Source organism: Pseudopodoces humilis, chromosome 3, assembly GCF_049639895.1.
Source record: "Pseudopodoces humilis isolate 2021_Gansu_Grassland_sample_001 chromosome 3, ASM4963989v1, whole genome shotgun sequence".
Taxonomy (NCBI): Eukaryota; Metazoa; Chordata; class Aves; order Passeriformes; family Paridae; genus Pseudopodoces; species Pseudopodoces humilis.
The window spans coordinates 65,284,582-65,566,923 of NC_142202.1; the positions used below are offsets into that span (position 1 = coordinate 65,284,582).

At 40.3% G+C, this 282,342-nt stretch overlaps 1 protein-coding gene across 2 annotated transcripts; it reads right to left on the reverse strand.

Annotated features, from left to right (window-relative positions):
• Positions 1–16,203: 16,203 nt before the first annotated feature.
• SLC35F1 (solute carrier family 35 member F1) lies at positions 16,204–242,349 on the reverse strand. Of its 2 annotated transcripts, XM_088053739.1 has the most exons (9): positions 241,923–242,349; positions 111,836–111,866; positions 111,691–111,751; positions 63,712–63,839; positions 50,913–51,072; positions 45,487–45,643; positions 41,199–41,251; positions 36,530–36,684; positions 16,204–20,247 (listed from the first exon to the last, which is right to left on the reverse strand). In XM_088053739.1, the coding sequence occupies exons 1-9, from the start codon at positions 242,123–242,125 to the stop codon at positions 20,023–20,025; spliced, it is 1,173 nt and encodes a 390-aa protein (XP_087909865.1). In that variant the 5' UTR covers positions 242,126–242,349; the 3' UTR covers positions 16,204–20,022. The 2 variants fall into 2 exon arrangements, with proteins under 2 accessions (XP_087909865.1, XP_005518365.2); XM_005518308.3 differs by having other exon boundaries at positions 111,691–111,866.
• Positions 242,350–282,342: the final 39,993 nt, after the last annotated feature.

Consider the following 282,342-nt stretch of genomic DNA (forward strand, 5'->3'; position numbering starts at 1 on the left):
ATGATCTGTAAAAAAGGAATGTTAATAACAGCAGAGTGCAAACTCTTCTCAATTTAGCTTGTTATCAGATAGCTTTCTTGGGAGACTAACAGATAAGAGCAAAACATGACTTTTCTCACCAAATAACAACTGCTTTGACATGCACAGTCTGAGAGATAAGCTGCCTGTGCATGCCAACATCTGCAGACCTGTGATCTTCCTACTACAACTCTGCTGCCCACTGGATAACCAACTCCAAAATGTGGGCATCAGCCCCCTATGACCATACAGTAATGGAAGTACTTTAGGTATCTTCATCTGAGTAGAGATTCCCTCATGTGGTAATAAAAGAGAGCTCCAGATAAAACTGCACCCAGCAAGGAATAGGGAGAGTCTGTATTTCAACCAGTAGCCATGAATTAGAGATCCCTTACTCAGAGCACTCAACCTCAGGAAAAAATTAAGGTCTCACCTGTGCTGCTTGTTAGCAGATACTCACTCAGCTGATGGACTGCTACCTCTAAAAATTGCATTCCAGCAAAAAGATATGATGAGCAGAGGACACTCAGATAAGTTTACACAAGGAAAAGAGTTTTTCTGACAAGCCTGAGTCACACTGTCCGAGGACAAACAACTCCACATCTTTTCCAAATAAGCTGCAACACAGCTTGTTTCAAGCAGAGGAATGACACAGAGGGTGCCACTGTCACCACGTCTGGCTGTGAGTCCTTCAGAAGTCACAGTGACACCCTCCCTGGCTTTGAACACTGGATGTTGAAAGCCAGAGCAAACTTCACACTTCAGGGTGCTGGACAGCAGGTGGTTCTCACTTGTATTTAACCCAAGAGGTACAACAACAGGGTTTATATATGGTGATTAAAAGGTTCTCTATGGTAAACCAAAGTAAGCCCAGAAACCACCCCTCTCTGTTCAAAACCCAGGACAAGGGGTCAGGCCTTGGCTTGTTCTGTTTGCAAACAAATCATGGACAGAAGAAAAGGACACAGTGACATGTTTCTGAGAAGTCAGATTAGAGGCTAGGAGCCCTGAGCCAATGTTTGCCCTGGCTGGAAGAGGAGGTGCGCCTCAAAGACAAGTTGCCAAGTTTTATCTGTGGCACTTGTGTCCTGCTAGGGGAAGTCCCTCAGGCCCATGCTATATGACAACACTATGGTGACCATGAGGTTATCAGAATTTTCTTGTTTTCAGGAGTACTTTTCTCTTCAGGTCTGGCTACAAGGCAGCATGAGGGCTGGCAAGAGATCACAGCATCTAGAGGAGCACTTACCGCTTTGAGGAAAGAAGCCCAGTAAACATTTGCCAGCCTTTTGAAGATACATTTCTAGATGGAGGCAGAAAGCACTTTGCACTGTCTCCCCAGGACAGGGATGAGCATTTCTCAGCATTGAAACCTTTGTATTACTCACTCTAGTTACCACTTTCCACCTTTTACTGTATCTGCATCTGAAATCATCTATCATCTTCACTTGTCCTTCCAGTAACAAATGTTGAACCTTATATTTTGGTTTCTTTGCAGAATACTCTGCCTACTGACCATTATTTATCAATGGTAAATTGCCTGCAGAAGCCCAATATGTGATTATGAAAAATTAAGCAGGGTGGGCACAGCTTGCAGAATCCCAAATGCCAGTGCTGATGGTGCACCCAGTCATGGATTTATCATTGAGGAGGGCACACCAGTAACTCAGCTGGTCCTACTCTACTTTAAAATTCCCTGGTAATTAACAAATCCTGGAAATATATTTGAAGTTTTGGAAAATAATTAAAAGAAACACTCTCTAAAAATCTTTCTTGATAATACCATTCCCTAAATTTAAAGGTTTCTTAAAAAAAATTCTAGATTCCCACTAATCTTAAAGATCTTCTGAAAAATCCAGACTATGTCCCTCAAACTTGAATAACATTCTCAAAAAAAAAAATAAAAAATCTCCACTCATACATAAAAAAGTAAACAAGCAAACAGCTCTCCCATCTCTAGGATGAAGGACAGTAGTTTCTTCCTAACTTGTTTGATCATTATCTTTCCTGACAGCCACATAGCATGGGAAGCACAATTAGTGCTGCTTTGTGCTGAGTTCTGCAGCAGGTGAGTGTTGACCCACTGCTCACCTTCCACTGGTTTCTTTGACATTTTGGCCAAGTGGATTTTATGGAGTTGTCTGCAGCTTTTTTGTTTATTTTGGTTTTTTTGGGTGGTTTTTTTGCCTCCCTCCTTCTTAATCTTCCTTACACAGCCTTTGAAAAGGCTATGATAGAATGATGTCACACTGGTAACAACTACTCTGTAGTTGTTAGATGTAGTGAGCTCTTCCATCTCAAAGCTGTTTCCAAGAACTGAGGTACATATTGATTAAGAACATAAATTGTACACTCTCATTTGAACACTGACTGTGCAGTCGAGAAGACAAAGGAAGTACTTTATCTTTATATACTGAAGATTGATTTTGTTCACTTGCACTGCAAATTACTTTACTCTAAAGGACGTTTTGCCAGTACCAGTAGGATATGTAGGATATGTAGTCCCATTAGATCAGGCACTGGCTTCTTTCTAAAGAGAGAGTGTTGCAAGAGTCCAGAATGAAAGGACTCAGGTGTGTAGTACCAGAAGCAGCTCCACACGTTGGACAGATGATCACAAGAGTCTAAGCTTTTTTCTCTTTTTAGCAATAATTGACCTCAATTAACTTCAAGAGTTTTCCAACTTGGTAAAACCCAGAAACAGTGAGGTGGCATTACTAATACAGGAAAGCAAATATTATATTAGGATAAGAAATACAGTGAGCACCATGCACATAATCTGAAAATAACAGCTCAGTGCTGACTTCTAATGAGATTTTGCAATTCTGCCAGAAGAGGCTTCCCCAACAAGGGAGTAAAAATCTGAGCTGTTTATCATTTACTACTGCATACTACAACTGTTAGAGACAGCTTCTTCAAAATCTAATATTGCCATATCTATTTTGACAGCCGTAATCTTGGGTAAACAACACTGAACATAATGTGATTAGCAGTTATAATTTCCATTTGATGTGAATGTAATAACCCTAATTCAAATCTAAACCAGAAAATGAGGAACTGTGAAATTTTCACCCTGACAGCCCTGGAAATAAAGTTAAAGAGACAACCCATCTCCATGCGGGTAGCTGTCTAGGGCTCTTGAGAATGGATCACTTGAACCCCAAGAAATACCACTTCCAATAAAGCCAATATAAGCATCTAATATATGTTTAACTTTAAATTACAAAGGGTGCATGTGTTAAGAGAATAATGAATTTTTTTTTACACTGCATTAGTTAGCACAGTAAGAAATGACTCCTGAGTAACAAATGTGTTGTTATTATTGCCAAGCACCACTCTTGGAAATCAGAAACAAGCAACTGGTAGGTTATTGACAGTGTGGTCTAATCAAAGAGATTTTCTTATTCTTTCTTTTATTTCAATTTCTATTTTTCTTGTGTTGCTTTAAACAACCTACCTAAGTAATACAGCTTCTTCATCGTGTTTAGGAAACCATTCTAATTTAATAGGGACTAATTACAAATTTACCTGCAGGCTAAATTTTTTGCAAAGTAGTTTACTGCTAGTTATTTCAGAATATCTCCCCTCTTTGACAGCCAAGCCTTTCAGATGCAGTTATGGGCAGATAATGTTATATTACCTACTTGTATAAAGACTTTTTTTCACAAAACCAACCTTCCCACATTTCAGACATTCCTTACAGTCCCTCAAAACTTCTTACCCTTCCTGCAATTACACAAATTTGCCAGAACAGGTTCTTTGTGAGTCAGAGATCAGAGCCCAGTCTTGGTGCAGTAGTACATAAACCAGTCCTGTCTGAACTCTTCTTAATCACAGAAAGCAGCACACATCTGTGGAAGACAAAAATCTTTTCAGAGATTCTTTTGTTAGTATTCTCTTTTCAAAGTGAACAAACTTTTTCTATTCCCTAGTTTTTAGCACAATCTGAAATTAAAGAGCAAATATTACTCTCTGAAAGATGTAGCTGCTATTGGAGAGTGAGATAAAATAAGCCCCAAAACTTCAGGGTGTGAAGGGAAAAGAAGATAAAAGGTACATATGAAGGTTTTCCAGTGGTCTTATATGATTTATTTTGCATGTAATAGAAGATTGCAGATGGAAGTTCAACCCTCAACTTCAGAGGTCCTATGAGAACATCAGTAAAAGATAACTCCTCCATGTTCTGCATATGCACTGTGGGAAAGTGACAGTAATGGCTATGACAAATTGTTATCTAAAAAACCCTGACTCAGGACCAAAGCCCTACACAACCCGGCAAGGTACTCTGCACACATAGGATAAATTAATCTTTATTTAATAAAGTCAAGCAGACAGCTCCACTAACACCTCATTCCTATGTGTCAGTCATTGACCTTTGCAGCAAGCCACAAGCATAGTTAATTAAAGGAAAAAGAACAGCATAAACATCTAGGAAGAATTCCACAGAGCAGCTCAGGTAGCAGATGTGATGTTCTAGCACCTGCCACTGTCCCAGAGCACACATCAGATATCTCTTGCTAACAGTGGTGTGCATGTACCTACAACTTCTGCATTGTACATTGTGCCCAGATCCTTCTCCTGCTTGTAGGGGCTCTCTGTGCTGTGTTTTGTGTGTCCCATTCCTTGTGACTGAGGAAATTCCTTGTGACTTTAGCCAGAAATGATTCTGCATCTCAGTATTTCTGTTGTCTGTTGCATTTCTATTAAAACCAAGTCATGTCTATAGGGCACTAAGGCACTCGTTCATGAACTTCTTAAGGAACAAATCCTCTGTTTGAATAATTGCAAATGAAAAGTTAAATCCTGAAATTCAATTGCAATCTGAGTTTTCACTGCAGGCCACAATGTCCTAATAACCTAAACACTAGAAAAATGGAAAATCTACATAGCAATATAATCTCCATGGAGAAAGAAAACTCCAGATTCAGAACAAGTGCTTTTCTCTTAATACTGAGCATATCTTATTGGAATTTGTAATCCCCCATCGTAACCTTATGTTAACTGTTTTGACAGAATGAATAGTGTTTTCAAGCCATATAATTTTGATATCAAAATAAAACTATTCAACAACTGCAACAAATAGGAAAGCCACCATTTGATCCCACAGTGAAGAATGGTGCACTCTTAGCTGCTGTATGGTAAACAATTAGACATTAATAGGGACAAATGTGGATTTGACCCTCACTTGTCTGCCTTTAATCACAGGCAATGTGAAAATGTTTCAGGCTGAACAGCTGATGGACAGAAGATCACAGAATGCTTTCATTAACTCACAACAATGTCCCCAAACTACATGTTTTCCCAAAGTGAGGTAAGGAAATGAATAGATATTAAATAAGGGAACTGAAAGCTATTGTTTTGTAGCAGGAGCAGGAAAAGTGTTTTGGATGGAGAAATTGCAAGACATTTAAAAACTCAATGTTGCTGTAGAAAATAGCCAAAAAGTAACTGCACAGTAACAGCACCACACATCACAACAATTTACGGATTTTTTTTTTGGTTGTTTTTTTTTTGACCCCCAAACAGATAGTTTGGATGGAAATAGAGAGTTCTGGGAGGAGAGGTAAATATGTAGAGATTTCCTGGATTGATAAATTCTGTTTTTAACTGTTGGAGTCCAAGATTTTTTTTTTCTGTTGGGTCTGGAGTCCAATTCTTTCGTATAAGGACTCCAAAATCAGTGCAGATAGTTTTAAGTTTGTTTGTTTGCTTGAATTTGTAATCCCCAAATCAGTCTTGCAGAAAGGGGCAGAGAGTACTCTAAACTGATGAAGGGAAGGTGTAAAGGACTTGTGATGCAAGAGACCTTAAAAGCTTATGCTTTTGATATTTCACTAATTTTTTGCTGCTGTGTTAATAGCTGGAACTTCAGGTTTGCAGTTTAGTACAAGGTAAGGATTAAAAAATCCCCAGGTCTTAAGACTTGCACAAACAAAATTCCCCTAAGTCTTGGAACATTTAGAACCAAGGCACACGGGAATGAGGGCTTTAAATGATCTTTCAATCACTACTTTTCATATCTAAACAGCAATATTAGAAGTTTTGGGTCTGAGGCGAAGACTGTACTGTCCTTGCAAAAGGACAGCTTAAGGAAGCCAAGCTGGAGAGAGGCCCAGAATATATATTTTCCACCAAAAGCAGCAATCAAATAATTTTTTTATTGTGGAAAACAATGTCAGAACCGGACTTTCTTCGTTGGAGGGAATGAGGCAGTAACCCTGCACAGGACAGGACACTGGGTAAGGAGCATCTTCCTCTTTACTACTCGTGAATGAATGCCTGTGCTACACAGACCTCTTTTTTTTTTTTTTTTTGTGGCAGCTACTTCATCTATTTGAAACAATACCAACTTTGAAACAGCTAAAAAAAGCAGTTCTGGGGTACCCACCCTCTGCTCAGCACTAAGAGTATGGTCCTCTTCTCCAGGCAGACTCAGTGTTGTGCATCTCCTGAATACAGGCAATTGCAGCTGACCTGCTGTCAAGGGATACCAAGCACTTCATTTGCAAATTAGCTATCCACATAAATGTCTCTCTGCTTTTATATTTCAGGAAAGAAAATTAAAATAGTTGTATTGGAAAATTGTGAAACTAATGTTATCATTATTTCTGCTCAAGAAATAACTTGCACCATTTCAGGTTTCTTGGCTGTGGTGATTTTTTCATGTTCATGTTGCCATGTTTAAATTTTTTATACGTCTTTGTAACAGGGGAACTATAACCCAGTCATGTAAAAAACCCAAACAGAACTGAAAACCTGTACATCTGTTTTATGTCCTATGGTTTAAATATTCATTTACCAGCAAAAAGCTAAATGACCAAAATAAATCACCATAATTGCAAAATTGCTATTCTCCACTCAGATTTTAGGTACAGAAATATTTGTAGCAGAAATACCAAGGCTTGTCTGAATGTGTCAGCCCATGTGAGGGCACCAGAAGAAAACGGAGGGTTAAAACAATAGCACTCTATAACCAAGTACACAGACACACAGAGAGCAGTCAGCCTTGTAAACACAGAGAAATGTGTTGCTGTTGGGATACAGCTCTTCTTATCTAGGTATAAACAAGATGATGGAAATGAGACTGTATCACATGTGCCATTCTCACCCCTCTCACACAACCAGAAATCAAGTTACAGCGAAAAGGACAACCAAAAGGAGGAAATAAAGGCAATGGGAAGCAACAGTGCCTAAGATTAATGGAAGCCAAGATAAGCAAGGTTCAGAGGCCAAAGCTCATCCCATAGTCGAATTCTCCAAGGCTCATCAAGTCTATCCAGAAATGAGTATTCGTTCCCAAGAGATCTGTTGAGGAAACTGAAATCCTAGTTTTTGATGTTGTTCAGTTATGATTGTGGGAAGCTTGTGAACATCTGGGTATGAGTAAGTGCAGCTCATGACACAGTGAGTGAGAGTGGTGACAGTTGTTATTTAAGGTATCTCTTTCTCTTTCTGTACTGTCTTACACAGACTTCTCTTCCATTAATTTACTGAAGGATTTCAGGTACTAGAGGATTCCTCTATTTGAAAGGAAATAAGTGACTAGCTTCCTTTAAAAAGAACCCCAAAACAACATCTATTTGTCTGATGGCAGCGATACACAGTGAGGAGCTTCTGCTGCTGGAAACATTTGTGCTAATTATTTTCCCCCTTCTTATCTTCAGTGGAAGTGAAAAAGAAGTGGAATTGATCTCTTAAGTGCTGTGCCCAAAGAAGAACTGTTAAGGAGAAACTACTTTAATTAAAACAAGATGAGCAGCAGCACTTCAGGACAAAACTGCACAGCCATCAAACAGAGCAGTGGCTTCGGGACTGCAGAGTTCACAGTAATTAAGAACAGAGATGAGCAGCTCTGGTGGGAAGAGCCTGAGCAAGGCTTAAGTCACATTGTGACCCACAAAATGATTAGTGACACCCAAAGAGAGTTTTGTTTGGACAAACAAAGCTGATCAACACTTAAGAGAAAGGATTGGGAATATTAACTTGGCAGACAGTATATGAACAAGTTTACCCATGGATAAGATGCAGAAGGAAGAGAGAAAGTGACCAAGGAATTAAACTCTCCAAGACTTACAGGAGAGCGGGAGAGAGCACAATTAAGAGCATTCAGAGGATGAGTTGTAAAGCTGAGAAGGGCCAAACCAGAAAGACAGACTTCTAGATCTCAGGGGAGCGTGCATCTGCCAGGCTGACAGATTTTCAAGGTGTTTGCCAGTTGCATGAAGGGGGTAGGTGCAGAATCAGAGATGTGTTCATAAAGATCTTCCCAAGGGCCGAGCAGGAGTAGTTGCTGAAACTTCAGCAACATCTGGCAGCTGCCAAGCAGGCAAGGGGGTTTGCTATTGCCCAGCCAACATTTGCACAACATACCTCCAGAAAAGGTCAACACTTGAAGCTGTTATCGAGTAGCTTTCTGTAGAAGTTATTCCAGGCATACAGATGCCTGAAGGCATCATCCATCAGGGGATTGAAATGGGAGGGAGGCATCCAAAATGAGGAAGCTCTTTTAAAGAGGAACATCACTTGACAGCTCAAGTCTGCGCATATTTGCCACAGTTCTCTTTTCTGCTTAAATGCAGAATCTATCAGGTTGCTGCTATTTTTAAACACAATACACAGATCACCACACATTCATTGGAGAAATAGGTATAAATGTGGAAACATCAATAAGAGCAATACAGAACTTTTGGCATTAGTTTGTACCTCAACAGCATGTTTAAATTTTAAAACCTATGTCATATAAAATAATGAAAAGGACAAACATATTTCAAATACTTATTCCCTTTGACATTTTCAATTGTGTTCCTTAAGGGCTTTTAAAAGTGTAGGACTTTTATATCTTGAGTATATTCCAAGCAGAGGTAAATATACAGAAATAAAATGGTTGTTAAATCATGGCAGGTTATGTTATTAAATCATCTCAGTGACAAGACCCAGAAACAAGACTCGGCCCTGCCATCACCCAGAATTAGAACTGATCACTTGCATTAGCAAAAAGATGTATGAAGGCCAAATGGGCACACTACAAATGCCACCCAAAAGAAACATGGAGCAGCACTTTATATACAGCTCTGCAAGCATAATAGAAGCATTCAGATCTAGTTATATGTTTCTCCATATGAAAATCCAAAGTCTTAGTCTTTATAAGAAACAAAGAAAATATTCTCTCTCTCGAAGCCCTGCTGAAAAACCCAAACATCTGCAGAATGCAAATGAGCACCACCTGCTGCAGCCTCAACAGGCTGAAAAAAATTCTGCTTGTCTCTAGATAACATAAATAGAAACAGTTGTATGTTAAATTGCTAAAGTGAGAATCACTTTTGCTTACAGAAAAGCCAGGTTCAGGTCACCAGCTATAAGCAAGACCCCTACAGAAAGATTTGTTCAGTGGGGTTGTGGATAAATGCCATTACCTCAGAACTGCAGCAGCTCCCAAGGGAGATGTGTCATCCCAGCAGGTGCTATTGCAACCTGAGGACAATTCTGCATAAACATCTTCCATTTGAGGGTTACACCTTCTGCCCTCTCCAGTGGATGGTGAGACCATCTGGGTAATTTTCTGTGCACCACACCTTTCATTTTAATGGAAATCAGAATGCCCGAGCATTTCAGCTGTGTTATTTTTACAAAATGCATTAGTGACATTTGCTGATTGGAGTAGTTCTTTTTTAGTGGCTAAAAGCTTTTGTTCAGAGTGCTCTAATATGTTCTGCTTCACTCTTTTTTCTTTGTTTGCTTTGTCAAATATGACCATCTTAGACTCTGGTGTTAAACACTCTGATGCATCACTAGGAAAATGAAGAGGAAGAGATCAGAGCAATTGAGGCTTTACTGCTTTATGAACTCAGAATTACAGAGGTTAAGTCATCACACAAGATGCCCACAGAGCCCCAAAAGTTTTTTTCTCTTTATTTCTCTTATTTCTCTTATTTTCCCCCATCTTTTCCACTTCCTGATAAATGAGCAGTGAAAGAAGTGACATGTTTATGTCCTAGCTCTGATGCAAGCCAAGTATGAGGCAAGCAGGGGAGAAAATGTTGAACACAAGATCTGGGAGTTGTTTTTGTCCAGAAATATTGATATAGCAAGACTGATTTATTTTGTAAGTCTTAAAGTTCTTCCAAACAAAATATCTTGAAATAACCAACAGAAGGTCCCTGGCATTTCTCATTAGATTAAAGTGTCAGTGGCAAACTCCAGACACGGCTTTTTTTTTGTCTCAAACACGCTTACCAATTGCCATTCAGCTTATGCAAAGAACAGTCAGAACACAGCCAGTATCAACACTGGGAAATACAGAAAAAACAAACTAGGATGGGTTATTTGCTCTCTGCTCAGACAAATTAACTATCTTTCATGTTCATAGACTGTAAATACACCATGCAGCAATAATGCTCCCTCATACATTGACAGACCTTTTTAAAAGTCAGTGGGGTGGGGGCTCTTCGGGGGGAAAAAACCCCAAATGCAAGACAACAGCAGTATTTTGTCTGACAACACAAATGAAGCCCTTTTTCACATTATCCTTCTTTCTTGAAGGGTTTTTCTTCTTTCCTGAATATCTGGGAATGGTTGTTCATTAATGGGCTTTAGCAGTGTTTGGTTTGGGTTCACACACATCCAACACAAGCACCCCAAGGTGCAGCTCCTAAGGAGAAGCCACCCATTCTATTTTCACTGTGCTGTCAGAGCATGTTTCCCTTGCAGACCCTGCTGATCAGGAGGAGAGCTAAAGCCTTGGATTTTGCAGTGTTTTGGCAGCAGATGAACCACTCTTCCACCCCTCTCTAACCTCTTAAATAACCCTTCCAGGCCATGGTCCCCCTGCCCCAGGCTTTCTTTCCTTCACAACTCATGTTCCTTTTCCATCCCAAGAGACTCCCCTCTTTTTCTCTTCCTCTGCCCAAAACCACCACTTTCCTCTCTTTCCCACTGCCATATCTTTACCATTCACAACTGTGTGTCTTCTCCCTCAGCATCACAGGGGGATGCAGGAGTTTGGACCTGGCCTTGCAGATACCTTCTTGTCTAGAACACTTCCATGTGAGCAGGGTGTAAGGTGAATTTCATGTGACTGAAAATCTCTTGGGCTGCCATCTTTTGGCCTTTCTGTATCTGCATTTTGCTCCAAGGCTCAAATGATGATGTGGAAAATGTCTCTTGGAGCCATGCATGGGCAAAAAGAATGGAAAACTCACAAGGAAGATGCACAAGTTAAAATGGGAGTGCTACAGTATTTTTTTAATGGATGTGTAACTGCTCCCTGGTATTTCATGACACAAATTCAAAGCAAAGTCCATCAGTATTCCCTTATAATGAAATACCCATGCTGTAGCTGACAGGGATGTTTACCCCTCTACAGCAGTAGAGAGAAACCTTTGCAGCTGCTGCAATTACTTTCTTCAGATCAGCAGCTTGCCACAGTGACTCCAATTAAAGTAAACCTATGGCAGGTGCCAGGCTGCTGGCTCTGCAGAGCACAGCCCTGTATCTAGCAACAAAATCTGAACTCGAGAAGTTGTAGCAGGACAAGATTTCTTGTGCTGTCTTGGGCACACATCCTTCCTCCTACACCCAGGGGAAATAAAAGGAGCTCAGCTGCATGTCTCCGTTGTCTCACAGAAATGAAAGTCTGTGGTAGAAGTGAAGATTGAGGTTTGAGGGCTGAGGACTCACAGTCCTCCTCCCAGCCTGGGGAGACAAATGCCAGCTCAGCCACAGTTCATGTTTGCACCAAATGTAGTTCAAAGGAGACATTTGTACGAGGAGAAGGAGATGTAGTTATATCTTGGATAAACTTCCCTTTATTTTTCTCTCTTTTCTTATTTTTTTAGTGTAATTAAGCCTTTCTTTGGTGAGACCAGACAGAGAAGCTGGAGAGGAAAACAAGAGCTGCAGAAGAGGAAGCCAATCTCTCTATATATAAATGGATCATCAATGCCATCTCTGTTAATAATTTAAATAATTGAATAATTGCAAGCCGGAGAGGTATTTTGCTTTTTATGTTTGTCTTTTCCATGAGGACAGAATGTTGTGGATTACCCTCACTTGCTCAGTCCAAGTAATACAACTACTCTTGTTGCTGACTTGCCAGAGCCAATCACCTGAAGTGTACCTGTAACTGATCCTCCATCAGCCACTCTTCCTTCACCTTCACTGTAAATCAAATGGCAGGGAAATGCACATTGTTTTTTGAATCTCCTATGACTGGTTTCATACCATGCTGGTGTGCCATTGGCTGAATATCATAGAGTAAAAGAGCAGGCTTTTTTTTTTTAATGTTATTTTTTTTTTTTTAGGTACCTCCAGTTGCAATGGAGTGGGGCTAGAGTCTGACATTTGTACAGAAACTGAAAGAAACTCCTGTTCAAATATTCTGTGACCAGCAGCCTCTGTTTTGAGGCCAGGAGCCCCCTTGGCTGGACTATAGCAGCAATAAAGCAGCGAGATGTTTGTATGCAAGGTCAGTGAGTAGGCAGAGGACCCACTCTCTTGGCCAGACTGGGAGGGAGAGGGAGGGTAGCTGAGGGTCTTGAAGCTGTGGATGAATTCACTTAAGTGAGTGATTCAGAAGGGTGTAATTTAGACCAAAAAGGTGAAGATGAGCTTAGCAGTTGTTTTGGCCAAGTGGAGATTGGTGGATGGTGACCTGGGGAAAATGATTGTCAAACTGGGTAACAGAGGAGTAGGAAGCTAAGTGCTGTCCTCCTCTTTCCATATATACCCATTTCACTTTTAATCCCTCTTTGTTTGTTGTATGTTGTATTAAAGCTCAAGGCTAAAATAAAGACTCAAAATTTGAATTTTCCAAATGCTTTGTGGGCTGGTGTGGCAGTGCATATCATCCAAAGATGTGGTGTCACCTGAGGATGCAAAGTCAAAGCAGGTCCTGCAGCACCAATGTTCCTTGTCAACTTAGTCATTAAATCAATCCTGCTGCAACAGTTTTAAATGAACAAATTTGTGGGTACAGTTCTGTGGGTACTCTCTGTTCAAGTACAGTGCAGGCTCACAGACAGTGTATGGGGACATAAAGACTCATGAAATTCATTCCAATGGCTGCATACATGTGTGACCTATTTATCATCCAGAAATCTGTTTAATGCCAAGAACTACATTAGATAGTTCAAGCCACAGCTCACAGTGAGTCACGTAATGAGGTTCTTCAGATTATTGTTGTCATTAGCCCATTCCCTTCCCCCTTCTCACTTAGTAAGTTCATTTACGCAAGCACTAATTTTAAGAACGTGCAAATGCTGATTGCTGATTTCTATGGATCTGGTAAGCAGCCAGGCTTCTGTGATGCTGGCTACTATAGGCATTGGGAAGTTAAATATGCATGACCTCACATAATGCTGATCCATGGGCTTGCAGGCGTTCCACACCTGTAAAAAATCCCAGTTATTCTGCGTTCAGAGTGTCTCTGGCGTTGTCATTGAATCACTTAGTGCTTCAGTGCTCAGGTAAACTCAGAACACATTCATTATCTTTCTCTGCTAAGGTCTAGAATAAAAGAAGTCATTATTTAACCATGGTAAATCCAATATTTTGCTCTTGACAAGCATGTACATGTTGCACATGGGAAGGAGGAGCTGAATTCATACTGACAACTTTGCAGTTATGTCAAAATCTGATGAGTTTGCTGCTATCAAGATGTGGGGAATAAAATGCAGTAGTTAATATAAATAATGTATTTAGCAATAAGAAATTAATAATGCATTATTATGATCAGGGTAGCACTAGGAAATTGCCTGAGGTCATCATACACAATAAAGAGTGACAAAAGAAGTCAACTACAGCTCAAGGTTATAAATCAGTAGAATAAAATTTATAAAGTATAATCATAACTTAAGTAGAATAAAATTTATAAATCCAATAAAATCAGCTTCACCTGGTCTCAACCTAAAATATTTGTATAGTATGTAGGATTGACAATATCTGTATTAAAGAGATTCTATTAGACTATTCATAAAGGACCAAATGTTGACCTCATGGATACCAGAGGAACCTGGGCCATAATTAAAAAGGGAACTTCTAGGGTAAGAAAAAAATAATACCCCCAAATAATAGCAAATGTATGGTTTTACAGCAGAAAGCACTGCACAGAGTGCTGACTTTTCACTTCAGACCTCAAGATTTGCTTTCAGCCAGTTTCTTTCCTCCACCTGGTTGCTGTATCATAGCAGTGGTATCAGGGGCTCTTCCTCACGGAGGGAAATGCCTCTGTGAGAGGCAGCAGAGTGGTAGTGGTTCCTCCCTGCACCCAGCCAAGTGACCTCACTGGGATCACTAGGCCCCTGTGGTGTTCTCTAAGGCTGTGGAAGGTGCCCTGAGCATCAGAGTGATGTGGCCTGAAGAAACACTGTGGGCCTTTTAGTGAAACTGAAATGCCAACTGCAGTGCAAGTTATCTAAGAGTTACCACTGGATTTTTGTGGCCAAATTGTAGGGTTTTGTCTCCTGGTGGTGGCTCACAGCCAGTCTGTGACTAATCACTGATTAGTGATTCCAGCCCCGTAGCATTAATATCTTCCATATAGCAGGATTTTGAACAATGAATACCACAGTGCATGAGCCTGCACTTCAGATTGGAGGAGGGTGACAAGGACAATGCTCTACTTCAATATTGTCATTATTGCTGCATTGCTGACATTTGGTACCCTCTTTGTAATTGCTGAGGGAACAGGCCTATGGCTGTGTAAGCAGAGGTGCTCCCTTTCACAAAGGTTTGGCTTAGTTATTATTTGACAATTATTGTGTTTATAATTGCAGAGCAGACATAACAAAACTTTTCTAGCTGTAAAAGCACTGCTTCCTTGTTTGTATGCCACAACATATTGCTGCTAAGCATTCAGCTTTGGGTTTGTAATGTTTTGAAAAACTAGTTCTAAATAAACAAAAACAAAGGGAGACTGGCAGCTTTAAGCTGATTGAGTGTCCTTCAGTGTTAAAATGTGTTTGATTTAAGAACAGAAAGATTCATTAATGCCTATTTATAATCTATTTTTAGAGTAATTCCATGCAATTACTATTCATATGACTCAAGCACCCAGGCTGAATTCTAGCCAGGCAATAAAAGGATAATTTTGTAATGCCAGAGTCTCTTGAGAAGATTTGGAGGAAAATGCAAATCAACTAGTAGTTGATCATTAGTATGATAAAGCTGTGCACACTAACTCGCTTTCTGGAGCTCTATAACTTAGGAAACACTCTCAGTGGAATATAAGACATCAACCAGCACATGGGTGCAGCACTGCTGGCTTTGTAACATCTGGGCTCTGTGCAGTTGCAGAGCAAGGAATAGCTGGAAATGAGCTCACCACTCTCCATTCCCTTTTATACTCCCAGCAATGAAGTATGTGAGAAATACTGATGCAAAGTTTCCCAGGGAGACATCAGGCATAGGGGGATGGAGGGGTGCATATGCTGGCAAACACTCTTAGAAGTGAATGAATACATGTTTATAAAACCCCTTGCTCTAACACACTAAAGATCTTCTTTTCCTGTCCATGCAAACTTTCAGTGAGTCAAAGTCTTGTTTTTTTTCTCATCCTAATTCTGCTCTTCCTGACACTCCCTTTCCCCCAACACCTACATTTTATCTCCATCCTTTCTTTTCAGGACTCAGCTGGGTGTAGTGTTGCAGTGTAGGGCAGCCTGGAAGGAAGGGCTAGGAAAGGCAGCTGTTCACATTCAGTAACCTCTGCCAGAGAAGCCTTTCAATATCATGCACTTGTCAGGTTAATTCTAGATTAATTAATAATTTCTGGAAGGCAGTGGAGAGAGTGGTTTTGTCTCCAAATGAAGGCAGTGACTATCAGGATACCTAAGCTAGCCCTAGGGAAATGGTAGGTTAAGACAGAGGGTATGCAGGAATACTCTTATCCTTCTGGACCAGCGCTCTGGGGCCAGGAAAGACACTTGAGGATGCCTGATGGCATCTATTCTTAGACACCTTGGAAGGAGTTCTAGGTTAACCACCTCACAAGGGAAAGAAGCCCTGAGCACAGCAAAAAATTATTCCCTGCATTCAAGACTTACACTTCTGAAAAATCATTTTAGGCTAAGATAGCAGAAAGGAAACAATTAAGAAATCAACAACCCCGCTTTCATAAAGCATTTATTTTTTTTTATTTGAAAACATTATACAGGCATTACATTGCCACAGCCAGTCCATATAGGTGCATGCAAATATCAAAATGGAGAAAGGTTTGTTCAGCTTCTCAATGCAGGATTTGGGGTTGGGATTTTGTTTGCCTGGTTTTGATTTTGGTTCATACTTCCATTTGCAGTGTCAAGATTAGTGTGCTTTATTATGGCATTTAACAATAAAATCCTACCCATGGGGTAAAATTCATATTTGTAGCTAGCTCAGGAATACTAAATGGTTTTCAAAAAAAAAAAAAGAAGGAAAGAAAACAATACTACACGCTTGTCAAAATGTTAATAGCACAAGTTAGCAATCTCTACACTATACATTGAAACTTCTTCTTATGACACAGTGGTGCAAAATTTTCAATTGCTTGGTCTATCGTTGCATGTTTCAAAACTTTATAGCTGGAACAAAGACAAGGTCTGTCTCCCGGTGAGGGTTTTCATCCGGTATCAGAAAATGACATCAGTCTTGCTAAGGGCTGCCCAGGGCCAGCAGAATCAGAGAGTTTCAGTTTGTTCAGGCAAGGAGCTATGCTGAGCTAGAGACGTCCTACGCAACACGGAGAGTAGCTGCCGTTAGATAGCCGAGCCTTTGCTGGTGCGCACTGAGGGCTCCGACTGCAGAACACAAGCGGGCAGAAGGAATGTTTTCCTCCACCAGACCTCAGTTTTTTCAGTCAACACAGTTATTTGTAAAGCTATACTACTGTTTTCCTTCGAGGTCCATCCAGGACTAGCGCCCTGGTGCTAATCCGAGCATCCACCTTTTTTATTGGGAAACGCAGACAGCGAAGCAGCCCCTCTTTGCGCATCAAACTCCTCCTGCGCGAGAAGCACAGGGGATGGTGGCTGGTAGCAGAGCACTCACTGAAACATTCATGACTTATTCCTGTACAACAGAGCCTTTCAGAATAGCCTGATAAAACCACCCCAGGTGGCACCTCTCAGCCACCCATGGATGGCAACCCCTTGTAAGGAGAAACTAACTCCCAGCCCCGTGACCTGGCCAGGAGCTCCCTCCTGCCCAGCTGTTTCGCAGAAGACTCTAACAAGCATCTACAAGTTAGTGTCAGAAAAATGAGGGGGGGAGGCCGAAGGACTACAAACATTTGGCTTAAAATAAATACTAATAAGGAAATTAATCAAAACAGTTATGCAAAAGGAAGGAATTGTAAACATGAAACACACACGCACACAATCCTCAAGGTTCTCAGACCAACACGGGGACTAATGTTCAGAGAAAGGTATTTAATTGGTACAAAAGGTAGCAAAAAAGACTGAGATGACAGGTGCCCACCAGTGTGCCTCTGGGCACCTGAGGGAGCCATGATTGTAATCAGACCCCTTCTCCTAGGGAATGTATGAAATCCACCCTACATCAAAGCTCTCACAGGGCTCGACCCAAGGATCTTACCCTGAAGTGTCAAGGAATCTTTCTTGTGTTTTTTATTGTTTTCATTTAGACTTTCCTTAATATCCCCAGAATACAGACCTTGTTCTTCTGTGGGAATTCAGTGGTTTTTATGTTTTGTGTTTTTTTAATCCTCAACATCATATTATTTTAATCCTCAAATCCTCAAAAAATTTAAGGACAAAAAATTTCAGAAACATGAGTGCTAAAGAGATTAACAAAATAGAAGGCAGGAAAAAAAAATCCTACGTTTGTTAGTTTAGTACCAAGGCAACTTAACCAAAGCTTTTGGGCTACTTTTGGGCATGATTTGGAAATATTGCAGAACCTTCCCTCAGGTGCAGCAGGGTTGTGGCAGACAGCCTAAACACAGTGGGAAAAAAATCACCTCTTCTCCACAGTAAGAATAAGATACAGCATACTTGTGCTGTTCAAGAGCATTTTGACATTTGCCACTTCATGTCTATTATGCATATATACACTTCTCTCAGTCTGCTTCAGGGAAGTTCCTTCTATATTAAAGCAGAACAGGAGTATAAAAAATGAATGTTACCTCAGCAGAAATTCATCCTGCTTGGTTGAACTGTATGACCTTTCTAATCTCCAGTGTATAGATTGATTTTTTTTCTCCTTTTTTAAATAGAAATAGGTAAGTTGTATTTTTCAAACATGAAGGTCTACATTTTGGCTTGAAACAGTCTTTTTCAGCAGAATAACACTCAAATCAAATTCACCTTCTATGCCCGCAAGCAAAATATTCATCAACCATGCCCTAAACTCAATTTTCAGATACAACGACTGTATACTCGCTTTTACAGCACTGTTATGTGCTTCTTAAACTCCTTCTTTCTGAAGATCCTGGAGCGTTTTAAAATAACTTGGTCCCATAGCACCTCTGTGAGGTAGGTAAAATGTCATTATTCCCGTGTATACTGATTGGGAAACTCAGCCACACAGAAGGTAAGTCATGCCCAAGGATTCATGCAAAGATGTGGCAGAGTGGTGAATAAAACCAGGATCTCTCCTAGATTCCTCACCTATTGTCAGACACAGGAACACCTCGTCCTCCTTAATTTTAAATTACAAATAGATAAAGGATATTGAAATAACGATTTCCTTGTACCGGGCTCTCAGAAGAGCAAATATACAGGCAAAAATGGATTTTTCATGGTGGTGACTAAGATTTCCCCCATTCTGGTAAGGCTACTGAGGCAAAAGTACAGTTGTGTACAGAAGAGTGGAGCACACCCTCACTATTTTCACACGTCCCCAGGAATGTAAGAAAACTGCTGAATTCTTCTGCTTGCTTCACAGTTAATGAAAAATAATTGGCTGCACCCTGCCAGTAAAATGCCTTTATGCTACTGCAGCAACACCAGCAGATGGTCAGGTCTTTCTGCTCGTGAATTCCTCTCTTAATCTTCCTGATTTTTACAATCTGTGGGTTTTGGTGAAAAACTGACACATTTCTAAATAGCTATTGTTAGAATAATGAACCATGGGAAACTAAGCAAACTGGAACAGCAGAAGGCACCCTCGATGCACTGAGTATCTAAAATAAGTGCCCTGATCCACATGATATGTCATCTTTCCATGGAGAGGTACAATACATAGGAAACTAGAAAATGCGTTTTTCTTTCTACAGGTTAAAATTTCATAAAGTAAGAAATCTGTGTTGAGTCATGACTACAGAGAAACTGACTCCCTGTCACCCGATGCAGAACCTTGGCCACCAGGAAATCTGCCATGGATCATAGAGAGGTCAATGCTTGAGTACTTCACTTCTGCAAATATAGAAAGGCTAAAATGCTCGCCTTATACCTATTCCTAGAATAGAGACGGATATTGTAAGCTGTCCCTTCTCTGGATTCATGGATCAGATTACCTAGAAAGGGCAACCAGACAGATAGCACAGAGGAACTCACTGTATTTCCCTCACCAAATCCAAGTTGCTAGCAAAAATGTGTCAGGGTGTTGTTACCATGACTAACCCATCTGTTTTGTGCAAACAAACAAATTTTAGAGAGAAATTAACAGTGACTGCACAAAGTGTATTTGCTGTAAAAAGGCGTTTTTTCCACAGCTGGTGTGGCTTAGGCATAATATCACTCTGTGTGTGTAAAACACCCTTCTATTAACTTCTTTTTTTTGTAATTTCATCTTATGTATTGAATATCTTTCACAGGTAGTTTGACGTTAACCGATTCCTACACAGCAGTTTGTATTGCAAACATGCTGTTCATTTTGTAAACGAGGGACTGGCATCTCCTTGTAAGGAACACCCTGGAACAATCAATTTGTGTTTGTATGAGCTTTCCTTATTTGCTACCTTGCAGCTCACCAGCGTAACTGCACCTGGTAAATACCTTTCTCTATGTACAATACAGAGATAATGGATATACGAGCTCCACTGTCAGTAGGTGATCAACAGTCCTGGGTTTAAGCGACTCTAACGTGAGGCTCCTCTTCTGTCTCCTGCCCCAGGCTGGTGTACGTCACCGAAGGCTCCATCTGGCTGGTGGCTGGCAGGTCTACAACAGGTCCAGAAGGGTTTCGAAACTGCTTGTACACCCGAGGATCCTGGGCTACGTAGGTGGATGTGGAGGAGTAGAGCATCAGCCCAACAAGGATCGTGAAGAATGACAATAAGTAAAGTCCTGAAAACTGAGCAGAAATAACAGTGGAGTCATTAGACACAGCACAAATTAACTCAAGTTCATGAAGACCCAAAGACAGGGCTAGGCACAGATCCTTGTTTTGGCATGCACTGCACAGAACAAACTCCCTATCATGTGGATGTTAAATTTTTATGGGAATGACTCTTTGGAAGTTGATTTACTCCCCCCAGTTCCCCTGTCTTCCATAACCAAGAGCTAACTAGTGCCTTCCCCTGGGCCATGCATGTTAAGTATTGACTGGCTGGGTCTGGGGAAAGCTGAGTTTTGGTCACAGACCCAAAGCTGATTATTTCATGCTTTTAGACAAGCCAGCTACTCCTCTAAGTCCAGGTTTCTCCAGCTCCAGTGTGAGGTACCATCACCTACAGCTGTCAGACAAGCAGTGGACAAACCTGAAGTTAGTCACAGCTAAACCACATGTCTGTGAAGTTAACGTGCTGTTGGAAATATAAAAATAGAATTAAATAATAATTTCAATAGGAATTAAAAAAATATTTTATATATATATATACTTAAAATATATTTTTAATAAAGTCACTTAAAAACTACCCTGTCTGCAGCTTTTCTTGCTTGTGAACAGAAAGCAGGTGCTAAAAGACTTAATGTGACTTTGGACAGGATGAACTTCAGCTGTGAAACATGCTCTGTGTCGACATTATGAGGTTTGAAAGTACACATGGAGGGCAGCTAACTGAAAGCTCAAGTACACATATTTTGGCACACAGCTTCACTAGATCAGAGGTCAGACTGAATTTTTTGACATATACAGACTTGTGTCTGGACTAAAAATACAGCACAAAGAACCTTTTTGGCAACTTATTAGCCCTTGCAGATAAAGCTAAAGGCAAAGACAGGGTTTCAAAAGCACAGACCATTGGGTACTAGCTTTAGATACTGGGTTCTGGTTACAGGGGACACAAAAATGGCTTTAAGCCCATATGACTTGCCTGCTGATCCTAGACTACGAGTTATTTCTTCATGCATGCTGTATGTGAGAAAACATGAAGGACAAATTGCACAGCCACCTTGTTGGAGATATAAATGATTTGTATTCAGTGGAACTTCCAGAAGTGCCTGTATTCTGCAGCTGTCAGGAATCTGTACCTGAACACCATCAACTACCTGCAACCTGCTATTAGCTGCTCCATGAGGTACTTCAGGATTTTATGTAAAGGCTTCTGCAAGTGTGTTCATTAATCCTGACTGACTCTGCTTTGATGGATGCCCCATTTGTTTCCTCTGGATCACTTTAGCACAGCACAAAATAGACAGAATGGACTATATTATCTTGAAAGTTTTTGAGTAATTCTGCTTTTTATGCTTAAAGAAATTACCATTGTGGAGAAGGCAAATTTTACTTAAGCAAAATTTGCAGTGATGTTAATTTATTGCTGTTTCATAAACCTACAAAATCTCCATCCAATCTCCTGCCTGAGGAAGCATTTGGCCTTTTTACTAATCCTGAGTATCTCTGAAAGCTTTGGTCATATAACCTGTGGTGGTACATCTGTGTGTGTTTCGCATATCCAGTATGCATGTTTAACAGGGAAAATACCAAAATGGGGAAAGCTTTTAAAGTATCTCAGAAGGATCAGAGGGTAGGGTGAGATTTGCTCTTCATCAGCTTTTAATTGTTCTTTAACATGTATGTCACCCTCACGTGTTGTCTGGCAGCACAATTTGATGAAACCACCCAGCGGTCCCACCAGTCACAGAGACGCTGTCGAGCCTCACCCTGTGCCTGCTGAAGGAATCCTTCCAGGAGACACAGCCCTGATAGGTCTGTTTAAGCCTAGGTCTCCCCCACGTGGCAATCAAACACAAGTCAATAATTCCAAAGAAACTTCTGGTTGATTTTCCCCCTTCCATTTTCAGTACAATTTTGTTCTCAGCACTTTCTTCCCCTCTTTCACTTTGTATTTGAACTCAAGTATCACTTGGCAGCAGTGAAGTTGACTAAGCTCAAGCAAATCTCAGGAGCCAAATGCATCTAGTTTCCCATCCCTAGTTTCCCACTGTCCCTCATTCCCACCTTATGCTTGAATTTCTCACCCCAGCCAGCCAATTGGCTTGGCCCACTACATAGCCAGAGTGCCAGCCAGATCTGTGATTGCCTTGTGCCCTGCTGTGAGGAATCTGTGGGGCTTCCAGCAGCTAAATGTGCTTTTTTTCTTGTTCTAGGAGCTGCCCAGACAAAATACATTTATTTTTGCTTTGGTTCATGGCTCCAGCTCTATCATATCCCCCTCCTCCTGGCCATACAGCTATTTCCTCTCTCAGGGGCTTCCTGCCAGTGGGTTCTTTTGGCTGATAATATTCTTTCCATGGTAGTGTCCTCCCTTGTGGCAGCTCTCCAGTCTGGGAGAAAGGGTTTGGGCACAGCTTGGAGAAATCTAAACAAAGGTCTGTGAAACATTTGTCTTTGGTATCTATGCACAGCTAGTTCAAAGAGACCTGCACTCTGACAGTCCTATGACAATTCCTTCCTTTTTACCTTCCTTAGAAACAAGGTTCAGGCTGAATTCATTTGTGCAGCAGCTCTCTGCAACACTGAAGTAGAAGGGTAGTCAGTGAGGTCAACATAGGAATATATACTGAAGTATATGGCAAATCTGTTTTTTTGTCAATACTCTGTCAGACTCATCCAAACCCCTTTGAAACAAATGGGCATTTTCCTCCTATTAAAACAGCAGTGAATCCATCAGTGCAATGGAAAGATGCAAACTTAGTTCCCCAAATACAAGATTTATTCATCACTGTACTATGCTACTCACACTGCAGCTGAAATCTGCTGAAATTCCAGCTGAAATTTATGGAAGATGAGATTTCCAGGCACACTCGATTGCTATGTAGGTTTTAGAGGTTTTTTTAATCTTGATCTGCAAACCTCATCTACTGAGATTTGCTATTAATAGACAGGAAAAAGAAACACATTCAAAACCAGCAGAAAGAGCTACTCCTAAGAAATGAAGTGAGGGAAAAGCACTTTTCATTGCCACTCTCTACGCAACTGCAGTACCAAACTGCAGATTCTTGGGAAGTGTGTAATTCCTCTCTGCCTAAAAAGCTGCTTGAGAATGATATTGTGCTTCATTTTACTGAATTATCTTTTTCTATAGAAATATATTTCCTCTAAAAAAAATTATTTTTAAAATATCCAGATTTGTATGCCTCTCCAAATCCTTCCCTCCATTCTGTGCAGGATAACTGTGAGTTGTTCAAAGAGTAACATGGTCAAGGGAAACTGGTTAGCTCAGATTAGCTAATGAGTGTCACACACCCTAAACAGACTACAAGTCAGCTCATGTTTCTGTATCATTAAACAGTTTGCTATGGATTTAATATCTACACATATAGGCACACATGTATATAAAATTGCTTATCCATGGAGCTTATTTGAGACACCAGATGACTTTGTGGTGGGGTCAATGATCTAAAACTCTTAAGTCCCTGGATTTGATTTTCAACCTGTGAATTTATTTTGTGAATCACAATGATTTAGATGATCCCCAGTTTCTTACCAATTTAAAAGAGATAATAACACTTGGTTACTGAATAAAGATGTGTTTACAGAATAAAAATGGGGAATAGGGATCCTCTGAGGAGAAGGCAGAGATCTGCTTTGCAGGGAAAGCGCCTTACAACATTTCAGATTTCATGGCTGACATGAAAAGTATCGGCCAAAGCTTTTTAAACAGCATATCTGCTGTTTAAATATCCATATCTGCTCTGCTCTGACATCTGCATGTCTATAAATGCTTCCCCAATCAATAGTATTCAATATAGAACATATAAGGATATTCATAAATGTTAAAAAATTATGAAAACACACAAAAAAACCTTCTCTAGACACCATTTAGTACCGGTGGTGAAAATGGCCTACATTAAACTAACGTTACCCTTCAGCATGTGAAAGGCACGTCTTTGGTGCCTGTCAATTTGAAGATAAGACACACAAAGCAAAACCTTGACAAACATAACCAAACAACAAGATTTGGTCAGCCTATCAAAACAAGCAGTGATTCTGGTGAGTGGACATTTCTGGTATTTATCTGAGTTGTTCACTAGGAACCAGTACTTGAATGGACCCGCTCAGGCAGGTTCAGCAGATGAGCTTATGGAAGCTGGTGGCTTGGCTGCAGCAATGGTGGCCTCACTCCAGTACATCCAGCTGCAGAACCCCACCAGGAAAACCACTGCAGCAGCAAGGTCCAGCTGATCACAGCAAATACAAGGTGAAATTACTCTTTCTGTTACCTATGCACAAAGTCTTTGCTGTTAAAAAAGAAAGGAACTCAAATATATCTGCAGCGCTACATACAAGTGTAGATGAAGTTTACAAAACAAATTTAGCTTATATCTATAACATTTTTGTTGCAAGCCAATCAAAATTACAAGTAAGTCAAGCAAGGTTCCTAAAATAAAGTATAAAGGAACCTGAAAACTTAGTATTTTTAAAAATCCAGAATAAACTATTATACCTTTCAAAATTTTCTCCCTACCAGTTTTTATCCTCTACTTTTTACTGTCTGTCCATGTGAAACTTGTCTTTCATATATCCTTAAATCACAATTTCTACTATTTCCTCTTGAGACTGTTATGCTTTAAAGTAATCCACTTGGAAAGGTGGGAGAAAAGGAAGCTTCTTAATGGGGAAATGAGTGCATCTGATTTCATTGTCTTGATCAGTGATTAGACAGTAACAGAAGAAGAAAAAATTAGAAAGGAAACTGTTTAGAAGGTAGTAGATTCATGCCTTGGTCTGGAGACAGCGAGTCATTCTTCAGTACACGGATCATGAATTGAGAAGGGAAAGCCCAAAGAAACAGCATGGAAAAATCACATCTAGGAAAGGCTGTGCTGACTGTGTCCTGCCAAGGGAATCTGCAGACAAGTAGTTCTGGCTGTCACAGATGTCCATGTCCATGTTACCACTGACACCATGGCAAAACAGTATCCAAAGTGACAAAATGAGACAGATGCGAGTCAGCAGAAAAGCCCACGCAGACAAAGAACTTCAACGATTTGCTAACTTTGGGTTTTCACTCAGCCATCATGATAATGATCTTGAACATTATTACAACGGTTATGAAAATGCAAATTCTGTTTTACTCAGTCCATTGAACTGGAAATAGTTGCAGGAGCAGACTATTTGAGCTGCAGCACTTCAGTACACCATTTGTATTTCAAAACAGAAGCCACACACTGAATCTCTTGGTAGGTAGTATGAACCCCTGCTCCTATCCTCTGGCAACCCAACTGTGCTTTTCAAATCTTCAAAAAGGTTTTTTTGTTAAATTACTAACAGAAAATTTATAATTGTCATGTTTCACATATTCAGTGCTAAAGTACGAAATGGAATAACTACCTTTTTCTCTACCTCATCTGGCAGTTCCTCACATCTTTGCATAAATGAATAAAGAAATCAGGTCCATTAATTCAAATTTTAAATCTCAGAGAAAAGTGACCTCCTCAGAATCACACTGATGAAGAGGGGTAAAAATGTACATATCAAGTGAAATTAATCTAGTTCCATATTTCTGCTGGCACCATCCATACTCTCCAGACAGGCAGTTCCCACCACCTTCTTCTTTCCCATCAGTGGGTCTGTGCAGTGCAGTGAACTCTGCCTTCCAGACTAATTCAGTTTGTAGCATACGCTGCACAGCCCATCAAAGCTAAGGCCAATAGGTGTTCTTTCACTGACTTATAGCTTTTTCCCCTGGGTAATTTCACACATGAATACCTGAGCAGGCTGAGTGAAGGGAGTTAAACCAAATTTCTCTCATTATCTTTAATATAGCAAACAGACATTTCCACTCTGTTTGATAAATTGATTGAGAGGCTGAGCGTCTTTCCCCAGTTTTCTGTTTTTGCCTCCAATATAGCAAACCAAGTTCTCCGTGGCCAAGTGCTGAAGTTGCACTGCGGGATGCACACACTCTGCAGCCAGCAGCAGCACCAGAAGGCTGAGAGCTCTGAGAACTAGGAATTCACACAGTGCTTTCATGTGCATGGCTGGATCCTACAGCCGTATTACTTTATTAATAGCAACAGGAGCCAGCATCCTAGTCATAGCTCGCAGTGCTCTTTGGTGACTGCCTTGGATCACACCCACAAGGATCTGGCTGAGTCTGTCTTGGATCAGCATTGTGACTTGAACTATTGCTGTCTATTTTTGTTCCAGCCTACAAGGAAGATACCTCTTTGGGATTCAGAGCTTGATCTGCTCGACAACCAAAACTGAAGCAACCTCCAACAGTGAAACAGCACATTTTATAACCCCAAATAGCACCATACACCAGAAGGGCTGCTGTGAGTTTTCCAGACTGCTTTGAAGCAGAGAAAACAAATCCTTTATGTGTCCTGCCAGATCTCTAAGTTTTTAAGAAATTGCCGAAAGGACCCAAACCACTGAGGTATGGTTTAGAGTGCCTTCCCTACTCACCAGCTGCAGAAGCTGGAATGTCTGAACAGAAATGTTGTTTCTCTTGCTGAGAAGGGCACCAAGGGGTGCTGGACAATTTCAGTAATTATGATAACTTCTGGACAGCAAGTCTGTCCACTACCAGCAGGATTGCATTATTTTCACACTTGAATGACTTCCAGCTATTTCTTAGGCGAACCATGAGGATAAAGTTTTAAGTGATGACTTGAAGTCCTATCTTACCCTCTGAGCACAGCTGGGACGAAAAGTGAAGAGTGTAGCTAGTTCCTCTACATCTTTGATCATCATTGAATGAAGGAGGTTTGTCTCAACACATCACTCATGCCAGCAGAACCCAAGACAAGAAGTTTCTGATTTGTCTAAATGACAGTGAAAACCTGACACTGCCCTCATTGCCATTTGGTAAAAACAAAGAAGCCAAAGCAAGTTTCTCCTGTCATTCCATGCATGGCAGAAAGGCCATACTTCTCAATTCTTGATGCTTGCTTGCACCCTCAATATGATCTAACTCTGATGAAATGCTGTCCATTACTATATTACTATGGCTTATGCTGAATTGCAAATATTGCATAGAAACTATGATGACAAGGAATCAGATGACACATTTTCTGTATCTTCATGTTGATTCTGCTTGCATGCTTAACTCCATGTAAACTCCATGCATATTTTGTGCTTTCTGACATACAGCAGCATCCTCTTTTTCAGTTCTTGCATGATATTTGCTGGTGGGCACAATTTAATTGGTAAAACAGTGGTCAGTGGGAAACTCCTAAGCTTTCTTACCTTTTAGATCCTGATGTTACCTACAGGGGAGAAGAATGAGGAGGGTTTACTGGAAAACTATCACCAGGAATTCCGTTAAAATTTAGGAAACTTTAAATAAATTTCCTGGAATTCTTTGGTGGAATGAAACAAACTTATGGAGAAAACTGATAGCATTTTGGGAAAAATCTCTGAGCTTGACACAGGCAGCAGTAAGGCAAATACTGATTTTGCACAAAGCTGCATGATTTCAAGCTTCTCAAAGGGCATCCTTAGAAAAAGTTAACAACAGCCTGTCCTTTCTAAATACATGCCTGATAGGGCAAAATGTTTGTGTGAAATGGCTTATCTTCCTTCCCTGAGTGCCAGGAGAGATGGGAATGCTGCTTTCTCTTCTGTTTCCCTTTGTTGCCTCTGACATCAGACATGGAGAAAAAATGAGCCTGTGTTCAGAACCCCTGCAGTACCAGCAGTCTGTCTAATTAAAAAGTGCAAGGTAGAATGAGTCCTGCAATCTGTTTTAATCTTATGTATGTAGGAAAGAGATTTTCATGTGAAGTTAAAACACTTCCATTACATTGGTCTAATTTCCTGTGAGCATCCTCACTGTGGCATAAGGAGGCTTCATTTCTGGTTATTTTATATCAATTGCTTGTCAAGAAAGTGACAAAGGACCTATCCTTTCAGATGTTAATACAAAAAGGAGGGGCACAACATAAAAACTTATAAAATCAATTTTTCTTCCCCACTTTTACCTTTCAGTATTCTTTGTTGGTTTGCTCTATCAGCTGCCAGTTGCCATGTGTCTTTTTGGGTTTGTGTGCAAGTATTTAATACAGTAGCAGCTGTCTGCTGTAACTGATTCTCTATTACTGTACATGAGGCTAATTGTGCTCAGTGTGTTCAAAACCAAGCTTGTAATAACTGATTCATCTTGGATTCTTTGTTTATATTTTTCTGCTGAATCTAACAATACATTCCTGCAGAAATTCCCTCCCAAACGGCGTTCTTTTCTCCTGGCAATACAAGTGGGGAGCACTCCTGCCCTGAGAAACAAGGGCTTTGCAGCTGCCAGGTACTCTTGCCATGCCAAGTGACCACGCCAGCTGTGTGGAGGGAGTGTGACACGGCTGTTTCATGTCAGGGTTCTCTGTAGTGTGACACATTTGCTGCTGGCAATGAGAGACCAAACTTCAGGGACTCCAAGAGCTCTCAATTGAGTCGACTCTCAAGGCATGAGGGAATCAGAATGGAGAGCATGTCCTAAGCTGTCAAATCCAACCCCCCATTACTGCTTGCAATCAGATCACATATTCTCTCTAGCAAATCTTCTCATGCAAGCATTATTAGGGCTTTTTTCACTTCCCACTAACCTATTTGAAATAATCCTGGAACCTCCCTGCTATGATAGCCAAAAAAAATCCACCTTATTTCTATACATTCTCAGTTTCCACCTGTATATTCTTGTATCATTAGATCAAATAATTCTCATTTTCTCCTTGTGAATTTATAGATTAATTCATATATACTAAGGTTCCAAAGTGCCTCCCAACCCATCAAAGCTATGTTACATACAATAAAGATTTTTTAGGGATCTGCATATTCAGTACATTGTTAAGGGGCCACATAGTTACTCTGTCAAGGCTTTGGAGCACATAAGAGAAAAAGCTCTGTTTGGTGCTCTTGAGCTGACAGAAATAAAAGCCCTGTAACTGCAGCCAGAAAAGTGCTGTCCCTGAGATGGTAAGTTGTCCTGTCCTATGGCATTAGCACTTCTCCATCAATACCAGAAATACCTAGACAGCCTCATTTGGAAACAGCTTTGTCACAACCGTGCTCAAATTCTTCCCATCTGCTGCCACAGACACTGCCTCGCACTTTGTGCTTCACAGCATTTCTCAATGTCAGCCAGTTCCAGTTGCCTGATTATTCTAATTCTTCTTCCTACTGAGGGTGCCAAATCTATTACTACAGTCACCACACAAGATTGGTCTTCAGACCAACTCCTTGGGACCTCAGTTCAAGTTCAGCCAGTTCCTTCGAGCATGCTGTTTCTCTCAGCACATTGCCTTGTCCTTTATCCCCATCAGCCAGTTTCTCACCTGCCTTCCAATCTTTACATCACTAATCTTGTTCTTTAGCTTAACTGATAATTTTCTGTGCTGCACTGTTCAAAAGCCTTGCACAGCAGATCTATCATTTGACTTTTCCCTATAAAAATCTGTTAAATTATCAGACAGATATCAGATTTAGGTGGGATTATTTGTCTTCTGTGAACCCGCTTGCATTTCATCCAATTTTCCATTTATCTCCATGTCCCTAATTATGTCTACTTTTGATTTTATTTTCTACTCCACATCAAATTTGAAGTATTCAGATTATTGTGTTCTACTTCTGACATAGTAATTTCCATTTCTATGAAATATGGTGCATTGTCTTCACATTTAACTCTCATCCTAACTACTTACTGAATATGACAGAAGGTCTCAATTTTGTTTTGGCGCCAAGCGAGAGGTTGTTTAGTTTTGGCCTCCACTGCCCTTGCACAGCAAAACTATTTCTTCTCTTAATATGTAAGAAGAACTTTATGCTGCTTATTTCACTTTCTTCTTCATTGCCAAGCTTGGCTTATCTTTTACAGTAATTAGGCTTTACTCTTTCTCATTTTTACCTGTACAGTATTACTTTTCTTTTGAGATTCCTTGTTTTCTGTTCATTTCTAACAATTTTTTCAACAGATGGTTTGTCCAGTTGCATCTGAAGTTCTTCCCTACAAGTCATCCTCTTGTCCTTAAGATATAAAATTAAGATTACTATAAATTAAAGCTATTAAAAAACTCCTTCAGATCCATTATAAGCCTTTTTAACAGTGTTCCTTGTTAAACTTAGCTCGTGTTAAGGTGGTGGGAAATTCCAGAAGTTTAGTCCAGCTAATAAAATTGCTTGTCAGCAGTGCTGATGTCAAGCACCTATCCCATATCACAGGTTTGAAAGCTTCCAGTTTAGTGGGTAGAGGGAGTTTAGACAAAAATAAGATGATTTTTGTACATGTTCTAGAACCTAATAAAATACTCCACTGCTTAGATTGAAAGCATGTACAAGTGATGTTTTCTAACTGATATTTTGTTTGTGTGTTGATCCATTCCTCCCCCATTCTGGTAGGAAAGAGAAGCTGATGAGGATGTTTTAACCCTGTGTGTCTGTAGCATTCACTGATTTGGCTGGTAGGAGGCACAACTCAAATAATCACTGCAATCCAGTGGTATACCAAAACAGATTTTACATATGTTCCTTCCTCATAGACCATGGCATAATTTGTAGGGCACACATAATTCTTTGCACACTTCCTAAATATTCTACCTTCTTTTCTGGTCATTTCTTGAAATAAGGTTTACTCAGTTCCATAACGAATCTCCAAATTTATAATGAAATTATTGCATTTAACCTTTAGTATTTTTTTTCCAAGATGGTTCTGTCTACATCTCTGAGGAACTTCTAGTCTTTGTTTTCCTGTGCAAAGGTGAAAACAGCATCCAATTCAAAGAATCATAATTTCAAAATCTTGTAGATTTTCAGTAGCTGAGCCTTGTTTAAGCTTTTGAATGCAACTACTGCCTTGTTAATTCACGACTTTTTTTTTTTTTGCTTTCTCTTGTGGGTTGCAAATTATTGCTGAGCTTTGTAACTCAACACATTCATTGTAATCCCTTGTTTTCAAAAATATTCTTGTCTTGGGAAAAGCTGAGGTTTTTATTTATGCTGATTTTTTCCTCCACAAGTAATTACGACACAGCCTCTTGGTCTTTCCTTTCATATTCACTGAGCATCATTTAGAAAAGTGTGCCATCAGTAAGATCCATCTCTTTAGACAGGATGACTTCATTATGTTTTTTCTGTCTGTGCTTTTTCTTGTGATAAAGCAAAAGAAAGTAATTTGCTACAATATTTTTTTCTCTTTGCAGTTTGCAATCCATTTTCTGGTTCTTTGATATTGTGTATCTTTATTGCTGTCATCCTTTTCCAGCCAATATTCACCTTTAAAATCAATATGGTTTTGCTGAGGATTTATCATCCAAGAGTTAATTCCAATTTAACAGGAAGAGTTCCTCTAATATGTTTCAACTCTCATACTGGGTAGGAGTTAAAAGCTATTTACTTCCTTCAGATTGTAACAATTACACTTCACAATATACTCTTGTGGTTTACTTAAGAGATCTCTGAACAATTCCCTAATAATTTCTTCACTAATTCCATAAATTTTACATTTTAACACTCGACATATGCAGGAAGGTGTGACACTCAGAAAGATGTGATTCAGAAGTTACCCACAATAAAAAGGGGGTAGTGGTGGTGTTTGCTTTGGAGGGTTCTAAGATCGAGATGTGTTCACTTAGCATTTCTGTTTTGATAATTAGGCATTTCCAACAAAAATGCATTTTCCTAGGAAGCTTCAAATCAGTTCTGCTCTGTGCATTCTTTGAAAATGAGACCAAATGAAAAAATCCAAAGCTAAAACCACTGAAAACAAGCTAAAATCTTGACATTTATGATGAGCTAGTGTCTGAAAAAATAATTTTAAATCGAAGCTTTTATCATAACTTCTGCAATACGAATGCCACATCATTTACACCCTTCTTGATGACTTCCAAGGAGTGAGCATCCATGTTTCACTATTCATGCTTTGCAACTAATGAATCTATTGCAAGATAGCACTGTCAAAAGAAGACATCCTTTTAAAAATGCAGTATTTTGAAAAAGCTGCCATATCTGTGCTGTGTTGTTAAAAATCTGTCAGGCTGTGCAACATCTTGGTGGGAGGCATTTAGTTTTCCAGCTTCTACTCTCTTCTGTCATTTTACTTCATAGCTTTTTTATTGTATGCCATCCTGCACCATCACAAAAAGGGTGAGTGGATGGGGCCCTTTCTGTCAAAGGAATTTGTGTGACCAAAGACACACCTAACTCCTTTCCACCTCAAGGCAACCCTTTAAATACAGACACTTAACTGTATTCTAGTTGACTATAATTTGGGGGAGAAAATTCAAATACCTAACCAATGAAATAAATAAATTAAAATAAATTTGGAAACAATGCTGCTTAGATGAAAGGCATGTAGACAGTACAGCTTCATGGGAGCAGAGGTATTGAGAGGGACTCTCACTGTAAGAAATTAAATGCTTTGGAAAGGGAAGCATGAAGATAGGTTTTTGCACATTATCAATGACATAAAGAACTAGCAACATGCCTTACCCTCATTATTATCACAGGCTTAGAAGCATTCACAAGGATAAAAGCCCTGTGTGATTAAATTCCATTAAAATAGAAAGTTTATGGATCAAGCAGCTTGCATACCAAATTTTATCAGAAAAATACTTTTAAGTGTATGACTGAGAAAGTGATATTGCAAAAAACAGTTTTTTAGCCTGCACTGCCTGCTTCACTAGAAATAATGATGCACCACTGACAGCACCACTGACAACACCACTGTCGAAGTTTAAAATAAGGTAGGTGTTAATTCCCTAACAAGTGCAAGCAAAGATCTTACTGACTTCAGCTTGTACTTTCAGGGAAGTTTAAAAAAAAAGGTGAGAATATAAACTGAAGTATTTTCTCAGTTAGGTCAGAGAAGTCTGTCAGATGTTTATGGATGGCTGCCAAATAAGAATCAAAGTAATAAACAATCCTTCCCCAAACCAAACCATTTTTATTTAACTTCTGCCATCAAACCACAGACTTTGTATCCATCCTGCTCCAACAAAATCCAGGACTGCCTGAAGCATATAGAGTCAAGGTCAAAAATAAAGTTTCATCTGCATAGGCATGAAAATGTGTATTTTTTTTAAACATGATTCCTTGAGTGGCAGGCTTTCCTAATTTAGAAAAATGAACTGAAGCACACCAAAGACAGCAGAAAAAAATCACACTGTCTTCAATACATATTTCTAGCAAGGGTCAAATTTTCACCAGTGAAGACTATGTAAATCCCAAATTCACAGGCACTGCTTAGGATCTTTGCTGGCAAAAAAAGAACCTGGAACCCCCTTTCCCCAACCTTCACCCTCTCTTCTCCATCCAGAAAAACCCCAGTCTTCATGGCTTGTTCTTGATAATGAGAAGACTTTTATCTGCTTTCTTCCATTGGATGGATGCTGCTAGAATTAATATTGAAAAGTAATTTTTAGAAACATCACTGAGTATCAGCAAATGAGGTTTCAACTAGCATAACTTCAGATTTCTGGTCCTGGAAGGATTTGAAAATCATGTTGATCTGTGTATCCAAGTCCTTTATCACAGATACTCTCCGAGATTCTGAATCAAGATACTTGACTTCCCTGATTCATTATGAAATACATGCATTTTCTTCAATTGGGAATTGTTACTATAGCCAGAAATCCTGAATTTTTATAGCTGCATCTTGGATAAAGTCATGAATGAATTTGCCAAGGCTTAATATAATTGATTTGTGTTTGGCTTGCTAGGTAGTGATATAGTATAGTGTGACTCAACCTGCTAGTCCAGAACACAATCAGTATTCATGCTCTAGCTGCTGGAAAATATAAAATAAACTGATTAGATTATTTAGTGAGAACCTAATTTGCTTAGAATGACTAAAGACAACCTAGGGCTTGCAAAGGAAAAGTAGTAAGTCTAAAAGTTCACATAACAAAAGAGCTGAGGCTAAAATGTAAAAAAGAATACTCCTGATAAAAAATGCCCCTGTATTTATACAAAAGTTCTAACTCTGAGCACCTAGAGAGGTGGCCCTGAATTTTTTTAGCAACACAGATGCCCATGTATCCATAACAAAGAATGGCTAAAGACAGTCCTGTTACTTGTGCTAAAGAAGAAGGCAAAATAAGAACAGACAGCTAGAAAAGTTTTGAATATAAAAATTGTATAACACATATCAATATGGTGAGAATTAAAAAAAAAATTAAAAATTGAAGATATGGTGGTGTATATTTAAATGCTGTGGCAGTGGTGGATATTCAGCTACCAAAGAGGCCAGACACATTTCTCCATCTGATGAAATACAACCAGATGAGGTGCAGAGAAGGGCTTGCTCTGATTAGTGAACTAAGGGCTGAGAGACAATATGATTGCTGTCTACTGACGTACCAATGGAGTAAAATGCCATGGAAATGGGCATTCTTGCTGCTAATGGATATTCTTGGTAAAAAGATGAATCGACCAAAATGAGGCACAAGTAAATTTATGCTGGAAATAAGAAGGTTTGTAACTGTTGGAGGAGTAATCTTCTGAAAGTCTTCCAAAGACAGCAGTGGAAGTAAAAAACTTGAACAGGTTTAAGTAACTGTCTGATAAGTGTTTATGAAAACAACAGCATGATACATATAGTAACCATAGGAAAATGAGATTTTCAGTTTTCTAATAACTAGAGCAAGGGGAAGAGGAGACCATCAGTTACTTCAAGTGTGGAACTCAACCAGTTTATCACATGTTGAGATGGATGCTTTCAACAAGGAAACCTTTCAGTTCTAAGCCTTCTACTCTTGAGCACTTTTCCCATAAAGGTCTTGAAGGGAGACCAAGATGCCATTATGGATGGGAGCTGAAACATACTTACTGTAGAAAGATGGGGGTCAGTAAAGCCGAAATTTCTGCCTTCCTGGCTGTGCTAATGTATCTAACAATTAGACACAGGGAAGAAATTAAACCTTTAATGCACCTTTTGCCTTTCAGGTGTCTGAACTTTAAAGTTTGTGCTTGAAAAATTGTCTTTATTGTCAGGTTTGAACAATGCTGAGCAAAGAGCTGTCCAACCTCTGCTGCCTTTTGAGCCTTTCCCTTTACTGGAGTTTGATTTTGCTAGTATACCAGCACCACTGTTTTCAGAATAACATTTGTTTTTCACTGAGCAATTTAGTAATTTTTCTTAGAAACAGTGGACTAACATGACTAAATATATTTGTCTGTGGGTATCAAATAATATTAACAGGAGATAGAAGTTTTCAGATAACACCTAAAGTTAAACACCTTAACACTTTGGATTTGAAGCGTGAGGCAGAAAGGAGAAACGATATCACCATGAGACAGAGCTGCAAAGCAGCAGGCAACCCCTACACTGTGTTTTCAGTCAAATTTTTGTTTCTAATCTTGCTTTCCTACTGCGTACAAAATTCTCAAAGCCACAAAACCAAAATAAAAGACAGCAGTGACAAAGTGTGTTGGACTCTGAAGACTTGAACTGTCACTGTCTCATTCAGATTCATTCAGGTACTATTACTATAACAAAATATGATTTGAGTTGATTAGACCCTCAGAATTCAAAGTCTTTCTTTTGTCTAACACTTCTAATACAATTTAGCTAACAAGTAACCTCCCTCCTATGAATAAATGATAATAGAAAGCAATTGCTTCCAGCACTGCAATGTTATTTTCACAGGATGGACACCGTGTGGGGATACTTGTGAATAATGAGGTGCCATTCCTCATAACTGGAGGTCAAATGTGGTCCTGTACAACATAGTGTTTTGAATATTAGGGGACCTGGGAGGTCAAAGTTTAACTTCAACACAAATACACTGCACATTTTGGCATTTATAATAAGAGACAAGACACTGGTATGGCCAAGAGAAAGGTGCAATTTATGAACAATTTAGTTTTACATTCAGAATCAGTATGAGTGAAACAATCTTGTTCCCAGGCAAAAAAAAAATAAGTATCTATGGGAATTTTGGAAGAGTCCTTCCCTTCATGCTGCCACCTTAGGTTTGTTCACAGCTGTTGAAAATAACTTTTGATAAGTAAGATGAAATTAATGATACAGTGGCTGATGAACAGGTACTCAAATCTTAAAACTTGTAGCAAAAAGACCAAATGAGCTCTCTAAGAAAACATGAAATCATAAATTTTTTTTTTTTTTTTTGTGTAGGAAGCCTGAAGTAAAAAAAACAACTTGTACTTATACTATTGTGTAAGTATTGTATTGTTCAGATCTAGCAAAGCTTGGAGGCTTCTTTTGTTTCCTTGCTCTGCACTGACGTTTCTTCAGGCATACTGCTATTACCCAAATACATCTCTCATTTCCACATACCTTGTAGTGGAAGAGGAATAATCCACAGAAGAGGCTGTACAGGTCAGCCGTGAGCAGGGAGAGGTTGACGGCAGTAGCACTGGTTTTCTTTATGACCACTGGCATAAAGCTGTAGAGGCCAAACATACAGGCACTAAAGCCAACGTACAGCAAGCCTGCAGGAGAGAAACAAGAAGCAAAGTGACCTTTCAGCCTGCAGAAATGACTTTGTTGGGAAGAAGAAGGTTGTGCTTTTAGGAAAAGAAAGAATAATGCTTTTTCAAAGAAAAAATCAAATTAATAACATACACATATATGGAGAGTGAAAACCATACCAACACGGGTCATGAGGTCCTTTGGGATCTCCATAACAACGAAGTTGTTTCACATTGGTGTCTTATACTACCAGTGACTACTCATGTCCAGCATAGATTTGGACATAATGACACATTTGAACATATCAAATCTAGTATCTGCAGGAGCTGAATGTCCTCAACACCAAGAGGGTTCAGCTGAGTTGGATGGAGCACACAGTATTTTTCTGGGAATGGACCCAAAATATGAATGCAAGATTATTTGCAGAGCAGTTAATGAGCAAATGGATGAATGCATGAGGACAGCACTCAAGTGGCAGTGGTCCTAGCCCTATTTTGCCACCAAAACTGACAAATCACTTCACAGTTTGGCACCTCTGTTCCTCTACTCCTTTTCGTCTGCCTTCCTTAATAAAACTTCTGTGAGCTGAAACTCTTTCCTGCTACATGTTTACAGCATGCCTCACACAAATTAGGTTGTTAGACTCTAATAGAATAAAAATACATTACAGTAAAAATCTAAATTAATTAAAAAACCTAAATAACTTACCGGGAAAAAATTCATTGCTTCAGTTATTACTTGATAAATCCCAAGACAAATTAATCAATATGAAGTTAAAAAACCGCAAACACTTTACTCATCTGCTATCATGCAAATGATATTTCTTAGGCTGCCGTATGCTACAGAATTCCCAGCTGATATGTGCATGAGCCTAAATTTAGACTCATGCCAGCTCTTCAGAACATGTTATTGACTAAAATTGTAGAAAATCTGATTGCCAAAGTCCTGAAAGGGATTAGAAAAGATAACAAAAAAGGCCATATAATGGCCATATATGTGTATTTGGATGCATTTATTTAAAAATTCTTTAAAAAGCTATCTAAAGGACAAAATTGGCTGTGACAGATTGAATCCCGTAGAAGCATATGAACTGAAGTGTACATTCAACTGAAACAAATGCAGCAGACACAAACTATCAGTGTCAATACATGTTATGGTATGATAAGGAATTTGAATTTATATTCAGAATATGGCCAAAACCTCCTTTTACCCATAGGGAGTAAATATATAAGGTGAGCACTGTATACTGGTAACAGAATTAAATTTTAGGCAGTGCTTGAAAGCTGCTTTATTTAAACTCTGCAACTCTTCCGTAGCAGGCAAATAATTGAGCCATATGGAGTGTAGTTTTGGTCAACGGGAAATTGTTTTGCATACAGAAGCATTAAGCCAGCTTTTCTTTCAGGCTTAAGAAGAACAGGTCAGGTACTAAAGCCATTCTGGATCAGAAGTCAGCATTGTCAAAGTACAGTTTGCAAATCACCAGCTGGTCCACCAAGCCTCTGGTTGTCTGGATTTAACACAGCTTTGCTGGTTTATGCACTCAACTTACAGTATAATTTTATGGTACTGCCTTGGTGTTCACATTATTTGACAGCCAGCTTCACAGCCAGCTTTTCCAAAGGGCATTTTAGTTCCAGTGGAAAATTGCTTGAACTATAGCTGTCCTAGAAGAGGTGAATATAAAGTGGCATTTCATTTACAGCTAAAAAATACATGTAATATCCACCAGCTGGGTGGCATTTAGTGATGACAATAAACAAGTGAAATTAACATCATATGATTTTCAGATACTGCTTCTTACAGGGCCAATTTTGAGACTGAAAATATGCTTTAAGTCAACAGCTTGAAGCCTCAGCCTCCTCAGGTAACCATGGAGTGCAAATAGCAGCCTTGGGAATCGCCCCTAGTGCTGCAGTCCCAGCAGACTCCAGAGCCTCTCTGGGCAACCTGTTCTGCTGCCTGCCTGTCCTCCATGTGAAGAATATTTTCATTTTATCCAGTACGAATTTGTCATTTGAGCTCCTGTCTGTTGTCTCTCACCCTCCTGCCATGCACCTCTGTGAAGGCCTCGGCTCTGTCCTTTTGATGACCTCCTTGTAGGTAACTTCTTATCCACAGGCCGAACAAGCCCCAGTCCCTCAGTAATTCTCCATTTCTCTTTACACTTGGTGTCTTCACACAGATGGGCAGGATCTGTCCCTAGGGACCACTCTAAAACAGCCCAAGTATGACCAAGACCAACATGACTGGAGAACTTCTGGTCTTGTTCCTGAGTAAGCTGGTTGAATGTTGCATGGTGCAATGATGCACGAATGTTGCCTCTGTGCTTTTTCTCTAAAAGCAAATGTTTAATTGGCATGAAATGGAATCAGTTATGATCTTTCATACTGCCTTGGAATGAAGACTATTCAGAAATATTCAACCCCCAGTAACAAAGGGCACTTCCTTGGAGCTACAAACAGGCTTTTCTCTTAAATAAAACTGATGTGAGTTTATTTGTTACTATTTCATCTATTTCTATAAAACTTGTCATGGTCTCATGTGAAACCATTCAGTTAAAACTATAAAATCATCCTCCTTTCAGGCTAGTTGTCAGCATGTATTAATACTTAAACCTTCAAGGATTCAAACAGAGCTGCACTGATTCACACTAAGTGTGAAGATGATGATATGTATCAGGGCAATTTCCAAAATTAACACCAGGAGGGCCACAGCCTGTTTTAAACATGATAGACATAACAGATTGGCTTTAGATCTTTATATTCAAAAATCATTTGCATCAGTTAAAAGATAGCTCATTTGATCTTAAAAGCACAATTATGGCAGATGGCAACAGGCCACCTTGAGTTATTTATTAGGTTGCCTGCTGTGACTTTATCACCACCATTTGGAAGGCTGATGATTTAACTCTGCTGGACTGCAGGTTTGACTCTGTCACAGTGGATAACTACTCAGGACAAGGCTGTGAACTCCCTGACACACATTTGACAATCATTTTTTGACAATCTTGTATCACTGCCAATGCAATGGAAACACCAGGTGCAGTGAAGCCTGGGAAGAACTACAGAACTGTCTCCATTTAATCCACGTTCAACTAAACCACATTTCCACGTTCAACTAAACCACATTTCCAATTATTGCTCTAGCAAAACAAGTCCATATCTACGATGCTTTTGCTAAGATGATCTCAGCCTTGTGAAGCATAAGGACTCTTCAGAATTAGTAATCAACTTTCAGGAACATTTTGGAAGTAAGACCTTATTTTAATAGCACATTTCACTGATACTGAGTTTGAACAGAAATCTAATAGAAGTATATATGACATTTACATGGATAGTAGATTAATTCACTATGACCACTGATAGTTCCGTCAGTACCAGATTAATTATGTCCCTAAGCTCCCTCTCATGAAATATAAACAAACACTGATGCAATTATGCTAATTATCTCAGATTAAAGAAGGCCAATACACTTATAATATACAGTTGAGTGTGTTTCTCCATGGATACTTTAAATTGATTTGTCACTTAGTTTTACAGCTCAACCATCAAGTTTCTAAGATTTTTAGGTGCAATTTTTTGTGAAAAAGTGTGGTATTTATCAAGGTTTAGGATGATGAAAGGGAAATGAGAACTAAGTTTAAAGAAACAAACTGCATTCCACAATTTGTCTCCCCTCAGGGATTCTCCACACAATCAGTTGTTTTTGCACACTTCTGAGTTGTCATTTTGATGTTCAGTCTGAAACTAGGTAAAGAGCTACTACTCTCAATGGATTTCCAAAGCTTGAACCCTCTGCAATAAATCAGCTCTATGCTACTGGTATTCCTTTATTTCTTCTATTGTCCTAAATAGTGAATGAGTGATTACAGGGACTCCCCTAAATATCGATTTGCTTTTAAAACAAATAGTTCATTGGACTAATTAGAAGGGACTCATAAACTCAGCTTCCAAACTGAAATGGGAAAATGCAATCCCCTGCTTGGCAGAACACCATAACAGCATCATTGGGCACAATGCTCCCAAAACTTGTCTAAAGGACACATCTGCTATATTCCACCAAGACCATTTGGAATGCAATTAAACACTTCCATACAGAAATGCTCCCCCTGGAAGTGAATTTATGAGGCTATAATATGCACTGCGAGTACTTTTTCAGGTTATTTTGTTAGGTTCCATTTTCTTTCTTCGGCTTTCATTGAAGAGGTTTGGCTCTTAATTATTACTTCATTTATTGCCCCAGCGTTGCATTGAATCTTAGAACTGGAACCCCATTATTGTTTTACTTCATGGCTGTCTGAATGATTCTCTTACAGCATTCATATGCTTAACCTAATCGTGTAAGGAAGGCATAGAACAGCTATGGAGGACAGATCATTTAAGAACATTTATGAGGCATATAGCTCAACCTTTGGTAGTAACCAGTGGAAAAGTCACAAACATTGGCTCCTCTGAAACTCTGTGCCCTCCTCCCCAAACACCGGCTGTCTCCACACCTCCTTCATGTTCAATGAGGTAAAGTGTGTTCTTACCTATTTGCCAATCCCAGGGGACTTTCAACAGCTCTTTGTGTTCCATGATTGCACTAGAAGAGAAGAGAAGGTAAAATTTCATGGAAGAGAACAGAAGTTAAATTTCTTCCACTCATTCAATTCAAATGCTGGACAGAACATAAATAACCTCATAACAAAAAATCTCTGTAGGAACCAAATGCAATCAGGAGTTTGCTAATCTACTCTGGCATTATCCCTGTGCCTGTGTATTTGAAAGATCTTCAGGGCAGTAATCAGATGTGATAGCATGCAATTTCCCCTGGTTTATTTACAGCTCTATATAAACCTGCTCTACATGCCCATTCCCCTAAATGTTCAGTCCTCTTGCACTTTTCTGAGTTAATATTCTGAAAGCTTTTGAAAGTTAATTATTAATAATGTATCTATCTGAGTTATTCACACTTCAGACTAGCACTGCAGTGTAAAATAAATAGATATCACAGGCTGGTTTGGGAAGCATACTGTGATTTGTTACACACTGAGAGAAACCAAATAGTCACAGCAGTGTAAGTCAGGATAATAAGCAAAGGATGGGCAAACCTGCAAAAATCCACTCTAAGTATCTTGTAAATCTTGCACTATACATTAACATCAAAGTCACAGATCCATAAAATTCTAAGGTGGCAACAAGTCAGCTCGTCCCAATCCAGGCAAATATTATCTTGGAGATAAGATATCTCCCAAGCTAGGTCTTTGCTGCTACCTTCGAAAGCAGGTAACTGCTTTCCCTATCTGTGTGATTTCCAGATAAATCCTGCTGAGAACTCTACATGCTGGTCTGGACACCATTTTAAAAAAGTATAGAACACAGAATTGTACAGATTGAAAAACAAAGTACCTAGTAGAAAAGGTGGTATGTGGAAGACCAAGACTAATAGTAAAACTACAAGAGCTCAGCACCTTCCAGATAAATCTAGTCTAAAGAGTTGCATCCTGGAAATTCTAATTTGCTAGCTACTGATGTGAGGCAAATCTAATACTGTGTACAGAATAATAAGAGTATATTCTCTGCCAAATAACTAAATTACAGGTGTCTTTGCATTCATAAGGTATATATCTCTTTTATCAGTAATTCCTGAAGAATATAATGAAAACAAACTACTATGTCTCTTGGTCTGCAAAAAAAAAATTCACATAACTTAAACATATGAACATTATATTCATATTATTGCTTAGCCAATATAAAATATGCATAAACCAATATGTTACAGCTTGTGATTCCTTATGGTCTGTGAAACAAAGAGGGGTGAGAGAAATTTTGCCAGAAATGGCCATTTAGTTATGCCAGAAGAATTGTAATCACAATGATTTTGAAAGGTTGTGGAGTTGGAGGAGGTCCTTGATGACTGAAAAGAGACAAATGCAACATTCAGTTTAACACAGAACAAAAAGTATAGTCTGGCCAGCCTTATGCTAAGCTTTGGGAAGATTATGGAACAAATCTACCCAGAAGCCATTTGCAGGAAGGGAAGAAGATGATGGGAACAGCCAGAACAGGGCTCTCAAGCAAACCTGCCCCTACTAGCTGCCTTCTATGATGAGGTGACTGGATCAGTAAATAGAGGAGAGAGAATGGATGAGAGGATGTGGTGTAACCCACTGTTACTTTAGCAAGGTTTCCAACATGATTTCCTTAAAGATCTTTTGTGACTCAAGAGGTATGGACTAGATGGGTAGACTATCTACAATGTTGTCTAAAGAAAAGGGTGGGCAGAAATCTCATGAAGTTCAAGAAGAACTCCTGCAGCTGGGGTGGAGTGACACTGAAAGAGTACAGGCTGGGAGGTGACTGGATAGAAAGCTGTTTTCCAGCAATAAACCTTAGAGTGATGGTGGACATCAACCTGAACACAAGTCAGCAATGTGTCCCTGGAGCAAAGGAGGGCAACAGCATCCTGAGCTGTATTAGTAAGTCTGGCCAGAAAGCTGAAGGATGCGATTTGTGAGACAGCAACAAGAGTACTGTATCAAATCGTGGGCTGTCTAGAACAAGACAGACAACAACAAATTGAAGGGAGTACAGTGGATCTCCATCACAATGGTCAGGTAGATTGAGGACAGGATGTAAAAGGAGATGCTGAAACAGCAGGGTTTTCTTAGTGTGTAGAAGAGAAGGCTAAGCTGGGGGAAAGGAGGACACAACAATAAATTTTCCATCTTAACTATGAGATGGGTAGTTACAGACAAGACAGTCATAATTTTCTTGGAGCTGTACAACAAAAGGATGAATGACAATGGACACAAGTTGCAATGTGGAAAACTGATCAAATATCAAGGGAAAAAAGATGTCAAACACTACAAAAGGTTAACCAGCATGAATGGCAGTTCCATTCTTGGAGATACACAGAAATCAACTGAAAAAGTTCCTAAGCAACCTGCTGTAACTTTGAAGCTAGCTTTGAGTAGGAGCTTGAACTAGATGACCTTCAGGGGGCCATTAGAAAATAGGCCATGTTATGATTATGTGATTCCATCAGATAACCTTATCTCCATTTGCTGGGTAACTGTGACATCCCCAGCTCTTGTAAACTAATCTGTTATTCTTCCTCCCTGCTTTAATTATATTCAACATACTAACATACTTCTCTTTTCACTATGTCTGGGTAATCAGCCAACTCATTAACTCACTGTTTCCCCATACACCTTAGCTCTTCCTCCTTTGCTGCACAACAGGCATTATGTGTGTTTATTTTATGTCACAGTCTAAGACTCCCCCAGTTTAGAGGATCTAAAGGTTCTATATTGCACCAAAGTGGCCAGTAGTTTTTCAAAGAAAGAGCCTGCAAATTTAACATGAGGAACTGGCTTCTCTTTGAAGTGTTATATCTAGTTAGATTAGATCTCTGTGAACACATAACTGTGACTTCTGCTATTCATTACAGGTAAAGGTAAGAAAAAGGCACAGGTATGAAGTGTGGTTGGGTCTCCAGAAGGTGCCCAAAAAGCACCACCAGCAAAAATCTGCAGAGACTGGTGGAGAAAAACCTGTTGGAGTGTACTTTTGGGCCAAAGGTTAAACAGAAAAACCTTATGGCTTTCAGCAAAGAAATGGTTTCTTATTGTTTCCCTCCAGTTGTGTCTTTATACAAAGATGCCTTATCCCAAAACCAGATTCTCATCAGCAGAACAGCTCACAGACCCTGAATTGTGACTAACTGCTTGGGTCAAGAGGGAGTAATGGCACTACAACTGAACTTTGGAATATGAGACATTTACATGACAGTTTACACACACAGAGCAAGACAAGGGCACTTGTAGTATCTACTTCATCACAAACATAAAAAAACGTTTTACCCCAAGATACTAGGCACATTTACATGCTCTTAAATTCCATATTTTTTAAAAGGGAACTTACTGTATGGCAGTTAGTTAATATAAATAATTTTAAAACACTTGTCCAGATCCCAAATAAATATATTACGCTTTATAGCTAAAAAAAAAAAGAACTACTGAAGTAGAAATTGATGGACTGTGATTTTTTGATCAGTCTCCGTTCTTAGAAGCAGAGTAGATTAGATCTGTAGAAAAGCAACTTGTTTTGGACAATAATCAAAAGTTATTCTGTGTTACAAGCACCAGTGGCAGACCTGCACAAAATGCAGCAATCTTGCAGAACTACTTTTACATCAGTCACTGTACTGCAACATTGGAAGCCACCTTCCTACTATTAGGCTTGAAGTTGAAATGCTCATTAGATACATGTGGATATAGACCAGACTCTGTAGACCCTGAAATCCATGCAACAATCTCCTATGTGCTAAATATTTTTTAAGTGAAAAGGCCATTTTCTTAAAGGCTTTTTCATTATTTCTGCCATATGATAATGTAGATTCACAGAACAAGTGAACCCATAAAATACCTTCTGACTGGATGTGTTTTCTACCTCTTTAGAAGTCAAAGCGACTTTTTAAAAGTATGAAACAGAACCAGAAGAAGCTGTAGATTGTACAAGTATCCACTTGTCTTCCAGCAGCAAGATGGTGGGACATGTCTTCTTCCTCTTCATGTGACTACTCAAGGACACTGGTCCTTGAATTACAGTACTTGGGTAAAAATTTGTGTTATTATTCAAATCTCCAATATGAAATATGAAAACCAATGCAAATTCCAAGATTAGAATTGACACCTGTTAGAATAGACACCAATTAGAATAGACACCTGCTCTCCACAGGAAAGGGCTAATTTTGACAAAGTGGTTAGTGCATATCAATGGAGGCCCACAGCTGCATTTATTTGAGCCTTAGTGGGCTCAAACCTGCCCACTTACAGCTGAATTCCACTGAAGAAGGAGCCAAAGAGTCCGATCATGCCCAGGAATTCCACTCGACTCAGATTTCGGACGATGTACTCCTCACAGACATTTGAGATGCCGTATAGTGTTGCTCCACCAAGTACTAAGAGGTCCCCTATCAGTTTATTTTCACCTAGGGATAAATAGAAGAAAAATCAGAATGCCTCAAAACAACCATCTCTTGTCCAAATCCATTGCATGTTCTTCCCTACAGATTTCATTTCGCAGTCACTACTTAGCCCTTATCTGGGTTAATAAAATGAATGCAAATGTTCTGTCATTTTAACAGTTTTTATTCAATATACCAGCCAAGTCTAGCAGAGACAAAGGGAGAGAATATTCTTTGCTGTAGAAATGAGAAGCCAAAAAAATTCTGAAAAACTTGTAGAAAAAGTATAGAATCCAAGTGACACTCTTCAGAGACTTATCCTTTTTCCTTTATTATTACTACCTTTTTTTTTCTTTGCAGGGAGGATGTGACTCAGCTCTGTAGAGCAGTATGCATCTCATCTTGAAATTTAACCAGTCTAAAACATGTTCAGTACTTAGATCTGAGGACAACTAAAAAATTCTGTGTACCTGTGAAATGAGTGAAGAAATCATTACAACCTAATACTGACCTCATTCTCACATGGAGCTGTTTGACAAGAAAGGGAGAAGGAAGGATGGGGTGTAGACAGGGTGATGATAATGACAGATTTTTAAACGAGGTTCAATTAACATAGCAGTACCTAATGCATGCAAAGAACAAGATGTATTTTCAATACCTGCAGGTATACAGAATTACTAAAACATTTTGTTATCAAAGACTGCTTGAAATGTTTTTAAGTCTTGGAAGATTTTATTATTGGGTGTTAGGGAGAGCTGCAGTGACATTTGATCAAGATCAAGTTCCAGCTTGAAAACTGAGTCCCTAGCTTTGCAAACTGGTGCATGCAATTCCCTCTGCACATATGGCTTGTTAAATTATTTCTACAAGAGCTACAGCTCACAAAGCTGTCAGATATTGCTGCAGAACCATATTCTGAAAGGCTGGATATAATGGATTTTACTTTGAAAAGTTTCAGCAAAAATGCTGAAGTACTGGAATGTATTTTTTTTAAAAAGAAACCTCGTTTTCTTAAAATACCGTGGTTTATTTTTTATGTCCCTGCCTTTTAAAGTTTTAATTCAATTGATTTGTAAAATATACACTGCAGTAAATAAAAAATGGAAACCAAATATTCTGATTGGTTCAAAATTATCTTTTCAACTTTTTCCTTTCAGGAGTTCTTTTAAGCCTCCAGTTATCATTCCAAACTGTAGTGCTGAAATTTCTACGGGGAAGAAATTTATGATAATAAAAACAGCCATAAGAGGACAGCCCAAGGGTTCATTAATCCCGTCTCCAACACTGGCTATAAGCACCAGAAAAAGTATATTTTGTTTAAGGACAATAGGAATGGAGTGAAGTGTAAAATATTCCCAGTAATACTCTCTTAGATTCCAGCATTTTTCATCTCAGATGAAATCTTGCTTCTATATATTTAGCAAACATTACTAGATTTGTTTTTGACATACTCATCCAGCCTTTCACTGAATTTCTGTTTCCAATGTTCCTTGACTGGCAATATGCTTATATTTATCTTTTTATGATTTGGTTGTTTTGTTGGTTTTATTAGGTTTTTTGGTTTTGTTTTTTTTCTTACTTTAGTCTTCTCTTGCAATCAGTAATGGAAGATGTTCTTAATTTAAAATAACCATCAGCGCTTTACAAAATTTCTTCATACCCCTGATGCATTCATATTTCACAGTGGCTCCATTGATTCCTCACTGAGCTCACTTATTTGGTATTTATTGCAGCTACCCACTGACACTTCAAGGAAATATTTCTGAAAAGGCTTTTGACCTTACAGCTTCTGCTGGGACAAAAATATCATCCTTTTACATCTATGGAACAAAAGCAGCTCAGAGGCTGAGCATTTTCACACAGATGGGATGGCCTCAAGCATCGCACCCTGATAGCTCTTCCCAAAGAGCTCTCATGCTGAGTGTGAGCCTCAGCCTTCAGGGCTTTCCCAGAAGAGGGAGCCAAGATCTGTTCAGAGCACCAGACTGACACTGGAACCTCCTCAGGTACTCAGCAGCACAGGGTGGCTGAGGAGAGCATAAACAAATAGGGAAGTACAGAGGGACTTTTATCAGCCAGTTCTCTGCAGATTAGGCATTTTCTGAGATAGAAGTTGCATTAGACCATCAATTTTAATAAAGCTTGAGGGATTCTTCATCAGTTTGTAAAATCTGTATATTTTTGGCCTACTATTAAGAAGTACTTCATGCTTTTAACTTTCACGCGGGATGCCTCAAAGTCGTATTAGTCATCCATAATTTTCTGAGAAATATTTTAAATCACTCTGTATTGACCCTTTCCATATCACTGAAGACTTCATATACCTTTACAGGATCTGTCACTTTCTTGCCTTTTCTGAGAGCTGGAATGTCCCAGTCTGGCTAGTCTCTTCATCTGAACCCATTTTATGCCCTAAAGCTTTCTCACCTTTCTCCATAGCTTATACAGGCTTGTTTTCTAATGACTTCCTTTTGAGATGCAGAGCCTAGAGTAATACATGGCACCCAAAGAGTTAGTGCATTAAAACTTGACATACTGGTGTAAAAATGTTGTAAAATATGTTTTTGCTTTCTTTCTTAGCAATTACTATTCTGGTTGTCAAATGCCTCATCTTTGCTTCCTCGAGAGGCTGAGACTTTGAAACTTTCCCCCAAGACTGACATATCTCTATAGACTTATTTTCATGGATGTAATATCCACATGCATCTACTGGTTTCATTGCTAAGGAAACTAACTAGAGGCATTCAAAGACTTTTAGGATAATAAAGTTGTATTTGATCAATTTAACGGCGTAGGTCATTCTTCAGAAGACACATAAGGCATAGCCTGGCAAAACAAGCTTTACATTAATGATTGTTGCCATATTTAATATTCTGTGGAGAAGTCATACAGTCCAGAGCGGAGTTAGTGTTTTGGGAACTAGTTACAGCATTCTAGTGTAACACAAATCTTTTAAATGTGAATTGTGTTCTGACATGATTTCTTTTCACACAACATGATTTTCTTTTGTCCCAACAGGCCTTTTTGTCACATTTTTGTCCTGGCCCCTGCCATTAAGAGGTATTTCTCTTTGCTTTTGATTGTAGTTACTGATGACCATGATACCTAAAATCACTCTCAATGTGTCCCATTTTAAATTGAAGACTGATACATGTATTAGCAGGATTGATATGACTGGCTTTCAGAGACTGTTGTAAGTTAAAGCTATGAAGTGCTTTGAAAAACCTGGATGAAACACTTAGACCTGTGTGGCTTAGGCCCCTGTGTAGGGCAGGAGCAGAAGTATGAAAGTAACTCATGGATATTAGTTCAGAATAATGTTATTTTCAGGTATACTTGGCAAGTAAGATGACAGAGCACTAAATACTCAATAGTAACTGTTTTCCCATTAAGTAATGTGTAAAATACCAGTAAGGATACAATTGAGAATGAAAAGTATGTGTGCACATTATACTCAATTCCTGCAGATAGTTTGGAAAATACCTATTAATCTCTCAGGGATACATTTTAAATTCATGTTCCCTTACTGTAAGAGTTGGCAGGCTAAATTGCCCTATGCTGTGGGTACCTAGCAGAGCCTCATGGCTCTTCTAACACAGTAAGCAGTGTGATCAACAGGGGCACACAGGTATCAATAGTTCTTGTACCCTAAAATATAAGATAAACAGACATTTACCGAGGATTAACAAAGTATCATTGCCTTTGGTGTCTTCCTTACTTTAGTTTATCTAGTCCTAGGAAACATCCTATAAATGGTGTACAACCCCTTAATGAAGAGTTTCAATAATTTTGTTCTTTTTTTCCTGCCACTAATTCTTTTTATTTGTACATTTTAATGTGCAGTTTTAGCCTTTCAAAGAAATTAAACTAGATGATCTATTTTACTCTGTTAAAGACAGCATCATTAATAACATCATTATACCACTAAAACACGTAAAAAAGCTGCATAGCAGTAAGCATGGACACAGTTTTTCATGTGTAGGTCCAAATTAAAATGTAATAATGCATGTTAACAGATTTTTCTGGACAAATTTACTTAACAGCTATACCCATGCTTTAATAATGAACATGGCAAATAACATCTAATTACTGCAGTTGGATGGCAAAGTGTCGGTGTTCCTCAATCTGTTCCTTGTCTGCTTCCACTGCCCCTCATGCCCTTGCTGATCCACAGCTCACCCGTTCAAGCATGTCACTCTCTAGACTGCTGGGACACAGGATGTTTCTTCTGGAATCCTGGTTTGAAAGCTCAATCCCTCTGAAATCAGCCATTCCCAATACAGCTTTGGCATAGTACATAGTACAGAGTATATTATTTATTTTTTAGCTGGGGTAAGCCTACTTCTGGAGGAGACCAATAACTAAAAGTCTCCTTTCAGGATTAAGGACAGAGATAAAAGGATGCAGTGAGATATGGTGAGCGATGTCACAAACTCCATTGTTTTATTTAGTAGCATTCTGGCAAAAGCAGTTTTTACAGCACTTGCATTTGTATTCAGAAAGCTGAGTCAAGAATTTTAAATCCCAATGTATTATGCTCTGCTCACAATTCAGTGCTTTTAATTAAGAATGAAAACTGTGCCTAATTGACAATCTTTGAAAAGAATTTCCAGCCTTCCCACATCATTTGGCTTGGCAGTAGAGAAATCAATGTGACAGGGTAAGTAGATCGAAGAAATCTAACTCTGTCTAGTCTGCATTGATAGATACACACACGTTATTCATATGATGCAACACATAAAAAAAGAACTTTTTACACACAAGGAGGCTCTTTTCGAAAACATTACAGTCAAGTCCCAAAGCTTTAGTACAAGACTGCGTGCAAAACCCAACTTGTAGTATATAGGTTTGGTGTCCTTCAGCACCTACCAAGTGACCCCACTTCTGTAGAAAAACAAAGTTGAGAAGCAAGAGCTCACAGTGGTCAGGATGGGAGAGGTGCTTACGACTCAGAAATGTAGCCAAGTTGGTAAGGAAGCTTTTGCGGCTTGCAGTCCAACAGCTAAGCCAAAAGTCAACGAAACTACAAATACTTAGCTTGTCCCCACCGGCTTGCAGAGGGTGACCTGTGTTGCAAGACACAGGGCCCAAGAAGCCTGTTTGCAGCACTGCTGACTTGTAAGTGTAGCCCTTGTGAAAGAGAGACAACTCTGAATGGTGCAGTGCTCTGGATCCATGAAGGTACAGAGTTTCTTGCCAAATTTCCCCCCTTTCTTGGCCCCAGTGAGACACACACTGGTCAACGGCTTCTCTGAACAGAACTTGGCCATACAACCCATTCATTCTTACTTACCTGCTCCTTGCTGCCTCCCAACGAGGACATCTGCTCCTGCCATGCAGCCCATGCCCAGAATGCAGACCACAATCCCAATGAAATGTACTGCCTTGTATCGTACCAGTAAGAAGAACCAGGAGAGGAGTATCACCACTGGGATGACAAAACAGTCTAGGAGCTGTCAAAAAAGAGAAGAAAAATCAAGAACACATCAACCTGCAAACACTTTGCCTTAAAGTACTAGGACAGATTCCAGCAGAAGGAAACAGGGTTATTTAGCTTGTTATAGCACTTTCTACCAAGAGAAAGTGTACTCAAGTGGCTCTTCATAAGTCAGACACAAGACTGTCCATGACAATTCCACAAATTCAGGAGAGCTGTTGTGCTACGATAACACTCACAGGCACTGCTCTTGGACTCAGGTGCGTATTTCAAAGCCATGGGAAGAAAACCTGGGCCAAAAGAGAGTCACACCACTCCATCTGGTTGTCATTTCGGCAATTAATAGACAAGGACTGAAGATAGTTTTCCTACAGTCTAGACATATGCTTTAATTCAGTCATTTCAGGTTGAGATATTAGGAATGTTCATAACACAAAAGTTGGCCAGATTTATGAAATCTGTCTATATAAATCAGGGGTTTTCTGCATGCAGAATGCTTATGAAAAATCTGGCCCCTGTGGTGACTATCTATGAAAATACAGTCCCATATGCCCTTGAAGGAAAAAAATCCTGAAAACCCCATCTTGTGTGCAGCGCAAGAAACTCAGTCTTGTCACTATACCCTTGGAAAGAGCTTTCTCAGAGAAATGTTAGAAAACACAATTTTTTATTGTTTGTTTTTTTGTAGAGACATCAAGCAATAGGCCCAGAGAAGATGTGATAAAAAAAGAAATGCACCAAATGTTTGTGAGAGGACCTTCAGATTTTCAAATTAAAATTTATTTTAGAAACTAAAATAACCACATAGCACCAGGAAACAAAAATCCTGTGTAAGAAACACCCAAAGAAACTTGACTTTAATCCCACTTCCTAAAAGGATACAGGTAATGAAGAGTTGCAATTCTGTGGACTAATGATGGGATTTAACAAATTGTGCAGGATACACTACTGTTTAATGCCAATTGATACAGCATGCACCGAAGCTATATGACATGCATCTTCTTCCTAATGAAAATGTCTGGAACAACCAAAGAAGGAGAACCATGAACTGCATCTATTCATAGTTCTGGAAAACATTCTAAATATCGTTACCTTTATTTTAGATGATGTTATTTGATTTTTTCACCCTTTGAATCCATCACATGTTACTTACTTTCTCAGTGTGATTTAGCACTAAGGACACTGTTATCAAATAACGATCAAACCCCTTTCAGCTTTGTACATCCATGTGTTATTTGAAGAAAGATTTTTTGATTACTCCAAGAATTTTACTGCTTAGAAAACTGTTTTTTGCATGTGAGATACATACATAGTAAACATTATATTTGTGGCATCAGCAAAAATACAAAAAACAATTTTTGGTCTGAGAATAATTTCCCTGAAACTTCCTTTGTAAAACAGGAGTGTGCAGTGAAAACCCATCCATTTAAAATATTTTTCAGACACTGAGAGGTAAAAGGCTTCAGAGGAAAACCAGTTTATCAGTGGGACCATGCTTTTCTTGGCAGGCTTAAACAGTCCCAAAGAGCTGTAGAACAGATGAAGGAAATCACAAATGGAAACGGTCAATGCTAGAAGCAGGTTCTGCATTCAAAGTGACAGCTAATCATCTAGAAGTCATGGTCAGGCCTCTTTAGAGTGAAAACTTTCTGCAGCAGCCCTCGAAACACCATCCTTCACAGACAGAACACAGGAAAGGAAAGAACAGGAACAAGCTTCTTGGCCTGCACAGGGCCTCTGCTCTGCCCCTGCGGAGCCTGTAGCACACCCAGCTCACACGTGGCAGCTGGGCTGGGCAAAGACACGCACATGTAACACACCACGTCCATGGGAACAACCCCAGGAGCCAGCCAGCAGCTCTGGGAGCTGCCATCTCCTCGGGCAGGGATGGCTGGAAGCATTAAATCCTGGCCATCTGAGGGAAGGGCACCCTTTGGTGTAAGCTATGGGATGTGGGCATGGCTCAGCAGCTCCTGTCTCACTCCACACTCATTCGTCATTCCTGCACTTGCTGGATGTCTGTCCTTCAGCAGCTGCACTGGCACACACAGCACTCATCTCCTCTGCTGAAGGGGGAACCAAACAGCAAGAAGGCAGGCACTTCTCACCCTGCCCACAGCTATCCCTGAGAGTTTGAATGTCTCTGTCACATTCCCTCCCAGGGCAGCATTGAGCAGGTTAATTTAACTTAACGTTTTCTGACCTTACCGAAGTTTTCCATCACGTAATGTGTGGCTACAAAGATGGAGGCTCTTTCTTTAACAGAAATCACATGGAGAATCATAGAATCATAAAATTTTAGAAGGATTTGGATTGGAAGGGGCCTTGATGATGACCCAGTTCAAAGCCTCCTGCCATGGGCAGAAACATCTTCCACTAGACTGGGTTGTTCAAAGCTCCATCCAATCTGGCCTGGAACACTTCCAGGGATGAAGCATCCACAGCTTCTCTGGGCAACCTGTTCCAGTGCCTTACCACCCTCACAGTGAAGAATTTCTTCCCACTGTTTAATCTAATCCTGCACTCCTTCAGTTTAAAGCCCTTACCCCTTGTCCTGTCACTACATGCCCTTATGAAAAGTCCCTCCCTAGCTCTCCTGCAGTCTTTAGAAACTGAAATGCTGCTACAAGGTCACCCCAGAGTTTTCTCTTCTCCTTTCTGAGCAACCCCAATTTTTTCAGCCTTTCTTCAGAGGAGAGGTGTTTCATCCCTGTAATCATCTTTGTGGCCTCCTCTGGACTTGCTTCAGCAATTCTATGGACTTCGTGCAATGGGGGCCCCAGAGCTGGATGTATTCCAGGTGGTGTCTCTTCAGAGTACAGTAGAGAGAAGACAAGGGGCAAGGAACACAAGTTACACTGGGAAAGGTTTCATCTCAATAGAGAAAAAAAATTTTTACAGTGGGAACAAACTCCACAAAGACATGAGAAGGTCACCAGAGATTTTCAAGATATGACTGGGCATGGTGCTAAACAATCTCATCTATGCTCCCTTTCCCACAAAAGGCTGAACCAGTTTGGAGGGCTCTCCCAAGCTGGGCTGTTTATGAGTCTAAACTGTTCTATGAGTTTAAAAATTGGTTGTGCCTGCCACATGTCTACTTCAACATACAAATTCCCACTAACAGTCTTCTAGAGGAAAATTTTAGAAATTCTCTGAGGAGAATTTAGGTAAATATCCTTACCTAAATATCCTAGGTAAGGATATTTAAACATACCTATGTTTTCAAGTATGTGAATGGGTGTCTTTTAAGCAGTAATACGAAAGGACGCGTGAACAGAACCTTTCACAAGTAAACAATGTTGATAACAGCTAGAAAACACCTCCTTGGCTGGCAGTCCATAGTGTAATTCACAAATTGTTATTTGGAATTCTGCAGTATCAGTAGATACAAACATGAAATGTAGGTAATGTTCACTGACATTATATAGTTCTTAATTTGTGCTTCTTTTTTACCTTTAATTAAACAATGAAGTAGACAGAAATACATTAGGTTACTACAATGTAAGTAGTAAGATAACCTAGAAAATATTACCTAACTCTTTTTCAGGTATTGCTTTAAATTTCACTTCTCCAGTACTAAATTCACCCCACCTTTCTTTTTTTCCTCAGATAAACCTGTCTAGTACAAGAAAAAATGCACATGTATTCCAGAGACAAAAGATGTGAAATTGAGGATTACCTCATCTGCAAGAGGGCTTTTTAATTGATGGGGGTTTTTGCCTTTTTTCTTTCTTTGTTTATTAATTATTTCAGGTACTAAGAAAAAATATTATACCTCATTGTAATTTTTCTGTCTATAAAGCTTTTACAGCAACAAAGACATTATACCTAGCTGAATTTCATTTATAGTATATAAATGTCAATCATTTATCAATATTTCTCAAATAATTATCTCTGTTATTTTCCTTCCTTTCAATTGTTTATTTAAAAAGTACTACCTATATCTTGTAATTAAGGTAAATTAATGAGAGGTCTGATTTTAGTCAACATTCCTGTTAATCACAGAAGTTATTATATCTCACTAACCTAAAAGAAAACACATTTTCTGTGTTGCCATGGGGTGGTGCAGACCATGTTCTTTGACACTGCTGTGTTTGTCTGTGGCTTTCTTCAGTCACAGCTCTGAATGGGGCTGCTTTAGAAGGCAGGATACAAAAATATGTAATTTATTGATAATACTGCCCTATAGAATCTTCTTTTTATTATAAGAATGTTAAGTTGTTGTAGAAATTGAAGATTATTATTTGACTCTAAAAGATACCCCACTGCATCTAAGTCTGCTGATGAAACACAATGTTGAAATCTATTTCCTCTGATTATTTGTTTCTTAAATTATTATACTTGTGAATCAAAGACAAATACACTCTTGCTAACATTAAAAATCCAGTCTCTGGTCTCAAAAATTCAGCATGTTTCTGCATATCTACAGCAAGAATGTTCTGTTAAATCATTGGAAGGGAGAGCTGGCAAGCTTTAGAAGAAAGGTCTGTAATACAGAGTGTGAACTGCTGATCTGCAGTGATATCAAAAAGAAAAAAGCTGGTCAGCAAACCCCCTATGGGAACAGCTGAGCTGAATCTTCCTTTTTAAACATTCATTGGATTTTTTTTCCCCCAGTTATAAGCCCTTTTTTTTTCACATTAGGGGTTTCTCATTAGCGCTACCCTCCAGCAAATCATGCGGAGAATCAGCTGCACCCTCTACTTATCCTGCTCTCCAGAGCAGAGGGATCAGTAAAATCAGTGTCGTGCCCATCAAACATTGTATGGTCAAGTACACACGATGGCTTGTTCAGCATGTGACCTGGAAATTTTAATACAACAGCAAGTGCTATATCCAATAAGAGACACAGCTCCTGCTATTTACTTCTTTTTCAAAGGAAGAAAGGGTTTGCTGCCCGCTCAAGGGCTTTTTCTCCTCCAGTTTTCACATCACCTTCACAATATCACACACACTTGATTCAACAAAAGCAGATGAGATGTCAGCCCTCACAGAGCTAGATGCCAGCTGTCAGGGGAGCTGCGTTGCAATTATGCTGCCCTGCAACCAAAACCTTCTGCAGGCAAGGTGTGGATGCTGGCAGCATCTCTGACAGGGTTATTTCAAGCCATTCAAATTAAAAAAAGGAACACTGTTTTTATCTTTCATGTTTCTACTTGCTACCTCATCACAACTTTCTTGCATGGCTTTTATTTAATCACTAAATTAATGCAAAACCCATTCACTTTCCATTCCATCAAAATGTACAGTACTTCAGGTATGGAGACTGGTGAAAGAACCAGTGATGTAATTTGTTTTAAAAAAAAAGAAAAAATGTGTATTTCCATGATGTGGAAAAAACAAAAGCCAAAAGACTGCTCCCAGTTTTCTCCACTTTTCCCACAAGATCTCAAATATTTTCTAGATGTTTCTAGAACTGTTCCTATCAGTTTCTTTAATCTTTAATTCTTCAATCTATTCTCAGTGTTTTCTCTTCCCCTGTGGACACAGAAGCTCACTTCAAACTTTGACTGATGAAAGCCCTTCACCTCTATTTGACTTGTATGTATCAAAACCTGAGATGAGGAATCTCACAGCTTCAGCTTTCTGTGTACATAGAAGGAGATTAGTGGCTTCTTCAAGTTTTCTTGAATGAAAGGTGGTGGTCATGTCTGACCCACAGTTCCTCTGCTCTAAACTCTCTACACAAGGACACGCTTTACTACTAACCACATCTTGAATCCTTTAAAAAATACCTCTTCATCTCTTCTCCCTACATGAACTCCCACAGTGCTTATAAAGATCTGCTGAGATACCAGGAAAACTTACCAACAAACTGACCATGGAAATGGTCTTTCCTTTCATTGACTTCTTCCTCTGACTCTACATACCACAGTCAGAAAAAGATCCCTGTAAGGCAGTTCTGCCAGCAGTCGTGTTTCTGCAGAATCACCCCCACCCCCATTTTCTGTTTAGTTTCTCTCAAAGTAAGTTGACTGGATAAGAGCTCGGCAGATCATTTTCTTAAGGTTACTCATTAGAAGCTTCTCCATGTCACCACCTGCTTTACATATGTGGGGGATGAGATCCCAGCTTAAGAACATCCATGGGTTCTCCTGCAGGAAAACCTCTGCTTTTGCATGTCACCTGCCAGAATATGCAAAGTGGGCACAGGCCAAAACCTCTGCTCTTGTAACAGGCACAGCTCCACTGAATTTAATGAGATTTTGCATATTTATGTTAGTAAAAAGTTTGTCTCTGCGTGATTTTTGCCAGTAGAGGCAGGGGCTCTGGATACTGAGAGCTCTGTTGACTTCAAACCCACGTACAGAGAGAGTGGATACTGCAGGGCCTGGTTTGCACCACAGATATGTAACAAGTTAAAAGACAGAACAGTAACTCAAAGTCTGACAATAAATTAGATACAAGATAGCCTCTAACAGTATTAATGAACAGTATGCAACTCTTCTGCAAAATGCTGATCTGCAAACTTTATTAACATTGCATTATTTCCTCACTGCCCTGAAGCAGAACAGGAAAGTATGGTCAATCTTACATTGATAGGATGGGAGGAAGAAGGGAGGGAAAGGAATTTATCACTGCTTTTGGGATAATTCACATTAGCAACCACCAGGCAAAGTGGATCAACAACTTCAACATTGCATATCCCCTGCTTCCCACCTCCCAGATTTGCTTCAAAACCATCTCAGACCTTCTGAGTCAATGTACTTTGAGTCCACAGGGACCAAGAACAAAGTAAAGTGCACTGCCATCCCGCTCTCCTGTAATAAGCACTTACTGCTGACTCCTTTGCTTTTCTGGTGGCAGTTGTTGAGATATGAAAACTGCCAGAGGTAATTGAAAGTGTGATGTACTGCTGAGCCTCACAGTGATCTAAGTCTAGTTGAGAACATCAGCATCATAGCTTTATAGCCTGTCTCCTGGTGTCTATAAATCCCAGCTTTTACTACCTTTGTTTTCATCGTGCCAATCAAAGGCTTGATTGCCCAAGGAATAAATTACCAGATAAATCGCTATTTGGAAACATCTCTCTCTCCTTGACAGTGCCTCTCTTCTTGTGACATTGTATGTATACTTTGCAGCACTATTATGCAAGGTGTTGCAGAAATAATCCAGATTTCTGTGTGATGTCATAATACAGAAAAAGGATAACCACTAGAGAATTGTAATATGTGTGTATATAGAGGGTGTAATATGGAGATGGATAGAACAATGTGGAGCAAGGAGAGCTAATGAATTTCTGGAGAAGGGTGGGGGCAGACTGCCTCATAACACAGCTTGATATGATGAGAAAGCATGTACTGGCAGAAAAGGTTACAATTGTTAGTATATAACAGGCTTAGGAGAAGACATGGATTTGGGAGGAAGTTTGTGTGTGGTACACTGTACATTCAGTACAGGCAAGCTGAAGTTAAAACACAGTTTCAAGGAAATTTGATATCTAGATCTAAATAACTGCAATAACTTCAGAATCTTATAATTCCCTCTGGGGGAAGCAATTTTATCTGCTGTGTAAAACTGTCCCTAACACTATTTAAAACATCCTTCTTGAACAGTTATGAAACCTTTCACAGGCCTACACCAGGGTTGTTTTAAAACCCATTAGGATAAATGTGACACGCATTACCACAGACAGGCCTGAAAGTTAAGTACATACCTTTTAAAACAAGTCCATGGGACCAGGTGCTAGTGTACAAGGGAGTGCGTAGTGTATGTTCTGTATCTGGTACAGCTGACATGCAAGAAGGCTGCAAAATGCACTGCAAGTCTGAGTAATGCAACAGAAACTAAAGAACATTTCACAAGTTTGGGCCATCTGGGAATCAATATACATATGTCTGATAACATTAAGCATGACTGATCTCCGTTACTTCTTGAGATAGGTGGGTTTGGATATCAAACTGATCCACTTACAAACTCCTGTGCTTTTTAACTTGTTTATACTCAGTTTTTTAAGAGTACCCTCTAGGGAACAGTTTTCATGTACTAGCCTGAGCACTTTCACGGCCACAGGGAGCTTGAGTTGCCATCCCCTCAGCCAAGATGGAGTTAAGTCAAGCCCTTTCTGTGGGCCACTGCTTCAAAAGCTATGACTTTATGAAAAAGGTGTCTCCATACTTACAATTTGGAAAGCACTCCAGACTTTCTGCAAGCACTTGAGGAGTGCTAAGATCATATCTAACAAATTGAGTTCCTTGGAGTACTGTGATGTAGGAATACTTAGCTTTTGAGTTTTTTGGAGGCAGGCATTTAGGCATCTATCTGCATCAATACAGAATCACTCTGGGCATGCAAAGAACCAGAGCTTAAAGTTACCAAAGAAGATGCAACATAATAGGTTCAAACATGTTTTCATGCCCCAGATCGTGCTCTGAGCAGCAAGAGAAGGAACAGTAGATGTCATATTTGTAGACAATTAGATGTGAGTTTCTTGCATTGTTCCATTGAACTGAGTTGTCTTTGGATTGCACTGCTGGTGCCTAAAAGGGGGAACTTGTATTTTATCCTTAGCAAATGACTTACACCTTGATGACTGAAATATAAATATTGCATTGATTTTCAATCTAAATTCAATGTCACCTGATTTGTAAGGGAGGTATTTTACTTGTTTGTAGGGTCTTCTTTAAAGAGGAAAATTATGTGTTTCTAGGCTTCACAGTACTTTGCTTTCATCTTGTGATAAAACTGACTGCCACATTCTCAGATAGTAATTATAGAGTACATGAGGATTTGAAATAATCAGAAGCATGTCCAAAAGTAAAGGTTAGGTACCACATTCATTTCTGATTTGTGCCTACGTGTTCTCAATCACTATGATTCTGAAGGCGTTTGGAGAAAGATATGTAGGAAGGTTTATTAGAAAATCCTGTTTTCCCAGATCAAAGCCAAAAGAGAATTTTAAAATATAAGAAAATTTGCGTGTGAAACACTGAGCAAAAGTAGGGCACCATTTTCAGTCTTTTCATGGAACCATGATGAAATAATACCAAATATTAAAAAACAAAAGGACGGAGTAAAAACTAGAAACTTTGACAGTCCCAAGAGTTTAAAGCTAATTTGAAAACAAAGCTTTTGAATGCTAAGAGTTTTTTGTTGAAGCTGAAATCAAGCCATTTGCAATAAAGATGTATTTTTACTGTTAAGCTTTGGCTTTCTGCTGGGACAAGTGTAATGTTTTTTTGCCTAAAAGCACCACAAGCACTGTACACTTGCATGTTAGTTTTGCATGATGGAGCAGAGATGTCATGTGGAAAAAAGGATATGCTGTAAAACTGTTTTCCTGCTGAAATGGTCCATGTACCACCACGATAAAAATACTGCAAAACCTCTCATTTACTCAAGTTACAATTTCAAAAATTCTTACATTTTCTTCATCAAAAAAAGCCTTGATGAGCCTGTTGAGTATAAAATCCCCCAGAATTGACTTGAAGGGCTCAATTCTCAGCCCAACATATACATAGGTATAGATCCCACAGCCTTCAGTCAAAGCCATGCTGATTTGTGGCAGGTAGCAATAGCTTCTTGGGTCTCAGTTCTGAAAGGATATGAACATTTTTTTGCTATATGCCAGTAAGCATTTATGGTCTCACAGGTAGAGTTCCGGCAGGATCAGGCCTTTCAGGACAGAGACTTCCTTTCTCTTGAGTTTGTTTGCTTCTTCAAAAATCAGATTATAGGAAGAGGTTTCTTTTCTTCATCTTCTATTTTCCACTTTTTCAGTCTTCATTTCATACCATGACACACTTAGACCAATGCTAAATAATTCCCTGAGCTGCTTCTGTTCCATCTTTAAATGAAATAGGGTGTTTGGCTACATTTCAGAAAATGTGTAATTTGATTCAACATCTTAATGTATTACCTCATACTTGTCCCATTCTCATTGTCTCTTTGGGCTTTTTACTTAGAAGCTCATTCATATTAGGGCATGAAATGAATTTAAAATGCAGCAGGTATTCCCAGTCACTCCACATGTATCCCAGCAAACAAGGACAACTATGGGAAAAGGTGACCCTGTATTCACTCCATGCCTGGAAAAAAGCTCGACAGCATTTGAGTTCTTACCTGTTCCTTCTTTCAAGCTACATGGGAAAGAAACCTGAGCTCTGTTGTAATTTTGATGTGGAAGAGGTCTAAAAATGGACATGACATTGTCTGTGCCCTCTGACAGTTCTCCTGATCTACCACTCCTCTCTCTCTCTCTCTCAGTTTAAAAGGAGACCATGGATGATTTCAGCTAACAAATTCCCTATCAAGGCACAGGCAATGCCCTTGAACTCTCCTGCCTGCTTCCCTATCACACTGTAACTTTTGATCTCTTGACAGAATACATTAAAGGCCATGCTCATTGCACTGCTGGCTCAAGGATCTGCATCTTCTGGAAGTGGGGGTTCACAGGTCTGGCCAAATGAGCCTTCAGTACGTGCTTATTGGTGGCTTTGGGAGATGGGATTTAATGACCCAAATCATCCTGCTCAGTCCACTATTTATACTTGCTGTGAGTGAATCACACAAAGGAAGCAATTCAGTTTGCTTTTCTCTTCGAGGCTTTTAGTGGCTGTAAAATCGGAGAATATTTATGTGGTTTATGTGGATTTAAGCTTTATTCTATACTAAGTAATCAGATTTGGAAAAGCGTTAAAAACAATATTACACTGTCTGGGCATGATTCAAAGTATCCTCAAACCCGGATTCTGATGCCAGAGGCACTTGTGAACATTTAGCATAAACCTCACATTCAAATTCCTTGAATTCACAGTTTTCTTCTATTTTTGCTTCTTATTTAGCTAAAGAAGCTCAGGATTTTCCAACACTGCTTTTCATCTATGGAAGAAATATACTCTTAATTAGCTTTGATCCTGCAAAACATTAACTGGTACTCATTTTATTAGCTCTAAAGCAAACTTCAGGCAAGTAACATGTAAAATACATTGAGCACTACCTAGTGTTGCTCAGTTATTTAGAAATAATGTAAAGAGGCACTAAGCTTGTTTTCGAACAAGTAGCAGTCTTGATTTCCCAAGACAGACAATTTCCAGTATCTTAAAAATGTTTCTATTATTCACTTTTGCACTTAAATTGGAAGAAGCCTAATTCTTTTGCATTTTTAAATATAAAATATCCAGATTTTTAAATATAAAATATCAATTTCTTTGAAATTGGTACCCTAAATTTGTCCACTGCACATATAATTTTTTAGCAGGGATAGCTGCAGTTAAGGTGTTATATAACACATCTAACAGCTTGCACTGAAGTAGGACTTCTTCATACAAACTGCATTCATTTTGCTTAATGACAACTTTTGCACTCTGATCTAATTATGGGATCCTAAACATCCTCTCTTTGGTTTGCTTGCTGTGACAGCAGTGGAGGGCTACAGGGGTGAGCAGCAGCTGGAAGTTGGCAGAGCCAATGCCAGCTGTCTCCAAGATGGACCTGCTGCTGGCCAAGGCTGAGCCCATCAATGACAGTGGTAGCACCTCTGGGAGAACACAGTTAAGCAGGGAGAAAAAAAACCAACCCTGTGCAACAGAAACTGCAGCTGGAGAGAGGAGTGAGAACATGTGAGAGTAGCAACTCTGCAGACAGCAAGAGCCATGCAGAAGGAAAGGGAGGAGGTGCTCCAGATGCCAGAGCAGATATTCCCCTGCAGGCCTTGGTGCAGACCATGATGAGATGGAATGCCCCTCTGCAGCCCATGGAGGTTCACAGCGGAGCAGAGATTCACCTACAGGCTGTGCAGAACCCCATGCTGGAGCAGGTCACTGCCCAAAGGAGGTTGTGATCCCATGGACAGCTGGTGTTGGAGCAGGGTCCTGGCAGGACCTGTGGATCCATGGGAAAAGAATCGCATGCTGCAGCAGGTTTGCTGGCAGGACTTGTAAGCCTGGAGGGGACCCACTCTGAAGCTGCCTGTTCCTGAAGGGCCGCACCCTGTGAAAGACACCCGTGCTGGGACAGCTTGTGAAGAACTGCAGCCTGTAGAAAGGACTTACATTGGAGAAGATGGTGGAGAAGTGTCTCCTGTGGGAGGGATCCCACACTGAAGAAGGGGAAGAATGCTAGTGACTTGACTAGTAATAAACTAAACTAATTTGCCCAAATTGAGTCTGTTTTGCTTGTGATGGTAACTGGCGAGTGATCTGTCCTTATCTTGACCCACAAGCCTTCCCTTATATTCCCTCTCCCCTAGTCTAGCTGTGGAAGAGAGTAAGAGTGGCTTTGGTGGACACCTCGTGTCCAGACAGGGTCAACCCACCACAGAGACCTTCAGAAAATCAGATCTAATTGAGGAATCCTAAAAGAAGTACTTGTGTTCTCTCCAAGTACAATACAAAGTGAGAAAAACATTTCAGCCAATCTGAAAATATTTCTCAAAGGACTTAATTATTTAGATAATGACAAAAATGTGATTCTGAATGGTTTAGCACAGAGGAATAAAATGAAAGAATGTTTTTGTACACTTTGGAAACCATTGAGTAACAAAAATAATCCAATATGAAAAAATGTGTCTTACGAGTGAGCATTAAAGGTACCCAGAAGTCAGAGGCAGCAATTAGCTATTGGTTCACTGAAGACAATGGATACTACAACACTGACACCATTGGACCTATTATCTTACCTATTATCTTACCTCAAAAGAGGATATCCTTACCTGTACACTGGTAAGAGTCGTGTATTGATAAGCTTTGACTACCAGGTAGTTGGCTTCTATATCTATTATCCCCAGGATCATGTACTTCCACCATCTCCTCTTCAAAATTGCCAGCAAGTTTTCTTCTCCTGTGGTAGTAAACAAGAACAATTATGTAAGAGTTGGGTGCACATACCCCAAATACTTACCCGTTCAGAAAAATTATCTAGATCTCTCACATTTGCACTAAGCAGTTGAAAGCCACCATTTACTACAAGGTACTGCAAGGAAGTGAAAACAAACACACCCTATTTGTCTAGCAGATATTGAAAGAGCCAACCTGGCAAAGTAATATGTAAGGGTCAGACTGACACTTCACTTAAGATGTAAACACCAGCAAGAAAAACAAGTGCAGCTTGAGCAGACCAGGCATGTGTTCTTACCTTTAATTTTATATATACGCATATACGTGCACATATAAAGAGCTGAAGAATAGAGCAGTTTATATATTTATGCTTTCCATACACACTGATGAAATGTTGCACATATGATGGAACAGGTTTTTGCCAGGGTGCAAGATTATCAGTATCTTTAAATATGACGGAATACTAGAGCAGGAAAGTAACAGCATCACATTTGGGTATATGACAGATCAGTTCCAAGGATGGTTACTCTGATCCTAGAGGTTCAAAATATCAGACTTGTTTAGAGAAAGGTTGCACTGAGACCTGTTTTGGGTGACAGTTGCTCTGCTCCCAGAATCTTTTTTCTGAAGTAGGCAGGTTTGCTGCCTTTTATGGGAACCCTGTCAATCACCCAGTGTGTAATCTTCACCACTTGAAAACTGACGCTACAATACAGCCTGCAGATCAAACCCACAACTTTCAAAAGGTCAAAGCATTCCTCGTGGTAGGCTAGGGATCATTATTGTTCTCCATTCAAAAGCAAACAGCTCATTAATGAGGGTGGGCAAACCTATAACTTATTTGCATTACAGTAAGTTCCACACATGATGAGACTCTGCTGTGAAAGAGGCAAACTGTGACTGAACTCTGTACGACTGGAGGTCTTTCAGAGTGTGTAGCCTAAAAAGGAATCTAAGTAGGGTTTACTTGTACTGCCAAGGTACTATAAATGGTATTTGAATTGTCTTGAAACTTTCAAAGCAAACCCCACTATTCTGAGATTTTTTTCACATTACTGTAGCTTTTCTAAGTGCCTGTGATCATAAAAATGGGTGATGGAAAACACAGAAGAAAAGGATCATTGTTGTCCACTGCCACCAAAACTTGCTCCCAATTCTCCTTCATAATTTTCCTTCATGACAAGTGTGTTCACTCTCTGGTTCAAATGGACCCAGTGGTATATAGGCTGCTATACCATGGCAGAAACAGCAGGTTCTCTATAGCACAGGTATCTCAGATCTTATGAGACTCAACCACAGAAAAGCAGACAATTATTTCAAAAGTTAATTCAAAAAGCATAGCTTTTAAAGCTTGGCTCTGATGAGTGACTTGAATGGGTATTTACCTGAACAAAGCACCTGAATCATTTAATGTTTGCTCATTAACAGGTGCTTGCACATGCACTCTTCCAGTGGGATATTATTAGGCAATAGCCTAATTATTTGTTACAGTGATAATGACACTGACTGCAAAACCCTCGAAGCCTCGACATATATGCTAAAAGTCTTCTTTCCCTTTCCTTCCTCTCTCCTCTCCTTCCTTGCCTCCCATCCTTCTCTTCTTTCTCTCTCAGTAAGCAGCAGAAAAAAACCAGAAACAATGTGGTGAGTAGAGTAATACTTAAGACAATGAATAAAGAATAAGTACATTCAATCATACCATACATAATTTTTACGCCTACTCAATCCCATCCTTCAGACATAATTATGACTACATCTATGTACTTTTATGATGATTTGAGCACACAGATTTATTTCCATTATTTTCTAAATATATTTAGGGAGATGTTTTTAAAAGGGAATTTAAGATTAGATGTCCTAATTTCTACTGAAATCAGTGTAAACCACACAGGTAAATCCTTTACAGATATTGAAACTGTACCTCAAGTTTTTTTGCTGCCCAGACAATGCCTTTAAAACATCAGCTGGAAATCAACAATGCGCTGGAAAGATGCCGTTAACATTGCAGAGTGATTTTTCATTTTAATTGTAAAGATAAAGCTAAAAAACCTGAAGACACAAAACCATAGTCTTTTCCATCAGTGGAAATCCAAAAGCAAAATCTGTTTTTGTTACAATAGGACCTTGATGGCACCTACAAAAGCAGAAAGAAGCAGTAGGCTGAAGAACTGCGCTGGCAATAGGTTGCCTGAGCCAGGACTGTGGGCAGTGCTTTTTTCAACTTCCAGCCACAGATCACTGTATTGCTCACACGTGGCCAACTAAGTTAGCTTTAAAAATAAATGTATGGCCATGACTTCTGGCTGATGGGTAAAGTTAGAGTTTCCAGCGATGGGAATTAAACCTACAATTCAAATTGGTGCACACAGTTCTCTCTTTTTGCTTTCTTGATTTTTTTCCTTGCTCTTGATGAAAGTAAGAAAAGTACTTGATATATGGTAGGTTATCTTTGATATACACCTCTGTGATATTCAAAATTGCAAAAGTTTCTGCTGAGAATGCTGGGCAGAGCAAAAAGCTCAGGAATCACCTCCAAAGTGAGAGACCCTTTGGGGAGATAGGCAGAAGGAAGACGATCATCTGCAGTGACTGTCCAATGCTATGGACAAATCAAGGCAGAGGCAGTGGAGTCCTGTTTTTGATGGGTGGCTGGAATGAAGTCACCACACTCAAATGTCCCAGTTTAGCAAAAAACACCTGATAAAAGGCAACACTGGAAGATAACCTGGAGAAGGTGTGGCACTGCCAGCAGGACAGGACCTCTGAACAGCAGTCACAGATGGCATCCTCAGTGAATTCAGACAACAAAGAGAATGGAAATGGTAGTTTAGAAGATAAGTGGTGTGAATTGTGAATTGTGGTTGATTTGTGAAGACTAAAAGGAGAAGCAGAAAGAATCAAGAACTTTATTCTAAGGTTCACATCATGAATAGAAATTAACATTGCCTTTGTGTAAAAACAATGATGGGAACAAAATCATCACACTTTATTAAAAACAAAGGAAAAAGAGACAGTCTGAGGGTTTTTTTTTTTTAATTTATTTCCCTCGATGACAACTCAAAGCAAACTAATTATTCATGTATTTTGAGTTGTAAGCCTAGTAGAACAGAAGGACCAAATGTAGATGCCTACACCTGAACCAACTGGTAAAGCACTTAAAAGAGTTTTTTTCAGCTTTTTTAATGTCATTTGATTAGAATGAGATACAGTAAGAAGAGAAATTTTTTCAGATCATGTCTTTTTGTTATTATTGCCATAGATCTGTGACTAAGACTTTCAGCCACTTATATAAACAAATATTAAACCATAAAGTATGCAGGTTAGCTTAAGGGCAACATTTCCCATAAGACAAAGCACATATTGATGCCAGTGAACATTCATTTATGTAAGTGCACACAGTAAAGCTGTCTTTAGACAGCCTTCTTTTGATGGAGGTCCTTCTTCAAAAAACAAACCCCCAACTTCTTTCAGTACTTGAGCTTCCGAAAATGGAAGTCTTCATACTCAGTCTAATCCAAATGTAATGTATATTTAAAAGTGAGTTGCCTATCAAGAATGTTTCAAGATTCAGAAGTCTAGCATAGTCTTAATACAGAGAAATAAAAAATTCTTCTTGCTCTTTCTAGAATGATATTTTAATTTTTTTACTAATTTTGCAGTGAGATGCACTTGACAGTTATATATACAGAGGAGCTCTGAGTGTTCACAAAAAAGCTACAGCTTTGCATCTGCTGACTTGAATTAAAAATCAACAAATAAGCTGCTTTGTAGAAGAGGTGGTTTTACATCTTGTAATAAGGATTTACCCCTGGGGGGTTACAAAATTAAAAATAAATTAGAGAGAAAATTGAAAGAGGCTTTAGCTGTGCAGAGTCTACCAAATATACAAATATACATGTACAAAACCCTTTTTACATTCACCCACACAGCCACGGAGGTACAATAAAAAAACCTAACAACCATTAAGACAGCAAATTCCCAATTATTTGTGTATGGGCTTGGGACACAGGCAGAATAACAGCACTGCTAGACCAGAAAATCAGCATATTGCTTCCCTTTCATCCACTACAGTCTCTCTCTTTTACTTCAGATGACAACTTGCTATTTAGATCAAGATCATCAAAGGAGTTGTGCTCCCCTTCCTCCTTACAGATCTAATGATTGAGTGCAGGAGACTTGCAAGGGGGAAGGCAGACTGGGGAGGGCTGCCAGGCAGGCTGGTCCTCCCCTGCCTCTCACAAGAGTGCCAGAGTCAAGTGCTGCATGGTAAAGAAGCAAAAGTCTCACAAAGGATGAAGATTATACCAGGATTTACCTCTCTGTTTGAAAAAGAAATTACAAATCAAAATTACAGGATAATTGTTTCATTTTAATTTTGGCCCATTTTAGCCAGTCTTGCAGATACAGAGCTTCACCACTACAAATACTGTCTCTCTACAGACTTTGTAGACATCCACCCCTGCTGGAAGACCTGGGGTAGGAAGCAGTCAAATGGGGTTACACTGCATAGGGGTAACACAGATTTTTAACAAAGCCAAAAGGCTCCCATTCCTGAACAGTAAAACTTTGCCTGTCTTCTGCTATGTCAAGAAGCTGGTTCAGGAGACTGAAGGCCTCCTGTAGGAGACTTTTATCTCTGCACAAAAGCTCTAAAGAACTGTTCCTCTTCTGTGTGACTTTACATCCTCTGACCCAACAGGTTTCTTATTTCCTCATATCCACTTGTATTACTGATGACTACTTTATGGGAATACTGTTGCCTAAAGGCAAAACACCAGCACTGCTAAATTATTTATACAATAGAGAAAATGCACTCTTTCAGAAATACTCCACCAGTCTGGCTTCCCAAAACACTTGAAAATACTCTGTTCCCCTCACAGATGACTGCTTACAGGCTGCACTGCTTTTGTCCTATACCACGTTTTCAGCAAGCCTTTGGGAGACTAGATTGCATCATTTCCTTTTGCCTCCTCAGAACATCTGATCTTATCCAACCTGTTCTCATTCACAGCTCCCTCCTGCTTCCTCTCTCGCAGTGGGAAAATTGCGTTGGTGTAACAGCCCTGAGTTGCTGCTCTCACAGCCGGCTCTCACATGTTCCTGCTCCTTGCCCTGTGCCAGCTGGTGCTCATGGGGCTGCACAGTGAGCCAGGGCAAAGACCAGCCTAAACCCAAAGATTTGGGATTTTCAGATTAATTTTTAGACTATGTCCTGAGCAGTCTGTGACCAAATCCATATTATTCTTTGGGACACGAGCACCAAGTAAGCAGATCCAGGCAAGGGACAAGTTCTCTGATACAGGGCAGGCTTAGCCTATTAACATGACACAACACAGCATTCCCTTTACTAACATACAAGCTCATCTGAAATGTTTGGACTTGTTACTTCCTTTTAGAGATTTTGCAGAACAGTCTGTTTTGACTGTGGATGTAAATCACAATAGTTGAAGTCAGATCTAGGAATTTGAACATGTATTTTCATTAAACATGAAATTATTAATTTTGGTGCCTTTATTTTGATCCAGCCTAAGCTCTGTTGTTAGATCTTATAATCAGCAGATGTTTTATTTCATGAGATTAATGGCCATTACTTTAAGGGGTAAATTGCAATTTAAACTACACAAATAAAGCAGTTGATCGTTTTATTCATGCCTCAGTTTCTCTCCTCCTGCCCATCCACTAGACTACCTATGGTTTTCCCTTTGGTGGCAGGCACAATGCTTGGTCTCAGTACCACAGGTTACTGCAAACAGTCCATGTCCAGAACCACGTAAAATCTGAAGAACAGTGGAACACTGGAAGAGTGCACTGTTTCAACAAACAAACTGCTAAACTCACACAGCCTTTAAATGTGTCAAGATAAAAACCACTTTGCTATTTCTTATACACAATTTTTTTATTCAGGTTGGTTTATCTCCTAGCCTAAACTTAGGTAAGCACTTTCCCTGAAATGGCAGCATGTGTCTCACTCTGTAATGCAGAGAGACACAAGCACACTGAGAAGCTGAAGCCTCCCCTCAAACCCGACAGTTGATTGTATCTTTCTGCATGAAATCTTCAAAATTGATTTCTGATCTACAGTACTCTCAGACTTAAGTTACCTCTGAGTTAACATTGTAGTCTGTCAGCTTTTGGCTCACTCTTACACAGACCTACTTCAAAACAGGCTGTTGGACAGATGATCATTGTAGATACCTTCCAACTAAAGTATCTTTCGCCTCGCCTCGCCTCCCTGTATTCCTATTCCTCTTCCTCTTCCTCTGTAAGCTCTGCAGTCAGGCCTTCCTCTTCCTCTTCCTCTTCCTCTTCCTCTTCCTCTTCCTCTTCCTCTTCCTCTTCCTCTTCCTCTTCCTCTTCCTCTTCCTCTTCCTCTGTAAGCTCTGCAGTCAGGCCTTTTTTTATTGCTCATCCTCTTTTATATAGCATGAAACTACTTACAGCAATACAAAGGTTTTCAGAAGAAAAAATTCCCTCATTTTCAAAGTTACTAGAGTGTAAGTCAAGTGATCAAATGAAAGAAATCTGTATATATATATCCCTGTATATAATTTATAAATGTGTAATTTCCATTAATAATGTGTCTTTCTGGGTAAACTTGGTCATCTTAATCATATTCACAAGATTAATTAAAGTAAAATAATCATAAAAGAAATAATATTCATTGTTTAAGGCAGAGGAATCAGTTAGGATGCATGAGTTTTCTTTTTTTTTATCCACTTTTCATAGACTCATTACAAAATGTTGGTCCAGCCACCTACCCACTCTGTGACATTTTTTCCCAGCAGACAGATATGAATAATGAATTACCTACTTGTTATTCCTGATTCCTACAAATTTTATTCCCCAAAGAATGAGATTTGACTAAGATAGTAAAAAAAAAAAAAAAAAAGACCCAATGCAAATTGTCATTACTATTAACCATTCATAGATCAAGCAGACCCAACCGGAATTGAATATGTACCCTTTTTAAAAAAGACAATAAGAAAAGAATAAGGAAGTCAAGGAGTGTGTATCTTTCTCCATTCTCCATCAGTGATGTCTGAACACACTGATTCAATTTAAATCTAATCTGACAGAGAGTGCAAAGATATTACTTCCTGTAGATTTAATAGTTAACTGAGCAAAAGAAAGGAAACCTAACATGGCCACTACTATGCACAGGCTTGGAGGTACTCACACTACTTACTAGGCATGGGAACTCTGCATCTTCTTACACACCAGCTCATTCCACACCAGCCACAAATCCCTAAGAGATCAGGGAATGCCCATTCTGGGGATCACCACATTGCTACCTAGTAGCAGGCACTGGCATGAAATATGAGCAAGGACTGTATCCAGGATATGGCACACAGTTTTTTTACAGGCTATGAAACCTGGAGATATCTACTGAAAAAGAAACCTCTCTGCTGGTGACTACCAAGAGGCCATTACTATTAAGAGGAATAAGGCGACTGGTGAATAATTGAAAACGGGAGTGCTGTTTCTTGTGGTACATACACACTCCAACCCTGAAAATTCTCGTTAGTTTTGCAACAAATTAATTGACATTTAAAAGAGAATTTTCAAGTAGAATAGGATGGAAAGCTGCTGATAAAGAAGCAATGCTGACAGAATTAAAACTTCATCTGGAGTCAATAATGTTAGCCAAAAATATGTAAAATCCTAATAGGCAGCACTATTTCGTATCATTACCCAGGGCCAAGGGGAAAACTGAAGAGTTCAGAATACGTTATGGCTGGCTGGCTCTAGACATGTATGGCTTTACAGATGCTCCATAATCTCTAGAGATATTCCAGCATTCTTCTGCATTAGAAATCTGCAAACAGACACTCAGTCCTCTAGGAGTATTTATTTGTCGTACAGCCATGGGAAAATCTAAGAGAATTGTCTCCATTCTGGAACTTTCCTGACACCACTGTAGGGGAACTGGAATAAAGTTTGCTAAACTTTCAAATAACATGTTTAATATTATCCCTAGATGAATATAAAAGCTTTGGGAACCCCCTATCACCATGGGTAAAAGCCTCATTTTAGAACAACCACAGATTATTCAAGAAGTGCCACTAATTACACACAAAGCAGAAAATGTAGGAGCTGCCACTAGCTAAAGGAATTGTGAGGCCAGTCCAGATCTCCAAGGTGACCAGCAACAGAGGCCCAAGGGAAGCATGCAAGACACACCAATCCATTGTGGCTCCATCATTGTTGGCCACAGCATGAACACCTTGTTTTATGTGTGGCAGTAATTCCAAAAGGCTTATTCGAAATCAGTAAACCCAGTTAAGAATAAAGAAAATGCAGGCATGAGCATAAAGAAATACGTGAAACACAATGGTTTCAAACAACAGCGAGAGCTGGTGCATTCATTTGCCTGCACCATGATACTTCCAGAAGTCATACACACCAGAAATCTCAATGTTGCATCTGTAATGAGAAAAACTACTAAAAGCCCCCATTGTTTATATCCTTTGCATCATGACTAGTGAAGTATGATACCAAAAGCATAAAACATCACTCAACCATGCTATTAATTGGTATAGAGCATCTCACTGCCACCATGTCAACTAGATATCTGCAGGCAATTCTGCTGAAGAAACTGGCTATTTGTTATCACATAATCCTGAATGAGTTCTCAGAATGACCATTAAGATTACACATGAAGCCAGATATATTTTTAGATGACACATTGATTGGAGCAGGCGGTATCTTTTTGCATATCTGTTATGTACCTGAATCAACAGGGTCTTGATGTCACCCTTGAAGATTTAGCAGTATTAGTATCAAACAAATCAGAATTATACATCCATATGTCTGCATAAAGGAGAAAGAGATGTGGGAGGCAAGAGGAACCATGGAGAGCAGCCCTGCATCCTGCATTTCTTGTCTCCTGAGCTGTCATAACTGGACTAGAAAAACTTTACAATGGGGCCAGGACTGTAGCATTTCTCACAAGAAAAATACAATTTTTCCATGATTCAAATTCTATAGAAAGATAACTTAGCAGGTTCACAAAGCACTTCTAAGAGGTGCATAATCAGAGTCATCAACTTTTGCCTATTTTTTTCCATCTTTCACAAGCATGGTGGTCATGACCAGCACGTAAGTACAATCGTTCCCAGAAGGTGGTGAAAGTTGATGCAATACAGTTCAGGCATTGTTTTGCTCCAGCTAGAACACTAAATGTGAATTGAATGATCAGTGTGTACCAGTTTATTTCCAGTAAATTGGTCAAAGCAGATTTGTATCAGGGACCAAAACTCACCTGGCCTTGGTCTTGTGCAAAATAATGGCTGGAATACAAAGCAAAACCCAAAATCTACAGACACAAGAAGTGTTGTGTCCCTGCCTAGTGCAGTCTTGAAGTCTGAAAAATACAGTTTAATCACTGTAGCTGTGCTACTGAAGCAATGAAGAGTTTGAGAGTGAGACTGATGAGCAGTTAGATGATGTGCTAGCAAGCTGGAGGTCTGCAGTCCTCCAGAGTCTGGCAAAAGAGTAAGTGCAGTGTGATGTGCAAATTGAGAGATGTTCCATCAGTGCTATTATTATAAAGTGAACTATGCATCTGATAGTGCTACTGATGACTGGAGATTGTGCTTATGCTTAAGGTATCAAAAGAGTAATTAACTGAAGATAATACTTATCTTTCCATGGAAGAAAGTGATAGCCAATAAAAGTATGATAGAGAAATCCAGGATCTTATAAAATTGTATTCCATAAAGTAGTGTAGTTTGGATCCAGGTATCGTACAGTAGGAGAGCGAATGCCACTATGCTGCTGCTTAATCAGTGAAAGACCGGTATTACATTTGGTACTTGTTATCCTACTGTAACAAGAGAAACTCCACTAATTCATCCAGAAACTGAGCTGTGCACCTTGGAAAAGCCAAGCATGGTTTTACAAAGAGCTGGTTCTAGGGCCAAAATCTGGAGCCAGCACACAAGCTGCTACTTCCCAGAATGGTGGTTTGGTGGCCATTGGTGTTCTGATCCCAGGAAAACCAGCAGTTCTGGGAGGGCAAAAAGAGATCAGTGTGGGAGGCAGCTACTGGAAGATGCAGCCAAAAACTCTGTTTTGGTTTCAGAATAAATGCAAGTACATCACAATGGTATTAAGATCACTCCTGAAATAATCAGCTCTTGGTGTCTGCCATGCCTGAAAATCTGTTACTTTCTGCATACTCTTCTGTAAAGTGTGCTACTGAATCATGCAGTGCTCAGCATGGTGCACTGAAAATGAAACATCTCCCACTTCTCCCAACCAAGAATTCAAAAGAATGTGCATCTGAAAACACTGCTGAGAAGTATACAAACTTGACATAGCAGCTGTGAGGAGTGTTTGCACCTCTCTTGATTCCAGCTGATTGCCACAAAGCTCAAAAAATATCCAGCCATAAAAAAGCAGTGATACTCACAATGAAGAAACTCATAAAATACTGTTTCCTTTATCTGAATCCTGATTGATAAGCAAATTGCTGAATGTCTCACTGGCATTTATCCTGTCTTGCCTGTGTTTTACAGGTATTGACCCAGTAGCCTTTCCACACTAATGAGAAGAAACACTTAACTAGAAATACGTCCAATTCATTTATAGTAGAGGAAATATTAATGTGGTAGGAAGATATTCTGGCTGATAAGAGCAACATGAAATTCTGTAATGTGAAACTCAGGGTTAGAATAAAAGAAACTTGCATCCTATGCAATTAACATCCAAGCAGAAATTCATCAACTGATCAGGTAACCAACCACTAATGTGTGAATTATGGCCATGTATCACAGGTAAGGGATATCCCCTTACAGCCGAGCTGGTTACTTACACACCAACAGAACCTGTTCTGTCTTGTCATCTGTCATTTTATTCAGAAACACATCTTTCTATGCTTACAAGCATACATATTTGACTCATATATCCTTTGACATCAATCCAGTTGTGCAAGAGTCATAATTTTTCTTCCTTTCCTCCCATCCCACAGCTGAAGCCCAGAGGCAGTTCCATCACACAACTGTTCAGCACATGAAAGAAGGGAGTCAATGCACCTTCCTCACACAAGCTGTTAATAAAAGTAACAGAGCGCTGAGGGCTGGGAAGCACAGACAGAGCATTAGCTCATTTGGTTCCAGCATGGTGCCAGTAATTCCAGGGTTTTGGGTTAGATCCTGTATGGACCATTCACATAAGAGCTGGACTCAATAATCCTTCCAGCTTGGAATTCTTTTTGATTCTGTGTCTGATTTTTTATATTCTATATAGGAGAGTGATGCATCCAATGCTGAGAAGTGCATAAGCATTTCAAGAGATAATAATCATGATAATCATAAGCATGATTCAAGAGAAGGAAACCACTCCAAAAGTAGCAGTCACCTTAGCAATCCCATCTCTCAGAAAACCTATCAGCATAGGCAGAATGAAGGTATATCGCACCAGGCAGCCAGAAAGGGTGAACAGACTGTATGACCCTCTCAGAGAAAAGACATGTCGGTGTGGAAGACTCAAACTTCATCATAAAGGCCGTGACAGGTAAGTATGAAATCTGGTTTGTCAGTAACAGTAAAACATCTTCTCAGAGAGAAGTCGAATGATAATCTTTCAGGAAATGCAGTTAATAAAATAATTCATATAAAACACTGAGTGGCATCTAGTATCAAGAAAATCTTCTTGTAAAAAAAATGGGACAGACATTTTTTATGGAAAGATATTCATAGGTGATGAACCTGAACATGAAATTGACAGGTAAAGGAGGTAGCAGGTGCTATTGAGCCCTGAACTATAGAAGGGAAAGCTGAGAGTTCTGTGACCCATCAAACAAGAGTGAAGGCGCCATTAAACAACCCATAACTATTCCCATTCTTTGATATTCAAATATGCATCCACAATTTTTTTAATCATGACCCTTATTTTCTGCAGCCTTGTGCCCGGGGAGTGTAATCTGGGTGAGAATGAGTTACACCTGCTTTGTTCAGTGTGGCAATGGCTCCACAAAATGCACAACACCAGAAAACCAGGGCTCTCTGTGGTGTGGGAGCAGCACTGGGTGTCCCCAGTTTACATCTTCTACACTGAAATGTATTCCTATGTGAAGGCTCAGCCCTTTCAGCCAACTTTACCACTGGCATAAGACAAGCCATACACATAAAATGTGAGCAGAGGTTTCAGGTGAAATTTGTGCAGAGCAGCCCAGGTGAATTAGATCATTTGGGAGTTTCACACATTTGTGTGTTTCTAGTGGATAGCAGCAGGCTGAGCTCTTACGAAATTCTGAAGAAGCAATTAATGTTTGAAGGCATAAAATTCAAGGTGCCAGACATATGGCAAAGGAAGAGAATGAAGGTAGGTGGACATAACTGTGCTGCTTGGACATATGCCTTCACCTGTTAAAACTAAACACTCAGTAACTGCACAGGAATGGTTGCTTATCTATTTTGCTTGGACTGATACTAGGCCTATGGAAGTAGAAATATCCCCAAAAGATCTGGGAGCCACCACAGTTTATAAGCTGGTCATGAGATCTCTACTGATCTCCCAGCAAGTACTGTTGCTGACTGTAACCACAGGTGCACCAGCAGGAGTTCAAAAAGCCCTTCTTTTATTTTGTTTTCCTGCTCTCCATTTCTCTCTCTCCCCCTCTTAAGGTTTTCATGGAAAACCACAGTCAGCCTTTCCATGGTCTGATGGAATGTGTCAATTTATTATCCTGCTCTTTATCGTCTTCCATGCATGTGTAGTAACACTCACATATTCTCAATAATTTCATCCTGGTAATATTCAGCATTTGCATAGAAGATCTTTGCTACTCCTAAGTGAGCTAGAAGGCAATTCCAATGGGATGCTTTAGGTTGTTTATGGGGCTAATAACAATTGGTTTAGTTTTAGGTATATATATTTAAATTTGTTTTCTAGATAGGAAAAAGTAACAAGCCATTTTTAGTTCAAAAACCAGAAACCATCAGTACTGTCTTGTCTTGTGACAGCAAAAGACTACAGAGCTCTCCTGACAACCTCTCTATTTTTTTGTCTCTTCTTATGCCTTGCTCTATTTAATGTTACTGAAGAGGAATACATAATATCTGGTCATAAAGATACAAAATTTCTCCTTTAGGAGAAAGAATAGGCTAATATAGTTCATCTGTATGGTACATTTGTCACCTTTACAATTGTATCCAAGACAGATAACATGCAGGAAAAATAGCTTTAAATAAAGAAACAAACAAAATCCTTCAATATGTAGGTCCAGGAAAGCATATGCTTTAGCATATGTGCAGTCAAGATATTAAACTACATAGGCTCATTTACTGCCAAATTCTGAGTTTCTGAAATGCACAAGATCCATAATAACTATTCAGGTCTGCTGTGATCTGTCTTACGCATCTCCTCTAAAAATTTCCTGCTTCAAAATAAATGAATGCATTTTTAACTGCTTTCTTGTTTATATAATTTGCAAATAGGAAAGGATAAAAAAAATCTTCCTGGGATTCAGACTTTTGCATCAATTTCACCAGTCAAAAAAGCAGTAAAATTTGCTTAGACAAAATGAGCATATTTTAATAAAAATTGATTACTATCTCCAGTAAAAAGAATATGTAAATATTTTTGCACTAGAATTCTGATATATTTATTTTACAAGTTTGAGGTTTCAATTTGATTTTTAGTTCATTTAATTTGTATGGTTTTATTTTATTTACATTCTTTTTAATAATTTCAGAGAAGGTCAGGAGAAGCAACATGAACTGATGGACTCCTGGTCTGGTATTTGCAAAATAAAAATTGTAAATAGAATAGTTGAAATACTCAACTATAACTCAACAATATTTTTATCACATTATTTTAACAAACCATATAATAAATAGAGATTCTTCTATTTCAAAAAGAAGGTAAGATGTATAAAAATAAAATAACATTGCAACAGAATATATTCAGAGTATGTATAGAATGTATTCTGAGATGTGGCTTCATGTTCTCAGTTCTTGCTTCAAACCTTCTGCCTTCCAGCATGCAGTCCTATGTGAGGGAAGAGGGCTAAGGCAGATGGATGGCTTCACCCAGGCAGGAAGGATATAATTCATGCATTATTCTTTATCATCTTATAGATATCATATACATATATTTACCTACTGCAAGTACAATGTTAGGTAATTTAGACTAAATACTGGAATGGAGTCTCTTTTGAAGGAGAGCTTGATACCAACAGGCCTTTTGTAGCTCTTGCAATCAGTATTTTGTGAGCTGGAAACATACATCCTAATGCTTCCAAGTGTTGGTTTGATCTGTGGTCTGAAAAATTCCAGCATTCAAATGCAAAATACTCCCCAAAACAATTATGCTTTCTTCTTTTTCCTTAAACTTATGCAGTTCACCTTGAATATTACTCCCCCATTTGTACTTTTTTCCCTACACGCCCACTGCAGCCTTACCTTTGCTTTTTCAAACTATTTTGCTACATTCAAATATGAATGTATCCCACATTCACACGCCTACCCGTGTGGTTAGCCTGCAGCAACTGAGGCTTACACCTTCCACCACACCACCATTTAAGTGTTTGGCAAGTGGCATCAGCCTTGAGCCTGCTATTTCACCTTTTGTGTCAGGAGCTGGCACGTCCCTTTATGGTCATGCTCACCAAGTCTGCAGCTTTACCTGCCCCCAACAAAAGAGCAGGGCTGGCTGTGCCCAGCTGCTACAAGAGAGCAGCAAAAAATCCCCTCTCCTCTGACAGCTTAATTGACAATCATCTAGGACCCTTTCCAACAATTATACAAAAAAATAAGTTTTCCAGCCACCAGAAGTCATGTGGGCAAGTCTCTGAGCAACCTGAGATAGCTGAAGATGTCCCTGATCATTGGAGGGAGGTTGGACTAGATGGACCTTTAAGCTCCCTTCCAACCTGGACTGTTTGATGGTTTTATGATTCCAGATCCTTCAGCTATTCACAATATCCTCAGTGATCCTGGAGCATCACAAAGACTCTGGCTACTTCTTGTCACCCCCACCTTCCTCACCAATGCTGCTGCTCTTAAAAGCCAGAGAAAGCCACTCAGCCCCAGCAATAAACACAGCATAAAAATTAGTAGGATTTTGGTATGTAATTTTAAGAGCTGCTTTACTGATACATGATTTTACAGTTACTTCACTGTAAAATACCAGTAGGGGCTTAAAGAGCAAGACACAGGACTGGACAATATTCCTTCCATCACAAACCTGCCTCTCCCTTGTGTGTCGAAGAGAAAATGTATGCTGAGAAAGAAACTGCAAGACCAAGGAGTTGCAGTTGACACTGGACTCGGGAAGCAAAGGTCCTGCATAACTACAGGACTACTGAAATGCTAATCTGGCATGCCTTCAGTATTTTTATTCTTTCATTTATTTCTATTCCAGTAAAAGATAGTGGGTTTTCCTTTTCCCTTAATCACTGCTTCATACTGCAGCATGAAAATCTGGAATCCTGGGGTTTCACACATAAACTTAATTTAGATGGAGGTGAAAGAAGGTGAAGGGTACTGTGATCTGAAAGGTGAGTGGAGTGGTAATTATATAGAGAGAACTGAAGAACCGCATTTTAAACACCACAGTCCATTAGTAACACTACCTTTAGCTGAACCACACTATAATTTCATCATATGAGATGAATGCAAGCTGTTCCTGTTTTGCAATCCTGGTTTTTTTTTTGAGGCTGCTCTGGATATAAGGAAATCAAGCAAGTGGGAGCCCAAATTCCCAGGCTTCTGGACTAAAAAGGAAAAATTACTCATTGTATGGGAAATCCTGATTGGGAACATGCAGGTAATGAATGTCTTGCCAGGTGAATTTCTCAGGTAATCAGTCTTCTAAACATGTGAAAAAACATATTTCAATTTTCCTTTCACGTCTCCTTGCACAACAGCTAGACAACATTGTGGAAGTGTGTCATTCCTGACTTTCCAGCAGTGTCTGTATGAAAAGGCCTGAAGCCTTACACTCACCCAGGGTTTGAAAAGCTTTTCTGCTACTTCCTGCAAGAGGTGGAACTTCTATTACCAGTTGACAGTGCTCCCACTGACATCCCCTGAGCTCTCATTTCCCATCCACTCCATGTCCAGCACCTCAACACAAGGCAGAGACTGAGATAAGGAAGAAGTGTCTGCCCAAAGATTGCTATGCCTGCTTTGTAGTTTTACTTTCTATGTATCTGCTTGACCATCAGCCTGAACAGCAAGGTGCAATTTAAATGAACTGTTGTCATTTATACATGAGCTGCCATTTAGCTGCTCATTAGAGGAACACAGCTTTAAAAGACTGTGATGAGTCTGTTAGCTTCCCTTAATAACATCTTTCAAAACCAGCAATGATATTGTTCCAAAAAAAACCCTTTTGTACTTCAAATTCTCATCAACTCTATCAGTCCTAAGAGTATTAGCCAAGGTTTGAGCAGTTCATCATCTCTATTACATTCATTTACATGCTATTGTGCTTGACACTGGATAATAAGGGCTTATTCAGCAATACTTCATTTTTTGATCTGGTAAATTTACTACAGGCCTTGTTCTTTAAATTGATTTCATTTTATGTTTATTTTTTTCCCATCGCTTCCCTTCTTTTCTTGCAGCTTACGGCAGCATAGACCTTTGAATGTAAAATAGTAGGGGTAACATTGATCTTTCAGTTATTATACTTCCTGCTCTGGTTCTCTTGACCAAAGACTCCCACTCCAATAACAAAAGGACCTTCTGTTTCCTTCAGACATGGTATGAAAGCTTTTATACATAGACACCATTTACTGGATGACAGACATCAATCTTATTTCTAGTGTTGGATCTATCACCACCAAACAGAAAACTGGCAGTGGGACTGGAAAAGACTGTGTTTTCCCACTGAGATTCACACCCATGTATGGTCCAATTTAGCAGCATGAACTTGCCCTGACACGTGTCCCCTCTGGAAAATGTTCATCCGAACCCTTGGAAATGTTTGTGATCTGCTTGTTGCTCAGCAGCTGCCTGCATTAGGCTCATGCTGTGGTCATCACCAATCTTTGGGGGTACTACAGGCAGTTGTTTAGGCTCTGTAAATTAATTTGTTAGAAAAGGACATTGGTCTAAGCATATGGGTGGTATTCCCCTCTCAAGATAAATAAGCTGGTAACTATGCAAAAGGCAGTTAACAGCTTCCCTTTGGGTTTTATAGAAAACAAACTTATTTTAATATCACCATAATTATGGCAAAACCTTTCCATAAAATGCACACCAGTGTATTTAATTAAAACAGGTCATTTGTGCAGCTAAACCTGCACAATTCAAGTGCTAGCTTCTACAGAATTAATATATAAAGAAACACTGAGCCTGGGCAGGGGCAGTAATTTTTTTCCCTGCCATTAGTCTGGAGTTAGCATGTGACCAAGAAGTGGCTTTTGAGGCATCTTCATTCTCTTTCCCTACAGGTATAGTTGAAGGAAATGAGAGTGATCCCACACTTTTTACATGCTAGAATATGAGATTGAATGGGGAAGAAAATGACCTGGTCTTTATGATTACCTCCTCTTTTACAGCCAAGAATTAAAAATACATTTAGATTACTTCACATTTGGAACGGTCCTGCTACAAAATATAAAGACAAGCAAATTGCATCTGCTAGATCAAGCTTCCCATCCCCCATCCCTGAAAATCACCAACCCAAATGTCACTTGTCTGTGTTGGTTCTCACAGAAGGCAAACCGTATGTTACATTCCCAGTGTCCGTACACTTCTGCAGCTTCTAAATAGCCAACTCCCCCGAACGGCTGTTGGCCAGATTTTGGTTCTCTTCCAGCACTGAAAGGCAGAGAGGGTAGGAGATGTCCTGCTGCTACTCTCATTTAGAAAATGGAGAGGCTGTCTGGCTGCCAACTTGTCAGTGCAAATAAGTCCCCTCTGCAGACTTTATCAGATGAATCCCAATGTGAAAACTTTTTACATATGAATTGCTTTGCAAGGAAGGCTTCACTCTTTTCAGAACAAATGAGGAAAAGAACCACATAAAGGAAGTGAAAAAGTAAAGAACCTGCACTGAAAGGTCACTTCAAAGGAACAAAAGTCCACATGGCTTCTTTCTCCTGTTCTCTTTCTTTTTTCACAATTGGCCCTCCAGCATCTACATGCTGCACCCCTAACTGCAGCATCTGAATCTCCACAAGCCTCATCAGTGTACAATTAAGTACTCCTGTTAATCAAAGCTGAAAAGCTGAAGGAAGTACAGTGCCCAGCAGAACAGTATGGAAGCTCTTACTCTCACCAGGCCAGAAGCCCACCGACAGCCCACTAGGAGCTGTGAGCAAAGACAAGAAGAGCTCATGGCTATCCAATTTTCAGCAGCCTAGGCAGAATGGTCAGCTGAAAGGAGTATCAGTCTGTAAAAGAAACGCTTTTCCTGGAAAATCACCAATGCTGCAAATGGTAGCCAGGACTGTGGTTATATTAAATCAATATTGTCAGTTACATTATTAATTATTAATCTAAGATATTAAAAAAGGGAGCATTCCTCTGCCTCTGCCAGAGACAGCTTGTGTAATCACACGCAAATCACTTCATTTCAGTTCCTCTCAAATTCCCATCTGTAAAACAGATAATAATATTTTCAACCACTTTAAGCAAGCTTGTCTCTCTGGGCAGGCTCCCTGGCCACCTCTCATAGCACACATCCACATCCTCACAGAGACAGGCACCTCCAGAAGCCACTGTCATGTTACAGAGCAGACACGGCACTGGTCTCACCAGCTCTTGTTGGTTTGCAGAGGGGGAAGAGCTTGGGCTAAAAAGAGCAGGAGGGTAGACTGGAGTGCTTTAGGTAAATTTTTTGTCTTAAAATCAGCTGACACCAAAAAGCACTGTCCTCAGCCACTGAAAACGGCTGTTGAGACAGACACTGAAGTGTTATTAGATCTTTTGGAGGATTCACAGTGCTAAGGGAATGCAATGCAAGACAGCGACACAGAGTTGTCAAAAAAACCCCATGCAGGACCACACTTACTTCTGTCACAGAAAAAGGAGTGATTAGGACAGGAGACAGGCACCAAATATCACATTTAGAGGTTCCCTACTCAGGCAGGGTCTTGCTAGAGTATGTTGCCCAGGACTGCATCTAGACGGCTCGAGTGGCATTCTGACAAAACAACAGGTATATATGGTATATAGACAGGTACATAGACAACAAGTGCAAGTAAACCACAAAAATTCAATCTCAGCACATGCATCCTATTTCTGCCAGCAGTATTTTAGCACCCCAGAATACTGCTGAAGCCTAAACTCCTTATTAAAGTTAAGCATTTGCCTAAATTGCCTGCTGAATTGAGATGAGCTGATGAAATGTGATCCCAGAATATAATTACTAAAGGACAAGGAACTTTGAGCCTAGACAGTATGGAGAAATTATGTCCTTTATGTTCTTGAGAAATTCCTGTCCCATATTTATTTCTGTCTTTCTAAGAACTTGCTGTGGATGGAAAGCCAGGTGAAGTGACAGTGGCTCAGCAGAAAGACATTGGGTAAGGTGATGCCCAGGCCTGACTGCATATGACCCAAGCAGAGTCAAGTTTGTATAGCAATGCACAGAATAACTCTACAGTAATGCCTGTTTGTGGTAATAATTACAATTCTCTAGGAAAGGAGTCTGTTTTCCAAGATTTTGTGATTTTATGGTGGATTCTTTGCCATATGGAAAGAAAACATGAGAAAAAGGAGACAACCGTTGATGGTTTACTGCTACTTTCTTTACTATGGCTGTTCCTGTCCATTAAAATAAACTTGAAGCTGAACAGAAACAAGCAAGCAAGCTAACGTCTGAAAAAAAATACTTGCCAGCAGGGCATCTACTTCTTAAATCTGAATGCAAGTGATCTAAATCATAAAAGTCAGATTAGTTTTCATTACTTCTCTCCTAGCATGACAATTTCAATGACCAATTATTTTCTAACATGTTCACCACAGGCATCACACAGAATTTATGTCACTTCTTTAAGCCAAGACTCTCACAAACACAGATGTCATGGTTTGTCTATGTTACTATGTCTCATCTGAAGTCCAGGATCAGTAAGAATAAAGCTTTCAGAAATACCTATTTATGTGGGGTGCTAAAGCACTCAAAAATAAAGAGACGTGTAGCTGCAGGTCAGTGAAAGAAAATTTTGGCCACTAATACAACTAGTTGAACAAAAATGCCTGAGTGCAAGATCTGAACTTCAACTGGAAAGTCTCAGCAATTAATGATTCCACATCAGCCAGGGTCAGACTGTTCCCAGTCTCCCTCAGAGGGAGATTGGACTTCTCTTCTTTGGGGGGCCTCTATAAAGGACATGTGAGAGGTGCAGAACTGATCTCCCACCCTGGGGAAAGACAGCAGGAATGAGAAGGGCTGTGGGATGCCTACACTGACTGAAGCAATGAATCTGCTATTCCAACACAGGGTGGGGACCACTAATTGGGAAAACACTTGTGCCACTGTCTTCAGAGGGGGGTTGTGTCCTAAGGATACATCACTGCTGCTGCCCAAACACAGCTGCCTACATTGCTCTGCACCCCTGCGAGACTTACACCACCTCTGGGACACAACAGCAGGAAAGCAAAGGAATAGACATCTATGGTCTTTTGAGAAGGATTGGCTGGAGAACTAGAAAGGAAAAGAGCATGGAGCACCAGCTGAAACACCTTCACATCCAGCATCAGCGAGCAGCCAGCCAGATTTTGCCCTGGTTTTGTAACTGGACCTCCCCACAGTTGCTCCATCTGTACTTGTTTCACTGCCCATTTGGCTGATTCCAGCATCGCTGCCCAGACTTGCTGCCCATCAGTGAGGCCCAGAGGGCTGTCATGGGAAAGCACCAGCTTAAAGGGGTTTTATTGAATTGAACAGAATTACAGTGGAGGTTCCAGAGGCGAGGATTGTGGCACCAGTCTTATTTCTAACATTTATTGTATTTTTTATCTTTTTCAGTCTGTCTTTGTCCTGCTTGTAACTGTAACTATTAAGATACAATTACAAAGGCTGGTCCAGACTTTCAGCAAACACTTTAAGACCTAAAGGATTACTCCAACCTAATAAAATCCTCCCTTCTCTGCAGAAAATGACAACCTTCTACCTGATCACCTGACAGTGGCAGCATAAGCCATTGTAACTGAAGTCCAGGAGCAAGCCTGACACAGAGATTGGGGTGGGTTTTTTTGCTGCTCTCTATCAAAACAAACAACAGAACCAGAGACAGGTTTTGCTGTTAAGAACTAATGCAATTTATCCACAGGTTCTTTTGTTCTGTTCAGTGCCATGTTTCTTTAACCTATATTAAATTGTTCAACAGACTTCTGACTGGAGTGGTATCTGGCAGCCAACTGCTACCCAGACCAAACTTCTCCCAGCCCATAATGACAGCATATCATTGGTTCTAGTACCCCAAATCAGGTAAATTTCTGAAATTAGGGAAACCTTATGAAGGTTCTGCATTGAAATTAAGTGATGAGATCCAGCAACTATTGTGCAGTTTTTCCTTCCACCTTCTCCATGTTATTCCCAACCTGGAATGCTATGAAAGGCAATAGCTGAATAGGTGTCCTGTGGGACTGCAGTCTTTAATTGGGAATGGGACTGATTTCCTTCATGGCTATTCTCAGAGGAGGGAAAGCCCCAATTCAACTCTTGCTTTTCCCCAGGAGAATGAAAAAGAGAAGGGAGCCAGGATAAACAATAGCTTCAATCAGCCAAACACGCATGAAACAAAGGGATTTTTTTTTTGCTGCACAGTCAGAAGAGGAGGGGTCTGACTGGCATTCAGACTTTGCAGCATCTCACTGTGGGAGAGAGGTCTTCTGCAGTCATTACTCTCCTACGGTGCTTGTTATTGACAGCGCTTTCAGCTGACTCTGGCAGAGAATAAAAGTATCCCTCTCAGTAATATCATTCACTTTCCCTGCTTGCTGCTCCCCCTCTCTGTGCCTCCTCCAGAGCACATGTGCAGCTGACACTGAGTGAACATGGTGACCTCCTCTGAATATACATAAATGCTAAGGATTGTCTGATTTTTTTTTTCTCTGCTGCCATGGCTGACTGAAGCAATAGCCTGGCCAGCATTTTGCTGATGAAAGAATGCACCAGTTTGCAACTGTTAGTCCACAGATGGCCAACTTGTAAGTCTGGCATCCAGGCTCGTATTTAGTCTCATAAGCAATTTAGACTGCATACAGTTAAAACTGATGAGACACTCATCAATGGTCAAATAATGTGCATCTACTTTTACTTTCTTAAAACAGTCGAGAGTTACAGCAATGTGCTGAGCATGGACTAGATAGCAGGGAGAAGAAAATTAACATTAACATTAATTATTTTTTAGAATTTAGCTCTCTAGTGCTTGGCAGTCAGAGTGTCAGACTGAAGTATATTGGATGTAAATGCAGATTAAAGAATGGGCTTTATTCCCACGGGAGCTATGTACATCCAACAGTGCTGAACTTCTGTAGGTTATACACATGAAAAAGGCAGATTCACCATCTCCATTCCTTTAAAATCAAAATGGAGGTGTCCTCCCAATTATAAGAGTAAACATAATTAATTTTGCTCTTGATTGTTAAGCACAGTGCTCTTTAGTTGCTTTCTGCTTTTTAGCACTCCAGATTATTATCTGAAAGCATTTTCTTTATCCATGAAAACTTAAAGGCTCACTTTTCAGTTTTAATAGAAAATTATTAGTATAGTATTTACACTTTAAGACCAGAATATCTAAAATAAACATAAAACTGATTAAAATAAGAGAAGAAACAGTACTGAGATCTGCTAAGGCTTATTTGCTCTTCTGATAGTCATTGTTACGAGGAAGACAAAGAAAATGAACAGTGCCATTGTCTGGTGTGTTCATTTACACTGCATTTGCTTCAAGGACTTTATAACACAAAAGTAAGGATTCAATTAATCACAGACAAAATTTTAAGAAATCGGTAAGTCAGTGAAGTATTTGGGAACATTGCTATACATTCATTACTCATGGTCTGACTCCCCTGTAGGATAAAGTCATTCTTAAGTCATCTTTATACTGCCCTCCTCCCACTTCTATCAGTGAAACTTGAACATTTCTTATATTCCTTTCATTTGTGCTTATATTCCTGCTAGTAGGCTCACACAGTCTGTTGGCCACTGGCTTCTTGGCTGTTCTGGCTGGAATAATGCTTCTGAATGACTGTAAACACCAGTGCCACAAAAAGAGACCTGCAACAACTTCAATCTTCTTGGGCTTGTGATGCTTATCACTTGCAACAGGTCTCCTGTAAACCCTGCCAAACATCCAATTCTTATCTGATACAAATTGTTGTAGCTAAATTAGAGTAACTGTTGATTTATACTATGCAATTCATATCTGTCCTTAAATCCTGAATACAAATCTTCCTGTAAGCAGCCAGAGTATTAACAAAAATTTTCTTGCAAAAGCTTAAAAATCATCTAGGTTTCCATTAGAGGCTGCTTGTCATTGCTGTTGATTAAAGTCTTGGAGCTTTCATAATAAGAAAGTAGTTTAATAAACACAAGAATATCATGGCAGGGCTGAAGGATCAGAAATCATCTCTGGTGGTTGGCCATGTCTTAAGCAAATTAAAATAATTAGCTGCCCACTGAGATAAAGCAGATGAAACAGGCAGCTGGAGAATGGGAAGAAAAGATGCAAAAAAGAAGAGTATTTATAAGGATTTGTGTCAGGAAACAGTGGTAAGGAATTCATCAGCACTGAGGATTTTAGTGAGCTTTCAGCAAACCTGGTATTATACCATAGCTAGTTAGATAAAGTGAAAAAAAACCCAGCTGAAAAAGCCCCACCAGGTTTGTTTGTTCTGCTAACAGTATAGTGAAAGGAGAGTCACTGGCACAGCTTTGTTGTCCAGGAAGAAGTGAGCATCTGCTTCTGCTGTGACCCCAAAAGATACTTGTCCTTTTAGAGTCTGCATTGCAAGGTCCAGATAAGATGCCTGAAGCGTTAGCCATGTAGGCAAGAAAAGAAAGACTGAAAGACTGGAAAGCTTGGAAAGAAAAAAAAAAACCAAAACAACAACCTTCTAATAAAACTAAATTAAAAGTAACAGTCAAAATATGTTAGGAGTGTTCATTACCAAGGCTAAAAGTTATTGAAAACTGTAATAGATAATTCAGCATGTAGTCTTTAACTGTTAAGCTGCCTTAAAAATTTGTATGGCATAGCAGCCATGTAGCAATTCCTCTGTTTTGTGGCAAATAAAGAGAAAAAGTGTTAGTGCCAAATTCTGTAAATAATAGTTGAGTAGTGGTAATAAATTAAATAAGTCATGCTTTATTCCACTATCAGATCTGTAATCCAAGGGCATGAGATGTCATATCATGCATGGCTGCATAGCATGTGACTTGAAAGAACCTACACTGAGTTTATTTTGATGTAAAAATTATATATTGCAATTCACATATAAACCCAAACAGTTTCATTTCGAAAAATACTGGAAGGGTAATCTTGGATTTTTAAAGAATGAAACAATGTGAAAAATTAAAAAAAAATAACAAGCTCCTAAAACATTTCACAGCTGCTGATCAATATTTTCTTTGTGAAACACTGCATGCACAAAACCATTCCTTAACTCTATTTATAGTGTCTGATATTTTCCTCAACATACAGTTTTTGGCATAAATTAATTTTACTTTCACTGGAACCTCCATCAAAACCTGAACCCAAGAATTCACTTCATACATCAGTATTTGAAAATGTGGCTTATATGTATCATAAAAGTTAAAACTTGTCATGAGTCAAAAAAGTACGCATTTTCTTATTCATAGCCTGTTATTAAATTTTTTAATTTTTTTTTTCTTTGATCTTATTTTTTTTTAGATCAGTTGCAGGGTGCTTGAGAATTTCAGGGTGACAAATCTGGTACCAGAAACACAACAGAAACACAAATCCTGTTTCCTTGGGCTACAAAGAAGAGTTACTACATGCATGAATTGTACCCTGAGGTTTGTAAGAGAAACAAAAATAATAATTGCTTTCCTAGAAATCAAGTCATTTGGGAACATTGAGAATTATCACTAACATATTGATAAACTTTCTGTACAGTAAGGATCTTGTCAGGGGAAATAAACTCTGTTCAAACCCAAATACCTTTGAACTGAGGCAAAGACAATGCTCAGAGTTTGTTTTTCAATTCATATTTTACTTTAAAAAAACTCTACAAAATATAGAGAAATTCAAAACAACTTATATTTTTAGCAATAATATTTGAAAAATAACCTAGCAAACAATACAAACCAACCAGATCTATAAAATACATCTTTTCCTTTAGAACTGCAAAGGCAATCTTGGTTTTCATCAGAGGAAGATGAAGGAGCTGCTATTTAACACAGCACCTGTTTATATATTCAAGTGCAAGTTTTCATTTGAATTGTTTCTAGTAACAGCTGATTATATTCAAGCACACAGCAGTAAATTAAATAGGTGAAAAGAAGTAACTGAGTCTTCAAAAATCAGTATGTGCAAATTGTCCTTTTAATTAGTGTTAACTGAAGACAAAAAAAAAAGGTTGGCTGAGATTGATTTTTAAATCAAGGGTCAAGTCTAGTTGTTGCCCAATGGCAAAACAAATCTTATAGGATAACTGTGATCACTCCCACGATGAACATGTCTAAGCCAAATCTCTGAGTGGTCTCTGTGGACAGAGCAACTACAGAAATCTGGTATTAGTAATAGCTTTCAATGAGACTGGTAAAAATCCAACCAAACCAAACAAAAGTAAGGTTCTTTAGTTTTCCTTTAATTACCTAAAAGGGACAGCTTTATCTGCTGCACAGGTGATTAACAGACTCCCACCAGAAGGCAAAGGATGCATTTTGACAAAGGATGTGTGAAACCAGGCCTGGTCCCAGCCTTGGGGTGTCTTTCCTACTTACACATATATCAGACAGAAGAGGAAGCTGCTTCTTCATAAGAATAACCTTAGCTCTTCATGTGGGAATAAAAGTGAAAAAAAAAAAGGAAAGACAGAGCAATACTGAATCTGACATGGGACAGGTTACACTGCAAGGAAGGCAATCAAACACTATTTTGCCTGATTGGTGTTAACATGTTTTGTAGCTCGGGATGTGAAGGACTATTTTGTGCATGATTTTCTTACATAATTACATTATATAAATCTGCACTGCACTAACACAGAAGTCAAATGGTTTCACAGTGTTATTTGAATAGGCTTTGTATTTCAGACATACTTGCATTCCCTGTCTGTTAGATTACAACATAATAATCTATTTTTTAATAGGGTAGTTCCAGTTTCTTGGTCAAACAAGCACTTTTGACATCCATTACAAAAATAAATGCACTCCAAAAAAATTTAGTATTTATCTCTAGGTAGGCAACATTTCTTAGATGCCTATGTTCTAAATTTTAAATGAGGATAGCAATTTTTATTGCTTTCATCTCAAAAAGCTTTAATTGATGAGACAGCTGTGAATGGAAACCTATCCATGGAACCTTATGTTGAGCCAGGTATGTCCAACAATCCACTACACAGATGAACAGAAAATGCTTCTTCTCTCTGCCCATAAAAAATTCATTGGATATTAAGCAGCTATTCTACAACAAAACTGCAAAAAGAAGCTGCCAAACTGCAAATCCCTAATAATCCTCAAGGAAAGTTTCAGAATATTCTTTGCAATGCAAATATTGATGAACCATAAGTCAGGAGTAAACTTTTGGAGTCTGTCCCTTGCTGATTGTAACTATATCACAACTGGTTCAATTACAGCAATTGCTTTCATAGAATACCTGTCTGACAAACTTGGCCAGTTTTAATAAGGACTTTGCCCTGGAAAACTTAAATGGGGTGCTCTATTTGGTTCTTTGTTTAATTTCCTCTCCTACATTACTTTTTAATCTCTCATTTTAGAGTAACTGCATCACAAAAGAACTTCATGGGCAGAAGCGACTGTCTCTCAAAAACAATTTGTTGATTTTTGTATTGGAGCACACCAGGAAACCACCCGAGATGTGCTTAAAAGCAATTAGGGTATTGGCTATATTAGGAGGCCCTCAGGGTTTACAAGCTCTCTTAGCATGAGACCAATTTATAGATGCTTAAGTTGTAATGAAGCAGAAAAAGTACAAAAAAATAAACAATTTAAAAATATTTAAGTCTCTGGAGCATGCTTCTGACATATTTTCCAAGTAGCAGAGTACTCTATGATTTAATAATAGGCTTTTTTCTTGAAAAACACTAAAAACTTCTTTAAAATTAAACAGTAGCATGTCAAAGCTGAAAAAGCAGGACTATATTAAGAGAAAACAGCAAGGGACTTGACCCTCCATCCTGCCCAGAAACAATAATCCATAAGAGCTAAGAAACTCCATGTAATAGAGATGAAGTCCAAAACTTGATCTTTAGAGAAGCTGACAAACAAAATTTCATTAAATCCACAAGCACTATTGAAAGTTCTTCAATAGCAGACATGATACTATCATTTCAAGCATTCAAAAAAAAGTGATTAAGTCAAAAGTTCAACTTTTCCTTACAAATTCTGCTGTGATAATTCTGATTATGGTGCTCAGAAGAATAGCAGTTTTGTGGACAAATATATTTATGTTTTGAATTCAGCTTTCTAATTGTTGTTTTTTTTTTCAAGAGTAGCAAATCATGAAAACACACTTTTAAGAGACATCTATTAGTAGTTTCACGTACCTAAACAACAGACTGGGGAGTTCTAAAAGACCCTCAGGAATGGAAGATATCAGGCATAAGAAGTGTTAAGAAAGCATTTATGTAACTAAGCTGTGACCTTGGAAGTCAGAAATCTGAAAGACAGTAACTATGTTATTTGATATTAATGTTTGTCACAGCTTTGTACAAAATGCTGCAAAGGTGGCACAAATAAATATAACAGAAATTGAATTCTCACACAGATATGAGTTTGTTTGGGGTCTTTTTTCTGGAAGACATAGAGGCAGTCCAGAGGGGACTATGATGGAAGCTGCTAAAAAGATGACCAAAGACAAAATCCAACTGCTGGGGCAGTGCTGTCACTGCTGTCAGGGTTGGTATAGCAGACTGGGTCATTCCCTGCCTCTCACCTTCTACTTTGTTTAAAACATGCTTTTAATTTCCTTTTGAATCGAGTGATCAGTGCATGACTGACTTCTTTTCCCTCCCTAGTGCATTTAGATTATTAATGTGGGAAGAATGCCCAAGACTGATACACAGTCATTCTAGGCCACTTAATTAAATTTCATTTTATTCTGGTTGGATGATGAGTATTGACCAATTTGCTTGCAGTTAGCTCCTGGCCTATTTAATTCCTTTCAAAAACCTGCTCACCAGCACAGTGATTCTCCTTCTGGCTATTAACACTACAAGGAAATATCCCATTTTGTTTTTGTGAACACTCTATTCTCACCAGAGTTAAACCGCAGAATTGATGTTGTACCAGCTGACTTGCACTAGAGATCCAGAAACAGCAGAAATATCATTAGATGGTGATACAGGCCAACTGGGAGGGAAGCTGGAGATGTGCAGTGATGCACAACAGGAATAGCCATCCAGTCTCCTTTGCAGGGCACAGAACAAACCTAGCAGCAAGTTGCAAAGCCAAATGGACTATGCTTTCTATTCAAGAAGGTACTATAAATTAAAAGTTGCATCATCTCCAAAATATTGCCCTATATATAGACTAATATTAATTCTATAAACCAGCACAAACCACAAGACAGTAAGCTCATTTGAATAATCTACTATTGATAACACCGTAGCACACCTCTGATTTGCAGAAATGGTACCCAAACTCTTTGAATTCAGTTCTTTCCTCCTATTTATTACCTACTTTGCACCCTGCACAGAAGTCAGCAGAGTCAGATTACTGAAATGAAGTTTTACAATCTCATTTTGCACTAGAGGACCCTCTAAAGAGAGCATGGAAATAAGTACCCACAGGAGAGGAAAAGCTGTAGGATCCCCTACTTTTGTTCACAAATAGGACTCACTAGAGAGACTAAAATGCTTGTGTTTATACAGTGCCCTTAAGTGTTATTACTTATTACCACTTATGTGATTACAGGCTGTGTTCATAGCAATAAAATAAGGCTAAGCTTGGGTAGTACTAATAGCCCAACTAATTATACTGCTGTAAAAGGTTTATGGGTGATATAAATTTCAATATTATTACTACCATGGCATAACACTCACAGGCTTTGTCTAAAGGAAGGTGTTGGAAAGCCAATCTCCATGTCCTCTATTTTTACTTTAATTCATAAGCAATTAGTGAAGATAACAGGATACAGGACCATTCCCACCTGGCTGTAGGGCCAACTTAACTCATGTCTAATCCTGCAGCTACAGTAGAAAAGCATTATTATTATTTAGAAATTGAAAAGATCAAAAGGGTTTTTTTCTCATTTCTATGGTCATTTAAAATGCCAGCAGTGTTCCTTTAGCTGTGCCCAACCTTGTCAGATATCAAGAGCAATCTGCAATATTCAACTGGAAAATTAAAAACTCTTTCATCTTCTACTTTCTGAATTTGCTCTCATTAATAAAGAGACATGACCCTCCTTTTATCTAGACTCAGAAATGGCAGAAGATCCATTTAGGCAGGATACACACCAGCTTTAATTATATTGCTTTGTAGAATACTTCACGGGTTCTAGGTCATATTACAGATAAATTCAAAAGTGTCAGAATGATGCTATTTGGTGTTAGAAAATAAAAAAAATCTTCCCAGAGATTATTTCAACTCCTTGAGCAGAAGTAGGGAGCTGAAGACAGAAAATATCATGAAGCTTGAGATTTCTATAGGGTACAAGAAGACCCTGAATTTGTTCAATACTATTCTACCTCCTGTATCAAAACAGACTTGCAGAAAGTGGATCATCACTGTTTCATCAGTAGGGGAAGGAATCTTCTAACAAGCTAGCTAGAGTTTCCATTGGGGCATTTGAACCAAGCAGGAAGTATGAAAAGAAAACACAAGAGAGCTTCTCAATCAGGTGGCTTTTCTTGCATGTTACCACGGCAATTGAGCTTTCTAATATGATGGATTTAACAAGGCAACTGGGAACAGCAGGGAAGGAGGAGCTGCTCACTTCCTGGAGCCAGAAGACAAAAGGCAGTCTGCCAAGGCCAGACAAAAAAATATTGACAGTGATCATCCAGAATCAGGAAATGAGGATTCACTGTTACTGGAAGGAACACAGTGCCGTATACGGTTGCTGAGCGGGAGGGTGAGATGGTAAAGTCATTACAACTGGTTTTAGAATGAAGAACTGGGGCTATTGCTGGGGCACCAGGTCACCATCACTGAAAGGAATCTTATCAATTGGATTGGAAATGCATGTCACCCAGTACACAGCTGTACCTACGTTACCCTTTGCAAGACTAAAGCCACAAGACCCACAGGATCTTGGATTCCAACTGCAATGCCTTGTGACCCATAGGGGGTATGTAGGTGAATATAATTGCTTCAGTACATTCCTGGGAGATCATTCTACAAGATAACTGCCAAAAGTGGCAAACAGCATCTTGTCCTCCTTCACAAGCTGTACCTGCTGCCAGTAGATGCTCTTCCTTTTACAGGCAGAGGAAGAAGGCTGCCATTGTAACAACACTTCAGGCTGTGTGTTTTTGGTGGCACGGGACACTTCTGCACTCAGTGAAAGCTGTACATTCTATTATCCTTCTAAAAGCTTGGATCAGTGGACAAACTGCATGCACTGGACATAACATCAGCAGCTGTGTTCAGTCTTTCCACTTGTTTGCCATTACTTTATTTTCCTCAGGCCAAAAAGAGCACAGGCATTTGTAGTCTCCTTTTCAGAGAGAAACACCAAATTACCAAACTTATCTGTCAGGCAGACACCCTCCTCTGTTCAGTCAAACACAAAAACTCAAAAATTTCTTCAAATTAAATACCTCATTCAAAATTTGAGAGCGAGCTTACAGAATCTCATTATGCTGAACACAGTAAACTTGAGATTACAAGAAATTGAGATTCCGTGTTTGAAAACTTTTCTTTGCGACCATGTAAGAAACATAGTACTTATGAGACTCAGAGGAGCTATTTTCAGTTGACAAAACTCAACAAGGGCTTTAAGAAAAAAATAGACATATTTATTATCATGAATCTCTTTACAACAGTGTTCTATAAAAGCTGGCAACACTGTTCTGTACAAAGCACAATGTTTGGCAGTTCGCTTCACTGCCTCTGCTGATTTTCTTTCCTGTTCACAGCAGAGAAACAAGAATAAGATTATACTTTAAACAACTTGTTCAGTGCTACACACTAAATCAAAGCTAGAAATAGAATTTTGACACTTTAAACTTGTTATGTAATGCATTTGAACATATGGCATCTAGAATAAAATAGCTTTTAAAGGCACTCAGCAACCACAGTAATGGACGGAGGGACAGATAGATAATCTGTGTGCTTCTCTTGTGATTAACTGCCTTGTAGGAAGCTGTACTATACAGAACTGAATCTGCAAACTCCCTAAGACCATGCTTGACTGAACTCTAACCACAAGGGGCACACCTTTCAAACATAACTTCATTGGTTTTATTTCCATGGCAGCAGCTGTGAAAAGGTTATCCTGCTCAGATTAACTGCACCAGTATTTGTGATGAAATGTTTAATCATCAAATCCCTATCAGACACTGTTCATATTTACTATATTTCAAAAAGATAGAAATGCAAATTTGTCTGTGTTACAAGAGCATATAGCTCATAAACTGATTGGACTCTTCCCTGTTAATAAAATGCCTGACTTCAAAATAGTCTATGTTTCCTCAAAAGTCATCTATATGAAAAATTCTCATTACAGCTTATACATAAATCAAATCCTTGTGAAATTCCATTCAATTTTTTCTGTCTGTATTTTGGATATGGATGCAATCCATTACTGACATAGTGAAAATGCAACTCTGTGACAGCAAAAACATTCTAAAAGGCAGGTGCACTTTTTTTTCCTTCTTGCTCTACGGTACATATTTCACCTTTATATATTTGATTATTTCAGACAAAGGTCCTGAGAAATTAGCTTGTAATTTGGTCTTATTGTATCATTTATTTTTATAACAGCATGCCTTGTACGACCCAATATTGCTGCTTTGATGTTAATTTCATTTCTCTTCCTAAAAATAGTAAACAAGTTTTATCCACATGAAACTGTATTGGAATAAAAATTGTTCCTAACATATTAACTTGGAGTAAGTACAAAAGAAGCCAATGCTTCATTCAGAATCAAATGCATCGTTGGAGGATAATTTCAAAGATGTGATCAGTTAAGAAGCAATTCCCATCTATAGGTAATATTTGGAATAAATGACAAAAATGCTTACAGGATGAAGACAGGAAAGCACTAACAGGAAGTTAGTGGAGTCTAACACAAATGAAAGGACTCCAAAAGAGGAAATCAAAACCAAGAAGAGAAATTAACCTTGGGCTAGCACAGACAGTAGGACGAGCAGCATAAAAATTATTTTGGTATGGCAGGGATAAATGGAATCAAAAGGGAATTCCTCTGATCACAGATGCTCTCAAATTACACAGAGGATGAGAACTGCTGGTCTCCAGGCATGCTGACTCACTCAGCTTTCTGCAACCCTACATCAGTGTTTTGGTCTCAGCTCCCACGGCCCCTTACAGCTTTGTTTCTTTGATTTACGTCTGTTTGTCTGTTCAGGCAATCTCTTCACAGATTCCTTTGTATTCAATCTCCAAAGTTTTCCAGAAGATTATGAAAGATCATAATGTATTTATGTTCTGATGTTAAAATAAAAAGTGGGTTTCTGCTGCATTTTGCTTTTTGCCAGCTTCAACCAAATTCTAAATGTAAATCCTGTGCTCAATCTTGTGGCTATCTCTCTTTCTGCCTTAATGTCATTCAGTCTTTTCAAGTCTTTCCATTCATTCGGTCCAGAACTGGACCAAAACTGAACAGAACTTACCAGAATTGTCAAAAGACAATTTTTCTATGAACAATTATTCCTTGAGGGAGTCAAGGACTCAGAAAGGAGTACCATCAACCCTTGTCCATAAACAGCCAAACCTCCAACAAATTTGCAATTTGGGTATGGTTGGTCTGGTTAGTAATAATATAAAACCCAACCTGACTGCCCAAACAGCCAGCCATCAGGTAACCATCTGGAGAATGTGCCATCTGCAATTTTAGGCATCCATTTTATGCAGCCTATGCCTGCTTTTGAGTTTGACAGAAGCAGACCACAGATTTCTATTTCCATATGCAGGAACCAAAATCCCTTTTGCTCCTCTCAGTCATGTCACCACACAGGGCAGTTTGAGCATTTACAAGAGATGATCACTGAGCAATGTCACTTTGTGACTCCAGTGCCATTCAGAGCTGGGGAACCAGGGATCAGTTCTTGAGGAAATAGTCCTTGAGAAACTATTCCATTTAAGTGCTCCTGTCTGCAGTCCCTTTCCCCAGCAGTTCCCTCAGAGAGCAGTTATGTACATCAAACCAGCAAAACCAGAGTTCCAGCAGTGATTTTTCAAATCCTTTCTGCAGTGACACACGGCTATTTGAGTACCACTTTCCCATGCTGGGAACTCTTGACCACTAGAGGGGAAGAATGACCTAGGAAAGTCTCAGGGAGGAATCTGGGCAGTGCTGGTAGAAACACTCCTGTGTCTTCTCTACTAAGAAGAAAAGGCTGACTGCAGTCTGTTTGGTGACTGCACAGTTCTGCCACACACCCACTGCCTTGGTGCTTAGGGCATAGTGAATGGACCAATACAACAAAAATAATCCTCTTGCTTAGGAGGTTGCTGGGCTGCAAGGGTGGTTTTCAGAGAAAATATCTGTATTTTCTGAGCTTTCCCACCTTGCAGATGTCTGATAATGTTTGTAAGAACTCCTTCTCTGACTGTGTCTCCCTGAAGCCTCACCAAACTCAATTTCTCATGTTATTATTTTCCTTACCTATTAGATGGTACCCACTTTTGAGAGGAAGCATTGGTTGTGCTTGGAAAAAGATTTACAGAAATATAAAGCTCCTAACCGAAAACCTTGCAACATGATTTCTTGTATCTATATATTATCTCTGGAAGATACTTTTCTAATACTGTTTTTAAATTTAGTAGGTGACTGCTATGCAGTGAGTGGTTCAACTGGGTCTCCTCTGCAAATTTAACTTAGGAGGTCTTACTACTGTTTATGATAGTATAATTATCACTAGACAATATAACTTCGTAAGAAAATTGATAAAAAGCCTTTCTCACTATCATTTAAAGCTCTGAAATACTTACTACCAGTTTATCTATTGAAATACTTAATGCCTTTGCTTTGAAGTTAGCAATGTTAATAGGTAATAAGTTGTAATGAAGAATTTTAGTTTACTAAATTCCTTGAAGGGGAATGCTTTATTCCTGAATGGCACTGGGATATGATATGCACTGGGATATGATTTTCAGTTGAAAACCATTATCAGTAATCTGTTCATAAATCTTCACTGAAGATATAAATTTTGGCTTCTACAACTATCTAATTCCAATTAACAAATATTAATCTTTGTGTATGAGACTACAAAAGGCAAGGAGGAACATCGCTGCTATTGATTCCATTACCTGCTACTTCCTTAATTCTACAGATATTTATACCTGCCAATAATCTTTCTCTCGTTACCCGGAGAGAAAATTTTTTTCTGTGAAAAATTCTGCTTCTTTAGGTGTTGCTTACACCTATAACCAATAATTGGTCAAGTCCATTAAATACAACCATTAAGTACATAATGGATTAAAGCCATAAAACATTAAATAGAGCTCAGGAAAGTACAGGATGAAAGCAACAGTGAAAAATATTAACAGTATGATAGACAACTTTTGAAAAAACATACTCAAGCAGTTTATCTCTCAATATTGTCATTAACAGAAGATAGACTGTTCCTCAGCAAAGGAGAATTCATTAGAATTATGGAAATAAAAGCTTCACCAAAAGCATGTGAAGAAATGCCTCTGTAATGCACATGACAGGAACAGCTGACAATGAGTTTCCATACCACTACTCAAAATGTTAAGAAAAAAGGAGATGCCATTTTATCAGGTTACTGAAAAAATCTGAAATAATGGACTAAAAAAACCTGATTCTTTTGTGAAAAGATTGAGAAGGAATGTTGATAGAACCTGAAAAATTGCAGTAAGGAGCTTCCAACCTGGAATGAGTTGCTGCTGCACTATCAGGTGGGCATGTAAAGAAAAATGAAGGTAAATGTGGAAATTTCAAGCAGAAACATATTGTGTAAATTTCAAGATGGGATTTGTTTCCTTGTGACAGTTGGCTTGCGCTTATTTGATGGCTTAAGTTTGAATTTTGGGTGCACATACTTATAAATATTTTTTTAATACTTGGTGTGTGTATATATGCTGAGAAACACCTGTTGATAGAAAGCACCTTTTGCTTTTCCATACAAGTTAATTGTCTCCACATTTTCATCTCTCAGCATCTCTACATTTTAGACTCCCTCCTTTCTCTACAAAGAGGGCTATCACTGTCTTCACTGCTTGACGACTGAAACAAGCACCTTGCTTTTAAATCAAGGTTGTTTTTACAAAGGTGATTTTAAAGAGAGATTAATCAGCCATAAGGATGACAGGTCTTCATACAGCTTTAGGCATGGATACAATCCTTATAGACAGAGACACTGAAATACAGCCTGTGTATGAAATGAGTCAGCCCTGCTAAAAATGTTTCAATCATCAAGGCATAGCAATGGTGCAACTCTTTCACAGGCACTCTGGAAACTCTCCCTTGCAATCACACACTTTTGTTAATAGAAAAGTAAATGTATACAAGGGGAAGTAGTTATGTATACATGCCCAAACTTCTGTGTTGCCTTGTATCTTATGTTTATTTCAACAGGCTCCTGAAAATATCTTGGTGAGTGTGCTCTCTATTCTGAAAAAAGATTCTATTGAGCAGTCATTATATTACTGGCAAAAAATACTATCGTAAACACCACTGTCATTTGTCTTCTTAAGGTTGTTAAGTTGTCTTCTTGGTTGTTCTGAGATATGACTTGAGTTCTCTCACCTTGAAACAGCAACACATTTCTTTTCTGCAGTGTGCCATATCCTTCAAAGAAAAAAGAACCCTACTTTCTTTTTTATTGGTTTTATTTTACTCCAAGCTTCAGAGAAATATTCTTCTGATAAAAACAGACTATTTTATATTTTCTAGGCAAACAACAATAGAAGAAACAAACACATCCAATATCCTTGCTAAATTAAAAGTGGCTGGATTCCCACATTTCTTATACTCCATTCACCAGAGAAAAAGTAGGTGGGTTTGAGTGCTCAGATCTCAATCATGCACTGTGGATTCACAAGCATCATTATCCATGCAATTTCAGTGTTACAGCTGCAGTGTGGAGAGAAATGTAAGAGTTTTAGTCCTGTTTCTGCTCAGTAACTTCCAATGATTATTACTTTCCCTGTGTTACTTTCCCTCAGCAGAGCAATTTCCCAGAGAGAAAGGAGGTCTGCCATAGGTATAAAACATGAATGGGAAGAGGAATATGTCACTTGGGACGTGACAGTGGTACATGCCAATTGTGCTACCACTGAAAGAGGAGCTAAAATATTAGGGCATATGCTTTCTGATGCAATGTGCTTGGCCCTTGGCCAAGGGTTTCTCCACCTTGCCCATCTGACGTGCTTGTGGTTCCTCACACACTGAGGCAGGACCATGTCCAACATCCACTTAAAATTCACTCAGACTTCCTACTGTGAAGCTGTTTCTGTAACTTCAGCTCCTGCCAGCCTACCACTCCCTGAGCTACCTAGTTTTCTTCGAAAACACTTGACCCAATGACCCCAACCCAGTGACTGCTGGCTGCCTGATTCAATGGCCAAGTTCATGCAGACCTCTTATCACCAACTTTAACAGTACCAGATCCCAAAAAAGATTTCTACATCAGGTTTGGCTTAGTCATGAGAGTATCAAAAGTTCATTGGAATCCTTCAAGCGTTTTTGATGCTTTCTTCAGCTTTGGAATGCAATCTTAACACAAGACATTTTGTCTTAACACAAAATTTAACCCAATTTAGTTTCAGCACACTTGCAAAAGACTCCATAGGGTCCTTCACTGGCATCCATGCATTCTGAAATTAACATCCATGCCTGGGAACAGCTAACTGGTGACTTGGTTCCCATGGGAAGTTTGGCAATTGGCAAGTTTCTGTTCCTTTGTGGCATTTCATCTCTTTGAATTGCTATAAAAGCTGTGAGTGGACATAAAATGTTCCTAGTCATCCTGTGGCCTGTTTCTTAGCATATGCCTGCCCAAATGAGCATGAAACCTAGCTTAGGAAAGCATGAGCTTCTGGGATCTTGAGATGATAAGCAATACAAAATAATTCTAAAAATGAATTCTACTGAAACTACATAGTTTGAGGCTTTTTTTACACATGTATATAATTAGATGTGTGTGCATGGAAAAATTCCATCAATATAAATCACTTCTGGTCCTTTTAAATGGAAACAAGCCTCTTACATGCCAAACTTGATAGGTAAGGGCACTGTTTGTCCTTTTTCTACACCAAGCTGTTGAAATCTTAATAGGACACTTGAAAGCACGTTCAAACCAAGAATTCCAACTAGTAATGAAAACAAAAAGTATTTATCAAAATTTATGATCATGAACATGCCACTGCCTCCCTTACTTCATCAGTGATGCAAATCAGTGCAGATCCATTTTATTAAAATAGTGACAGTCCACCTCTACCCCATGGTCTTAAAACCTTCTTTAGAATTAGGCAAAACAAAACCAAGTATCAGATCACAAACAGATAATCACAGCAGCATGGACAAGTGATTTTGTGTAAACATTCTAGTAGCTGCACAGAAGCAAGTTCATTAATATTTAACTCTGAAAAGACACAGTTGCATAATTCTCCTTTGAAACCTTATTTGCTATATTTCTGTAACAGCCACAAAAATATCCCTGTGAATTGACTGTCACTGTGATATAACTGAAAACTAAGGGGTAAGTGCTCCTTTGAGACATGCACATGGCCTCTCCCTCCCCTGTGTATTTGGAGCACTCACTACTGCTGCCAGCAAAGCTCCCACCTTTACCTCAAAGCTCCCTCCTCTCATCAGGGAAATGTGTGCAAGAAGTGGAGGCGGCTGACAGACAGCATATATTATCCTTCTCCTTTTCTCTTTAATGTTAAATCAGGAAAGATAATGTAGGGGCAGGTTCTATCAGAGCTGGTTGCTAACGACCTTGAACTGCTCTTTTCTGTAGTGAATTGGGTCTAAAGCATCCATAAAGGTTTGTGAAGCAGTGTTGCAGCCAAAGGGACACATGGGCTAGGAGGTGAGTCCCAATGTCCCTGCATCCAGACACCTTCCAGAAGTGACTTGGTGTCCTGTGACCAGTGCTTGGCAGCTCTTGAGCAGAAGGGAGAGCACGCAGCACAACTGCAACTTGAATATTCAGTGCTACATTTATAAACATTCCTTCAGATGAAGTTGCAATCATTATAGCACTATCATCCAGAAATGTAGCAGGAATTCAAGGTGACCAGATGCCAATAGCTAACAGTTCAGCCAAATATAAAGGAAAAAAATATGAAGTGGTAGATAAACCTACAGGATATCTGTACATTTTTGCCTCAAAGATGTATTTAGTTGTAACAATAAATATATGTATTACCTTGGTAGCAAGGGACATTAAAGAAGACAAAATCACTGCTTGTGTTAGGACTAAGTATTCAAGTGTGAGGCAGATGAGTAAGTTGAGAATACAACTTTATCCTACTGGCATAACTTTTTATTCCCTTGATTCATGCTGTCTTATAGTCCTTATTTTAGAAAAGGTAGTACTTCCAAACCTTCAGAAAGGATGTGATCTTCACAGGGACTTTGCTGCAAGTCTTGTGTACAGTTTACAACTGGGCTCTGCAAAATGGGATGCTACTGAGTCTTTGATTTAATGAAAACTTAGGAAGTCAATTCAATTCACTGCAGGGACTGCTTTGTTCTTTCATTATGATTCTTTTTTAATGAGAAAGACGATTGCAAGGATAAACTCTATTCCTCTGAATTTTTACACTAATTACATACAAAGCACCATTCTGGCAGAGGGGGATTTATCTCCTTCAGGCAATACAGTTATCATCTTGTAACCACACTTCAAATCTCCCATATGAACGCTGGAGCTACGTGTGCTGAATGTGGATCCTAGCTAGCTACCCTGGCTAGCCGTTTGGCTTGATGAATGTTTAAATATTCCATAAATCACAGGGAAATACTGATACTGCATGAAGCGGCAGAGACAACCCTTGCATTCTGCTTACAGCTGTAGGATCGAGGGTGCACTATTTTATCAGAACCATTAACATTCCTCATTGAAGTGGGAAGGGATGGTTGGTTTAGTAAACGGTACTTGAGATGTTTATGTATTAACAAGAGCCAGACCCATATACTACCTCTACAAAGGACATTTATCTCTTAATTCTACCAAAAAATTAAGTGTTTGTGATTCAGCTCACATCCTTATGAGACAATTTATTATTTGACATACTGTGAGGCAGTCTGGGCTACGTAAGGAGCCTTATTACCCTCAGATAAAATTACTGAGAAAATTCACCCCTCTGCAATACCCTGATACTGTGGACTAAGTTTCAAAGCTCAATCTGTGCTCATGGCCATGGTTTCTCAGCATTTCCAAGCCTATGCCATACTTTGAAAGCCTTGCTTTCCAACTGCTCAAAAGCCTTGATTATTTCACCTACAACATCTGTGCCCCTATCTGAGCCTGTGGTACATGTAATGGCATGTGCAAAGATGGGGACAAAAATCAAGCAACAAGATGAATGAATAGAACAAACTGCATTTCCTCAGAGCTTCCTCGAGCCTGCCCACTCATCCTTCTAGTGATGAGGTTTATCTTCTCAAACAGGAACTTTCAGACTTGTGTTCAGATTTGTACTGCCTTCCAAGGACTGGCAGTGTTTCTGGAAAAGTAAGCAAGGAGGGAGCTTCCCAGGCTCAGCAACAAAATCTAAATCCTGATCCAAACATAAATGCTTGCAGATATATGTTGCAGATTTGTCTCTCTGACTTAGGTGCTGGCATTGCTAAGAAAAGCATGACAATTTGAAATGCCACATTGTGATGATTTTTTGATTCTGCTAAATTCCACTAGCTACCTGTGATTTTGCAGCTGTGAGCTAACAGCAATGTTTCCCATTTTATTGCGTCTGTGGTTTCTATTTATGGACTTACTGGCATGAAATGGCCACAGCTGGCTCAATGTTCCTAAAATGAATGTACATCTACCTCCAGGGTAAAACTGCCTTTTTCTCAAGTAGTGTACTCAGTATAGACATTGCCTCACAGCAATGATGCAGCAGCTTGATGCAAACATGGTTCATCACCCAGGGCTTTGGCCAGCCTCAAGCTCAGCATCCCTTTCACGCTCACTGCACTTAGAGCCTGTAAGGTTTGCTCTCATAAAATATGCACCAGTCTTTGAACCACCGTGCAAATCTGAATGCTGTGTCTGGAAGATACTGGCTGAAGGCATAAACTTGGCAGCCAGAAAGATGACCAGGTCTGAGTTTCCTGAAGTGAGAGTGACCTGAACTGCCGGATTTGAATCCTTCAGGGACTTTTTTACAAGAAGACGTACCCCTGTTGCAACTGCAGAACAAATTCATTCTCTGTGTAGACGAGACCTCCCATTTCCTCATTTAGGTCAAGGGAATGATTAGAGAACTCTCTTTTTTCCCTGTGCTCTTGTCTGCATCAGCAGGCACAGGAAAAATGAGGTGTTCCTATCCTTTACACAATGCCCTCTTGGAACTTTTGTCTCTGATGGCACAAAGGATACTTCCTTGAGCACCAAAGCTATTTTGAAAGCATCCTAGTAATAAGAGGTCTCTCAGGGTTGAACGAGCTGTATCAGGGATCAAGGGATACTACCACAGAGAACGCTACAGCACGGATGCTTGATTAGGCCAGGCCTTTATTGCTTTGGGGTTACCATGATTGTATTAGTGGTTGCATCATTAAACCACAACATACAGTGCTCACGCTTAACTGCTGCCACCTGCATCCCAGACAAACAGTGCTTTCCAATTTTCAGCTTGTGTGTGCTATGGGATGTGCATGATTTATTCAATGATATCATGTGAGAGCACAGAATGTGCTATTTTGGCCAGGATTTAAAAAAGAAAAGATATTTTGTAACACAGGATGCATGCTGTGCGTTTGGACAGCAGGTGCCTAATCTAACAATCAGGAGCACCTCACCGAGTGAAATAACTCTAGAAAGAAAAAGCTGGTCTTTTTCTTTCTAGAAGGGTCTTTCTTTCAAAAAGGGTCTTTTTGAGCCTTTACCTGCCATTTTATTTGCCTTGTATTTGGGGCCAGGATTCCTCTCTGTGTTTATTTGTACCTTGTTAAACAGCTGGCAAAGCAAAACAAATCTGATGAAAATGAAAAGTGACTAAGCCCTGAGATACCCAGTCCTTTGCGTAGGTGGAAAGGAGCAGCAGGGCCAAAGCAGAAAGCATCTGTCTGCTGGTCATTGTAACAAGAACAGCTGACAGTGAAAAAAACCCCCAGAGGATTAAAAAATACCATCCAACCTCCCTGCTAGGAATAGCCAAATAAATCAAAACAAAAGACAGAGGTCAAATCTATTGGTTTTAACCCTGTCTTGGTATCCCCAATATGGTTCTTTTTTATTTTTATTTTTTTTTACCTTGCCTTTCCAGCTATGTGGAATAATCATACTGTGCTGAAATTGCACCTGTTTTAGTATTATTGCTAAGAATACAAGAAAACTTCATTGGGCTGGGAAGGGAAATTCTACGGTTTATAACAACTATCATAAAAAAAATAATCCCAAGGTTCTGCATGAAAACTGTAGATACCTGAAAAGTTTGACACCTCACTGAAATGTTATCACCGACAGAGTAAAATAATGAAGGTTCATTCAGCAGCAGCAGCAGCAGCAGTCAACATTTTATAGCAGGAAATTTTAAAAACTCAATTGAGAGTAGAATGAAAATTCAAATACAAACACAATTATTATGTAAATGGAACTGAACAGAAATCTGGCTCTAGTCATACTGTTTTTTTTCCAGCTAGCTTGCTGTGGTGTCCATGATGAGATAGGCAAATCCCAAATACATAACATATCATAATCCTTGCTCCTCTGAGCATGCTATCCAAAACTGAAAATTGCACATTACAAAAAAAGATCTCTGCAATTTGAAGTGCCTGTAAATAGCCAGCATTATAGTTTCATTTCTCCTAAAGTACAGAATTCCCTCTGAATATGAATAGGGCTCTTCAGATCCCAAACAAAGGGACTATTTGGCTGACCATTTTCATAATAAACATATCCCACACGGTTTGGCATCCCTAATTAGAAGCCCAGAGTAATTAGGAGAAAGTGCATCACAGACAGCAATGTGTAACACAGCAGGGAGATTCTGCAGTGCTGCTATGAGAATACCAAAGACCTGAAGGTCATTATTTTTCACTGGTTCCACACCACACTTACTGCTGTGTTTCATTTTTACAACCCAGAATGAGCGTGGCCCCTTTCAGTGGGAGGGCTGTGAGAATCATAAAATCAGAGAATGGTTTGAGTTGGAAAATACCTTGAAGATCATCCAGTTCCAGCATCCTTGCCATGAGCAAGGACACCTTCCACTAGACCAGGTTGCTCAGATCCCCATCCAACCTAGCCTGGAACACTTTCAGGGATGGGGCATCTAAACCTACTTTCTTTTAGTTTAAAGCCATTTCCCCCTGTCCTATCTCTACATATCTTTGCCAAATGGAAGAGATGGGCCAGCTGGACACACCTTCCCCTGTGCTTCAAGGGCAATGTCACAGCTTCTTGCAATGTCTGTCACGTGTTTGCAGGCCAGTGTGTGGGCTGAGTTGTTGCCTTGAGAATCCAAGGACCCCTTCTATCACAGGTAGATAGGACAATAAAGCTACTTGGCTGCAGCTCTGAACATTTTATTTGACTGGAGGGATAACCAAGCTCTTTGTTTTACAGCAGTGGCACAAGCATGCTTAGGAAACTGAAGAATGATGAAATGGATCTCTTCAAATCAAAATCACTCCCTGTCATCCTCAGTGAAGAGGAAATTCTGGTGGGATCAATGCCTTTCCAGAAGACATTTCATCTCAATGGTACAATATATATTGTCAGAAGTACATTATATCTATTATAGTTTGATCAGCTCAAATAATATACTTAATTTGTCCCCCAGACAAACAAGATTGTTCTTACTGGCAATTGACGAAAAAAAAGGTGTTGGTTTAAAAAAATTCTGTTACATCTACTGAGTTGTGTGCATATACTAGCTTTGTATTAATAGATCTTTACTAGTGGAATGGAATTAACTAAAAAGAGACATTTACCCTTTCTATCATTCAATAAATAGCTGACAAGCACTGCAGTGAAAAAAAAGTAACTCCTATATAGTGCCTTATTTTCCTTCAGTTAGCTGGTTTGGGTCAACTGTGGTGAAGTAGGAGTGATGGTGGGGAGGGGTGCCATTATCTAAATGGATATACATACTTGGATAGCAGACACATCAGGAAATTACACATGGCTGAGATACTAATGGCATAAACCAACCTGAGATAGAAATGCTTTAAAAAAATCATATGCCAGTAACAGGTCTGCAATCTTACCAGTCTCACAGGACTCTCTGGCTTACTCAGGGGCACAGATCTCCTTTAATTATATGTCAAATCTAAGACTAATTACAGTTACTGTAGGGAAAACTCTATTTCCATTGACAGATGATATAACCTCATCACTTGGTCTAGAAGCAGAATTCATCCAGACATACAGAGATTCATAAAAAATGTTTCTGAACTAGCAAATTATTGCCATCCCTTAGTACTGGCAGGCTAAAAACACTCAGTAACTTGTTGCACTAAAATTTCAAGGAACAGCTTGCAATGTGGAGCCCTACTCACACAGAATTTGGTCCGCAAGGCTTTATGGTTCCCGTCTGTTCAGAAGACACTTCCATTGCTCCCTCATTCCTTGTTTTCCAGAATAACAAAAAAATAGCAGTTTCATAATTTTTTCTGTTTTTAATGGTGTCTAGTAGATGTGTTGTTTTCATTCGTAGCATATGTGACGCGGCTTTTAGAAGTAATTTATTTTTGGTGGCAAGCTGCTGATGCTTGCTCCCATGTTGGCTGTTAGCAATTAACACCTTCTGGTCCACTATGGACAATTTCCCACTTACTGCTTTTTAAGGTGCTAAAACTAATATCCACCAGCGCTACGTCCCATAGCTCCACTTCACCCATTTGAGGCCTTTCTTACTGATAGCCAAGGTTTTTCTTTTCTGTGACTAATAATGACACATGACCCAGAAGATACAGGGAAGTATCCCCACAAGGTTTTGTTAAGCAGAATCCTCTGCTAACAAGGAGACTGAGGTGAGATAATATGTGTTAAAACCTTCTCAGAGGTGTTACCATGGACAAATACAAGTTTTGGCTGTGAAAACAACAGGCTACAAGAAGCTACCTCAAGAGAAGGAACTGAGGACATCCTCGTTACCTGTTAAATGTTTGGCAGATTTATTTTTCATCCAAAAAATTCAAGTTTAGACAGATTCTTTCACTTTCTCATGACCTGTGCCTGAGTGGTATCCATGTTTTAAGGCCCATATGAAAATCTCACAAGAACAGATCTCCTTCAAGGCGTTTGGCACTTTTTATTTCTGATCATGAGAACAAAGTTGCAATAATGATGAAAAGCCTCACATGGACTTCACTGCTAAACTATTGAGTCCTATTGAGTCTACTTTTACTCCTTGAAACTTTTCTCTTTTTGGAGGTTTGGCTTGGTTTGTTTGGGGTTTTTTGTTTGGGTTTTTGTTGGGGTTTTTTTGTTTTGTTTTGTTTTGTTGTTTTGTTTTGTTTGTTCGTTTCGTTCATGGAAATGAAGTTTTAAACACTCAGAGATTCTGACACCTGCAGGACTGTGCCTCTCCACTATCTGATGATGTATTTATTCATTGCAAGGTGACAGTCCTAATCTTTGTATCCATTAGAGTGAGCACTGTCATAAAATTATTTTGGAAAACAATCTCAATTCACAATATAAAAATGTAGTGGATGATGTAGACCAGCTGCTGATGCTGGGCTAATTTTAGCTGCTGGAAGCTGAGCATTCACTGCAGAGGGCTTTAGTCAGAAAAGCTCAGGAGCTCTAATCATCTGCTAATGACAATTTTCAGAGACCAGTGAAAATTCTACCTTTTCATTATCACTTGGAGTATATAAGAACAGTGAGGGACAGCTAAGTCAAAGGACATCCAGAGTAAATCAAAATTTGGAAGAAGCCTCTAAAGAAAGTAGAACTCTTTATGCCTTGAGGAAATTACATCTTCCAGTCCTACAGTGAATTCAGGAGTTTTTTGGCTACCTCAAGTGACACCTCCTTAAACAGTACATTTCTGCAAGAATCCAAGGATTAAGAAAGCAAGGAAAAAAAAAGACAAAGGGATGCAATTATTTTTTACTACAAATCAATTTTTGATGGTTTGATTTCTGAAGGAGAAAGACAATGGTTTAAAAACTGTTCAATCTTGCATAGAGAGTAGAAGAACTGTACTTGAAAAAAAAACTTTCTGGTGATGTCAGCACTCAGAACAGAATCATCATTAATATTATTATGTGATTTCCATCTGTTAGCGAAGCCACATGATTAGAGCTGCTAGAGAAACTGCCTTAATAGAACAAACACAGATAATTGATTTGAAAAAATACACAAGCAAAAAGACAATGTCAGGCTCAGTCATCTGGCAACATTAAATGCCAAGTAAATAAATAGGCTATGTAGTGCTATACCATCCAGCAGGAATGCTATGCTGAATGCCTGGATCACTGATTTCATGGCTTCTATAGCCAATTTTATTTTGGACTTTTTTGGATGGAACCAGCTTTTTGGGGTTTTTTTGACAGCTCCTTTTCCAGACAATTCCATTGGTTGCTTTACATGTGCTCTAGTTGTTCATACAATCTGTAATCAACCACAGGCTTTTTTAAACACCTTTCCCTATTTTCTGCATAACCCTAATGCTTTATCACTTAGTTCCCACATCTATCTTATTGGCAAAACAGATATTTCTGACAAACTCCCTTTAGTCCACCACTATATTTTTAAACAGAGTCAAAAAATTATTTATACAGTACCTTATTAATGCATATTTATATATTAGTAAAGCAGAGTGCTTGATAGCATTTTTTTAGATAGCAATATACACCAGGCATCAAATATTATTCCAAATTAGTCTCTGTAACGCACAGCAGAATGCAGTATTTATATGGGTATACTTTTTCACAAGCCAGCATTTTCAAAAAAGTAAAATCTATTTAAGAGTCCATATATTTAATCAGTCCAGAGAAGGACATTTCTGGAACAGAAGTTGTGAATAGCTAGACAATTCTGCACTCAGAATAATTATTTTTAAACACAGTTCTCCAGAAAGCTGCTACTAATAACACATTTTAAACCTTTGGCAGAGCAAAGTATGTGGTGATGTTTCCCCCTACACAAACTGAAATACCAAGACAGTGAAACACTGCCTGAGCAATCTCTCCTTACATAAGAGCTAACATTTCCTTTGCACATCGGCTTTTACCACCTCTGAAGAATGTCAGTGGGGACCAATGTTTATAAAACATATGTTGTAATATGCTTAAGTGCTTTGTGCCGGAGTACAGACGTATATTTTCAATTGTTCATTTTTTGCACAGAAATTAAGTCCTTGCTGCTTTGGAATGCTTTTAGCATTGTATTGCAAGGTTTTACTATCAGTGAAGAACTTAAGCTTCAGGGTTGTTCTCAGAACATTAAAAGATGTAACATCAAAGAACGATCCAAAAATCATTGTTCCTGTAAGAAAACATGAGCTTTTCAGTATGCTGATAAATGTACCATGGCCTAATACATTTTGTAGTTGCTATCCTCCGCAGAGCCCTACCCTCCTTATGTCAGGAGAACACATGATATTTTTTCACTTTTATTTAGCTCCTAATCTATGTGTTCTCTAAAGGTGAATAAATAAAATTATTACAAAAAAAAAAAAAAGTGGCTGAGAAATGTACTTAAATGCATTCACTTCCCACACCTCATCTGGAAACTAAATCTCAAAGAAGGGAGGGATGTGCAGGAAAGGCAGAACCCCCCATATTATATATAGACTGTCAAAGAGAGGATCATTAGATAAGCAGTACCAAAGCACACTATAATGCATTTCTCATCTTGGAGGTCAGATTGGTTACACAGAAGCTGTGTCAAAGCAGTGATAAGGCCATAAAGCTGCTCTGCCCAAACATCCCCCAGAGACAGAGCACCCTGAAATCCCTCCCTTCATCTACTACTTCCCAATAGCTAAAAATTGGCTGCTATTTCTTTCTGTCTAGTAAGTGAACAACTGAATTGCCATGAGCAGCAACTAGAACTAGAAAGCTCTTCTTTGCTTGTATCTGAACTCTCCTGAGTCTTCATAAGATGTAAAGCTTACACAGAATTGTGTAAGTAATAGGAATTGTGTAATTATAATGGAAATTCTTACATTAGAAATACTAGTATTTCTAGCAAGGCAAGAACAATCAGAACTCAAAGGCTCAAAAAAAAAGCTTTTAGGTAGCGCCCCAAGTCCTTGAGATCTAATGATTCTTTCTTTGCTAATGAAGATTCGTTGGTGTTTTTTCCAGTTCATCCAATATGTATTTCTAAGTAATGTAATATGGAACAAATGTTAGTGGGATGTGTGTCTAAATCATATTGCTTGTTCTTGTTCTGCAAAAGACTTTATCCCCACTGTTTTCTATAAAACAATTTCAGAGAGACACTTACCTTGTCTGACGGCTAGTGTTGTTGTGTAGACCAAGAACAGAAGGATATAATTGAGGAAGCTCTGAAAAACAGGTGTGTTGGCATGGAAGTCTTCTGACAGATACTTGCTTGTGAGACCAATGCCACAGATAAGGAGGGAGAGTACCTGGCCAAGTGCCACAGACAGCAAGAGATCCCTGAAAGGAATGAGAATAACAGACATAAAACATTCAGCCTCCTCACTAAGGAGGAAATGCTCATCCTCCTCCAGGAATCATGTTCAACATTTCTGGGACATGGAAGAAACATGATGCTTCAGTCAACAAGGGGACCTGCTGGGTATAGCCTACATAACATTTCCATTATTTCTGCTCTTATCACGAGCATAAACATTGCACCAACACAGTCACTTTTAATCACATGTTAAACAACAGCAGATGGCAGATCCCTGCCATTTAATTTTGCATTTCACATTTCACAAAGGAAAAATGGTAGTTTAAATCAACCAAAATGCAGTACTGCTTCCCTTGAGCATCCTCCTTAGCAGAATGACCCAGGAGTATCATTCAGAGAGTGGAAAACAGTGCTTTCAGGACTTAGCAGCCAAAGAGAAAAAGAAGATAAAGGATCATGTTTCATCAGCAAGATGAATATACATTTCATCATATAAACTATTTTTCCCATCTACTGCACAAATATATTTATATTGTCTTTCATCTTTCCAACTGCTTACTTTCTCTTCTGCTTGATGGGAACAGAAGATTACAATTTTCCCCTTCCTGTCTCCTTCTGGTTGTTAGAAATATACTTTCTGATTAGTCTTTTTGCTTTAATCTATTTTTCTTATTTTTCATCTCCAGTATCTTCTGCATTCTCCTACTACAATCCCATTCTCTTTCCCCAAAGGTCTCGAAATAGAATAGTTTCTTCTTTTGTGCATGTTCTCTGTTTTCCTATAATTGTCCCTTTACTGCAGAAATGTCTATATCTGAAAGACGTTTTCCCTCCAAACACCTCCATTTATTTTACTCTTCTTGTAGAATTTATTATCTAACCACACAGCCAAACTGAGTCCAAACAATCCTCCTTTTCCAAATTTTGTCACAGGGTCTCCTATGCCCACAACACAGGAATTTCTGTATTTTTTTTAATTATCCTTAAGAGCTTTCCCAGCTCCCCCCATGTGTCAGTACTCTCATGCTGACCCAGCCTGCTCTACGGCTACACCTTCCCATGCAGAAGAATGAAATGCAAAAGTCTTGGTCTGGTAGAGAAGCAAGCAAAAACAACGCCAGCGGAAGCAAAAGGGCATCCAGAGGGTGTCTGAGCCCTGCCCAATGCTGCTATTGCTGTCACCAGCCCCCAGAAAAGAGGGGCTGAGCTGTCTAGGGGAAGACATGAAGGAGAGGAGCATGTTCTGCAATGTCTCATTTGGGCCTGGAATGAGAAAAAGGAAATAGGCAATCCTAGGGGAGCGGAGGAAGGAGGGCAGCACCCTGCTCAGCTATAGCAGTATTTCATGTGTGCTCTCTGCCAGACACTTAAAACAAATATTGCTTCAAGGCTGCTTTGCTTTCCCTGACAGATTTCCCTGACCTCGGCTCTGTGTGTTTGGCAGTGATGAGCATCTGTGCTCCCACAACTTGGTAAACTCAAGTGTCAAATTTGTTTCCCTTTTTCTCATAAACAATCCTCCCACTAACGTGTCACAGTGTCAGTCATGGCGTGATTTAACCAAAGAGACACTGGAAAGCACAGGAGGCTGGGTAGTTATATTCAGCTAACATACCTCACTGACAAACAGCCTGACACACGGAGTAAAGAACAAACTTTATTGTGCTAAACTCTGTGCTTTCATGGGAGCTGCTGGATAAGTAGCAAGTAAGACTCTACTACTGCTACCTCTGCTTTCACATTACTTACTCTACTGTGAAACACAACCATGGGAAACAAACACACTCAACAGAGGTGACATCCAAGACCATGATGCAAATGCTGCCTACACTATTGATCCTTAGTTCCTGCTGTCACCTGCTCTGCTGGTGTCATTGACATGGAATAGGAAATTTGAATAGTGACTGCAATTTAAATCCACATATTTATCTTGCACATTTGTTTACAGTTCTTCATTTAGCTGGATATTGTTTCCTACATCCTTCTGTAATTAAGTTTCATGCAGGGTTGTCCTCTTGCCTACAGCCATTTCTATAGTTACATTTCATTAGTAAATTAGATGTTTGCAAATCGGTTTCCCACTTTACATGAAGTGCAGGTGTGTCCCTGTATCTTGGCTGTGCCTGTGAGTGGTAGTTGTATTACATTCATTGTGGGACTGCACCTGCTCTGAAGAGAAGCATCTTGGATCCTACTTAGATTTACATCTAAGATTTACATCTACAAAGCTAAACACACCCTCTCTCAGGAAAGGATTCTCACAATAACATATTTTTTGCTCCCTAGGGTTGTTAGCTGTTAGGAACCACACTAATCATTACAGTTTTTCAGACTGGTGGGAAGATTGATGACGTCTTATGAAAGGCACATTTTTTAACTAAGCTCTCTATATTCAGGTGTGTCACAAGGCCTAACCAGTCTGTACTGACAATTGTATTAAAAATCCAACCAACAAAACCTGAAAAACACCAGGTAAATTTCAAAGCTGTGTTTGATAGCTGTAGCCCTCTCTGGTATATATTTTGATTCTCATTGCTGTTTTGCAATTTATAAAACAACCATATTTTTTCATAGTTGATTCTTTGCCAAGTCATTCAACCACATCTACAAGTGGCGGTTTTCCTAAAGAGTCGATGTCTACAGCATACACACACACACACAGAGCCTGTCCTCAGCTTCTGTATTTTACACTTCATAAACTTATAAACAAGAAGGTAATTCAAATGTTGTGGTCCTATTCCTAAAGTCATTGAGAACGCCTTTTTATTTTTTTTTTCTGTCAATCACAAAATACGTCCAAAAATCCACTTGCTATTGTCTTATTGAAGTCATCAATGAACACAAATGGTAATTGGAGTTCACTAAATATAGACATAGACAAAAATCAAGACTGTGAACCTAGAAACCTCCAAGTCTGTAGGTAAAGGTTGAATCAATATAATCTCTGTAATTGGAAAGAGCTCTTGAGAAAAATGACAAAAATAATATAAAACTGCAAAAAACTATTTTGTGGGAGTCCAAGTGGAAGCAGTACCATCAATGTCACTGTCTTTCAAAACACTGACTACATAAATGATATTGAGTACATACACACTGCTTGTCTCTGATTTTTGCACACATTTGGTATTTCTAAATATATAAGAAAACTCATTCTGAAATCAAGCTGTTGTGCTTCTCTTCCAGTCAGGACTTAGTTAAACATTTCACAGTTGATGGATGATACAGAAAGATACAAATGTTTTATTCTTATTTCTTCAGTACAAAGAGTAGCATGTCAGATGTTTAGGCAGAACTAATTCAAGTGCCTGTGAAACACTCAGACTTGAAGCAAAGATGATCTGTTTTGTAAAATTTAACCACTCCTAAGACGCCCACATTAAACTCTCCTGCCACACCAATAATATGCCCATCACAGACATGAATGACATGCAGTGGCACAGAAGATTTTGCGTCCTCCCTTCTGTCACCAATGTAGGCTGTGACACACTAACCATTACCATGGAAAATAGCAATGAAATGAAAAGTAAGAGAAAGCAAATCATGAGATCAATAAAATGTTCATTTTTGCCTTGGATGAATGGAAGAGAACAACTCATCTCTCTCCAAACAGAGAAGTGGAAACAGATCCTAAATGACTTGTTTACATTGGTGACAATGTCAGCGGCAATATAGAAAAATAAATTTTTTTGATAAACCTAATAACCAATGTAAGATACCTGAAATTTACAAAAAATTCTAGTAACATTAACTGCATTTAATTTTTTTTCCTGCAAACAATGATCTAATAACACAAGAGTCTTAACTCCTGAGCCTTTAATAACCAGATAAGAATAATAACATACCCATTCTTTTTTAAGAAGAAGCAGCAAGCAAACACTGAAAAGAAGATTTCAATGGCTGTGAAAAACCTACTATTTCCTTTAGACAAAGTAAAAAGACACTAAATCAGTGCTGTCATCTCTGGCACTCATAAGCATCTTCCCCAAAAATCATAATACTGTTGAAATATGCAACATGGCTCCTATCTGCAACACTTTCTGTGCTGCTTTTCATATGCTCCACCACTCAAAGACTGGCACAAAGGATGATTTCTTCCCTAAGCCTTTGGTCTATCGTGCTGGCTTCAGTAGCACATTCATTCACTGTGGAAGCAAAATTCATTCATATCTTGAAGAAAGGCTGTGTAGTTTGATGGCCTTCAAACAGTACACCAAAAAGAGAGTCTCACTACAATAAGCACTATAAAAGTGTAGGTTTCTGCCTTTCAGGATCCAATTTCTCTTTAGCTGAGTACCATTCTATTTCTCTACTTGCATTCTATTTAAATCAAAATAAAGCAATTCTTCAAAAATTCCATTTTCCCTCACTAACACCAACAGTACTTTCTCAAACTAAGTTAAAACAGGGAAAGATCTTCAGTTTGTAGTTAAACTTTGATCTCATCAATGCATAGAATCATTGAATCATTTAGGCTGGAAGAGGTCATTTAGTCCAACCATTAACCTAGGATCAGATGGGGATTTTGAAGTGAGAAGTAGGTCAGAATTACTCCTAAACCTCCAGGTGTCATGTTGCTAAGTGGGTTTTTCACAGCCTACAAATAGAATTTTAAAAAATGTTTCTTTATTGTCTCTTTAGAACAGGAGCCAGAAGACAAAGCCTCATCTTTACATTGGAAGCCATTTAATTCTGTTTAAATGTCTGGGCTGGTAGCTGCTATGCATCCTTTTTACATGCTCCTCCAGGCTTATGGAAATTTCTGTCACTTGAGTATCTCCTTCTTTATCAGCCATGACAAAGCCAAACTTCTGAAGGCAGACATTCTCATATCAAAGAACTCTGAAGCTAGTGCTTGGTTCCTTGCACATATACACACTGGTGTAATAAAGTGTACTAAACAGGTATCTGCAGGTCATCCTGTAATTATGTTTCATGAAGTTAAAACATTTAGCTCTGAATACTAGTTCATTCCCAAATCCCCCCCAGAACATAGAAACACTCTTTACAACACAAAAGTGCAGTGAGACATTCAGAAGGAGCCACACAATCACAGCTCCCGTATGCTGGAGAATCAGTGACAAGCAGAGGGTGGCCAAGTGATTCAAACATTCAGGCCTATTTAATTGACACAAAATCCTCTTTTAAAGCACTCTCCATGTCAGTTTAATTTAACTGCTTTCCCTCCTCCCTTTTGCACTTTATTTGGTATCTTTCCACTGGTAAGTCCCCACTGCATCAGTTTTAGCGTATCTCAGATGGTAAAGAACAGAGGCTACCCCTTACTTTTAATCTCTAGCATGAGGTGTGTTAATCCTTCAGCATGCCACAGGCTCCAGCAGACAAGAGATTGATTGGCAGTCTGCTTCCTGAGCCAAAATACCACTAGAGGAACACATCTGTAAAGGCTGCTTTATGGCACTGTTGGAAAGGGCCTGCAGGCAGGTTCGCACTTTCTCCAGGACGGTAATGACTGCCACACGAAGTTACAGCTCCAAATGTTCCAAGCGTGTGTTGGAAAAAAAAGAAAATGAAACAGATACACTTCATTCAGAGACTGATGACTGCTATGCCATAGTGAAGTTGATGATGTCTGTCACAGCACTGTGGATTTTGCCAAGCTTCTTCACTTGAGTGCGTTTTACTGTGTTTCTATAAAAGCGTGAGGAAAAATAAAATAAGGTCTTAAAAACTTCACATTGATTCCAAGTAAGCTGATGTTGTGCCCCTACAGAAATCCAGTCCAGTTTATTTAAATACTTACAGGTGGATGTGGAATCTTATTTTAAAATTCTACTTATTGGGTAGACATGTTGATGCATATTACCATAAAAAAAACCCCAGGAACAGCCCATGTTAAAATCACAAATAATAACTACCATCATCAGCATGGAATGTGACCGTTTTCACTGCAGCTGAGTTCCTAAATTCCCACACCACCCCCCATCTGAATAGCTGCTTAATGAGGACACGGACATTACTTCCATATTTTGTGGTTCACACTTAACACTGACATAGGCAGCTTGTGAAAGAATAAATTAACAAGATTTGTTCTGGACAATCAACTGAGCTCTCACTGAAAGCTAAAACTGTAGATTTTCTAATAGCTTTGAAGCATATGAAGTCTGCTATTAGTCCTGCATTGCTCTGAAATTGATTTCATCTAGAGAACAAGATTCTACACTAATTTGGCATGGAAAGTTGTCTTTTTTTATTTTCCCCTTATTCTGACATGCCTGTTACACAGGGGAGAAATTCTACAAATTTGTGCATGCAACCCTCCCTATCTCTCTGCCTCTCTCAATAAGGTGAGGACTGCAGCAAGTATCTTCAGTTAATGCATCGAAGCATTAAAGTACATTAAAGTACACTGTTTTAGAGCAATTTACAGAAGCAGTCCCAATATTCTATAATGAAATCTTCACAGCACTAATAGCAACCACATTGCCCAACACATATACTGATAATAACATCATGGGCAGATGTGCCATGGTATTCTATTGGTCAGCTACTCCCATAGCCTACATTCTCTACAATCATTCTAGACAATGTCTCAGGAAAATACAGTGGATTTGTGGGTCTAAATAAAAGACACTTAATATTTCTGGCAAGGAAGAACAAGCCGATGTAAAATATTTTTAGAATATAGGTATCATTGCTGAACAGTGAAATACCAAACTCTGAATCCCAGCTAAAGCCATACACTATATTAAAATACAAACACTAATATTAACAGACAAATCAGAGAGAGAACCCTACACAACACCAAGCATATCCATCACTTAATTCCTACTGAGAGTCATTACTTTGAAATCTTTATTGCATTTATGTGACGTACAGGCTTTGTACTGGATCTCAGCACAAAGGGTGGGTTCTCCACACAGTGAGTTGCAGACCACCTCAAGCTCCCACTGAGGCTCAGAAGAAATTCTCTGTGCCATAAGTTGGGGGTAGGAGGGGAGCTCTGCATCTTCTTGTTCTCATCATCCTCTCTTGCCACCTCCCCAACAACCGGTCCCGTGCACTGCAGCTCTGGATCAAGCTCCACAGCTTCTTTCCCCAGCAGGGCCCAGAACCTCATTGCAGCATCCAAAGGACAGCCCTGCGGGGCAGCAAAGGGACAGCCAGACCTGGACACTCGGCCAGCACTTCCCTAGCATTGAAGGAGCCCCAGCAGCCACTGCCTTGGCTGGAAGGACACGCTGGGTGTGGGGAGAGCTGCCCATGTTTCTTATCCTTTGCTTTTTAGCTTTCCTGGTTGCTTTGAGGTTTTCCTATTAAAGACATTATGGTTCTAATTTGTATTCAAATACAACTGGGCTTGTTTTTAAGAGCCTTTTGGGGACATCACTTAAAATCAAGGTGTAGGTACATCTGCCTCAAAGCTGTGGCAGACTTGGGCTCTGCTGCTTTTCAGTGATAGCTCGAAGGACCAGCCCAGATTGTTGACTTTGGATGAAAACAAAGAGTAATCACATTCAGCATGCCTTGGGAGTCTCTGAAGCAATTTCTTAAGATGAGCTTTTACCCAATGAATTTCCCAATTCTTGTATACTGCCAATTACAACAATTCTTGAAAATGGGTTTAATTTAGCATATGCTTATACCCCAGCTTCACACATATACACAGAAACATGCTCATTGTTATGTGTGTTTTACAACACTTGGGTAACTGGAATTATTTTTAATATTCTTACACAGATGAAACATATCCCTGCACTTAATAGTTAACTATATACTGTTGAGACATCTGCTGCACTAAGTGCAAAGAAGGCACTCCTTTTTAAATTATTATTATTGAATAAGATATATGTTTAATGATAGCAAAGGAAAGTGTAGTGACAGAACTTCCATGCTATTATCTCGATGGAGTACAGTGCTAAATCCTTACAAGCAAACTGGAGGCATGGTGTGTATGTGTGTTGGTGAAATTAGCTTATAGTCATCTTCATCCTACCAGTGAGCTAAGAAAATAAAACATGCTTATCATAAAAACATGCCTAGGTTTTGAAACAGCCATCTTCCTTCCAATCAGAAATTTTCTGGTTCCTTTTCAGGTAAAAATCACCCTCCTTGGAGCCCCAGTGGCTTTTTCTCTATAAGAATGATGGTCTCTCCATATACAGATCTTGGCAACTTCTCAGCTTATACTAGATAGGCTGAAAATATTTCAATCTTTCTGATGAAATCAAAGGTATAATTACAGATGACCATGAGATAAAATAATTGTATTTCAGGTTATTTTAGTCAAAGAAATTGACTGAAGCTAGCTGCAGTCCATAATTTTTTATAAATTTCACTGTCTACCCAATTATGACTAGAAAAATTAAGATATATAAATATTAAAATATGTAAATATTTGATATAGATTGGAATAATGAATAATAGAATTAACTTTCCATACAAGAGCTTACAAAACTAGTTACAAACACCAACTGCTGAATATGGCACTTTTGAAAAAGTAACTTCTTCCATCATTATCTAGATATTAATTCAAAAGTGGTATTTCCAGTCTTAGAGTAAGAGACTCAATTATGTATTAAGAGTGAGCTGTAATTTCTCATGCTAGAAATCCATGTGACAGCTACTGAAAATGCCACATTTTTGCCAATGAAATCTAGGCAGTCATTGGGTTGCTGATCAGTTATTTTTATCATTCAAGAATAAAGCACACAAATAGATGTGGTTTTGAGATACATATTTATCTTTACTGTCTTCTAAATGCACCAGTCTGAGCTTTCAGATGTTGAAAGTAATGAGTATGTGGAAGGACTGATGGCTCTCTGTTTCTTGCAGGAAAGAAATTCACTGTCAAATTGCATTAGCTCATCTCACTTGCAGTGGTTTTTACGCCTAAGGCTCAGGACATTATAAATACAGTGATGAATATCTTTAGATAGTATGAGAAAGAGTTATAAAGTTTCAGTCCAGTTAAGATCATCATCAGCTCCCAGTTTTCTCAGAGGAGCTGAAAGCCTACAGTAATAGACCTGGATGATTCCCAGCATCAAGAAAAATAGCTCACCAGTGCCCAAAGTAGTACAACATCACTTCTTACTGTTCTCTTGCCATTACTGTACAGTGCTAATACAGTTTAAACTGATGGGGGTTTATGGACTCTTACAGCTATTGAGAGACAGTTGATAAAGGAGGAGACGAAAAGCATTACAGCTCCTGCTGTACCCCTGCCACTGATAAGCCAATCTTGATTTGAACGGTCTGATGGAAAACAAGTTCAAATGACTCAAGATTCCTCAAGTGATAGATGCTACTGTAACTTAATTCAGTGTTGTCAGAAACACAGAAGTATGGGCTTGGAGTTCCTAGAAAATGGATGTATGTGAGTCAGGATGATGGATGATTTCAGATTTCTCCTGATGCTCCCGAAAGTGGCAAAAATTGTTTCTGAATTTCTGTCGCCATAAATTTCATAACTCTAAGCATATGCATATGTGTGTACTGACTGTTCATCTACAATTAGGCAACTAAAAAAAATTATAGCTTCCTTGTAAAACTGGAGGTGAAAAAAAGACAGGTGTTAATATTGGAAGTGGAAAAAATGTATCTGTGAATATCATGGCTGGGTTTTATAGAAATAAAACTACTAATTCAATTATTACAAGAGGTAGATTTTTTTTCCCATTTTTTAATATCAGTGCATTTGCAAAAAAGAAAAAAAAACAATGATTTTTCATTCTAGAGAGCACTTAATATCTATTGTAAATGCTTAATTTAAAAATCAAATTTATCTGCCTGGATTCTGCAAAATCTTTTGCTTGGATAAAACTACATTTAAAACTACAGAACACAAGTTGCTTTTTCTTTTCCTGCAACTCTGGAAAATTGTTCCAGAATTCAAAAGAACCCTGCTTCTGTGGGCGACATTTTCTCCTCAGGTAGGTATATGCAATTCCCATAAGTTTTCATTGTTTTTACAGATAGTTTCTACTCCATAATCTACATGCTTGAAGCATGTAAAAGACAATTTAAGGACATTAAGAAAAATGTCCTTAAATTAGCCCCTGAATTGCACCCCTGGTACAGAAAGACAAAGGATGCCAACATTAGCATTTCACCAAGGACAGTGCTAAGCCAGTGCACAATTTTCCAAATCTCCATCTGCTTCAAAGGAGAGATGCTCATGTGCCTGTGGCTCATTCTAACTTCAGCTCTTCAAGGCTCTGACCTTCTTTTGCTTTTTCCCATGTGTGGGTTGTATTGCTGTTACCTCATTCTGCAGCCCCTCAAGCAGCAGTAATGCTCAAAGTTGCTTGCTCATGGATATTATGACAAACACAAGGTCATTAAAATGTTATGCATTTTTTTGCCCAACAGTTCTTTAATGCATGGAGGCCAGGATTTTCCCCCTTTGGGTGAGTGTCTATCTCTGTCCTATTCCTGCCTGTGAAGCCTGTATACTGAGTTTCAGGGTGACACAACTTTACTAAGGAGAAACAGAAAACACCCTCAATAAATCTACCACTAATCTGATGGTTGATACACCACAGGAGGCAGAATATGTGAGTGCAAGTCCTCAGAACAAGACCCCTGAAGCCACTTTGGCAAACAATTTAAGAGTCTGGCTGCTTTACTGAGCTCAGTGTCACTTTCTGGAGGAGAAGTTTGTGCTCTGGCTCTAAAGAAATTTCAGAGGCACAGCTGGGGAGTGAATTCCTGGTTTGGGTCAGTAACCACCTCAGGGCTACAGTAATGAGGGATTTCAGCAGGCAGCACCCTTCCTGGCCCAGCTGGATCAATTGTGAGTGCCCTACTTGCAGGACTTCAAAGGTGTTGAGTTTTCTTCTCTGTCTGCTACTGGTTCTTTATGAAAGCAAGGTCCCTCTAAGGCATGGTTGAGTTGGGTGCCCAGAATTGAATCAGCAATAACCCAGGGGTACTCTCACAGGTCTTCTCTTCCTTCCTACTTCTAAGATACAAAAGGGCCTGGCATGAAAGGAAGCACTTGGTGAGAGGGAGCACGGCAAAACCAGCCTTACAGAGAGGGAGAGTGCAGGAACTTCCCATTCTCCTTGCTTTTGCTGTTTGTTTGATACACAGCAATTACAATCGTTACTCAGCCAAAACTACACAAGAGGTTCAAACTTCTGCATCTGCATTCTTCTGCATTCTGCTTACAACTGAAAAAGAAAAAAGCCATTTTAAGTGGAAATTACAACTGGAGAGAATTCAACTTCTGCTAAATGAAAAGTCCAACAACACCAAGTTCTTCATTTTTAGGAATGAGTGTGGTGGTTCTGGTTTACTGCTCTGCCCTTAGGCTCCAAGATAAATCACTCCCTTCCTCTCTTCCTTTCAATTCAGTGAAACAGCATGACTGCCTCTGTCAACACTGCAAATTTACTACAGACCTGACACACAATGATGGAACAGGCTCAGCTGAAAAAACATAAGGCCACTTATCTCATTTTTCCTGTTTCATTAGAATTCAGAATTGCAAGGTGTTTGAAATAAATAAAAATAAATAAACTGTAAGTGGTCTGGGAAGTCACCAGCTGCAGATTTTTAGAGTCAGGATGGAGACATATATGGCCTACAGGAACCTGCTGCAGTCCTGAATGTATGACCGAATCACTGATGATCTAAAGGAGGAGAATGATGAATCACTTAAACTAAAATGAAAACTGAAACAAAGGGGAGCTGTAAAGTCTTCCCGAAGGAAATATGACAAGTGCCATTTGCCAGAGCATTGCTTCCTGCCTTCCAGGTTGCTTTATTGCAATTTCTTCACAATAGTAACATCTAAATTTCAGATAGGCAAAAAAATAAAAGAAAACTAAATCACATTAAAGATTTTCATAGTGGGTACAATTTTGCCTTGCTAGCACTGAACTGTAGAGTCATGCAAAGGCAGTGCCCTCAGTGTGTGCAGCTGATATGCCGTCTCCTTCTCATATACAGGGCAATAGCATGCCAAAACACACCCTGACCCAGGAGAACTGGATCCAAATCAATGTTCCAGCAGCAGCAGAAGGGATCAGCCTCGTGTGGTTTTCCCAGTGTATGCTGTGAAGTTAATCATCACCAGGCCACTCTCCTGCCAGTGGTGGATACAGAGGAGGCATAGATCTGTTCTTCCACTTATCTTTCAGGTGTGCCCACCTCCCCATGCCCCATACTGAGGAGTGGCATCCTTGTGTTTTCCCCATGGTTGTCCTGCATGTAGCACATCACCAGTGGCTCTTGTATTGGTTCACCCTCACAACAAGCCAGTCAGGGAGATTCACAGAATATCCTGAGTTGGTAGGGACCCACAAGGATCACTGAGTTCAACTCCTGGCCCTGCACAGGACACCCTAAGAGTCATATTGTGCCTGAGAGTATTGTCCAAAAGCTTCTTGGACTCTAGCAGACTTGATGCTGCGACCATTTCCCTGGGGAGTCTGTGCTCATGCTCAGCCACCAACTTGTTGAGAATGGTTAAGCATTAATATCTATCTAGTGGTTATCCTAGGAGCTAAGTCAAACTTCCAGCAGCTTCAGTCTGTGTCCTTCAGCTCTGGTGTCCTGCCACTGGTCACCACAGAGAAGAGATCAGTGTCTGTCACTCTTCTTCCCCCTATGACGAAGTTGTAACTGCAATGAGGTCTCCCCTCAGTCTCATCTTTTCCAGGCTGAACAAGCCAAGTGACCTCAGCTACTCCTCATACAGTTTCCCCTCAAGGCCCTTCACCATCCTCATGTCCCTCCTTTGGATGCCCTGTTACAGCTTTATAACCTTATATTGTGGAGCTGAAAACTACACACAGTGCTCAAGGTGAAGCCACACCAGTGAAGAGCAGAGCAGGACAACCACCTCCTTCAACCAGCCTGCACAAGGCTCAAACTGCTCTCTCTGATAAAGCTCATCTCCTGCGAAGACAGCTGTGGAGGATCCTGCTCCAGATTTGGCATCTGTCCAAAAGGATGGCTTCTCAAAACCAGAATAAAAAGTCCATTGGTGTGCAGGGAGGCTTCTTCACAGACCAGCTGCATTTCTTCAGTAGAGGACCTTTGGCCTCCTAGCCATATGCAAGTGTGGTCACAACCTTCAGCTGGCAAGTTTATTTTCCCTCCCAGCACGATTCATATCTGTGCTTGCAGCACAGAGAGCAGGGGGTCAGTCTGACAGTTGAAAAGTGTGAGGAAAGGTCAGGGATGAAATCATATTCTGTGTAAGTATGACATTTGAGACACTCTGATCTAAAGCCTTAGACTGCTACTGTTACAAAAATACATGCATAAACCTATCATTAGCATTAAAAAGATTAGGAAGAATTTCCGTGTTATTCAATAGCATTTGCTCTGCAGAAATCACCCTTCTGAAAGGCATCTGAGGCTGTAGTTACAACTGAAGGATTAAAAAACCAGTCATAGCATTCCATTTCCTTGCCTTTCAGAATTGAAGTTCGCCATTAAATTGGATTTCACTGTAATGATATGCATTACGTTTTCCATTGATGGCTTTTTATTCTTACTAGTAAGAAATAAGACAAGTTGAGAAAAGCCAGAAGTTCTCTCGTAGCTGTATAAGTGAATCAAGTGACACATCCAGCACAGCTGGGCTAAGTGCTTATATCCATCCTGCAACATGACTGCAGGTATCTTACATGTTGCTTTTGAGCAACATGCACTGCTTAATTTATGTGTGGAAGGGATTATCAGATTAGGGCCATGTGGGGCTGCAAAGTACCTAAATGTTTCAGAGATGTAACAAACTACCTTTTAATGTACTGCCTTCATTTACTTATGGAATAAACTAAAATTTAATTAAGTCTGAATTAAATTAGTTTGAATAAGTCAAATGCTCTTGTTTGTATAGCCCAGTTTCAACACATGGATCATCCATGGTTATATCTGAGTTAAGCAGCTGCAACAGGCCATGACAGAGCTTGCTCTGACTTTGGAGTGAGCTTTCCTAAGGCCACTGCACTCACCCCTCAGTTTCCCCCATGAAAATTTTGCTGCAGATCTAACATCCCAGTGGCCTGCCCAAGTGGGAGCAGGGAAATCCAGACAAGACTGAAAAGCCGGTGATACTTGTGAAATGCAGTACCATGATTTACCAAACAGGATGTCATTCTGCTTCTTCAGATTCTGTCTGAAAGCAGTAAGATGAATATGTCTTTACGAACAGACTGTGTGAATCTGCATGTAGATAGGGCCAGGTACTTATAAAGAAGTAACAGAAGAAACTATTAGTTCTAGAAAATGTTACCAATCAACATGGACTGTTGATTAGACAAGCCCATGTTAAATCCCTGAACCTAGAGAAAAAGAACAAAGATTTATTAGAATTATGAATGACTTTTTTCTTCCTTTCTTTTATATAGCAAAAAGGGTGTGCATATTAGAAGGGAGCACAGAGCAGGCAATTTGGGAAATCTGTACCTTCCGAGTGCCTCAGCCAATGGAGAAAAGTAGGAGGGTGATGTGTCTGGGAACGCAGGATAAAGCCAGGGATGTGTCACCCAACAATTTGAGACACTCCCATGGGAAATGTCCCACAGCTTCCCCCTTTATTCAAATAAAGTTTTAGGATTCCTCTGTCTCCTTTTTGGACAGAAGCTTGTGGCATTGTGGATTCATTTTCCTAACATGTAAGAACATGTCAAGGTTTATTTTCTTGGGAAGACAGATGGAAAGGAAAAGAATCATAGAAGACTGTTTGCAGATGCAAAAGTATCTTTACCAACCGAAACTAAATTTGGCATGACAATGGTCTTTCAAACGTTCAGATGAAATTGATGAGGATGGTTCTTTTCCTAGTGAATATTTTCCTATTTCTCCCTGAGTCTGATTACTAGGCCAAACACCTGGACAGACATCAGAGGGCCTCACGGGGGAAATTATCCAAACAAAACAGTCAGAGCCCATGAGAAAATTTTGGTATCAAATCATGCCACGTTGCTGCAACAGCTTCCTTACTGCATGCACAGGTGGGCAGTATATGGCCCTTCAAACAGGACAGCAATCTGAGACCCAGACACTATTTTTTGCTAGTTTACAGTTTATGCTGCTGGGAAGTATCACATGTTACCTGTGAGAACTGTACATCTAAGTGAGATACAGAATATCATCAGTATCATGTTAAGGTTATATATAAATATATTTATTAAAAAATAATTTCATACTCAACTAACATGATTATGAATATGCAGGAGTACTTGAGAGATATCATGGGACCAGATAAGAACAGCTTAATCTTGTAATTAATTGTGTGCTTGAATTTAATTTATATGCTTTTATTATTTAGTACCTGTGTCAACCACTTAATCTGCCTGCAAATCACTTCTTTATATAATATTAATGAAACATTCTATATTGAAATTCATCAAACTATGGAAATCAGATATTAGGAAGACTCGTTATGTCATCAATTTATCCTCTTCTACTTTAAAACAGTTCAAGACCCATGGCTTCAGAAACCACTCCCTCAATAAGAGTATTTCAGTTCAAGAATGTTCATTCTGCTATGAATGCTATATGTCATTTCATAGTCAGAGATCAGAATTAAAAATCCAATTTACACTGTGGAACAAACTACAACAAGACTTTGAGAAGGAAGAAATAATAATAGTAATATTAATTTCAACACAAACCTTGTACAAAGGTCAATGATTTTACAGCTCTGTACATATGACATTCTGAGAAAATGCAGACAATACAGATTTATGCAATAAGAGACCTACAAATTTATCTGCACAGCTTGTTCAAAACATTTCATGCCCAAAGATGGAGATGGGACTGCTTGGGGTGCTGAGAAGCTGCTGACTGAGCACAGGGAGAGATCAAATCAATGAGAAACATCAAAGTAATCACTTTTAATCTTTGCTAAATTGCTTGCTTAATCTTTGGGCTAGTCTAATGAATGTTCAGGGCATTCCTGAACTACTCAGTTGGGAAGGTGCTCTGCTGTATTTCAGAAGAAATGTCTGGAAATGAGAACAGTTGGGAAGTCGTGCTGTTGTGAAAAGGGGAAGAAATAGTTAAGATGATAACAACCTGCCTACAGGGTCCTTGGGGGTCTTCCTGGGTCTGGCTGGGATCAATTACCTACCTTTGTCTCAACCTATGAATTTTTTTCTTCCTTTCTCCCCTTGAACTACTGAAGTGAAGGAGTGAGAGAGCAGCTTGGTGAGCACCTGTCAGCCAGACGAGGTCAATCCACCACAGGAGTGGAGAAGATCTCGTTGCACCACTTGTCTCACCTTAAGACACGTCTGCCCTCCCTTCTGCCTGTGCTCAACACCACAAACATGGGAAGTGTAGCAGCAGCAATCATGCTGAGGCCATGCTCTCTGCTGAGCTTGTCTCGTACCAGAGTCAAGCAGTTAAAAAAACCCCAGCAACCCTGCACCTTCTGACCCTTTGGCAAATACTTGTTAGACTTTCTATTGTGTCTGATTATTTCTGCAAGGTCAGGCAGATGAAGCACTTGAGTAATCCAGGATGGCTTGTGGGATGGAAACTATGGTCCTTGGTCCAGAGGTCTTACCTACCCTTGCAGTGGGGATCAGGAAAAGCAGGCAGGAGTCTATAACTGTGGGATTTTTTTCAGCACACCTAGTCCCAGTTCTACCACAGACACCCCCCACCATGGATATCTTCAGCTCTCCCTGCCTCAATTTAGTCTCCACTGTTGTGTCTGTTCAGGTCAAAAAATCTCAGGGAAAGGACTCCTTTCTATATTAAATGAGCACCTACCGGAAAGCCTTTATGGAGGAAGCAGAATAGGAATGGAGGGACAACACAAAAATAATCTGCACAATAAAACTGAGTGGAAGGTGCTGGGTGTGTTGGAGGTCTCACCCCTTTGAACTCCTTGTAGACAAGACATTCTTATCCTGGAGAAAGCATACTGTATTGTCTCCTTAACTGCAATTTATTTTCTACTTGGGAAAGCTGAAGCCTTACACTTTCCTCTTTTCCATTTTCAGCAAACCTTTTGTTGTGTGACATCTTTTGGTTCTTTGTAATAAAAATGCTTTCATTGCCTGGATATATTGATTTTCAGTTTCCTGAAGCTTTGTGCTTTTCTTCAAGGGTTTTGCTGACACAGCTTAGGCTGAACCTCACAATCCCATTCCCCCTTGCTCCTGACTGAAGAAACAGTTCTCAAAAAACTGGATGAAGCCCATCAGGCATTTAAAAATTTTGTCCATTCAGCTCCAGCTTCCTCTTTTGTCCATTCTTTTAATCTCTTCCATCATCCTCCCAGCGTTGCAGGACAGAAATTGAATACAATTTAGACTGGCTTTGTTTCAAAAGGAAACCTCTGCCTTGGTGAACTTTTTCTGCAGGTATCTGGTCTGTTGAGATAGGACAATGGATAATGGTTTTAAACTAAAATGGGGGACATTCAGACTGAGAACTGGAACAGGTTACCCAGGAAGGTGGTACCAGCTTCATCCCAGGAAACATTCAAGATCAGGCTGGATGTGGCTCTGAGCAACCTGATCTAGTGAAGATGGCCCTGCTCATTGTGGGTGGGTTGGACTAGATGAGCTTTAAAGGTCCTTTCCAACCCAACCCATTCAATGATTCTATTTTGTGATACAAGTGTGACAGTTACAGTTGTGATCTATACACATAGGATTTTATAGCAATTTCTTTTCCTCACAAATATACAAGTACTGGGGTCAGAATGTAACTTGTGGAAGAAATTTACATTGACAAAATTCAGTGATGGCATGTCCGGTCTCACTAGAGGTGAACTTGATGTGATGTATTTATTTCTTACTTCAATCAATTGAAGAAGGACACAGAGAAAACCAGATTCTTTAAAGTGAAATCTGAGTCAGGCTGAAAGTCTCAGCAGCCAAACATTTTTCTTGTCATTGTGAATACCCTGAAGAAAATGGCAACACAGACTGCCAGGGTAAGTGCTTTTTTGTTTCATTATCAAGCAAAAAAAAATCAGGCGTAATTTCATACCCAAAGTATGCAAAGTTCACAATTTGAGAAGAAATCCCCACAGAAAAAAAAAGTTCTTCATATATCTCCTAACTCCAGATCTATTACTAAAACCTAACATTTTCATATTTCCGTATCTCAGAAGATTTCCCTGGCTACCTGCTAAGTGAATGCCCTCAAATTCACCTCACCACACTTACTATCTCAGAACTTTTAATGTTCAATACAATATTTAATGTTTAGATCACTTTCTAGAAGAGTAAACCATCACAGCATACATGTAGACAAGACAGAAGGCAACCTCCACTTGTTTTTTTCACAAAAAACTGTTTCCTCCTTAAGAAATCTGCTTGAGTTTCTGAATATTTTCCAACAAAAATCTTTTGATCCCAGTTCTAGCATTCAGGCAGCTTCACGTCTAACAGTTAATTCAAGCAGTACTTGAGTATTTAAGAATTGAGTATTTAGAAACAGTATTTAGAAAAATACACAGCTTGATAGTTTTCATGCTATGATATTATAATTAAAATGGAAACAATCTATTCATGCAATCTAACTTTGGATATCACATACCAAAATATTCAACAGAGCAACTAGAATTGAAATCAGCACTTGCACAAAATCCTCTTTCAGAAAGACATCCAGAAATAAAGCTCAAAATATACTGAAGAAAAATCACTTTATCAAAAGAGCTTTATGAGGGACCAGCAGCTGCCTGACCCTGTAACCAATTGTGCTTGGCATGACTTGGAATCCTGGCTAAGCTGCATCTGGCTAGGAACCTACTGCAGAACAGTTTTTTATAAATAAAGGTTTTTCCAATGAAGCTGTCTGTTACAGTGACAGCTAACATGTTTGAAAAGAAAATGAAAATGAATACCATTATTGCAGGTATTCATTCTATTTTCTTTTTTCTCCCTTTTATATTTTTTTTTGCATTAGACTATGTTGAGGTGTGTGTAAGTTCCAACAAAAGAACATAGATATAATAATAACATCAGGGATCCTCATGTCCATTTACTTTTCCCTCCAGCATAAGACAGACCACAGGACATCCAAAATTAATGCCTGTTTGAATCAGAGTATGTATTTTATAAAGGTATCCAATACTGTCCATTGTTCAGCACTTAAGAGTCTTGACAAGTTGCTCCAGAGATTAATTACCTAACTACTAAAATCTGCATCTATTATTTCAAAGAGAAATTTATGTAGCATCAGCTTTCACTCTACTACTGCTTCCTGATGCTCTATTACTAATTTTTGTTTAACATATACAAAATTCTATCAAGTCAATTTCTAATCTTATTTTTGATTAATTAAGCAGGCCAAGCCTTTCACTATAAAATGTTCTTTCTTTCAGCATACTTGCTCACTTAAAACTTCTCTAGTTATCAGTATTTTTCAGTCTTGAACAATGGAATGGGACAGTGTCCCAAAGCCAGTCACACAATCACCAAGACCTCCTCAATATTCCCTTGTTCACGTATCAAAAATCTCATTATGCCTTTTGCATCACTCACTCACAGTGATCATAGGTCATACCCTACTAATTCCACACACAGTGTCTCAGCCTTTTCTGATACTGCTTTCTAGGACAGAGAGAACAACTCTATCAGCATGGTCCACAGCATTTACTCCTATATACAGCCCTTGGCCTCATACAGACTCCTACTGCTATCTTGCATTTTGTCCATAGCAATCAGAGCAGACCACTCTGTACAACAGCTTGTTCTGTTAACTATTACCACATCCCTTTAACTTGTGTCATCCACAAATTTCATGTGGAGTAAAATAAATTTCTCTCTTCTTTCACATCCACTGATAGTAATGTAAAATAGCATGCAACTCATCATCCTCTGTGCTCAAGAAACACATTTAGGTTTAGAAACTGCCACTATGCCAGTTTTAACATCACCTAATGTGTGCACAATGTTGATTTTGTATCATTCTACTCTCTTAACCAAACATTGTCTATTAGCATGTTGAAAAGGCTGAGAGTTGAAATAGATGATTTCAAGACTGTCCCTAAACTAGCAACAACCTCAGGAAAGGCACAAAGCTATTTTGACAAAAGTTATTCACCATATACCCACACTGATTAAAACTAATTACCTTAACCTTTCCTTAATATTTGATTAATCAGATGCCAGATCTGCTGCAATGTCAGATCAGTGGCAAGGTGATAAGGCAATGAATATTTGAATCGCCACTTTGGTCTTTAACAAACCAGTATAACAGTAACTTATTTCCTTCTCTCTGGACCTCCTCACTGCCAGCCAGCACCAAGAGCACAGAGCACTCCTCTGGATGCGGATTGCATGATCTTGCTCATTTCCAGGTGTCCAGCTTCTGGATGGTATCTTCCTTAGCTACTGATGGAACAGAAAGTGTTTTGTTGTTGCTATACAATTTTTCAGAGAATCCTACTTCTTCAATTCCTCTCCTGAAGCAAAAGGAACAACTTCCCCCCTTTCCTGCAAAGACAGCACAGCCACCCACCCCCCCAAACAGAACACAACCACTTCTCCTCCTGCTTTCTGCCTCTCCTAGCCTCACTGCTTCCTACAGTCCTCACCTTTTGCTGCACATCAATTCCCATCTGCTCTCCTTTTTTTTCATTGGTTATACATTCTAAGTCTTTTTGTTCATTTTTTAATGTATTCATGAAAGCACAGCTGACTGGAAGGTAGAATATTTTGGGTGTTTTTTTAAGAAATGCTATGAAACACTTCTCAGAAAAACTAAAAAGAAGACACGAGAAATAGCTAGAGAATGTGCTCAGTCAGAGAAATCCATTCAAATGCAAGTAATGTCAAGTCTGGCGGCATTTCTCAGCTCCATCAAATGTTAGGAAACTTTCAACCCCAAGAAAACTTCACTGTAGTCCAAAACAAATTTGTTTTACTGTTCTACCTCTGTCATAATTTTTCACTATATGGACTGAATACTGTTTTCCAAAACATAATTTGCATAGGGATGAATAGTCTGCTATGCTGGTCCACAGAGACTGTGCTTTTATAGTCAGACTTTGACGTTTTTCAAGACAAGTAAAAATAACTCTTTTTAAATAATTCTCCACAGCAGGCAAAGAATGTTATAACTGTGAGAAGGGTTATTAGAGTTATAGGAGTCCAACTGATCTGTCCTGATAATAAAAGACTCATTTTCTTTTAGAAACTAGAGGTTTTGCACCTGGATGTGTAAGGAGTCTATACTTTTTAAAATTTATTACAAATTGTAAAAATCATCTTTGCAGAAAGAATGAGAAAAATTAATTTTAAAATACTGCTTGAGCCATCAGTGAGGGACTTAAAAGGATATTAATTGCTGGAAAGTTCTTGTGAGGCTCTTCATGTCATGGAATGAAATCTTGGTTTCCCAGAGATCAGTAAGAGAGAGATCAATGCTGACTATTGAACCACAGAGTTTTAGCTCCTTATTACAACTTGCACTGCCTTTTGAATTTCATTGTAACAACAGCTGGATTCAAATTAAAATTATTCTCCCTATTGAAATAATAGTTTTTCCACTGAAATAATAGTTGTGTTGCTCTTCAGTGATCCAAGAGAACAAACCTTATTATCACTGTTAAAAATAATGGCATTTTACCAGTAAAAATGTGAGTTGATTCTGGTTTACTTTTTTCTAAAATAATGGTTTATACTTTGATTTTGAGAAAGAGTGTGCAATGAAAACAAAAGCCTAATTTATATGTATTTTGCTGAGAAAGCCACAGAATTGCAGAGATGTTGATTCAAAGGGATGCCTGGATGTCATCTAGTCCAACTTTCTGCCCTATCACCACAGCAGATGAGATCAGACTTAGTTTTGTTTATCCTAGATTTAAAAACTTCCACAGATGGATAATCTACAACTTCTCGAGATAACCTGCTCCTGTACTACAGTTCCCTCCTAGCAAAGAATTGTTCCCTAATGTCAAGTCCAAACCCAGCAAGCCACAATTTGTTCTACTGTGGCTTTTCATACTGGAGTGATTTGAATGTAAGGCCCAGTGTCACAGGACACTGCTTGCCATACCCCCCCACATAAGTAGATGGGAATTAAAAAGCACTCAGGCTGTCAACAGAAAGTGGTTGGCTTCTCAGGGGCTTTTTCCATGATTCAGCAGTATGTATTTAACATGAATAATGCAAAGGCCATCAGTCCATATTTCCACAACAGCCAGGTCAAAGCACAACATTCCCCTATCAATGCAAGTCAAAGCTGCACTTTGGGCAGGGTGTAGGGCTAGGCTCTGTTTTTGTTCTAAAATGGCTCAAAAGGCTGACAGCTGTTTTCTTTCATTCATATTTCCATTAATAATACCAATTCTTTTCATATGCAAGGCAGAATGTTGCATTACAGATGTGTCATCTTTTGAAAAATGGGTGTGTGATGTTCATAGTTCCAAATGCAACTTATATCCCACTTGCCCCACTCATGTAAATAAATGCTCTTGATGTAAGTGAATAAATATGGCCTTATACATGCCTTATTCTCTACTTTCATCACTCGTAGTTCAGTTTGCTGGCATGCACTAAAGGAAAGAAATAGTATGCCAAGATGTGGAAACCCATAATCTTGATAAAGAGGATGTTGTTCAGCTTCTATGGGAAGTTTAGCTGATGGAAAGAGATGAGAAAAAAGCTTCTTTATTCCCACTTCTTTTTTTTCCCCCAGAACTGTGCCCACTTCATGCATATACAAGACTATCAGTAAAGAGTGAAAAAAATAGAAAAATAGAAAGGAGATGAAGCAAAGCATGACCATGTAACTCTTACAGAGCTATCATTTAGAATGCAATTAGAATTATTTGTATTCCTGATTTCAGCAGTCCCAGGAAGCAAATTTCCCCTCCTAACACTCTCAGCTTTTTGAAAGGCAACATGAACATGCAAAGGATGTCTCACTGCACTCTGGGTCAATAGGTCTCCCCCAGCCATTACTGTGTTTTGTCCTCCATTTGTAATAAGTATGATTATCTGGTCAGCCCTGAGCTGAACTGCAGCCACAAAACCAGACATGCTTGCAGGGCAACTTAAATAAATATTAAACTTTTTTTTCTGTTAGGAAAAGGTGTTGAAAATGTAGCCAACAAACATTATGAAAGGGTATAAGAATGGATGTGATAAAAGGGGGACTCAATCATCTGTGCCTCATCACTTTCAGGAAAAATCTCCAGCGCTAGGGGAGGATGAAGCCTAAATGGGCATACCTCTGTCCTCTTGGGTTATCAATTTTTTCAATTGACAGACTTTATCCTCCACTTCATGAGCATCACCGTGAAAGGGGCCACAATCCACATTTTCTAAAGACAAGTAACACATTTCTGCTTTTCTTCATCCTCTTGACACCAGGTCTATTTCTAAAGGCAAGCATGAATTGACTTAGCAGACTTACTGAAAAAGATAATTGATTAACCATGTCCTGGATGAATTTTCAGCAGCAATGAGTGAAACCCACCTGTATGTAAAAAGTCTGTAACACTTTTTAAGTGTGATTTGAATGGTGCTTAGGCTTTCTTTGTTTATCTTTTCAAATAGATGCTCTAGTTCACCTTAGAAATAAGTGAACACATTTTGGAGAAAATTGCTGGTTGGCACCTTGTGAGAATTTGGTAATTAGCAAATGAAACTGAAATACTCATACTAAATGATGATGTGAAACCTACGCAGCTATAAAGTCCTCTTCTTCTGGGGAGCAGCAATAGCTCTTTGTGTGGAATGCAGCAATATTTCAATGAACAAAAACTATGAATTTTCCTTTTGCTCTTGGTGAAAGGTAATGATTTTGCTGATGAAAAAGCTTTTGACATTTTAATGCTTAAGAGAAGGAAGTATTTGCATATAGTGTTCTGCCCCCATTTTCTCCCTGGCTGATGCTAAGCTCTGGCTGTCCCCCTCCTCAGGCTTTTCTCAGTGCTCTCCTTTGCCTCACAAAGTCAGTTTTCCCATGTTGTGATCAGCTCAAAGCACAGCCTTCTGGTCTGAAAAGGAAATCTTTCTACATAGGAAAAAGGATGGTAATTATGTTAAATGAATGTTAACATCTTGCTAATGAATGCATTGCATCTCTCCTAAACATTTCTGGAAGAAGAAGCAAGCAAAGAAACAAAAAATAATCAGACATGCCATTCATTTACCAGAAGTATTAATTACAAGTAATTAGAAAAAGTGACTCATTTTTGAAGTATACAAGATTCCTAAAAGGAAATACAAAGATTTCAAGAAGAGCTGAAGAGATATATCTCTATCAAGTGGATAATCACATGCAAAAATACAATATTCCATACACAAAATACAATATTACAGACACAAAAGTTTTAAATTTGAAGGGAAAAAAATCCAGTTATGACTTATAAATTTCCACTGATGTTAATTGACAGTTGCCATAAACTATCAGAATCAGAATCTTTTCACTGTCCAAGATCTAGTTTGCATTTACCTTGACTCATTTACTATTGAGTCTTGTCCACCCTTGTTAGACTAAAGATTTCTCCACCGTTATTTCTTGCCATTTAGGTCTCCAAGATAGCCCCTAGGAGAGTTATCTTTTCTCTCTAAGGCTTCTTCCTTCCAGCAAGCATCAGGCACAATAGTGAATTAAGAAAAAGCTTTATTTTTTTTCCCCCTCTTTGAATACCGTTCTAAATTCTCACAGAATTTTAGTAACATCTCCGACATTGAGACTATGAATTTCTACAGTCATTGAATCTAGGTAAAAGTTAAACTGAATGGAACAAATTCATCAAACCTCTCCCTTTAATGTTTTCCAGTCTCTCTTTTGATTCCTTTCTGAGTCACCTTCACGGTATCAAAAGCCTGGCTGAGCTGTGGCTCAAGTCCCAGCAGGTCAGTGTGGCTCCGGGACACACAGCGTGGCCTGTTTTACCAATAGCATCATATGCCCCAGGGAAGTTCCAGATCTGCCTATCCCCTATGGTATTCAATCATCAGGCACACCTCACCTCCTTTTTCTACTGCCAGATTTCCCTAATATTAAGGCACATATAATTTCCCAGTTTGCAAGCATAGCATTTTTTAATCCACTAGAACACAAAATACTTTCAGCAACAGCAGACAAAAACATATGTATATAGTATTCACTTTACCTTACTGAAAACCCTTTCATGTTAACTATCTATACTGTGAAAATTCACAGCTATTGAACAGCTCTGGGCAGCACTAAAACATCAGGCAGGAGAGAAAATGTCTGGCCATGCACAGCAGGAGCTATGGGGGAGAATGCAGCTGGAGAAACTGCTGTGCAGGATGGGACATTCTTGCCTGCATCAGCCCATGTGTCTTTTTCAGCGGCAGAGGTGGGTACAGCATCCCAAAAGGTGGAACTGAGGTGCCCCCACTTAAACATTGCAATGAATGTTTAATGGCTATTCTCCCTTTACTGAATCTTTAATGCCAGTATGTATAGCATAAATCAGAGAGCAGGAGCAAAGCTGTCAGGCTACTTTAATCTTTGTTCCATGTGAGATTCTTCAAAACCACCAAAAAAATAAGAGTTTACATTCTAATATTGTTGTACTTAAATTTCTATCTAGAGGAGAGAGAAACAAATGAAGGGACTGGGGGGAAAATGCACTTACAAAACAAATTGGATACTCAATTATTTTGCTACAATACATTGTTACAGAATCATTTTGCTCTGAATGTGATACCAACTGAAAAAATCACTGCCTGGCTTGCAAAGGGGAAGTGGGAGATCCTTTTATTGGTTCTGCAATTCCTTGGGGTTTTATTCACCATGTGAAGGACTTGCTTTGAAATGGGATCTCCTCAGAGGTTCTGGTGGGAATAGTAAGGCCTTTTTTATAGAACTGCAGGATGAATTCCCAGAAGTGTTAGAGAGAGCTCAGAAAATGCAGTAGGGTTCTTAAAATACACATAGAGCACTACTCTATACAGCATTTCATTGTGCATTCATATGCACAAACACAGGAATGTGGAAAATAGCGAATAACATCATAAGCAAAAAGGAGAGAAATGCAAAAATTAGTATTTCATATCACTGTTACTTAGTTTAGGCTCACTATATATTTCATAGAAAATGTTTTTATTTTAAATCCAGCATGTTATTCCAGACCAGATTATATTGACATGTATGAGAGCCAGCCAACCAGGTTACTGATAGCATTGCTGGACTTGGCACTGCAACTTCCATTTGGAAACATTTATTCTATCGTGACTGCTCAGACAGAATGGAAAGACATTATCTGACATGAAGAAATATATCTACATTTGATCCTCAATAAATTTGAAGGAATAGGGTTTCTCTTCATGGTTCATCGCCTTTATCTGGGAGGTTGATTTTCCTACATTCAGTTTTATTTGTTCGGCAGTTTAGAAGGAAAGAAACATGTTAAACCATCACTAGAGAAAGATTGCACACAGTCCCTGAAAGGCTTCTGCTGTCAAACGCTCTGTCCCAGAAGAGGAATGAAGTCTGCACAATGATGATTTGCTTTTGAGTCTCACTGCATACAGTGACTCTTTGATAATTTTACCTGTAACAAACTACATGCTTTAAAATAATTTCCAAAACCCACACATTTTAGATGAGCAAACCAAAAAGTTTATTATTTTATTACATAAACTTGCTCCCATCTTCCTACAATCATCCCTATGTACTGCACAGCGACGGTGTTTTGAGATCACATAAACATCCCTGGGCTTTTGTCAGCTAAAGCACCACTAGTTCCCTACTTGTTTCCATCTTTGTACCCCTCAGCTTACTTGTCTTCCCCACTATCAGCTACTATCAGCTTGGCTGCTTTGAAGTTCTGTATTCAAAGCCTGGAGACATGACTTACACATGTATGCTATCAATAAAATTAAATTCTACCTTTTCGACCACTATTTATCAAGTTCTCTCCATTATGCTAAAATAATCTCCCTCCTACTGTTGCTGTGGGGTTTTTCCCCTAATCTTTTACAATCTCTGGATTTGTTTGGTCATGTCTCTCTGCTTGATATTGAAAGTAATATATGTGTGTGTGTTTATATACATACATATAAATCAAATTTATTTGCCCATGTTTTGCAGTCCAAATCTCATTACTAAAAAGAAAAAAATCTCTATTCATACTGAGACCAGAAAAAAGACACAAATTCAACCAAGCATAGAAGAAAAAATAATTCTTAAACCAACAGGCCAAACTATGATTTGAAAATTTCACCTTAACAATTAGAACTATTTACAGAAAAAAAAAAAAGTTAATTTCAGATTCTGGAGTAAATTATTGCGATACATGTTATGTGTAGTTTGTGCATTAAAAAACTATTTTCTCCATGGTACCCTCAGGAGAGGTCAGGGATAGATTTCAAAGGACAGTAACAATCCATGGACAATATTTCAGTGGACAACAGCACTTGTGTTGTTGGCTAGTACAGCTCAGAAAGATTTGGTGTTTTTTTCCACAGTTTATAAACTCTAACACTGTAAGCCAGGTTGTTAAGTTTCATGTGTAAGTGATCCACTCCATTAGGTCCACTGAGATATCTGTTTTAACCAACTTGAAAATTGTACTTTCTTACTTTTGTTGATATAGTAATTGACCTTGAGAGGCATCTTTTATACCCTGAGCACAGAACAGATGAGCGTAATGACTCTTCTTACATGCACTGCAAATGTGTGTGCCCTGAAGGACCCTCAGGTGGCTCTGGACCTTAGCAAGTATACATTTCCTGAAGTCAACACCCAATCCCCTATTTGTTAAGGAAAACCTTTGTGTCTCTGGTGTCATCCATTCCTGTTTAAAATGGAAAAGCTTGAACAAAACCAAAGTTGTTTTTTTTTTTTTTTTCCTGTACGAAGGAAGGAATTTCCCTGGTGTCCTGTCCTATCAGCAAGTGTTGAAACTCTGATTAAGCCACAGAGGCTCTGCTGTTACAGCAGGGCAGACACTGTCTAACAAAGCAGGAGTACCATCCTCAGCAGGGCAGCTGAGGGTCTTGGGGGAAATGCTGTGGGTCAAAGTTTAAGGTGCTAGTGAATGCAGTAAGGATGCTGCAGGGCCTCCAGGTCAGCTCCAAGGAATGGTATTTGTATGTCTAATAAGCAGGATGAGTCAAAACTGACTGGCCTTATTCAACCTACTCAAGTCCTAGTCTACTTCCCACTCACTTTACGTGAAGTTGGTCACCCACCTCCTTGTCAGTCTTCAAAACTCTCTTAGGCAACCCAAGTTCTGCATTTAGATATGCCCTGATTTACTAGTTGCCCACCTGCATTCTCAAAGTTAAAGGCTGGAACATGCACCAGTGATGTGACAGACTGGAGTATGATCCCTCACCAGCTTTGCTGCACCTTCTTTCCTAAGCATGGGCTTCTACTATGTTCTGTTGATGCTGCAATCAAAGGCACACACAGCAAAACCTACAGCATGAACGGATGTTTGGGTATTCCTTTGGGTACATTAAAATTTCAGTCACGTGTAGGGCTGCGGGATTTCTAATTTCACATTTTTAAGATTCCTTTTAATGTGATCATTATAACTCTTCCTCTCTCCAGGTGGCATTGTATGTACTGCTATGTTCTTAGCAAAAATAATTTTTTTCTCCTTTGTAAATACATATCTCAACCTGACACATACTCTGGGAAACAGAACTGTCTTTTTATTATTTAGCCTCCAAAACAATGTGCCTTCTCCTTCTTCTTATTAATGAAACTTGGAAATGAAGACTTAAGAGATGATATGGGAGAATAACATAAAAGAGGAATTGAATAACAAGAGATTTAAGATTTTGTCTTGTATAGCTGGTATATTACACAATAAATTCTATTTGTATATCCAGAGCAATACACTGAGAAACACAAAAAAAATCTGCAGCTTAACCTATACTTGTAAGTCAAAAAGTAAGAGGAAATTTTGGAAATTTAGTGTTCTGATTACAGTGCATAGTAGCCTCATTTAATTCACTTTTTAATTACCATTTTGAAGTCTCTGCCCTTTATTTTTAGTGTCAATGGTCAACATGCTTTACAAGAAGCTGAGCACCACCATAATTCTTTCCTCTTTATATATCTAAATTGAGAATTAATTCTGTGTCCATTCTGATGCTTCTTTTGACTGATTCATAACTGATATAATTAAGTAATAAAACACGGTAGAAAAAATACCTGTGGGTATCAATATCACACCACAAATAGCAGGGTAAGATATTAAATTTTAACCACCCAAGAATAGCTGCAATTGTCCAGAGATAGTTTGAATTTTCTGTGCTATTATTAAGAGGAGGAATCTAACAGACATTGAAAAAATTAGAAATACTGGAAGGTTTGTGTCATGTACTTTCACAATGAGTAGAGATGGCTGGGTCAACTTTGATGGGAGGCAGTGGGTGGTCTGCTTTTCAGCTGTGCCCAGCTTAGCCTCTCAGAAATTCCTGCTGAAATCCTCTGCTTGCACTTTCTCTGAGAGGCTCACTAGAAAGCCTCAAACTCAGCAGACGAGGCTGAAGGCATGCACTGAATTCCAGCCATCTCCATCAGCAAGAGCATTAATGATAAGTTAACAGCATCACAGGACACAGCGCTGCACTTTAACCTTTCATTAAAGCTTCACCCCACTCTTCCCTCATTGTCCCCAACAGCGGGTCGCAGACTCATCACTAGACAAAACTAAAGGCTGTGGGCACAGAGTCCTGGCCCACAGCCAAGGGACCATGAACTATTCATCCAGGAATTATCTGCAACTGTGTGGAGAAAACTAGCGAGGTTTGGATCCAAACTAAAGGTGGTGGGAGGCATGTTGTCAGTGCTGAGCAGGAGCTCCACGTGCACCTACGGACTGCCAGCCTTTGGGCTGCTTGTGGGGAAGGAGGCTACGCCTGCTGCCCAGGGGCTCCAGGGGTCCCCACAGGCAGAGGGCAGGCAGGCTTGTGTGTGGAGGAACAGGAGTATTCCAGCCTGGGATGAACCACCAGGCAACAACACAACTTTACAAATAGGCAATCAAGTGAGAAAATTGCCTTTTGGCCAACCCATGGTGACAGCAAGCCCAGAGTGATTTGGTTTATGAAAGGGAAGTGGGTGGGCAGGAGAGGCCTGGGGTGTAGGGCTGACCTCTTTATTTGTAGGAGAGCAGATCTCGGTTTCAGTCCACAAACTGCTCTCATTTTCAGAGCACAACCATTGAGCAACCCTAAAACATGCCGCTGTAGAAGTAACTACAGAGAGCAGGCATTTGTCACTGGTCATTTATTTTATGACTAACTAAAACACAGTGACAGCAGAGAAGCACAGGCAACAAGTCTTCTCAGACCAAAATTTCATCACATTTATTCTCATACCAAACCCTCACTCCTCCCCTTTGCTTAAGTTTCTCCTGGAAGCAGCTCCTTTTCACAAATACGATCCCACTTCTAGTTTAGCATTACATGAGGATTTTTTTATTGCCTTTTAGACATCTACTGTTGAATTTCTAAAGCCCAAACTACCCAAGGTCCTGAGATTCAAGGCCAATATGCATTGCCGCTATTCAGAAAGAGCTTCAGAAAACGCCCACAGCATTTATTTCCGCAGTTGTGCTGTACAGGTGTGTGATGAAAAGGGACCCACTCCCCCACCCAGCAGTCTTCAATGCACCTACAGCAGCTCTGACACTTGCAACTTGACAGCCACGTCTACTCACCGAGACAGCTGGATTTTCTTTTTTTCAAAAGAAAAATTTTGCACAGAAGATGGCATTTGTCAACACCAAGATAAAACATCCTGATGATGAGCCAGATTGTGCTCAGGCATTCACCAACCAGAAGAAAAGAAATTGGGGAGGGGGGGTAAGAAAACCAACAAACCACTCAAGAGACATTCCTTTTTCAGGACCTGACAGCCAAAGCAACCTACAGTAGTCACCACTGCAGAAATGCCTGGCATGAAGGCAATGGGGGAGGGCTCTGACTTCTGCTGAAATTTTAAAAATAAACAGCAAATACCACTTAACCACTAAACATGAGAAGTACAATTTTCAATCTAGGGGGAGAATATTGTATGTTCATTCAAATTTGGGAAGCAAAACTAATTTTTTCCCAAATACAATAGGAGTTGGCCAAATATACTTGATGAGAGCTACCAAGCCGATAATTTGCAACATGTGGACCAAAAACAAACTAGCACAGATTGAAGGAAACCCTAAGCAGCTGTAGGCAAGCTAAGGTTTTTTTCAGCTGAATCCTAAAAACACACCTGCCATCCTTTCATATTACATATGAGCTAACACTATATACATGCCAAAATACATGCAATGCACCGTATTTTATATTTGGCAATTTGGGCATAATTATCCCAACACATAAAGAAAAGCTAGTAAGGGAAAAGAAAGAAGAAATAAAAAAGGCCCTGGTTGTTTTTGTTCCACCAATATTTTCAGCAGTGTTAGCAGGAGAGAAAAAGAAAGGGAAAATTAGGGGGAAGGAGGAATAGAAGGAAGCCTTACAATGGTGTCATGGTGTCTTCCCACTATTTTAGCAAGGATGTAAACAGTTCTGCTTCCAGTAGCACAGCCCTACCTATGAGCCATGGAGCTACAAGTGATGTCTATAGCACTACACCAGCACCCAACAGAAGAGCAGATATCATGTACAGTGTAAAAAATTCAACAGTCACCAACTGACAGAAAAGAGGGATACAATGTCTTGCACAAGAACAGTGAAGATGACCTAGAAAAGGAACACCCTGGGCTTCTGAAAGGCAAGTCAGTCCTAACTGACTGGACACACTGGTGCTGAGAATCATACTAGGCTGTCACCAGGCACACCAAAGGCTCTAATATTTGTAGGTGTGTTGCCCTTGGCAGCTACCATCAGTCAAGTAAATAACAACAGAGACAAAGAAATCACAGGTGACAGCACAGCCACCAGGCACAGGCCTAGCAGAACTGCTGCTGTGCCATCACATGTTAGGGCTCTGTGGTTTCCTTACAGTGGTACAGCAGCTGAACCTTCCTTTCAAGACTGTACTGTGAACAACGCACATTGCTGGCTTAATGAAAGGAGAGCTGCATGAACTGTGCTTCTGTCCTGCCCTATCCTCCTAACCTAAATAACTGCTGAGTCAAGCTGCCACGCTCTTTGCTCTCACAGTGCTTCACAGGTCAGCTAAGTTCAGGCTAGTGATGCCTGCTCTGTTCTTAATTCAATCCAATCCACCCAACAGCTACAGTATATTTGTGAGTAGACTCTTCACTACGCTTCTGGTGTCTATGTTGCTCTGATGGTGACCAGAAACCATCTCAGCTGCGCATCTCTGCTGGAGCAGTTCTTAAGAAGAGAAAATTTCTCTGCTCAGTGCTACTCTACTGGCTCTTGACCTCTGCCTCTGTCCCCATCAGTGTCAGTACAGTCTGTTCAAACCCATTGGCTCTCCACTCCTTTCTGGTGTTATCACATTGCTGTCACTTCATTAATGCTGAAAGACTTTGTCCAAGTTTTCATAAACAAAGGCCGGGGGACAATTATATCACTTATGGATGAAATAATAGCATAAATGGTAACAACCGTGACACATTTCATCTGCCCATGTTTTAGTAGGCTTTGATTTAGACTTTCATAGCATCGTATAAACAGACAGCACTGTAATCTGCAATCTCCTTACAGTTCAAATCCTAGTTTGAAGACACAGAAGATTAATTTCACAGAAGTCAGAGAAATGTCATTTCTGAACACTTCTGTTTCACATATTTTCTTTTTTTTTAGATGCTATTTCATCTACCCTAACATCTGCAATGCCTTTACAAAATGAAGACAATTACTAGGAAAAATAATTAAAATAGCCAAGTAAGAAGGCATTTAAAAGGAAACCTAGAAGTCATCAGGCAATGCACAATTGGAAAGAGAATATAAAATAGTTGCATTTTAGTAAAAAATGTACCCTAAAGAGGTTTTTTTCCAGCCCCTCTCAGATTCCCTTGACATGTAGCCTCTTGTGTTAGGTCCTATTTTCACAGCTCAGCAAGCACCTTCTACTTGAGCTCTGCCTCACCCCTGCTGGTACAGTGCACACTGCAGCCCTATCTTACATCTGTCCAGCTCAGATTTGCCAATGGCTGAGGCAGATGGAATAAAAAATTACCATAATTAGACTGATTCCTTGTTGAAACCATGAATGGGTTATTATTAAGAAATGCATATTGATTTGTGTTTTTTTTTTAGCAATGAAAACTTACTTCATCTTACTCAGTGAGAGAAAATATGGCTGTGGTAAACACAAGAAATGGAAAGGAGGTGCAGAATGTGTGCAGAAACTGCTGCTTACACCTGGAGGCAGCAGGAAAAGTTTTGCACATAACAAATTTAGCATCCAGCACCATTAAGTTTTTTCATCCTAGCTAAGTGCAGTCAAAAGCAATGTACAGGCAGCTGCAAGTGCTTCAAGTACAGGTTTCAGATAGAAAAGATAGCTATAAAGTGAACTTGTCCAGATTCTGAAAACAATTTCTCCCAGAGCTATTGATAACTGAGTTTTTCTTGCAGCACTATGGCTGTTTTTCTATCTGAGAAATTAAAGGATTTTACCTTTGCTCTCAAGCAAAGCTTTAAAAAAAATTCAATTCACAAGTATTGTAACTTTTAAAATTTGTTTCCACCAGATAATCAGCTGTGCAGCTAGTATCATCAAATGTATTTCCATCTTATAAATAAATACTGCATTGTTATTACGCTACCCAATCTGATGGTAGCCAAGGGGATTATAAACAACTCAAAAGCAATCCGTCATTTACTATAAAATCCTCTTTTTTTTTTTTTTTTTCCTTAATAATCCTTTAATACAAAGACAAAGAAAGTAAACTGGGTCTTATCTCCTCTGCTTCCAGAAGTAAAGCATACCTTCAAGTCCATCTTACCCAGCCTGGATAAAGAAGCACTTCCACCACATCCCCACTTCATCTAGAAATTCTCCCATGGATCATCCATGATCAGATGAATGAGATGTGTACAGACAAGAGAAATAGATGTGGGTAATCTTTAGAGCATTCTCTGTCTTGAGAAAACAGACTCTTAATTATATATTACAGCCCAGGGAAATAGCACTTTTAAAGCAATAGTCACTTTGGGCTCCATTTTTTTCACTCCTGTCAGAAAGAAAGGAAAGCCATGTACATCAGGGTGGATGAAAATTGGATTTGCAGGAACAGAGTGAATGGGTCAGACATGTTTAGTAGCTTGGTAGACGAAGCAGTATTTTGAAAACTAAGAGACATTTGGAAAAGTCTCATCATAGAGAGTAATGAATTCATTAAATTTCTAAAATAAAACTATCTAGCAGATTATTCCAACAGAATTAATGTAGCTTTTTGTGACACATGAAGCTAAGTTTTTGACAAAGTTATTATTCCCTTCTTCTTCAGTGTTAGGCAGCTCTGATTTACATACTTGAGAATCTTGAGTCTTCAGACCCAGAATCAATGGGATTTGAAGGCTTCATCCAGTACCTACAAGCTGTACATGTGTGCTAATACACAGGAAAGGAAAATAAATAAGGATGTGGTTGATTTTCCATGCTGCTTGGAGGGGACTTGGAGGGGAGTTTAGAGTACCTCCATAAGAGGATTTTCTTGACCTATTGTCATTAATGATCATTTAGAAACTGAAGGTTTCTAGGGTCAATGCTGCTTAGACCACTACAATGGAAGGATTACCATTGACTTCAGTAAGAGCAAAATTAAGTCTTCCATTGATAAAAATGTATTTATTCTATGGTTAACTTTTTTTTTCAAATTTCTATGCCTATCTAGAACATTCACATACATTTTATACATGAAAAACCTCCCAACAACAAAACACTTCTTAGTATTAATAAGATATGACCTGTACTTTGCTATGAAAATGCAACACAGCATACACACAACACAGCACATGTGTGCACACATATGCATGCATGTTTTTGCTGCTCAAAACAAGCACACAGGGTCCCTTCACAAATAAACACATTGTGCCACCCGTCAGGATTACTTTACCATGCAGGAACCAAAACATCTAGAAATAGACTTTCACTTGTACCTAACAGTGACTCGTCAAATTTCTTATTCGCATCACTGCCATTTTTGGTGTCTCCTTGCTCAAGAGTGCTGACCCTGAACTGCTCACTGCCATTTTACATGCTGATTTTTTTTCTTGTATGTGGAAAAAAAGAGCAGAATGAAGCATTGCACTGGCTTTTGTGGCCAGACTCAGGCCAGACTCTGTGACATGCCTATTTGGCACCCAGCATTTCGGTTCACGAAGGGACAGTACATGCTGCTGTTGTGACGGAGATTCTGGGTGCCTGGATGTTTATCCCCTGTCACTTAAAACACCTACAACTTCTCTGGCTCAGCAGCAGCTCCTGCCACCAGGAACACTGACAATACCCACTTTTCTCTGTACATGCCTGAACTAGATAATCTTTTTTTTTTTTTTTTTTTTTAATCCTACACCAGAATCTGACATCTGGATGACTGAGTGCTCATGAGCAAAAGACAACAGTACCTTGGGGTGCTCTCAGTTGCCCTAAAACTTGAGGCCCCCCTGCTCCATTCAGGAGAAGAGAGAAGGAGAGGAATAGATCCCAGCTCCAGAGATTCCTCAAAAGGCAGCCTACAGTCCCTCCTCAGTGACACCCAGCTCAGCTGGGGGGCTGCTGGACATCTGTAATTCTGCCCACTGTGCGCTAGATGCCACTGCACTGATTGTTTTCAGCAGGCAAAGAGCCATTGCCTTTCCTCTGGCAGCCACACTCACTCTACCTACTAGGAGGCTACTGATCACCACTGGCTTGGAATTTCGACACACTTAGTGCAGCAAAACTCCCAGCACTCAGGACAGCACTCAGACCTTTGCTTTGCAGGCGACAAACTGGAGTACAGAGACGACAGCATGATTTAGCCATGTGTTGGGTATGCAAGGCTGACAGTGCATGGACTGAGGCAGCAGTCACCTGCACTCAGCACCAGACTGAAGTCCCAGTGAGAGTAGATTTCTGCCTCTCCTGCCACTGTTGAAGCCAGGTACCGATAGGAGATTGACAAGGAGGCAGGGTGGAGCAGATGGAGTATAATGGTCACCTAGTAGCACCGGCAATGTAACCAGCTAATTGCAAATTGATCCCATGCTGCACAGAGGTTCCCACAGCCATCCTCAGTTTCTCAGCCTCCTTTTGCCTACTCAAACTCCTGGACATCTTCCAAGGAACCACCTCACAGGTCTCACAGCCAGGCATCCTCTTGCCTCTGGGCACATCTCCACGTTCCCTCAACAGCAAAACTTTCTGGTGATGAGGAAGGAGTGGCAACAGTAGAGATTTCCTAGGAAGGCTAGAAAATCTGTTTCACTCGAGGTTTTTAAGAAGGAGTTAAAGGCAGCAGAAGGTGGTGTTCCCAGATCGTGACACATCCCACAACCTCCCCACTCCCTCCCTTCTTCCCCCCTTTCCAATGTCAAAGCAGCTGTATGGTTTGGGATAAGGAAGAGCTACTGCAATGGCTAGTGGCTCCACAGAGCAGCTGAGGTGTTGGGAACCTCTGCAGTACACAATCTCTTTCAGCCTTACTTTCCTTTGATTCTGAGAAGGGATAAACAGATCATTGAGGGACATGACTTGTTTCTCCTCTACAGATTTCCTGACTGTCTGACCCAGATATGGCAGCTTCTCACGGATGCCACACAGCAATCCCAGATGCCTTCCACACTCTCCCTCCCACCTGCCACATTTGACTTGTACATGAACCTACTCAGGAAAGATATAATAATATATAAGCCTTGTGAATCTCCTTGTCCTGTGCCTGACACAGTCAGTGATGGAACATGTTCACCACCTGGAAAAGTTTATGCAACATCTAATTAATAACCTGTCATGTAGCTCACTGGAAACAGCTGTTTACAGCTGTGGTGACAGGGTGCCACTGGTATTTTGAGGGCATCTCCTGCAGCAAGAGTGGGTGAGCCCTGGCTGAAGAGAGCACAGCTTTCCAAAAGTCAATCCCTGCCCTCCCAAGACAATCTAAACTCTTGGTTTAGGGACAGGCCAGAAAACACAGCTGTGCATTACCTCAGTGCCAAGAAATACAGCAGTAGTCCAGCATCAGCTGAGAGCATTTGCACACCTGCAAGGCTTTTTTATATTTGCTCGGCCAAGTGAGTTAATTTGCAAATACTGTTTCTACGGCACATTTTGCTGTCTTGCAGAAGCTGAACAAATGAAATTAAGGACTCTGACAGAAGCAGGTTTCATCTCTAAGCTAAGTTGTATGAAATAGTAAACAACTAAAGTCTAAACTGAGGTATTCCTCCAGGTCTAAATCAATTAAGCACAAGATCTGTCAAACTTAGAGCTATGTTAAAAAATATTCAGCAATGATAAGTACTTGAGTCAGGTGTCTCATACCCAAACAGTGAGTTTTAAAGATGTACATTTATGGCCACGGTAATCTGCAGTTCTGTTTTTGTTCATTTCTGCTCAACAGCTGAAAAGTCTTGATTTTCTTTGCCGTGTGAATTTTAAAGTTTACCCTCTCTTGGGCAGCCACTGGGCAGGTCCCCATGGTGGAAACAAGGCTGGTCCTGGAGGTTTCCAAAGGCTGAGGCAAAGTATAACACAGCCTTCCATGTTAGCCTAGACCTGGGCAGCCACAAGACCTAGGACTGTGCTGCAGGTGGGTGAACAAACCTTGCTGCCAATCGGACTGGCTCCAGCAGCCCCTCCTTACCATGCCCATAGTTCTTCAGTGTGGTGTACTCAGTAACTCTGACACTGCATTTCCCCACAGATCCTGCACTTAGCTTCTTCCCATGGGGCCTCCTGAACTTTCCCCTTCCCTGCTGAGCCCCCTGGAGCCAGCAGCTGTGCTGGAGCCAAGCTGGCCGTCGGGACACATGCTCATCCAGCCCAGCAGTGAGGACAGCCTCAACAGGTGCAGCTGCAGGACCACAGTGTTGTCACTTTCAGCCCACGCTGGCCTGGGCTGTGAAACAACTTCCATTAATGCTATATAAAATCACAAAATTATTTAGATTGGAAAAAACCTTTAAGGTCACTGAGTCCAACTTTAAGACAGCACTGCCAAGTCCACCACTACACCATGTCCCTAAGCTCCGTACCTACATATTTTTTAAATATCTCCAGGGAGATACACTTCCCTGGGCAGCCTTTTCCGATGCTTAACAACTCTTTCCATGAAGAAATCTTTCCTAATATCCAATCTAAACCTTCCCTGGTGCAAGCTGAATTTCCTTTCAGGTAGCTGTACAGAGGGATAAGGGTCTCCTTTTCTTCAGGCTAAACAACACCAGCTCTCTCAGCTGCTTCTGAGACCAGTGCTCCAGATATGACACATTCACTAGCTTTGTTGCTCTTTTTTGGGCACTCTTAGTGTCTTCCCTGTAGTAAGGGGCCAAAACCTCCACACTGTCACAACAAGATTTACATTCGCACTCTGGAATAACTACTGTGTAAAAGGTATTTTTTTATGATAATTATTAAAGCTTTTACCTGGGTGATATTTGTTTGTTTTGTGAATTAGCATATTTTGTATAGCTGATGTCAAGCATTGCTGTCACAGGTTTACCAGCTATCACTTGCTGCCAGGAAAATAATTCTGTAAATGAGATTTATATAAACTCTCCCACAGAGTAAGCCTATGCATGCATCACATGAAATTTCTTTCTTGCTCTTTGTTGTAGGTAAAATTGTGTGTGCACACCTATCTGACATTCAGGCCATAAACAGCCCTTGCTGCTGAACAGGGAATTGTAGAAAAAAATACAAAGCAGCCTGCAGGAATGCATGTAGTATTTTGTAAATCTGTAGAAGAAAGAAGGCAAAGAAAACTGGGAAAGCTGGCAAACAAATATTCTTAAGTGAAACAGAGCTAGAGAGAGAGAGTAGTTACAATAACAATAAGGCTTTTCTTATATTTCAACAGTATCTCTATCACCAGCACCCAAATTATGAATTTTACCACCCAAAACCAGAGCGACACATTTAGTGGCTCATTGCTTTGAGCCCTCTTGTAAAATTTACAATTCCAAAGACAAATCACTCTCATCCTGCATTCCAGAGCTCAAAATTGATTCTATCCAAGATTTCCAATGGCAGTACACAACTGCTGCTCTAGATATTGGACATGATTCAGTGTCTTTTGTAACGCAACCAGTTCTTACAGAAGTTTTAGTCCATGTTTTACTGCACTGCAATGCTTTTAGTCAATGTGTCTTATCCAAGTGCTGGCATCAGCACATCAGCCACACCTGAAAAAAAAACCACTACAAAGTAGTGGTTGGTACAAACTACCAACTGGTAGGCTTTGTATAAACCTTTGGTTACTGGTTGTAATGCATTTTAGGCATGGAAATTATTTGGAGCCCAGGCCAAACAGAATAGTCTCCCACCTTTTTCTCAATCACCATTTCAATCACAGCGCAAGCACCAGAAAATGCTGCAAGCTCTTCTGTGCTATTTCAAACCTGGCTCAAGCTTCTAACAGCTCAATTTGGATCAGAAAGCCAGTATCAATCAAACAGAAGAAACACCAACATGGACTTTGATTGGTCCCTCCAGCAGGTCTCTGGCTTATTGTACTTGAGTTTCTTCATATTCTGTAGTCCTGCAAGGACATGGAAATTACCACATAAAAATCCATATAGACATGCAGGCTTGGGGTCACCTTCTAATGTTTGTCTTTAGATTCTTATCCTGATTTTGGGCAGAACGGGGTTCATTTTGCAGTAGCTGGGAGTGGGCATGGCCAGGTTACTCTATGACCTCATGTCATTGCCTGGAGCAGGGGAAAGAGACTCTCTCTGGGGAAGAAGAGGTTCCTCTCAGTTGAGTAGGTGTGATGCCCTGGACCAAGCATGAGGGTGATGCAGAAAAGAAGCAAAGTCCTCTCAGATCAGACATCATCTATGGTGGCCAGATCACAGAGCAATGTAATACTACTTTGCAAAAACACTTTTGAAGAAGAGACAAATTTTCTAAGCTACAGCCTGCAATGCCCACAGTTTCAATGAAACTTGGGGTACTGCAAGAACAGTTTTGAAAATTCCATCACTCACTATAATTTTATTTGCTGACTGATCCATTTAGAGCCTTGGGTTACTTCTCTAATGACTGGCTGTGCTGTGGTCTTCTCTTTTTTAATATCCCTATAGATGTCTCTTGCTTTTTTTTTTTTTTTTTTTGTCATCATTTAGGTGAACACACCTGAAGAACAAGCCTTCTAGGCTGCTGACCAGGAAGAGGGCTTTTGCATAACCATTTCACTTAAAAGAAAAACAAAGACTGACAACATTTAAATAAAAAACAAAAACAAAAAAACCACCCAAACTTATCATATATCAAATAGAAAACCTGACACCTGATGACATCAGTGAAATCCAGATGAGAGCTTTAAAAATCCTAGATGTCATCTGTCAGTGCTTTCTTGAACTCAGGGCAATGCAGACATGTATTATTTAAATGTGCCTGTTTCATTCACATGGGCCAAAAGTGAACTGGAAGTCATCTTTCCAAATAAGACTTATATAGGAGTACATTCAGTCAGATTAAAAAAAAAAAAACAACAAACTTAAGTTACATCAAAATTATATACATTGTAGAATAATTGAACTTCTTCCCTATGAAATGCAACACTGTGCTTTGGTTCAGGCCAAGTATGTTGCATAAAGAAGAAATACAAGTCTGTATGTAGACTCCAGTTCAGCATGATATGCTAGTACGTACTTGAAGAGATTATATTAGAAAATCTTCTGATTAGAGTTCAGGGGCTTCATGCAACCCAGCAAAAAAACAAATGAATATGTGTTATAAATGTACATGCACACACACAAACACATATAGTCTATTAGTCAGTGTTTGCCTGCCAATGCTCTTTGCACACTTAATTGTATCATTAGTCATCTTAACGTTTTCATTACTCTTTCTAATGCATACTGGGCTGCAGTCATCTAAGTCATACAGCTCCTATAGGAAAAATGTTCTTTATGGAACCACTGTCTCCAGTGTACAGTTTAATAATGTTAAAAATATATCAACATAAAATTAATGACTAAATTTTTCATGAAGGAGGCATTACATTCCCACCTAATTGTGGTTTAAGCAGTTATTTCTCTATTATTACTATAGTGCTGAAACTAATGTTCAGTAGCCCCTTGTATGATCCGATGGAGACTCCAAATGACTCTTGGTGCTAATGACAAATATCCTTAGAGAATAAATATCTTCTGGACACTGTGCCAGTTCTAATTTGACTGATTGCATTTCAGCTAGTGTAATGAAATCTCGTGGTGTTTGAAAAGAAGCAATTAAACAAGACTTCAGTTACTTTTCTGAGTCAAAGGAAATATTTTCAGACTCTGCAACAAGTTACTACAAAGTGGAAACTTCCTAACCAGTGCTGGGCTTCAATGTCAACATACTTGGCGTCAAAACTCCAGCACATTTACCCTGGTGCAACTGCACAAGCAGTTAAGAGAACTGTGCTGCCATGAATCATGGCTGGCTTTGCTGCAGTTCTCCCTTCCCCTAAAGGGCAGAGCACAATACAGAAAAGCCAGAAAGCTTTCTTGTTTCTTGTCTAAGAAAGAAAACAGTGTTTTAACTTCTTCTGAAATGCACATGGCAAGTGTTTTACATTTCTTCTGTGTTTCATCTAATGAAGGTATTTCAGACATCCACATTACCTATGTTCTCTCATGCATATTCTAACAGTGAGTATTTATTACATAAAGGGAGAAAACATCTTGCTTTTCTTTCTCTTGGCTCCTGTCCTTTCCATAAAGCACAGGAAGAGCTGACCCAACAGTCTGAAGAAACAGGTCTTGCATCTCTCAAAAGGAGGCACAGCTTGGAGAACATGTGCACATTCTCCCCCACACAGTCAGACCAGGGTGCTTCTGCTCCAGAGGCATTCAGATAGCCCCTTTTCACCTCCTCATCCTTTCCCAGGAGAGTGGTTTCCAACCTCCTTAGCCTCTGCAGTTTCAGTTCCTCCACATATCCTTACCTATGTCTTATTTTTACTGATCATTCCTGTATGCCTAAAATCTACCCTTCCCCGTCTCCACTGCTCACATAGCATATGCTCCCATTTGTGTGCCTTTCCAAATGTGATTTCTGTGACCTTGTAGCCCAATTCCACATTTTACCTATGTTATTCATAAAAAAAGATTTTCTTCACAGACATCTTCCTTGCCTTTTGCTATGCCCACAACAACTCCTCATTCTTCACTGATTGCACTCCTCACCTTAAAATATTAAATATATCTTCTAAACACTCCTTTTTCCACCGAGGCTTTTTTGCTCCCTGCCACACAGAGAGGGATGCTGTCTTACAGCTTTGTTTTACACATTTGCTTCTCTGCAATCAGTGACTTTGGTGCTGCACAAGTTACTTTAAGCCACAATCTGTTTTCTCCTAGAACTGCTCAACCTCCACCTTCCCAAACGACTGCAAAGTCCTAGGTGACTGGCAGAACAATCATCCCATTCTAGCTTCTCTAGGTCTAGTACAAGACCAAAAAAAAAAAGCAGAAAAAACCCTATTCCTACACATGAATTTGCAGAGATTTACCACCTAATTTACCACATACAAAGCCTGTGATTTCCCACTTAAATTTGTAAACAGCCCAAGTGTTTTTCAGGACAAATATTTCCTCCAAATCTTCTTTGTGTATGATGACTTAGAGATGGTTTTGAACAGTGACATCTCCCACTCTTTTTGTTAAGTGTTTGCTTTTATGTGACTCATTTTAATTCATCACAATTCTAAATTGATATTTACACATTTTCCATCACTGTCTTAATCAGAATAATTTATTTCAAAGGTTTGGCCCAACTTAACATTGCCTGTGATGCAGTCCTGCAAGAATACAGAAAGCCTTTACCTGATGGGCCACCCAGGGCAGTGGTGGAATTATTGACCCTAGAGATGCTTAAGAAAAGACTGGATGTGGCGCTTAGTGCCATGGTCTGGTTGACAAGGTGGTGTTAAGTCATAGGTTGGACTCTGTGATCTCCAAGGTCTTTCTAACCTAATTAATTCTGTGGGTTTTTTTCCAAATGGGCAGAACTGCACCAATTAATAGCTACCCATTCATGTACAGATTGAGGTACTTGTGTCATTAGGAACAAACCAGAATATTTTTGACTGAATAAAATGAGCTGATTTATTTTATCTAAGTGTTAGAGTTAACACCAGTGCCCTTAAACTGGCAGAGAGACACACACCATAACCATGTTCTGGAGAAGCTGACAGAAACAGCAAAAAAATATTTTCCCTCCAGTTTAGGTTGAACTCTTTCCACTGATTTGACTGTACTGAGCTGGACTGTACAGCTCCCTGGAGGCTGAAGAAAGAAAGTGTCCATCATGCCTGACATGTACAGTTTGAAACCTGAGGAGGGAAACAGGCATTTTACTGAGTGTACGGTCCCACTCAACAAATGGGCTGAAGTCTTGCCTATTTTTTCACTTTTCAAAATTAACATTTTTATATCAGAATCCCCAATGCACTGGAGAAATTAGCCATTGTTCATTTCTTAAAATTATATTAGAAAAACAAATAAAAATATTTTTGTGGCCAATTTAGGATGCTTCAGCCAGGCTGTAAAAGAAAGGGTGTCCTGAGTTATTCCTTTGTCGAACAAATCATTTGCTTTGCATAGAATGCTTCTTCACAGCAGGGAGCATGTAGCCCAGATCTCCTTTAATTCTTCTTGACTAAACCCAAAGACAGCCCTTACTCTGTGACAGAGCCACAGGAAGTAGAAATCATTGCAGAACACAAGTCATAATGATCTAGCAGCTTAGTTAGTGGTAGATCTGCAACCCACTCTCCAAATGTCCCTCTGCCACTTGCCATAAGCATGTGTTCCTGTAATAAAATCAAAGACTTTTAAGTTCCCATCAGAGCACTTGGAAAGGTGGCAAAAGCTGGTAAACCATGCAAGGCTGCCCACAGACTTTATGGAGTCCACAGGACAAACAGCAGCTGTAAGGTGATAATTAAAATGTCAATAAGGAATAAGGACAAGGATTTCCCCTGTAAAGCAGATGTACACACTGCCAGCCTGGTCTGAGTCCTGACCAAAGGGTGAGGGTTTTGGGAGTGGTTTAGGACCACCACACAGTACCTCCACTGAGAAAAAAGAACAAGCTCTGCAGTGATCAATGTTCCCACACTACCTACTACAATGCTACTTCACTGCTGAGGATTTTAAGGACTTTATTAAAGTAGAATAAAAAAGCCTCTGGACTTCTGACAGACTTGTGCCCATGGATGCTGGCAACGGCTTAGCCATGGCCTTTAAATAGAGCAAAACAAGAAAACAAAGACTTTATGAAAACCAGAGATGACATCTCCTCTGCACCTCTTCAACACCTCTTCTATCCATGGGGGAAGCAACCAAAAGATGTTAAAGGGTGTTTACTGACAGTATGAATCAGTGCTGAATTTTAATTTTTTATTTTTTTTTTTTTTAATTCCCCCCTTTAAGCTTTCAAGAGTTCCACTTATGTTCTGGATATTGCACGCAATTCAAAGCATTTCCTACATTTCCCATCACACCTTGCAGATATTTCTCATCCAGTCCTAAGAGTAGTACAATAGGAAACCAGCACAGCCATATACCCTGACAAAATCATTGACTGATTTGACATGATGAAAATCATGACTGATTCTGCCAAATCAGTTAGCAGCAGCCCTGGTGAGATTTTCTCCCATCTTCTACTCTACAATCTCTGCTCCTAGAAGTTCAGACAGCAACTGCAAATTTTCTTTGCCACACATCCTAGCAAACCTCCACCAGCAATGCCTGTCTGATCCGAAAGGGTACCACAATTAATCAGAACAAAAGTATATCCAGGCCAGCTGACAGCAACGCAGGAAGAAAGTAATGTCCCAACCATGAAATAACACAGCAACAAATTTTATGTATGGTTTCATTTGTTAAAGTCCCTTTTCTTGCTGACATTTAGACCTTTTTCTCTAGCTTAATTTCTTATAATATGAGAGTGTGTCTTGAAATTTCAAGGTCAAGTGAAGTCTATGCATATTCCTTGTGCTGGGTTCAACTTGCAAGATCTCTCTACTGAAAAATACAATTACACCAATACCAGTTATCCCCTTTTCTGTTTTTTGTACGCTAAAGTACATAACCCATTCTTTTAGTGGTATAGCTGAGCTCACACAAAGGCATCAAAAAGTTGTATAAAGTATCCATAATATATATTACTGCCATTAACTTAATCTTGTAATCACAATGTAAAAGAATAAGTTTCAACTTTTTTTTTAAACCAGAACTGTTTACATGGTTAGACAAAACCTCTCAAAACAATTAATAATATGGGAAAGAACTGGACTATTAGTTTGAAAAAAATACTTCCAAAGCAAACTGCTGTGTAGAGTAACTTCTCTTCCATAGTTATGAGAAGGATGGGAAAGGGACGAGCTGGGTGGACACTGTTTCTAGATGTGGTTGGTCTCCTGTGCTACACAGCCAAGGCAAAAATGAGCTTCAGAGAAATGACCTGGAAGAAAATCGTCCTTAGGCCTCCTAAGGGCCAAATAATGCAAAATTTAAGTTTTGCAGGTAAAGTCTGCTGGGCTCTGACACAGTTTTGCTCAAGGCCAAGTGTCTGACTCTCCAGGAATGACCACCACCTCCTCTGCACCTGCATCCACACACACGTGGGGCCAGCACGGAGCAGCGCTCCCAGCACCTCTTCTCTGCAGCTGCACAGCCAGACCCCACTAGGAACACAGGCTTTACATTTGTAAAACGCATCCTAATGTGATGCTAGGGCACTTACAAGGTACCAAACACAAACTGCTACCCATGGGAAGTTTTTCTGCAGTTTCCCCTTTCTGCAAATAATGTCTTTGAGATTTTATTTGGGCATGTCTTCATGCTGAAGTAATTTTCCTGTAGAACTGTGCCTGTTCACTCCTTGGTGATTTTTTTTTTAAATCTCAAGTTAATTGACTGCCAATTAACTGAAGCTATTTAGAAAAACAAGTCAGAATTCTCGCCAAACATTTGTAATGGACCGTAAATATTTGTAGTCTGGCTTAATCTGATCCCTAAGGTAAACTAGAAACATTTTTAGTATATATTTTAAGATTGCAATAATTCATGGTTGAAAGACAGTTTTCACTTTCTGGAGAAGCTCAGCATTGAGTTGATTTGCCCTTTGGCTCTTTAAACTGTGGGGTTTTTTTGTGAAAACACAAGAAACAACTTCTGAAGTTCCAGCTCTGGGCCTACTCCTTTATTTATCAGCTTCCTCTGAATAAATTTTTGATTTACAAAGTTCTGGAATTTAACTATAATAGATCCCATAACTACCCAAAGATAATTTTGAGGATCTTAAAAAAAATAAAATTGTGCACCTGAGTAGTGTGAGATACAGGGAGCAATTTCAGGATTATTCATAAACCAGAATACATTATGTATATAAATAATCACAGAAGTATTCTGTAATTTGTGTTAATTATATGCAACCTGTAGTAACTGATTTTGAACCCACATCCCAGTGCTTTCTACAATTTATTAATGTCAAAGCATGGATATATGCAATCTCTTGTTTCACCAGCATTTATATTTAGTCTACATGTATGTTTACTTAGTTGATTGGAGAGAGTCATCATGTATGCTGCAGTAATCAACTTTTCTCAAGCTACAGACTAGAACTGCAAGAAATTCTCTTTCTCCATCCTCACATGAACAGACCTATTTGTCAAGAAAGTAAATCTAAAAGAGTTCATACTAATTTTTGTTTTCTTTTTTTAATCAGAAGTCTCTCTCTTTAACCCTACCTAATGTATAAAGTAACTTTTTTCAAGCCGAGAAACATGACTGTCTTCTTGAACACAGTAAGTGGACCAGTGAATAATCAGAGTTAAGTGTGACTTCCCAATGTGGGTGGGATCTACCTTATCTTTATAATATCCAAATGTAGTAATTTAAAATTTCAGTAACTAGTTAAAGATTGCTACTTAAGTGCTTTCTCTTTATATAGACACACGTGTATATCCCCATCCATATAAAGTAGTTGATGAGATGGATCATGAAGCAAACAGAGAAGACTTTTCAGAGAACAGATAGTTACTCACCTTTGCATGTGATCCCTGAATCTCCAGACTGTGATGCACACTGTGATTAATGAGGATTATTTCCAGTGACTTCCAAGGTAGTAATAAAGAAATTTCTATGTTTACACTGAAGTTCACCAAAATGCTGCTATATTTAATACACTGTTTAGATTAACCTACTAATGTTGCTTTGAGCTGGTGAAGTGATATAAACACATAACACTATGAATAGTATACATAAGAATACTTAGACCAAGTTGCTTAATGGGTATAATCTAAGCATCTGCACTCCCAAATGTTTTGGTTTTAAATTTCCTACTAATTCTAGCCTTATGCTGTTACTGATATGCTCTTACACAGAATGATCAGAGGATATATTTAAAACATGAAAATGATTAGTAAAACACCCATTTCAAGACAAATTAGTCTTCCTAACAAAAGATTATACATTTTCCCCTCACATTTCATTTACTGCAGTCACCTGACAATTATATCATACAAGCTCCTCTGGGCTATTTAAGATTTACATTCATATGTATCTTATGTGTTACCCGTTTTAGCCAATAATGTACAGGAATGACTTTTCAGAGTCTGGAATATTTTCTTGCTGGCTCATCTGACTGCAACAACCCATAACCAAACCTCTCACTTACTGACAATCCTGGCTTTCTGTTAGCAAAGCCTTGCAGTTCCATAAAAAGCAGCCCCAGCAGCTGAAGGACACTGGTGGAATGTGCTTTCCACAAACCAAAAGCCAGACAGAGAAGCCAGAAACCAGATGCCACAGCTGATGATAAATATCTGCCTCTTATAATGAAATAACTGCTGACTGTATTGTGTACAACCTTTAGAATTGTGGAGAGAATCTCAGAGATGCATGGTTGGAAGAAACAGGCAGACTAAGGTGTTTAACACCTGCTGCACAGGGGCATTTTAATCTTACAATACATCCTGGAAGATTTAGGCTACGTGTTTTGGGACCATGGCTTTGATGAAGCTGATGCCAGAGTTTTCAGGGTAACACCCACAAGGCTGAAAAGATCCCAGAATTCATAATCAAGGTCTCCCCTGTTGGCAACTTAGACAATAATGACAGCAGTGGCTCTATCAATATGTACTCACACCTATTGTAGGAGCCATGGAGCCTGAAAGCACTCATGGGGTCCTGTGACTTCTCCTTCTCCTGACTAACAAAGCTTTTTTGGCTCTGCAGAAAAGAACCCATGGCAGAGAAGTTTGCTTCAAACTACTCCAGTATCTGGAAAGACCAGAGCAGTCTCAGTTGTGAGTTGTAAGAGAAATACAGACATGCCATTTTTTTAAAGTGAGAACATCTGGAGATGTCCAATACAATCATGTTTTTCCTGGTGATGAAGCATAAGGTTAAGTGGCACAGCTTTAACAGTTGATGTCAGCAATTTGTGCAGCCTGTCAGAACTGTGCATCCAATTGAACAATAGACAATGGGTGTGGAAGGGCTTCTTAAACACCATTGTAAAACAAGATATAAAAGGTGTATTTAAGAAGCTACTCTTTGTGCAAGTCCCAAATGCTCTTCCCCCAGAAGGAGTCCATACCCCCGGAGGTGAACCTCAGCTGCTGGGTGATGTCAGGAGAGGCTCTCCCATTGACTCCCAGCTGTGGGTGCCACCCCAGCAGCAAGCACACGAGCAAGGAAGTGCCATCCACCCAGAATAAGCCTCCAAAACAAAGAACAAACAGAAAGCAGGAAAATGAAGGAGCTGGCAGACCCACAACAGCTTTGCCAGGAAGGAGATGTGTGACAGTAGTTGTAGATTAACAATTCCTATTCCTAAATCAGGGTGGGAAAATCCTTCATTGTGAACCCAGGAAGAGGAAACCCAATACAGAATTGGGGAACTTGAGGAAGTTCCTTGAGGAAACCTGTAACAAATTTTGAGTGCACATGAGCTCATGATTCAAAGGAACTAAACTCATTAAAAAACTTATTAAAAAGGCAGTTCATGAAAACACAAACACAGCTCCAATGGAAAAAACAGGTTGCACAATCCATTATCCTAAAAAAAATAAACAGAAGGGCTGTCAGCATGTCTAGGATATCAGCAGCTTCCCTTCATTAACTTTAATTGCTGTGCATTATTGATTCCAGGTGACACACAGATGATGGAGCCTTCAGTCAGGCTGGAGCAGAGATGGATTCCAGGCACCTATCTAAACTTCCCTTTGATCATTGATAACATCAGCTTTACCCCATACAAGCCAGATCAAACCATACTGGTAGCAAATAAACAGAATTTCTGTGTGTTCTTTGAATTTTAAGATGCAAGCACCCTTCACCAATGCTTGGCCAGTGGAGCATCTGGAGATGTTTTCATAGCTTCTGGTTGACAGCTCACAAACTGATCAGGTGAGTAGATGAGACAGCACTGCCTTCATAGTTCTCAAGTAGGGCGTGGGTTTATATGAGTTTGCACACTCATAACAATAACTTTACTTCTGAAATAGTATTAACAAACTTGTAAAATATTTATCAGGAATCAACCCACACTAATGAACAACACACAGCAAAGAATTGCTTGTCTTAAATTTTGATTCTGCTCCTTTGTGCATCTGGAGAGTATTAGTACAGGAAATTATTCCAGCACATGATTAAATCCCTCTGAAGTGAAAAGAATTTAAGTGTAAGTTTAAAGTTAAGTGGATACTTATGTAGCCTTCCTAGACAGGGGAGTGCAATTGGGGCCACAGTTTTTCCCTGTATATTATGATCCTATAGTCCTCCAGTGTTATGACATTTCTTAAAGGCTGATAAGCATCTATATCACATGCACTCCTTGGCTGGAGTCAAGCATAACTCATCAAAGTAAAGTCGTTTCATTTCACACTAAATTTTACTTCTGAGTCCTTCTCTAAATTAATCAAAATTAAAGTGTCAGTACAAGTTGGTTGCACACAGAGCCCATTTTGGGTCATACCCCCTGAATTATCATGGCTTTACAGAGAGGATTCTAAGACCTGTCAGCCCCTCTGAACTGGGGAATTCTGCAGTCAAAAGACCTGTGGATACTCCACTCCCAAAAGAAATGTCAACTGGATCCACACTGCAACAGCATGTGCAGTACCAGTGCTTCTTCCCAGAGACTGCAAACATTTTTCTGTAACCTACCCCTTTTTTTTTCCCACTAGATTTTCATCACTGCTACCTCACCAATGGCATCTCTTCTGGCCTCTGCTTCAGAAAGCTGATTTCCATTCTCCTTCACCCCAACCTCTTAACATCTCAGAATCAATGATCTTGCTCAGAACAACAGTATCCTGCAAGACCTGCATTCTTGCACATATGTACACACACACATGTATAACAGAAAACAAAACAACAACAAAAAAACAAACAAAAAACAAACAAAAAACACCCAAAAAACCCAAAACCAAACAAAACAAAAAATCATACAAGAACCAAAATTCACCGCTCAAACGGATCAGTGCTATTCTTGCTATTTTGCACAGCAAGATGATTAATTTCTATTTGTGGAATCAAAGCAACTGGCTGCACAACAAAGAAACTCAGTACATTAAGGGAAGAGGAAACCAACCAAATCCTTGAACTTGGCTTATTGCTATGGCCAGCCAAGAGGAACGGTGGGATGTTTCGAGGTCTACCCAGTGGTCACCAAGATACGTTCCACTGTTATTCAGATTGGAGGCAGCAGGATTCCCAAGCATGGTATGGCTTTCAGGCCAGCAGGAACAGGGATGCTCTCCCAGGAAGGCATACTGACCACTGCGGGTTCACAAGAAAAGACACTTTTCTGACCTAATCTTTACTTCTTTGGCTGAACCTTTTAAAGACCAAAGAAAACAAAGAAAGATGAGGAAACAACATGCCCTGCCACCATTCATCTTACTCAGGAGCTACTATCAGGTTTAATTAACAAGCATCATCAGCTCCAAACATTAACTTCTGTATCTTCCAGTGACAGCTTTCAGCTGCTCATGAAATGGAGGCAGAGCACAGGTTACTCGTAAAGAATCCTTCCTTTAGGCATCCCCTTCTCACCTCCAAGCAGGTCTTGGACCAGACCCAAGAGCGGGACTAGTTTGGGGCTGCTCTTTTATGCCGCAGTCATGCATGAATAGGGGCCAGATACAAAGCAGCATTGTATCAGCTTTGCTGGGGAGGTTGTAGCCTTGCTTTCCTCCTCCAAGTCATCCTCCCAAGGCAGGCAGCTCGCGTAGGAACACCGTGTTACGGATGGAGTATTTTTAAAGTTCCAAAAATAATTCCTGTGAAGAGTGAGAAATTGCATTTGAATCCTGACAGGGCAACAGACAGGCTGAAGCTGGATGGAGGACGCGTAGATCAGAGACAAAGCAGTCACGACAATGCTGCTGAATACCAGAGGAGCCAGACAAGGTAGAATATCTGCAGTTGGGGGGAGAATGAGGCTTTTTTTTTCCTTTCTTTCTTTCCTACACAAGGCTAAAAAAGAGAAAAAAATAGCAGAGAAGTCTTGATAATCACAGATTTCTGAGTTTTATCTGCACTGAAAGCACACTGAACAAGTGCTAACTTTTTTGATGAAGTCTTCAAAGCCTGCTTCTAAAGAGGCTTGAGGACAAAGAACAGTGCTGTTAAATAAAAGGTGATCAAGCCTATCAGAGAGGCACACCCAAGGCATTTCATATAAACATCCCAAAAGGCATCTACTCAAAACTTAAGAGATTACTTTGGAAAATTTTTGAAAACTGTGACTCATACTTGAGCAGATAAATAGGAAAGCTGCAGACCATGCTTTAAAGAGCTGCTAGGTTTGGATCTCCATTGTGGTCTCAAAAGTTGGTTGCAGGTTTGGTAAAGTTGACAGCAACTTTCCTCAAATTGCACATTCTGGAGTTCATCCTCCCATTATATTTTCATTGCAGTGAAATTGAATTAAAACGGATCAAACAATAGCTGAGGATTACAGAATATTTTAAGAGGATGTTCTTTCACTTTGAGCTAAAATGAAACATTGCCAAGGGCTGGCAGAAAAACAGCAAAGAAGGAACATGATTAAAAAGGAAAGCGCTATTACAAAGACAAATGGCACATTCTGAATGTCGGCTATTTAAGATACTTACAGACCGTGTAAAAATAATGCACTGAGCTACTGAAATGGTGTTTTTGGGCAGGCATATGAGATTACAAAAAGGCACTGGGGCTGTTAAAGTGAGAAAACCTTCTCCTCTAGGCAAGGAAAATTAGAGAAAGGCTTTGTACCATGCACTGCTGCCATCAGGGCAGAGAAAGAAACCATCCCAAACATTAGCTCTCGCCGAGGTGTCAGGGGCCACACGTCTTCACGCTTCACTCCCCCTCTTAATTCTCACTGTCGTGACCCATATGCTGACTCCCCATCTGTGCTACACATGCAACATCCCTTTTCTCCGTATTGGGTGGGAAGTGAAAAAAAAAGCAAGAGCTGGTCCAAAGGGTTAGAAACATCTCTCACAGCAAAAAGTAACAAGCAGAAGCAACTTGTTTTATTTCCCTGCTTTTTGAAGGGCTGTGAATATTTAAAAAATGTATTAAAGAGAATATAGGATTTTCTGTTAATCCTTCAAAAAAGTTCATTAACACCTTGACTAACAGCTCTGTTCATGGTATTTTTTGGGAGTGACAAATCCTAACAGCATTAAAGTATGATTTGACCTTGTTTCTTTTTCTGTTTAAACATGAAAATCAGGGTGCCATTTGGGTCAGGCCGTAGGCCTGGAAGAAAATCATGGAACTAGGATTTCAGGAGAAAATTTTTCTAAGTGCTCCCCGAGTGCTTCTAACAGTATATCCAGGTGGCAGCACTAACCTGCCCCTGAGGGGGATGCCCAGGCAGGCAGTGCCACCTCAGCAGCCGGCTGGGATGGACGGCAGAGAGCAGAGCTGGAAACCGCTGCACCATCACCCAGCACGGCTGTACCATAGCCAACATCTCATCACTTATTAAGATAAAGAAAACCTATTTAGCTGACATTTGCTTTGTGCACGATTAAGCCAGACTCTGCCTTTGCCCACACTTGCCCAGTTGGCACGTATGTTAATGCACAAAAGAGTACAGACAGGCACCCACACTGCAGCAGCCTTTCCTTTCACAAAGGAGCTAGGCCTGGCACTGCCACTCCAGGTCCTGCTTTATTCCAACTGTAAATGGCTTTTGCAACGTGCCCAACTGGCACGTCCTTTAAAGTTGCAACAGGGATGGGGGGTGTTGGCTTTCCTAACTGAATTAATCAGTTCTGAAGAAGCCAAATTTGCAATTCAGAGAGCCAGACTTGTGTTAAACTGCAGCCTGGACAAGGGAAGTGGGAGGAAAGCAGCCTTTCCCACACCTTCTCCCAGCACCATTCAATGACAGGTGGAGGCATGAGGCCAGCCAGGATGAACACTGCTCCTGCCAACCCAGGTGGCAGCTCAGCACCACCCAGGATGACACTTTCTGTCATACATACAGCTGTCCTGGAGCAACCAGGCTGCTGTCACCCACTTGCTCACCACCAGACCTATAATAGCTGCCTATAACAACCTTCATTGCTCATTACTGCTTTAAACCAGGAATTCAGAGGAGGAGGACAGATTGAATTACTACCTCCCTGAACTAGACTGCCTTCAACTAACATTGTTAAAACCTTATGTGAAATAATACAGGATGAATTGTGAACCTCTTTATTGGTTTCTGGGTAGACAGCTTTAAATGCTAATCATAGCGAATTAAATTACTTAACTTCATTTGCCTCTGCCAATGGGCCATGTGATAGGGTAACTTTGGACGACAGTGCTCTTGGAGTCTGTGGCTCTTATGCTTTACACTGGGGCAATGTTAATCACCAGAAAATTTAATTACCTCATTGTTGCTATACTCATCTGTAAGAAATAAAGATGAAATAAAATTAACTTCAGCAAGAGGAAGACATGACACATCCAACTTCTTGAATATTTATCTCCTCTATTTAATCTCTTCTGAACACTGAAATCTTGGTAAGTAAAGCTCACTGCAGAAGAGGAACATGCTTATAACCAAGCTAATATTTAATATATTTTTTAAGAAGTCTGCCATGCATCTCCCCATCCCAGAGAAGTATCCAGGAGAACATTTGTTGTTGCCTTCTCAAAATTTCAAAAGGTCCTTGCCAAGAACACCAGCATGGAATTCCTCTCCACAAAACAACTTCTCACACTCCACATTGTAGCACAAGATATTTTTCATATCTCCATTCTACATCTGGACAAGCTGAGGCAGAGACATGAAATCCTTTCTCCATAGCTTTTGATAGAAAGGCTATCAGACCATGGGCTGAGGTCTCTCATGAGATCTTGGGGCCTGTTTTGTTTGCACCTTCTACACAACACTGTTTGCTTTCTGCTGATCAACACACATTCAAAGCCTGAAGGCTACTGTCACTGGCCAGCTGTGCCTGTCACTTGCTTTTATCTCTTCTACACTTGTGGGGCTGTCATTTGAACTACAACAGTGAAGCTGAAGCACCACCAACACCACTCTGCATCAATACTGGTATGAAAATGTTTCTGTTGAAGTCAGGAACAGGAGTCATGCACAGATCATTGGCAAAAAGTGTAATTTGAAAACACCATGTGACTGGCCACTGAAATTCATCATCAATTTCCATCTCTGACAACTGCCTGCTCAGGAAAACTCCTTTCTGTTGCTGCGCAGCACATTGACTGCACCAGTTACAACAGCACAATTTATTATTCACATAGCAGGAGGGTTCAGTCTGTCCATCTTTGCCAGGGCCATCAGCAGCTCCCCAAGAGTGCCTGCTTTCTCTCTTTACTTTCTGTTTGGTTGGTTGGTTTGGGTTTTTGTTTAACATGGGCATTTGCTCATACTGCTCCCTTTTCCAAAATGTGGCATTTTTCATACAGATTTTCATTCAGCTGTCCTCATCTTCTCCTACACACTGCTTAGCATGATTCCAGCTGGGCTTGATCATTCATTCTGCCTGTCCTGTGTCCGTCACAATCACTCTCACCTTCACTGTAATGTCATAGACCCTCTATAGCCTCACCTCTGTTAAACAACTACCCACTTGTTTAACACAAGTTGAGGCCTAGAGCACTGCAAACGAGATTAGCACCGGGCCCTTCCCACACCAGCAGCAGGATTTGTGATGCTCTGACTCCATTGGTTTAAGAATGTGACATAGAACCCTCCTGCTCCTTCCTCCTAGCCCATCCAAATCCGGCATCTAACAACGACTCTAAATTACATGGCAGCTGGGAAAGGAAGTGCACACATCCAGGTAACTCAAGATGCAGAAAACTTGTGCTGAAAACAATACTCAGTGAATCCAGAGTGAATCCAACACTCTCCACTGGGTTCTGTCATAACCTGCGAGTGATGGCGTGCCAGTGAAATTTCTGAAGTACGTGAAAACATTGTTCTCTGAAAATGAATATATATATATAAATTATTATTATTATTACATTTATACATACATACATATATATATATATATATATATATGTGTATAATCCCTAGCTTTTCCTTTCAGCCATTTTAGGAAGGCATGGAATTTTCAAAATACCTTTCATGTGGAGAAAAACAGGACAAATGTAGAAGAGTTGTTACTTTGGGGTACCTTACTGGCCAAGAAGATAGAGGAACCTTTTTCTGATAATACGTCACCATGAGGCTCTTTTAATCAAGAGCAAACTGACTAAAATGTTCAGCCTGGATTAAAAAAATACCCTTTTGCCTTAAATATGCAATCAATCAAAGCGACACAATTACCTGGCCTGAATTAAAACACTTGGTGATTTGTACCTCAAACACAGACAACTACAGAAACACAATTATCCTGTTAATATTCTGAACTAAAGCAAAATGCTTTTGAACACTTAATAAATCTTAGGATGGAAAATTTAACATTCAGTAATATTGTTATATTGGTTTTACTACCAGATGCATAAGTACCAATTTGTCACTTCAAAAAGAAAGACAAGACTGACAGCATTTCTTAATTGAGTCGGCAACTTTGCCAAAATACTCCACACCACTTCTTGATACAGAGTGAGGGCAGAGAGGGGGAACCCTCTTCAAGCAGAAACAGTTGTGCCAGGACAGCTTTGAATGGACAGCCTGCATTGTAAAGACCCTGGAGAAATCCCAAGGTCATCACATTCTGTTGAGGACAGAGCAAAGACTTGAAAATCTGGTGCTATTCTGTTTACATACAAGGCTGTTGGCCAAAGCAGAGTAAGGCACTTTGTTTTTCAGTGATATTATCAAGCTGCAGAAGAGAGTTTCATGCATTAAGGTAATGAGATACATGCTAATTGTTTAAAATGTGGTACATAGATTTTTTTCCTCCATTATTTCTTCTTGTTATGAATTATAAAATACAATAGTAACAGTTAGAAATAGTTGTAATTAGGATAAAAAGACACATTCTTGTTTTCACCACTGAATTAACCAAATGCTCTCTGTCAACTAGAAATGAAAACATGATCGTGCAGAGTACTAATCAGCATTAATAGAGAGATTAACTGTACTTAAATCACTAAGCTCAATATAAATGTTAACTTCAGTTACATGCCATGGGCCATACATCACTGTCACAGGAAAACAGCCAGTTTGCAAGCTGCAGATTAGAAGATAATGAATCAAATATTATTGTGATCAAATACAACCCTCAGCCAGAACACAGCAATTTTAGATCAGCAGTGGGGTTTTAACTGAGAGCATTTGGGCAAGTTGTTTTTCAAATTTCATAGAGGGATTTGGGTTGAAAAAGCCTTTAGAGATCATCTAGTTCCAATCCCCCTACCATGGGCAGGGACACCTTGCACTACACCAGCTTGCTCAAAGCCTCACCCAACCTTTGAATGCTTCCAGGGATGGGGCACCTACAGCTGCTCTGGACAACCTGTTTAATTTGTGAATTAAAAATTGTAACACTTGACTGTAGCAGCAATGACAAGATGTCTATGCTTCTACAGCAAGACTGTGCTCCTGAAGGAACAATCCCAAACGGCAAAATATCAAAGTAAATTTGTCACATTTTAGAATGGGCTTTAGAGTGAAATCTTTGCAGGAAGGGCTTTGTTCACTGGGGAGTACTCATCCATCATAGTGCTGCCTCTAATGAGTGCACCCCAATTCTCAAGTGGTGGCAGGCAGGTAAACCAAAAGGGAAAGTAGAGCATAACACACCTGTACATCGCATTTGTACCGAACCATTTCTGAGCAAAAGCCAAAACCTCATTTCAACAGCTGCCAGTTCTAGAAAGTGAGAAGGAGGTAAGAGTCTTCACTGCAGATGAAAATGAATCAACTCTGTGCATCAGTCCCAGGGAGCTGGGGGCAGGTCTCTGCTTCATCCTGAAGGGATCAAACAAGACACTAGGCTACTTTCTCACAGCAGCAATGCTGTGACATCATGATGCTGCAGCTGAGAGGAAAAACTGCCTCAGTGCTAGAATATAAGTCAAACCTAGTAAGTGGTAAAGAGATTTACAAAATGTAAAGCATTTGACAAATATCCCAGTTGACAGCAAGGATGCGGGGAAGGAGAATCCCAGACTATTTGAAAATCTTTTTCTCTGAGCGTACAAAATTTCTAAATATCTGACAATATGATCAACATATCTGTCTTTAGAAGGATAAGAGGTCATGCACTACACACCATATAGTTTCATTGGACAATCTTAGTTATTTTACACACTAAAATATGACTTTGGATTAGCGTTTACCTTTGTAATTCGTAATTTAGCTGAGCTGTAGAAAGAACATGCTCTTACAGGGCTTGCGTAGCAGCTTTAGAGCTGTAGCAAAGTCTTTTCACTCTAAGAGTTTTTGGTGTGTTTAAATAACATTTATCATGTAAAGAGCTGAATTGATAACCTTTGCAAAGGTATAGTCCATTTAATAAGATATTCTGTAATCCGGTGCTTTTTACACATATACTTACATAAAGAAATAATCCTCTCTAAATCTAATCCATGTAGTAATCTAATGTAATCTTTTAATTAATGAATCTGGGATAAAATAAATGTTTGGCAGGTAGAAATGCAGAAATAGTAGCTACCCAAGTCACTCAAGTACTAAATAAATTTAAAAGAAAACCCCAAACAAACAAGAGATAAGAAGAGAGAACCCAGAACCAGAGCTAAGAATGGGAGGAAAATGTGATGGTGCTTTTGTGAGAGGCAATGCTGTGCATCCTTGTGCTACATATCTTACAATCACAGAATGGTTTGGATTGGAAGGGACCTTAAAGATGATCTATTCATAACCCTCTGTCACAGGCAGGGACACTTTTCACAAGACAAGACTGTTCAAATCCCCGTCCAAACTGGTCTTGAACGCTGCCAGGGATGGGGCAAATACAGCTCCTCTGGGCAACCTGTTCCAGTGCCTCACCACCCTCACAGTCAAGAATTCCTTTTTTAGTATCTAACCTAAATCTACCTTCTTTCAGTTCAGAGCCATTACCCCTCGTCAAATTTTTCTTTCCAGCTCTCTTGCAGCCCCCTTTAGGGTGCTATGAGGTCCCACCAGAGCCTTCTCTTTTCCAGGCTAAACAACCCCAACTCTCTCAGCCTGTCTCCACAGAAGAGGTGTTCCAGTCCTCTGATCATCATGGCTCTCCTCTGGACTCACCCCAACAAGTCCACACTCTTCTTTACGTTGGAGGCCCCAGAGCTGGTTGCAGTACTCCAGGTGGTTCCCACAAGAGCAGAAGAGAAGGGCATAATCACCTCCCTGGATCTGCTGGCCATGTTTCCCTTGATATATTCCCTTAACCCCTACTTCATAGACTCAGAAAGTGCTGAAAAGGCTGTCTGATAAAAAGCCAGTAAAAAGGCTACAGATCTTGGAAAACACCTCATTGTGAAAATGTAATTAGTTTAGTAACAAAAAAACCCACCTGATTATACTCTATAAATGTTATTATAAAAAAAGACTATTCCCTGGCAAAGTATTCTTTAATTAAGTTGAGAAAATGCAGAGAAAAGCCAGATAAATTGATCCTATTTGCTGAGGCAAACCACTGAGGAAGATACCACATTTTCCCTCTGAGCTCTCTTCAAGGCAAAGCTGGGCACCCTTCCGGAAGGCATGTCTGACTCCAAACCAAATTTGTGCTATCACAAAGAAAAGTCAGCAAAATTGCCTGTCATGACTTTTCATCTCATGCTCATCAGGCATGACTTTCTGGGTTGAGCACCTCTTCATCCAGACACCACAGGACTGTCTCCCTGAAGACTGGCAGCAGAGACTCCTCCTTGGCTCTCATACTTCTCATCAGCAAAAGCACCAAACAGTCAAGATAAAGTCAAATTAATTAATCAGACTAAGAGAAAACAACAGCTTTGTAACTGTTCAAAGGCTTATAAAATGAAAATTTCATTTTTTAGTGGCTATGGTGCGTCACCTCTTAGAGTGAAAAGAGAAGAGGCAAGTTCACAAGACAAATTCCTTATAATAAATGACCAAGAACTTCTAAATCCCACTCTTGGAAAAAATTCACATATTCAAAATTTATGTCAAATACAGGCATCCTTCACAGTTTCTGTATATTTTTTTTATATCATGGGTGTATATTACCAAAACTAGTCACACACAGTATGGAAAATATTTCCATTTAACTTTTTAAAAATAGTAAATCAAATTTCACTCTTAACATCTGAATACTTCTATTCAAAATTGTTCAGAATTTTTCTTCTAAGACTTCTTCTAAGTCTTCCTCTTATAATCATTTGACTTTTTTTAAAAACTACAACCATTATTAATAATTCCAATAATTTCTATGGATAAGAAGAAGCTGGAAGTCTTGGATTTTAGGCAAGGTAGTTGTTGTTCTGCATCAAAGATATTACAGTCTTATACTGCTGGTCTAATTGCCTTCACTCCTTTCTATTCTGCTCCCTGCTATAATAGCTCTATGCTTCATTGACCTTCCCTTATTTTCATAAACTGTACCAGCCATTTACCTTTATTTGCTTCTCTATTGCTATATTAAAACAATTCAAGAAGATTAACTATCAAAGCACAGGCTGCCTTTGCAGAAGTCATGCTATTTTGATCCCATCTTATCATGGTTTTCCAGCTGCTTGATAGCTGTATTTTCTCTTTCTTTTTCAGTTTAATCAGTTTGCCAGATACTGAGGCAGGACACATTGGTTTATAATGCCCTGGATCACCTTCAGTGCCTATTAAAAATACAAACACCAGTGTGCTCCTTGCCAGTGCTCCAACACACATTGTTTTAATTGGAAATAACACAATTTCATTAGTCAGCAGGAATGTCCCCCAAAGTGCATTTTGCCAAATTCAGTGCAGAGGCCAGGCTGCTGCTGCTCTGTGTACCTGTAGCAAACAGTACATCAGTAGTTATGGCTACAGTGCAGAATGACAGCCCAAAGAAACCAAGGCTGGTCCTGACAGAGCGCCCAATACACGAGCTAGAGCGCTGGAAACAGAGCTTAGGCAGGCACCTGCCTGTGGCTGACTGCACTGTGCTGTGCACAAGCCCTTGGGGGACAGCTGGGGTGATGCTGCTCTCTGTGGTCCAGAGAGTTAAAGGACTTGTTGCTGTCATGTTTCATAATGTACTTTTCTTTAGAACTGAGCAAGGAGTATGAGCCACACATAACTATGCAGTAGCCCTTGGACAGTGATTCTGCCACACAGATCATGGAAACTTTAGTGTCTTATAAAAACATTGGCAGAAAGCTCCTATACCGCTTGTCATTTTTAGAAGCTTCTAAAAATAAGTTTTAGCTGTTGATGAGTTGGGGGTCTGCAGAAAGAAGGGCTGCCTGTCAGTCACCAAGGACCCCAGCAGACACCACACCCCAGCACCTGGTCAGCCCTACCTGCAAAATGAAACGTGGTAAACCTGTCTGAGCAATTAACACTTGATAAGTTTGTAAGAGCTTGTCAAGAAAGTTAAAGGCACCTTCAAAAACAAAAAAAGCTACTACTCTTTTCAACAGTAAAAAAAATACAGGTAAAGCATGGCAGGTTAAACATTTGGATAAACATTTATCCAAAGCCATTTTCTTTTCTAGTCTGGTCAGAAAACAAAATATAATTCTGTAGCTCACCTGAAATATTTTTGTCACCTGTTGAATAAGCTAACTCACAAAAAAAAATAAATTATTCATAGAGTATTATTTTTAAAAACGTGTGTGTGACAATCTTGCCATGTTTCAAGTCTCTAGTCCAGACCCTAGAATTACAAGACATTTTAATAACTTTAAAATACACTTTTCTCTAAATCTGGTTAATATATAGCTAAATGGCATTTGTAGAAGTCAAGCAAGCAGATTTGAACTCCCTCTTATACCCAGATTTAGCACCCACTGACAGAGGCAGTTAGACAGGAAAACTTCAGCCCACTTGGTCAGAAGTTACAGCCTAGCAGAGAAAACCAACTTCAAACTGACACCATTAGGTAATACCAATGACACTTGTGATGAACAGTGAGATACTGCATGTCCTGGGGTGAAACCCACAATGTGCCCCGACGCACCGAGCAGCTGTAAGGGATCCCTCACCTGACACACCTGTCACACAGCATTTCTGCAGCCACTAGAGACTGGCATACTAGAACATAATCCAAAGATTATTATAAGGCTATGGCAAAAATATTTCTGAAAGCAGCTCTCAAAGTTATCAATTTAATAATTATTTTATTCCAAAAATCCCAAAGAATTGAAATCAACAGACAAACATTATTCTTTCAGGGCACATTCACAGATGGAAGCTATAGAGGCTGTGCAAAAAATAATTAACTAATTAATATGGTTAATTAAAACTTCTCATTTACTTTATATTCATAACTTTTGAAGATGTAAAATTTATTCTTCCTTCACTTGTTCATTTTTAAGACTCCACAGTAAAATTCCGACCTCTAAGAGATGTGTCACAGCAGGTTTGTTAACACTGTTCTTCATTAAGCCTCTGTAATGCCTGACTGATTTTAGCAGTGTGATGTGTACAACTAAATATGGAACAGCTCAGTAAAATCAAATGATGAACAAATGCACATTCACATTGTCAGGTGTCTAATATGTAAATGCATTTATTAACTGGACTCCATAAACTGCTAATACTGTGCAGTCATTAATGATGCAGTCATTGGGAAAAAATAGGCCTACAAATCCATTAGATAACAGTTTGCAAAATAATTAGCTGCTTCAGACCATTTCACATTAATGCACTCAAACTCCTTTAAAACCTTCCAAACAAAAACACAAAAAACCTCCAAAAATAAAAACCACACACACACAAAAAAACAAAACAAAAAAAACACAAAGAAAACTCCACAACAACCTAAATCTCTGCGTGCCTAAGAGTATAAATTTGCAACAGCTTTGTATAATTGAAGCAATGAAGTGACATATATTCATTCCATTAGAAAAATGTACCAAATATCTCCTTAAGATGACTGAAAGGTCTCATTTTGAAAAGCATGTTTTTTCAGACACGTTTTTTATCCACCACTGTGGACCATAGGTAAGCTACAAGTGCAAAGTGGTGCCATAGCAGCTATATAGACCTGGGAAGAACTGGTGACAAAGTGTTCCTCTGAGCTGATTTGATCCTACAATTTACACATCAAGTGTAAAGCATCTGTATCACTAACAGGGCTACAGCCTATGCCTATAAGCCTGTTTAAATGCCTGCCTACCCTGGAAAACCATTCTTCCTATACTGCCTGGCTATAAGGGAATAAAACCTCACTACACATCCACAACAAAGCAAGGCACAGGGCAGATATTGACCTTAATTGTTAAAAAATGGCACTAGTGAGGAGAGTGAAAAGGTTACTGGGGCATTATGCCCTCTCCTTGTGGCTCTCCCAACCAATCTAATGGAAATACAGTATGAACATGTTCAGGATGTACATTTTTTTTCAAGGCAGCACCTGGAAAAGTGATGTAATTTTGTCTTTGTAATTACAGCATCTGCACTGCAGACTGATAAAAGTTAAAACATCAAGCATGGAACTACAGTGAACTTTGTGATTTATGTTCTCATCTGAGTACCAGAAACTGCACAAGCATGTAATTATTTGTCTGCACTGGAGAAACACATGTCAGGGGGAAGGAGTAGAGAAAATAAGGGGTTTTTGGGGAGGAGGGCACATCAACCATCCCATCATAGCCCTTCTCCTACTAAGGGAGAAACAAATTTCCTGAGTGGTAATATCTGGAACATTAAAAAAAATAAATCAGAATCTCTACCCTACAACTTGGATTTATCCTCTATGGCTTATGGTAACATCATAGAAAACTGTACTTTGAAAACATCCTTTGCCACTGCTTATATGAAAATTACTATAACGATGTTGTGTTCAAGAGACAGGTAAAGTTGTTTATTCTCATAACTTGTTTTTACTGCAAATGTTCTTGTTCTGTGCAGAGAACACATGGCTTTTTTTTTTTTTCTAGAGCTCAAGCTAATTTCATGTACATGTTAAGAATCTGCTCCAAGGCAGGAATGCTTTCAGGTGGGCTATATGGGAAAGATGACAAAAGCCTCATGATACTGCAGACTGCTTCAAATATTAGGTTTTAAAGCACTAGTGTACTCCTGGCACTCTTATTGTGAGCTGGGAAAGTACCAGTATTCATCAAAACACAGCAGGAGTCAGTTCTAAAGCCAGGTACCTGACATTTAATCTGCCAATAAAATGCTGCTGGTGCACAGTGTTTAGGGCAGCCAGGTTAGCCGATAAAGAGCCCTTTTCATCCTCTGCTGTCTGTAATTACCACATTCCTGTCTTGAGCAAGCAGAGCAGCCCATGTCCTGCACATGCAGCACTGCAAATAGCACAGGGTAAATTTAGCAAAGAAAACCCAGTTTTAAAGGACTCACCTACACCAGAAGACCTATTAAGAAAAACAGGTTATCGCTACAGACCAGCAAACACCACACCTACTTAAGTGCAGCTCTTCATGGCCAGTAATTCAAATCTTTAGCAAAGCAGTTGCTTAATAGCACCTGCCAACAGACAAAGAAAATGGAATGGGAAGGCAGTAAACAGCACACAAAGAGAGTTTGGCTATGTTCTAAATGGCTATTAAATGAGGAGGATTCTGTCTCCGCTTCCTGAGATGACCACTGCACACCTCCTCCTGCTTTCTGCAGTGTACAAGGTTGGCTGCAGAAGTGAGCTTCACTGAGCCAAGACAGAGAGCAAGAGACCTAAAAATGAAAGCACTGAATATAGATAAAAAGAGGAAAAAAAAAAAAATAAAGACATAACATTCAAGAATTTTAATCTTTTGCAGCCCCACCCTCTAAACACAAGAGAGACAGAATTAGTCTACTGCAGCCAAGAGAAAGTGTAGAGTAACCATATATGTCTAACTGATTTTAGTAATTTTTGGACCACATACAGGAGCTTTAAAGGAGATAATGAAATTACAGCATTCAACTTATGCAGTGTCACCACTCTTTGCAAGAGGGACACAGAAATCTGCTTTTGAACTATTCAGTAAAACGTGAGTCGCTTGAGATGCTAACATGAGAGCTCAAGGAACTCTGGAGAAACTAGTCTAAAGCATTATAGAGCAGGCATCACCTTGCATAGTGGGCATAAATCTATGACACAAAAACAAGTGGAATGTGCCAATAGTGAAAAATCTGGTAAGCTAACAGATCCAGCTGATCAGCAAACTAAAAAGTGTCTGTTGATTCTCCTGTGAATCCTTCTAATAGAATGCAAAGACAACTCATCATCCTATACCCAGGGAAGGTGCCCCCACTCACAAGGCTTACTAGGGCCATCTTCTATATTCCTTCCTATCACCCTCAAGCAAGTTTGAATTCTTGGGTCAGTAAGGCGTTACGAGTTTCAGTCTTGCAAGACATGTTGTGGTAGAAGAGCTGCACAGGCAGTATTATTCCCAGTCCGGAGAAAATTAGTTTATTAATTAACCTCTCTGACAGTCTCTCACATTTCATTTTAAATCCAGCTAAATTCTTGTTTAGTCTAAAGAGCCAGATGTATTGAGCTCCTGGGACATTATGCAGTTTGGCTCTGCAGACAACTGATGGCAGAATCCAGTGGAGGTGGAGACATAAATGTATCCTCTACCATTTTTCGTGAAGACATATATCACAACTTCACTAATTTTAAATTCAAGGAACACTGGATAATAGGAGAGGAAAAAGATGACCCAAGAAGGAAGGCAGGCAAACAAACAAATGAATATCTTAAACTTTACAGAGAACATGTACTCAAGTATCCTGACATCACATGAAAAGTCTTTCTTCAATGCCCTCGTATCACTTTCAAGAAAATTTGTTCTGCCTCTTAGTTACCATCCCAAGTAACAACCTGAACAGCAATCCCTTTAGGCTTTCCATCAAAGCACTACACTCAGGTATTTTTTTCCTCCAGTTGACAACATGAGTGACAAGAACAGTAGCAAGGCTCTGCATGTATCAGTAATTTGATTCCTGAGGAGCCAGCAATCCATCACACAACACTTTGGCTTAGCCCGCCCCAAAAAGCTGCATAATCTATTTCTGCGACACCTCATGCTGAACAGCTTAGCACAGGTTCCAACATAGCACCAGTTGTCTTTGCCAACTTCCATCACACTTGGCATTTTATGGATGCTTTTCTGAAAGTAATCAGTCAAAAAAATGTGATAAATAGGTAAGGAATCTCAATACAGTAATCAGGGCCAGAAAAATTCATGTAAGTTGTACTTGTGGCCTTCAGGAAGATGTAGCTTCTCAAAAGAAGTTATTTTAAGTGTGTAGCCAGTGGGAGTTGGGAGCTTATAAGGTCATGCAGAATCTGCCATCAGCAGAATACATGCTTTTATGCAAAGAAAAATTGATACTGCCTTAGAATGCAATATATGAAAAAATTACTTGGTAATGGATGGGCCCTGAGAATGAGAAGGCAGAGCGAGAAATTTGTTGCCTGGAGGAGGCCAAAACTGGAAATGCTCTGCTGCTTTTAAAAGAGAATGACAAATCTCACAACAAGGACGAGTGCCATCACCTGCTCTAGCACTCTGCTGTTCTTAACATGAAAACTGATTCTGCACTAGATCCACTGATAAAAAGACTACCTTGCAAAGACATTATTCAACTCTTTTACATGCTTATTTACTTCTAGCTAGTCTACAGGAAAGACCATTATGAAGATGATAAATAAAAAAATTCAAAACTTAGGAAGGAGAAACATTGTGAGTTGGATACCAACCCTGTGCTACCTTAACAGGGGATACTTTCTGTTCTCAAGGATTTCACTATGGAAACTTGACATTTTCTTTATAAAGGAAAGATTTTTTTTTTTTTTTACTTTCCTTTAATTCTTTATAATAGCAACAGAAATATGCATCACATATAGAAACAAGTGTTTTGAGAATGTCTTCACAGAATCAGAACCTTGATTTCTACTTTTTTTTTAATCACCGTACCACTTTCCTTATGTCATAGGCAAATAGAACATTTTATGTACAAGTAGTCAAGAGGATGCTTCTAAATTGTCATTGGAGTTCCTCCATCACTATCCATCAGTTTTAGCAGATAATCTCTATTTCCATCACAGCTTCCCTGCAGCTTGGCTGATTTTGTCAGGCATGTGGCAGAGACTTCATTTATGCACATTTTTATGTAAAGTGATATCTGTGTACCAATTTAAAGCTTGAGGAACAGAAGCGTCCTACAACTCAACAGGTAACAGTTCTACCATCTACATCCACCCAGATGAAAGTGGGAATTCAAAATTATCTCTCTGACATAGTGTGAGAACATAAGTTTTCTGTTCCAACTGATATATTACTAATCTTTGTCTCTTTCAATTTCATCAGACTGACTGGAATAAAAATGCAAATCAAACTTTCTCTAATACTTTCAGTAGGCATGGTATTCATAAAGCAATTTCTATTAGGGGCTCCTAGTCATGTACTGATAATTTCAAAAATAAATCCATTTCCGATTTTAAATTTCCGTGGTCCATTTCTTCTCAACGTTGTACGCCTTATTTGAAAATTTGGAGACAGAAACTGTACAGTTAAGAGGGTGGAGGTTTTTTCAAGCCTTTAATACTTGCTAAATAAATGATAACCATATTTTCAAGCTATCAGTCTTCTGACTTCTGCTGCTTTGCATACTGAGGTTTTCTCCTCAAAATCAAAGCTGTTAATCTTGTTACAGTCATATGACTGAATGAGGAGCAGGAAGCATCCAGACACATTCCCCTCTTCCTGTGCCCTGAGGCTTGCATCTCCTCCACACACCACTGCCAGCCCCTGCCCTACAGCAGAGTCATGGATCCATCTTCTGCTCCCACCCTGGAAAAGTCAAACATCTGCATCAAAGACCAACAACTGCACATTCAAAGAGTTCAAACAGTGAAATCACTTGAAAGGAGCTGGTTAGTGACAACTTTATCCCTAAAGTAAGTTAATTAAAAAGGAGCAAGGTCATATGCTATTTCTTTTTCCAATATTCTACTTAGCAAATGCAGAATTGACAACATTGAGTTTGGGATTTTTTTAACTGATTAGAAGTTAAATAGAAAAGGAAATATTCATAGACTCCCATCAACAGTCAGAAGTGTCAGTAAACTTTTAAACAACTATTCCACTACTGATATTAATTCAGTTTTATTATGTATATTTAGTATGTTTTGTCTTGCTTTTCTCATTAACTATACATCTTAACATTGTGCTACATTTTACACAATTTAAAAATATGCAAAATGAGACAGTGTTAACCCTCTTAACACTGTTGTTGGACTCTTACTTTCTGGTATGTAGTGATCAGTCTTTTCGCCTCAGTGTAACATTTACAGTTTAATATCAGTACTGCTTTGATCCTCAGCAGGTCCATCTCCAGCACCTGTTTCTTGTAGAAACAGCCTGATTTCTGATCATTGAGTGATGCTGGCATTGCTGAGTAAATGCTCAGCCATCAGCACAAAAGACCTTTAGCCCAGATCATCAGGAAATTTACACATCTAAATTTAAATGTATGTCTACCGGCACTATTCTCATATAGGCAAACATATAAGAGATCAAGATTAAGGCTTTGTTTTTGTGGAAAACAGTGAGCTGACACCAGCATTAAATACTTCTTTCAAGATTTTTTTTTCAGGTGAATGATGAAGTAAGCAATGTTTTCACAAAATCCTTAACAGAGCTTTGCGGGAACCTATTTATATTTGAAATATGATTTTCTTATTATTTCCAATATATTTATGAAATTGATCTAAGAATACAGTTAAAAATTAAATTTTTGAAAACATGCCACAGCAATAGTTTGCAATCAAAAGGGTATGTCAGGCATTAAATGAGGGTTATATGAAGCAGATGCACCAATTTTAGAAGAAATTTATGGATAAAGTAAAGGAGTACACACTAGTGTTAGGACAGCACGAAATGAAAATGGTTTATACTGAAAATATAGAATATAAACTATGTTTCTGAGATTGCACCAAAAAAAAAAGTCTACTGCATATAAGTGGCTAGTGAAAAGAACAAAATCAAGACTATTTCAGATAATGGATTCAATTTTTATAGTCAGCTGGTGCCCAGCCTACGGAAGATATGACATTTTATTTCAAAGCCTGAAAATCGTTTCATGGAAAAGATTATTCTGGGAGGTATTGAAAAACACCTGGAAGACATAACAGTTATTGGTCACAGCCAGCACAATTTCATGAGGGGAAGTTCTACTTGTCAAACCTAATTTCCTTCTATGACAGGGTAACTCATCTAGTTGATCAAGAGAACCCAGCTGATGTAACCTTTTGGATTTCAGTAAAGCTTTTGATACTGTCTCTCACAGGATCCTTCTGGATGAAATGTCAGGCACACGGATGGATAAACACCATGATGTCATGCCATGGGTGAGCAACTGGCTCATAGGTCGGGCACAAAGGGTTATAGGGAATGTGGAACTCACCAGTGGAGTTCCACAGGGCTCCATCCTCTGCCCTGTGCTCTTCAACATCTTGATAAATGACTTGGATGCAGGACTGGAAGGGATACTAAGTAAGCAACTGATGACACTAAATTGGGAGGAGCTGTTGACTCCCTTGAAGGCAGGGAGGCCCTGCAGAGAGACCTTGACAGATCAGAGGGCTGGGCAACCACCAGCTGTGTGAAGTTTAGGGTGGGAAAGTGCTGGATTCTTCACCTAGGATGAGGCAACCCTGGCTGTGCGTACGGTCTGGGGAACAAGATAAGCTTTGTAATGAGATGGGTTCCTGCTATCCGCAAGCAACTTTGTTAGTAACATGTATCCCATTTTGAAGAGGGGAGAACAAGGAACAGCCACCAAAATGCAAAGAACAAGAGAAACATCATAGAAGTTGTAGAATCCAGAAAAAAAGCTTTCAACTGGCAATGCTGCAAATTAGCATAAAAAGAGCAAGTCCTCCTCAGTATCCATAGAAATCCTAAGAGCAGTCTGTATCCTGAGAAGGAAGTGAGGAGAGTGATAGTAAGACCAAAAAAGTGTAAAAATTCAACAAAAGCGCTTGGTATTTGACACGGGCTGTCAGTCAGGAAGAAGGATCTCTGCCACTGTCACAAGCGCAGCAAACCCTTCATGGAAATGTTGTCCTGTATAAAGGACTCAGAGACTCTTAAGAAAGCCATTGCTGCCAGCAGAGAAACAAAACCAAGAGCCTTCTTGTCATTCCTTGAAGATTTGCAACAAACATATGGACTCTCATTTGCTCACTTGTATTGCGAATCTTACTTGAATATGTAGATTGAGTGACTCCACATTTTTTAAAAAGGCCATCATTTTAAGCCTAAGAATAAACAATCTGGGCTCTCTTCCAGAAGATTTAAATTGTTTATTTTTTGTAAGAAGGAGCCTCCTCCAGCAGAAATTAGTCTTGGCTGCCATATCCACAGGCAAACCTTCTTAGGGGAGTTTATGCCAAGCCAAACAACTTTACTCACAATGTTTCCAGGTAATTTACTAGAGAAAATTAGATTTTTCTGGAACTGTATTTCATATCTTCACTGGCTAGAAACCATCCAGCATTAAGCTGGTTAACAAAAACCAAACCTAAACTTCAATAAAACTTGTGAATCTATAAAAAGTGCAGCCATTTTCACCTGTAACTCAACCTCTACGCTCAAGGAAAGTTTCCCGTGGTCTCAAGCAGAAAACTCATGCCCATGAACAGGGGGGTCAGACTCAAGTCACTGTGTTTAAAACAAACTTTTCCTTCTTTCCACATGAACGATTTCAGCCTGACAGGCTTGCAGCCAGTCACACCAAAGTGCTTCCTAACAAGCGAAGCACTGCATCCACAGCTGTTTGGTGCCATCAGCAGGGCCAAACTCCTACGATTTAAGTTGATACCTGCTTCTGAATTACAATTTGCAGATCCATATGATGTGACTCACTGAATACTTGCTAAGATATTATCAACCAGAGGCACTGACAGCCAAGAGATCTAAGAATTGTGTGAGACCCGATTATCCCCTACACATAGGGGTGGGTAACTATTTGTAAGGCTACCCTTCCACTAGCAAACCTTCTTCACTCTGCCAATAAAAGTACCAGGTCATAAAGCTTCTGAAAACCTGCATGCTGCTTAAAGTCCCATTACCAGAAATAAATTTATTTTATTTATAAATCTGCATAATCTCCTTCTCTGTTTTAATTCTTTCCAGTATTGGAAAGGTACTTGACACTACAAGCTCTTAGCAATTTTGAAAGACTACTCAGAAATGTTAGTGCATCATGTATTTTGGTGACATTAATTTGAACAATTTTACCACTAGCTTGAATGCAAAGTCTTCTGGGGCTTGCGTTTCATTGGGTTTTTTTTTCTCTTAGACTTGTCCTCTTTTTTTTGTTTCTGACAAAGCCACAATGTGATCAGCTGTTGCTTTAATTCTTTTACTGGTGTCTCCTCCCCTAACTACTGATACTCTCTGACTTTGCCTACAAAAGTATGTTGCTAGCTTTCTGTATGTGAAGAAGTTAGAGGAAGAACGCCTTTATTAAAAGGGGGAGACTATTTGTTCCTTCAGTGAAAGTAGGAAGAAAATAATCAAACCACCTTCCACAAAAAGTAATCGAGTGCAGCATTAACATTATTAACACATTGAGAGTACTTGAAGAAAGGTAAAGAAAAATGTACAAAAAGAAGGCCTGAGGATGGTAGAGAAAAATGTATAAAGAATGCCTGGACATTAGAAGAAAATAACAGAAAAGTTATTATTTTTCTTTCTTCCTACTACTGCATAGAATGTGTATCATTAAGAATAGTAAGTGCCTTATGATAAGTGTCAATGAATCTTCCACATGAGATACTCCAATATACAGAAATAAAGAAATAATTTAATGCACTCATAGGAAAATGTGGAAAGAGACTGTGAACCATGGGATTTTTGGGGGGAGCAATATGCTATCCCCTTTTTTGACAACACAGTTATTGTATGAAAACATCTACGTAAACTGCAATCATATTTCCAATAAACAGAGAGAAGACAGACATCACTGAGTCGAAGAGTATAAATTAGCTTTATGCAGTCTAAGCTGTAAAGCTGAAAAGCCAAATGCTTAACATCATGTCTCCCCAAAGCAACATTTAGTTCATCGTTCCCATCTTCATTTGCTAGCTCCATATGCTGCCTCTCACTTTCCAGATTTCTCACGTTCACCACTTCATGAGCAACGTCTATAAGCACACACTAAAATCAAACTGAAGAAAAACCCCAAGTTGCTGCATTTATAGAGCTACTTCTGCCCAAATGGGAGACTAAAGGATTCCTTTGAAACTCAGGGATGCAATGGAAAGGTAGGAGCGCTGAGACAGGCGGCTCTGCATTTAGCGAACACAGGTCAGTGCCTTCCCAGTGACAAGACAGCCACTTCTTCCAAAGTACAGGGTCACCTTCCCATCCTTGCACACTACATGGCATGCAGGAGAAACCTGTGTCAGCTGCAAAGCTCACACCTGGCAAAAATATTTCCAAATCTGACAAAAAAAGAAAAAGTAAAACTTTTCTACTAACTCAGATTCGGTGATTTTCAGAACTAACCAATGAAACCACAATAGCAAGAATATTTTAAAAGGTTGATTTGCCACTAGTGTCTTTATTTTATTTGGAAGCAAAAAGACACAAGGGTCTCCCCAAAGTTTTTGAGTCCATATAGGAAATGACTTTCTGATTTTCATTGACGTTCAGTTTCATCCGGGTTCCTGAACTACCTCCACAATTTTAAAGTATACTCAGAAGACAGAAAAGATTGTATCAACTGAAAAAGACTGTATCAATTTCAATAATATCCCTTTTTTTTCAGTTTCATCGTAAATAAAAAAGACACTTAAGTCTTTATGTTGAATGGGAAGATCCCAACTAAAATGAAGTCAAGATGCTACAGCAAATAAACCTGTCTAGTAGGTGCAAGAAATAAGACTGTATCCTGGATGGCTGAGTTTGCCTGATGTTGGGTTGCTGCTTACAGAAGGAGTCTTAGAAGCAGAGGGACATTGTTGTGATACACCTACCTGCCACTTTTTATTTAAAGAAAATGATTAGACAGAAATTTCATACACCCAAAAGCTGCTTCGATACTCATGACAATTTAACAAATGCTCTTTTCACCTAATTCTAGCATGTTCTATACTTTATAATTCACGGGCATCAATGCTCTTTTTAAATGTCTTATCAATTGAAAGTCCAAGCAATCATAAAGGAAACTCTAATTTTGATTTGTGTGTTGTGGAAGTCACCAGTTTAAATTTTCATTTCAGCCTTTTGACTTAGTGACAAAAAAAGGCATAATTCTGTAGGAAATGCACTAAAATAAAAACTTGTTAAAAATGACAAGACTCCAGCATACTGAAAAAAAATGAAGTGATTGTAATGGGGGAGGGGGGGGGAAGGGATCCACCACTAAACACACAAAGCAAAAACAAAGCCAACTCCATTTTCAAGAAGCAGACTTTGAAAAAAATATTTTAGATCTGTACCATAAGATTAAAGATCTGAAGTGAACCTAACTGCCACAGCAATCACATGCACCAAACTGATGCATCACTGCAGGCAAAGGAGGACCAGTACTGCTACTCAAGCACAGACAGCTGAACACCAAAGGTCTGTGTTTGAATAGTGTCTGCTGGGCTTCCTTATTTCCCTGGGGTGCATTATTGCGGTGCTTCAGCATGTTATGCAGCATCCCTTTCATCCTCCCACCCCTGTCAGAAAAGGAGAAAGGACAACTAGCATTGCTATCGCAATCCAAGGAGTGCAACCATGAGCCACCATGTTCCAGATCAGAGTTGTTATGTGAAAGTTTACCAAATCTGAGTCAGCCTTAAGGGCAGCCTTAGACCTAGGGTATGTACAAAACTGTGTTTTCCAAATAACTTACCCTCAGAATAGTTTCTCATCCACCTCTGCCTTTTTATTAGTTCCCTTTCACTAAATTCCTCTTTACAAGCTGTAGTTCCTGCTGCAAGAGCAAATATATCCAATATAAAACTACACTTGAATGAGGTATGCTACAGATTCTTAGGGGCCCTTTGCTACAGCACCTTGCTTGAGGTACTGCTGTAGACAACCCTAAAGATTCAAGGGACTTGCTCAAACTAGTCCCAGTCGTATAAAGTAACATTATAGCTCATGTAGTAATTAAAGGGAATAGAATCCAGCTCATCAGGGATCTGAAATGCTCAGTTTTGAAGATGTCCATACAAACACACACACTGAACACATGCCAGGGAGAAGGAAAGGTCCCCCTTGGGCGGTGAGGGCAGAACTTGCACAGTCACACCAGTACAAAGCCAAAGCAGCAGCACACTGATCTACCAACAAACCAAACCAAACTTTCCTTCCCCTTAAAACTTCAAGGGAGTGATGGGAGCACTACTGCAACCTTGGCTGGCTCTCCTAAAAATACGAGCAGCAGCCTCTAGGCATCCAGGAATGTGCTGGCAGCAGCGTGGGCACCAGCCAAATGCCTGAGAGTGAGTAGCCCCTGCCTGGGCACAGGATGGAGTGTGAGGGGCCACTTTCTGTCCTCCCTTTCAGCACTAGCTCACCTTAGAAATGGGAGTGAAGGGCATGCAGGATACTGACAGCACAACTGCAAATGTTCATCTAACAAGTTCATAATATTCCCATTTCCAGGCTTTTTTCCTCTTTTTTTTTTTTATTCTGTCACAACAGCACAATCATCCTTGAGAATCTTTCGCCTTATGAACTCCACAAATTATTTTTAGCACTTATTATCTACAAAAGAAAAATGATTCCTTCATGTCTATTTGCATATCCTTTTAAAGTGATAAAGCTTTTCTTAACAGGCCTTCAACACACTATAAATGGAAAAGAAGTCAGACTTTATTACTCTTTCTTAAAGCATCTGGATCCTGTTTGTTAAGAAAATAGTCATTCCAAGAGAGAGATTTAAGGGGGAACAACAAGGAACCCCAAAACATACAAAAACATTACTGATGCTTTTCATTTGTTGAAAAATAACAGGGATAACACAAGATCCAATTAGCTGTTGTAAGACCCCAGCTTTATTTCCCTTGTTTCTGAGAATATTTGGCTAGGTTTTTGAGGGCTTTCCTACAGGAGGCAAATCTTTCAGATGAGTATTGGACTGCTTATATCCCCAGTGACCTTGCCAAAGTAATACAAGGCATTGCAAGGTTAAATATGCCCTCCATGGCTGAGCTGAATTCCTATTATATAATAATCTTTGAAAGATTTAGATAATAATCTGTTAATCTGATAGATAATAATCTTTTAAATAAAAGAGTAAGACCAAGGGAATAAAATGAGAACGTACCAACAGTGCTAACAGGAGTCAGCAGATGGATTAGTTTCACAAGGTGGGACTACTGTACAACAGTGAAAAGATGAAACATCTTGTTCTCCAGCCTTGAAAATACCTTTCAAGATGACATGACAGGAACTGTAATGATAACTTCTCTTTTATATGTGTGCATAGATGAATACAGGGAAAGCCAAAGGAATAGAGCTTTATAGATGACCTGAAAACATTTCCAAACCTTTTGCAGGTTTGGAAAAAACAAAGCAAGAAATAGGGAATTAAGAAATAACTGAATGAGACAGCAATACAGGAAAGACAAGGAAAACAGAGTAGAAGTTTTTCCTCACTCTCTCAACCTTAAAAAACCTGTCATTTCTCAATCATTTTAACATACCTATACTAATTTCAAAAGTATTTATATTGTATCAAAAACTATCTGTCTGCATCAGCTCCATACACCTATCTATGTCAAGTCAACAAACTGGGCTTGGTTCACTCAAATTGGCTGCTAAATTAAGAAGGCAGTTCCAAAACTGGCAAGTGAAAGCTGCCTTCAGCAAGAGATGCTCTCCTGGCTGGTGCTGCACCCGTGTGCCCCCACTCCTTGCATGCAGCCTTGGCTTGGCAAGCAGCGCTGGAAGCCAAGGTGGTGGCAGCACACCCTGGCTGACCTCCGGCCCATCTTCACTCTGATCAGCTTGTCCTCCTGGCCTGACCCCAAACCCTGCCCATACTGCCACCTCTTCCTTTCCCTCCCAAACCAATTTCTGGTATTTGTTTGGCTGGCCATCCCTATATTAAAGGGTAGTTTGAAGAAAAAATATTTATTTCCGCCTACTGTAAAAATTTTCACAGCAGCTTAACATCAACTGCAACTTTCCCCATATTAAGAGGCTGTGGCAGTAAATGAAAGACTGTGAATGCCTGTGGTCCTGTTACAGGCACCTATACTCCACACCCTCTGGAGAGGTTTGGGCTGGAAAGAAACAATCACTACTTTTGATCACATTGAATGACTTTCAGGATAATAAACAGAAGTCACTGCTAGAAATATCAAAGGAACTTCCTTACTATTTACTGTGCTTGTAAATGTAGAATGGAAACTGTTCCAAGACCAGGAGGATATAAGGGATACACTTTTTGCTGTAGAGACAAAAAGTCATATTTTTTTTTTAAAAGAAAATCCCAAAGACAAAGGAAACAAATGTGTGTGAGAGAGAGAGAGAGAGAGAAAGAGAAGGTCTTCCAAGAGTGATTCAGAGCAAATCCTTAACTCGGAGCATGACTTCACCTTATATTCCATGGAGCACAAGCAGGAGCTGTAGCCAGAAGGGGTGGCTGCTCCTTCCTCTCACCCTCCTTCCTGCCCCTGGACCTGGCACTCTCACAGCTGTGAAACAGCTCAGACCCCACCACCTCACCCAGCTGAACCCTATGCAGCAAGACAGGGAACAGGTTTTTTTTTCTTGGGCACCTGCTTGCTCCAAAAATTCTCTGTAATACCCAGGTGCTAGATTTACAGTCTTTTTACATAACAAAACATTTTTCTGTTAAGTCTTTAACATTTTTGTTAAGAAAATGTCAGAGGAAGATATTTAAACAACTACTTGGTCTTGCTTTGAAATTAGAAACCTGAAAACAAATCTTCTCCCACAGTTTTGGTTTCTGTGAATCAGCAATTTCAGACAAAAAAAAAAAAACTCTGGCTGGAACATTTCTGAAAAAGTTTATTTCAATTGTGCAGCCATGTAGTTAGTGGCTGCACCAATATTTCATCTGAACTGCAGCATCCGATTTGTTTTATAGTTTCTTCAGCCACATGCTGAGAGGTTTGGTAATTTATTACTTGAGCAAAACCCTACTGACTTGTGAGCAAGGATTAAGTGGTATTTCAGCATCCTTAGTTGCCAAGGTTACTGTTGTCTTTGCTGTCAGCACTGGAGAGCAGTTGAAGTACTCTCTGCATCCCCCAAACCAATCCAAAACAAATCTTGCCAAATAAATGAAATGCATCAGTGATCCATGGATAAGTACGTGCTTCTCCGATATAGAACCACCTCTTCAGTGCTCCTTGCCCCAGTATGAACAAATCTAATTCTGATCAAGTGCTGCTGTCATGAGGCAGCAGAACTTAGTCAAGCAATGAAGTGGAGAAAATTAGTTGTATTAATAACTAACATACACATGAGTTTCATATAATCCTGCACAAACTAGAACTGAAAGGGCACTGGAGCAGAAACAACAATTGATGTCTGACTCGGCATATTTAAACAAAGAGAACTACTTTACTGATCCCCATACTCTATTACTTTGCACTAAGAAAGTAGAGAAAAGCAAACCAAAAATATAGCATGAGGTAGAAAGCCAGTGTCTCATATGGCCTTTTTGTGTGCAAAGCCTTGAAAACTTCTATAAAGATCACAAAATAAATACACTATTATTGACAGCATAGTCTTGGCAGTTTTATGCTCTTTGGACTCTCACTGAATGAGACTACAGACTAAATCAACTTTTCCATTACTAACTCTTTAGTACTTAGGATTTTGTGTCTAAGAATACTTGCCTCTATCTTTAAAATCCTAGATACTATCTAATACCTTTTATATTGCCTTGGCTGACATGTTTTGCAACAGTAAACAGAAATGGCAAGGCTCAGCAAGTTTACAGCTAATAACATACAAAGAAAAGGCAGGAGAGAAGCAGCACACTGTGCTCCTCTGCTGCCCCAGGAATGCCTGAAAGCAGAGCAGCAGCCCTCCCTGCTCCCTAAACACACACCCTACTTGCACAGAGAGGAAAGTTAGCTGTCAGACAAGGCTGATAAGGCTCTGAGAATGCACAGAGAACACAGCATCTTCTATGCTGCATGTATGCAGCAATCCAAACTTGAAGAAAAACAGGAAGAGGGTTTCAGCAATGGAAGAAACTAAAATAAATGTAGCAATTGAGAAGCTCTCAGCAGCTCTATATAACTTTTGCATGTTGTTGTCTAAGCTAATCTTCTCCATGATTGGTGCTTAAAACTGCTCTGGCATCACTTACACTGCTGTAATTAGGACTTCTTTTCCAGGTTATCATTTCTGCTCCTTCAGACTCAGCCAGATCCACTTACATCCACTTAGTAACATGTAACATGACACTTCATCTGTCAGCTCTGGATCCTGCACAGTAACTTAACTGCTCGTGCATTTAAATTGTGCTTGGCCTTCAATTTTGTAGTGCAAGTAGCCACTTGCTCCTTGCTGTGGCTCACACATCTCTCATTTCTTCTTAGACTGTAACAGCCCCAGCAAAACAACATAAAAAGGGTTGATTTCAAGCACTTCAGGCAATGAGTACCTTCTACAGAAAAGCACTAAAATAACACCACTGGACTAGAATAGCTCCACTTCCACATTAGGGCTAACACAAAAAGCCTACTGTTGATGATAGAGATGTAATTAGTAGGAGTTTGCAGCATTGCTTAAATCACTATTATTTAGAGGAGCCCTCTATACCTGCAGTTGGGCTTTTGACATGCTCTGAATTTGAGAATCAGCAGTAACCAAAGGAGGAGTGTCCCAGAGGAGCTCACAAGCATCGTAGGAAATCAGAAGGATGTCATTAGTTGATCGCACACCAGGCCTTGCTGCTGCTGCGAGCTCCAGCAGCTAGCAAGGCATGTTTGTGACCTGGAGCTTTGTAGCATGCTGGGAAGGGAGGAAGGGGCAAGGGGAGTTGTGCTCTAAAGGAGTGCTGCAATTTCTCTTCCTGCTTTGCACAGCTGTTGAAGAAGTGTTGCTACGCTGCCAGGCATCCCAGTACGGGCTGGTACCATGGCAGGTGTCAAATTCCTTCTGGGCCACCTGAGAAGAACACACACGCATCTCTGAGCAGGGCTGCTGGTCTTTCTATCTTTTCCAATCTCCTGTTTTTCTACTTATTGTGATGAAAGCCACAGATACTGACAATCTTTCCGACGGTATTAATTAAAAGCGATAATTATAAAGTCTTCATGGAAGTTCCTGAGCTAAAACTTGATGGTAACTCACAAAGATTCTGCACCCAGAGTTAATGAAAGGTAGGAAGAAAAAAAAAAAAGAAAAAAAGAATAGTCTCCAGGGTAAACAAAAGAATATTCCAGAAATTAGTGATGTAGTCAGACTCATTCTAGCACTTCATTAAACACACACTTTGGTAACACAACACAAATTGTAACTCTAAATTGCCTTTAAAACTGAAGTAAACACTAGATTTCTTTTATGTCTTCTTGCCATTTCTCTGCTTCTGAATCTAATCTAATCATATTCAAAGTGTGCCTCATCTTTCCAATACAGTACGTCTGAACTGCCAATTACTCTGACATTGATTTTCTTTTTTTTTTTTTTTTTTCCTCCACAAATCTAGGCTGGAATTTTACAGGCCTTCACTTGGTATAAGGAATGCTACTTTGGTTTTTATCTTTCTGGCACATCAGCCTAGTTCTTTTACTTTACTAATTGATCTGCTTCTACTTCACATCATAGCATACATACATTAAAATAAACTCATAACTGAAAAGAGAAATTTTGAGGATTTAGTCCTGACAAAGCAGCCTACAAGAATAAAAACTTGTGTTCTCTAAGGACTATTAGTCTGGCAGTTCCAGCATATTTTGAATATTTTATTTCTTTTTTTCTTCAGGGAGTTTATTTTCTATTCTCTTGACACCCTGCATACACCTCCCAAAAAGTCTTCCCCATAACCTTCAAAATTAGAATATAAGAAATTATGCTAATTCTTTGAGGTTTTTAACAACCTTTGATCCTATTGGTTATGCAATGTTCACATTTTACTCTGTGAGGATATACAGAATAAGAAATATTTCTACACTCTGCCTGCTTTCCCCAAAGAAAGGATTCAGCACAATAAAAAGGTGGAACAGCAGGACAGTGGGACAGCACCCACCAGACCCTCCACTGTTTGCCTGCATCAGATCACAAGGGAAAAATGTTAGGCTTAGAGCAATGAGCAATACATGTTCTTCTTTTATTAGAACTTGCTGCTTGACTTTCCAAATGCCTTCTTAAGGATCTTGGGAAAAAGGCAGTTATGTGCTAAAGAGATAATGAACCAAGAAAAGGGGCACCTTAGTGGAATAGGGAAACTAACATAAAACACTGCTGAAACAGAGAAAGGAGCTAACCTTACAGGATTATTGGGTTTGAAATCCTGGTGTCTATCTCACTGTTTCTAAATCTCCAAGCCACAATGACAGTATCTTTTTTTTTTTTTTTTTTAATTTTATAACTGATTAAATTTATACAAAATCTCCAGTTATCTTAGCATTTGTAATAGCTCATGAAACAGAGCACTTGTACTGCTTTGGTCCTTCCTGTTGTGATAGATGGGTGGGCACTGCAGAGGAACAGCTTGTCAGGAAGACACAAGTCCTCCCTGGATTTCACTGACCACACACCAAAAGTCTCAGGATGGGGGTGTAAAGTTCTGCAGTTCAAAAAAACTGGAGGCAAAACTGGTTTTAATTAAACTGACATATTTTAGACATTTATGCAAGATAAATTGAAACAGAGGATCTCAGAAAAAGGCCTGCATTTCTTTGCTTAAGGCAATTTTAGTATGAATGATTTTCATAGCACCCTGAAAGCTCAAACTGTTGATAGGAAAGTTGGTTTTCTGGGAAATTACACGCAAAAGGATAATTATATGACAGCTCACCCAATACGACCTCAAGATTCAGGAGCCATGAATCAGTTTAACACTGCCCTGTTCAGCATTCTTTTTAAAGTTCTTTCTGGTATGTCATATATGGAAAAACTGGCACCTGAACAAGCATCAAAGTCTCCCAAATTGGGGATTAGAGTGAGCTCACCCCATCATGGTAAGAACCAGTCTTTGTTCTCAGTGTGACATCTTGCATTAATAGAAGATCATTTTCTCACAATCACCACCATTCATCTGGAGTGCAATGGGGTCTGCATCGAACAACTCCTCATTGAATTGCAGAAAACAGGGGAATAACTGCCGAGCTTTCCCGGTTACGCTATTGATATTTAAGTGCTGTTCTCTGTGGGGACGTAACAGCTTAACTCCAAAGAGGCTGTGACCTATTTCCATGATTACTGCTGCACTAATGAATAAATGGTTTCTAAAAGGATATAGCCACAACACAAAACTCTGGAGAAAGATGGACACCCCCAATAACAGAGTGGGTTAGACAAAAAAATGTAACTCAAAAAAAAAGTGTTGCTTTTTTAAATCTGTACTGAAAAAAAAAGTAGCTCTTTGTGTATACAACAACAAATAAATACTTTCATATCGATTCTGTGTTTTAGCTCTGAATCTTCTTGGCTTTGAAGCTATTCTAGAAGCATCTTAGATTTGGAGGAGATGAAAGGGTAAAGATCTGAAAACACATATATTGTCCACATGCCCAGCTCTACCATGGCAGTAGAGAGCGATCAAAGAAATCCCTACTAATGTCAAATACATCCTTTTCACATGTTTTCAGTGCTGTATCTGTTTCACTAATGAAAGCCTAAATCACAGACAAAAATCTTATTTTCATTGAGAATCTGTCTTTTCATCCTATTTGGCACCAGGGATGTCAGGACTAAAAGGTCAGCAAGATCACGGAAGCCTATGAATGAACTTAAAATAGCACTTGAGCTCATTCAGGCTCTGAGACCCTTGTTTTACATGAAACAAGCATCCATCTTGCTTTCTTCATGAAAGCACAGTTACATTATGCAGTTCTTCATCCTTAAGAAATCATGCTCAGTTTCTCATGGATGTGGATTGCATTTGAACAGTATTAGGTGGGAACCTAGCTCAGTCATGGATGTTAAAAGCCACTCTCCCTCTGGAGAACACACATATGGAAAAGCACTTGGATTACTAAAAATTTGCATATTTACTTGAAGGAGAGTGGCCCAGCCCTCACCACAGGCTGGGCTAAACAGCTAACAGACAAAAAACTGCTACATGAAAGATGTGCTCACAATTGAAGTGGTTCTACCTCTGTATGTGACAGAGATTATGTGTTCTCCATAGGGTCCTTAATGATCATTTGCCAGGTGAATGTCACAAAAGTGCAACCAAGTCCTGCTGTGCACTCCCTAGGGCAGGGAACCCTTCACAACACATGATCTTTAAGAAGCTCATTGTATCAGTTTCTTTCCTTTCCCTATAATTTTGCCATGTAGCTTTCCAAAGCAATTTGCATCCATGAAAGATTTAAATGAATAGACACTAACCATTTAAATGTATGACAAAAAAAAGAATTTGACCTTTCTGACTTCAGCCCTGAAGAAGTTGTGTCTCACCTAAAATCTGCATCTGTGCATACTCTATAGTTCATAGATAAGACAGGTATCTCCTAGAGGGTTATTAATCTCATGTCTTGCACAGCTGCACCCACCACTAGAGGAAAATCCTGGTTCCCCACACATCTCATTGACTTGACCAGATAGTCCATCAGCACTTTAAAAGCCTTTCCTGGGAAAAGCATTACTAGGACTGCTGTGTTCCCCAGGATGCTGTGGTCCTGTTGAATAAGTACTTTCCAAAGAAAAAGTAGTTTGTGAAAATAAAATCCAGCTCCCCTCACTTAGGCCTTTCCTGACAATGAACTAAATCAGCAAACCTCTACAAATATTGTTTCCATTTAAAACAATTTTTAAAGGGTATTAGCAGTTCAGAGACAGCTACCTCTAGTAAAAAATATCAACCACCAGCCCGCATCCATTGCTGATCTTTTCTGCATCCCAAACAAAAAAAACCTTGCTCAAAAAAGCAGTGGCAACCTCTTTGCAAAGACCTGCAACAATTAATTGGATTTATACATTTACTAGTTATTCTGAACAGCTAAACAAAATGTGTACTGGGTCATTTCCAGGTTAAAAAGCTGGAGTTTGGAAGCAAGCCCTTAGCACCTTTCTCTTGATGGTAATGGATTAATTCCAAAGAAAACCAAAGAATATGCAACTGCTATGTTATTCAGTAGAGATCTGAAGGTGGCAAACCCTAGAAACAAGGTATCCCAAGAAGCTGTGGACTCTCTTGCAGGCCTTCTGATCCGAACTACACCAGGCCATGAGCCACCTTCAGCTCTGAAGTCTGACTTTGAGCAGGAGACTACAGAATGTCAGAGGTCCCTCTCAGTATAATGTTTCAATGATCCTATAAGATCTTGCAAAATGGATTTATGTTTTTTGATACACACTCTCCAAACTGAGTTCGTCATGGTGGATGAGGCAGCTAACATTAAGTATAAAAGTACTTGCTTAAGTAAATTGCTTTTCCTTCACCTCTATTTACACTTAAATTTTTTCATTGCTGAAGGGTGGTGGTGGTGGTTGTATATAAAATAACTTCTCAATATGAGAACTGGAAGTTTTAAATTTTTTTAACACATAGAACTTCATAAATATGCAAGAAAATATATTTCTTTGAGCTTTTATGTTGGACTATAACATTCAGCTCAAGGATGGAGACCTTAAATAAGTAAATATACTTATTTAATGGGTATATACTGTAAATTCTCTGAGATAGGTCTGTATTTGTGCTATGAAGCCCTGACTTTTCTGTCCCTACAGGAGCTTTTGTAACACAAGTTAAATAACATTCCAAATATTCTAGCCCGGTCACACAGAAGCCGACAGTTTTCAGCAAGGGTTGCAGAAGGCTTCAAGATTTCTGATTTGTAATAAGTCTATTCAGAGCTGTGTATGATCTCACCTCTTTGTGCTCTTTTTCTGCAATCAAGATAAAAAGCATAGGCACATACATGTTCTATAGCCTAGAATAAGTCAGTGACGCTGAGCAGTTCAAGCTTCCTCCCCTGTTTTTTAAGTAACCAAAAATCAACAACTAGACATTGTTCCTGGGCACTCTTTTGGGGTCCCATGTTCTGGGATGTCTCCTTGCTAAATGTCAGACAAGGGATAGACAACTACACGTGAGCTATTTTAAAGCACCCTTAAAAACCCCTTATAATGGTGATAAAGTACTTTAAAGAAACAACTTATTTTTTTTCTTACCATTTTTAGTGGGTTGACACTGTCTGAAATGCATCAATGCCAGAGATGCCTTCTCTGCACCAGCTATATGGAACAGTCCAGACACGAGCTCAGGTTTAGGTGTCTACCCCACGTTGATCTTTCCCAGCACTTCTGCTAGTCTTAAACCATGCATTACCCCTCCCAACAGATTTTTCTAATATATCAACTGTTTCTCAGCTCAGAAACGTGATGAAATAAGACCTTCCAAGAGTGGCTGGGACAGAGACACTTTGGTTGATTTTGCAGTACGCTGGCATACAAGAGTACAATTTTCCATAATTCTTGATGCTTTTTCCCATGCTGTCTGAACTTGCAATCATCTGCCACACAGAAGGAAAAGAAAGAAGAACTTGAAATCATAAATGGTTTGACAACACTAATGCCTCAATGTCATTAAACTGGAATCCCTTAAGCATTTTTCTGACCTAGTTTTCCTATTTCTGTTGTGAATTACCAGACTGCAGACAACCTTTGTGACCCTAGACTCAGAATCAAGGGATAATCCCTAAATGTTACCAAAAGACTGGAGCCTCTGCATGTTCATCTTGACATATGAAAACAGGGACAGACTTTCATGAACCATAAAAACTGAGGTGTCTGAAATCACTGGGGTTTTTTCTGAAATCTTGGAGCATAGCCAGCTTACCTTCTTGGCACATTTGCACACCAAAATTTCCTCATTGTACCAAACAGAAAGTGATCTTGATTCTGTTTTTTGCCTCATTCATTCCCTTTTACATTTTTGTGCTATGCTACAGCACTGCAGTACAGCTAAGAGGACCACTACAGCAAAAAAAATAAATACTCTTGCTTCTTTCTTTGACCAAACCCTTGCTCTCAACACACCACCACTCACTCAGGTTTGCTCAAAATCCATCTGTGGAGTTTGAAAGAAAGCTACAACCACTTTCAGTGCAGCACACAAGCAGAAATTACACTAACAGATTACCTATGGGTTCAAAATCCCACAACAAAACTCTTTGTGACAGAGAAATTCTCCCCTTTCAGACTAGATTTAACAGCCTGGTGCAATTAAAGATTAAAAAAAAAATAGACTGTGTAGCAAGAAAAAAATAATTTCCACCTTTCTTAGTTCCATCACAGTACCAAGGTTTGTGTTATTCATCTCTGCCTCGAAGGCATCTCTGTCAGAGCAGAGGGATGCCTTTCCCTTGTCCTTTCTGGGCCCAGTCTCCCGAGACATAGACTTCAATAAAAGCTATTGATACTCAGCAGGAATGGACTTTTGTTAACAAGTGGTGAAGAAATACAATCCTAAAACTAGTAACTTTGCTGCCAGCTAAGTGACGGCATTAGCAGACTGATTCAATATATTCAGGGGAGCTGCATTTGAAGTGCCAGTCTACTGGGATCTCCTACCTTCCCCAAAACCACACATTTTATTCTAATCACCCTTCTTAGCTGCTTCTCAGATTCCTTCCTCCAGTCATTTGTAAGGTAAATTCAACAGTGAAAAAGCTACATTTCACTCCTTGCATTTCATCTGCTGTTCTCAGCAATTTCATGGATGTCCCTTTTATTGGTTTTGCTGTCACTGAAGTCTCCAGCAATTCCTTCAAATTCAAGGCTTTGGCTTAGTCTCCATGCCCCTTGATTCATTTATGACTTTCAACAGTTGCCACTCAACACAACATCCCAATTCATACCATCTACTCTCCTCTTGCTACTTCAATGAGCAGAGTCTTGTCTAATGATTCTTGGTACACTCCTCTATAAAGCACCACGACTTCTCCATTGCTTCCTCCCTTTCCATCCATCTCATTAAATCTGGGATGAATGCTATCAGTTTTATTTAGTTAGTTTCCCGAGGGAGTACATTATAAGGCTGCTCTGTTCTGTGCGAGTGGGATGCAGGAAGGGAGGGTCTCTGCCTGCCTGTTCCCAGCTGTGCATGCTGTAGGGGGTGGAAGTCACTAGTGGGAGAGGAAAACTGTTCCCTCCCCAAAAGCAGTGGGCTATGCTAACCTGGGAAAAACCTTCTGAGCCACAGGGCATGCAAAAGACACATGGGAAGGATGGAGGAAGCAAGGTGAGCATCCTAGAGCAACATTCAGCCTGGCCTTCAACACTTCCAGGGATGGAGCACCTACAGCTTCTCATGACAACCTGTTCCAGTGCCTCATCACCCTCACACACATCCTTAGAACAGACTAGATTACATCTCTATTTAATCTGTTCCTATTCAGAAGTCTATGTAAGCAGAGGAAACTGTGCCCTGGTCACTTTTAACATCCCTCAGTCAGTACCTGGAAAACCTCCATATTCTCACCTTCCTGGACATGGAGGCTGTACCCAAACACTGCCCTATTTCTCTCTGAAAGATTAGTTCTATCCATGGAGACTCTTACGCAAATTTCAGCAAACGCCACTCTCCTCAACTCCAGAAGCCTCCTCTGCCATGAGTAAACTGAAATGTGACAGGTGTGATCATGTACATGTAGCCAACTCAATCCTTCCACTCCGCACATTGCCCCTGTAGACCTGAAGGTGGGCAGGCAGCAAGACACCACCATTTAGGGGTCTGTGCATAGGTGTCCAGGGATGCCCCAGCTGTGTACACTGCCATTATGATCCAGATCCAGTCAATACAATCACTGGATAATGATTCAGTTATTGTTTAAGTCAACACCTAAGGCACAACCCACTTGTCACAAACATTGCACAGACTTAATTGTCTGGTGTTATAGTCCCTAGAATACCCCTCCTAGCTCCCAGCTGCCTGTCCAGAAGGCCTTGGAGCAGGTCTCCTACAAGCCTGTACAGCACCTATGAGTCCATGAAGACGTCCCAGATCCTCTACAGCACATCTCAAAAGCCATTATATGTTCAGGTAATAGAATTGAGCCCATACTGGTGAACACCTGAACCTCTGCTCCCGAGGCTTTGCTGACCATACAGCCTGAAAGCTCTGTAACATTCACAGTGGGTGTCTTCACCTCGGCCCACCTCACACCTGCTGCATCCAGGATGCACTGGCAGCACTTACTGCTTTGTGGTTGACAAAGTAATTCAGCAAGTAGCAACAGCAAAAAAAACATTTGCCCTTCTTTCATTTCACTATGCAAATATTTACCTGCTAATCTAAAAGTCAAGATGGACATTTTCTAAGGGTCCATCCTGTACCTTGCTCATTAGATGAACAGGATGTGGAGTTTTGCCCTCAATGGCAGCAAACACGTGAAGCTGCCTGTAGAAAAGGGGAAATTCTTGCAAATATAGCATGATAAATAAGTCACTTATATTTCTTTGCATGAATAGATTCATTATGTGCAGCTGTTCAGTGCACATCTACAAGATTTTATGGATGAAAAAGTCACATTACTACTGTGTTATCTGACCAGAAATGAAGCATGGACTAATGCCATCACAGAAATAAAGTAATTAATTAAAGCATCCTGTGTTTTTGAGTTAGAACCCCAGGTAAATCTCAAAGATACATGCAATATGAGCAGGAATATATCTGAAGATTCTAAATTACTCCTGTGATTAATAACAATTAATGAGAAAATAAAACTGAATTTTTCATCATACGTCTCTGTAATATACTTCAATCTGCTTTGGCAATTTTACTACAACATCCAGAAAATCACTTTAAACTGTACCCTAATAAATCTTCCCCAATACAAAGAAAAAAAAAAAAAAACCAAAAAAACACAAGCACAAGCTATTTCATTACAGCAAATAAGGAAATTAAGCATCCATGGCAATTTTCTGATTTCATTTATGTCTTGGATTAAAAAAGGGACTCGTGAGTACTTACACTGGCAACTACAGGAAAAAAGCTAATTATAAATTGTATCTCAATACTTTTTTTGAGTTTTATGACAAAGAGCTCCTTATTTTCAAATCTTACTGCAGCAGAGTACAAAAGTTGTCTTTCAGATACTGCTGACATCCGTGCAAGTCAGACAGAACAGTAGCTCAGAGGCATATCCATGTACTAGCAAGGACTCAGACCACCACCACAGCCATGAGCTTTCTAATTTCTTCAACAACACATTTAGACATGGTCTAAATAGCAAGATATTCCCTGGGCCAAAAAATACCACAAACACCGCAAAAGTGATGCTAAGGCAGGGCAGCTAATGAAAAAAAAGTGCTTTATGGCCTGTAAGACTAGTTAATCAGTAAGCTTTTTCTTAGAAGAGTCACACTTCAGAGAATATTCTCCCCACTTTCATGGCACAGTGGGAGCCAGGACAACTGGGAGTCCCCCACCAGGGCAGGGCTACCTTCCTCAGACTTTCTTTGATTAGTCTATTATGCTATTTCCTGTTGAAATACACTGTTTCCAAGGGAGAGTGAGTAGGAAATACTTTTTCTGTTAACAATAGCCTGAACCTGGCAATAGACTGAAGACTCCAGTCAACAAAGGGTGTATACACAGAAAATAAAATAAAAAATTTTAAAGCTTTATTAAGAGTATAATGCTGTATTATCACAGTGATACAGAGTTAACTTGTGTGCATCCTGTATCTGATGCTTAGGTGCCTCAGCAAAAGACAAAGAACATAAATAGCCTCCTTTACAGGTACCCAGCTCTGGCTTGCAGCAGAGCATTTGGGTTTGCAATACTTCTATTTCTCTGCTTATTTTGGCATTTGGTGATTCAGGGTAGACCTCAAAGCACAGACATGGTGATACTGCACAACAGGGTAAGGAAAGGTGCTATGAGGACAGCCTTCAACTACAGCAAAAGACAAAGAGCCAGCAAATTTATCCCCAAATCCATGAACAGTGTACATGGCAAATTAGCCCTACTTGCTCCCTGGCCATCCTGGTATTGTACAAGATTTAGAGGACTTGTTCATTGTTGTGATTGCCTCCCAGTTGCATGCAACAGGTTCACTGACTACCAAATGCTCCAGTTAACCCAGGCTCAATCTAGGAAAGTGCCAAAACAGCAATTCTACTGAAGGCAATAAATCCAGTAACAATGCTTAAAATTAAGATGATGTCTAAAGGGCTTTTGGATTCCTTCCTATTAGAGCTTCCTATCATCAGCTAAAAAAAACAACAAACCTCAAACTACTGCTAAATCAAAGCATCCAATGTGATCAGAATTCTACTACACAGTATTTTGTTTCCATAACACAAGCCATGGCTGAAAACGATACTAATTATGGCACTAGTACAGCTGTATTAATTATAGCTGCATTAATTAGAGCAAATTCCTGTAATTTAACTAGGTTGGCACTTAGAAGTGCTTGTTCAATTATGATACATTTCAGACCTTTGTCAATTTTTTCTCAACACGTTGGTGAACTTTTAAGTTAGTACTGTGGGGCTTACACAGGTACCCATTCCAAGGAGGTGATGTTTCAAAAATGTTATGTCTTCAGCTGCCCTTGAGTTATCAAGGGAGCTAATAAAACTGCATAGAGGGCAGAGCTCAACCTGTTCTACCTATTATCTGCTGCAGCCCAGGATTTTGTCTCTCCTTTTGGGCCTGCCCTGACAAATGTCAGTCTACAACATTCCAAATTGCTAAAAAAATTCTTTTGAACTCAAAGTGGTAATTTCAACAGCCACCAAAAAATCCCAGAACTTTCCTTTACAGGTTACATAAAAAAGAGCAGGAGAAAGAAAACCTCTGGGTCACGATTTCTCAGATCCTTGGGATCTTCCAGGCTTTGAATTTAGCCAATGCTCTTATTAGAAAAACTCAACACTGCAAGACATTTCCTGTACAAGAATGGGGTAAAGAGAGCAGGAGCCAGACCTCAGCACTTAGCTCCTTATGCACAGCCAGCATCTTTTTAAGATCTTTATGTTTCAATGTATTCATCCCAGTTCTAATTTAGCAAGCAGCTAACAGGCTCCTCTTAGCAACTGGAGATTTTGGTACATACTTGAAGCATTTAAGGTCTAGTAACACTCTATATCTTAATAAGGAACTGCATATAATATCTCCATAATTATAATTAAAATTTTAAAACCTTTGAATATGTAAATAGATATGAATAACAACATATATAACAATATACTATTTCACTAGGATCAGTGTTGTACATAGGTATATATTCTCAGACGAATTTTTAGCTAGATTACAATAACTCAAAAAGACAGAAAACAGAAGACTCTCACTTTTAAATGGCACATAGCCATAAACTAATCTAACCAGATTTTGGGAAGATGTGATGATTAATTAATTGTCACGGTCTACAAGAACATGGATTAACAGAAAACTCTGTGCATGAGCATATATGTATGCATGTCCATGTGCGATACCTGAATTCATTTAACAAAATACATCTATACAAGAGAAAGCTAAGCAAAAATACAATCCCAGGCTTGACTGAAGAGGCAGCAAAGAGGCTAAAGCTGTAGAAATAGGATGACACGCAAAATTATTTTACCTCCAAGTAAATTGTCAGGCAAGGGAAAACTCGCTAATAAATATTGTTACTGATAACACTCGACAAACTTTGTTTAACAAAATAATGACACAAATGTAAAGAAAAGTATGCTGTCTCAAGATACTACTGGTGTGAGACAAAATATTGATTGTAGTGAAGTTTGAGACATAAATTGCCTACATGTGGCACACAGCCTACATGCACATTGATTAACCTCCTATAAAAAACATCCAAAAACGCATTTCCTGCACGTCAGACAAAATGCACATCACAGGACATTCAGAACAGCATCAGGGATCCAGACAATCATTTACATGCATCTCAGTAGGCATTAGGTACCCTACTCCTTTATATTATAAACCATTTACAACAATGTACATTAACCAGAGGACAACAACACAGACATCTGTCTACTGTAGCCCTGATAGTCAGCTCTAAGTACAGCACTTAATATACCACTGATGATGTGCTGTCTGAGCCACCAAGAGCAGCTGTTAACTGCTGGCATGGCAAGGAAGCAGCAGATATGGATATACCACCTGCTGGTCTGCTCTGGTTTAAATACATGTAAAATTGACATTATGTCCTGAGTGACCCAGAGCTATTATTCACCTGTGCTGCCTGATAGCTTAACACTGCTTTTGATTTGAGCTGCATTGCACTTAAGAGAAGAATAGAACTCCCTATGCCACTAGATATAAGTAAAAACTATAAAAAACCCTAAAAACTAGTTTATACTACTGTAATCATATAAGTTACAGGGCCAGGCTCCCTACCAAAATTCATTTCTGGCATCTTCTGAATTGGCAGCACAAGCCACTTGTCACAGTCAACTACACAAAAGCCTTCAGGTCACTCTAGCTTGCCCAAAACCACACAAAACTTCAACTATTATAACACTCTCCCCCTAATGAAGCCTAAATGTAGCACAGTCATTACTTAAAGCAGTAATGGGGCAAAATTTAATCGACCGGAATTTGTTCGGGGATAAAGTCTGTGCAAAGAAGGATGATTAATGCTCTTCAATCGTAATACAAATTGGAGGCCCACAACTCCAGGAGCAAAAATAATTCACATTAACTGTTTGTAAAGGAGACCTGGCTAGGTGATTTATCTTCTATGATCAAAATAATACACTGAGTTTTTGCTATGTTATAATCATTAAATTTCCCTCATTCAACATTCTGAACTGCCTAGTACTCATTCTGCCCTTTGCTGTGCATGTTAGTTCAGTGGCCACCTTCTTTTTTTCCTACCCTTACCTTGTGGTGCTATTTCTCCTGGAGTCTTGATACACAGGGTCCTTTAGCTTCATAACACGTGGTTTGTGTCTGGCTGTCTTTCCCAGATGGATAGCAATCTCCACTGGTTACTCAAACTGAAATTTCTGCCCAGAACTGGTGAAAAGAATGAAGTGGGTTTCAAAGTCTCTAACTGGGAAACAGGAACAACCCTAGCGTTAAATTGCACCTGCATTCCTCTGTGGAAAAAGCGCTCAGATGGCATTTATGGTGGTGACATTTTTTACAGGAACAAATCTCAAAACAAACAAGGAGATTCAAGCTGAAGGGGTAGTTTCACCTAGCAGCACCACCAATGCATGCTGCACTTCCAAAATACACCTAAATTGCCTACAGATATTAAACCCCAAAGCAGAGACTGAGAGCTGCTGCTCATGAGCAGTCTCCAGCTGATCAAAACTGCCCCCAGCAGAACGAGAGCAAAATGCGAGGAAAAGATGAGGCTGACTCCAGTCAGGAAAGGAGTGAGGTTGCTGCAGGTAAGGAGGGTTCAAGGACCCAAAAGGAGGCATCTCTCAGATAACTGGGTGGCCTGAGTAATAATCACAACACTCAAATTCTTGCTGAAAAAAAAAAAATATAAAATCTGATGAACCGGAATTTAATTGCAACACAAGGCCAGTCAGGTTTTCCTGACTCAGATCATGCCCAGATCTCATAGACTAACTGTGGACTCATTTCCATTTATTTATCTGTGTCACTGACACTTGTTGATTGACACAGAGAAAAAAAAAAAGAACTGAATATTAGCACACGTTGTCTCTCCCCTGCAAAAAGAGAAGAATCCAGCCCATTCCCACTCCCTCAGAAACCCAGCAACCACAGCACAAAATTATGGGTCAGTACAATGTGCAAAAGCTCTTTATAATCCTGCCACCAGTAAAACTCCAGAGAAATTTAATCTCAAAGTCTGAAGAACAGATCACCAGAAACAGTCAACTAACAAACAAATCATTTCCTATCAGCATCAGTGAAGTTAGTGTTTTGCATCCCAGACATTTATTACCACATCAGAAAAGGAAAAACTAGCAATTTGGATTTTTAAAATATTTTCTTTACTTCTGTAAATAGCACTAATTAAATGAAAATAGAAGAAAAGTTTTAAAGGATAGTGTTCTCCTTTTTTGTCTTCAGTATAAATGCCAGCAATTCATTAAAGAACATGTGCAGGGAACCAGAGCCAAAGCATTTCTAAAATGGAAGTAAGTGAACAGGAGCTAAGGTCTAGTAATTATATAGGACAAGGAACCCTTTCACCTTTCCATTTTATGGACCATTTTATGACTTTGGCATTACATGGGATGCTGCTAAAAGGAAAAGAGAAGGGGTTATAACTACTGCATCAACCCAAGCAATGTACATAATACTTAAGCCCTTATTTTCTCTCTGCTTATTATACTCTGGTGACTAAAACTGTCCTGGTTCTGAATTCCCTCCAGGGTGTTTGCATGGAGCTGTACATATTAAAATCAAGCCACCACATACTGCACAGACTTCCAAGCAATACTGAGAGATCGCTTTACAAACTGTAACTTCAGCTGAAAAAAATGGATAGGACACACTGAAACTTTCTAGTGACAGAAGTGCTGCCCTGCAGCACAGGTAGCATCAAAGCCTTCTTCCCCCATTGACTGGCCTATGTAAATATTTACTATTTAGTTTAGCTATAATGTTTACCTTAGTAAACAAACTATTAATATCTCCATTTTTAAAGATTTCAGTACCATGAAGAAAGGGAAGAAAGATACTGAACAGAAGCTTCTTCTCTGAAAGCACCAAAAAAAGCACAGAGCTCTGGTCAGAGATTAAATATGTGGTACTCTCCTGACCCAGATGTTACTGGAAGATTTTTTTTTTATTGCTCCAGAGACTACCTTCAATTGTTACAACAAAAGCACCACCACTGAATATATCAATGACATTTAATTTTATACTGCTACATGCCTAAAAAAACCCCAAAAAGTTAGTTCTAGCCAGTGTAACACCATAATGGTGGGGACCAAATAAACCAAATATAGCCAGAATATAGCCTGAAAAACTATGACTATCAAAGTAATAAACATCAGAGGAGACAACCCTTTGGGGGTTCAGACAGAGCTTTCAACCACATTTCAGTAGATAACATCAAGCTTATTTGTCCAAGCTACTGTTTCACACCACACTGGATGTCTGAAAATTTCATTGTTAAAAATAGCCTGCTGGAAAAACACAGGACTTTAACACTAACTGTTATTAAAAGCTATTGTTATTGAAGACATGATGTTGATTTTCACAGATGAAAATTTAATTTTGCTTGTCCCACATTTTGGAGGTTTGTTAGTTGTAGCCAAGCCCAAGTCAGGAGCCAAGATGACAGCAAGGATCTCTTATTGCATATTACAAGAGCAGTTCAGAATAAAGTGATGTAGTTGATGATGTTCCTGCTCATTGCAGGTGAGTTGGACCAGATGGTGCCTTTAGAGGTCACTTCCAACCCAAACTATTCTTTTAAAATGCATGCTTGTATATTGTAAACTTGTTATTTTGATAGGGATTAAGTACACTAATTTATAACCTTCCAAAATTTATGACCTATACAAATTAACAGGTCATAATTAACAGGTCATGAATTAAGAGGTCAAAATTCAAATGAAAAGTCTTTTTGAGATATAAGAAAGCTACAAACTTTGGGAAGTTATCTTTTTTTGTCCCTTGCAGGTACTAAAACTTTTAGGAAAACTGAAATACACACTGAAAGATTATTTCTCTGCAAGAACATGACCTATGAATAAAGAGTTAAATTTTCAAAGTCAGAAAAGACATCAAGATGCCTAACTCTCAGTGAAAGTCAACAGGAATTCAGTGCCAGATTGTCATTTATGTTTTATTCTAATGAAAAGCAAGAGCTTAATTACAGGCCATCATGAAGCATCCTCAACATTCAAACTGACTTTAATGAGGGGAGGAAGAGTACTGCATGGTTGGGCTTTTTAGTTAAAACTGCCACCCCCAAAAACAATAAAAAAAAAAAAACACACCCAGCAAAGTGTTGTGTACAATGCAAACTAATTATTTTCATGGGAAATTTAATTATTGTGACCCAAATGGGTAACAACTGTCACCTGATCAGAGGGACTCTGCCCTCCCCAAATCGATTGAGCCCATGAACACTAAATTGAATTCTAGTGGCTGCAGTGTGCAGCTGACCTCCCACTCATTAGGAATCGTGCTATAACCAAGTGTCTGTAGTTAAGTACTTCTGTGAGAGTATCAAGGTCCTATATTCACAGGAAAAAAACATATTACTGAACTTGGTTTTCTGCCTCTCCCTGCAAGCAAGCAAGCAAAAGTGGGCAACATCAGACCTTTGTCACTCTCTTTTCTTTTCTCTGACATGCTATGAGCAAACCACAAAGCCTGAGTTCCTGCACTAACACAGAGCTGGCAGCACCAGCTCTCAATTCCAGTCAATAGGCAGGCAGGCCTCTCTAAAGTCCCTGCACCAACCAATTTGAGATGCATGAGCTCCTGGCAGCAAAATAATTATTTCCTCAGAGGTTCTTATTGTCTCTAGCACGCCATGAATTCTGTTCAAGTTCAATGTCAATTTATCACTCTACATTACTAGCAGCAGCTGACATCATGGGTGCAATTGTAAAAGAAAAGGGAAATTATTTCTGCCCTCATACATTTAGATTCCCTTCCCCCCAATAAGTGCAGTGAAGGGAAAAAGCTTTGAGCAATCTGAAATCACAGAATGACTCTTTCTATAAAAGTATTGCAATTGTCCAGCAAACCTCTCTATCTACCACCACTGAATAATATCAGGTACCAGAGAGACCTGAAAGGGAATAAGGAGAGCAAATATGACCTGCAAAAAGGTAGTAATTTTAGAGTACAATGTAGTTTTTTCCCCTCTAATATGCAGCACATTCTTGGGCCTGATACAGGTGAGATGCTGAGTGTCTGGCCCCTCTCAAGCAGAGCATGGCAGTGTGTGCTACTTACTAATCACAGCCTGGCACAAAATAAAGTGTTCTGCTGAGGGAGACCTAAGTGTCTGCGCCTCACAGGATGGAGCTCACCTGCCTTCATGTTACGATCCTGATACACTGCATGACACATAATTTTTCTTGGAATTTTTATTTTTTTTTAATTAAGTGGAGAGTAGTTGCCTTAATGAGTGCTTCACAAAAAAAAAAAAAATAAAAACAAGACTTCTTACACAGGATGTGTTAATCTGCATCAGTACAAAATTATTTCACCTTTGTGCACCATCAATATTTAACTCCAAAAAGCAACTCAGAAAGCCACAATTTCAACAGAAAACTACAACACTGAAAAACAGGACTCTTTTAAAATAGTAGTTCAAATAGTAAACCTTACTATTTTTTTTCCGAAGGAATCAAGTAACTTTTTAGATGTTCAGATGAAAACAAATGCTTTTTCATGAAATCAAAAAATTCCGTACTTGCCCTTAAAATCCTGTAACCTGTTTGACAATACAGAAACCTTTCCAAATGGTGTAAGCATTCCCTGGCAATACAGGAGATGGAGGGGGGTTAAAAGTGACAAGACTGAATTTGAATCACCACTAAAAGGGAAAACAGCAACACATATTTCATTCAGTGTGCTGAAACCAGCAGTGTGAATGGCACAACCCCACTGGCAAGCAGCTGCAGCCCAGCTCTTCTCCCTGGTGCCCACTGGCAGGAAAAGGGGAGGTGGGCTCCTACTCAAGCATCTTACAACAATTTTACTGCAAGAGACACTTATTCCAACACTGGAACAGGTTGCCCAGAGAGGTTCTGGAGACCTAACAGTGTAACAGGCTTATGTGCTGACCCACAGTATTATTAAAATTTGATCAAAGGATAAAAAATTCTCATTATCCTTCAATACTAGATATTGTCACAAGTGGCACAGAAATTCTCTTCTGTTAGGAAATTAATCTCCATGGTTTTAGAAACTTCAAAGATGCTTCATTATTGATTGCCTAAACTAACTTTCCATGTCTTGAAGGCACTTTTTCTTTTTTTCACATTCACTCTGGTCAGATTCTTAAGCAGCAGCTTTGCCTGAACACAACAAGTTTTGATAGCCTAACAGATGTCCACCCTGACTCTGTATTTAACATTACAAGCTAAAACACTAAATCCATAAGTACTTGAATGCTTGTCACTTTGAATCCTGCATGACTCATCCTTCAAGGCAGCCTATGGCAGTCCAAACTGCCAAGTATTCCTCTGCCACCCTGAAATTCCCTCCTTTGCTGCATGTTTTCCAGTTTCTGATCTGTGGACTGGGTTGAAAAGGCAGCAGCCACCACAAAGCTGTAGCACAGTACCCAAAGTGGTCCTGAGCAAATCCTTCTACTTACTGACAGGGTAGGGAACTTGCAGCACATGCCAGTATTATCAGAAGCTCTGCTCTAGAAAGGGGAAGCAAATTCAGCACTTATGGGTCACTCATTCTGGCAACTGAGATCTCCTTCATAAGTAACTGTAACATGTGAAGTTCCCTCTCCATGTGAGTGTTTGCAATTAGTCATTTAATTTCCAATAACAAACTGCAAACCCAAAATGTCTTCACTGACCATCCTGCTATGCTGCTAAGGTTTACTGGCACAGTGGGAACTTACTCATCTGCCATCTGGGCTAATGAAGTTACTGAAATTGTTGTCATTCTCTTGACGGATCACCACTGCAAAGAGAAAACGCTCTCTGCCATGAGATTTCAAGTTAGATGGAAGCTCAGCAGTGATGAGATCCAGAAAAATCATGTCCTCTTCCAGACCTGGACAACAGTACTGCCATGCCATGCTTCTGCCCACACCTGGAAAACATAACTCCTCCTATACTCTTACCCTTGCCCTGTGCCCAGCGTCCATCTCCTCCTTCCTGCTGTTGGATTCTTCTCCTTTCCCACACTCACCCATATTTTCTGATTTGTCATTTTCACACAAATCTGCCCAAAACATTATCACCTTTGAGCAGCATAGTCTATCTCAGACTCGCCCTCATCCTAAAAGAAAAAAAAAGTTTCTTCCTGTCTTCTACATCACATCCTCTCTACATGTGAGGGGAGGCCAGGAAAGACATCACCCCAGGGCAGAAACAAGCATCATGCCAAGGGGACAAATGCCAGGCCCCCACCACAGGCAGAGGCAGCAGCCCCAACCAACACACCTTCAGAGCCATTCCAATGTACATTCAGCCTTGTGGAAGCACTGCCTGCTAAAAAAAACACCCTTATCTTCCCCTTCTTTTCCTTTCCATGCTCTGTGCTAGTCAGAGCAAACAGAGCTTGAGTTGAAGGAGTGGAGCAGAGTTCAAATAGTATGGGCATCCACAGGAGGAGTGTGACAGGGAGCTACAGGACAGTCTTAAGGTCAGGAAGTCTTAGGTACACCTGGTAATTATATAAAGGAGATATACCTGCATTCCTAAAAGTAAGTGGATAATCCCTTACTATGAAGGGGGGTGCTACATACTCATCAAAGCCAGATACATAGGATTCTGCATTGCTATAGAAAAGCAAATAAATCCCTTCATATTTCTTCTTTTCAGCAGTTACATAATTAGCCATTAGTACTACAGTTTATTAAAAACAAGCAGTAAAATTAAATACAGACAAAACCAAAATTCATATATGCTGTTGTAGTACTTATTCTTGAAGTAGTTAGTAAGGCCATTTCTCAATTTACACAAAGAAGCTGGGAAATACCCAATTTCCCACCAAATCAAGGCTTTTTCTGTATCACTTGAGTTTAGTCATAACCAGGCCCAAAATTTGCAAAGAGATAACCATATAACAAAGCAAATTTATATCACAGATAAGTTAATTTGTAGTTGAATGTTATGAAAGAATTTTATCCTGCAAATAAAAATAAAATTATGAATACATAAACACTCTTGAGCCAACAAGACCTTATGAAAGAAAAGCAGACAATCCAAGTATTTAGACTGAAAACTAACTGCTTTCTGAAGAATAAAAGTTGTACTTCTACTACATAAGAAAATAATTAAATAAATTAATGACTTTAAAAATTAATTTGAAGATTTGAGGCTATTCTTACTGTTTGTAAAGCCAGAGCAATGCAAAGGTACAAAGGTGACTCCAATGCAGAGAAAATAAGCTAAACTGGATCTCCATTGAATACTGACTTTTATCTCTATTATGTTATGTATAAACACACTAGTCCTCCAGATTTTTTTTTTCATTTGAATAAGCCTAAAAAAAGACAGTAAGAAAAAATAAAATATAGGAAATACAATACATTCCCAGAACTGCAAGATGGAAGATGTATAAACCCATAACCCTGCAAAATCTATTGTTTCTCCTTCTCACCACAGTCTTTGACAGAAAGTTGATGTGCATTTGAAACATGTATTAATGAAACATCTTGGTAGTAAAAGGAAAATTCAAGTTAAAGGAACAATATGGGAACACACACTTAATACACCATTTTCACCTCTGGGTTAAAAATAAGGCCAGAGGTTCACAAGCAGCTTGTATCAATGTAAAATCAGCTTTTGCATACACTTCAGTGTGTATTTAGGGGGAAAAAAATCCAATTATTTCTACCAGATAGTCCCTAAAATACAGTTTAAGACAGTTAGGAGATTAAAGACACTGAAGTCTTTTCATATGCTATTGGCAGGTGGTATTTTGGTTTTGTTTTGTTTTTTAATGTGCAGAAAAAGCCTCCAGCCAGCAAGGCATCCATGCAGCTGGAAAGGCAGCATTCTTCTAAGCTGGATTATGTGACAGTTGGTTACACCTATTTCTAACACTTGCCTCCCAGATAAAATGCAAATACAAAATCTCCCAATTACTTACGATCATTAAAGAAGCCATACAGTTTGGGGCTTCAGTAGTCTATTGGCTTGGAGTGTCTTGGCCAAAATCCAGCTTCAGTAAGAACATAGAGGTGCATCCTGTTACACTTAAGCAGCATTCAGCAATATTAACTTGTTTTCATTTTCCTTCCTATATTTAGAGAAAATGATGTAAATCCTGTATGTGTGAGCACTGTGGACAGAATTTTAGTGAAGTTCTACACATTTATGGGGAGATCCTCCTTCAGAAACCTTTCCATCAAATCAATAAATTACAAACAATAAAATCTTGAGTAACCCTACTTCACATCAATGATTAAAAATATAATCAGTTTTTAACACAGCAGAGGAACACAAGCTGGGAGACAGCTGTAGCTACTGCTGGTGGCCTCTGAATGCTCCCAAATGGGAGCAGGGATTACATTTATCACTAGGACAAATGAAAAAAATTATTTATTGTTCTCACCTGCAGAGTTAGAAGCTACAGCTGTCAAAAACAGAAAGTGTAGCTTAGAATACCTCTGTGTGCATTTTAAATGCACTGAAGTTAGGGGAAATCTGCAAGAGACTGATTGTTCTTTAGTTTTTATTTAGAAATTATTATAATTCTTCTTAAAACAGCTTGGTTTTGGTAAAGCAAAGAGACAAACAGAAGTATGAGAGCAACAAGATATGAGAAACTTGTTAACTGAAAGGAGAGAAGCTTGAAGGAAGCATGAAGATAACAAGGTGATTAAGAAGCATGACAGAAGGGACCAGAGAACCTAGGGAGAAGCAGAAAGCCAGGCACAAAGACAGGGGAAAAAAAACCACACAGAAAGCAGGTCAGGAGCAGGAGTTCACAAGGCAACCAAAAGGTACAATATTTGAAAGAAAACCAGAGATGGAACATGATGCCCCATATAACATTCACCCTACTGCTGAGCAGGGAGGAACCGCAGGGAATGTTTTCCTCACTAACCACTAGAAAATCTTCTCTCTCAGCAGGTAGGGTTTTCTCTGACAAAACAAGAGCCTAAGTGACTGACCCACTCTTATTTATTAGCATCCTGACAGAGGGACATCCAGCACCTGCAACGTGGCCTAGCTAGACCCTGGGCACTGAATCACATCTTCCTATGCTTCAATCACCACTGAAAGAGCAAATCAAACTGTACCTGAACTCAATCCCACTAAAGCCAAGGAAAAGGCTGCTGCTTCAAATTACAATTAATAAAATCTGAAATGCACAAAGGAACACAAGATACCGACTCAGACCCTGCCCTGAGCTATTATCCAGGTGATGGGACCTGCACCCCTTGACAGCTGCCTGCCCCACAGCACAAGTTGTGCTGCCTCTGCACGTCTCTTCAGGTGCTCCTGAAACCAAATGCACTTTAAACTCTTACCTGCACAAAAAAGAAATGCTTTAAATTCATTTTGCTTTAAAAGAGAACTGCAGGGCATTTTATAATTAGCTACTAACCCAGGGAGCCAATGCTGCTGTGTATCTAGACATTTTTATGAAATGGCTAACTAATCGGAAAAAGGATCAATGAGAATAAATCACTGTTTCCCTCTGGTGCAGGCTGACTTTCCTGATGCCCCAAGATTTATAGCAGCCTGAAGACCTGCATTAGCTACAGACCAAGCAACCTCAATGCCTAGCAGCTTTAAAGCTAAATTAAAGCATTCAGCATCACTTCAGCCACAGCAAAACATGTCTTTGGAGAACTCACTGGAGAAACAAGTAGTGGAATGATACTGGATATGCAGAGACACGTCCAGTTGAAAAAGGTTTCTAGGAATACTGTATTTATTACTGACAACTCCTGCAATATGGCAAATGCTTCCTGCACACATGGTCCTTACTTACAAAGCTCAAATTCTATTTTCTCTGGTACAAAACACATAACCGAACATTAAAATTAAACGCAAGAAGAACCAATGAGGGAAAGAAAATTGTTCTTTCAGATCACAGGTTTTGATGTGGTCGTCTATTGCATTTTAACAGCATCAAAGTGAGTAAATCACTTCTACCAAAAAAAATCCACAAAGATATACTTTGGGGTCTATAATGTTTCTTGGAAGTATTATTTGGTTTTTATTCCTCTGTCAGCATGCATATCGCTTCACCAGCCTCCCTCCTATTTCCTTTCTCACTGGAAAAGAACACTTCCTGCCTTGCCCTAGAAAGTATGAAACCTTAGGAACAGAAAAGCTCATTTTTCCACTTCATCAGATGCTGCTCCTGTTTAAACTCATCTCAAGAAACACTGCCTGTGTTAGCGGTCTGCACACTCTTATTTTCCCATGCCAAGAAGTCAGCTAATAATGCCAGAGACAGAATTTCTTCCTGCTTCTGTCCAGTTCACGTGAAAGTCAGCTGTGGTTGTTGTATAAAATCACGTAGAAAAGCAGGGGGGAAAAGGGTGACGCCAACTTCAGTAAAAAGAATCTCTGTTCTCCTACGTAGCCCTTCGAGATTTTAAAAGGAAAAATTAAAAGAAGAAAAAAGCAGCTGTAGCAACATTATTTTAAATTGAAAGCACAAATTAGATTCAGAATCCAATGTAGCCCATAGCCCACCTGTGTCTAACATTAAAGCTCTGGCCACTCAGTTTACTGCTTTTGCTAGGGACACTGCTCACAGGTGCCCACCGCTGGTTTGCTCTATCAGTACCAGTGCAGGCCTGCTCATATCCCAGCATCAGGTACCAGCACTGACAGCTCTCCTGATCAGCACTGCAGGTGGGATTTTGTTGGCAGGAACTGAACTTCATACACCAGCACTGAAACCTGGCAGCAGGGGACTCGCAAACTTTGAACCACGTGTTGATTCACAAGAGTCAAAACCAAAGGACATAAAGAGCAGGGGAGTAGTTCAAAGCCACATCTGGCTGCCGCTTGGAGACATCAGCCTGGAGAAGGCACTCTAAAACACATGCACATAGAGTGCAGATGGAAGCAGCAGCCAGTTTCATCTTGTAAAACCTCCTCTGGGGAATGCTGATCCCCAAAATGATACAGTGGATTATTTAGGCTTGCTGTGTGATCTTTAAAGTACCCAAAATTTGTATGCAGGCACACAGAGACGTGTTTAGTCACGCACTCAGTACATCCAGGTGTCCACAGTTCACTAGTTACTCCCTTCAGAGAAATGTGTTTATAATAAATGACAACTTCCCTTCCAGTAAGATTTACACCATATGATCTGTATTCAGTGGAGAAGAGCCAACAAGTGGGTTGAGTTACAGTTCCCTCCTTGGGGGAGGAGTGTGGTGGGGGAAATCACAACTTTTTACTTCGAACATTTAGACAACCTAGAAAATAGCCTGATCTGTTGTCCCTCTTTTCTCAAAACATGCAGCAAGCACCCCACAGTAGAGAAGTTCCAAGGAAAGGTTTCAAAGCTGTTGGTAGCAGCACGCCCCTCTGGGGACAAAATAGTGCTTAATTCTGTTAAAGATAGAAACTGCTGCTCTAAATATTCTGGAGGGTAACAGTTACATTTTACAGGACTACTGTGGAAATTTTTAAACAAGGCTTTTAACTTCCTCATTAAATTTCATGTTTGTTTTTTTTTTAGCATTGTCATTTCTGTGTCTGGTTGGTGTTTGGTTTTATTTTAAAACAAGGATTAAAGAAAAACCAGTTTGTAAACCTGGAAAACTTGTAATGGGACATAATAAGAGTCCAGAGAAGTCCAAATTTCTCAAGATCTAAAAGAAGCATCATTACCAACTCACAGCTCAGGTTTTGCACTTTTTTCTTATTTTAGCTATCAACATTTGCAGCTACTACAGTGTCAGAGATCAGGAGACCCAACCCCTCTCCACAACTGACAGGATTAATTTGAGTAACTTATCGACTGGATGTTTTATATTCTTCAGAGATTGTGAATACTCTTTTTTTCTTGTAGGGACATTAAACTATTAGAAAAATCTTTTACTAAATGTATTTGGCGAGATAACAAACCATTATTAGAATTAGCTACATTACTGCAGCTAAAGACAAGGGAGATCTTTCCTCTCCCAAATTTATAGTTTTATAATTGACTATGTCAATTAAGATCTAACCAAGATTTAGCAGGCAGTAGCTGAGGGTAATTACTGCAAAGTCATTGAGGTAAAGATTTGTGCCTTATTTTTCTAGTCGCTGAATTAATTTTATCTAGCCATTTTGTACAGCACCCATCCTCTTTATGCAACTTTGCTGCTTATTTGCAAGAAACTAGACTTTACATTAGCAGGCCAGAGGATTGTACTTCCATATCATGGAAAACGTTATCATATGTGTTGTGAAAAATCCCTCCCCCCTTTTATTTACCTACGGGAAATCTGAATGTATTTTCCTTTTTGTACATTGGGATGTCATTTATGGTACCACACTTCCAAGTAGAAGATATATCTGTGTGTTACTAGATGGACACTTAAGTCTGGCATGGTATCAGATACAAGCTGTGTTGTAGCACATCTCATAGTGATTTGTGGTTTTTAAGATATGTGACTCTTGGCCAAATTATAGCAAGTTTTCACCAAAAAGAAGTGGATGGTATTGCTCAGCCTCCACACCAACTCAGTATCAAAGTCTCACTGAAAGCTCTAAAGGGCTCTGTTGGTGGGAGACCCCCATTAAAACTACAAGAATTATTAAGTGTTGTAAGTCACTGCTGCTTCTCCGTAACACAGACACTCACCTAAACTTACCTAAAATTTATAGAAATTAAATCTGAAGGAACACATTGTCTATCAGCAACAAGTATTACATCTGCCAGCTTTCCCCAATAACTCACTCACCAGCACTGGAAAGATCCAGTATGATCTCCAAGTATGAGGCAAAACATGGGTTTATTTTTGCTGTTCAGAGCAGTAAGATTGTATTAGCTGTATAACAGCCCAATATCATCACACAGCAAGGCAGCATGAAATATAGCAGAAGTATAGGGGCTGAAAGAAGGAAATCAATGGGTATTTAAAACACCATTTAGTTGATTTACCTGTGGCATGAAGCACTGTCGTTTAAAAATCTCTCATGGAGATGTCTCTTCTCCAAATAAATGGCTGTACTGAGGAGATTATTTACTAAAAGGCTTTTAAATGTTGCCATTAAAAGCAACACATTAAAATCAATTAAAAGGTTTTATAAAAACACCAATCTTCTTTCTCATTTCCTATGCTCTTGCCAGCACGGTTTCACCCTTCCCTACTCCTGCTAAAGCCAACAAGGTGCTTTTCCCCAATTGAAATAGCTCAGAAGGAAGCATATTCTAGCTATTACAACAAAACCTTGCTCTAGGCACCACTCCGCTGTTCCCAGACAGCAAGGGGGGTGTGTGTGGGTGTGTGTGTGTGTGTGTGTGTGTGTGTGTGTGTGTGTGTGTGTGTGTGTGTGTGTGTCCGGGAGCACTTCCATTCAACTTTAGGGCTTTCCTGCATAACACAGGTCATACCTCCCTTGTGTATGTGATGGGGAGGAAGTAGACTGAGTCTCATCAAGTAGCATTTGTCAAGGATTTTTGATTCCCCCCAAAAGACACGAGCAACCTATTAACTTAGGAGTGGAATGCATCCCATCTAACTTAAGCCATTAAAAAAAATGACTTCTCAGGTCACTTCTCACTCTTCCACAAAGAAGAGGGGAAGGCACATGTATTTATTTAAAAATGCACCTAAACACAGAGCTTAGAGTACATAAATTTAAAACAAAACAAAACAAAAAAATCACACTGGCATTTCATCCATGAAAATTATTCAGCTTTCAGTACTTTGCAGCTTACAGGTATAACTCATGTTCCTGATTGTGACAAGTCTCCTTCAGGTAGCTGAACTTGCTTAGGTGAAAACCACAACATTTTCACCAAGAAAAGGATAGTAAAATGATGGCTGCACCACAGCTAGCATCTTGAGATAGCAAATAAAATGGACCTTCCTTTATGCTTATTCTCCACTTTTTTTTGCTTTGGTTAATCCTGGGGGAACTAAAGTGTTCCTCCTCTCTTCCAGCATGAAGATGTATACTCTACACAGCAGTTCTATATCTACAACAGCAAAAAAAAGTCTACAAGCCTCCTCTATCCATCAGCAACACGAGGCTGAAGGTCAAAGCATCATGGATTCAGACCCTACAACAGTGGAGGAAAAAAAGAAAGAACAAAAAGGGAAGAAAAAAAAAGATGCAAACTCTGCGTTATTTTTCTGCTTAGCACATGAAAAAGAAGCAGCCAGAGAAGTCTCGAAGGAATAAAATTTAAAATTCCATTTAAATCACAAACTAATTTAAGATTTCCACTTGTAAATCTCAGAAAATCATCGTGTGTTCAGAGATGGGATGGTAATTTGAAAGACATGCAATTCTCCATTCATAGACAAGCAGTTGGATTATTTGCTTTGGAAGAAAAATGCCACTCATTCGCAGCCTTGGAGCACAACTGGGGCTTCCATAAGAAATAATGATTACAGTGGGGAAGGTGAGACCTCAAGACAGTGCATCTCAGCTAATTCAGTCAAATTTCACCCATTTGTTCTAGATGCAATATTTGCTCTCAGGCTGGTAGGGAGAAACACGTGCCTCACACTCAGTTCATTTATTGTCTGGCTACAAAATGGAAATTGCCATTGTTTCACATTTGGGTTTGGGGGTAAAAAAAAACAAACAACACACTACTTCTTGTCTGGTAGGTTGTTGGGGTCTTTTTTAATCTTTCAAACAGCTACAAAATGCTGTTTCACTTCCTCATGCAGCAGGTCTCTGCTCTGTTTCTGCTTCCCAATGCTCTCAACTCTGTGGAAATGTCCTCAAGCCCTGAGTTCATGCAGTGTTTTGTGAGGCTACATTACTTTAACACAAGAGATTTCAAACCCCAAAGTGAGCCCCATGAGGGAACTTCCCGGCAGCCCAGATTAAGCGGCAGAGGGCCGGGGCAGTGGGGTTTGGCGGCGGCCAGCCCTCTGCGGAGGCCTGGCTGCACTCGCACAAAAGCATCATCATTCTTTCGGGCTGGGGTTTCATCAATGCAGGCAGCGGATTCCAGGCGCTGTTCCCCGCGTTGCCTAGCGCAGGGGCGCTCACTGAGGCTTTCATCGCAGCTCAGGTGCCACAGAGGAGGGCAGCGGGGCACCCAGCACAGCATCCAGGGAGGGATGGAGGGATGGAGGGATGGAGGGATGGAGGGATGGAGGGATGGAGGGATGGAGGGATGGAGGGATGGAGGGATGACCCGCTGCCTTCTGCACCCTCCGGGGCAGCCCCGCTCTGCCCCCGCACGGGAAAGCCCTGCAGGGGCGGCCAGCCCGGCCTGGGATGACACCCTCATCCCTGTCACTGCTCCAAGGGAAGGCAGGGAGGTCCCCTCTGTCTGGGGACAACCAGAGCCCACTGCTCAGAGCCTTGTACCTGCCCGCCTGTGACAAATTACACTCCTGTGCCATGGGAAACAGAAAATAGCCCACCACAGTCACATTTAGACCTGATGCTTCTTATACAAATCCTTCAACCCTCTCTTTAATAACTCTGAAATGTCAGTTTTGACAAAGAGCTAAAAAAAATGTCGATATCAGAGCTACAAAGGATGTTTTATATCATTTGTACTTCTCTCTTCCTCCCATCAGCAGAGAATTATTTCCTCCAAATGGGTTTGGGAGGGCTTTCTGTGATTTAGTTTGGATAATACCTCTTCTTCTGAAAGATTAGTCCACATACAAATAGATACCTCCATCGAATCATGTTTCCTATTACCTAGTTTCTGTATCTATCCTATTAGTTTCAATTATGTCTTTTTTGAGATGCCCCAAAAGCCTTCTGCTACAGCACAGGAAGAAGACTTTCAGATTTTGTCCCTTAAAAATAAAAATAAGTAGCATATAAGGTTGGTTAGTACACGTTAGTTCACATCCTTCAATGTCCCTAACCAGAAAATAAATATAACCTATTTTTCTAAGAGCACACAGAGCCAGGACTTCACAGAAAAAGATGATATCACAAAACTTGTAGCAAAGGGAGCAAGGAGAAAAGTTAATTAAAAACTAAGGAGCTTTTGGGGGCTAAATCTTTGACATACTGGAGGATACAAATCTCTTTCAAGGCATTTTGAGGATAATTTTTATTCAACTCAAAATATAGAGAAGTAGTATTTTATTTAGGAAGTTAATAAATCTTGTGTTAAGTTTATTACTATAGCACATGGTAAACAGGCAAATTTTGTGATGAAGCTAGTTTTCATGAGTCTGCCACACCACCCCATGTGGAAACCAAAACACTTGGGAATTGCATTCTGATTTTTTTACCTTCTTCAGACACTACATAAAATGGAAGTGTTTATTTTTCCAAGCTCTATAGGGCCAAACACTGGAAGTCTCACTACAAAACACATGTTTTTCTAACATACTCCACATTGATCTTTATTTTCTATATGCTAAAGACAACCTTTTTCAAATATTTAAAACTAAAATTTTAGATTCATTAACTGCAGCTATCATTAATTTGCCAACTCTTGTCTCTTCATTCAAATAATAGTCTGCAGAAAATTTCTGTAACCCAAAATATGAATCCCAATCTAGTTTATCTGGGTTTATGAATACACATATTAGTGTATCATATCACGGCCAGACCACTGCATTTGTAGATGGCTATTTCCCTCTGACAAGGGAGAAAAATGTGTTCCATCTCTGAAGCAGTAAAGATAACAAAACCTCAGAGATGTGGAGCTGAAGCATGGAACAGAGGTTTCCACAAGTTAAGGAGGATGTGGATATGCTGCAAAGTAGGCAAAAAAAATGCTCTTGCAGACACAGCTGGTTCTGAGGCTGGACAAAACCTTCTGCCCAGGTTTGTTTTACTGTTACCAGGTCAACCAGCTCTAGAAATACTATGTTTATAGAATACTCTCAATTTTACCTCTGTTGAGAGGGTACCTTCTATTTGAAAGCATGGAGGTCACTCCTACTGTGGAAAGTGACTCCAGTGGTGAGAAGCTGAAGGAAGGCAGTGAAGCTGTCAGCACAATGGCTTTTCCTGGTTTTGGGGTTGAACCACGTGTGTTTATGTGGTCAGTTAAAGCAATGAATATTTCAGATGAAATCCAAGAACACCTACCCATCTGAGCTCACTACTAATCTAAAAAGTCACAGTAGTCAAGTGATAATTGTATATAATCAGGCCATGCAAGCAAACAAGGAGGCAGCTTATTTACAGAGACAATTCTGTTGGCAAGAAAGAAAGCACTACCAAAATTAAACTGATAGAGAACTTGATGCCAATATTATACATAATTCAACAGCATCCCAATTACATTGCCCTTTTATGTTTTTCTGAGCTTGCAGCGAGAGATGTGTTGAGGGTTAGGTGTCCTTTTTTTTTTTTTTTTGGTTTTGTCGTTCTGGCGTGCCCGTGGAATTTTTACCCATTAGCTGCGGAGACAACCTAACTGTGGGTATTTAGTGGGTGACTGATAAAGGACAAAGAATGGCCAGGCCCAGGGGGGGAAGGGGGCAGGAAAGGAGGGTGGGGACAGTTTTTGGCTGGCTTTCTTCGGCTTCGGGAAAAGACATTTCGTTTTGCTGGGTCGCGGAGCTGCTGCGGTGGGGACAAGGGAATTTCGCCATCACCCAGACAGAGCTGCTGCTTCTTCTCCTTCTCCCCTCTTTGTTGGTGGCCTCGCACCCCCTGTCCTGCCGGGACGTGTGGCAGTGCCAGACACCGCCGCGGAGCTGCTGATACACCTCATCCACCGGCCCAGGATCTCTGCTCATCCCTGCTGTTCCAGCCGACTGTTCCTCAGAGCCCTGCAGGAGCACCGGGACTGACTGCCCGAGGGGGTTTGTGAAAACAAAGCCTCTCCTCCATCCCTCTCAGCCAAGAAAGCTGTCACGGGGTCCCTGTTTCTGTTTTCTTGCTAATGCTGTAGTTATTGTTGTTTGTTTGCCTGGTTATACATACTAGTAAAGAACTGTTATTCCTATCCCCAGATCTCTGCCTGAAAGCCCCTTGATTTCAAAATTATAATAATTCGGAGGGAGGGGGGTCTACATTCTTTCATCCCAAGGGAAGCTCCTGCTCTCCCTAGCAGACACCTGTCTTCTAGAACCGAGACAAGATGGAAGAGACTCTTCCATACCTGTGCCATGGCCTTTCTAGCCTCTTGCTCTCCTTGCCAGCCAGTATTTACAATACAAATTAGAATAATTTATAAACATCTTTCCTGATTTTCAATTAAATAGTCCAGGTCTCCTGACGAAGGGCTAGTGTTTGTACCCAAGGGGGAAAACCAGAAGCAAACCTGGAAAACACCTTGCTCTAAAGGCAGGGACTGCATGTCAGAACATGGGTTAAAACTAAAAAAGCTTTTTTTGCTTTGTTCATACCACTGCATTGTAATTATCCCATTACAGCATTAATCTTTCCAGCTGCAAATAGCTGATTTTATGTATACCCTGGTAAGTTAAAACTGCTCTTCCACAAGAGGAGGTGCAGTGCCTCACCTGATTTTCTCTGCAGCTGGAAGATCCATAGCCCTGAGCAGACAAAGCCAGCACAGGACTGCAAAGCCCTGCACGTGATGACAAATGAGACTGCTGCCACAAAGACATCATTTGCAATCCAATGGCTACCACATCAAACAATTTAAGTCACAAAAAATCAAATCTTAATGTAAGTTTGCTTTTATTTTTAATCAGACACCTTGCTTTTATAAGACATTCTAAACAGATTAAAGCCATGGGAAAACAGACCCAGCACACTTTTGATTTTCAGAGCCCCTTCAAGCCTACACATTTTTAAGTAGGGCCAAACAACTCCACGAAAGCCCAAACAAGTTGGAGGAAGAGGACACAGGCTAGTGACTTCTCCCAGCAGGCACCAAAAGCCACTGTGCTATTTCAGTCTCATAACCCTGAAGTACTTTCCCCAAGAGACCTGAGCATCTGACCCTTGCCTAAGAATATCTTCCTCTGTGAGAAGGGCAAGAAAAAGAAGCAGCCAGTCTGGGGAGAAGAAAGAAGGGGAAGCTGCAGGTGAAGGGAACAGCAGCCACACAGGAAGCAGGGGAAAAGAGACAACTACTGCTTCACAAAAGTCAAAGAATTAAAAGGACAAAGATAAAATAAAATTATTTCCCGGGGCAGATGGAGCCAGCACAATGCTGCAGGGCTCTGTGCTAAAGCCACCCCATGGAGTGAAGCAGGGCTATGGCTGGCAGCAGTGACACAAGTGGCAGCAGCAGCTGCTGCCATGCACCACGGTGGCTCCTGCCAGATATGTCTGGTGGCCCCAAAGTGGTGAGAACCCAGGGGTTTTGGTAGTGAGAACTCAGGGGGTATCAAACAAGAGGAAGTTTCTTCTTTGCATTGTCAGCAGAGATAAAGAAGCTGTTATCTATCATTCTGCTGGGCTTCAAGGCCCTGCAGCTGGAGAACACCCTCAGCTTTCTGCCATTGCAGCAGGCTATCTGCTCCCAGCCTCCATCAGCCTCCCAGTACAGTCCCACTGGGACCTGGAGGAATGTCACCCAAGAAAAACCCCAAGACCCTGGCTCACCATTTCCACAAAGGGGAGTCCTGGCACAGCAGTGGATGCTGGAGGAGGACAAGAAGTTTCAGGACTTCTGGAAGGATACAGAGTGATGGCTGAATAGGATGCACTGCACAACACCAGGGCCTGTGTAATCATGCTGATGTATTTGAGACAAGCACTGCTCACATAAGCAGGGCTCCCTGAAGTAAGAATCCCATTGTACTGTTACATTGCATTAAAGTTGAAAAACCCCAAGCAAACACATTGTATTGGGAAAAAAAATTAAAATATACTGGCTTGAACAGTTTCATGGGAAAAAATGGAGCATGAGGCTAAGTTTGATAGTACTGGCAGCAGCATGGGTGTGGGCATACACAAGTTCAGGTCCTTGTGTGGATCACAATCATCATGATGCAAAGCCACTGCAAGTATGGCAGGAACTGAAACTTGGTCTGTCTCCTATCCCCTGCAAGCCAATTCCAGATGCCAAGACAGGCCTCTGACTGTCAATGGCAAGGTAAGGCCAGAGGATGTTATTTTCTTCTCTGAATAGTACCTCCAGGGCTATTAGTAAGTTGAACAGGTGCTACCTAGAAAACACCACCTGTCTTGGGGCCTTTCACAGTCCTCTGCTGACCAGGAAGAATGTAGACTTGAGAAAGGGTTTTCCATGGTCACCATGAACAGGAAGGAAGGGAGTGTACTGCCATTTAACTGGTTCTTGTTCTTCCACACAGGAAAGCTGATCCTGGAGGATACAAACTGAATAAACAAGAACTTAGCCTGCAGGCCTTGAGCAGCAATCCTGCACACTTCCAGTTTAAAACTCTTTGTTAAGGGAAAGAAGTAATGGCTGCAGAGCCATAGACTGGGAGTTAGGTCCATTTTGATTGCTTCTGCTGTAGCTACTCCAGCTTGACCAATTCTGAAAGATCATACATATTTGCCATACACAAGATGTAACACAATTTCTTCAGCCACAGCTTAATTATCAACAGTAGTACCTGATACTCCTCAAGTACCAAAATTACAAATGAAAAGCAAGCCAGTATTATACACCTATAGTCCTGCAGATGGTACATTCACATCTCTGTGACCAGTGGGACTAAATTAGTAACCCAAAACAAGGATACCTAAGCATGCTCTGAGTGCACACAGCTATTAATATTTCTGATAATCAAAGTTACCTTACCTATTTTAGCACATTTGACTCTGATGTGACATACCAAACACTGCCAATATCTTGCCTGCTATCTCCAGTAAAGGTAATTCTAAGTTTCCTCAGACATATGTTGTGTATATAAATGTGTTTGTATCAAGGTGACATTCATTAAAAAAAGAGAGACTGTGCTGAATCTCACCTCTCCCTTTGTTTAAGGTTAAGAGAGAATATTGTGCATTTGATAACTTATCCCTTTAAACTTCTTTCCCTTCATGGGGTTTGGTTTTGGTGTTTTTTCTTCCCTGAGAAGTAATATTAAAGGTAACAGAGACTTTAGTGCCTTCAAGGAAGAAAAAAACTCCTCAAACTTCTGGACATATTTTTCCAACCATTCTAATAATGTACTGAGGGAGTTAGGACTGCCTTTCAAATGAACAGGCTTTAACCTACAGGAAGACTTTTAAGAATATTTGCATTCACTGCTGTTCATGTTTCTGGACTAATGACATGGGAAACATCTATTTCTCTCCCATTACCTTGGCAAATAGTCAAATACAGAGCACAGTCCTGCTGTAGGTTGAGACACCATAGTAATTCCCTGTTGCTCTTTTTTAAGGTACAAAGAAAAACCAAAGACATACACATTAATTGCCTAGTGCAAACTTTCAAATAATAACAAACACAAAACAATCCATGCACACCGCTTGAAGACTGTGCTTCTTACATTTCCCAGGCATGCACAATCTGCTGGTCACACGAAGACTACATGGACAGAGCTGGAAGGCACCACATCCCTGTCTATTTTACAGTCGTTCTTCAGAAAAATTCCATGACTCGTAATGCCCAAGAAAGTGAAAGGCAGTCTAAAAGCATATACCAAGTTACTCTGGCTTTTTTTACAAGTAGGAAGCAGAAAACCTCTCCATCCCAATTTTTGGGGGGTAAAAGCAAATAAAGGCGCCTAAGGAGCAGCTTTAACTAGCCTTTCAGGCAATTTACAGGGATCTGTAGTCGGCACCAGCCCTTAAAAGATGCGATTAATTGTCATAGCAACCAGGGCATGGAACCACACGCACTTGGGCTGGGACACAGGGACAGCAGTGTGCCCTCTTACCCACACACGCATCTCAAAAGGGTAACGGGCTCCTCGAGGGGCCTCATTGTTTGGGCACAGTTAATCCTCTATAATAGACCCTCTTAACCAGGCATGGGGGACTCTCCCCTCACTCCCCCTTCCTTTACAGGAAATATTGAAACCATGGTGCTGCCGTGGCTCTGGAGGGAGGCTGCATGTCAGGGGAGGAGGAAAGGAGAGAGTTGCACAGGCAAAGGAAACAAAACTGGGGATTATCATGTATTTTGGGGTCCAGCTAGGAATTCATCTTAAGAACTGACGTGCCACTTTTTCCTGCATTATATTCTATTTTCTTTAATCATACCATAAGTTTCTCATCTTCTTTCCCTCTTTCAGGACACCACCAAGTTTATAAAAACAGCCAATGTGGTTACACCACAGCACACCTGCAAGTTCATTGGCCATCTCTGCCTACCGAAGGTCAGAGCAGAGCCATGGTCATCAGGAGACACCAAAACAGCAAGCAGCAGGTCCTTCCCTCCATGAAAATTTATTTCTATGCCACAGAAGCATACTTAAACACAGACAGGCAAAGTAAGATGGAGGTTTTGTCGTGTTGCGTTTCTCCACTCCCAACAAATGGGATTCAAACACTGGCAGAATTTACCTGAAAGCTTCTTCCCTAGCTTCCTGCTCACTCATTTTGGTACCCAAACACAAATCACTGTATAATGCCCTGTAGCAAGGTTGCTGGGCTTAGTGGTATTTCTTTGGGTGGTTTTGCGTTTTTGGGGTTTGTTTTTTATTTTTTTTCCTGGGGATGAGAAGGATAATGTGTTATTTTGTTTTCTTTAAAAATCAACAGAGTCTGTACTCCTACTAAAAGACACCTTCCCAGTCTGAAGATGATCACTCCTTTTTCCTCCTTACTTGTTCTTTTGGTGCTTTAAATATAAATACTTTGCTTGCTATAGAAGTTGTTGCAAACTTATACATTGGAACTGTGCAGCACCTCTATACAACAGTATGGCAAGTGAAAATACAACAAGGAGGATACAGGATTGATTTAGGAAGCAGGACTAACAGAGAAATGCTTCCAGAAAGCTATCTGTGTCAGTACAGTCTCGTGACCATCCCCAACGTGGGCAAATTGGTGGATATTTTGCTTTTAAGGAATTATTTTAGTAACTGAAGTTGTGGCATTACAGATCAGAGGTACAGTTTTAGGAAAGCTTGTGCATGGCTGCTAGCCCCAGGAAGAAAGAGGTCAGAGAATGGCAATAAGCCTCCAAGATCACATCAGCTACCTAAAAACAGCTATTCACACTGTACCACAGGAGAATGCTACAATACATGCTATTACAGAAAGGGAGACAAACCAGTTCAGTGGCCGCTGATCTTGGCCACCACTGATTGGGCTATTTTTTAGTCAGCCACAGCAAAGAAGTTGCTGCACACCTTGACAGAGAGGCAGAAGAGCATCACAAAGCACACAGGAGCACTGCTGCACACCAGATATAATGATTCTAGACCTGCTGAACATGCACCTCCTCTTTTATTTACTGTGAAAAACAACTGTTTCATGGATAAGGCTCCCCTTCCATTTTCTAGCAACAGGGAAACATACAGTATGCTCATACTAAGCTTTTTCACAAATGCCTACCCTCACTGAACTCAGGCCTGCCTAAAAATAAATTTTAACCTGTAACAAAGAAGACTACTGTCAATTTAGGGCTGCATCACACCTCCAACACCAAGTACTTATAGGTCTAAGAGCACACATTTTTCCACCAGCCCCATTCAGAATCACACTACCTGGTATCTGGCAACCTCCTTTATCCTCTCTGCATATACTCACACTACTTCACCCCTATCTGAGGGAGGAACTGGCTACAGCTGATTGTTTACCAGCTGTCAATAGCCAATGGGTCTCACATGTGCTCATTTTCTCACAAACATCAGCACTAAGATCTGTTACAAGAAGGCAGGAGGAAGCTGAGGACTTTGGCAATAAGTAGTTAGCTCAGGCACGGCATTACAATACAGATGAGCCAAATAAAAAGCTTGAGACAATAGAAAGGTATATTCTCCTTCCCTTCTTTCCAGTTTCTTTTACCTCCTGTTTTCCTCACCTCCTCTGCCCTTGCTCTTCTCTGCTCACAGTCTCCTTCCTTTCATCATCAGTTCAGACTAGTTTAATCAAAAGTTAGCTAAAAACCCAGCTACAACAGCAACTTTTTTCAGATGGGTTAGTAATCTCTGATTTTAGTGATCTGCCTGTGACAGAAACTAGACCTGGCTCAGCAAATTCAGAAGGAGCAATTTGGTCAGGAGCAGGGAAGAGACAGAAACGTAACCTCCTTTTGGCAGCTCGTGTTAGGAACAAACGGATTCCTTACCTAGCTCTGTAAAATTACTTAGTAGTTGAATCTTCACATGAGGTAACTTGTGACCCTCTCAATAATCTCTGTGTATCAATGAAGGAGTGATGGATTTGGAAATGGTTTCTTCCCTCTATTGCTGCTTGTATTTTTTTTTTAACAGTCTCCTGTTAAACCAAATCAATATGTGTATGCATGTGCTTTATTCATATAGTGCACATATTCACATTGTAAGTATCTCAAATAATACTAAAGATGCAAATCTCAGAAATTATGACAAGCTTGTCTCTAGCACATTCTTAGCTCCCTCCCTTTTGTTAGCAGTTTCACACACAGTGTGATGAGCTTCAGCCAGGATCAGCTCTTCCCAAATGATTGCTCTCTGCTGCCATACACATCTCCAATGAAATCAGTGTAACTTGTCTTTGGAGGCAGGAGAAAGGGTTAGCTCACTAACACACCTTCTAAGCCTGTGCTGGCAATGCCTTTTGTGTCTGGGTTACATGGCTTGTGGGATCATCTCCAGTGTCAGGAGAACTCCAGCTGCCCCAAACTCCACTTATTCTCACCCATGTACCAGCCTCATAGTCCATGTGTAGCTACATGATAAACTACACTGGAGATAAGATCCATCTGTGTCTTAGTTTAGGGCAAATTAGGAAGGAAAACTCCAAATGGGGATTTCCCCAGGGAAATGCCCTTCCCCACTAACTGGTCCGGGAAAAGAAAAAAATCCTTAGAGAGAAGTGGAAAAAGCTGTTTATTTAACAGAAATTGAGTAATATTAAATAATAAAACCTCTTGCTGTTTGATGGGATGGCAAATCTAGGAGGAAAAAAAAGTCCTTTTCATGTGGTGTAGCTCGGCTCACTCAGGTTCTTATCAGTCCCTCCGGCGCTGGAAAGTGCCGAGGCCCAGGCCCCGGTGGGCCACAGGCGTGAGCTCCCGGGGTTTGGCTGGGTGTTCAGTCCAGAGCAGGCTTGCACAGATCCAAGAAAATTGGGAAAAAAACAAACAAAGGTCCAGGGAACTCTTCTGCCTCAGCTAGCTAAAACTAACTAAAAGCCAGAGAGAAGCTCTGTCCCGCTGTCTGTCCGTGCTGCAGACACCACAGTCCAGGAGCGGGATGTGTGGGAGTGATGTTTTTCTTTAACACAAACTGCGCGCTTCTTCTTCCCCCTCTCTTGCTCTCAAAGCCAGTCTTAAAGGTGCAGAACTTAATATATAACATAAACCAGACGATTGGGGATACCAGTATCATAAAGTCACCCCAGGACAATCTGGAAACACAAACCAACAGCAGCAGAAACGTCTTCCCATTTTTTTCCCATCTGACTCAAACCACCAACCTGTTTCTTGATGGTACTGTGCAAACACTTCCTCCAGCAAAACAAAGAGGGAAGAAGCTGGGGACAGGGTCAAGAATAAGAACAAGAAGATAGGAGTGAAACAAGGAGCTCTTCTGCCACCTGCCAGAGCTTCATTCTGCAGCCCCAAATTCACCTGACACTGCTTTCAGCCCCAGGCCACTTCAGGTGCTCTTTGGAAACCTCTCGTATTTTGAGAGAAGGTACCTCAGGAAAGTCAGATGCCTCTCAAAAGCTGTCTGTCCCTCCCCTTCAGTGCCAACATGTACTGCACACATTAATAATTTTGTTTCTTGGCAAAGTTTTCCCATAAAGTTTCAGAGAAGCACTATAGTCACTGCGAACCAGATGCTTCTTAGTACTATGCTCTGTTTTATAGCACTGTGTAGCATTTTACAAGCATTAACTAATCAACAACTCTTCCAGGTAGTTAAGTTTAATTGTCCCCATTTTACAAGTGCTGAACCAGACCCAGTGAGGTTGAGAGATTCACCCAGGGCAAAAAAAGCTAATTGGTGTCCAATTCTGGACTGTAAATTAGAAGCTACTGTATGTAACTTCTCTCCAAGTCCTTTAAAACACAGTATTTCCCCTCAACTGCTGCTGCAATACAGCTTCTCCTAAAAACAAAACAGGCAAAAGCTTACTCCTCCCTGTCCTGCACTGCACACGTTGGTAAAGCTGCATTTTGTCCACCACTTGTCCTGTAATTTTTAGTCTTGCACAGTCAGGATGACACAAATCACCCTGCTCTGGCTTTGTTCTCAAACCCCACAGCTGGGTCAGGCAAACAGTATTCATGGGGCAACTCACCACTTTTTTAACTCTGATGCCTACTTCTGCATCATACTTATATATGATATATTTGGGGGTGATTTTTTCCCTCCTCAGTTTCCCTTTATCACCTGGCTGATCCTTTTGTGCATGCTATATTTAATTTCTCAGGCTTGAGCTTTTAATGCCCAGTAACTGCAGTGGTGCACAAGCAGCAGCTACAGCAGCAACAGTTAAATACAAGCCAGAAATTGGTTAGATAAGCAGCATACTCAGTGAATACAGCAACTTTTACTGAAAAACAAGAAAGAAAGACTGTCTGGAGAAGAGTGAGTTTCACAGAGTTTCACCTTACAGACCACTGGATGAAACATTATCTCTGTGTGTATGCAGCTGCTGTAGATTTCTCCACATAAATGTCTGATGAGCTGCTTAGAATTGAATTTAAAGGCTATGCTGAGACCAAACAGTCTCTGCAATTCTCTTCTGTTCTGTTCCTACAGAACATTTCTGGTCTGTCCAGAGGAAGGAAGGACATTATCCCCAAACACCACTGGAGGTGTGATGGGAATAGAAATGCCAGTGTTAGAACTGTCTGAAGACTGGTCTCTCCCTCCCATCAGCGCTGTCTACCAGTCTTGAATTGCAGCAGAGGCAGAGGTGATCAGTTTTCTTACCCCATATTTCTTCTGGACCCCACTTCTTTTACGTCCCACCATGACCTTTGAATAGCTCAAGCTCTGGAAGGAAGTGAATGAGCTCCACATCAGTTACCCATTTCTGCTGGTCTTTGCAATTGCTCCTCAGCCAAACACTGCTGCTTCGGAAAGATAAATGCACGCATGGCCGCTGCTCAAAGAAAAACATGCAAATACACCACATTTGGCAGGCAACTTAGTATAAGTTACATTTGTACCTTTGTTCCCTCTCCTGCTTTGGGCCTGCCACACAGAACAGCAGCCAAAACGCATCTCAAAGATTAGGTCTGGTCTCAGAGCATTAATTTTGCACACCTAAGTTACTGCTAGACCCAATGACTGGAGTATGATCACGACTCATTTGAAGCTTGATGCATGGCATTTTGTTCAAACAAGTGCCCACATAAATGGAAAAATAATCATTAAAGGACAAAGAAAAAAGACAAATTTAAAATTGTTGGAGTGTAATGCTTCACAATAAATGGCAGCTAAATACTCTTGAGTGTAACAGTGTTTTGGATGCTAGTAAGAACAATCATAAATGAGAAAAGAAATTGGTATTGATTCTGTGGGCTCATGTCTCAATATATCTATAGGTTGTAATGTAGGGATAAATCTAATAAATTAATCTAGCTGAGTAATAATAAGTTCCATTAACACAGTAATGCATACAAAATCAATATGTATGGACAATTTCAGACATCAAATTTAACAGAAATTCTTCTGCAAGTTAGAACGTGTTAGAATTTATTTATTTATAATGGGAAGTTGATTTTAGGTAACTAAAAGATGTCACATGCTTACACACAGTCACAGAAAGAATTTTTCAAGTGAATTACTAGGGAATTACTTGGTGTCAAACTCAAGTAACCTCTCTAGAGCAGGAGCAACTCTGAATCCCAGGGATTTTGCTTGTTTAATATAAATCAAATAAAACTCTTTGATTTCTAGCAACCACCCTTCAACCACCACCATGGCACTGCATCTTACCTTGACCATTCTGCCTTAGTCCTTGAGTGCATTTCTGTTACTGCAACAGTTGTTCTGCTGTCACCATTACATGTAAATGAGAGAAAACTTGGAATTTTCAGTGCCAGTAAGAGGTGCCTTCATACATGCTTGATAACCATCACACCACCTTGCCCCATGCTTCTAGATTAAATCCTTCAAAAGTTCTGGAATCTACTGAATGTCTTTAAAGCCATGATTCCCCCACCACAGACTGGACCCAAAAAGAAACCCTTTAAATATATTGTCAAAAAAATGCTGGTGAGCACCAGCAGAAAGCAAAGCAGCTTTGGCAGAAGAATGTGAGGAGGCAGCAATGGAATAAGTTCTCCAGGGCTACACACAGGTGCTGTCTGCGCTGGGACAAGCTGGACAGCACTTCTGCAAATGCTGAAAGTCCTTTTTCTACAAAGTGTTACACTAAGTACATCAGGCACCTGACAGCAAAGGTCAGATATCAAAACCTGACTGGAAGTTACCTGTGCATGCCTGGTAGGTTATGCAGGAAAAGGAGTGTCCTGGGGTGACTTAATGATGCTGAATTGTATCCCCATTTGTCTGTTTAGCCTAGAAATAAGTTCTATGCCTTTAAAACTATATCCAAGAGCAAAGGGGGAAGAAGGAAAAGTGGTGGAATTTTTTTGTGGCTGTATTCAAAAACATAAAAATAAGAGCTTTGGCTCTCTCTCTGTGCATGTTCTCCGCAGCACGGACAGGGACAGAGCTCACCTTTGCTTTTAGTTTACTTTTTTTACCTAGCTGAGGCAGAGAAGTTCCCCAGACTGTGGCTTTTCTTTTCCTGAACTGCTCAGCCTGCTCTGGACCGAAAGCCCAGACAAACCCCAGAGCTCACACCTGTGGCCCAGCGGGACCGGGACGCGGCACTTTCCAGCGCAGGAGGGACTCACACCAGCCTGAGCGAGCCGAGCTACACCCCACGAGAAGGACTCTCTCTCTGCATTTGCCATCTCTTCAGAACAGTGAGAGGTTCCATTGGTTAACAGCATTCATTTTCTCATGTTTGTGAATACTTTGCTTGTTAAATAAACAGATTTTTTCCACTTTTCTCCAAGGAGGTTTATCTCTCAAACAAGTCAGGGGGAGGACCGCTGCATTTTGCCCTTTAGGGAATTATCCCTTTAGAAGTTCCCTTCCAAATTTGTCCCCAACCACGACAAGGAGGCACTTCAGCTGATCATTACTTATATTTGGATAATGGCTTTTTCCCCACTATATGGGATGAGGCTGGGAAACTTTTTCTGACTAAGGTTACTTAATCCTCACACCTGGCCTAATGAGAATTACATTTACAACATTAAAGTTTTACTTCCTTCAAGCATCAAATCCTATACCCATTAAAATATTTTCCAGCTCCCTGCTCAACTCTTCTCATCCTACTTGTTATTTTCTGTCCTTTCTCACTTTCAATCTACCCAGGACAATTCCTACAGACCTCAATATAGTGGCAGCAGGGAGTTAAAAGAAACATATTCAAAAGCATTTCATGCTTTCATGCAGCAGCAGAGAGGTGCAGCAGAGAGAGACAAGGAAAGCAGCAACAGGAGAGAACCTCTAAGTTTCATTACAGCACTCAGCTTCAAGTAAGAAGAGATTTCGGAAGACAAATGACCCAAACCAGGCAGCAGAAGCCACCACAAATACAGAGCTGTTTAAGCTCCTTAAAATACCAGGGCTCAAAATAAACACAAGGTAATTAATTTAATTTTAATAAGTATTTTCTAGGATTTGTCTCACCATCAAAGGTCAAAAAAACCCAAAAGATCCATGCAGAATAATACTGCACCCTGGGAAAGCCACAGAAGCACCTGGGTAGACAAAGACGGAAATCTTGGTAAAAAACAGAAAGCATCAGACAAGGTACAGCTTATGCCTTACCCCTCCTTGGAGCATTTGGCCCCTACCTTTCAGTGACTCACTTCCTCTTGAAGAGCTGGACATCTACCTCTTCATAAAAAAGGAGAGAGAATTCTCCCTGCTTCTACCTTGCAGTCACCACTCTCATTCAACCCAGCCCAGCTCCCTCAAACTCCTCTTTCCCCTGAAAAGCACTGAGATAGCCACCTCAAGGCTACATTAAGGATCAGAATTTTAGTTATTAGGCTGGAGAGATCCAGGAGAGGAGCTGTGAAGCTCTCTTCTTCTTCAAATAGTTGATTAAGAGGTATCAGAGCAGGAACAGATTCTGGCATCTCCCTCCCACAATGTCAATGGCTTATCTATTTCACTAAAGAAGGGGAAAGATTTATACCCCACTTAACTCATATTCCATTTCTACCAAATGGAAAGCAGAAAAAGCCAACTCCCATCACAAAATACTTGCCAGATGAGAAAACTAATGAGAATAAATGTGGCACAGAAGACAGCACCCTTTTAAAACCAGTGCAGCCAAATTGCATACAGTGAAGCTTCTGGACACACACACACAACAACTCCTTTGGCAAATGAACACCAAAGAGGACAAAGTAAACTAATGGCCATCACTATAATGTTTCAAATTTTGTTTTCATTCCATTATCAGCTAATACTGGCTTACAGGTTGAAATGAACACTAGGGTTATGGTCTTGCTATAGTACATTAATTACTTCATTTATCTGTATTAGACCTGCAGCAATCTGTTTCAAGCATAGTGTGCTTTTGTAAATCAATATCTTGAAGCCTGAAATACTTTGGAGGATGAGCTGGGGGGGAGGGGGGAAAGGCATTTTCTAGTTGTAAACTTTTAATTTTCAGAAATTCTCATATTTTGCATTAAGACAAAACCATGACCTTTTGAGGTTCTTCATCCCAAAGGAACCTCACAGTACGTGTGCTCACAGCAGCCTTCAGAGATGTGGCAAAGCAGAGTTAAACATGGTCTCCTAAAAAAGCACTGCCATCACCAGATTACCATGAAGTCTTACTTGCTCTCCAACCAAAAAAATCTAGTTTTTTGGACATTAGACTTACCAACCATGCAGTCTCAAGAAAGACCAATCCTTCTTGACAAGGTTTTGACTCATCTACATTTTCTATTAGGCAAAAAAAGTTACAACAAAAGATTCACTGTCCAGCTCCGAAGTTCCTACAGGCTGCCACAGGTCAGACCTATCTGAAGGTGGAGTATGACCTCTTATATTACATGGGCATCAGGCAGTGTAAGGAAGCAAAGGTGACCACCACACCAAAGGGATCTGAAATTATGGACTGAAGTTACTGTATCAGCTACAAACAGAAAACTGGCTTAATAAGACAGTCCCTATCTTTTACTGTGAAGCCTGCATGGCATCATTTGTGGACAGAACTTTCTGGTGAGATCAAGGGTCAGCCACCTCCCCTAGGAAATTATTTGGCCATCCCCGTGTGCCATGGCACATCCCAAAAAGCCTTGCAGATGTACGGCAGTATGGGCATGGTCACCCAGCACGGCCAGGCTGTGGGGACACTCCCTCCTGCACTGGGGAAAAGGTGATGCATGGGAGTCAGACCTGCTACCTCAATCGTTTGGTGTCTCTGAGAAAAATGACTGAGAGTGAATATGTATTGAAGAAATGTTTTCTTAAGTCACGAGAGAAACCAAGACAGAGAAAGCTGAAAGACGAACTTCAAAACTTGAAGTGTTTTCAGTAAAAATCTCAGCTAGATGGATGACAGACATAAATAAGCACAGACAGGTAGAGTAGGCAGTTCACAACATGAATCTCAGAGCCACCAATACTTACACAATTTACAGTCATAGCAATTTATGAGTCCCCATACAGCTGTTCTTGCAACAGGTGATTTCAGCAGAGTTTGAGCTCAGCTCACAAGCCTTTGAGCATGTTGTTAGGCTTGGGAACTGATTTTTTGTAGTTTTTAATGTCAAGCTTCTTCAGCAACTTCTTTTTCCTAAGATTTCCCGGTAATTAGCCCTAATCAGTATTCAAGTGCTAATCTGTGAGGCTATCTGCTGACTTAAAGGAAGGGAACACCTCACTAATAGCCCCAGTGTTTCCCTCTGCCTGCAGAAACAACCCCGATAAGGACAGAGACTCCAGCCATCTCCAAAGAGACAGAGCCACAAAGAGCCCTTCTGATCGCTGCTGGCATCTGGCCTTCCCCTCATTAGCACATTAAAGCTGCTCTGTCCATCCCATAAGAGCCACTCTGTCCATTCCTCCCGCTTTCTCTATGGAGCCATTTATGGTGCTGCTCCTTTGAAACCCCCCTAGTTCAAGAGGCAGTAACCCCTTCCCAAAGCCCACAGCACAGCCAGTGTCAAAAATTCCCACTTACAGACAGGCACCCAGTAAGCAGCGGCATTTTGAATGTCATAGGTAGACAGAGGACACCCACATATTCTGCTGTGCCGAATTGCCCCTCCTAGGGAAAGTCTTTTCCCGCTCAGGACGGAGACTGACAGGTTTGGATTACAGCGCACTTACCATATCACATCACTTCAAACAACTCCAACTTCTGAACAGGACCAGTAAGGCCTGTATCTCCTAAACTGCAAATTCTCAGGAGCAAAAATAAGGCAAGAGGGACAAAGCTTCCCAATCCAGGCTTCTAAACCTGTTAGAAAATGACACTCAGACACTTTGAAACCAAACTTGGACAGGTTTCCAGTGCATGCTACATCAAAAACATAGGAGCTTTTTGTACTTCAGCTGATCTACGCTCTTAAATCAAAGCATTTTGAGTGTACTATGGCATGCCAATAAGTAAGTGTGCATTCACTGAAATAAATTGTTTGGAGAAGAGGAAGAGCATCTTTTTCTCCTGTTTTACAGGTATTTCCCTTGTGCTCCCTAATCATCGGGAACACAGCTAATTTACAGAAGTTGTTTGCTTACAAAATGGCGATTACAAGGAAACTAATAAGAAAATGAAAGAATGGACAATTTTTCATCACTTCATTTCTTTATCATCTGCCAGGATGCCTTCCCACAGGCAGATATGACCTTCACACTTCCTCAACCAAAAAGTATAATACTAACAGGCACAAGAAAGCCAACCTACTTGCTTTATCTATGCTCTGATCTCATTTTCTTTGACTTACTTCAGAATAGTATAAATATTTTTACCTAAAAGGAGAGCTCTGGCTATCTGAATTGAGCTTGGGCTCATTTTTCTACTCTCACTGTTATTCTGGGTGGACTTTGAGGAGCTATTTGTACTTTTTAAGAATAAAAATCCCAAAGGAAGCAAATTCTTTTGTTTTGAAGAAGAAAGCAAAGCAACTGAAGGTCATGAATACTCATTCTTTTTTTGGATTCAAAAATGATATGTTTGATCCTTGACTTGCTTTTCATTAAGGAAAAATGCCATAAATTATTTGGTTTGTTTGCCTCTCTGATCAGTCAACTGAAAGACATTTTTGCTTTGGGGCAATGAAACACATCATCTCAATTTTATTATTATTCAGCTCCAAGTTCTTTTTCATATATAAAATCCCTGTGTCTGATTTATTATGCAGGTGCATGTTATTAGGAAAAAAAAACCAAAACACATTGGGTTATAGCTTTTGATACTTGCAGTGCCATTTAAACAGCTCCCATCTCTGAAGAGTTAGTAGCTTTGACACACAGTTCAAGTTCAAAGTTAGTCAGCTAGTGGGCCAAACTCTTCCTCAACTCCAGTATCAGGGAGGAGCTGGGCCTGTAACACACTAAAAAAATCAAAAGTTTTACTCAGACTGAACCCAAACAGATGACCTTTCTTTCAAAAAGAATCTAAATTGCTTTTCTTCAGATAATTTTGTTCAATACATCACTGCCTAATTTAATGAATTATACTTATTAAAAATATTTTTATCTTCCTTTTCCTAAGACAGGAATTAAACCATGCACTGGCTTTATGCACAAGGCTGAAGTTTACTTGACAAAGTAAATAAGTAAAGAAGAAGAGAGAGTCATACTGCTCCATAGACAACTTTTGCAATTCACTAGTGCACAGAACGTAACTACAAAGCTATTTAAAAGATGAGATGGGACTGAATGGCTGAAATAACTCTTATTCCATTTTCTGATTCAAGTTGAGTATGTCTCTAATATTCTGATATGATTTTTAGAAAACTTCTGAGAAATACAAAATGCCATTCAGCAACTGCCAGCAAGAAAAAGCCCATGAAGACAACCTTGAAACAGCAAGATAAGGCACAGCCAGACTTTATAACTTGTATTTCTTAAGGAAGCATTAAAAGATAGAAGTGGGAAAACCCAGAAAAATGCATGTGCCAGCCAGCTTTCTAAAAAAGTCCTTGTCAAGGAAAGCAATGCAATAGCAGTGCCTTAGACATCTCTCTGGAGATCTGAGTTCATTGGCACAGCTATGGTATTTTTTGTTTCCAGGAATAATCTCATTTACTTAGCTAAAATAACTTTGTCATAGTATCTAAAGATATTAACTCATTTTACTTGCAGAAACTTCATTTTCCCTCCCTGTCCTACTGTCCAGGACTACAGAGATAATGCCCTTGTATAAGGAGGTGTCTCTCTTGTTGGCTTTTGTTTGGAGAAAATTTGCAAGAATCCCCCAAAGAGATTACTTGGCAACCTGCTCCCCCTGTGCTTCAGCAATGTTTATTGTCTGTCCACAACTCTGACCACTCTCAAGAGGTGATAGCCAGATTTCCCAACATGAAAGTTTCCCCTCAAAAAGTTTCAGGGGACACAGGAGAATCTGCCAGGCGAGTCTCTGCCATTCAGATCACCCAGGGAGTGCAAGAAAGGGAGACAAGCTGCCCCTTGTGCTGGAATAGAGCCAGATGGAGTGAGCTGGGATGCACCAAAAGGTATCTGAAATACGTAGGTGCTGGGGCGGAGACACAGAGAACCACAGAACTCCAAACCGCATAATTTGTTTTCTATCTTCCCACTTTCCTTGGGAGTCAACGAGGAGCAAGTGAGTCACTGCTTATTAAGTGGTCCTCTGCAAGCAGACAGAGTTTGTGGAGTCCAATTTTGGCTTCTTAAAAGTTTGGGGAAGCAAGCAGTCAAGCAGCCATCATTATTCTTGCTCTTCCCAGCAACACAGCAGGGCACAGTCAGTCAATGCTCAGCCAATGTCACAAAGAAGGCACCAGGCAGGCCCCTGCAGACGGGATTTATGGACCACAGGTGTGAGTCACAGGTCCAGGAACATATCTGCAGCACAACATTTCCCCTTAATGCAACAGCAACTCAAAACCATCCTCTCCCAACTCAGAACAATAGAATCATTAAGGCTGGAAAAGATCTCCAAGACCCTGGAGTTCAACCATTGCCCAGCACTAGCAGGCCCACCATTAAATCAAATCCCTAAGCATCACAACTACTTAAAGGATAACAGCAAGTTTGATCCTGCTGCAACAGGTCCTGTTCACCATCACTGGCAGCCCAGAATTAATACACAAACTATTCCAGTAAAACCCATAATTGCCCTGAGCATCTCCAGTCCTTCATAACTCAAACCATTCAGTTTTGTGTTTTAATTTCCTTCTGCTTTCTTGTTATGGACAAGTTTTTTCAGAGTGCACTGTTTGCTGTGATCACTGAACTAGACTTTTATAGGCAATCAGCTCTGCTTTCAGTGTGCTCTCTCTCAAATACCCTGCAGGGGTTGTTCCAGCGTTTCTCTATTACCTTGGGATCTACAAAGGGAACAGAGAGGAGACATTGGAAGGTGAAGTTAAAATAAGCTTCCATAGCTTGTAAAACAATTTTAATTTAATTGTTTAATTTTAATGCCTGAATTGCCATGGAAGGCAATTCAGGAATCAGCAAGTGCCTGGGTAACTGAACTGATACAAAGAGAGTGAGAAAGAAACAATGATCACTTTCTGCCAGTGTCTATGTCCTTTCCCCTAATGTCTTGTTTTGTCCTTGACCACACCAGAGTCTGTCCCCTCCCCGGGCACAAACTTCTTATCAGGGCCTCTTGTGACAGAACAAGGGTTTTAAACTAAAAGATTAGATATAAGGAAGAAATTTTCTATTATGGGGTTGGTGAAACTCTGAGAGAGGGTGCCCAGAAATGTGGTAGATGCCTCATCCCTGGAAACAATCAGGGTCAGATTGGATGTGACTCTGAACAACCTTATCTAGTTGAAGATGCTCCTGCTGATGGTGGCAGGGGCTGGATTAGGTGACCTTTAAAGGTCCCTTCCAATCCAAACCATTCTATGATTCCACCAGCCATAACCAGGTATCTGGCAGCCCCAGTTGTTGTCAACGTTTTTATTTTGATGTCTGCCTGAAGATTCCCTGCTTTTTGTAGCAGAAAACAGAAACACAATGAATCAGTCAGGAACCTTCCACTAATGGTGGAATTCCAAGCAAATGGTGCACACAAAGCACAGATAGCACAGGGAAAGTGTTACCCTCTTCTGGGAGAAAAACTATTGGAAAAGCACAAGTTTAGTTTGTTGGGGTCTCCTACTTCTTTTTAGGGATATGCCATACATATTTCTTTCTTTCCCACATGTGTTTGCAGGCTATTGTTTCCATACAGGATGAAAATATAAACATTGTGTCGGAATTCATTTCACTGTATCAACAGAAATACTGATGAAAGCTGTGATGTTACATGGAGACATCAGTTCCCACGTAAAGTTGAAAGAAACTTAAGGAAATCTAACTTTTGAAAAACTTCCATTGATACACAACATGGGACTGGCTAAGAATTAAAACATCTCAGTAACATATCTTCTCCTACTCCATAAACCACATAAATTTGGAAAAATTTTACTCTTATTTCATGTTTGAGGAGGAGATAAGAACACAATCATGAAAAAGTGACTTACTCCCATTACTTAGGCTGCCCTTCTGGGCTATGGGAGATCTCATTTCTAGGTTCACATTTATGAATCGGAAGAGGTTTGAACTTTGGTCACCACAGCAAATTTCTACCCTTCCCCCTCTTAAAAGAAAAAGAAAAAAGAAAAAGAAAAAAGAAAAAGAGAAAAAGAAAAAGAAAAAGAAAAAGAAAAAGAAAAAGAAAAAGAAAAAGAAAAAGAAAAAGAAAAAGAAAAAGAAAAAGAAAAAGAAAAAGAAAAAGAAAACCCTAGGTATTCTCATTTCAATCATTTAATCACATACAAAGAACATCAAATATTGATTTGACATTTTATCTACAGCTCAGTCATAAACATGCATAAGCATGGTAACTGCTGTATGAATTAATCCAACACCTCCTAGCCATGAAGACTGTGGTCAATTTGATGACTCCCCAGAGCTCATTATTACCACCCTTGCACAGGAAAGCCTGCTGCTTTTGTATCTGATCTCTTCACCACATCTTCATATTTCTCTTGGTGCCCCTGGGAAAAAACATCCTTTCTCTAGTGTCTTGTTTGTAGACTGACACACACCTCAGGATGACCAAGCGGGAGGGATCTGGCAAGCACAGGACGCCTAAGATGACACGGACTGTGGGGTTGAGGAATTGAGTCAATCTTACAATACAGAGAGTTGCAAAATACATGTGTACAAGAAAATGTGTAAGTGAGCTGAAGCAGCTCTTACTTGTTTCAACTTCGTTTCAACCCTTGTCATGCTCAAATAACAAAAGATAAGCATTTCCTCATCACTGAAGCTTTGGAGAATCCTCCTGGAATGGTAACAGTTAATTAACTGCGTGTAATAGGGATGTTCCGAGAGCAAATAGCTTCATGTATTTTTAACAACGTAACACTTGTAGGAATTGTAATTTTTGAATATTTAAAAGCTTCATCTTCAAACCTAATACACCCATTTAGAATAGCTGCGTTCAGTTGCTCGTCCATGTTACGTGAATCTGAAACTAAAGCCGGGACAATGAGGCCAAGGCTGCTACGCACCATCCCATTGCTGCAACTGCTCTGTTAAGAACGTAAGAGTCATTAGGCAGTGATAGAGGCATTAGGAGTGATAGCTCCAGCTGGCTTTTCAGACAGGAGCTCCTTCTGGAGAAGAGCAACCAGTCAGGCACTGGATGGACTCTGTTTTGTAGTAAAACCCTCTGCCCTAATCAAATACAGTGCAAAAGAAACGACGGGCAGAGAGGGGTGCGTAAAGGATTCATTAAGATGGTTCCAGCGTTTTCTTGTGCCTTCGGTGAAATAATTTACTCCGAAGTACCCTGCAGTTTACCCATCTTCGCACTGACCACTCTGAGCCACACGCAGGGGCGAACCGAGCGGCTCGCCTCTCGCCAGCAGCCCCAGCGTGCTGCTCCGGGGGCAAGCGAGCTGCTCGGAACCGGGCAAAGATCCCCCACGCCGCCACCCGGCACCCCGGAGCATCAGGCCCCGGCCGGCCGCCCCAGAGGCCGCCCCTTCTCCGCCGCCCTCTCGCCCGCCGCCCGCGCTCCAACTTCTCCGGCGGCGCCTCCGCCACCGGCCGGGCTGCGGCAGCGGGGATGTCTGCTCCCTCCTCCCGCCGCCCCGAGCCTGTCCGTGACGGGCCAGGAAAGCCGGAGCCGGCGGGAGGCGCGGGGGCTCCGCTGCGGAGGTTGTGATTGTGGACACGGCAGGTGCGACCGGCACCGGCACCGGCGGGGAGGGCTCAGGCTGGAGGCTCACGCCGCCGCCTCAGAGGCAACAATGGGTCGGGGGAGGCTCCGCGCCGTCGCTCCCTGCCCGCCCGGGGCTTCTGTGGGGAAAGGCACTGCCAGCCCAGCGTAGCCCAGCCCGGCCGAGCAGAGCCGAGCCGAGGCAGCCGCCCCGCCGGCGCCTTCGTGCCCCGCCGCTCCACTCCTCCAAGCGGGCCGGGCCGGGTCGGGGCCCCTCCGACGGCGGCCCTCGGGACCTGCGCGCCCCAGGGCGAGCGGCACGGTGCCGTGTAGCCAGAGCCCCGCTCCATCCCCTGGCCTCACCTGTTCAGCACTTTCCTGATCCTCTGGCGCACGCTGGAGGAGGGCGCGGAGATGCCGCTCCTGCCGCCGCCACTGCCGCCCTCCGCCGGCAGGTTCTCGATGGTGGCCACGACATGGCTGGGCTGCGGCGGGTGGTGCGGCGGCGGCGGCGGCTGCGGCGGCGAGGGGTGGCGGTGGTGGCGGTGGCGCTCGGGGGAGAGCATCGCGGCGGGGCTGCGCCTCAGCGGAGAGCGGGGCGCATCCCGGCGGGAGGGCGGCGGGCGCTGCTGCCGCCGGCGCTGGCTCCCTCGGCTTCCGGGCAGCGCCAGACCCTCGCCCGCTCCTCCCTCACTGGGCTGCCATGCAGCGAGGGGCGGGATGCTGCCGCCGCCGCCAGCGAGTGCCGCTCACGGCCGACGAAGTGGCAGCAGTTTGGCGACCCTCCTCCTCCTCCTCCTCCCACACCCCCCGCGCCCAGCCGGTGCCTCCCCCCGGCGGGGCCGCCGCCGCTGCGCCGCCTCGATCCCCTTTGTTCCCGCTCGCCACCGCCCCGCGCTCTCCTGGCGCACGGCTGCTGCCGCGGCTCGGCGCGGCGCGGAGCAGCCCGAGCCCCCCGAGCCCCCCGAGCCCGGAGCGGCGGCGGCGGAGCCCTGCGCACAGCGGTGCCGCCCGCCGGGCGGGGCCGGGGGCGCCAGGGGGGGCCCGCGGCGGCGGCAGCGCCCCCGCGCCCCGCGGAGCCACCGCGCCGGGACCCCGGGCAGCGCGGCCGGCGCCGCTCCCGCGGGGCTCCCGAGGGCTCTGCCGGCCTCCAGCCGAGCACAGCGCCGGGCGGCGGGGGGAGCCGCGGCGGCGGGGCCCCGAACTTTGCCCCATGAAATGCTCATCGGTTTTCTTTGGGGTGTTCAGTCGTCTGTTTGGGGTGGGTATTTTGGGGGTGTTGTCTCTTTGGGTTGGGGATGCTCATAGCTGGGCGGCAGGGCACTTCCCCCGCTGGCCGGTGCTATGTGATCACCCGGGAGTGCCTCCGTACACTTGTCTTCGGAAACCCGGCACGGCCGGTGTCGTCTTCAACCAAGTGGGAAAAGTGTAAAGAGAAAAACCGCTTCTGAACAACGCCCTGGCTCTTACACTGCCAGAGGCACGTAAGGGACTGAGGGAGGCATGGCAGTCGCTGTAAAGTTCAGAGCTCCATACATTTTTCATAGAGACGGTGCACTTGAAGTTCATGCCTGGGCGAGGCTTGTTTAAGTGTTGTATTCCTCTCTTTCAAATACCGGGAGACTCCCCAAAGAGAAATTGAATGAACGTGGGTTCAATATTTCTTACTCTAAAGATAAAGATATTTCACTTCAAAAATTGAATTAGGCTTGGAAGAGGTGTCTTTTTAATCGATCATGTCTCTCTGAAACATATTACATGATAATTTTGCTAAGTCCTTTAAGTGACATACATTTGAAATTTCACCTTACTCATTCCATTGTTCCACTCCTTTTTGTCAGGGATTCTTTCCCTATATTTCTGTTTATGTGAACCTTACACAAAGCTGTGAAGACGAGATGAACATTCATGATAAGCAGGGAAATGCGGCTGTAAAGCCAGGCAGTGTACCCCGGGGAAATCAGATAGATGTGATACTAAAAATTATATTTGCCCTTTTTTAAATTTCTTCTTCTTTTTTTTATTTATTTTTTTTTTTATTTTATTTTTTATTTTCAGGTCGGTAATGTCTGTTTACAGGAACTCTTCCTTTTGCCAATATCAATGTTTAATATGTCAGTTTACTCTGAGTGCCTCAGAAGCCTCTGTCTAACAGGTCTTCGGATGAGATCCGGTGGAGCATGTTGCTTTACCAGAGGAATGCTTTTGAAGATGGGGCTCACTCACTCGAAATCCTGTAAAGTTCATTCTCTGTTCTGGGCAAACAGCCAGCTGTTTTCAGCGCGAGCCGAACCTCAGTTGAATCGGATTATGCTACTAAGAGATTCTCCTCTCTCCTATTCCCCCCATGGCAACCACATGTTTCCATAAGTGGAGAGAAGATGAGGTTCATTCTCCCTGGCAGCTCTTGGAAGTGGAAGGGACAGAGGCTCAGAAGCTGCAGTGCCCTGCAGCCCAGCGGTACAAGGCTGGCTGCGGGGCTGGCAGCCCTGTGCTGCCGTCCGTGCTGAGAGCCGGCACCGCCTGGGTGCAGCTGTAGCACCTCCCAACTCACACACTCATCTGTGTGAGTTGGGAGTACGTCCCTACGTACCTCTGGCACCTGTTTGTTAATGTTTCCATGCCCCTTGTTAAACAGGCTGCTTCATCACACTGCGGCTGGATGAGTATTCTGGAAGTGCTCACTGTGACAGTGGGAGAGGGTTTAGGTCAGAGATGTGTTTGCTTCTGGGTGCTCAGAGGCCATTTCAGACAAATCCGACAGCTGAGTGGATCAGAACAGCGGTGTTTGTGTAACTTTATTCCCGCTGATTACACCAAATGAATGCATACCTGAAGTCCAATTTGGGATCTGCCCGTAAACTGTGGGGGCTGTAGGGAGGTGCTGTGCTCAGAGCAGCCCCGTTATTTGGCAGCCCCCTTTTTGGCAATGCAGAGAAAAACTGTAGGTCTTTGCAGACAGCCCTGCTGCCGTTGTGACAAATGGATTTCTTGCGCATGCAGGACCATCATAAATACAATGCCAAACTTTTGCTGTGTCCAATGAAATTGTTTCCAATTACTTTTCACTTTGTCTCACTACCACACCACACACATAGCATTACACCATCTCATGGCTTCATGCTTTTAATATTGCAGCTTAGCCATGCAGGGTTTCTTCCATGGTTAGACAAAGTACTGGGAGGAGCAATTATATGGGATGCATTCTGTTTAATAATACCAACAGTGGACTGCATCACACAATCAGTAGGTACTGATTGAGAGCAGCATTTTTTAACATTTTAATAATCGCTCAAGATGCTGTCCCTGTGGCTCAGGGTCCCCCAGTCCTAGCACTCCTGGCCCGATTTCAATCAAAGTGCTAAGTATGCCTTGCTCCCTTTTAACTGTTAGTTCCCATGCTGACATTCAGCTATGTCACATCTGGCATTTTCATTTATCCAACACCCAACAGGAGCAGTTTTACCAGAACATAAGCGTAGAATCCGTATAATTGTGAAAATTTATTTTTTGTTAAGCATTTCACCCCCCAGCTGAATGTGCTAGAGGTTAGTCCCATGACTCCTTTTTGTTGTTTACTCTGAAGAAGCAATTTACCTTCTAGCAACAGTCACCATGAATAAAAGGAGAAAAACTCTCCACGGCCACCAGAGTTCACAGGGTACCAAGTCCTTTCAACTTTTGAGTTTCTGTCAATAAAGGTGTATAAGCTGTTGTTACAGCAACCTCAGTGACTGCCTAACACACTGCCCAGGGGCCTGGCCTAAGCCTAAATCCTCGTGCCTGAACCACAGTCCTTAAAAGAGATGGGGAAGTCCTCTCCTGGAGCTCTGATCTCACAGCTGTGCTCTGATCCTGCTTGAGACCTGGAAGGCCCTGTGGCAGGACCAGAAGCTAACCACTAACTAACGCAGTACCAGTAAAACTTGTAAGTAGGGCAGCAGTACTAAGAAGAAATTTTTTTTAACGGCATGTGCTTGTACCCCCGAGTAGGTTGAACAGTCTCCCTGGATGTGAGGACTTGGGCCCTCACCTCAGATTAGCCAGATTTTAGAGGTTTGAAACTCAGTCTTTCCTTTTCCAGCTGAGTCACCTGGAACTGCTGAAACTGCTTTTCTGTGGTACCGTTGGCATCCGTTGGTTCCCAACTCCAGGAAAAGAATCAGAACCGCAGATTTCAATGGTTGCAGTTCTGTGGAACATTTCTGGGTGTTGTATTCTCAAGGCTGTTTGTCTTGTTGTGGAGATTCAGTCAGACAAGCCAGACTCTTCTGTCACATTTTTTCAAGGGTGGGAAAACTGAGGTACTGGAGCAGCTCTAGCCAAGGATGTGCCCTGTCATTTTTCAATCAACCATCAAGGATGCCAAGAGGAAGAATCATCTCTTTTTCATTCCTCTGAATGACTATTATATATTTGCTGTTTGATTTATATTGAATATATAAATTTTATGTTGATATGTAAATTTTAATATTTGATATAACATTTTATCTCGAACCTTTTTATTTTATTAAAACATTCCTTGATTATGAGTAAGAAATCAATTTTTTTTTTTCTTTATCCCTGGAATGAAATAATTGCAGCTGGAGGGAATGAGATCTTTCATTAACACACTCTGCTGCAACACCAGATGGATCAACATTAGCTCAGAGCTGCAATTCATCCTACTTGTTCCTGCATGGTGCTTCGACAGGGGTTTATTCATACTTCTGGTGAGTTTGGGTTGAGCACCATCCTGAAGCTGTAGCTTATTTGAAAGAAACACAGGTATCTCTACAGGCAGAGCTGCATTGGGGAACTATTTTATGATGCTTTTAGGGAACAAGCAACAGCCATGGAGGCAAAGTGTTGGTGTGCACAAAAGTCCATTGCTGAAAATCCTTCCAAGCCACTTCTTGGGCAGAGTTCATTAGGAGAGTCCAACTACTCCAACCACCTCCCAACACACATAAGAAGGATTCAGAGAAGTGACAAGTTTCCAACATGGGAGGTTGACTATAACAAAAAAAAAAAGGAAGGGTAGAGCACAGCAGCACAACCTTCATGTTGCTCCTCAGCCTCCATGTGTCACTGTTGCATTTTGGCACCATTGCTAGAGATAATCATGGCCTCACAAGACAACTTGTTATGAGATGAGAAGTCATCAGTCGGGAATGATGAGCATAGTGCATCTGTTCATACATGTTAGTGGGTGAACATCTGTGGAAAGGCAACAGAGCTGTTGTTGGGGAATATCAGCACACAGCTCATGTACAGTTCCCAGCCAAGAACTCTGCATCTCATGAAGAAAGAGGAGAGGAGCATGGAGGCACAGGCAGAGCTGTTGTCCCCTCTGGTTCTCACTTCCTCGCCTTATATGCGATGTGAGACGCCCCACCTGCATCGCAGAGAGAGTGAGGAAGGTTGTGGGTGGCAATGTCTATTATTCACATCCATCATAAAGATACTTTATATTTTTCATTAGCTGCAGGAGGGAATATAACAACTGACTAATAATTTTCATTCTTGCAGGGGAATATTCACACACACACACAGAGACAGGGAGAATTGCATTGCAATGCCTTTGGAGCCTGAGACCAAGCAGCTGCATCCATATAAAGAAGATAGATTATACAATACAGAAAAGGTAAAATTAAATAGAATTTATTCATTTCCATCAGCTTGGGTGAGCAGCAAAGGCACAATAAAAAGTACAATAAATAATCTGTGGATGCCTGAGCTTACAATAGTACAAGGTTCACAAGCAGTTCAGAAGCAGAACATCTGGAATAGCTCAATTTCTCTGGAGGAGAATGGGGAGAGCTCCTGCCTCACATGTGATTGCCTCTTCTTTGAGATTTCCTTGCTTCACTGCTGCAGCAATCATTTCAGCACTTTGTCATAGCCGTGCAATCACCGGCAGCTTTTTGACAGTTGCAGACGTTTACCTACTTGTCTGCTTCCTAATTTGCATAAACATAAATGAATCCTGCAGAGATTAATTAAGAACAGTATTAACTTTCCTGCTTCGCTTGTAGCATAGGTCACTCACAGACTCAAAACCTCAGACTGGAAAGAGAGCTGAATCTTGAAAGCAACATCTCATCAGCTCATCAGCTCGGGAAGCTGCGGGGAGGCAGACTGTTATTTCCCTTGCTGATACTCAGTACCAAAAAAGCAAGCAGCAAGAAGTCCCTAACCTGGTAGCAAAAGAGAAATGAACTTATAATAAATTGTGTGTTTCTGGTTTTGTGCAGCTCAGTAGCATTTTCAATCTACTTGTTCTTTTCAATAAACCACATTAAAATTACTTTTATTTGGTTTATTGTGTGATTCTTGTCCTTCCTCATTGCATTATTAAATATTAGCCTACAGCATGCCCTGATTTAAGTGTCTCTACTTGCCCAGAAATAACAATTTTTTAAAATAATCCTGTTCTTCTGCGAAAAAGTAACTCTTTTCAATCTCTCACTGTTCAGCAATCAGAAAATGTGATACACAGATGAGAAAAATCAAACAAATTCCTTTTGATTTTGAGGAAACAAGTCTTGAAAAGTACATTTCAGAAGAAACATGACAATATTATATTGCTTTATTTCCTTACTTATGTGTACTTTGTAGAAAACTCCCCAACCCTGCAGGATCCTCTGTGCCTGGGGGATTTGGGGAGCAGGTTGGAGGCATGCTTTGACACACAGCTTGGGAAACATTTTTGGAAATTGCACACCTCAAAGCAGAGGTGGTTTATTAGTCCATTTGCAAACCAGATAATTGACAATCTGTCAAGGAGAGGTCTGGGTTTCCAAGAATGAAGTTGCCCTTAGACTGAGAGGCATTTCACTGCCCTGGTTTCAGCATGCCATCTCAGTAGCTCAGTGGAACGTAGAGCCCTGTGATGTACATGAGACCATTTAAGGTGACCTCGAGGTCCTCCTGGCCATGCCCTCTCTGGGTAAGCAATGTCCAAACAAACACTCCAGGTGAGAGGCAAGAGATGCAGAATGACAATCATTTCAGTCAGAAAGGACCTTGAGGATCGCCAAGTCTAGCCATTGACTCAGTACTGCCAAGGCCACCACTAAACCATGGCCTCAAGCACCACATGTACATGTTTTTTTAAAATGCCTCCAGGGCTGGTAACTCAACCACTTCCCTAGGCAACCTCTTTCAATGCTGAACAACCCTTTCAGTGATGAAAACCTTTTTAATATCCAATCTAAATCACCCCTGGTGCAACTCGTCCTGTCATCTTGGTGCTTATTATGTGTGAGAAGAGATGAACCCCTACCTTGCAGCAACCTCCTTTCAAGCAGCTATAGACAGCAATAGGGTCCCTCCTGAGCCTCCTCTTGTGCAGGCTAAACAACCCCAACTCCCTTGGTTGTTCCTTGTAAGACTTGTTGTCCAGACCCTTCACCAACTTCACTGCCCTTCTCTGGCCATGCTCCAGCACCTCAATGTCTCTCTGTTTTAGTGAGGGGCCCGGAGCTGAACACAGGTTTCAAGGTGTGGCCTCACCAGTGCCCAGTACAGGGGACAATCACTGGTCCTGCTGACCACACCGTTTCTGATACAGGCCAGGACTGCCAGATTCCAGGGCAAAGTGACACAGCAGTTTTGGTGGACAAGAATTCCATTTGGAAAAAGGATTTCAACATTTAAAGCAAATCACCTCAGGAGAAAAATGAGAGTTCATTTTGTAAGGGAAAAAAGCCATTGGATGGACTTTGGAGAAATTAAAGGGGCTTCCCAAACAGTAAATGTGTTAACCTCTAGAGAAAACCAACCATACATATTGTATGCCTTAGTGGAATTGTAATACATCTCACTGACAGACTTTTGTCCTAGTTAATAATACCAGAGGCCTCTGGGCTTCTAATTATTGCTGTCATATCTCCCACAGGGAAACAAAATGGTAGGGCTGAAATTTAAATTAAACCCACTGGAGATGCAAGCAAGGTCCCAGAGAGTGCAGCCCCAGCCCTGACCTGAGTGCAGGTGCAGTGTGGTGCTCCCTCCTTCCCCGGGGCCATGGGGAGAGGGGTCCAGCTGAGGACAGGCTGCAGGAGACAGGAGTGGTCATGGCAGTGATGCAGGTTTAGCTTTTCCCTCTAGTGGCACACACTGGCCATTTGAGATGGTACTGCTGTGACTGCAGCTGTGGCTTTTCTGGCAGTGCCTACCCTTTGCCATCTATTCAAACTTCTCGTGTCTTCTCTCTCTGGCCTTGTGCACATCTAGTTCCACCTGCCTCACCTCCCCTGCACAATCCCACCTTCTCAGAGCTGATCCAAAAATCTGTGACAGATGACACAGCAATGCTTTAGTTCATGCTACAGGGGAGGAGAACAACTGACCTTTGCATTGCCTTTCCTCCTTTCTATCTTTTCTAACTTCCTGAGACTTCCCAGGACTGTCAGAATCCTGGTTACACCTTGAAGCTGCCCTAGAGTGCGGGAAATACAAGAACAAACCTGCTCTTTTTCTAGCATGACAATGCTCTAAAGACACCAAATCAGAGCATCTTTTGCATAGAGATTACAAGCCAGGTGCTTTATTAACTCCATCAAGTAATGGCACACACTGCTCAGGATGGAAAGTCCTCATCCTTGGAGGTTTTCAAGATCTAGCTAGTGAAATCACAAGGCACCTGGTTTCACAGGAGATTGGACCGAAGTCTTTCTGTGTTCCCTTCCAAGGAAAGTTATCCTACAGTCCTGTGAATTAGGATTTCAGCTGTGCCAAGTTATGTTTCAGCAGTATGTGTATGTGTAACTATGGGGTCAGAAAAATCCAGAAAGGGAAATAGATGGGAAGAGTAACCTTTTCACTATTTCTCATTTTATTGCATCAAGTTACAGAAATACACAAAAGGATGACTCCCACATGGCATTCTTCAAGAATGAAAATAAAATGTATGTGAATAAAGGAACAACAAAGGGCTTGACAAATGATAATTCTTAATGACTCAAATTTATTGGAAGGAATAGCAGAGATTCAGCCCTCTTGCCCATTTTCCTTGATGGACTGGAGAGAGGAGCACCTCTTAGAATTATTGCCTCAGTAAGATTCAGTATGTCCGTCACTGATTGGCTATTTTAGTATCCATCAACAGGGGTAACAACTAAAAAAAAAAAAGATAAAAATCAGAATACTTCCTTTGGAAGCAGCACTCTTTAGGGATATTTATTATTGGTTTCTGGTGATTCTTTATATCTGGTACATTTTTTGTGAACTGTCTTAATCTTTTAAAAAGATTGATCTCCAGGTATTAGCAAGTTATCCTTTCAAAGTGCAAAGTGCCTTTCCATGTTAACTTTTTTTCACGAGCCAATTTGTTTTTCAGGTCTTGTTGGCAAGACATAACTGCAATTCTGCAAGTGAATGAGAGGGGGGATTGTTGTTAAGCCAAATCCAAAAGCTAGTGTGCTGAAGAAATTAAAGATTGAATATGTAGCATTTTGGGGCAAGAAAATCACACCTGCTAGTCACACTTTGCAAATAGGGGCAAAGAGTTATTTGGGTGGTTAATGAAAGTTACTGTCAGGTTCAAGGCATTATTAAATTATTATTTATTATATTAGTTCTGAATTACTGAAATAGCAGCAGGAGATAAGATTAACAGGATGACTCGTGCTTAGGAAGGTATCACCTAATGAGGTCATTGTGTCAGCATCATCAGCAGTGTTCAAGATAAAGAGGGATACATGGAAAGTGGAATTACTTCCATGGCTAACCCTGATTCATTCCAAAGGTTAGATTTGATGATTAGAGAAGTTATGTCCCACATAGAGTGTGAGAACATGCTAATGGTTAATAAAGTATTATCTCAATGAACACTGAATTTTGAAAAGAGATATGGAAGCCAAAGTCTATGGGCAAAAGTGTTGGACCAAATTCAGCTCTTTTTTCAGCTGACTGGGATATTAACTTCTTGGCCATCTTAACTTGTTCTCAGAGCATGCTCAGCTGACTCCCATGCTAAACAACTGGTGCAGGACTCGGGTGGAAATTTTACTTCATTTAAGACTTTTGCTACAGGTGCACAAACTGCTCTCACAAACACAAATCCTTGGATTTCTACACACATTTGTATCAAGTTGCAGAGCTGGAGCCTCACTCTTCTCTGCACTTAGGATGGAGAGCAAGGAAACAGGATGAATAATGTGCTTGTCCTGGTGTACAAGCAGCCAGGATTTGCTTCTTCCTACACTGGGATTAATGAACATGCCTATCATATTCTGGAAAGTATTTTACTGCCATGCCAACAGAAGCAAGAGCTATCCTCAGTGATAAGAACTACTTAACAGACAGATATAATGCCTGTGTTGAAATAAAAGCAAGTAATTCCCACCATAATGTGCTCCTGTACATACTGTGAAATCCTTCTCAAGGAAGCACAGCCTGGGTAACAGAGTTTAAATCCAGCTGAGATGACTGGGACTGCTTTTCAGCTTTCTCTGACCCAGTAACCCAGCACAGAACTGGAGAGAAAGTACCAGAAGGATAGAAGACATGCAAAAATATTTCACAGCATCACTTGAAGACTGACTTGCACCCATTAAAATGTATTGCCTGACAACTAATCCTGTAAACTACTGCTTACTGCCCCATGAAAAACCTGCCAGATAATGCCAGCCATTCTGCTTGCTCCCCTTGCTTGGACAAAAACAGACTGCATTTGCAGTTTGAGATTCAACTTGTTCCACCTCAACATTTCCAAAGAATTTACCAGAAAGATAAATGGGCAGCAAAGCTAGTGTTATTGAGGGGAAGTGTCCTTTCAAAATCAATGAAATGCACAAAGACATTTCAAATTTTACATCCAAGACTTCTAGTAAAGAGTGGAAATCTGTGATACAATAAACATAACCCCCCTTGTGTTTGAATCCCTCTGGATTTTAATCTGAGTCCTTTTGAAATTACAAGGAAGAGGAGATGGGTTGATGCAAGACGCAGTTTCAGTACTGTAGTCCAGGAGCAAAGAAACCACAAGTCTCTTGCAGTACAGCATCTGCCATTCAGTGAGTGTCAGCAGTTCAGTGCTTTGTAGACTAAAACAGAGATTCTTCTGTTCTTTAAAATACTGTAAGTGGTCAGTACAACACCTGCACATGGGATATTTATTTACTCCAGATGAGGATCTCCTGTATGATAAAAATCTGCCCTATGTCCAAGCTGCAAGACAGCAACTTGTCCATTCACACTGAATCAGGAGTGTACAAAAGTGTACAAAATCTGTACTGAAAGCAATTCAAAAAGTTTGGTGAATGAGAGGCTGGACATGACTGGGCAATGTGCAGTTGCAGCCCAGAAAGCCAACAGAGTCCTGGGCTGAATCAAAGGCAGCATGATCAGAAGGGCAAAGGAGGAGATTCTGCCCCTCTGTTCTGCTCCATCCAGCTCTAGGTTCCCCAGCACAGGAAGGACATGGACCTGTTAGAACATTTCCAGAGGACAGACTTCAAGATGTTTAGAGGGATGGAGCACCTCTCATACAAGGAAAAGCAGAGAGAATTGGGTTTGTTCACCCTGGAAAGAAGATGGCTTTCGGTGACCTAACCGCAGCCTTCCAGTACCTGAAGGGACCCTGCAAGAAGGATGGAGGGGACTTTTGACAACAGCATGTAGAGACAGGAAAAGGGATTAAAATTAGAAGAGAGATTCAGATTAGGTGTTAGGAGGGTTTTTGTTGTGGGGGTTATGAGGCAATGGAACAAGTTGCCCAGAAAAATTGTGGGTCCCCATCCCTGGAAGTGTTCAGGACCAGGTTGGATGGGACCCTGAGCAACTTGGTCTAGATGAAGGTGTCCCTGCTCACGTCAGTAGTGCTGGAACTACATAATCTTTAAGGTCCTTTCCAACTCAAACCATTCTATGATTCTATGAATAATACCATAATTGATTATGGCATTTCCACCTGTTGGACCAGCTGCTGGATTAAGAGTCTCTGTGGGTGATGTATATCCCTGTATTAGGGGATGAGGAAAACCGTCATTGACAGGAGTCATACTCCAGTCATTTTACTTAAAATAAAAGAATTTTACAAGTAAAATACAAGCTATGTGCCTGTCCTTCCCAAGGGCCTGGATTTCAGACAGAGTGAGACATTGTCTTCTTGCTTTGTAGACAATTTCAGGACTGCAGTACCCAGAGGAAGTGTTTGCAATGAGTAACTGAACATGAGCTCTGGAGCTGTGTCCAATGGTAATGCAGCAGTAATCTGTGCACAGAGCAAGACAGAAATCTTGGTAGGCCCCTTACAAGCTGTGAGGTTATGTCACAGCATGCAGTGCAAGCAGCTGCAGTAGCTTTCTGAAAAGTCTGGAGGGTTTAATAGCTACAGTATAGCAACAAAAATACCCAGAAAGTGTCAGTGTGACAGTTTTGTAGGCTTTCCGCATAAAGCTTGGAGACCCCCTGAGCATACTCTGGAAGACAAACCATATTTTTTTTTTAAATCCCTACCATGTGCCTGAAGGTCAGCACTGTTGATGTTTCTGACAGAGACCTCTTCAGGAGTCTCTTGTGGTATTTTGGAATGATTTTGCAGCAGGTGAAAAGGTTTTTTCAGCACAGGCTATTGCCTACATAGAGCAAAAAAATTAATGATGAGGAATAACAGCTACATGGGAAGGAAAATAGGTTTACAACCATCACCACTGTCCTGAAATTTTCCTTCTCCCCAAACCCTGCCCAGCTGGGTGTATTTTGCTCGTTTCTATACGTGCCATCTTCTCCTACTTCTTCCACCATATAACTGCTTTTTGCAACACGCAACATGATATCAACAAGATCCATTTGTCTCCTGCAAAAGAAGAAAAGCTTTGACCTTTTTCCTTTGCCTTGTGACTTTGCCAGTCTCAGTGCACTGTTTAAAAAAATATCATGACTGGCATTCATGATAGGAGCAGAACTGATGCAAGATAAATCAATAGCAACATGGGCTAAACCAGCTTCAGTACATATATCATAGTAATTTACCTAAGTTTAAATCAATTTAATTAAACTGACTCACTTTTCTGGTAGAGACAAGGCTTTACAGTGTGCCAACTTTAATCCATTGACTGGATTAAAATAATAAAAAAGGGGTGGCTGGTGACTTTCAGGTTCAAGATGATGAGTGACTGGTACTGTCGCGAAGAAGGAGCCATATGAAGGTATCTGGATGTGACCTTAAAAGAAGAAAATTAATCAGAATGAAGACGTTTCCCTTAGAGTGCAGTGTTTTGTAGTAAAGAAGGCCTGAATAGTTAACCCTGTGCAATATCAATTTCCCTGTAACCCTTGCCTCTGATGGACAACCACCTCTTAGCAGAGTAAAAAGCATTGCAAGCTGACAGACAGCATAGCTGATCATTGCATATTAATGGCTGGCCACTTTACAAAGTAAAACTTACTGGTTTAAATCACTTTCCCCTTTAAACCACATGCTCCTAGGGTAAGTCTCACCCCTGGTGAAGGTGGAATAATACAGCTACGAATTTTACTTTAAAATTTGTATCAGTTTGGGTACCTGGAGATTTAGTTCATCTCAGTTTGTTAGTGAGATCTTCCTAAATTGTAGTTTCAGTCTCCTAAACTCTCTAGGCCAACCTAGACCTTGCTGCCTCTCTGCAATATTTTCAAGTAGACTGTTATGTACAATCACTGTATCATGGGATATTTTGGGACAACACCAGAGCTCTCTGGTTGAAATGCTCACAGGCATGGTAGGCTATGAAGCCCCGCCCTTTCCACAGAGAACATTTTGTTTATGGCTGGGGTCATTTTTACCAAACCCAGTTCTGTAGAGCTTGTCAGTTGCAATAAGACAAAGAATGACTTTATGTGAGAACTCTTCATCATCCTTTCTTTCCAGTCAACAGATGACCTCCAAGAAAACATCCTTTTCAAGCCCCTCCATTACAGCAAAGTTGACTTAATGTCATGTCACTACTGCTGGCAGTTCCTCTGCCTGCACTGGGGCCACTCTGAGGCTCACATCAGACACTGAGGTGATGTTACCAACTTAAAATTTTCCCCAGTAGAAGGGTTGGGAGTTTTGTGTGCAGACCACGTAATGATGCAAACCTATATGCTTTATTATTGCCAAAATAACATCTCCTTCTTCTCTAGTACGCAGGTAATTTGTATGAACCTGATGGAATGTGTTACACAGATATGTGGCTTTCTGTTTCTTCTGTTGCTTGTCTGCCCTTCCTTCCTTGCCCTAAAACCATAAGGGGAATTTAAGTGCCTTGATGACTGATGTTTCTTTTAAGACAAACTATTGAAGATTGTTTACATGCAGTTTCTCATTCTGGGTCAGACCAAATTAATTTCATCAGGGTCTTATTTCCCAGAAAAAAAACTCAAACTATTCAAAACTCAAAGATAGCAAGTCCTAAAAAACTCCAAAATCAGGGTTTTGTCTCTGAGAACATGTAGGATTTCATTTTAGCCCACAAATGTTCTCATATAGCTACTTCTGTTTCTCTTATTGCTGGTTTTATTTGGTCCACTTCTTCCTGTCTGGTTTCTGACTTCTTTCTTTTTCTCTAGAGTCTGTCTGATGTCTAAGGAGCAAATCACACCAAGTAGCTCCTGTCCTGTCTAGCTAATTGCTACACTGACACTGTAAGCAAAAGCAAAAGGAATAAGATGGGAATTTGAGCAACAATGAAGTGAAATACTTTGTAAAACAGGCACAAAAGGAAAAAGACCAGACTAGGAAACCATCAGTGCTGCACTTGAGTCCCTCCTATCATGTTTACCATTTCTTTTTCCTAGTAACAGAATTGATCATCACGGTGCCCCCTCAGAACTGCCTGCTATCTTGTATGCCACAAATAAGTATATTTTGTTAGACTCCTTAATTACTGGCCACTACTATTGCAATAGTAGTGTGATGCATTTTTCCATCCTCTTCTAGGAAACATTTTTCTTGTGTCCTATTTGCTTCTCTTACCCTTCTTGGCAACGTGTGGTTTAGGATAAAATGGTTTTGTCTATCATAGCAAAGTCAAGTAACAGCTGCCAACTTGAATTTTGTGTGGAATGCATTTTAAAGGTTCACCAAGCTTTTGCCTTGATGGGCAAAAAATGAAAGGTTCACACTGAGTGTTTTCCATTATCAAGAAACAATCTTCAAACATATTTAGAGCTCCATCTCTTGTGCCAGTCTGGATAGTTAAGGCACAGGCTTAGATATTAGGACTCTTGGCAATAGCTAAGAAAATACATCTGGGGTGTTGTTCAGCCGGGCTCTAAAAATTTAGACTGCTAAATGTAACACCAAATCTGGGTATTCTGGACCAGTAAGCTCAATTGCATTGAAAATTTTGTTCTCAAGTGAGGGAGGGGCTACTAAAAGTTGGACCGTGATTTTGTGTCTTGGTAAGATAAGGTGGCAGCCTGAAGAGTTTGGTGGCCTCCCTTTCCTCTTCTTCATCACCCCATCTCCTCCTACTGTTCTGCTCAACAGATTTCTGCCTGAGGCACTGTTGTTCCAGCACTGTGGATGTGATGAAGGAATCAACCTGCTCCAAGAGTGCTTTCAGTTGGTAATTTTTAGGCTGGGCCAGTTCTTTGCTAGGTTTGCATGAAGGTCTGGTGTGAGAGGAGAGCTGGGCAAGCTGCAGCAATGGGGCAGCAGCCCCTTACACTGCTGATTGTGCTGCGGTGTGCAGACTTTGTGTCACGAAACCACAGCTGAGGAGAGGGCTGCCAAAGGGCTGGGTGCTGCTAGACTGCCAAGAGAGCCCCCATCACTTGTGGTTTTCAGATTCCTACTCATTCAGTTGACACAGAGTGGCACTAAATTAAATACTTGACTCTTAAGGTCAATTAAGTGACCTCATTTGCAGAAGTGTAGCTCCTACGTGTGTCACTTTGAGGGTTGGAAGCCAGATTTCTGGAGTTACTTTCCTAACACATGAGGCCAGGCTTGCCTTCTTGTAGAGTGACACCTGGCAGAAAGGGGCCTCGTGCCTGCCTCAGGAAAATCCTGCCTGCTGCCTGAGAAAGGAGATTATCGTTGCTTCCTCACCTGTAAAAAGATAATTACACTACCCAACATTCTAAAGAACCTTTGCATCTCCAGATAAAATATACCACAGAAAGGCTATGCTACATGAATTATTCAAGCTAAATTAAATTAATGAAGACTGTGGAAATTCAGTTGCTTTTGTTTCTTTTTTTAATGCGCTAGGTTCAGATTCTGCAGTGGCCTTTGTGGTCTCAAAATATTCTGAAAGCAGAGCACTGCTAGCTCACAGCTCTGCTGAAAATATTTTCTTCATTGTCTGAAAATATATTAATTTAATTATTGACAAGTCCATTTGTGAGAGAGCTATTGAAGCGTGACTACCTCACCGCAGTGTTTTCTCTAACCATAGAATGCCACAGGGAGTGAAAAATGAAAAGTCAATGCAATCTCTGTGAGACAGCAAGATGGATTTATGAGGAATTACAGGCTGGTTCATGAGGAAAAAAAATTATCTTTTGGGCAACAATGTAGGATTATAAGGACAGGCCTTGCAGTGCCCAGGAAGGACCTAGACAGAACATGTACAGTGTCACCCAGAATGCCTTAAATCCTTTGCACCAGTGCTTTTGGGTTAGCTGTGCTACCATCCCTGCTGTGGGCATCTCTAAGATCCCCTCTCCCTTTCTCTGTCCCCAAGACGCCAGAAGGTACCTCCTGCATAAATTCTGCAATTCTCACCCCATGGTTTGGGATGTGGGGCTGCCAGCACAGGCATATATGTGCTGGTATACCAGCACAGCAGACATGGCATTTTTCCCCAACATGGAGAACTGGAAGCTGGCTATCAGGCTTGCAGCCCGATTCCTGAGATTAATTTATTTTTTTCTCTACAAACGTATCTTTAGCCTGTCAGCTTTTCCTCACTCACATAATTCCCTGCCCTTTTTTGGAATCTTGGAGGTGTTAGGGGCTCCTTTGAAAGCAGGCTTGGCTACTGGATGAGTCTCCCAGCCTGTCTGTGTAGAGACAAGACATTGTTATCCTCACTCCTTTGAAGCTGAGTACCTGAGCCTGGCTTAACCAGGTCATTATTTTACTTTTCCTTGCTCAGATCTGTAAAAATCCTGTTATTGCCTGCTTTCAATTAACTCTATTAATTCAGACAAACAGCAGCAGGAAATGTGGGAAGGGGGCAGGAGGAGCAATACAGCATTAATCAAAGGGTTGTGCAGGCATTTTCCCAGTTTGCCTCACTTTGTTACCACAGAATTCCACGTGATCCTGAAAACATGGATTCTTGCCTAGAGCCTATAATAAACAACCTCCCATCACTGCGTTTCTGTTTATTTAAATTAACAAAGGGATAATTTCTGTCTGGCATGCAGCAGAGCGGAAAGGCGGGAGGGGAGCAGGCTAGGCCATGCCACCCACTTCCTGCTGCTTAGGCGAGGCTGGGCTGAGTCCCAGTGCCAGGCAGCCCCTGCTGTCCCCTAAACTGTGCCCGAGGCTGTGGACACAGCTTGGAGAAGGCCTCTGTCCCAGGAAAGGGCAGGGGTTTTGTAATTCACTGCAAGGTACCTCCCTACCTAGCAGCCAAGCCGACAGGTTTATTTTTCCCAGAGGCAGACCTCAGATGTCAGACCCAGACACACACTGTACTGCTGGAAGGGACAGAGCGAGGGAGGGAGGGAGCATCACCTGCTCAGGGTGAGGTTTTGGCAGCTGCTGAGGGCATCCTCTGCTTCTGCATCCACTGGCATGAAAATAGAGCTGAATCCAGCCTACCTAAAATCTGAAGGGAAAGGATGATATTCAGGGAGACCCAGATACCTATTCCCACTGCCCTCTCCCCTTCCTTTTCGGGGTGTGCTTCAGGTGAAAAGTAGCTGGAGTAACTTTACTGAACCACTGGAAGGAGGCAGATTGCCAGGGGAGGACTGTCTTGTGGAGCCCAGCCCAGCTATGTCTGCTGTGTTTCCAGGGCAGAGTAACAGGGGGCTGTGGCCCAGAGGCTCCAGGCTGTGCTGTGAAGAGGAGCCATGTCTTCCCCTGTTAAGGGCTTCACACCATCTCCTCATGCCATACAGCTTGTGTGCCTGGGGCTGGGCTGAGGCCTGACTCCCAGTGTTTGGAGCCAGCTGCTAGCTACAAGGATGCATGGGCTGTGCTGTGGCTCTCAAGCTGCCCAGTGCCACAGGGAAACCTTTATTATTTTGTAATTAGAGCACACATTTTCCTGTGGTCTGGTCTGTGGTGGACATCTCTGAACCTGCCCAACGCCTTAGCCACACGCAGTGAACCAGAACACAAAGGCAAGTCGATTTTGGGAAACACCATGACATTTCTTTTTCACCTGCAAAAATAAATCTCAATCATTAAGAATGTGTCTATAAAATGTGCTCAATATTTCAGATTTGTTGAGGTTGTTCAAGGTGGTGAGTACATGTGAATGTTCTTGGTTAACTACCTGGGGAGGAAAGGGTGTTTTTTATTCTCCTTGTTCCCCATGCAGTGAGCACAACAGAGTTCCTCACACTCATTATTTGATCACCTCCAAAAATAGATTCCTGCATACTTCATCCACCAGAAAACTCACAGAGAGAGAAAAGACCTACTTTTCTTTTTTTTTTTTTTCTTTTCTTTTTTTTTTTTTCCCTGCCAGTTCTGCCTGAAGCAATGTCACACTCTGAGCAACTACTGGACACCTTTCATACTTCTCTTCACACAGAGATTGTTTCAGTGAGGCAGTAAGGAGCATTACTGACTGTGCTAGGCAGACAGAAAACTTCTGCAGCCTGAGTCATGTGCATTGTGGTGGCTTTGCACAGGAGCAAGGGCAAAGGGGTGGTGCTCAGACTCCAAGGTCTTCCTGCTTTGGAGCTATCTAAAAGTCTTTAAAGCACCCATTTTACCATCTGCAATTTTAGTAATATAGTCTCCTGATGATGCCTGGTTCTTAGCAAATAAAAATCCCCTCAAGCCTTTCCTCACTTGGTAAAGGCTTCATTCCCCTGACCATCCCAGACAATCCTTTCCTGTTTGTCAGTCTCTCTCATACTGGGGCACATGGTGCTCCAGCCTTGGCCTTGCAATTGCCCAGCCATGAGGAGATGCTGCTCCCCTCAGCCTGTGGTTTCCCTCTGTATAGCACAGCCCAGCCCAGCTGCCAACACTTCTGCATCAGCCAGGCCTGATGTGATGTCCTGTTCTCTCTGCCCATTGACACCCTCTCCTCTGAACTGTCTCCAGCTGATCCCAGCTTTCCTGAGGATGCTTAAAAATAACAGCAATGCCCACCTGTGGAGCAGATATGCATCTCTGTGAGCTGATCACAAAATGGACACAAAGCTCAAAACCAGCTTGCAGAGTACAAACAAGATAGTTACAGTGATGACAGATCTTGTGACAAGTCACCTTGCTGTTTCTCATTTTTCCCAAATACACAAACGCTGACATTTCTATATTTTCTTTAAAAAAGAGTTGCATGCCTTATGAACATGAGAGCTGAAGCCAGACTTCCATACCCATCTTACATTTTATTACTTGTCAAAATAGCATTTTAGTAGAAGCAAGACTGTGATAGAAAACAGGTTTTTATAAATATTGTCTAAACTGCACCCCTACCTTCCTCTCTTTCAGCATCCTTCCTATTTCTTATTCTCTTCTTTTCATCATAGTAATTTCCTTCTGACTCTTTCTTTTATTTCTCAAAATCACTGGTCCTTCTCCTGGTTAATTTAAGCTTCTAAAATAGCTATGAAAAAGCTTATTTTCCCAAAGAAAAAAATAAAATGTTGACATCAGACAATAAATCACTTCTAAGACTACTACTACTAGTATTTCATATTCAGCAATAAAAGACAGACAAATGTCAAAAAGAAGATAACTTTTAAAAGTTACTGATAGAAGCGTGGTTTAAGAAAAATATAAAGCACACACACATATACATATATAAATATGTATATATAAAAGAACAAATAACTGCAAAATATCTACTAACTCTAACTGGGAAACAGACATCAGGAGTATCAAATTCTTAATCTAGTTTTCTTCTTTTCCATATGTGAGATAATTCTTTTCTTCAAAAAGTAATTATTAAGCACAAAGCAGATATTAATTTTGTGTTGTGATTGCCTGCAGTTTCCCCCATTGATACTGAATCAGGGAATATCCAGAGGAAGAAATCGAGACTATGCATTGGAATGTGGGAAAGCAAAGAGAGAGCAATTATGACTGAAATATTAGGAATTACGTTTTATATTTGCAAAATCTTGTATTTTCCAGGTTTTACTCCAAGGGTGAGATTCTCATGACTTAACCATGGCCATGCAGGGAAGTCTCAATTGCTGTAAAGCATCACATCAGCCCCCAGTTGCTGGTCCAAGCTGTGTGCCAGGTTTTGTGCCATGGCTCTCAGCCTTGTGCAGATGTTTTGTGGGCCTGAAATGGCATGAGTGCCTCTGTCCAGGCACTGGAATTGCAAAAATGTCAATGACAGCCACACACACTCTCTGTGTTAAAAAGGATTGATAAAGACCAAGAAACTTGCAGGCTTGTGTCTCTCAGCTTAATTTCTGTATCAGCAAATTACTTCAGTGGCGCCATGAGGTGCAAAAGGAGATGGATGCATTAGGGATGAGCGTGTGAAAGGCAGTCCCAGCAACTGTGCACAGCCAAGAACAGGTCCTAACCTCAGCCCAATGCCCCTCTGAAGAAGAGGAAGGTCACTGTTCCTGAAGTAGCATAAGCCATGCCAGCCTGTTAAGCACTACACAGAATTCCAGAGAGGCAGGTCAGCATGACAAGGAAATGCAACCCAGATACCTCGTTTATCTGCCAGAAAGTGAGAAAATATATTGCTGTTGGTTTCAAATTAAAATGTGTTTTAGTACTCCATTGCTCTCTGGAGAGTTTATTGTATTCATCCATCATTATGGTTAGCTACATGTCCTGACATATATTGTGTGTGCTTTAGAAAGCCGAGATTGTCGGCATTTCCCAAATTCCAAACATTTAAAACTATCTGATCCCCCATGGGACATCTGGATTTGCAATGCTTTTGAGCACAAGTATTCCTCCTCAGCATTTCATGTAATACTGAGAGGATGAGCTACCATAATGAAATGAAATATAACATTAGCACGTACTAAGAAACCACAGGAAGGTGGGGCTTTCTTGCCGAACACTTATCTGCTTGATTTTGGAATCCCACAACTTCAAGGAGATTTGACTACTTTGGAGTAGGAATGACAAACTGGAAATATCCTTTTCTATTAAAGGAAGGGACATACCTATGTTTCATAAGCCATTAGAATCCAGATTGTGAATGCCAACAGAAATAAAGGTTGTGCACTCTGCTAATTACAGATTAAGTTTACTGACACAACACTCTTAGCTGGGAATACTTACATCACCAACAGATTAATGCTATCTTTAGCAACCTAATTTACCAGCTGCCAATTTTTAGTATAATCTGCACAGTGGCTGTGTGTCCAAAGATTTGCCTGCCTCACATGGCTGCTGGATGAGTAACTCAGGAGTGGAAAGAAAAAAAGAGGAGAAAGGGAATTTTCAAGGGATCTGCTTAGTAATTAATTTATTCATGATGCCAAACCTGACAGTAATCAGGTTTGCACACTGCCTTGTCCCCAGTGTGCCTTTACTCGGTTCAAGTCCAGGTGGTACATGGTGCTAAGACAGAAGAGGACTCTTGCCCTACCAAGTCCACCCTTGGTTTAGGCTGCTGTTTTCTTTAAACAGCCTTTTTTCCATAGAAGGGGACCATAGCATCCAGCATCAGAGAAACAGCACAATCCACTTTCTCTGGAAGAACCTCACAAAGAAAAAGCTAATAAAATCCAGAGACCCATGAGCAGAGATTGATCTCACTCCTTGCCCATCCCAGTGAAGCCTAAAGAAGCATGGCAACAGGTGGAAAGGTGTTATGGAAAGAGTTTTTTTCTGTTTACATTCTGGCAAACTTTATTTTCCTTCCCTCTATGTAAATTCACTTGTGAGTTGTTAAATCTTCCTTGGCAGCTTTTCGTGGAGGTGGGGGTCAGGCAATGGAGGGCTCCTGTACTTGAAGCAGGATGGTGCATCCTGGCTAGGGCAGGGATTGATGCTGGAGGCAGCACGCCTCGCACAGCCCAGCATAGAAAACAGTGGCAGCAGAAATTCATTTCACATTAAAGAAGAAATTCTGGGGACCAGAGATTTCAGCTTCACCTTGCCCAAAATTGTTTCTGTGGTTTTGGTGGCTCACCTCCACACCATAGGATGCACTGTAACAGTAGTGCCTAGGGCTGCCAGCCATGCAAATCTTACAATGTCAGAAGTTGCTTCGCAGGATAGAAAATTGTTATTTCTTCTGTTCAAAGCACTATATGACCACATTTAACAGTTTTATTTCCCTTGTCTTTGCCTTCTCTGAGAGCCTACAATACAATATGGTAAGCAAAGGCACCAGTTTCTTTATAACAAAGCATTGTTCTGACAATACATTGCATTTATCTTCAGGCTTCTCTGGGGTGCTTTGGGGCATAACCAACCTCCTCCATACTGCACCTGCTTTCTTTGGTTTTAACACATTTTGGAAATGATCAGTGTCTGTTACTCCCTCTTTATTTTTTTTTTTTTTATTTTTTTTATTTTGCATTTGTGTCTTGTTAAGGTACAAAAATCCATGGATTTTCAAAGCACGAGGTTCTTTTTGTAACTTTTGAGAGGTGAGTATGATATAAGCAAAATAATTACTTTTGCAAGTAAAATTGGCTCTGTTCTGTCCAATTACTCTTTTGGAGCTACATTTCAATACACCTCTGATCAGATCAACCATTTTCCATTGCAGTATTTTTTGCCTCTGTGTTATTTTAAGCTTACCCTTACCATGGGACTTGAATTCATTTGGAACTCATTAATAATCAGTATAATTCCCTTTCATTAGAAATCTCTTATTGGAGCAACCTCTTGTTGTGACAATTCCCATGAAATCACCATCTTTGTAGAGATGGAGCTGGTGACGATTAAATAATATGTAATTTTATAGTAAACTAATATTCCCCAAAATAATAAAATGCCTTAACATATTCCATGCATAGTTAATAGGGGATCAGAAGGATGAAAGGTACAGATAGGATCACTTTCTTGGATATCAGAATTCCCCTTTTTTAGTGTGGCACAGTAGAGGGATTTTGTGTTTCATATATATGCATTTTTCACTGCACAGTGTATTTTTTTTTTTGCCATGTATAATGGAACTCACAACATGAAATGCTGACAAAGCTGATGAAGACAGCGTCTTCCCAACAATAACACAATGGCTTGGCAGTTCATCATGTCTGAAGAGAAGAATTTGTAATCAAAGACATTGGAAGCTTGTGAAAGAGAGGTTTAATAAAAAAATTTTAAAAAAAATTAAAAAGCATTTGTTTCTTGGAGCATGGACTGCAATCTCTATTTTTCTCTAAATTTTCACTGGGGAAATATATCAGTATTTTGACCCTCTTTTCAAGTCAGTGTTTTTGTACAAATTCTTGTACCAGGCTAACAAAGCTGTGCACAAGTATTCATGCAAGGGGTGTCACTGTGTCGCATTTCTCTGAACAATAACAGGCTGCAGAGTGGGAAGAAATTTTAAGCAGCTTTGAAAGAACATGGAACAATTCTTTTGTTTTGCATGTCTTTTATGTGTATGACTACTCCGCCATGTGCCAGAAAACTAACACAATAGTTTGGCTAAATTTGGTGAGACTAAGGATTAAGAAAGAGCCTTTTCTACGGCCACACTTCTGCTGATAACTCTTGAATTCTTGTCTGGAAGACAAGGAGGAAAAGAGTAGTCAGCTTGAGTAGGTCTGGAAGCAAATCCCCTTATTTGAAGGAGAATGAAGACAGGAACAAGGACATGTCCTATGAGCAATTAATTGTCTGTTTTGCTGTCCAGACTTGATCCTACGTCAAAGACGGCAAGTGTCTTGGGGCAAAAGTTTATTTCAAATGTGTGCAATTACTGGTGGCATTTCTGTTGCTACAGACCAGACCATTTTCTCAAGAAACTCCTGACTCTAACAGTGTTTGAAGGATCCACTTTCAAATTACCCCCCTCATTTCTTCTCCTTCTGTGACTGGATGCAGTAGAAAGCTGCCATTCAGGATGCAATAGGAGGTTGCCATTCCTGTTGGCTTGAAACGTTGGTTTGATCCACAGGAAAATCTACTGTACCTGTGGCTGGACTAAAGTGACAATGACTCTGTGCTAGGCAGAAGGGCTGTGACTCATCTGCCCAAGGGTAATGTGGACAATTCTCTGCAAGCTGGTCATCTAAACTACTCTTCAGCTCATAGCTATGAATCTTCTCTTTCTACATGGGTCATTTTTACTGTGCTCATCTCAAGTAAGTGGAGGTCCCGGTTCCTCTCTCTGTACCTCAGTGAAAACATCACTGATTGGGTGCGGGCAGCTGGCCTATGAGAGGCACTGCCAAGAGAATTCAGTCCCATCCCTGGTGGTGGGACTCCAAAGGGACCTCCCTTTGGTTTTCAGCGTGAGAAGACAAAGCTCCTGATAAAGCAAAGAGTTTCCTTAAACTCTTTCACAGCTCAGATGCACGGTGAAGAAAGAGACCTTCATCCTCCTAATGAGCAAATGTGTTCAGAGTAAATGCACTCCTTGAAGGGCGTTAATGCTTTCATCACCACTGGCTAATGAGCCTGAACTTGCACCTTGTACTAGATACTAATCAGATTCCTCTTTCTGTAGTCCCTAAAGCACTGCAATTTGAGCTGCCAGCAGGCAGTGATGCTGTCTAAAAAAAACTGCACATGGGTGTTCTTATTCAATATTTCTGTTACAGGAGTTGGCAAAGGTCTAGTCCCAGGCAAGACTGGGGCTCATTTTAATATGCATTGCATTCTTAATTTCTTTTAAAGTTATTATTAACTTATTCCATTTACAAAATCAAATAAAAAGACTTTTAACTGAAGAGTTACTGTTTCTTGTATAATGTAATTTGATTTTTTCCCCTCCAAATTTCAAATTACTTTATTCCTGTTCTGTTTTTTTTAATCATTTGCATAATCTACAACACTTTCAGTACTTCTTGCTTTGCATAAATCAATTTCACTTCTTGTTCACTTCATCACTTTCAAGGGGATTCCTTTCTGCTTTACTGGACTTAAATTAATCCTCTGGAGAAAGTAGTGTCATGACACGGCCAGCATCAAAATCTGCATAATGAAAGCAATTTTTTCCATTTAAATTGGCACTCAAGAATATCACTGCTCATTAGCAGACTTTAGATCTTTTATTTCATTTTAAATGAGAAGGACAAGCATTCTTTCCCTAATATGAGTTTCTCACATAAGAATTTGTTCAAAGACCTTTAAATTTATAGCAGCGTAAGTTAGGTGCCTAAATTCCTTAAAAAAAAAACAGCCTATGTGATTTGTAGAGTATTAACACTTCTAGAAAGATTACTGGAATTTTCAGGCTTGATCAGACTGGTGGTCTGTCTCATCTGGCTTCTCTCTGGGGTTAAAACTGATCTGAGAAGATGGCTGAATAATGGATGGATGTGGAATCACTCACTATGAAAGGGGAATTTCTGACTAATTCCAGGCACTCAGCAAATGCTTTTGCCGGTGATGATCTTAGATCTGTAAATCTGGAAATCTGTACTGAAACTTTTCAACTTTTCACAGAGAAAAACACTGATTATTAACAGAAGGAAAGCTAAAAAAAAAAAAAAAGGCTCTTAGCCTGAAAAGGGGTGAAATTCAAAATCTGTGTTCCTTGCCTATTCAGAACAAGCACACAGCTGCAAAGCAGCCACATCTGTTTTGCTAGAAGTCTCCAGAGCTAGTTAGCCCTCCAGGATAGATACTCTCACACTTTCCCCACAGTCTGCAGGGTTTATCATTAATAATTCTGTATTTATCTTTCCCAGTTTCAAAGGAACTATCTGCGTCTGGGGGAGGGAGGACCCTCCTTGCCCCCCTTCTTGCCCCTGGGCCAGTAACACAGCTGCAGGATGGTTCAGGCTGAGCTCCTGACATGCCTGTAGCCCTGCTCAGGCTCCAGAGCCCGGGGCTGCCATGGCTGGCTGCTCTCAGTGGCCTTGCTTCAGGCTCCGACACGCCTGTCCTGCTCCACTCAGCTCAGTCCTCCCCAGACAATGCTGCTCTTCAGTGATTGCAGGCAATCTGGGCTCCACGCTGACCTTTTCCATTCTGCCCTGTCACAGCTCCTCGCAAAATAACTGTGTTACTAGGTTTGGTCCAGTTGTCAAAAATAACCTTCTCTTTATTTTTAAGCTATTTTCCTTACTTCACCTGCAACTCATTGTTTCCATTTGAATATTTCACAGGATCAAGTAGCAATGATATCTGCTTGCCTTTTGTTAAGTTTCCTGTGTTGTGAATGAGATGTTGCTTTTGTCTGCTAAATACAATGATAGAGAGCATCTAAAGACTCAGAAGAAAGTGTTGATGCACTTATTTCTCCTGCATAAATGTGTATTTTACAGACATTGACTACTTCATTGTCATTGCTATGATGTAAAAGGAACACAACAGAATAAATTGGACACGGGGAGCCTCTGATAAGAAAATATGTGTTTCAGTGTCATTGAAGGTTATATTTCATTTGGTAACATTTGTGGAAGACTTTTTAAAAATTATTTTCCTAGTTAGTATGTATTATTCCAAAATGTCTTAGATTTTAGAAATTGTCAGATAAAATGAATAATTTTCCCATCATTTTTAAATGTCTTGTCTGTATTACATATTCAGTGCCAAATAAAAGATTCCATTTATGCAAAATTTATTTATGCTAAAATCTGAAAACGATTTACATGCTAGAAAAGTGGAAGACATGGAGATCTTTTTTACTGTAAGACACATTAAAAACAAAACTTCTGTCTCACATATTTCAAGGTACACACTTCTGTTTTTTCTTCTATCAGTCTTCCCCTAATTCCCTGATCTGCTGTGAAATAAACGTAAGAGCAAAGAAACCGCTTTTGACCCTGGATCAGCATTATTTTCTAGTTCATTTATCAATGTTTTTTAAGTGAGATACCTTGGTTGGTCAGATGTATAACTGCATAGAATTAACTCTTTTTGGAAAAAGTATCCTGTTTATCCCAGTATCTTTTGAGAGCTGCATTTCTGAAGGCACTCACATTTTCTGCACTCATTCATGGACAAGATGCCTAGAGCTGGGTCAAGAGGAGAAGAGTGGCAATAGTGACAGCCCATCATTTGGATGTTGGGAGGGTGGAGAGGGGGAAGCTGAGTTCAATTCCTTCACTCTGCATTGTTTCAAAGCTTATGTTGCAGTTACTGGATGAAATGGATGGTGAATAATTTCCTTGGTGACTGTGCCAAACCCTTGGAGGGGCATAGCCGTTCTATTGAAAGGCAGCAACCTTGCTCAGCCCTTTGGACAAATGTTGGTCAAGTGTTCTATACCCTGCATAGCACTGACCTGTGGATAGGGCCACCTGCCAAAGAGAGGGTGCTCTCTGATCAGCATTTTCTTTCTGTCAGCCTTGAGCATCCTCCTGCTGGCATCATCACTAGGTGCTCCAGGTCCAGGCTGCTGTTTCCTTAGCCCCTAACCCACTCCAAGCCTTCTACAACAGGGTTGGTGGTTCCCCTTCATGTTTGTACTTGAAATATCGAATGTCTCTGGCTGGGAATTTCTTTTCCTTCTACCAGCCCTTAGGTTTTCAGCCAGAAGAAAACCATTTGACTATTTTATGCCATTGTGAAGATCAGAACCCTTGGGATGCAGGAAGGACATTATACAGCAAACTGTTAAAAATCCTACCACAAAAAAATTACAGACCTAGTAGAGCTGGAGCTCCTACGGTCAGGATGGAAACTCCCTGTCTCCCTGTGGTCAGCAGATCACAGCAGTTGGAAGCCAGAGAAAGATCCTGCCACACAGCAATCAACTATGTCAGACTCAAAATTGTTTTCCTTCTTCTATTTGTATTAGGTTTTCAAGCACAAACAGCAAGCATGTTCTTTATCCCAGGAGTTTTCACTCTAATGGGTTGTTAATGAGCTATCAATTACTTATGCAAAAAGAAATACACACATACAAACACATATAATACTATTCCTTAGCTGAAGGTTTTCTGTGTTTAAATACTGGGGGCCTTACCTTCCTCACCTGTGTCACTAGCCCTCCATACATCTTCATCTGCAATTACTCTATTACAAGGTCTAGCACGTAACACTTCAAGAAAGATTGTATATCTGAGGATCACAGGCTCACGCTCTAATCTCATGCAGCATTGGCAGGTCCCTGGGTAAGCTGATATGTAGCACTTCTATGCTATCGAGCAGTCCCAGTGTATTAATCAATCCTCAAGCCCTCTTGTGAAGCTCACTAGCTGTTAATCTTATTTCTAGAGGCACCGTCTCCTTCTTGACTGAGGATTCTTGAATTACAATGGCTAAAAAGCATTTCTGTCCATTCACAAGAGGACCAGAAGCTAAACTTTCTCCCATCCAGCCTTTGTCATTCACACAGTGAGGACTGATCATTGTCATGAGCTTGACCTCATAATGAAATCAGTGACCTTGAAGGTGGCACAGGCAATACAAATCCTCTTGTTCACCCCAAGTTTAGAAGCCGTTTGCCTGACTCCTTTGATCAGCTGCCTCATGAATGAGGAGCCCCCAGCAAGACCTGCCTGAACCACTTAAGTCTCTCCCTCCCATATGGCGCAGAGGAAGCATTTGTGTGGCCCAGGAGGATCAGGACACAGATCACTAAGCTCAGTCCTCGGGCTGCTATGGATCCTTTTCTTTCTTCAGGCTCCTCTCCTACATTTCTCTGCATATTCCACTCCCCATTAACCCTGTAGCTGGCCCCAGGGTAGCCTCCAGCTTGGGGGCCAACATCCTCGTACCCACCTGATTGCCTTCCCTGGCCCATCTCCTTCACTGCCACCTGCCAGAGATCCCTAAGCACTGGCTGGGCAGTTTGAGCAGAGCAGCCCACAGAGGTGCTGGTAGTGACAGTAAAAACCAACAGTAAGACAGGATAGAAAGCAATGTAAAAATGTAAAGAAATGTAAAAGTGTGTAACAGTATAGAAAAGACATTTATATTTTTAAAATGCATTGTTTTTATCCTGTCTGTGTGTGCATGTATACATATTTGTGTGTGTGGCTCAACCATGTCCTACAAGCTTAACATATTGGAATTATCCAGGCTGCTAAGGGTTAAAGTATTTATGAACTTGTTAAGAGATGAGAACATTATGCACTGTTCACGATGTTTAATTTTAACTGCCACGCTAGAGAGAATCTTTGATTACATTATCAGATTATTCTCATTGAATGTTGGTTGTATCTTTTATTTTTTTTTTTGACAGTGCTATTTCTGTGTTAAAAAATATATTCCTCCTAATTGACTGGAAATGGAGGATATTAATTAGCCAGGCTTTTCATGCAGAGGACTCCAGCTGCTGAAATCCTAGGCCCATATAGGGTTAAATGTCAGTCTGGAAGATTAATGACCTAACTGAAAACATTTTATCACAGATACAGAAAATAAATCCCCTTCTCAGATAGCCACAGATGTGTGTGCCACTGAGGAAGGGAACTGTGCAAACCAAAAAAACCTGCCTGCTCCTGCACCAGCAAACAGCAGCGATAAGACAAAAATCATTATGAGGCTCGAAGTCGCTGAGCTCCTTGCCTAGAGCTGATGCTGGGAGCTGAAATACGAGGTGTGCTGCCTACCTGGGGTGACATTCTCCACAGAAGCTCAGAAACTGTGCCTTCACTTGGCTTTCTCAGCACGGAAAAGGAGGGATATGTGCCTTCGTGCCAGGTTCATGTGCATGAGAATATCCTGTGCTGCTGCACAACCAGCTCTGAATTAAGCCTTAGGTGTCTGTTTTTTTCCAATTTCCAATTTCTCCTCCTTCCTTAAAATTAAAAAAATCTTCCCATCATCCCACCTTTCCCCACATGCTTTCCCTTCCTTATATGATTCAACATAGTTGGCTGTGACTATAATGAGATGCAGCCAACAATGCACCTACTGTCAGTGGCATCTATAGAACATGCAGGAGCAAAATGAACAGAAATCTCTCCTGGAGCACAAACATTTAGCAGCGACAAGAACAGTGCACTGAATATAACACAAACGTTTGGCTGCATGAGTTTTAAGGCTTGCTTGCCCACAGGTAAGGAAATTAATCTGATGTTTAGATTTAGGTTCATGTCTACACACTGTAAGTATGGATTTAGTGGCTTTTTGGCCAGAAATGAAATCAAAGGTGTTCAAACCCACAACCTTTAAAATGTTCTCTTTTCCAGGATTAAAGCTTAATCTCTATTTCAGGATTAAACCTTAATCTCTATTTCAGGATTAAACCTTGAATCCTTAAGGTTTTAATTGTTAAACAGTGAAACATTTGTCTTCATGAGGACAGAAAAATGTCACTCCTTCACCCACAGAAAAATGTGTCTTGGCCGGGTGGGTGAAGGAGTGACATTAAAACTACTGCCTCACTCTGAACATTGACATGTTCAGGGAAAAAAGTGTATAAAAATAAATCCTTCAGGGCAAGAAATTGCATCATCATACATTGCACTTTAAATTTTTCAATGTAAGACTGCTCTGCAATTTTGCAAAAGCAGCTTTTGGTAGTAGGAGCCATCTTTATTCCAGCAAGATTCCTCAAGGAAAGTCCTGTACACCAATACCATGGACATATACAAAACACCCACCTACTTCAAAAAGATTAATCTGCAAAAATGAGGCACTGAAGAGACCACGTGACAGCTATTAGTACAACTTGAATTCAACCCACTTGGATGACTCTTGTGGCACAGTCTTACACGACCTTTCTCACTTGGTCATTTGGTGAAGTGCAGGGGAGAAGGTAAGACATGTTTTGAGCAGGAGGTCAATATTTAATTTTTTCTCCAGTTTTGTCGCCCCAGGTCTTGTCTATTGCAGAACTTTCAAACCAGTTCTGAATAAAATTTGTCTATTTTCTCCTGGACTTTTCTTTAGGGTTATTATTACTTCTGAATACTTCAGATGCTGGTTTAGCTGCACTTTCTTGTAGATGCTGCCTCTTTTGGTGGGTGGAGAGTTGACGTAGTGAGAGATAAAGGTCAGGGTGAACATTCTTTCCCCTGAGCAGCGTGCACAAGAGTAGGTTAGCTGATCAGGACATGCTTCCACTGTACTTCAGCTGCAGGTGTTATAGTGTCTACAATGGAGGGGAAAGAAAAGGAAGAGCTCCAGGATCGTCCCATAGAAAAAGAGGAATGCCAGATCCTTGACTGTAGGCTTAAGTGACTGGGCTTTGCAGTGACAAAGGAAAATAATGGAAAGATGATTCAAGAATAGCCAGACTCCAGCTGGTACTGGAACTGTGTTGTGGAGCTCTGCCTGGAACAGGAGCTCTGCCTGGAACAGGAGCTCTGCCTGGAACAGGAGCTCTGCCTGGATGCACTGGGGAGCTCCAGGATGGGCCATGTCAGAGGAATTTAACCTGTTCATGTTCCCAGTATGGTTTTGGCTTCCCAAGAACAAAGCCTGTGCAAGAAGACTGTCCCCAGCACACAGCCCAGCACAGCTGCCTGTTCCTGTCACAGCTGGAGGGTCTCCTCAGTCAGGTCCCACCAACAGGAGATCCAAACTGTGAGGAGTAAAGAGGCAGCATCACCTTGTGTGGGGAGAGGTCCTGCTGGGATGACTTTCAATCCTAATTTTCCTCTACTGTTCTCTGAAGTAATGAGCTGCAGGAAGGAATTTTCTTTTTATAGAAAGTTACACAAAGGAACTACACAAGTTCTTTGGTTCTGCCTTTGCATCCCAAAAAATATACAACTTTCTTCTTGATACTGTATGATCTTCAGTTACCATACAAAACTAAATTATTTGCAAGAGAATGAGGGCAAGCTGGAAACTTATTTATCATCCAACCATTATAATGTGGTTGATGATCAAACAACCTGCGAAGCTGAGATAATTTTCTTCATCTTCAAGTAGCCACTGGAAAGCCTCATTACATGCCTGAAGTTGCATTGCTTAGCAACAACATTTCAGAAATTCAAGTTATCAGCATGATCACTAATAAGACGGTAAGCTGCAAAAGACTCCTGAATAAACTAGATTCATTTGCATTTCAAAATAAATGGGAGTAAATGTCAGATTGTGTTCTGGAGTATATGAACTCTTTTTAGCACAGATATATTGCATTTACTCAAGCATTTGTACAATAGAGACAAATGTGAAATGTTTCTAAAATTTTATAAATGCAGGATGTCTGTGGGCTCCAGATATCTTGCTACTCTTCAACTGTTAACTTTAGCTAAAGAAGTCTGCTATCAGCAAAACAGGCTGTCAAAGTGTGGCACAGAGAAGAACAATTAGAAGTGTTATTTTCCATGGCAGGACAAGAGTACAAACAAGGATAAAGATAGGATTAACATGTTGCAGTGTACAGGGTCCATTTTAAGGACTGTTTGATTTATAAAACCATAGTTTTGGGAACACTTTTTAAAATTTTACAGTTCCTCATGGAAAAATTCATTAAATGTCACATGAAAAGTTTTTACGGTCTCCGTGTCAAAATGTAGACACTTAAAAGCAGCATGGTTCACAAATCCGGAATAAATCTGGGATGTTTCTGCAGCCCCAGATTTCTGCTAAAACATACAGAAAACAGAGTAATGGGAGTGCTCAGTGAAAGTGAAGTGAACAATAGCCCAAGACTATCAGTTACGTTGCCTTTGTCTGGCCTGGTCACAGTATTGATCAGCAACCAAGAACAAAAGTACCTGTCAGTGACCACGAAGCACTTGGTTTGAACTTGTTCTAATTCTGTCTCCAGAGAAATGATCTTGAAACACTTCCTTCATTTATTCACTCACAGAAACAGTATTTGAAGGGAGAAAGCCTGTTTATTGCTGTTCCTTTACAAACAAGCCTCATTTAGCCTGAGGGCAGAGGAAGACTTTGTCTTACACACCTATTTGTGGTTAATAGGCTCCTCCTCTAGTCAGTGAGTGTATGGATATTCGGGCACTTCCAAAAAATGCCACATCCCATCGGTGTAAAACTCTCTTTGGCTGCAAAGGAAGCCTCCAAGCCAGCTTTGACTCATGGCTTCAAAATGCACACACTGAACTAGACAAGAGGATTTATTTTTTTTCTAAGAACACCACTGGGACAAAGTTAGATTTTGGAGTTAGATATTTCCTTCTTCACTTTCTCCAAAGAAAAGAGCAAGACTCATGCTCCAGGCTTTCTTTTAGTATTAGTTGCCAGAAAATGAAGACAAATTCCAAGCCAAGTTTTCTCTAGTCTAGAGGTCGTTCAGTGGGAGAGCTCTTTCCCTGCAAGGGAAGAACATGTACCCAAATCACAGGCAAACATATCTGAAGGAGAGAAAAAAGCTTGACCTTGCAAAAAAGACAGAAGTGAGGCTGTTTGGATACTTCAAGAACATGAAGATGCACATCTTAAATGGCATGCTTCTTTCAAAGACTGTTTTGAAAACATTTTTTGTACAGTACAGAATTACTGGTTTGCCTGTAGTATTCAGGTCTTTTCCAACCTAAAGACCTAGTCTACAGCTATTTCACCCTGCAGGCAGATATTATTTTAGTTTTATATTTTAAGAGAGAAAATAAATGCATGTGAAGTGGTATTCCACTTTATTTCAAAGCCTAACATTAGAAATAGTTTGGAAAATGCTATAATTTTGAAAACTGTGAAACCTTTTGTATTTTGAAACCCACACACAGCACTTCTGGCCTACAAAATAAGGTGAGAATGGAAAATAGCTCATTCTAAGCTTCAGTCATGTTTAATGCTAAAAATAAAGCATGTAGAAAAATTATAATTCTTATAAATAATGATTCTAGGGTCCAGAGCAATAAATTCGAAAACTGCAGTTTATGATAATGTATTCTGCAATGACAGTAGAAAAATAGGTCATCATTTTGAAAAGGAAAGAAGCTATCTGTCATGCTGGACACACTAACAGGAAATTTGAAGTAGTTTCAGAGACAGTTAGTCCAAGATATTGCTCTTCTGACCCCCATGTCCCCCAGCACAAGATGTGAGTGAAGAGTTTGTGGTCTTCACTGTGCAGGCAGAGTTATTGCCTGTGTCCATCTAAGGGCTTGTTATATCTGGTGTTAAGAATCTATCTATCTATCTGTGTGTCTGTACCACAGATTATCAATCTGGGTGTCATTAAGCAAACCACATAAATTTTACCATAAAAACAAAAAGGCAAAAAAAGGAGAAAAAAAAAGAAACTAAAGAAATATGCTTAAATAACAGGAGTGTCTGTAATTAGCTGCATGAAAGGCATGATCAGCTGCAAATTTCTGCAAGGTACAAGCTATCACAGAGCAGTAAATCATGTTTTATCTTTAGCCACTTAAACACAGTTGCCCCCACAGGTCTAATCTGCCACTTTTTGGGGCACATAATTAACACTTCAGTGGCTGGACTTCAACAAAAACCTGTGAATTACAGGGAAAAGTCTGTACCTCTCTACGAGCACTAGGTGAAGATGGTCAAGTCTCTGGAAGAATCTGGTTTTACCTTTGTTTTCAAATCTCAGGAATACATTTATCTCTGCAGGTTTAGGGAGTGGAGGGAGGTTCAGTTCCACACAACAAGGGCAGGATTCTGTGCTTTAATAAATATTTGACACAAATCTTTTTCCAGCCAGACAAAAGCAGTTTTCTTCACCTAATTTGCTTTCCAAGTTGTCAGTTTCTGATTCAGCGTAGTCTGAAGCTTAATGTTTTCTTTGATAATGGATGTATGTGTCTTGTTCATTTTATCATTAAGTTACAAAAGAGGAATTCACTAAATCTCTTTTTATTATACTTTCATACTTTAGTATATTTTTATTTATTATTATAAATAATACACTTTTGCTATACTTTTTCCCCCTTCCACACCCCTTTTCAGCAGGCAAAATCATCCTCAGGCTTTTCTCTGCTTTAAGCCTTGTTTATCATCTTTACTCAGTGTTCCTGAAAGTGCACTGCTTATTCAGTATCTCAGGAATAGTCTGCTTCTGCACTGATCTCTGCATAAACTCACAGTAATTGGCCTCCGCCAGCAAATTTAAGAAGTTTGTTGAAAATATTGCACTTCAACACTAATTTTGAAATAGAAAGGTTAGTAGCAAAGTCAAGTAATAACCATTTGTTACAAAAGTAACAAAAACTGACTTGTAAGATGACATTGGATCAAATAGATGCCTATAAAAGGTCCAATAATAAATGTGCATCATAAAAATTGTTCTTGAAACATGGAAAAGGACACTTCTGACCAAAAAAGAACGGTCTCTGCTCACCAGCACTGAATATCTAAAGGTTGGTTGTCTCAGTCAGTACTTGGGACTTTGCTTGTGTGCAGCCTTGAGCAAAGAGCGCTTCCAGAGGACAATTCACTGCCCTAGTGCTGGATATTTCTTCTCCGTAGCAGCAGCGTCTGCACCTCTCTTTGAAAAGAAGTGGCTGATGTTTGTTTCATTCATTCCATTAGCTCCTTCTGTGTAAAGATATGCATTAAAAGTCCTAAGACATTCTCACAAAGCTCACCTGGGAGGAATTCCAATCAAATTTATAGAGGCGATATTGCTGAAAAGAGAGGCCCATCGTACAGTGGGACTGTGCTATGCCCGAGTCATGGTCTTGGTTAACCCTGGGGATACTGGTGGATGAAAGACTGGACACGACCTGGCAATGTGCACTTACATCTCCTCCAAGAGAGAAAACAGGCAGGTGCACTGGGTCTTTTATAAGGGGAAAACCCAGTGGAGGAAGGAATTGGAGGAAAGAATGAGAGCTGACCTATCAGAGACTCCTATGTTCTCTCAGTCTGGCAGTGGGAAGGAAACAAGACTTAATAGGTTTGGGAATGTCCTAATTCCAGGCACCAAAAGCAGCCTATTTGTCATTATGGATTCATGGATATATAGATAGCATTTTTCACAGTTGCAAAATGGACACTGTGAGATTTCAGACTTCTTGGAGCAGAATTCACTCCAACCTTTATTAGCTCAGCTTTACACAGATCTACTTAAAAGTTAAGTTATAGAAATTTTTCTTTATGTATTATAGAATAGTACATTAATACCATAACAGCAGCATACAAATAAATATTAACTGCTTTGCATCAACATCATCTCAGTTAGATTGGGAGTGTGTATACTTAAGTATGGAACTGGGCAGCTGAGCCTGGATATAAAAATCCAACTGGGTTTGGAGGAAGTTGTTATCAATGCCCAAAGAGCTTAACAGAGAATTACCTCATATTTTTCTTTCAAAAGCTATACTAGATTGCTCTATGGTGGACCTGAAGAGAGCAAGCTGCTAATAATTTTCATTTTGACTGTTTTCTCATGGCTATCTCGTGGTCTGACTAATAGGACCCCCAGGGATTTTTGTGTTACTGCATGGATTTCCCACACAATGTATGGTACGGGTTTGATTTTTTCCAGAGTGCAGATGGTTTTAGTTGTTAATCTCTGCAAATTCCTGCTGACCTCTTGTACGTGCATGGTTCTATCCTGAGGAGGTGGTTCAATCTGCCTCGTCTGTAATTCCTCTTGCAGCACTTGGAAAATGTTTTAAGCCATTCTGGAAATCAACTTTTAGTGGCAAGTTCAGTCTTAAGAAAATAAGAATCTCCTCCTTGTTTTCTTGTGTTTTTTCCAGGGAATGAAGTTTCTGGCCAGTAAGAATATTAAAGGGTGTGGGGGGAGGAGGTGTAGGGCACAAAATTACTCCAGAAAATGTCTAGTTCCTACCTTGTTTCTCTCACAGATAAACTATACTTTTTCATTCATTTTTTACCATAGACTAATATTCACCGTTTCTGTATCATTTCTAGACACGCTTTAGGGGGGCAGGGGGAGCGACTGTGCTTCCTTTTCTCACAAGAAGATATTTTAAGCCTTTTGCTACAAAATTATTATTCAGGTAGCTCCCTAGGAGCAATGTCTATCTCCCCGTATTCCCCAGACGTAGACAACCTTTTACTATTTCACATGGGAGACTCTTGAGCTCCATCTTCTGGAAAATGTGGGACGAACTCGTTTTTCCGATCTGGTTCCCATGAAAGCTGGGCGGGTTTGGGGCAGTGGCCGGCAGAGCACTGCAGGGCAGATGTGCCCGGGCTCCCACCCAAGGCAAACACCCCCCCTTGGACCCTTTTTTCCCGTGTTCTCGAAGGAGAACCAGAGCTTTCACAAGACATTTGGGAAACACAGGTACAGCACCCAACAGATCTCAAAGGGCAAAAAGCCTCTGTGATTATTTTGATGTTAGCAATTGTGTCACAGCTGGCTGGAAGTGGCCTTGCACACACATTACGCTCAGTTTGAACATTGGCATGAACAGATTTCACCAAGCCGAAGGTGAGCACGCATAAATACCTTTAATGGCCTTTTTCAGCCTGTTGGATGCTTTCTGTGTTTTGGCTTCATTGAGGTACAGGTGATTTGAGCATTCCTGGCTGGCACTGACAGGCTGTTTCTCTTTGTTACAGGAGAGGCTGAATCAACACTTCACATTATGCTCTCACCTTGATCTCCCTTACTTAGCAACCCGACTTTTTGTGCTGATTTCAAAGCCAAGCTGTCAGTTCTAAGAATTTCCCTTTGTTTCTTCTGGACTGCTTCTCACAGGCCAAAGTGAATGCAGCCAGTCCCTCCTCCCCTGCCCTGAAACACCACACAGATGAGCAACCCGGGTGAAAATCTGGCAGGATAGGTGTGGCAGGAGCTTTGCCACAGCCTGCTCCCTCAGGGGCTGCTGCACCATCATCCCTGAGCCAGAGGGAAGGAGGGGAATCCTGAACGATGCCAGCTGGTTGTTAAAATTGTTTTTTGCTGATTCTGTCCCAGGGAGGGATGTTGAATCAGAACTGTCCTCCTCATGCCAGCACAGCATGTGTGGAGTCAGGCCCCAGAGATTCTCAGGCATACAAACATTTTTGCTCTGTGGTACGGGGTATTTAGGGGTCCTTTGCCCTTTGTGCCCTCTGTAGGGCCACAGCTGAAATACTGCATGGGAGCACAGCAGCAGTAGTGCAGGGAGCACAGGGTCTGATGGGGAATGAGAAGAACCAGGAGATTTGGTGAAAACTTCTTGTTTTCACAAACTCAGTCCTCCCCTTGGGGCATGCCTGGAGAAATGCATTTTCATTGCTATAGTAGTGCCCAGAGGCACCAAAACTTGAAAAAGGCACATCAAAAAGAGATGGTTATTACCCAGAAGAACAAGATGAAAGCAGAGATGATATGGGTGTCCTTAACTGGAGAGAGGTTATGTCCTTAAAAGGATAAACAGGGTTGGTTAAGGTTATGTAGGAAAGGGAAAAATTTTATTTTAAATACTTGATTTTCATAGGAGATGGGAAAGAATGCCGATAAAAGAAATATGTACCCAAAAGTCCACTGAATCCAAGAAAAATTTAGGTTACTGTGGGTGTCACGTAATCCAATTTGGTATTCAAACCAGGAGTCAGCTTCATTCCCTTACACAGGAATCCCAAGGTTGCCTGGGACATTGTTTAGTGAAGTGTAACAAATCTTAAAGGCTGCAAAAACTGCACCCTGGGCCTTGTTTCCAGCATGTGACCCGCTCATTGAGACTTCTCTTTTCCCATTTCCCCCATATGTGGATGGAAAGTCCCTCACTGCATCTTGTGACTTATCTCTGGTCTTGTCATGGTCAGTCTGTCTGTCTGTCTATGTTTCCTCCATGGCCCACTACTAATTTGTAACTTAATTTCAGGAGCTCTCTTCATTCAGAGGAAAGGAGTGGAGAAGTCTCAGTAGCTGAATCACTGCAGTGTCATCTTCAAAGGTTTTGTTTCCTTCGTCTAATTCTGAAAAAGAAAAAAAGGAACCAAAACAAAAAAAAGCAGTGCTTTCACTGCCTGAATGCCAACCAAAAAAAATATCAGCTTACCATCAGCCTCAGATTAATTCAGTAATTTTTACTCTCAACAATGCCATTACAATATTATCTTGAACATAACTTCACTCACCAACCTAGGGAAACTAAAGCTCTTCCGATACAGAGTGCTGATACCAGAAAATGCTCTAGCATTGCCACGACCTGAACCTTTCATGAACCCACACAACTTCCAGGAGGGTTCAGGGTGCCACTGGGTCCTCCTGGTTATCATGCATTCCATTCTGAATAGGTGCGCACTATATTTATATTGTTTGGGTGTGTTATTCTGATTTAATGTGATCAAGTTGTCTTATGGCAGAAATAGAAATATTTGGAGTTATGTCTGAAGGCTGAAATGAAGGAAGGCTTTTGTGAAGAGTTCATTGATTGCAAGGATACAAAAATCCTGTACTGAACAAGTGCTGAATGCCTGTTAAAGAATTAACCCTTTCTGAAAAATAATCTCTGCATTGCAAATGCCACAAGATTTTCCTCTCAAAGAAGGAAAAGAGAAAAAGGAAGTGGGTTTTTACAAATGCTGTTGTAACTTGAGGGTACTTCCAAGAATTTTTCTAGTTCTAGGCCCTTACAAGACAGGGAAAATAAATCAAGTTTGTCTGAGAACTGAGAGATACAAAACACATTTTCTCTTTTCAATCAACAAAATGCAAGGAATAAATTTTCTTTCCTTCCAATTTTTGGCAGCATTCCCCCAAATTAGGAGCACTTAAGGCAATCTGCACAATTACAGATACACAAAGTATCTGCACGAATTCTTCTTGGTCCCCTAAGATCTCCTCTAGGGGTTCCCTTCCCACAGGACAAGCTGTGAGTGCCTGGGCAGGGGAATATGGCTCAGTGCTGGAGGAGAAAGGCATCCTTTCTAGAGATGCCAGAATGAGGGGTCTTGTGTCCTGCTTCATTGTGTCTTGTCTTTTGGGCTCCTAGTGTTGGCTGAGATGTGTGCAGCCCTGGCATGTGGTATGGCCTGTGAGCACAACACACCATAAACATTATTAACAAAATGTTCTTCTATTCCCAGCAGCCCAGGACAATGGGATAAGTGAAGTCCTGGGTAAAACACTGGTTGAAGGAAGAGATGAGAGCACTCTTCACCTCTCAGAAAGTACCCAGCAGAAGGTGCAATTCTCCACCCTACATGCACCTGCACAACCAGATTCATTACATGAGGAGGGCCATGAAGTTACTCAGAGGGCTGAAGCACCTCTTCTGAGAAGACAGGCTGGGAGAGCTGGGGCTGTTCAGCCTGGAGAAGAGAAGGCTATGGGGAAACCTTAGAGCACCTTCCAGTACCTAAAGGGGGCTACAAAAGAACTGAAGAGGACTTTTTACATGGGCATGTAATGATAGGACAAGAGGCAATGGCTTTAAACTGAAACAAGTTTGGTTTGAATTAGATATTAAGAAGAAATGTCAGGATGGTGAAGCACTGGAACAAGTTGTTCAGAGAAGTTGTGGATTCCCCAATCCCTAGAAATGTTCAAGGATGAATTTTTGAGCAACCTGGTCTAGCTGAAGTTGTCTCTGCCATCACAGGAAGTCTGCACTGCTATGACCTTTAAAAGTCCCTTCCAACCCAAACCATTCTGTGGTTTTATAATTAGATTCCTTTATTAAAACAATATCATTCTCACAAATAAAATAGAAGCTTTCTTTTTCCTTCTAAAAGGCACAATATTGCTTAAGAGCTCAGGTAATGCTAACAGATTAAAAGTGTCTGGAAGCAGAGTTGAGAAGAGCAGCCAGTGGGGGGTGAAAGGGAGAGGAGTAAAAGCATTGTGGCCTTGGGCTGAGGTGGGATGGCCCCAGAAAAAGCCAGCCATGCAGA

Coding starts and splice junctions, on each gene's coding strand:
- SLC35F1 (XM_005518308.3), bottom strand. CDS start 242,125: ATGCTCTCCCCCGAGCGCCACCGCCACCACCGCCACCCCTCGCCGCCG. Junction 63,840..111,690: donor AACACTAGCCGTCAGACAAG/GTAAGTGTCTCT, acceptor TTACTACCACAG/GAGAAGAAAACTTGCTGGCA. Junction 41,252..45,486: donor TTCTTCAGTGGAATTCAGCT/GTAAGTGGGCAG, acceptor CTTCTCTTCTAG/TGCAATCATGGAACACAAAG.